At 41.4% G+C, this 281,589-nt stretch overlaps 33 protein-coding genes, 2 long non-coding RNA genes and 3 other non-coding genes across 46 annotated transcripts; 23 read left to right on the top strand and 15 right to left on the bottom strand.

Moving 5' to 3' along the window:
* The first annotated feature begins 3,254 nt into the window (after positions 1–3,254).
* On the top strand, positions 3,255–3,776 carry LOC121054133 (protein TRACHEARY ELEMENT DIFFERENTIATION-RELATED 7-like). The gene has a single exon (XM_040522951.1). The coding sequence runs from the start codon at positions 3,255–3,257 to the stop codon at positions 3,774–3,776; it is 522 nt and encodes a 173-aa protein (XP_040378885.1).
* Positions 3,777–14,646: 10,870 nt separating this feature from the next.
* Positions 14,647–20,158, top strand: LOC102700618 (mitogen-activated protein kinase kinase kinase 3-like). Of its 2 annotated transcripts, none has more exons than XM_040523170.1 (11): positions 14,647–15,177; positions 15,900–16,430; positions 16,743–16,830; positions 16,941–17,003; positions 17,466–17,626; positions 17,712–17,787; positions 18,403–18,462; positions 18,554–18,661; positions 18,728–18,964; positions 19,318–19,430; positions 19,511–20,158. In XM_040523170.1, the coding sequence occupies exons 1-11, from the start codon at positions 14,762–14,764 to the stop codon at positions 19,764–19,766; spliced, it is 2,109 nt and encodes a 702-aa protein (XP_040379104.1). In that variant the 5' UTR covers positions 14,647–14,761; the 3' UTR covers positions 19,767–20,158. The 2 variants fall into 2 exon arrangements, with proteins under 2 accessions (XP_040379104.1, XP_015691463.2); XM_015835977.2 differs by having other exon boundaries at positions 19,508–20,158.
* Positions 20,159–20,172: 14 nt separating this feature from the next.
* LOC102700334 (outer envelope protein 61-like) lies at positions 20,173–21,590 on the bottom strand. The gene has a single exon (XM_006653360.3). It carries the CDS (start codon positions 21,499–21,501, stop codon positions 20,374–20,376), a length of 1,128 nt encoding a protein of 375 aa, XP_006653423.2. The 5' UTR covers positions 21,502–21,590; the 3' UTR covers positions 20,173–20,373.
* Positions 21,591–24,668: 3,078 nt separating this feature from the next.
* TRNAF-GAA lies at positions 24,669–24,741 on the bottom strand. The gene has a single exon. It is a non-coding gene; the product is annotated as a tRNA-Phe (tRNA).
* A 39-nt stretch (positions 24,742–24,780) lies between these two features.
* Positions 24,781–26,786, bottom strand: LOC121054277 (U-box domain-containing protein 26-like). The gene has a single exon (XM_040523623.1). It carries the CDS (start codon positions 26,256–26,258, stop codon positions 25,011–25,013), a length of 1,248 nt encoding a protein of 415 aa, XP_040379557.1. The 5' UTR covers positions 26,259–26,786; the 3' UTR covers positions 24,781–25,010.
* Positions 26,787–38,590: 11,804 nt separating this feature from the next.
* On the bottom strand, positions 38,591–39,752 carry LOC102716956 (NAC domain-containing protein 104-like). The gene is made up of 3 exons (XM_006652250.3): positions 39,443–39,752; positions 39,036–39,334; positions 38,591–38,930 (listed from the first exon to the last, which is right to left on the bottom strand). Exons 1-3 carry the CDS (start codon positions 39,600–39,602, stop codon positions 38,784–38,786), a joined length of 606 nt encoding a protein of 201 aa, XP_006652313.1. The 5' UTR covers positions 39,603–39,752; the 3' UTR covers positions 38,591–38,783.
* A 1,117-nt stretch (positions 39,753–40,869) lies between these two features.
* On the top strand, positions 40,870–44,259 carry LOC107304129. Of its 2 annotated transcripts, none has more exons than XR_001550156.1 (5): positions 40,870–41,232; positions 41,371–41,523; positions 41,801–41,871; positions 42,071–42,340; positions 43,754–44,259. It is a non-coding gene; the product is annotated as an uncharacterized LOC107304129 (long non-coding RNA). The 2 variants fall into 2 exon arrangements; XR_001550157.1 differs by having other exon boundaries at positions 41,796–41,871.
* A 207-nt stretch (positions 44,260–44,466) lies between these two features.
* On the top strand, positions 44,467–47,381 carry LOC102700052 (pentatricopeptide repeat-containing protein At3g26540). Its single transcript, XM_006653359.3, has one exon. The coding sequence runs from the start codon at positions 44,507–44,509 to the stop codon at positions 46,670–46,672; it is 2,166 nt and encodes a 721-aa protein (XP_006653422.1). The 5' UTR covers positions 44,467–44,506; the 3' UTR covers positions 46,673–47,381.
* Positions 47,382–48,056: 675 nt separating this feature from the next.
* LOC102716676 (pentatricopeptide repeat-containing protein At2g13600) lies at positions 48,057–50,180 on the top strand. The gene has a single exon (XM_006652249.3). It carries the CDS (start codon positions 48,102–48,104, stop codon positions 50,157–50,159), a length of 2,058 nt encoding a protein of 685 aa, XP_006652312.1. The 5' UTR covers positions 48,057–48,101; the 3' UTR covers positions 50,160–50,180.
* Positions 50,181–50,784: 604 nt separating this feature from the next.
* On the top strand, positions 50,785–54,432 carry LOC102716400 (protein disulfide isomerase-like 1-2). The gene is made up of 11 exons (XM_015836645.2): positions 50,785–50,983; positions 51,082–51,112; positions 51,220–51,507; positions 51,950–52,138; positions 52,223–52,348; positions 52,600–52,737; positions 52,829–52,945; positions 53,054–53,171; positions 53,285–53,397; positions 53,498–53,754; positions 54,100–54,432. Exons 1-10 carry the CDS (start codon positions 50,796–50,798, stop codon positions 53,747–53,749), a joined length of 1,560 nt encoding a protein of 519 aa, XP_015692131.1. The 5' UTR covers positions 50,785–50,795; the 3' UTR covers positions 53,750–53,754; positions 54,100–54,432.
* A 188-nt stretch (positions 54,433–54,620) lies between these two features.
* On the top strand, positions 54,621–57,496 carry LOC121054134 (acyl-coenzyme A thioesterase 13-like). Its single transcript, XM_040522953.1, has 3 exons — positions 54,621–54,924; positions 55,042–55,185; positions 57,106–57,496. Exons 1-3 carry the CDS (start codon positions 54,757–54,759, stop codon positions 57,247–57,249), a joined length of 456 nt encoding a protein of 151 aa, XP_040378887.1. The 5' UTR covers positions 54,621–54,756; the 3' UTR covers positions 57,250–57,496.
* A 1,867-nt stretch (positions 57,497–59,363) lies between these two features.
* On the bottom strand, positions 59,364–60,462 carry LOC121054244. Its single transcript, XM_040523449.1, has one exon. The coding sequence runs from the start codon at positions 60,397–60,399 to the stop codon at positions 59,584–59,586; it is 816 nt and encodes a 271-aa protein (XP_040379383.1). The 5' UTR covers positions 60,400–60,462; the 3' UTR covers positions 59,364–59,583.
* A 7,431-nt stretch (positions 60,463–67,893) lies between these two features.
* On the bottom strand, positions 67,894–72,933 carry LOC102715844 (ultraviolet-B receptor UVR8-like). The gene is made up of 11 exons (XM_040523374.1): positions 72,449–72,933; positions 72,011–72,344; positions 71,656–71,737; positions 71,038–71,193; positions 70,070–70,243; positions 69,845–69,916; positions 69,062–69,133; positions 68,784–68,902; positions 68,599–68,684; positions 68,460–68,512; positions 67,894–68,310 (listed from the first exon to the last, which is right to left on the bottom strand). The coding sequence occupies exons 1-11, from the start codon at positions 72,564–72,566 to the stop codon at positions 68,218–68,220; spliced, it is 1,359 nt and encodes a 452-aa protein (XP_040379308.1). The 5' UTR covers positions 72,567–72,933; the 3' UTR covers positions 67,894–68,217.
* A 9,765-nt stretch (positions 72,934–82,698) lies between these two features.
* On the top strand, positions 82,699–84,974 carry LOC102715568 (glutathione S-transferase TCHQD). Its single transcript, XM_006652245.3, has 3 exons — positions 82,699–82,879; positions 83,639–83,849; positions 83,961–84,974. Exons 2-3 carry the CDS (start codon positions 83,641–83,643, stop codon positions 84,547–84,549), a joined length of 798 nt encoding a protein of 265 aa, XP_006652308.1. The 5' UTR covers positions 82,699–82,879; positions 83,639–83,640; the 3' UTR covers positions 84,550–84,974.
* Positions 84,975–89,475: 4,501 nt separating this feature from the next.
* Positions 89,476–89,588, bottom strand: LOC121054317. Its single transcript, XR_005811721.1, has one exon. It is a non-coding gene; the product is annotated as a U6 spliceosomal RNA (small nuclear RNA).
* Positions 89,589–97,886: 8,298 nt separating this feature from the next.
* Positions 97,887–106,579, bottom strand: LOC107303974. Of its 4 annotated transcripts, XR_001550006.2 has the most exons (6): positions 106,363–106,579; positions 103,436–103,494; positions 101,214–101,304; positions 100,955–101,034; positions 100,769–100,860; positions 97,887–98,211 (listed from the first exon to the last, which is right to left on the bottom strand). It is a non-coding gene; the product is annotated as an uncharacterized LOC107303974 (long non-coding RNA). The 4 variants fall into 4 exon arrangements; XR_001550008.2 differs by lacking the exon at positions 100,955–101,034; XR_001550007.2 differs by lacking the exons at positions 100,955–101,034; positions 101,214–101,304.
* A 2,166-nt stretch (positions 106,580–108,745) lies between these two features.
* LOC102715292 (amino-acid permease BAT1 homolog) lies at positions 108,746–112,785 on the bottom strand. Its single transcript, XM_006652244.2, has 6 exons — positions 112,619–112,785; positions 112,209–112,391; positions 110,708–110,827; positions 110,273–110,464; positions 109,867–110,172; positions 108,746–109,757 (listed from the first exon to the last, which is right to left on the bottom strand). Exons 1-6 carry the CDS (start codon positions 112,697–112,699, stop codon positions 109,062–109,064), a joined length of 1,578 nt encoding a protein of 525 aa, XP_006652307.1. The 5' UTR covers positions 112,700–112,785; the 3' UTR covers positions 108,746–109,061.
* A 4,682-nt stretch (positions 112,786–117,467) lies between these two features.
* LOC102715008 (psbP domain-containing protein 2, chloroplastic) lies at positions 117,468–119,464 on the bottom strand. The gene is made up of 3 exons (XM_006652243.3): positions 119,035–119,464; positions 118,699–118,854; positions 117,468–117,972 (listed from the first exon to the last, which is right to left on the bottom strand). Exons 1-3 carry the CDS (start codon positions 119,341–119,343, stop codon positions 117,721–117,723), a joined length of 717 nt encoding a protein of 238 aa, XP_006652306.1. The 5' UTR covers positions 119,344–119,464; the 3' UTR covers positions 117,468–117,720.
* A 1,764-nt stretch (positions 119,465–121,228) lies between these two features.
* On the top strand, positions 121,229–126,103 carry LOC102714726 (probable L-ascorbate peroxidase 7, chloroplastic). The gene is made up of 12 exons (XM_006652242.3): positions 121,229–121,693; positions 121,825–121,968; positions 123,136–123,256; positions 123,345–123,445; positions 123,560–123,647; positions 123,959–124,026; positions 124,121–124,207; positions 124,721–124,795; positions 124,877–124,954; positions 125,200–125,304; positions 125,677–125,750; positions 125,858–126,103. The coding sequence occupies exons 1-11, from the start codon at positions 121,532–121,534 to the stop codon at positions 125,695–125,697; spliced, it is 1,050 nt and encodes a 349-aa protein (XP_006652305.1). The 5' UTR covers positions 121,229–121,531; the 3' UTR covers positions 125,698–125,750; positions 125,858–126,103.
* Positions 126,104–129,345: 3,242 nt separating this feature from the next.
* On the top strand, positions 129,346–140,213 carry LOC102699778 (kinesin-like protein KIN-7E, chloroplastic). The gene is made up of 25 exons (XM_040523350.1): positions 129,346–129,921; positions 130,015–130,112; positions 130,715–130,804; positions 131,314–131,366; positions 131,520–131,585; positions 131,666–131,719; positions 132,477–132,536; positions 132,672–132,750; positions 132,974–133,041; positions 133,209–133,265; positions 133,389–133,493; positions 134,096–134,200; positions 134,326–134,433; positions 134,501–134,647; positions 134,892–135,074; positions 135,917–136,087; positions 136,789–137,025; positions 137,479–137,619; positions 137,762–137,887; positions 138,135–138,185; positions 138,282–138,329; positions 138,416–138,640; positions 138,975–139,646; positions 139,803–139,892; positions 140,123–140,213. The coding sequence occupies exons 1-25, from the start codon at positions 129,512–129,514 to the stop codon at positions 140,141–140,143; spliced, it is 3,465 nt and encodes a 1,154-aa protein (XP_040379284.1). The 5' UTR covers positions 129,346–129,511; the 3' UTR covers positions 140,144–140,213.
* A 5,859-nt stretch (positions 140,214–146,072) lies between these two features.
* LOC102699501 (zinc-finger homeodomain protein 8-like) lies at positions 146,073–147,320 on the top strand. Its single transcript, XM_040523650.1, has one exon. The coding sequence runs from the start codon at positions 146,234–146,236 to the stop codon at positions 147,080–147,082; it is 849 nt and encodes a 282-aa protein (XP_040379584.1). The 5' UTR covers positions 146,073–146,233; the 3' UTR covers positions 147,083–147,320.
* A 5,675-nt stretch (positions 147,321–152,995) lies between these two features.
* On the bottom strand, positions 152,996–154,701 carry LOC102723049 (the record flags this gene model as incomplete). Its single annotated transcript, XM_040523763.1, has 2 exons — positions 152,996–153,343; positions 153,430–154,701. Coding segments are annotated over 2 exons (1,620 nt in total), but the record flags the coding sequence as incomplete, so codon positions are not given.
* A 417-nt stretch (positions 154,702–155,118) lies between these two features.
* Positions 155,119–158,903, top strand: LOC102722765 (threonylcarbamoyladenosine tRNA methylthiotransferase). 2 transcript variants are annotated; one of them, XM_006653356.3, is made up of 11 exons: positions 155,119–155,353; positions 155,455–155,493; positions 155,971–156,062; positions 156,370–156,619; positions 156,763–156,882; positions 156,962–157,037; positions 157,137–157,345; positions 157,463–157,571; positions 157,708–157,800; positions 157,890–158,050; positions 158,131–158,903. In XM_006653356.3, the coding sequence occupies exons 1-11, from the start codon at positions 155,180–155,182 to the stop codon at positions 158,683–158,685; spliced, it is 1,878 nt and encodes a 625-aa protein (XP_006653419.1). In that variant the 5' UTR covers positions 155,119–155,179; the 3' UTR covers positions 158,686–158,903. The 2 variants fall into 2 exon arrangements, with proteins under 2 accessions (XP_006653419.1, XP_040379681.1); XM_040523747.1 differs by having other exon boundaries at positions 155,315–155,353; positions 155,455–155,744; positions 155,909–156,062; positions 158,131–158,900.
* Positions 158,904–159,209: 306 nt separating this feature from the next.
* TRNAM-CAU lies at positions 159,210–159,281 on the bottom strand. The gene has a single exon. It is a non-coding gene; the product is annotated as a tRNA-Met (tRNA).
* Positions 159,282–165,554: 6,273 nt separating this feature from the next.
* Positions 165,555–173,778, top strand: LOC102714551. Of its 2 annotated transcripts, none has more exons than XM_015836728.2 (9): positions 165,555–165,787; positions 166,921–170,277; positions 170,784–170,907; positions 171,306–171,391; positions 171,501–171,739; positions 171,872–171,958; positions 172,066–172,165; positions 173,039–173,228; positions 173,308–173,399. In XM_015836728.2, exons 2-9 carry the CDS (start codon positions 167,050–167,052, stop codon positions 173,313–173,315), a joined length of 4,062 nt encoding a protein of 1,353 aa, XP_015692214.1. In that variant the 5' UTR covers positions 165,555–165,787; positions 166,921–167,049; the 3' UTR covers positions 173,316–173,399. The 2 variants fall into 2 exon arrangements, with proteins under 2 accessions (XP_015692214.1, XP_015692213.1); XM_015836727.2 differs by having other exon boundaries at positions 165,558–165,787; positions 173,325–173,778.
* Positions 173,779–175,178: 1,400 nt separating this feature from the next.
* LOC102722489 (ATP-dependent DNA helicase Q-like 4A) lies at positions 175,179–185,366 on the top strand. Its single transcript, XM_040523783.1, has 25 exons — positions 175,179–175,310; positions 176,060–176,353; positions 176,478–176,535; positions 176,975–177,385; positions 177,515–177,670; positions 177,771–177,895; positions 178,241–178,613; positions 178,690–178,821; positions 179,389–179,475; positions 179,554–179,681; positions 179,943–180,063; positions 180,140–180,291; positions 180,368–180,503; positions 181,877–182,000; positions 182,073–182,143; positions 182,228–182,296; positions 182,503–182,619; positions 182,698–182,856; positions 182,935–183,015; positions 183,225–183,389; positions 183,522–183,577; positions 184,164–184,263; positions 184,356–184,444; positions 184,525–184,602; positions 184,696–185,366. Exons 2-25 carry the CDS (start codon positions 176,163–176,165, stop codon positions 185,087–185,089), a joined length of 3,573 nt encoding a protein of 1,190 aa, XP_040379717.1. The 5' UTR covers positions 175,179–175,310; positions 176,060–176,162; the 3' UTR covers positions 185,090–185,366.
* A 5,839-nt stretch (positions 185,367–191,205) lies between these two features.
* LOC102714282 (protein PSK SIMULATOR 1-like) lies at positions 191,206–195,827 on the top strand. Of its 2 annotated transcripts, none has more exons than XM_015836868.2 (13): positions 191,206–191,820; positions 191,912–192,201; positions 192,693–193,021; positions 193,114–193,206; positions 193,287–193,377; positions 193,447–193,540; positions 193,701–193,810; positions 193,912–193,981; positions 194,057–194,160; positions 194,692–194,808; positions 194,882–194,958; positions 195,081–195,122; positions 195,227–195,827. In XM_015836868.2, the coding sequence occupies exons 1-13, from the start codon at positions 191,808–191,810 to the stop codon at positions 195,402–195,404; spliced, it is 1,608 nt and encodes a 535-aa protein (XP_015692354.1). In that variant the 5' UTR covers positions 191,206–191,807; the 3' UTR covers positions 195,405–195,827. The 2 variants fall into 2 exon arrangements, with proteins under 2 accessions (XP_015692354.1, XP_015692355.1); XM_015836869.2 differs by having other exon boundaries at positions 191,208–191,820; positions 192,696–193,021.
* An 11,156-nt stretch (positions 195,828–206,983) lies between these two features.
* On the bottom strand, positions 206,984–207,923 carry LOC121054268 (proline-rich receptor-like protein kinase PERK9). Its single transcript, XM_040523578.1, has one exon. The coding sequence runs from the start codon at positions 207,897–207,899 to the stop codon at positions 207,270–207,272; it is 630 nt and encodes a 209-aa protein (XP_040379512.1). The 5' UTR covers positions 207,900–207,923; the 3' UTR covers positions 206,984–207,269.
* A 7,483-nt stretch (positions 207,924–215,406) lies between these two features.
* On the bottom strand, positions 215,407–220,504 carry LOC102722210 (protein EI24 homolog). Its single transcript, XM_006653354.2, has 11 exons — positions 220,322–220,504; positions 220,103–220,168; positions 219,435–219,585; positions 218,858–218,910; positions 217,770–217,889; positions 217,633–217,696; positions 217,397–217,482; positions 217,212–217,294; positions 216,398–216,474; positions 215,959–216,071; positions 215,407–215,645 (listed from the first exon to the last, which is right to left on the bottom strand). Exons 1-11 carry the CDS (start codon positions 220,423–220,425, stop codon positions 215,600–215,602), a joined length of 963 nt encoding a protein of 320 aa, XP_006653417.1. The 5' UTR covers positions 220,426–220,504; the 3' UTR covers positions 215,407–215,599.
* A 7,079-nt stretch (positions 220,505–227,583) lies between these two features.
* On the top strand, positions 227,584–230,873 carry LOC102721922 (BTB/POZ and MATH domain-containing protein 2-like). The gene is made up of 2 exons (XM_040523204.1): positions 227,584–227,623; positions 229,726–230,873. Exon 2 carries the CDS (start codon positions 229,743–229,745, stop codon positions 230,871–230,873), a length of 1,131 nt encoding a protein of 376 aa, XP_040379138.1. The 5' UTR covers positions 227,584–227,623; positions 229,726–229,742.
* Positions 230,874–233,465: 2,592 nt separating this feature from the next.
* LOC102721640 (BTB/POZ and MATH domain-containing protein 2-like) lies at positions 233,466–238,416 on the top strand. Its single transcript, XM_006653352.2, has 2 exons — positions 233,466–233,517; positions 237,245–238,416. Exon 2 carries the CDS (start codon positions 237,283–237,285, stop codon positions 238,414–238,416), a length of 1,134 nt encoding a protein of 377 aa, XP_006653415.1. The 5' UTR covers positions 233,466–233,517; positions 237,245–237,282.
* Positions 238,417–240,041: 1,625 nt separating this feature from the next.
* LOC102721359 (BTB/POZ and MATH domain-containing protein 2-like) lies at positions 240,042–243,375 on the top strand. The gene is made up of 2 exons (XM_006653351.2): positions 240,042–240,130; positions 242,230–243,375. Exon 2 carries the CDS (start codon positions 242,251–242,253, stop codon positions 243,373–243,375), a length of 1,125 nt encoding a protein of 374 aa, XP_006653414.1. The 5' UTR covers positions 240,042–240,130; positions 242,230–242,250.
* Positions 243,376–248,217: 4,842 nt separating this feature from the next.
* On the top strand, positions 248,218–249,303 carry LOC102721073 (BTB/POZ and MATH domain-containing protein 2-like). The gene has a single exon (XM_040523203.1). The coding sequence runs from the start codon at positions 248,218–248,220 to the stop codon at positions 249,301–249,303; it is 1,086 nt and encodes a 361-aa protein (XP_040379137.1).
* Positions 249,304–249,911: 608 nt separating this feature from the next.
* On the top strand, positions 249,912–252,234 carry LOC102720792 (pentatricopeptide repeat-containing protein At4g02750-like). Its single transcript, XM_006653350.3, has one exon. It carries the CDS (start codon positions 249,962–249,964, stop codon positions 251,954–251,956), a length of 1,995 nt encoding a protein of 664 aa, XP_006653413.1. The 5' UTR covers positions 249,912–249,961; the 3' UTR covers positions 251,957–252,234.
* An 81-nt stretch (positions 252,235–252,315) lies between these two features.
* LOC102714005 lies at positions 252,316–254,286 on the top strand. Its single transcript, XM_006652241.3, has 2 exons — positions 252,316–252,505; positions 253,850–254,286. The coding sequence occupies exons 1-2, from the start codon at positions 252,424–252,426 to the stop codon at positions 254,062–254,064; spliced, it is 297 nt and encodes a 98-aa protein (XP_006652304.1). The 5' UTR covers positions 252,316–252,423; the 3' UTR covers positions 254,065–254,286.
* Positions 254,287–256,183: 1,897 nt separating this feature from the next.
* On the top strand, positions 256,184–258,932 carry LOC102720516 (protein disulfide isomerase-like 5-2). Its single transcript, XM_006653349.3, has 5 exons — positions 256,184–256,479; positions 256,958–257,061; positions 257,153–257,523; positions 257,715–258,022; positions 258,306–258,932. Exons 1-5 carry the CDS (start codon positions 256,264–256,266, stop codon positions 258,552–258,554), a joined length of 1,248 nt encoding a protein of 415 aa, XP_006653412.1. The 5' UTR covers positions 256,184–256,263; the 3' UTR covers positions 258,555–258,932.
* A 10,458-nt stretch (positions 258,933–269,390) lies between these two features.
* Positions 269,391–272,971, top strand: LOC102713732 (cytosolic invertase 1-like). Its single transcript, XM_015835975.2, has 4 exons — positions 269,391–269,897; positions 269,986–270,417; positions 271,494–272,055; positions 272,673–272,971. Exons 1-4 carry the CDS (start codon positions 269,475–269,477, stop codon positions 272,969–272,971), a joined length of 1,716 nt encoding a protein of 571 aa, XP_015691461.2. The 5' UTR covers positions 269,391–269,474.
* Positions 272,972–275,539: 2,568 nt separating this feature from the next.
* On the bottom strand, positions 275,540–277,339 carry LOC102720232 (alpha-(1,4)-fucosyltransferase). Its single transcript, XM_006653348.2, has 3 exons — positions 276,740–277,339; positions 276,485–276,658; positions 275,540–276,366 (listed from the first exon to the last, which is right to left on the bottom strand). Exons 1-3 carry the CDS (start codon positions 277,337–277,339, stop codon positions 275,761–275,763), a joined length of 1,380 nt encoding a protein of 459 aa, XP_006653411.2. The 3' UTR covers positions 275,540–275,760.
* Positions 277,340–281,589: the final 4,250 nt, after the last annotated feature.

Genomic DNA, 281,589 nt, shown 5'->3' with positions numbered 1-281,589 from the left:
TTAGATAATTATCTAGTACTAAAAATTTAGACCACGTATCTAAATTTGTGGTACTAGATGATGTCTAATTATTCGTACTAGATTGATATATTTTAGAACGGTGAGAGTAGCCGAATCGTTGGTTGAACTTTGTGATTGTGTAGATATACATGCATGGAAATTTAATTCCTGCCGGCTTGTCGTTACGTGTGCGTGCGTGTATGAAGTGAAATCGCGATGCATGCTTGCGCATGCCGTGCGCGAGCTAGCTAGCTAATTGGTTTATCAAAGTAAATATAGTTTGATTTAAACATTTGTCCATACAAAGTTGGAGCTAATTATAACTAATGCAACTGTCAAGATATTCTTCTTAGAGCAAGGTCAATAGAGAAGGTGATGCTAGTTCTAAAATTTTTTCATGTCTCATCAAGAGCTGTATATAATAGAGTCACTTATACAATACTAACACATATACTACATCATTGATATATAACCCACCTTGGCACCTTGGAGTCTGGGCTGTAGTTAGGTATAAATCTATTTTTTTTCTCCCTCCGCTCTTGGCATAGGCCGCCCGGCCTGGCACGGCCCAGGCACGGTCGGACCCGTGTCGGAATGCGTCGGGACAGTACGGCTCGATCAGCCTACTGGGCCGTAACGTGCTGGCCCACGGGTGACACCGCCGGCCCAAGCACGGCCCAATATCACTCGGGCCATGCCGGGCTGGCCCGAAGGCACGACGGTCCACCACTCCACCGTGCTTCTTCAATAAATAAGTCTATATCTTATCTCTCACTTCTCTGGGCTATTGAAATAAGTTTATTTCTCTACCCTCTTCTTTCGGTTGTTACATCTATATATAGTTAGAATAAATCTATTTTGCATACCTTTACTTTTGGGCTATACCTTAAATGAATAAATTAAGTTTATTTTAGGTCCCTAATTATTTTTATTATTGAATCGGGTCGTGCCAGGCCGGCCGAGCATGCCAAGGTGCGGCTCAGACATGGCCCAACCATCAGGCCGGCCCGAGCCCGACACGGCGACACCGACTAGGCCGCTAGTGCTTGGGTCAGGTCGCGACGCCGAGCCTTGGGCGGGCCGTCGGGCCTCGGGCAACGAGTGTGTGCAGCTAGCGTGTGCCTGTACATCCGCTTTAGAGAGCCTAACGTCACCAGATAATTAAAAAGTCGACTGACTAAGCTTAATTAGCATGCACATCATGTATTCATGTTCAACTACTGTATATATTCTAACTAGACTTAGGGTATTAATTAGTGTAGTGTCGTGACGTGTCACGAACACAAGAACGTATACGCGACTATGGAAAAACTAGTCGCACTTATACACTAGAGGTTCAAGTAGACGATGTATATATTTTACGTATAAATATAGAAACCTTAATATTATTACTCTTAATTTTAAAAAAATTCCATATAATTAGGTACTAAATTTTCAAACCTCAGTTTGAAAAACCTTTAGCATATAAAAAACTATACATTGTAACCTACAAATGGTAATTGCGCATAAAAAATAGTACAAACTAATATGTAAAATGTTGAGTAATTTTTTGTCAATTTACAATATGATAAAAAATAGTAAGACCAACATAAATAGAGGTATCTTTGCAGTCGGCCCAAACAAGAGATGCCTGCGAAAATGGATTTTATCAGACGCACGACGTCTGCCGCCTGTGAAGATTGTTCTTCGCAGGAAACGCTTATATGACCCGCCTATAAAGATCCATCTTCTCAGGCGGACTGCCCCCTCTAGGCCGGGTACAATTTTTGCTGACGGTGTTTTAGCTCCGAAGGACATGCCCGTCTATGAAAATCAAACCCTTTCGACGCCGAAAATGAGTTTCTAGTAGTGTGTTTGAAATGTCTCGGCTTTGTATTTCTCATTAACCTTGAGTTTTACAGGATAGGGGTATAGACTTTTATAGCCCTAGAAGACCCCTTGTACAATTACCTAAATACCCATGGGTAGTTACTAATAAAGCCTAAGGGTACTAGGGTAAAATATGTAGCTTCTTGGGAACCACCATGCCAGTTGTCTTCAGTACTCGAGTGCACTTGAGTGCTGGTCCTCAGGCATCCTGACGAGAATATTCCTTGGAGTCGTAATGAGCAAGCCTCCGTGCTTTGACAAGGGGTGCTAGTAGTGCTTAAGTGTCTCACTCGAATACCAAGACATCTTAGTCGTACATGCCACAGAGGCATGATACTCGAATACCAAGGCATCTTGGTCGTACATGTCACGGAGACATAATACTCGAGGCTCACTTTGGGGTGAATAGGATGAGAAGGAGGGGCCAGTACCAACCTATAAGTATCTAGGTAGTACTTTCCCCGATATTGCACATGTGTTCTTTAGTTTTGCAGTTTATTTTATTCTTGAGAAAGTACTGTTTGAAGTTATAGTATATGACTGTATTTTGCATGTATGATGGAACAATTAACTGTTGTTATTAGCTATCTAACTCTTCACGCAAAACAAGTTGACCCGCGTAGTTACATATTCTCATGGCAGCTGTCATCTGTCATAGCTAAACCCCAACTTGACACACTAAGTTTTCTTGTCATCACACAAATTAAGTTGTTCATGTATGCATATGCCTGGTAAAAACAAATGACATATATATAGTTAGCCTAATTGGTTCTCGTTTATAAATTTTGTAAATAAAAATGCCAACCTAGCTGGCAACCTCTGTTAATGCGATCGCACGCTCTCTCCTCCTAGTTCTAGTCTCTATGTAGTAATTATATACTGCGTGAAAGTATGTGTCCAAGTCAAAAATATGCATATATGCATATATGGTGTGTGTTCAATTAGCCAACAAATTAACATAATCTTCTTTGGGGCGATCGATATATTTAGGTTCACGGAGAAACTTACCGGTGAAGCATAATCTTACAAAAATCAATTGACTTCGTAATTAACAAACTAACTAGTTGTGCTTATTGATGATGCTTGGATGTGTCACATTGCATGCATGCATGTACTGACGACTAACCATATATATATATATATATATATATATATATATGGATTTATACAACTCTTCTACTTGTAATGTTCTAATTAAGATACCACAAAACACGTACACTAGCTCGATCACGTACGTATAGAGCTACGTGTATACCCAGCATATATACTGGAGCATACCTGCTCAAACAACACAGAGTCGTACACAGAGCTCGAGCTACCTATAGCGAATTAAGCTCGACATACAGTACGCTTTGCTACTAATTACGTGTGTCTGAATTCTGTTCATGGCTAAAGGCAAGTTCGAGCATGCATCGCTTTGGCTCGTCGAGCCGCCGCCGCAGCCATACGTCCCGCCGTACTACCTGCCGCCTCATCCGCTGCCGCTGCCGCCATGCAGCCCACCGTACATGCCACCTTCGCCGACGCCTGGTCCTGCTCCCCCGCCGACGACGCCGGCGCCGCTGCCGCCTTACAACCCGCCGCCGCCGCCGTCGCCGACGCCGTCGAGGAACGTCGTGGTGATAGTGGTGGTCCCGATCGCCGGGCTGGTGTTCCTCGGCCTGCTCGCCGGGCTGTTCATGCTGGCGTGGGCGCGGCGGCGGAGGGAGGAGACAACGACGGCGGCGGCGGTGGTGGAGGTGGACGACGTGGAGGTGGCGCACCACGTGCGCGCCGAGGAGCACGTCGTGGCCGGGCCGGCGGGGGAGATGCTGAAGGTGCTCGACGTCACCGACGAGGTCGACGTCCACGAGCACGTCGTCCGGCACGAGCGCGAACGCGACGACGTCGTCGAACGGGAAGGATGACGTACGGCGCCTCTCACTCTCTCAGCTCGATTCGATCATTCGTCCCAGCGTGAACAGAACCAGATTAGTGATTACTACTGTCGTAATTAATTAATTACCGTAATTGTGTGAGTTAAATTGTGTGTGTTATTACGTTTGAATATGGATGAAAAATTTAAGTCCGGCTTGCGTGCGTAAACTAAACTTAACCGCGATTCTTGCGTAAGCCGCGCGTGGGCTGGTCGATCTATATTTCTATTTCTTTTTTCTTCTTGGGATTGAAATATATGGTCTGTCTGTTTGTACTATTTTTTTACTAGAGTGATTTTTTAAAAGGATTTACAAGTGATTTTACTATCCTTTGGACATGGATATAACATCTTTCCATAAACATAAAATTCTACGCGCAAGACATCTAATCTAAATCTAAATCCAAAGCCTTCAAGACCGTCAGAAATTGAGCGCTCCATGGCATTTTGCTCTGGCGTGGATGTTGCAGCGTGATGACACGTCCTTTTTGCCCTGTTTTGCCTTTGGCTGCGGCGGGTCCACGGTACACCATTTGGATGCAGGGTGGCCTCGCTTCCTCTCTCGTGTGTTTCATGCTGTGGACTTAGTTCCTTTGCTTTTTCCACGTGCTCATTGGTCTTTTTCTTTCCTTTTTTTTTTCTTCTGTTGCTTTTTGCTGTGCTGCGTGCACACATGGTCCATTTACTTCTCGTGGAAAACCACATCTTATCTGATGAGGATTGGAAAGCTTAACACCTTCAAATGAACGTTGTTCAGAGCTCCTTCAGGACTCATTTAAATATGTACAAATGCCTCAAACGCGGCCCATCGATCCACATCTATGGCCCGGGCTTGCCAGCCCACGCACTTAGACGGGCCGCAATTTCGGAACATCGAAGCAAGCACACGGCCCATGTATGAAAATACATTATTTGACCTAAGTTAAATATATGAATTTAAAATATTCCAAAAGAACACATATATTCTCCCACACGAGTATACGTACGTATACCAGTGTGTACATGTCTACGTGATGGTTCATGTGTGTAGCTGACTCTATTAGCGTTGACATTTTTTTGGGCCGTGAAGTTGTGTGCTACGATAATAATTCACCTAAAAATCATATGCATATTTTTTAATTTAGATGATCGATGGATAACATCCATCCTTTGCTTCAGCAAAAGCTACAGCTAGCCACAAGTCATCAGCATATTAAAATTAATCTCGGTTACTTTTCTTGCCCGTTCGATCTCCATCTAATTATCCTCAATTTACTCAAGTCAGGTGTGTATCTTCAGAAACCGACGGAGGCGGATATGCATGAAAAGAGGGAAAAAAGAGTAAATATATCCTAATTAGACTATATATCTTAACCATGATGGCTTAGACTAAATAGTAAGCTAACTCCATGCATGCATGTTGCTGGTTCAAGTATATATCCCAATTAACTAACTAATTAATTAATTGATCTAGGGACATAAGCTTACCCAATCGATCAAAGCTCGCTTGCACATGTATTCTTATAGTTGCATGTAGTACATGACTGTAATGTAATGTATGTATGATCATGTCGAACAATGAACAATTGTCATTCTCGTGGCTATATTTACATCCCTTCACGCAAAACAAGTTGACCTGGCTGCGTTCGCCTCCCATTTCATAGCCCCAAATTACTTCGTTTTCATGCACACACTAATCGAACTGCTAAACGATATATTTTTTATAAAAATTTTCTGTAGGAAAGTTACTTTTAAAAATCATATTAATCTATTTTATATTTTTATAATTAATAATTAATTAATATATACTAATATATTACTATGTTTTTCGCGTCATATAACTAACACCCCTTTACTCACAAACGAATACGGTCCTAGTATAGTTGCGTGAGAGCAAGTTCAATTGTATAGCTAACTACTTGCTCTAATTCATCTATAGTCAATCTAATAGTCAGTTCATACAATAGCTACGTACAAAACATGTACTACCATGTCCCACCTGTCATACGCACATTGTGTCTTGGAGTCTATGCTGCAGATGGCTACAAATCTATAGCTCAATGATCTTCTCTCTTCTCTTTTATCTTCTTAAAATATGTTTATATATGACTTATAGTATAGTATTGTACCTACTCTTATAGATTGTCAGCTATGTAAGTAATTAATACTCCCAAATTGGCGAAGTTAACTTTATTCATCACACAAATTTAAGTTTATTTACATACACCTCAATTAAAAAAAGTGTGTTCGTGTACTATGTACGGTAGAGCCAGCGACCTTAATTTTGTTGTTGTTTATAAAAGACCAACCTAGCTGGAGGCTGGAACCAACTATGAAGTTGCATTCAAACCTCGATCGATTAATGTGATCGCACGTTCTCTCTCTCTCTCCCTCCCTCCAGTATAGACACCTCATATGTATGTTCAGTTCGACACCAAACCAACTTAATTAATCTTATACTTAGGCAGCGTTCGGAGGAGCAGTAATGGTGTTAGTTATTAAAAAATATATTATTTATTGATTATTAAAAAATATAAAATAGATTGATATGATTTTTAATTAACTTTTCTATATAAAATTTTCGTAAAAAATATACCGTTTAGTAATTCGGAAACATACACGTGGAAAACAAGAAAATATGTAATTCGGGAACATACACGTGGAAAACAAGAAAATATGGGTTAAGATAACTATCACCGGAACGCGACCTTATAGTTCTGTAGCTAATTAATTGACGAGCTGCTTGCATGTTTCACATTGCCTGCGTATAAATGTTGCGTATGATCATTAGGGCCAATTAGCAGAACGGTGCATGTGATTATCCAAGTAGATTAGCTAATTATATGGATTTTATATACGATCTTCTAGTGCTTGCAATTAATCTAGGTAGTTAGCAACGAACCCTAGCTAGCTCGCTCACTATATATATGCTACCTAGATACGTATAGTTAGCTAATTAAGCTCGTCGTAGGACGTACGCTTTATTAGTACTGTCTCTGAATTGAATTTTGTCGATATGGCGAAAGGCGAAGAAGCGTCGTTTTGGCGCGCCGACCCGCCGCCGCCGCCGCCCACGCCTGCGCGGCCGCCGTGCAGCTCAGCGCGCCTGCCGCTGTCGCCGCCGCCGCCGCCGCCGTACATGCTACCACGGAATTCGCCGCAGCCGCAGCCGCAGCATCGCCATTATCACCACCCGCCGAGTCCGGCTCCTGCACCGGCGCCGGCGCCCGGTGGCCCTCACGTTCCACCGTCGTACCCCCCTTACCACCACCACCACCACCCGCCCGCTCATGCTCCGGCGCCGGCGCCGAATGGGCATCACGCTCCTCCTCCTCTTCCTCCAAAGCCGGCGCCGGCGCCGACGCCGTACTACAATTACAACCCGCTGCCACCGCCGCCGACGCCTTACTACCCGCCGCCGCCGCCGTCGAGGCACACGCACACCGTGGTGATAGCGGTGGTGGTCCCGATCGCCGGGCTGGTGTTCCTCGGGCTGATCGCGGGGCTGCTCCTGCTGGCGCGGCGGCGGAGGGAGAAGGAGGAGGAGGAGGCGGTGGTGGTGGAAGATGATGTGGTCCACCACCACGTGCGCGTGGAGGAGCACGCCGAGCCCGGGCCGGCGCCGGGGCAGACGATGAACTTGATCGACATCACCGACGAGGTCGACGTCCACCGGGAGCAGCACATCGTCAGGCACGAGCACGAACACGAAAGAGAGGAGTGACCATGGCATGGCAATGGCAGGCATGGCCGCGCGTCCCGATCGCTAATTCGTCCCAAAGCATGAACAAAAACCTGGTTATATATATATGCCTCACATAATTGCAGTGATTAGCATATAATTATTTGTTAAATTAAAATGTGTGATTACGCCTTTCACAGGAGCCGTTCGCGAGAGAGAGAGCTGGAAGAACTTTGTTTTGTAATTTCCATTCATTCTTAATATGGTTGTATTTTTTATTGGATTGAAATGTATGATCTGTTTGTTTGTGCTGCATGCATGATTACTATACCTTTATAAACGTGATGAGACCTTTTCACTAGTATACCTGAATTATTCGGCATAAACCTTGTATTGTTCTTTTGCTCTCATTAGTATAAACCTTGTTCTAAACAAGATAACAACGTGCACTTTATCTGTTCTATTTTAATATGTTTTAATCCTATTTAGTTTTATCCATGGATTGATGAATTTGTTTTTATATATGTGTGTTCATTAACATATACTAGTATATAAATATAGAGAGTGTCACTTTTTATAACGTGAAGTGGATTGTTTGTTTTTTTTTTTTTTTGGAAAAAAATCCATGTTACTCCCCAAATTAATTGATTGGACCACTTCACCCCTTAATCCATCTTTTGTCTTATTTTACCCCTAAACTATTCAAAATAGTTCACTTTGCTACTTCATAATATTTCTATTTGTTGTTATTGTTAATACAAGTTACATTTTAAGCTGATTTTTTTATAGCCATAGATATTTGCTTGAACTTTAAAATATTGATGTTTAAATCAATATAAGGAGGTTTCAAACCTATGTAAACATTCTTTTTTAAAAAAACTAAAAGATTAGCGGGACGTAAGTTGTATGGTATTTATCCCCATAACAAAATTCTATGACTAATGGAGAAAATGCATTAAAGAGTATAGTAAACCGTTTTCAATAGTTCATGGTGTAAAATGGGCTTAAAAAATAATTTAGAGGACTAAATGATCTAATAGAATAATAGTTCGGCTAAGTAAAATGTAGTACTTTTTTTCGAGAGAGAAGAAAACAACACCTAATTAGTACACCACACTTAGACCCGATCATTTGCATTACAATATAGCCTATAAAGTCAGGTCTCAATGCCACGTCTGGACGGGCCTCAATTCCAACCCATGGCATCACGTACATGGGCCAGATGAACCCGTTTCCGGCCCATATTTGGGTTGGCCAGAAAATTTCGGGCTATCCAGAAGGCCCACGACACACGTATGGGGGGATACATTTCTCTCAAGTTTCGCGTACGTTAAATGAAAAATTAAATTTTCAGAAAGTTGCAATTGATTGTTGAAACCATCATTTTTCTACAATACTAGTTAACTATTTCATAAAGTGACGGTTTTATTAGAGACTTGCAATTTTCTTTATCTTAATTGGTTAGGGCCCACTTGTTAGCCACACGAAAAACTTGTACGATTTGCAACTTGGACCCACGTATCATGCGCACATAAAGGGGTTGAAGGCTTTGCAGTTTATTAATAAAATTGGTTATTATAGTTTCGTAAAATGGTTGACTAACGTTGCAGCAAAGTGCGTCTTGATCAAATAACTGTAGCTTTTGGAAACTTATTCCTTTAAAATTCCAAAAGGGCACATCTTAGATTTTTTTTCCTGGGTTATATTTATTTTTTGATAGCTATTCAAAGGTATAAGCGACTGAATTAATTGTTGTAAAGTTAAAATTTTGCTTAAAAATATCTGATGATGAACTTTTGCATAAATATTTTTTGTGCAAAATGTACCATTTGGAGGTCTAAAAATATACCCATGATAATTCATAATTGATAAAGAGAAAAGTCCATGGCACACGATAGTGTGTATTAATTGTGCACACGTCGGTACGCGACATATTAGCGTTGACATTACTGGGCTGTGTTCGTACGAATTAGATTGTCACCTAAAGTCGTAGGAATATTAATTAATATTTTTCGGGTTCGTTTGTCTACCGAGTTAGCTAAAAATTCAGTAATTCTCGGCCTTTAGTATCTATCTCCATCCAGCCAATACCCCCAACGCGCTAAGGCATGATAAAGATTCTTCAAAAACCGATAGAACATCTAGAAGTAAAGTAGGAGTAAACGACCATCCCTCTTAACAAATACTCCCTACGTACTCTCTTCACTTTATTTTATTTAACTTCGATGATTTTTGGATTGACTCGTTTATTTAAAAACATACATAATTATTAATTACTTATTATAATTTGATTTAATATGAAATATATTTTAAGGATAAATTATAATTTTTTTATACAGATAAACGGTTAAATATATATCCAAAATTCAAAACATCAAATAAAAAAATCGAAGTGAGTACAACAATCACCCAATCTAGAGACAGGATACGTAATATGCACGTGGAAAATGACTTTAGGTGACAAAAAGAGGCAAAATGAGGGGAAAAGGGGAAAGGTGTAAAACCATGATGACTTTGCCTAGAAATTAAGCTAAGTCTGTTGACTTAAGCGTGTACACATTCATGCATATGCATATGTTTCGGCAGCTAGCTAGGCTGCGTTCGATACCGCCTCTTCCCCAAATTTTTGAAAAAAACGTCGTATCGAATTTTTGACACTTAAATAAAGCACTAAACATAGATAAAAAAACTAATTACACAGTTATGGAAGAAATCTTGAGACGAATCTTTTGAGCCTAATCAGTCCATGATTAGCCATAAGTGCTACAGTAACCAACATGTGCTAATGATGTATTAATTAGGCTCAAAAATTCGTCTCGCGGTTTCTAGGCTAACCGTGAAATTCGTTTTTTCATTCGTGTCCGAAAACACCCCTTCCGACATCCGATCAAACATTTGACGTGACACTTCTCCCAAAAATTTTCTCAATCTAAACACCACCTTAGTTAAATTATCTTCCTCACTTTCCATACACACATTTTCCAAACTGTTAAACGGTGTATTTTTTAAAAAAAATTATAAAAAATTATTTTAAAAAATCATATTAATATATTTTATATTTTTTTAATAATTAATTAATTATGTACTAATCTATTATTATTACTGTATTTTTTTGTGTCAGGGCATAAGTTAACTTATACCAGCGTCGAACGCGGCCTTAGTCCCCTGATCATCGAGCGAGAATGAACAAAAATAATTAACTAATCACAAGTGTTGTAGTCGCCGACGTCAATTAATGGAGATTGTTCGATCGAATCGATCATAATATAATAAGTGTATATATAGTATAGTATCAGTGGTTGGCACATAACATCATATCGGCGCCATGTCTGAACCTGTCGCTCTCGGTCGGTCCGCCTCAGGTACGTGTGTTAATTAAGCTAAATCCCCTGGCTAATTCCTCTCAATTTAATAATTTTTGGCGCCCCTTTTTTGTTGGATTTTGTTGCCGCCAAAAACGATGCCCTGGAAGCTAGCTGGAGTAGTAGCTAGCACATGATATGTCGTGGGTGAACAAGGCTAGCTCACTGTGAAGCGAAGTGATGTGTGCTTGCAGCTTGCATTAATTTTGCCTAAATTACGTGTATATATATATATATATATATATATATATATATATATATGGTGGTCACTGTGTGAAAAAAGATACACGACATGTTTACAAACAAAAAAAATATATAAATAAAATTTGTGTATATATATATATATATATATATTCTTAATAATCTAAAGGTGAGTGTTCGAAAATAAATTTTGGTGAAAAACTCTAAAATATATCAACTCTAAATTTAAGGTTAAAAAATTAAATTTTAGTTTATAATCATAAAAGATTATAAACAAAAGCGAAAAAGATAGGGTGGACGTTCCTGTCATATTCTTTTTGTAGGCAATGAAATGAGCCAAACAGAGGTAATAATGATAACATAATATAAGAGTTTCTACCATATATATTGATGTGTGCAATAGTCCCATTCCTTTATGTTATGCAACAGTGTAATTTACGTTGCGTACTGATCCATCCGTTCTTAAAAAAACCAACTTTAGAAACGAATTTGGACGTTCGGTTGTTTATATTCATTCTTATAAATAAATACTTGTCTTTTTACAAAGGGAGTATCTTCTTCCTTCTAATATATTTTGGAATGTATTGCTTTTGCATGTTGAAATAAAATACAAGTATAGACAAAAAAATTGAGCAGGTGCCATATAGGTGGTAATGCGGTATGAATATACCTGTACGGCTAGCACCAAAAAGAAAAAGGTGAAATGGTTACTTTAGGCCCAAAAGTAAAAGTGAATTGGTCACTTTAACGTATACTACCTATGATATAAAATATTTGATTTTTTATTGTAACGTTTAACCATTTGTATTATTTAAAAATTTAGTATAAATATAAAAAATAATAAGTCGTGCTTAAAATTCTTTTGATAATAAAATAAGTCACAAGTAAAATAAATAATATTTCTATATTTTTTAAATATGACAGATGGTAAGTAAAAAGTCAAACGTTTTACGTTACAAGACGGAGAGTAGTGTATAGGCATGGTTAATTTTTATCACAAATTCCTTGTACGTATGAAAGCGACGATTCGTCGCACGTCTTGTGAGAATAGTATATGGACACTTTATAGTTTAGGACAGCACAAGCCACACGCAAATTCCACTTATATATACTAATAGTTTACTTATGCTACAAAATACACGATGTATGCCAACGCCTGAAAATGTTTTTTTTTCAAGATGACATATTATAATATTTGCACTAAAGTATGTATTTGGGTTGAAGGTCTTGAGCCACGCTACTAATATAATTAGGTCAGGCAATTCTTTTACTTTTTAGCATAGGGTGATATGGTATCCAACCACTAAAAAAAGATAATATATTAACTTCAGTTATATGGCACACGATCATAAGTTTTTTTTTACTTTTTAGCATAGGGTGATATGGTATTATTGAGGGGGAATGTTATAGTCTACTCCATCTGTCTTAAAAAACAAATTCTTCAGTTGTTGTGCCCAGCGTTTGACTATCCGTCTTATTTAAAAAATTTTCAGAAAATTAGAAAAAAATTAGTCACACATAAAATACTATTCATGATTTATCATCTAATAAGAAAAAAATATCAATTAAAAAAATTTAAATAAGACGAAGAGTCAAAGATTATAGGTAAAAAGTGAAAAATTGGTTTATTTTGGGACGGAGGGAGTTGTTGGTGTAGTGGTACGATAATCCCATTGGTGTGGCATCCCCATATTCTCGGTTAAGACCATAAATAATGCAAAGTTGCAAGCCACATTAGAGATATTCGACAGGTTAATTTGTTGCCACTTGCATTAGAAGTCTTAACATATATGCGTGTGTCTCTACACTAATTCTTAACATAAAATTAAAGTTTGAGGTAGCTTTCAAATGAAATCCTTTTTCATAGGTCCAAAGGTGTTATTGTAATAAGTTACCGAGACTTATTAGTTGCACGACATAATAATAAGTTAGTACTCTATCCATTTTATAATATAATCTTCTTATATTCATATATTCACACTTATATTCATATATTCACATGTATATTAATGTATCTATGCATATATACAAACTATAAAATTTTACATTTTGATATAAAATGAAAGAAGTATTATTTAAGAGTTTGTTATGCTTAAACCTTTCTACCCAGATTTAAACCGTAGATTTGATACAACTATTCATATTTACGGTTAACTATTATTATTTGAGCGGTAAACTCCATGCCCATTTACGTCGAGACATCTATGGTGATTTTGCCCATCTTAAGTAATGGCTGACCTAATTTTGGATGCGCATGTGACCGTGTGTGTTTATATGGTAAATGTGCGCACGTTATAAACATTTGTTAGCATGTGTACTGAGTTTGCAAAAAAATAAAGACACAACTACAACTTAAAGAGTGAATAATAAATTTATAAGCCGATAGGAGATGACCGGTACGTATATAAAATGAATTTAACTCCTCAAAATCATTTTAAAAAATGAGTTTACTATATTTATTACTATATTTTTAAAAGTATATAAAACGAGTTTACTATATTTTTTATAAAAAATCATTTTAAGCACCTCCAAGAAAACGTTAATACATTAACTCAAAATCATGATCCAAAACTAATATTCGACACACAAACTACTCTCTCCTTGAGAAAATAAACCAAAACCGAATTACATTATCTTGGCAATACATATGTTTGTCTGGAATATGATACTCCATCTATTTAATATGATATTTTGGATTAGCCTAGATTTATTCGTGTATCAATATATGTGTCTAGATTCATTGACAAACCACACACACATACATAAAATATTAAAAATATACCTAGAAGCATGCTGAAGGGTATTTTTTTAAGCCTTTAACTCCCAAAACTCAATCGTAAAAATCCATTAAGGACACATCTTAATGATGCTCTCTAAAATCAGCTTACTATTAGAGCAACACTAATAACATAGTCAACACACTGGCTATAAGTCTTCTTATAGTTTTTTTAAGTCTAAACATATACTAGTTAGCTCTTCATCATTTATACAGGACCCACATGTCATTCTCACAAAGTTTCTTGGTTCCTATACCCAAACCGGCTATAAGCTAACAGTCTGCTTACACATCTCTCCTCCACGTAAGCATAGCCGGCTTATAATATCATATTATACTTGCTCTTAAGCGGAACTGTGACCATGGCGTGCTCCACCAAACTTCCGGCGGGCGGGCGGGCGCCGAGCCCCCCGACGCGCACACCGCCACGCACGCCACCACCCCACCCACCATCCGCGAAGATTCGGCGCGGGACCGACCGACCGGAGGAGGACACAACGGCACCAAAAAAAAAAAGAAAGAAAGTCCCGCGAAAGCCAACACACGCACGAGCGGAAAAAGAAACACACACACACATACTCAAACCCGCGGGCCCCACCTCCCAGCCGCCGCGCGCAAGTGGCGGGAGAGAGCAGAGCAAAGCAAAGCAAAAGCGTTAGCTACTATAAAGTAGTAGTGCTATCGCTGGCGGGTGGGTCCCAGGTGACGGTGAGGAGCATTTACACTGGCTAGGGCCCATATGGGTCGCCGTGGGTCCCAGGCTCCCAGCCACTCGCTCGCAGCGTAGCAGTAGCCGCTACTCCCTCGCGCGCGCGCGCATACCTCCCCCGCATTTTTAGTAGCTGTTTTTTTTTTGAAAGGGAGGAAAAAAGAATATCTCCTCCTCGTTTTCCCGACCTCAACTTTGTCGCCGCCGCCGCGTCGTCGTCGTCCTGCGCTGGGTGGCTGAGTTTCGGCGGGGAGGAGGAGAGGGGGCGATGCCGGCGTGGTGGCCACGCAAGTCGAGGTCCAAGGCGAAGAGCGGCGGCTGCGGGGGCGGTGGTGGGAAGCCCGGGGCGGCGGTCGTCTCGGAGGCGTCGTCCCCGCGCAAGTCGGCCGACCTTGACCTCTCCGCGTCCCCCTCGCTGACCCCGCGGGGGAGGGAGAAGGCGCGGAGCCTCGACTCGCCTGGCGCGGCGCGGCATGGGGGAGGCGGCGGCGGCGGCGGGGGCGGGGGGCTCGGGGAGGTCGGGTACAAGCTCCCCGTGCCCGTGGGTGACGCGGGGCCGGAGCCCGACCCTGCCGTGAGGTCTCCTCACGAGGAGAACGGCGTCGCCGGTGACGTCTCGTGGGAGGACTCGGCCGCGTCCTCGGTTGATTCGTCGGACGAGGCGCCGGATCAACACGCGTGTAGGTGAGTGACTGATCGTGAAACGGAGCTCGCCTGCTCGATTCCACGCTTCCGCCCTTCTTGTGGTGCAACGTGCGATTGCCGCTGCTGCGTAGCAGCCTTGATTGCTGTGATTAAATTTGGGGAATTGCGTGATGATCTGATAGGCGTAGCATTCAGGTTTCGTATGCTACTTTCCCCTCTAGTTTCGGTGTGAATGGTTTACTTTTGTATGCGTTGAGTCAAGCGCAGAGTTAGGGACGTGCAATTGAGTGAACAGTGTGCTTCGTACCAAACTACCAACTATAGCAGATGACCTTTTCTGTGGTCGTTCCAGTTCTGCAAAATCCTAAACCATTTCTTTTTGTTCTTTGCTAATGTGTTGTGGACTGGATTACTTGGGATGCCCTGGCGTGTTAATGCTCTGAATAAGAGCAATTTTACGGTCCCTGAGAAGGTTCAGGAGGTACCAAAATTTCAGTGTAAAATAAGGTATTATGAGGTACCAAATTTTACATAGAAAAAAGTGATACCTCTTGGTACCTTCTAAGGACTGTAAAATTGCTCGCTGAATAATTGTTTCTTGTCGCCCTGTTGAAATGTGTATTGGGTTCTTTTGCTAAATCGTTTGCACTCACAAGGATAATGTCACTGCTTTTGTTTATCGTTATGCTCTGATCTCAATTTGAGAACTTATTTCCTGCGCGGGATAATTTCTGATCTCGGTTGCTTGGTGTAATCTGTAGGTCTACGGATCCGGTTACTGTCATCAGGGGAAGAAATATGCTATCTGACTCACATAAGATCTTAAATGAAGATAATCATTTCATATCTCATAGCATGTCACGTGAGCATCACAAGTTCTTTGAGGTGCCTGTCACTAATATGGGAGAACTTCATTTGCACACTGATGATCCTTCAACTAGTGAAACCAGTTGCTCACGTGGCAGAATGTTGCCTGAGGATTTTCTTGCTCCAAGAACAAGAAGCCTCTCACCTGGACCAAAAGGACATACTTTTGCTGTAAATAATGTAAATTCAAGGGAGTTTGGGTTTAGTCCAAGGTCACCAGTAAAAATGATGGATGGATTGAAGAGCCCACCTCATCCTTTACCTCTTCCTCCAGCTCCTGCTGCTTGCTCGCCTCTTCCTCCATCTCCTACTTCTTACTCACCTCACCCCCTATCTCCTACTTGCTTGCAATCAGAATCACAGTGGAAAAAAGGGAAATTGTTAGGGAGTGGTACATTTGGCCAGGTTTACCTTGGATTTAACAGGTATCAAAGTCTCTTTATAGTTTGGCATCACTGTAGTTTAGTATCATCATTTTTTATATAATGTATTAGTTCCACATTGAAAGCAATAAGCATTCCAAGATATATGATAAATTTTCATATTTCATTATTTGGGGTAACAACTTGACATGTAGATTAAATGGCATCTAATAGTCGAGGTCTGACAGATATAGGACTTCTTTTGTGAACTCTATGGTGTTAGAGAATTGATATGCACATCATGGTTGCGGTATTGCCTAAATCTGGCCAATACCAGTTTGTGAAAGCATTCTTAGTTCATGATAAATTATGCAGTGAAAATGGGCAGTTCTGTGCGATTAAGGAGGTCCAAGTTATTTCAGATGATCCACATTCAAAAGAACGACTCAAGCAATTAAATCAGGTTATTTGCTCAGTTGACTCGGTTTAAATATCTTTTGATGAGTAGTAACGACATTCGCATCTCTTGTTCAATCGATTCACTGACATGTTAATTTACTTGGACATTAACAGGAAATAGATATGCTTAGGCAACTTTCACACCCAAACATTGTGCAATACTATGGAAGTGAGATGGTGAGCTCTACTTGATAAACAATCACATTTTCCTCCGTGCAGCTATTACCTTCAATACATCTTTGCAACTATCATGTTGGCTGTTACATGCACATGCATGATGTGTAATGTGACGGACTTATGAAGGTTGTAAAAAAGTCTGGGAATCTTAAAGCTATAAGGTGGTTGTCCTGGCTAGAGTCAGATCCAGATAATTAACAGCATTTAGTTTGGTTGGTTTGCCTTGTTAATCACTCTCACGCCTAATGAAACTTACAAGAGGTGCAATTTGTTAGATGTACAAGTGTAAGCATGTCTGTAGGATTAAAAAAAACTTCAGCATGTAATTGTTTATTATGTATGTGTAATAGTAGTGCATTTCATTTTTATTTATAGTTTATCTTTAGATGATTAAATTGTTCAATTTCCTTTCACCTTCTTTCACACCCTTTCTACTCTCTATTTGTGTATGTTTCCTTGCAGACTGATGATGCACTTTCAATTTATCTTGAGTATGTTTCTGGGGGCTCAATTCATAAATTACTTAGAGAGTATGGTGCTTTTAAGGAACCTGTGATCCGTAATTACACTGGACAAATTCTCTCTGGTCTTGCATACTTGCATGGGAGGAACACCGTCCACAGGTAGGACAGATTGTCTACAATTGTTTCACATTCCTTTGGTAGTTAAAGAAATACTATAACCACTTCATAATGTTTATATTGGCAGAGATATCAAAGGTGCTAACATACTTGTTGGCCCTAATGGTGAAGTCAAACTTGCTGACTTTGGCATGGCTAAGCATGTATGCATTGTTTCTTTAGCATCCTCCCTCCTGTATATGCAGCATTGTCTAGTTTCATTATCCTAAAATTTAGTCCCAACATCCTTTTTGGTTCAACACTTCTACTCACATTGAAATGTTGCTAATGTATCTTATAATAGTTTGAATCGGTGAGCAATGCTTCCATGATTTCCTAAATGAATACTTTGCCGTTTCCAAATGGTGCTGAATTTACATATTGGGTTTAACTTCTTGAGCATCCATGTTGTTTCCATTTATGGGAAGGCATAGAAGCACTTTCCAATTCTATTTCCTTCATGAAGCTTCGTTTTAACTTCTCCTTGCATAAAAGTAGAAAAGAATTCCATGGAAGTTTGCAAAGAGTTGATAGCTATTCCCAGCTGTAGGATCTACAATGATAAAAAAAATTGGTGGTTGTCTGGTTGACGTGTTTTGCATTAATATTAATAGATACACATATATACAGAAGTTTCCAGGTCCTTTCAATCTCTATTGTTGTTGGTTCACGACTACAAGAGAATACACATACTTGTATGACTACAAGAGAATACACATAAAAGTAGCTTGTGTTTTCTCCTCATCACGCCTTTAATTTCATTACTTATGTTGAAGCAGATATCATCTTGTGCTCAAATACGCTCTTTGAAAGGAAGTCCTTACTGGATGGCTCCTGAGGTGAGTTATTTTTCCAACACTAAACCTCTATATATCATATTTGTCACCATCTTATATGATTCTAAATCCTCCCAATGGTTGTAACATGCAGGTTATAATGAACGGTAGAGGTTACCATCTACCAGTAGACATTTGGAGTTTGGGGTGTACAATAATTGAAATGGCAACGGCGTCACCTCCTTGGCATCAATACGAAGGGGTATGCTTTTACTTTGCTGCTGTAGTTTTCTGGTGAATGCCATGCTGATCCATTTTGATCTTTCAGGTGGCTGCATTATTTAAGATCGCAAACAGTAAAGAAGTACCTGAAATCCCAGACAACTTTTCTGAGGAAGGAAAAAGTTTCTTGCAGCTGTGCTTGAGACGTGATCCGGCATCTCGCTCCACTGCAACTCAGTTGATGGATCACCCTTTTGTTCAAGACCATCCAGCAGTAAGAGCTGCGAAATCCAGTGCACTGAGAAATGCGTTTTCTGCACCAGCAGATGGGAGACATACAGTGGTATACTTGATATTTCTCATTCTAAACTCAACTTTTAGGTAGGCTTTTATTCTCATGGGCCCTTTCCAAAGGCCAATGAGAAAAGCAGCCTGTATTAGCCCACTGGGTTGAGTTCTTTACATAGGCACGTACCAATTTGGCCAATAAATGGTACTAGCATTCTTCTGATTTTCTGGCCAATAAATGGTGGGCAGTGATCTGATGAGCAAGGGCTCCTTTTTGACATCTTATTTGAATAGAGTTTCATGTAGTATTTTTGCCTTTCAAGGGGAAAAAATGGGCATTGCTTGCTTCTTTTATGGTTTCTGTTTTCCTGAGTCCTCACCCTCATTATGTTTCCACTCTTGCTGCAGTCCAACAGGGAGTTCTTATCAAGGAGAAGCGTCGCCCCTCTCAAGGATCTAGGAGTGAGCGCGAGAAATTTTACGGGATTTTCCACGGCTGTTCCTTCGCCACACACCGCCAGGTACTGCGATACTCGCCTTCGGTCGTCGGTCTGTACACTTTCCTGCAACCTGTAGGAGCTTACGCTTTACCGTGCAGCAGCCCCGTTTCCACCCTGAGAACGAACATGTCTCTACCAGTGTCCCCATGCTCAAGCCCGCTGCGGCAGTTCAAGCAATCCAACTGGAGCTGCCTGCCATCTCCACCCCACCCGACATTTTCCCACGGCCCTGCTTCCCATAATCTGTCAAGCTACATGTCGAGTGAGATGAGGCGAATCCCCACGATCTCGGATACCTGGCAGGATATCAGCCAGCTGAAGGTCCAGAGCCCTTACGGTTCCCCAAAGAGGTTCTGAGCGTCAATCTGTGAATGTTCAGCACACAGAAGCGTTCCCCTGACAATCTTGGATACATTTTTATGCTATTATGTCAGCAAACATGTTGCAACTCAGCTTCGTGTTAGTACACCGATCTGATTTATTGTACAGTATAGAAAGGCTTCCCGAGGAAAGGGACTATGACAGAAGGGAAATTCTGTATATTGAATCTGTGGGCGGTTGTCGCCTCCTCTTTGTACCTTGCAGTATACCATATCGGTACATAAAATCGAACAGAAAATACGGCCTGTAAATTCGGTAGCTTGGAGAAGCTGATGATGATGATGTAGTAGTAGTTTAGTGCTACCTTGTCAAATGTAAGGATTTCTCCCTACTGCAACGAAGATAGATATATTCCACAGTTTACAAAACATGTTCGGTCAATTTATATTTCCTTTGGATTTCTCGTTTTATACCAATATAAACTAAACCATGCTGCTATATATGAAGCGACCGAAGAGCATGAATGAATATATCAAGTATAGAAGTAGAACTGGTACAAAACTGAACCGAAAAAAAAAGAGAAAAATTCCTAGCCTGAGATTTTTTATTCATAACATCACTAGCTCGATTCGAAGTCGATTAACTACTTGAAACCTCGAAGAGCAAGAACTCTACGAACTACTGCTATCGCCACGAACTGAAGCCATCGCGCACTGACGAATCCCAGCTGGTGGAAGACGACGGCCAGGACGAGCACGGCAATGGGAAGAACCAACCCGTTCGCGCCCAGGAGGAGCTCCTTCGCCTTCCTCGCGGCTTCCGCCACCTGCCGTGCTCCGTCCATCACCACCAGCCTCACCGCCCGGTCCAGATCCTCCGGGGACATCGCGGGGGCGCCATTCATGAAGAAGCTCATCATCATGGACTCCTGCGCGTCGGCCGCAGGATCAGAAGGCTCCGAGACGATGTAGCCAGAGGTTGAAGACGACCTCGTCTGGCTGCTTGATGGCTCTTCTTCTTCGACTATTTCTTCGATGACGACGCCTCCTCTTGGTCTTGGATGATCCTTTGCTTCCATTTCCAGTGCAAGCTTTTCTTGGGCGTCTCTCAGAGCCCCGGCAATGGCGTCCTCGTCGGGGGAGAGCTCGCGGGCTCTGCGCAGATCAGCCACGGCCTGCTCAAGCTTTCCCAGCTCCCTGTACGCCTGGCCCCTCCGGTAGTAGGCCTTCACGTTGCCCGGGTCGTAGGCGAGGACCTCGGAGCCTTCGTCCACGCACTCCTGGAAGCGGCGCGTCTTCAGGTGGCAGGACATGAGGTTGACGGCGCAGAGGACCTGCAGCGACCGCGCCTCCCGGGACGGCGGCGCGGCCCTGAGGCTGTCCGCGGCGAGCCGGTACTGGGCGGCGGCCTCGGCGTACCGCCCGAGGCCGTGGAGCTGGTTGCCCCGCGCCTTGAGCGCCCCGGCGCTCGACACCGCTTGGGAGACCCGCCGCTGCTCGGCCTCGGCCTCGGCCTGCGCCTTCATGGCGGTGAGCTCGTCGGCGCTGGCGGCGGCGAGCTTCCTGGACATGTCAAGCATCTCCTCGGGGCGGGCCTGGCCCAGCTGCCGCGCGGCGCGCCGGACGTCGTCGGGGCTCAGGTTCTTCACGCTCTCGGCGGCGAACCTGAGCAGGCCGGGGTTCGACGCCAGCTGCTGCTGCAGCGCGGCGAGGTCGGCCGGGGACCTCCGGCTCATCTGCTCCTGCGCCACGCGCATCATCTCCGGATCCATGTCGCGGCGGCGGCGGCGGACAGCGCGCGCGCGGCGCATCGGCTGAGCTCCCGAGGTTTTCCTCTTCTTCTCGTCGCGCTCACGGAGACGGAGGCGTCGGGAAGGCTGTGGCCCTTTGTGGGTTTGTGCTCTCTCTATTTATCTGCGGTTTGGGAAGGCGGGAGAGAGACGGATTCGGATCTCTCCGATCCGATTCCGTTTTATTTTGGAAGGCCGGAGTGAGACGGATTACTATTAGGATGAATTTTTTTATTTTTTAAAATTTTTAATAAATAATTTTATTACTAAATCTCGGAGAAAAACATTTTCACCATATGAACCTTTTGATCACGTCATTAATATTGGCGTGACAAGATAACGCTGCCACGCGGAGAATTTGGCATGACAGAGCGTCTCGGTATGATAAGACTATGCTGTCACGCCATTGTCGGTGGCACCAAATAATCTGTGTGGTAGCACCATCAATATTGGCGTAGCCATAAGATTCATACGGTAAAAATATTTTTCTCCGAGGTTTTATAATAAAATTATTTATTAAAAAAATAAAAAAATTCTATTAGGAGTAGCCTGGGGGTTCAGTTGAACGCACAAACATCTTGGGAGCAAAAGAAAAAAAATGTTACTAATAGCTTCTCTAAAGGTTATTAAGGCAGATCAAGCCGTATCAATCAATAAGAAAACCTATATAGTGTTTATGATGCAAATCCCAGAACAGAAAAAAAAAAGTGGACGTGGTTACGTAACGGATGGAAGTATGGATGCTCAACGGCGAGGATGCAGGACGACAACGCCCCCGCTCGCGAGTGTTTGGTGCAGGCGGCGGGCGAAGCCGGGAACGAGACAGGAGGAGAAATCTACGATTATACTACGGAAAATGCTACACGTATGGTTTCAGCCGCCGTCGCCGTGATTTTTTCCCCCTCCAGCTACGCGCTGTTATACCACCGCTCCCAACCAGGGGAGGGGAGAGGTCGGCTCCGCTCGTAAATTAACTTATTCTTCTCGTTTTTTGTGGACGCTCTTCGAATTATTAAACGGTGTATTTTTTTAAATAATTTTTATAGAAAAATTATTTTAAAAACCAATTAATCTATTTTATAATTAATTATATACTATGTTTTTCGCACCGGAATAAATTAACTTAATGGGCTTCAATCGAACACGGACAGCACGGAGGGGGGGTGTGGAGATCTCGTGGCCGCCACCTTGCATATATGGCGAGGTACTGCACTACTGCTTGGCTGCGGCGTACGGGAGAGAGGGGACTGAGGCTGTGTTCGGTCTAAGTTAACTTATGTATGACATAAAAAACGTAGCAATATATTAGTATATGATTAATTAATTATAAATTATTAAAAAGGTAAAATAAATTAATATGATTTTTTAAACAGCTTTTCTATAGAATTTTTTTAAAAAATATACCATTTAACAGTTCGAGAAACATGTCCGTGGAAAACGAGGCGGATAAATTAACTTAGGGAGCAAGAACGCAGCCTGAGTAAATGACGATAGTATGATATGGGAAGGAGATTAAGCTAGTCATGCTGAATACTATAAAAGGCTGTAGGCATTTTGGCTCTTTTCTAGTTTGTTGGAAAGTTTAAGCATATACTAGAATTGTCAGGACGGTATTGGAGAGACTAATCTCACCTCCTGAACTCTTGAGCTAACAAGCCTAGTAGGCTGAACAATCGTAAGAACACACACGGATCAAAACACTACCAAATATCAATGGATAGGGGTTTTAAAATAATATTGCTAGCTCCGGTCCGGGCCTAACTATTACATGTAAACAATTTTTTTTATAAAGAAATCACTTGATTTTTGCATGACGTGGGGTAGGGAAGAGGAAGTAAAGATACCCACCACGAAATCAAAAGAAATTAAGGAAAACAAGGAGATAAAAATACAAAAAGAAAAAAATTAGAGCAAATAGTTTTTCATGAGGACAAATATACCCTTTGGATGGCTTGTTTGGTGAAAACTATTGCCCATGACAAAACAAGAATTTTCCATGGATGGAAAAACACCCCACTAAACTATATATTGAGGGATATGGCTAATGGAGCAGGTGCACCTTGGGGAATGACTTTAGATGTGCGTGGAGATGATACAAGATTTGAAAATCAAGCTTTGTCTTGAAGAGCTTTCCAAAGCTTTCACAGTTACTCGAAGGTTTAGTGATTTGTGGAGTGGTAGGTTTTAGTATACGAGGAGTACGAACTTTGGCGCTCGTGGGTTGTAAAGGTTCGGCGACTCATAGAGTGCGAAGGTTTGAGGACCTATGCGGTGCTAACTTATGTGAAGATTTGACGACTCATAGAGTGCGAAGGTTTGAGGACCTGTGCGGTGCTAACTTATGTGAAGATTTGACGACTCATAGAGTGCGAAGGTTTGAGGACCTGTGCGGTGCTAACTTGTGTGAAGATTTGACGACTCATAGAGAATAAATGTTGGCATCTCGCAACATGCAAACTTCAACCCCTATGGAGTGCGAAGGTTTGGTAACTCGTGAAATGCAAACTTCGGTACCTCCCAAAGTGCAAAGTTTCGAGTACTCTCTAAGCGCGCGCGAACTTCCTAGATTTGCAGAGGGAGAAGGTTCGATGACCCGCAAAGCATGGACTACATCATGTGTAGTGCGAAGGTTCATGGACTCACATACTACAAACTTTTACGAATTGAAGAGTGGAAAAAGTTAAGTGCCAGTTTGACTCATGCATGCGCTTGTGTTGTTCGTATGAGGTAACAATAAAAACATCCACAATGAGAGATGAACATACATTGTTCAAACTTTTTGTACTACAATACACTTCACATAATTGGAATGACGATGAAATTTGAAAATTTGGGGAGGGGGGAGGGGGAGGGATTTTAAGTGGAATAACAATGATATTTGAAATTTCCAAATGAAGGGGAACATTTCAAAAAAATTAGGAGGGCGGGGGAAGGGATTTTAAATAGAACAACAATGAGATTTGAAGTTTACGAATAAAAGGGGGGAATTTCAAATGATTGAAATAACGGTAATATTTGAAAATTTTGAATCAAAGGTGAAAAATTTCAAATGGAATGACGCTGATATTTGAAATTTCCAAATCAAAAGGTAATATTCGAAAATTTTGAATCAAAGGTGAAAAATTTCGAAAGGTAAAATTTTTAAAAAATGCGGTGAGCGTGGATCGAACACGCGACCTTCAAATCTTCAGTCTGACGCTCTCCCAAGTGAGCTATCCCCGCTTTATGTTCTGTGTTCTTAAACACGATTTATATCCGTAGTTTAGTCTTGTTCATCTTGCTAAATATCAAGTTGCATTTGGAGAGTCAGGCAGAAAAAAAGACTTTTTTTTGGTCTATCCGAACCACGAAATTGCTGGAGTCGATCAGCCTACATGCCATCGTGTAGACATTCTTGACGCAAAACTTACAGCTTTCAAGAACACCTACCACCTTAAACTCCGGCAATGGCGGGCGTTCCACAACGACACTGGAAGAAGATCCGTCGTCGTTCACATGGATTTGAGCAGCTTCAGCAGCGACCTGGCCTTGGCCTTCGCCCTGGCGCTGCACTGGCTCTGGAGAAGCATCAGCAGCTGCGTCACCACCCCGGCGCCGGCCGCCTCGCTCCGCGCCGCCCGCGACTCCCTGCACACGGCCAGCAGCGCCGCCACCGCGTGTTCGCTGCCGTCGTTGCTCGAGTTCATCATGAAGACGTGCTTCACCAGCGCCTGCATCGCGCCGGGGGCGCGCGCCACCGCCCTGCGCCCGGCCTCCGACGCCGACAGCGCCTCCACCGCCGCCAGCGCGCTCGGCACGGCGGCCTCGCCCGCGGCGCACTTGCCCGAGGACGCCCAGGAGAGGTGCCTGAAGAGCGCCCCGACCGCGCCGTGGTGGATGGCGCTGCCCCGCGCCGGCTCCGACGCGCAGATCGCCGCGACGGCGCGCACGGCGGCCTCCGACGCGTCGGGCGGCGGCGGCGGCGCTCCGTCGTGCTGCAGGAGCGGAACGAGCGCCTGCCACACCCGCGGCGACGCGGCCACGACGAGCGCCAGCTCCCTCGTCGCGGAGGCCGTGGCGATGGTCTCCAGGAGGCGGCACAGCCCCGCCCGAGTCCGGCCGCGGCCGCGCTCCATCAGCCGGACGAACGACGCCAGGCTGGCCTCGCTCTTCAGCGCGTTGAGGCAGCCGAGCTGCGGCGAGGCGGCGCTCGACGGCATGAGGCTGAGCGCGCATTGCAGCGCGAGCTCCTCCACCTCGCCGCGGCACTCCGAGGACGGCGGCGCGTGGAAGGCGAGCTGCAGCAGCACGGGCAGGAAGCCCAGCTGGAGCATGCACGCGCGGCCGACGTCCGACTCGGACGCCAGCGTCATCACCTTCCTGAGCGCGCCGACCTTCCCCTTGCCGGCGCCCGGCTGCTCCAGCCGACGCTTGAGCGCCGCGAGCGACGGCTCCTCCGCGTCGGCCTCGGCGCCCGTCGACGCTACCGCCGCCGGCTGCTCGGGGAGCTGCTGCTGCTGCTGGTTGTGGTGCTGTTGGTCGGTGGACAGCCAGCGCTCGATGAGGTGCCGCAGCGTGCGGTTCGGCACGAGCACGGTGGCGTCGCCGAGTGGCTGCATTGTGACGGGGCAGGTGCGGTGGCCGGCGGCGAGCCACCGCTCGATGCACGGCCGGTCGTACGTCTGCCCCGTGCACAGCGTCACCGGGTCCGTGAAGATGTCCAGGCTGATCGGGCACCTGAACAGATGCGGAACGCTCATCTTCTCCACCCACAAATCCAATCAACAACGACCCATCAAGAAATGCAGCAAATCTATGAATCCACAAGAACACAACAACACTGGGACCTATCACAACTCAGATCATAAAACAGATCATCCAGATGCTAAATACACACACATCAAATCACACCAAATCAAGAGCTCCTCGAGAAACCCAGCTACAAACTTGCAATGTGCAGCAAAGGAAAGGTTTTTGAGCCTGTTTCAAGCACTCACTCCCATGCCACTCCCATCAGGAATCCATGGCCATGTATACTGCTGAACAATCTAACACACAGCAGATGTAACCGGTCAAATGACTGCTGCAGAGTTACTGCACTGTGGCTGGACCATGTGGTTGTACTTGATGAAGACGACGACGACCAAGAACACAGAGCAGGCCAAACAACAGGAGTTGCACTTGCATCTGCAGCTCTGCACAGATGGAAGGCTACAGCAGGATATGGGCTCCGATTATCTGAAGCTCAGAGAGAGAGAGAGAGAAAAGAGCAAGTGAGGGGTGTGCAATGGTTGCAAGATAAAGGCAAGAGGCAAATGGAAGAACTTTCTTTTGGTGTTGGTCATAGAAAGGGAAAGGTCCAGTGATTGGACCAGAACAAGAGAGGAGGAGAGGTAGAGAAAAGTTTTTGCAAACCTGAAAACGTGGGGACAGTCAGAATTGGGGACCGGTTGGAATGCAATTTACAGATTGGCTCATATCCAAATTGCAGTGTTAATTATGACTTTTTTTTTGTTGGGCATACTACGTTAGACCAAGAATTATCAACCGTGCAGTTTGCAACTTGGAAGATCCTGACTTGCCATGCCAATGCCGTCACAGAGAGAAAAATTCTATCTTTCTTGATTTGTTTTCGTTCTGAAGGGGATATTGCTTTGAACTGAATGTGAGGACTGCAGGATGTATTCTGAATTTCTTATTACAGTTTGAGATAACCAACATGTTTCTGAATTATGCGCGTGGCTATCACTGCAGCCAACTAGTATGGATTAACCTGAATCCTTAAGCAGTACTCCATGTGCCATGATGGTTCCATCTGCAATAGACACAATGAGTGTATGATGTTAACATGGCACATGAAACACAGTTATGACCTAGAAAATTGAGTGCTTAGAAAGCATTATTATGATCAACACATGCAAATAAGCAATTATTCAGATCATTTCATTACCTGTACTTCTTTGCTCTACAGCCAAAAATGGATATTCTCCCAACTTCATTTCTCTGCTTGCTTACTCCACTTATCTTTTTTACTTCATCCATTGTGCTACACATTTCTTTTCATATGACCATTCCATCATGTTTAAGTTTCAGGAAAATCACCCATTAAGCTGCAAGAGAGGCAGTGCTTCTGCCCCAGGACAGAAACAGAGAATCTTTCTTACAAGACAAACATCGCTAGGTTACAAAATATGATCTGTACAGTTGAATCCACAAACTCCATTGGTTAGCTGATTGGCACCTCGAGCAACACACTTAAACCTAAACAACTCAGTGCTGAGTAGGTGCTAATGCCAGCTTAACTGCGGCTATGACAGTGCTAAAGTCTGAGGCTACAGGTTTACACTGCACTTCGAAGCAGTGTAGCCGGCAGGGGCAGCAGCATTACCCAAATCAAGGGACTCTTATCTTCATAGGGCTAGGCTACGTAGGATGGTGAATTGGGTGATTAATGTTGATGGCCATCATGAATTGATCATATACGACCGTAGGGGATGAGACAGATGGCCAAACTACATTTTAGAAGTGACATCAAGGGCATGAACATATAATGTTGTTCACATTGGATGCGCAAACGCCATGGGGCTAATATTTACCTCTTTTTCGTGCACACGTTTCTTAAATAGTTAAATTGTATGTTTTTTAAAAATATTTTATATAAAAGTTGTTTAAAAATTAAACTAATCAATTTTTCAAGTTTGCAATAGCTAATAATTACTTAATCGTAAGCTAATGAATTTTCTTGTTTTGTGTACGCAGTTTTGCAAAAATATTTTATATGAAAGTAGCTTAAAAATTATATTCATCCATTTTTTAAAGTTTGTAATAGCTAATAATTAATTAATCATTTGTTAATGAATTTCCTTATTTTGTTGTGCGAATTAGCCAAATGCAATCAGCGTTTGCGAACACACCTATTATCATCACAACTCGGATACGTTGATGGCTGGTAATCTTAAGCTAATCTCTGCTAATAGTATCTTTTTTCAATAAAAGATTAGATTGCAGAGGAGTTGTACTTCTATTGTGTGTATATACGCACACGTATATATATATAATTAATTAAATGAAGGGCATCATCACGGATTTATTTTAGGAGATATGGTGGATGGAACTCTAATACATTTAAATATCGAAACAACATAACACAGCTCATTTTTGGATGGAATTAAGCAGCTTTTAACTAACACGCGAATTTCGTTTGTAGTTCATATATGTAGATGGATATTTGTAACCTAAATGAATTAATGAAATGATGGTAAGACCAGGCTCAAACGAGAGATAAGCCGAAATATTATTATTTTGAAATGATGGTGAGATTAGGCCAACAAAAAGTAATAAAAAGTATCTCGAGGTACCGATATCTCGCAGTACCAAATCGTTCTAATCGTTGGACCAAATAGTGTACATCCTGTTCAGTTAGATTTAATGGTAGAAAACGATTTGTTACCTCAAAATACCGGTATCTCGAGATACTTTTTGTTGGACCGGAGCAAATCTCTATTATTTTAGATAATGGAAGAGTGATAAGACGGAGTTAATGATTATTGATTATGCATCAACTACCGATATTGATTCCACGATCCCATAAATTCATATGGAATACTGTTCTGTGGACAAGAACACTTGAAGTCTCCGGTCCTGTGCTAGCTGGCTTGCTAGCACCACCATCATGCATTGCCAACTTAATCATCCCTAGCTAATAAAAAGGGTCCTTTGAAGTTTGAACAAAGTTGACTTCTGTTCAGTTCTTAACAACAAAATTAAGACGGTAATAAAATGGCAATCGCTGCCGATTTTGGCTGCATTCAGTATTCCAAAAAATTTTGGAAGAGAGCTCATCGACGCGTAACATCATATATTTAAAATATTAAACATAGTTTAATTATAAAATAAATTTCAGATTCTACCTGAAAACCGCGAGATAAATCTTTTGAGTCTAATTAATTCGTCATAAACACATGCTAGTTACTGTAGCATTTAGGACTAATCATATACTAATTAGGCTTAAAATATCCGTCTCACGATTTCCCGCGTAACCGTGTAATTAATTTTAATGTTTATGTATATTTAATTGGTTTATTAACTGTGACTGGTCTCTCCTCCGCAATGTTTTACCACGGGTTTTTTTAATCCAAAACAACGCAGGCTTTTCAAAGATTAGACCGCACGCACACGCAACTGCGCACTGCACAGCTCAGACCGTAGAAAATGGCGTAACAGTTTGACTTGAAAGTTCCAATACAAGTTAAATTTTCAGTTCAATCTTTTTTGGTCTTAAAACCATTAGTAAATTGCTGTGCCGGCCAGAATTTGCAGCCTTTTTGGCTAGATGTGGAAATTATAAGTTCCCGTAGGCTTCAGATTTTGTCGAATTGTCCATATTTTTCAGTGAAAGTGGTCTTTCCTAAAGTTTTTGAAACACTTTCCTACTCTAATGAATGGCAGCGCTCCTACCGATTACCTTAAAAAAAAAACTTTTAAAACAAACGTTTGCTATTTTTCTAGAGCAGCAGATTTAAGAAAACAATATAAAACTGTGCATTTATTTATCTACCATGAGAGCCTGACATACGTAAACTGCGACTCACCGGCGATAGTTGACTTACGCGGTTGACCTCTCCAATAAGCAAAAAAGAACTGGAAAAAGAAAACTTTTCTCCTATCAACGAACCCAAAAGTTTTCACCTCTGGCCGCGTGAAACATATTTGGTGATATTCAGAAACAGAGTGAAGAACAGAGAAAGTTACGCAGACAGTGACCATAGTGAGGTACACCCAAATTTCACAAGCTGATGTCTTGGAGTCTAGCGAGTTAGGCATCTTTTTTCACCACACCAAAAATAAAGAATTATTTTACGTACTCCCTTCGATTTTTTTAACCAGTGACGTTGATTTTTTATTTATGTTTGACCTTTTATCTTATTTAAAATTTTGTTTAAATATAAAAAATTATAAATCATACATAAAGTTATTTTAGTAATATATCAAATCATAACCAAGTAACTAATAATTATATAAATTTTTAAATAAGACGAAAGTCGAACGTAAATAAAAAGTCAATAAGTCAACATCAATTATTAGAAACCGAAGGGATTATTAAAAAGGAACAGCTAAGTGCCAAAGTGATGGTTAACTGAAGTGCCGGCAAACTGTCAAGTTCAAAGCAGCAACAGTAGTATTAAAGTTCTGGAATTCCAAGTCAGATTCCATGGATAAGAAAGTAGCAATACATTAGCCAAACACAGGGGGTGTACTGTTCAAAGTTTGTTGCTGGTTGCTAGCTGTAACTTTGGACCAGATAACAGATGCCACGTATCAGTATGATTTGCCCTAGCAAAGTTGTGGACGTTCAGGATACCTTATGGAATAGCTTCTCTTCAAAGAGAGGATTTCGGCTCAATTTGATGATATGTTTCTGATTTTAAATCACGTTGCACATGCCTAATCAGCAGAACATTCTTGAGAGAGAACTTCTCTGAACATTGGAACGCATGCTCGTTTGAATACTTCTAGTAGTATCAAAGAGAAGATTTTTGGCACGATTTGAAAGACAAGGTGATGCTTCTGAATCTAAATAACGTTGTGCATGCATCCATATAGAACATTCTTGAGAGAAAACTTTCAGATAAGGTTAGGCCATGGAGCAGGAGAGGAGAGGATCAGGTGCACGTGTAGCAGCAGTGTTGCACATTCTTTCAGGATGCCAATTCACGGTTGTTTTTTGGGATTGTTTTTTTGGCCGATCAATGATCAAATCCACCGATGTTCTAGATCGAGCATGCATCTCTTCTCGCTTTTTTTTTTCTGAAGAAACGTCTCTTTCGGCTGCTGCTGAGGCTTTTTTTTTTTGGCCGGTTTCTTTGAACAATGTCATGTTGCCAATGGCCACTTGCCAGAGCATTCCTCTGGAGATGCTGCTGCTGCTGTTTGTCGCCTGAGTGTCGTTTCGCCCTCGGAGAGCAGGTACAATAGCATATTTTAATAAGATAAAAGGAGAGAGAGAATGGCAGCGGGCTACTAATTTGTAGTCAACTATAGCACAGACTTCAAGACTCATGTGTGTATGACAGGTGGGACCGGATATTAGTTGTGTAGTCTATGCTATTGTATGAATTGACTATTAACTTGCTCTGAAGAATCTGATGGAGAGCTATCTGCAGTTTGCAGATTGTGCCTCAGTGATTGAGCCGTCAGTTCAGATTCTTGTTGCTTGCACAGTGCATCACGCATGCAGACACTAAGAGCATTCCTAACAGCTAATCTAAATTTGGTCATCCATATCTTCATTTGGATGGTCATCTAAACTAGTTTTATTCTTCATATCTCTTTGTACTCTACTAGATCATCCATATATGACATCCTCTGTATCTCTATGGAGGATGGAGAGATCATCTAAATATGAAGGTTCTCTCCTAATATGGATGACCTCTAAAAATAGATGATAGAATAGCCGTTCTGTTGGAGCTCAATTTGTAGTTTTCATCCTCTGTTTTCAGGATAGAGGATGGGATAGATTAGCTTGGACGGTTCAGTCTTGCAACGCCATCGAGTGCTTTGTGAGAGTGCAAAGAACAGTTTATGAGCAACCAAAGGCAGCAGCTTTCATCGAAAGAAGTGGTTCTGAGAGTGTAAGGAACAGTTTATGAGGACAAGTTGTCAGCACAACGTTTCAGAATTTTAGTATTTCGAGAAAATCGTTCACAATGTCATCGAGTGGTTCTGCGAGTGTAAGGAACAGCCCGTGCTTCACATTCTGTCAGAAACTAGCCTACTATAACAAGTTTATGAACTCGGAAGAATCACGAGCAACCAAAAACAGAGATAAAAAATCAACTGGGTTGATCGAAAGAAGTCGCTGAAGCCAAGTTTTCAACACAAGATGACAAGATCAGGTTAAATTGGAGTATTCATTGATTCATAAACATCATATTACAGCTGATTCTGCATAGATTCTCCAGCTGATTCTGCTATAGATTACATTGATAGATAGAGCAGAAATTAACATCAAGAACTCCAAGATTTCGTATTACAAGATGTCTACTCGTCTAGTATGAGTCGGCGATGCTGACCGCCGATGACCCGGACGACGCGCGAGGAGCAGGCGCTGCCGGAGCCACGGCCACTCCTCTGGTAGGGATGGTGGCGGCGCGGCGGCGGAGTCGTGCGAGACGGGGGCGGCGTGCTGGGGTTGTAGTCCGGCGAAGCAGAGCGGCGCGGAGGCGACGATGGTGTGTAGTCTGGCGAGGCAGCGCGGCGCGTAGGAGATGATGGTGTGTAGTCCGGCGAGGCAGCGCGGCGCGGAGGAGACGACGGGATGTAGTCCGGGGAAGCAGCCCGGTGCGGAGGCGACGACAGGGTGTAGTCCGGCGAAGCAGCCCGACGGGGAGGAGTCAACGGGGTGTAGTCCGGCGAAGCAGCGTGGCGTGGAGGCGTCGATGGGGGTGTAGTCCGGCGAAGCAGCCCGCTGCGGAGGCGTCGATGGGGTGTAATCCGGCGATGCCTCACGTCGGGGAGGGCTCTCTGGAGAGTAGTCCGGTGACGCCGCACGGCCTCAGGGAGGGCTCTCCGGGGTGTAATCCGGCGACGCCTCACGGCGGGAAGGGCTCTCAGGGGTGTAGTCCGGCGACGCCGCACGGCCGCGGGGAGGGCTCTCCGGGGTGTAATCCGGCGACGCCTCACGGCGGGAAGGGCTCTCCGGAGTGTAATCCGGTGACGCCGCGCGTCGGAGAGGGCTCGCTGGTGTGTACTCCGGCGACGCCTCACGGCGGGGAGGGCTCTCCGGTGTGTAGTCTGGAGACGCCACGCGGAGAGGACGACCCACCGGTGCGTAATCCGGCGACGCGACGCGTCGTGGAGTGCCCAACGCCACCGGAGCGTAACCAGGCGACGAACGCCCGGAAAAGCTGACCTCGTCTTCGTCTTCCAGCACCAGGAAGAAGGGGGATCCCGCCACCACCATCCGACCGCCGAAGAAGAGCGCCGAGGAGAGAGAACCGGCGCGGAGCAGGAGGCGGAGGAGGACACCGTCGACATGACACAGCAAATGGCCAGCCAAAAAGATCGCCGTGTGCGCGTGGAGTGGAGCGGAAGGCGAGAGGATCGAGATGGACGACGTGATCCGGCAGCGGAGGATGCGCGCCGAGATTATATAGCCCCCCGCAGGATCTCGCCGCGACCTCGTCGGACTCCGACTTCCAATGGCGGTGGAAGTGGAGCGCCTCTGCTTCGCGCGAAAAAAAAAAAGATAACTCGCGGGAAATTCGCTTCGGACTCGGGAGTCCGATTCGAACGGCGCAGTCGTCTCAAGTGGGCCTGTTCGGCCCGGCCCGTTAAAGCCCACCGAGTTTTTTGGAAGCCCAAAACGAAGGCGCCGCGCGGTGCGCCTCCCTCCGTCTCCCTCCCTGTGGCTCTCCGCTCGGGAAAGCGCGCTGGCGCGGCTGTCGGCGGCGGCGGCGCGGCGCGGCGGGGCGGGGCCGAGGGACTGCGAGTGGTCCGTGTATCTCCCGGCGGGGTTTTTTTTTTTTTTTTTTTTTAAGAAAGAAGGGCAACAACCCCTTCCCTTTTCATTAACAGAAAAGATAACAATATGTCCAAAACATTACTCATGTAACACAGACCAAACCCAGCCTCTCTCTACTGAGCTAACTTCACAAAACCACTTAAACTAACATCATCAGGAGACAAACACAACCACTTGACTAACAGGATCCTCGGTCACAACACTCCAGAAGGAACTAGCATCAAAAGGAAACAAAAAGACTCAGCTCATCCTTTGAGACACTTTGTCTTCAGACCCCAGCCATGTTTCACATCATAAATTTCCATTGCCACTTGTTTGAGTAATCTTGCTCCATTTTCAAGTTTTCCTGCTCCGTCCCCCTTGATCTGCATAAGAGACCACAACGAAATACAATTAGCAATCTGAAAAATTACCTCTACAGGATCGTTCGGAAACTTATCCTGAAAACAAGCATTGTTTCTTATTTTCCAAATAGATCACAAGACTGCTGAAACTCCTACAGCTACCAGATTTTTCGTAGCTTTGTTAAAACCTCTCATCCAATTATCAAACAAATCATTTCTATTGTTCACCATGTTAACAGCAAAAGTCCATTTAATCACACTCCAGACCAATCTAGCTAAATTGCACTGAAAGAAAAGATGATCAATTGTCTCGTCTTTTTCACAAAACTGACATTTTTTACTCTTCTTCTTCCAACCCCTCTTATACAAATTATCTTTAGTTAAGATACTATTTCTGAGAATCAGCCAAATGAATACTTTAACTCTGAGAGGGACTTTAAATTTCCATATTCTTTTAAAAGGATAACAAGCCCCCTGCATCATCATTGCTTGATAAAAAGACTTAACCGAATATCTACCATCTTTTGTCAAATTCCAAACCAAGACATCTTTATCCTCAGACAAATTAATTCCTTCACATTTTTCTTTCAATCTTTCCCAACTTTCCGCTTTACTTCCGATCAAAGCTATTCTAAATCTCACAGCACTCCAATCATTGGTTAACACTTTCTCAACTGTGACATGTTTAGTAAAAGTTATATTATAAAGATCAGAGAATTGTTCAGCTAGAGTTCTTTTATCCAACCAAATATCTTCCCAAAACAAAATGTCTTTTCCATTACCTAAACGCCACCTATAGAAATTCATGAAAGAATCCTTATTCTCCATCAAACCTGACCAAAAAAGCGAGTCTCCATTTTTATGTTTAATTTGAGATAAGGTTTTATCCTTCAAATATTTTTTTCTTATTAATTCCTGCCACATTCCTTCTTCGTTAATCAGCTTCCATAACCATTCCCTAACAAAGCGATATTCATGATTTTCAAATTTAAGATCCCCAACCCTCTTTGATTTTTGGGTTTACAAACCGCATCCCAGTTCACTAAATGATACTTTTTAATCCCTTGGTCTTCCTGCCATAAAATCTTGCTCTGAAGAAATCAATTTTCTCTTTCACTCCCTGTGGAATTTTGTAAAAAGAAATCATATACATGGGCACACTGCTTAAACTAGAATTAATCAAAGTTATTCGCCCCCCAATTGAAAGGAGCTTCCCTTGCCAGCAACTCAGTTTCTTTTCCACCTTATTTTCAGTAATTTTCCATTCTCTATTTAAAATTCTTTTTTATCTATTGGAATACCCAAATATTTCATTGGCAAGAAACCAATTTGACAAGTCATTATGCCACTATACATCTCTTCTTTTTCTTTGCTAATCCTAATCCCATAAATTTCGCTTTTATGAAAATTTATCTTAAGACCTGACATTTGTTCAAAAAGACATAGAATAAATTTCAAATTCTTCACATTCTCAACTGATTCCTCCATCAAAAAGATAGTATTATCGGCATACTGCAAAACTGTATTACCTCCCTCTATCATATTTTCTTCTAATCCTTTAATCAAGCCACTGTTTTGAGCTTTCTCCATCAGAATAGTCAGAGCATCAGCAGCTATATCAAACATTATTGGTGATAAAGGATTCCCTTGTCTCAAACCTTTGTGAGTCGGGAAAAATTTCCCTTCTTGATTATTCACTTTAATACTAACTTTTCCCCCTCTTATTACACTCATAATCCAGTCATTCTATTTGTGTGGGAATCCTTTTCCCTCTAACATCTGATGCACAAATGGCCACTTAATTTTGTCATATGCTTTTTCGAAGTCGACCTTGAAAATCACCCCTTTTCCTTTTCTATGGTGTAAGGAATTAAGAGTTTCATGCAACACTACCACACCTTCCATGATGAATCTCCCTTTCAAAAAAAGCTGTTTGATTTTTTGCAATCAAATAATTCATAATATGGGTCATTCTATTCATCAGCACTTTTGTAATGATTTTGAAACTCACGTTTAACAGACAAATCGGCCTATACTTCTGAATTTGAACCGCTTCCTTGCATTTTGGTATAAAGTGATCGCCCCATAATTTAGCCTTTCAACCTCTAGTTTTCCTTCATAAAAATCATCAAACAGTTTTTTATCTCCCGGCGGGGTCTGCTCTGCCTACGGCGAACCACCAGGTGGTGTTCTCTCCCTCTCCCCAGTCCCCATGAATCCGTGATTAGCGACGCGGTTGCTCATGGGCTCCACGTTTTTAACCGCGCGTCGCGTGGCGGTCGTCGAGGGAGGATGCGATTTGGGATTTCTCGAAGCAGATGGAGAATCGGCGGAGCGGAGACCGGAGGGGGGAGGATTCCGGGGGAATTTAGTCTGGGATTGGGCGTGGGGAGGCGGGGAGGTTTAGGGTTTATTTTGAAATTCTGCAGCGCTATTCATATAATCCGTTTCTTTGATGTTTGTTGAATTCAGTAGGCTTTATATTGGCGGAATAAAATTTTGTCAACGAGTATATGTAAAAAAAGGGGAACGATTTCGCAAAACCTACCTTGTTTTTGGTCAATCAATTCATTCTGCTGTTCTTAGAAATGTGGCATCTGAGATGCTGTGGTGATGATTTTTTTTCTCTTGCCAAATGACGACAATGCAGTACTATATAAAGTTATAAATCATGAAGTACTTGGTGGACTTTGGAGAAGAGGAGACTGGGATCTGGGTATAGAATGCTCGTTGTCGGATTACTGTCTATTAACTAAACAATCTGAAATGGTCCATCCAGAATCAGTGTCCGCAATCCTCTAGGAATATCCTTTGCGTGGTCCTATGTTGCTTTGATCCTATTATTTGTTTAACATAATGAGTTTGGCAGGATTGAAACAGACTTACCCACTAACAATTCTTCTCCATGATTTCATCTCTGTCATGCATGTAGTTGGTCTAGCAAAAAAAGCAGCACATGCGTCGCGTGGCCTTCTACCTATTGGCAGCTTCATCTGCCTTAATTAGGACATTGCTAAGTTGCAAGCAATAACCGCAGTCAACATTTATGTTCATTTTTCTTGCCACTAATAGCCTGAGAAATGTCGCAATTTTATTAAGCAAGAGAAATGGACAGACGAACAAAGTTTACAAGGGGCGATTACACGGGCAGCCTGAACGCCCCCAGGACGCCTACTTCGCTACAAGGCACTGCAGAGAAATGTCACAATTGGGCAAGACACCGTGAGCACACTGCATACATTTAAAGACAAAGGCATACTTTATGCATCTTTCTTTCTTCCATTTTTCTCTTCATAATATGAACTTTCCATCCATCTCTGCTTTTACTCCATTGATATAAAGTTCATTAGGACTACTTAAAGGTAATACATGTAAACCCACTAGCATGGTTATGATTAATCCTTTTATTTTTTTACCCATATTTTTCTCCTTCACTTATTTATGATCTGCCATTTTCATGTCAGCAAGCCATGCAAATTTGAGAAGTAAGGGCAGACATGCTGATACCATAGGAGTCATTACCAACTTATCCCAGTACATATTTCCTGATTGGATTAAGAAAATAAGAAGTCAATAACCGTTGTACTTCTGTAGTACTAGAAATTAAAACTGAAGTGACTTAGCATCCATAGTTATGATACAAATCTATTACTGACTTCTTCTAGCATTATCACACTGCAAACAACAAATTAAAGTTTAGATACTTCAGTGGCTTCTGGTTATCTGGGTATCAGCTAACTAATTTTGCAAGTCAATAGTGCATGGTTTCACCAGTCACCACTTCACCAAGCATGCATGACTTTTGGGTGCCACGGACACATAGGCCATTGTCACCTTTTGGAGTGTAATTAGCTCATTGATGACACCAATAGCAATATGCTCGCACTAGCTTCAAACATATTGTCTTTTTACCTGTGTAAATTCAATAGACTGATCCCCTTGCTTTGTGAGCAAATTACCATTGTTAATTAACAACACATAAGGACGCAATGACTTGGCATGCAAAAGCAATGCATGCGCAGTTCAAAACCAGAGTTATAAGGTCTACACCACGATCCTTTTCATAGTGCTTAGTTTCTGTGTAAAAGACTCTGCTGCCTCCTTAATGAAAAAGATGTGTGAGCCTTTTGCATATCCTCCAAAAAAAAGTGCTTAATATCTTAGTTTGATCAAGTGTTTATCTGAAATTGTGTTTTCCTATTCAAAAGAAATCATCAAATGCTCAAATAACCTTTAATCTCATATTCTGATATTGAAGCATTCACAATATCGTAGTTCTTGAACTAGCTCAAATTTGTTGCATCCAACTCCTTGGAGGAGATGATTAATTACATATCTGGTCTAGTAAGACATGATCTTATCAAAGTAAGAGATAGTTGAAGGACCTAACCTACTAACAGCTCTTACAAAGGTTCTAATTATTTGGCAAAACTGACTTCATCATAGTCGTCTAGGGATAGAAACACCTCATCTAAGCATGACAGCTCCGTGCCCTCCTCATGGAAGCTCACTTGTGAATCGTAGCTCGATTCAAACACTCGGCATATCACCCAGTTGTTGGATTCCTGCAATCATCGTGCATGCATATTGGCCACCTTAAATAATCATGCAGTATGATATGTACTACTAAACGCAATAAATAAACATGCGTATAGCAGTATAGCACTCACTGTTTCTGATTGACCCTTTTTCTTGTGGGGCCACTTGCTTGAACTACTTGAAGTGCTGCTATTGCTGCAATCGGTATTCCCATCCATCAGGTGGTACTCATGCATGACCCAGCTAGTTTTGATTCCCTCAATGGGCTCCCCCATGAAGAAAATGAGGGTCTTCTTCAGTCCAATGCTACAACCTCCACTGACAACCGTCTCGTCAGAGCCAATGGGTTTCCAGTGCCCATTGGGCGAGGCCCTGGTCTGCGTTGCATGGCTGAAGAAGTACCATTGGTTACCAGATTGGAGGGCTTTACCTGTAAAAAAGAACAGTTGCTCCTCAGGGCTTGATATTAGCATTACAGCCATGTGTGATGAGGACAACAACAGCAATTAATATGCAGAGGTAAATATTAGACACATACCATTCAATTCCCATGGATCGTAGAGGTTCAGAGTCAGCGTAGGGACTATGTCAGGTCGGCATGGGAGGAGGGAGGCCTTGCGGCGGAGGAAATGGACGATGAGCTCTTCATCTGACGGGAAGAAGTGGAAACCAGGAGGAAGGTTAGAAGCTCCAGCCATGCTAAGATGAAGTGCAAGGCAGGCGGGTGGAAGGCTAAGGCTACGGGGGAGAAGATGAGAGCAGGTGCTTGCTTAATGTGGTGACCTGGTGGTACTTATAGTGGCCGCATGCGTGTATGCAATGGTATGGAGAAAGAGAGACGTGCAATTCAAGGAGCGTTGAAAGGTTTTTGAGGCGGCTGCAGCATGGTGCTTTCAGAAGCCTGGCAGCTTAAGTGCCATGCTTTTCTTTTCCCTCCCCATGCATTTTTCTATGGAGGAGAGCTGATGATGCTACGCAATTAAAGGTTGGTGTTGGATTTAGACAGTAGTATCTGCGCCTTGATGTTCAGGGAATATGTTGCATGCAGCTGTACTGTTGAGAAGGATTGATGGGAACTAACAAATTAAGCTCATCAAGGCATGCATGCATGGCACCTCATCATGCTCGATATATTTTATCAACAAAGTTGAAGAAACAAGAAAGACAGTTCCTTTGTAGCAATGATGTTCCTTCCAGTGTCCTTGATTATGCTAACCTTTTGAGAATGCATTTGGTCGTTGACTCAGCCTGTATATATCAGGTTACATGGACATCTACTCCAAAGTTTTTAATAGGAGACTCTTGCATGGATCATAATATAACATATTGCTTTTGTGCTACATTAATTTTTTTTTTGGCTTCTAGGTACATTAAATTAAGAAGTGCCATCTCTTCACCCATGAGAACTCTCAATGAAACGTATAATCAGGTCATTGGAATTCCTTATCTGAAATCAGGAGATGTAATTGAGGATCTAGGTGAGATGACATAGTCACACATCAGGCTTGTTTAGGATGCACGCCCAAGTTATTATGTGAAACCTCATCCTGTCATTAAACTATGGTGGAGATTTGACTGAAGTTCTGACTTTATTTCTATTATTTGATGTGTGTTGGATATCATGTTAATATCAATCAATCATGCAGCAAATAGTATCTTGAATTTTGTTTGGACGCTTCTACGCGTAGTTGCGTAAAAGTGAAATTTCATGGCTTTTAACGATATGCTTGCTGAAGGCATAATATGCCCTCCCTCATCCCAATTAATGGCATCAGCGATTTCTTTTTCTCTTTTCAAATTGAAAAGTGGCATTGAGTGCATTATATTCCATTTTCATTAAGGATGTTAGCCAGATGCTCCATATTTAAATAGTCCTTTATTGAATATTGATCCATGAGTAATTATGTGTAGCTGAACTCTGAGTGAACCACGAATGTCATTTTTTTTTTGCAATAGATCAGTTATTCAAAATGTTTAGTTTAATTGCTTGGATAATTTCCCTTTGTTTGTTGAATGATTTAGCAGTTTAATGGCAGGCTAACTCCAATCTGCAACCATGCACCATACATGGACTCCAATCAAGGTTTACTCTACAATCATCCTTTCGTTACTTCCTCCACTGACGAAATTTTTGTACTGTATTTTTCACCAGATATTTGGCAAGCTAGGGCACTACCATGTGAAACATTGTGGCCGAGTGATAGGGTGGAGATATAAAGGCTTCTATTATATAGAGAAGTTGTGAATGAAAAAGGCTAGAAAAAGGATGTCCAACAGCCATGGAAGTACCATATACTGTTTTCTGAAACATCCAACAAAAATGTACTGGTAAGTGTCCTGCATCCCAATAATTGGTTTTATGAGTGCCCTTACTGCACAATTTTCTTCTCTGATGGATGTCTTCCTCCTGATGTCATGCTGGCGTCATCCTTCTCCAACATGCTCATTTATCCCTCTTGACTGTAGTTATTATCATCAATTCTGGCACATACTGGCCCTAGCAAGTTGCAGAGAGTTCAGTGAAGTTGTGGTAAAGTACAAAGAGCGCCACTTGTGGATGAAACCACTCAAGTTCCTTGCTTTCTATGCACATATCTGCAAACTGCTTCATCAAAATAGGTATGCATCAATCATTTCAAATTATTTTCATAGCTCAGTTTGCAAGAGAGAAACTTTCATTTAGAGTCATTACCATTATGACAATGATTTACGATAGTGATACTAAATCTGTTGAATAATTTGGTAGCACACCGTTAAGTAAGCTGTTGGCCAATTGACAAGAGAGCCATCTTCCTTGCAGAAAAGCCTGTCATACGAGAGCAAGTTTTATATTAATATAGTATTTGAGTTGCTAAGCCACTCTATAGTATGCTAACAACTGTACTCCCTAGTCCAGAGAAGTTGGTAAGATGCTTATCCTGGTGCAGCTTACGAGTAGAATCCTCCTGATCATCAGTATATCTTCCGGTAAGTATTCTAGCAGCACAATCTTTTTCTCCTATCTAAAAAAATAACGAAAATATTAATCAATCATTCCTTGGTGCTCAAACTCATACCCACACTAGCCCCTTTGCCTACTTTTCTGCCTCTCTTTTCTCCTGCTTATATTCTCCTCCTCTACTCTTTAAGAAGAGTTTTTATGCATGCTTTTGTCTCTTTATGGCAGGCCATGCAAAGATTAGGCTGAGGCCACCACTCCAGAGTGTTGAGGCGGTGGCGGGTGCAGTGGTGGTGTTGCTGGTGGCGGCGGCAGCAGCGCTCCACGTGGGGATCTACCTAATCCCTGGAGATGAGGGGTGGGGCCCGCAGCTCATACACAGGTGGCTTCTCGGGGTCCACCTGCCTGGGTGACGTCGTGGTGACGCAGTTCTGCATCCTTCGTGTGACAGGAATAAAGAGAGATGAACAGCTCGACATGCTCTTCAGATCAATGGCGGTACGTATAAGTTCTTGCACTTTAGCTGCAGACGTGTCTTCTTACAGTAGGTTGAAATGTCCTTGCTGCAGTTAACCTGAAAAGATTCATGGTAGCTTACCTGAAATCTAGTTTGCTACTAAGTCATCCTTGAGCACGAATGGATACATGATAGTGACAACCTTAAATCTAGTTTGCTACTAATTCTGAGAATTCAATCATATTTTGTCGTAAATCTAGGCTGTGTTCTTATCCCACAAGGATTATTGAGATTTCCAAAATAGTGTGTTTCATTAAAAAAAAGTATATAGAAGTTTTCCAGTTAAGCTTTCTTTAGTATTTCTTCTGTTCCACTAGATAAGATTTTATTATCTTGCATAGATTCATATATATATATATATATATATATATACACACACTAATAAATCTAGACACATATACAAAACATACACATTACAGGTTGATATAAGGATAAATTTAGATAAATCTAAAAAATCTTATAATATAGAATATATGGAGTATATTTTTTATTTTATAATAGTTAATTCAGTTGTTTATGCTCTCAAATAACTTTTAAAACAATACTTTTTTGAATAAATTAAAAAACAATACTTGAATCTTAATTATCTCAAACACCATCTTAATTATCCTCATTTCGACGTATACATTGGTTGTGCCATAGGTCATGAGTGGGTCACCCACTTCCGGATCAGTGTTCGGGAGCTCGTATATACATGCTGGGCTATCCCTTCCGTGGCAGTGCAAGCACCTTGGTAGCACTGCCATGGATGCCATCATAGTTGGTGGAATGGTGGTGGAGGTGGAGCTGAGCAAGAGCAAGCCAAGATCGGCTTCGCTCAGTCACTCGATCCATCTGCGTCTTTCCTTTTCTTCCTCCAGCTCTTGTACTGAGTCCGATCGAAATGGATAGCTTATCACATCTTTTTCTGGTTTTGCCTCCAATTATTGCTCCTCCGATCTTTCTTGTCCTTGTGTGACGCAGTTGACAGCAGCATTATCGCTGCATGCTGATTAGTCTTATATACTGTTTGCCATTTCTTGATGTTTATGCATATATGATGTTGTCCATCACACGTTATTTAGTATTATCTTTGTTCTACTTTTCCAGTCATATTTGTAAATAAAAATAATTTATGAATAAAAATTATATATATGAACTCCCAGTGACCTAAAAGCTAATGCTGAAAAATAAACTTCAATGAGAAATCTCAAAATAGACTTTAAATTTCGATTAAAAAAATTAAATTTTGGCTTAAAAGTACAAGCAGAAACAAAAAAATATGGTAATATACATTAATCTAGAATAACTCGTCAGATAAAAACGTATGTAATTTGAAATGCAGGAAGTGCTAGCTATTTAGCCCATCAATCGTGTTGCTGTTTCTGATGTCATTTTGGTTCCCGTGTCAACAGGGCAAAAGATGCGCCTGATCGCCCCACGCACACATCACCGGCCGACGGAGCCGAAAAGGCGTGAGTAGCAAAGGATTCTGCTGTTGACAGCGTGGGAGGGTCGCTGCGTCAAGGTCCTCGGGGCTAACCTATCTTTTCTTTGCTGGAGTCTACCTGCGTCCTATCGATCTGAGGCTTCTGATATATCCTTTTCTTCAACGCATGACAGTGTCGTCGACAACTTTGGAAGATGGCTAGCACAGTAATGACGAAAAGATGTGTCGACGTCCGTTTCCTTCGAGGACTGTCAGTGACGTGGTAATAAAGAAAAGATGTGTCTTAAACTGTCACCATTTTTTTCTTGCCTAAACCGTCACGACTCACGATCACTTCCCTCCCTGTTGAAAAGACGGCAGAAAATGTCATGGGCACTTTGGGACTTGCTTGTTTGAGCCATGGTTTGTAAATCACAATAAAATTAACTACAGTTTTAGTGCTGAATTGGTCTTTACTAGAACCACTCTTTGCAATCCGATGCCATTAAATAAATATATGTTGCAAGAGGCACAGAATGGATATCTTTACTCCTAAATTTTTCCTCAAGAAATTGCAGAAAGACAAACTAAATGACAAACGAAATATACTACCACAATAAAACATGGGCCTGAATTTTATTTTAGTTGAAGAAGACGGGCCCAAATTTGGCCCACGTAGAAATATACAGCTCCCAAAGACACGAACGGAGGGCGAACCCGAGTTCCCCTTCCCGCCACCATGGCGGCCGCCGCCGCCGCCGGCACAACCGCGTCCGCTGTCTCCGCCCTTGTCGCCTCCGGCCGACTCTTCACCGCCCTCGACGCCCTCCCCGCGTCATATTCCTCCTCCCAGATCCCTTCCTCGGTCTACGCCTCCCTCCTCCGCCTGGTCACCTCCTGCCGGTCCCTCGCCGCCGCCCGCCGCATCGCCTCCCACCTGGCATCCTCCTCTGCACCCTCAACCTCCGCCTCTTCGACGTCTACATCCACCTCATCGAGCCCCAGCTTCCTCTTTAACCGCGCCATCGAGTCGCTCGCTGTCTGCGGCAGCCTCACCGACGCGCGGGAGCTGTTCGACGCAATGCCGCGCCGGGACGGTGGCTCTTGGAACGCCATCATCTCTGCTTACTCCCGCGGAGGAGACCCCGCCGAAGCGGTTTCCCTTTTCTCTGCCATGAACTCCCGTGGCGTTCGCCCCAAGGACGTCACGCTAGCTTCAGTGCTCGGGTGTTGTGCCAAGTGTGTAGACCTCCGTGGTACCCAGCAGCTCCATGCCCATATCGCCAAGAGGGACTTTCAATCAAATGTGATTCTTGGCACTGCACTGGTTGACGTGTATGGGAAGTGCTTTGCCCTCTCAGAGGCAAGGAGGGCATTTGATGGCATCGCAAAACCCAGTGCCATTTCATGGAATGTCGTTATCCGGCGCTATCTTCTTGCTGGGATGGGGGATATGGCAGTTGACATGTTCTTTCGGATGATCTGGGCAGGAATTAGGCCACTTGTTTATACTGTCTCACATGCAGTCCTTGCTTGCCGAGATAACGGTGCGCTTGAAGAGGGAAGATGCATACATACTTTTGTGCTCCGACATGGGTATGAGAAGCACGCACATGTGAGGAGCTCAGTTGTGGATATGTATGCGAAATGTGGTGCCATTGATGCAGCTCAGAGGCTGTTCAACTTGGCACAAATGAAGGATGTCGTAATGTCCACTTCAATTGTGTCAGGATTGGCTGCCTGTGGTAGGATTACTGATGCAAAACAGGTGTTTGATGGGATGGAAGAACATAATTTGGTGTCCTGGAATGCTATGTTAACTGGCTATGTCAAGTCCATGGATATGACTGGTGCTTTGCAATTATTCCAGCAGATGAGGCAGGAGACTAAGGAGCTTGATGCTGTCACTCTGGGTTCTGTGCTCAATGCTTGTACTGGGCTTCTTGATCTTGGGAAAGGCGAGGAGGTGCATGCATTTGCTTTCAAGAGTGGTTTAATCAGTAATCCTTTCCTGAAGAATGCTCTCACAAGAATGTATTCCAAATGTGGATGCCTAAGGAGTGCAGAACGGCTGCTTCTATTTGAGATGGGATCAAAAAGAGACAGTTACTCCTGGAACTCACTTATCTCAGGTTATGAACGCCACTCGATGAGCGAAGCAGCTCTACATGCACTCAGCGAGATGCAATATGAGGCGACACCTAATCAATCGACATTCAGCTCAGCACTGGCAGCCTGTGCCAACATATTTCTCCTTAATCATGGGAAGCAGATTCATGCATACATGATTAGAAACGGTTATGTGATTGATGATATACTGCGAAGTGCACTTATTGACATGTACTCCAAGTGTAGATTGTTTGATTATTCCATTAGTGTCTTTGAGGCAGGACAATCACAAGATGCCATCCTCTGGAATTCAATGATATTTGGATGTGCTTATAATGGCAAAGGTGAGTATGGGCTTGAATTGTTCTTTGAAATGAGCAAGCAGGGGATTCAGCCAGACTCTGTCACTTTCCTTGGTGCATTGGTTTCATGTATTAGTGAAGGGCATGTTGGTTTGGGAAGGAGTTATTTCACCCAGATGACTGATGAATACAACATCGTGCCTCGCATTGAGCACTACGAATGCATGATTGAGCTGTTGGGCAAGCATGGCCACATGGTTGAGCTTGAGGATTTTATAGAGCACATGCCATTCGAGCCAACTACTGCAATGTGGCTGAGGATCTTTGACTGCTGCAGGGAATATGGGAACAGAAAATTAGGGGAAAGGGCTGCGAAGTGCATCAATGACAGCAACCCCCTGACACCAGTTCGATTTGAGATTGCTCCAGACTGCAATTACAGTGATGATGACAGTGAAGAGTCAATGCCAACGAGCTGGGAGGGTCAAAATTAAGCTGGTCCTGTGAGCTCCGTTCAATTCACAAATAGATGGCTAAAGTGCTAATGACCGAGCTGCACCAAGGGACGAACCCATAATTTCATCTCCCTTGAAGGTGAATAGGTGATAGCAGTCGTGACTCGTGACAGGACTGCTTAGACGAGCCGCATTGTGGTATATCAGGAGTTGAAGACCTCAAGCTCCCTCAACCGATTTGCATGCCTGATTTCGAACATGATTTGGTTAAATTCTTGTGATCTCGTGGCCCAGAATTACCTATACCAGACCTCATATCACACGATTCATCTGCAGCCAGTCATGGGGTTGTGGCGATCCAGAATTTTGGGATATTGCTTTCTGATTTGAAACTTCTTCCATGAGACTAGGAGAATTTTGGGATCATGCAACTGGGAAGGCCCCTGCGTCGTCCTTGCCTTGGTAGTATACGAATATCACGTGTTTCTGGTGCTTTGTGTTAATTGTACATAATTCCACTTTATTTGTGGAAACAACAGTTGGTCGGGAATGCATATGAAAAGCCGGGATGGCCAAGGAGAGCCATCCAATCCAAATTTCATTAAGACAAGAATTCATGGGAATGCATATGAAAGATGCAATAGGATGACAAACTTCACGTCCTGGATGTCTTTTTGCTCTGAATTGCTCGTCATTTCATCCTCACAGTTTAGTATTATCTTCGTTTTACATTATAAGATTTTATAGTCCTCCATAGATTTATATGAATGCTAATAAACCTAGACACATATATAAAAATAAATGAATTTAGATAATGCTAAACAAAACTTATAATATGGAACGAAAGAAAAAGTAAAATATAAACATTGTTATGTTGTTTAGCATAGACTAAAGAGATTTCAAAAGTCTCTTTTAGTTACTTTAGCAAACAATTTTTGAACTTTAAATTGTTTTGATTCTGTTCCTAAGCATCTGATTGTCTTTAAAATCATTGAAACAATTGAAATCATGAAAATTAGTGCATAAATACTTATATTGTGGTACGAAATTTGAATTCTAGAAATGTTTATACAAATGGAGGGCTCACCTATCTACAACGTAAAATATAATATTAGGGAAAATTGCAACCGTGCTATTATGATTTTGCGAAATCGTAGATATGCCATCCTGACCCACATGTCATTGTCTCATATGTGCTTCACATATTATTAAAATAGCAGTGACATATCTCTAACTTTGTAAAATCATAATAACACGGTTACAAATTTCTCATACATATCAGATCTCATCAATATAAACAAAAGAATTTCCAGAGGAGGAAGATTGGCCGGATCTTAAGAAACCTTTGCCTCGTAGGTGATGTCTGAACTCGGAACTGATGGGCTCTGAATGTTTTTTTTTCAAGGAAAAGTTTTATAAAAACTGAAGTACTGAAGCAGAAGCAAGCACGCGCCCAGCGCCTTCTGGCATGGCGCGACCCCATCACCACGGCCTCCACCTCGTCTCCCACCTCCGCGCGTCCGCGCCGCTCGCCGACCTCCTCCGCTCGGCGCCCGGGCTCCCGGCGGCCCGCGCCGCCCATGCGCGGGCCCTCAGGTCCCCCTTCGCGAGCGAGACCTTCCTCCTCAACACGCTCGTCTCCACGTACGCGCGGCTCGGCAGCCTCCGCGACGCCCGCAGGGTGTTCGACGGGATCCCCCACCGCAACACCTTCTCCTACAACGCGCTCCTCTCCGCGTACGCGCTCCTGGGCCGCGCCGACGACGCCCGCGCGCTCTTCGGCGCCATCCCGGACCCCGACCAGTGCTCCTACAACGCGGTCATCGCGGCGCTCGCGCAGCACGGGCGTGGCGGCGACGCGCTCCGCTTCCTGGCGGCCATGCACGCCGACGACTTCGTGCTCAACGCCTACTCCTTTGCCAGCGGCCTCAGCGCCTGCGCCTCGGAGAAGGCCTGGAGGACCGGGGAACAGGTGCATGCCCTTGTCACCAAGTCGTCTCGTTGGAGCGATGTGTACATTGGTAGCGCGCTTGTGGACATGTATGCCAAGTGTGAGCGGCCGGAGGAGGCACAGAAGGTGTTCGATGCAATGCCAGAACGGAATATTGTTTCCTGGAACAGCTTGATCACTTGCTATGAGCAGAATGGCCCTGTTGATGAGGCGCTCGTTCTCTTCGTCAGGATGATGAATGATGGTTTCATGCCTGATGAGGTGACATTTGCAAGCGTCATGAGTGCATGCGCGGGTCTTGCTATGGCTAGAGAAGGACGCCAGGTCCATGCGTGTATGGTGAAGTCTGATAGGCTTAGGGAGGACATGGTGTTGAACAATGCTCTTGTGGACATGTATGCCAAATGTGGGAGGACATGGGAGGCGAGGTGTGTATTTGATCGTATGGCTTTCAGGAGTGTTGTATCAGAAACATCAATGGTAACTGGGTATGCAAAGTCTGCAAATGTGGAAGATGCTCAGGCTGTTTTCTTACAGATGGTAGAGAAGAATGTCATTGCTTGGAATGTACTCATTGCAGCTTATGCACAGAACGGTGAGGAAGAAGAAGCACTTAGGCTCTTTGTCAGGCTGAAAAGAGAGTCAGTTTGGCCAACACATTACACATATGGAAATGTATTGAACTCATGCGCGAATCTTGCTAATCTTCCGCTTGGTCAGCAGACTCATGCCCATGTCCTGAAAGAAGGTTTTCGCTTTGACTTTGGACCAGAGTCTGATGTATTTGTTGGGAACTCCCTCGTGGACATGTACCTGAAGACAGGGTCCATTGATGATGGTGCGAAGGTGTTCGAGAGGATGGCAGCCAGAGATGATGTATCATGGAATGCAATGATTGTTGGTTATGCACAGAATGGCCGTGCAAAAGATGCACTGCATCTTTTTGAGAGAATGCTTTGCAGCAATGAGCGCCCAGACTCTGTCACCATGATTGGGGTTTTATCAGCCTGTGGCCATTCTGGATTGGTGAAGGAGGGCCGGAGATACTTTCAGACCATGACTGAGGATCATGGTATAACCCCAACCAGAGATCACTACACTTGCATGATTGACTTGCTTGGTCGTGCCGGTCATCTGAAAGAAGTTGAGGAGCTCATAGAGGGCATGCCAATGGAGCCTGATGCTGTGCTCTGGGCTTCTCTATTAGGTGCTTGCAGGCTGCATAAGAACATTGAAATGGGGGAACGGGCAGCAGGGAAATTGTTTGAGCTTGATCCTGATAACTCTGGACCCTATGTTCTTCTCTCAAATATGTATGCTGAGCTAGGGAAATGGGCGGATGTTTTTAGAGTGAGGAGATCCATGAAGCACAGGGGCGTTAGCAAGCAACCTGGCTGTAGTTGGATTGAGATTGGCAAGAAAGTAAATGTGTTTCTTGCGCGAGATAATGTCCATCCATGCAGGAATGAGATACTTGATACCTTGAGAATCATTCAGATGCAGATGACCAGGATGAGTGTAGATGCCGGAATTGCAGATGACCTGATGAACTTCTACTCTGAAGCATGTGGCTAGAGCTCGAGTTTAGTACGTTATGCAGTTTGAAATCATGGATCAGGTAGAATTCAGAGGGGAAATTTTCAGGCAGAAAATCTCTCTATTGTCATTGATTCTGTTGTTGTATGCCATAGTTTTCTTGGGTGAAAGTTGCAAGGACATTTCTGATTTGCACTACGATTCTAGAACAGAAATTCCTCTGAAAAGTGTGGGTAACTTGAAAATGGCAATGCCATGATGGGTCAAGAGTTGCTTCCTCGAACTCACTATATAAAGGTGAATTTCTACTTGCAGACGAAGCAATATATACCATGCAATTTGACAGCCAAACACTGGTACTGAATTTCCTGCATAGAAAGCCATCTGCTTTCAGCTATTGCTGGCTGTACAGGAAGGGACAGTACATGTTTACAGATGATGTTTACTACCTGAAAACAAGAACTGATGGAAAAGATACTTAATTAGTGTCTTCTATAAGCAAAGGTCAGGAACATGGAGTCGAAGAGAAGCTAGCAATTAGCAAAGAAACTCCCATTGACTTCCTCGAGATCCCTGCTAATGCAGCACTCCTCCCTGAGGCCCTGACCTATATGGTTATATTAGCCTGAGTACAGTTGGCCTCCGCTTCCGAGTGTGCTAGCTGCAGATTCAGTAATGGCTCTCAACCTGATTCTCCCCTTTGCCCTCTCCATTGCTGTTATGCTCTCCTCCGGCCCTGCCGTGGCTGACGCGGAGTCCGCAGCCGTGGAGCTGCAGGAAGCGGTCCTGGCACTGGACGCCGGCAACTTCTCGGAGGTGGTGGCCCAGCACCCGTTCATTGTCGTTGAGTTCTACGCGCCATGGTACTGTCCGCTCACTTCTTTGAGCAGCTAGCTACGCTCTTTCACAGTGTCACTGTAATCCACTGAACAGTGGCTAACTGGTAATTTACGTGCTGCAGGTGTGGCCACTGCAAAGAACTTGCTCCAGAGGTAACTGACAACGTTGGCACTTTTAGTACCATGGAGGATGCAACCGTCGACATGTTTGTGTTTGTGGTTTGTAGCGTGTCTGTTATATATTGATATGATGCATGCAGTACGAGAAGGCAGCCTCCGGTCTGAGGAACAACGACCCGCCGGTGGTGCTCGCGAAAGTGGATGCGTACGATGAAAGGAACAAAGAGCTGAAGGATAAGTTTGGGGTGTATTCGTACCCGACCATCAAGATCATCAAGAATGAAGGGAGTGACGTGCGTGCCTATGGTGGTCCGAGGGATGCTGATGGCATCGTGGAGTACCTTAAGAAGCAGGTTGGCCCGGCATCACTCGAACTCAGATCAGCAGAGGCGGCGGTCCACTCCATCACCGACAAGGGGGTGATCCTGGTAAGTTTGCCCACTGTTACTCAGGGGGTGTTTGTTTCCCTCTGATTTTTTTTAGTCCCTGTCACATCAAATGTTTGGACACTAATTAGAAGTACTAAATATAGACTATTAATAAAACCTATCTCATACTCTGGACTATTTCGCGAGACGAATCTATTAAACCTAATTAGTCCATGATTAGCGAATGTGATGCTACAGTAAATATTTGCTAATTGTGAATTAATTAGGCTTAAAAAAATTGTCTAATGAAATAGCCTTTATTTATGCAATTAGTTTTGTTATCAGTCTATATTTAATACTCCTAATTAACGTCCAAACATCTCATGTGATAAGAGACTAAAAAAGTCCCGGGATCCAAACATCCACTCAGTTTGTTCGTGTTCTTGAGTACAACGGGAGATTGATAGAGATGTGATGTTTGCATGTGAAATTTGTGTTGAAGGTGGGAGTTTTCCCTGAATTTGTTGGTAGGGAATACAAGAATTTCATGGCTGTGGCTGAGAAGATGCGAGCAGATTATGATTTTTTCCACACGTCTGATGCAAGTATTTTGCCACGAGGTGATCAGATGGTCAAGGGTCCCATTGTTCGTCTCTTTAAGCCATTTGATGAGCTGTTTGCTGATTCAGAGGTATACTTCACCTGACAAATTGAATGCTGATCAAATTTTGCATGTGCATGAAATATATAAAACTCTACTCTGCATCTTTGTCAGGATTTTGGTGAGGATGCACTGGAGAAGTTTATTGAGGTATCAGGTTTCCCCATGGTAGTTACCTATGATGCTGACCCAACCAACCATAAGTTTCTTGAAAGATACTACAGCACTCCTAGTGCCAAAGTGAGTGAACACAACTATTCTTACATTCTGTTTGTTCCATCAAAATACAGTGTCAACTACATGCTAGTTATAAAAACAACTGTATATATACTATATGGAGCAACAAATATTTCAGTGATGTTATTCGATTTTCTTTACCTGCATCAGCATTGTGGCTAGTATGTATAATACCTCTAGCCATGTCGGTGTACCATTTTATTTTATTTTGCATAACTGCAATAATCTATTGTCTTTCAAACATGATTGGACAGGCAATGCTTTTCGTGAGCTTCAGTGATGACAGAATCGAGTCCTTCAAGAGCCAGATTCATGAAGCAGCCAGGCAATTCAGTGCTAATAACATAAGTTTTTTAATTGGTGATGTTGCAGATGCTGATCGTGTCTTCCAGGTTATTGCTTGTACTACTCAGCAATTTTTTTGTTGAAGGACTCGTAGAACTTAGAACTACCACTAATGAGCTTCCGTGTGCACTCGTTCAGTATTTTGGTCTCAGAGAAAGTGATGTGCCCCTCCTTTTTGTCATAGCATCTACTGGAAAATATCTCAATCCAACAACGGACCCTGATCAGATCATACCCTGGCTGAAGCAGTACATAGTTGAGGGTTACTCTACTTTGTTGATCAATTACTAAGTTATTTCAGGGTACATAATGCCCACTAATTCCTAACTCATATTAGTTTTTTTCTGTTTTTTGTCCATATAGTATGGCAATTTGACACCATATGTTAAGTCAGAACCAATCCCTAAGGTGAATGACCATCCCGTCAAGGTTGTCGTGGCTGACAATATAGATGACATTGTTTTCAACTCCGGGAAAAATGGTATGTTTTCATTTCAATGGTTGTGAGCAGTATCATTATCTGAGTAGGTGCCTTCAGTATTTTGGTATGTCTATTTGATGGCATGTTTCATCACTGCATGGCCTCAATTACAGTATTGCTTGAGTTCTATGCACCTTGGTGTGGCCATTGCCGCAAGTTTGCTCCAATCCTGGAGGAAATTGCAATCTCATTGCAAGATGACCAAGATATAGTGATAGCAAAGATGGTACCTCACTTTAAGCTGATGATTTTATATTGCCTAATGTGGTCGTCGGTCGTTTATTCATACTTCGGCAACATGAATTTCGATGCCTGTGGTTTTGCAGGATGGAACTGCAAATGATATACCCACAGACTTTGCTGTTGACGGATATCCAACTATCTACTTCTATTCATCAACTGGGAAGCTTTTGTCGTACGATGGTGCAAGGACGGCTGAAGATATCACCAGTTTTATCAACAAGAACCGAGGACCTAAAGCTGGTGCAGCTGTTGGAGTGGATGACAAAACCCAAACTGATGCTGTGGAAGAGGAGGTAACACCATCGTCATCAGAGCCTGTTAAAGATGAACTCTAATCAAGGTGCTATTTTAATCTTTATTTTTTTTCAGTATTCCATGTACTCCCTCCAATTCCATAATTGCTGTCGTTTTGAAGAAGGTTAAGGCTAAACTTTTAAAACTTTGATTATCAATAACTTTTAAAATATTTAGTTTTAAAACACTAAGACAACATGTATAGATTAGTTCTAAAAAGCTCTTTAATAAAACCAATCATATATTATTTTCTGTTTATATCATAACAAAAGTTTATAATCAAAGATGGATTTTGGAGACCGTGTCCTTGTCCAAATCGACAGGAATGGGAATACTCTGCTATGTCTTGCTTTACAAAATTCAATGCTCAGAACCCTTTTGTGCTATGCAGGACACTGAAGATCTCTGTTACGCGGACTACAAAGAATGAATGCGATATCTGTTTACAGATAATTTGAGTGTGCAGGGAAGTTGTTCAGGAAGATGCAATAGAAATTCAGTTTGAGTTTGAGTTTGTCTGTCTGTCACCATATGCTCGTATTATAGGAACATTAGTCATTTTGTTAGAAATTCGTGAACACTATCCAGTCCGTTGGAAACCTGCTGTTTAAACTTAAATTGCATTGAATAATCTCGACACGGTTTGCTTTTGTATCGATATGTTCTCAATGTGGGATGCTCGTTTCATTGGGAAACATTTTTCAGACATCACCTGACACGTTAAGGGAATGCAAATTAAAGTTTGGTTTGATCTGTGACTGAAAAGCAGTGCATCTGTCGCTGAAATTCTGATAAGCAAGTGCAGCTGTAGCTACAGCTTCACACGGAACCTTTGGATTGGAACAGACGGTTCAGATGAGCCTCGATGGACCCACCAGTCAGCCTAACGAACTCGACCAGTTCCCCGTCTCCACCCGGTCTTTGGGAGTCGCGTTCCTCTCCTCCTCCAGTGGTGGAGAGTACCGACAAGCAAGGAAGCCCGCCTCGTCGGGATCCGGGAGCGCGACCTCGTCGCCGGCCGGCCGACCGGACTGCGCCGCCGCCCGAGATGGACCCGGAAGCGGTGCGGAGGACGCTCGAGCCCACCGCGCTGTCCAAGGAGATCGCCGGCTCCGCGACCCGCATCTACGACACCTTCGTCCTCACCGGCATCCGCATCGACGCGGCCGAGCACGGCCGCCTCCTCTGCTCCTTCGTCGTCACCCCGCGCATCGCCGTAAGCCGCAACTCTCTCTGTTCCAAAAACCTAAGAGTAGAAGCTGTTTTGTGAGCTTTTTTTTTTCTCTCCCGGACGGTGATGGCGAGGGCGTGTGTGGTGGCTGTTGGTTTGCAGAGCCCGGCGGGGTACCTTCTCAGCGGGGTCACGGCGACGCTCGGAGACCAGCTCGGGTCGGCCGTGTTCTTCTGCAGCGGGCTCAGGGCGAGCGGGGTCTCGATCGAGCTCAGCCTCTCGTACGTCGACGTGGCTAGTGTCGGGGTGAGACTCAGGATTCTTTTGCCAATTTCTACCTGCAAACTTTCGATCCTGTTTGTTTATGCAATCCAACTGTTGTTTTGTGGCTGAGTAGATTGAAAAAATTGTGCTGCCGACGCTGCGGTTCTCTCGAAGACTCGAATTTTTCTGTGCTAAGCTTAGTTGGCATTTGGCAAAATTCGCCCTCGCCGAATTGTGATATATGCAGCATTTTTAAGTAAGAAAACTTGGCCCTTCAAACAACCCAATCTGAAATTCACTCTTATAGAGATTTAAAGTTAGGACCTTAGATGCTACAACCACTAGAAGACATGCCATTGCGCTGGTATCTACTGTCCTCTATTCTTGTTTCTGTTAGAGTGTTAGTGACCTTGATCATTTTCTGTCGTGATGCTGGGATGCTTTGCAGGTGGATGCCAAACGATGGCATGAGGCTTTTGTTGTGGGTGTTTGGTATGATTGCTACAGTTTGTTGTTAAGGGACAGGTTTGTGTCTAGCTGAATCTGTTATAGAGGGAGGGAGGGAGGGAGGGAGGGAGTATGTAGTACTAGTTGGTTTTTCCATTGTAAAAATTGTTCAAAGAAGGAAGTAGGGGTGAGTAGCAAACTAGCAATTACTCACTTTGAACATGACAGTAGTTGTTGGATTTTCCTAGTTTTCTGATCTCTGACGTAAATTAAGATTCTGCCTAAATCCGAGAGTGTGTGTGTGGGTGGTAATGGTGGTGTGTGTGTGTTGGGGGTGCAAGGGTTTTGTTAGGGCGTATGCAACTTTATAGTGCAAATGCTTTGGCACTGTTAGGGCGTGGCCCTCTATTCATAGTAAATAGAGGCCCTAATTGTGCCATTGGTGATCACCCTGTTGGAGTTTTAGAAGCAAATACTTAACCCTCAGTTTTCCAAAGTCTGGTTCTATCAATCAGTATCTCTAATCTAGTTATTAGTTAGGAGGTATTTTGTGATTTGTGGTGCTCCCATGTTATGGTGATCTGAGTGCAGTTTTATCGGTGATTTGCGTATCTTGGATGTCTGTTGTAGACTTGCAAATTGCAATACTTCTTGCAGTGAATTTGAATGCATTTTTCCTGCATTATTTTCATATTAATCATTTGAGTAACAGTGCTTTGGTTTGATATTCTGATAGCATATCTAAACGGTGTAGTTCCAATGCTTCCTTTCCTCTTGTTACATATAGGTCCATTTCCCTGTTTGATATGCTTAAGTGATGCTAGTATTGTATGTGAAAGTATAAAACTTTATGCAAATAGCTCCATGAAGAGGATTCACCTTTTCTTGGCTCTTATGTACTCAAGCATAGTGCACATGCATATGCCTACTCCAATATCTTCGATAAGTGGACATAAGAAACGCTAGGACAGTCTTGGGAAATGAAATGATGTGTAAGTAAGCTATCTCTTCGTTGGAATAAGTAAATATTCACCCCTTAAGTTTTTTGCAATTGCATATTTGTATTCTTCTAGAAAGGTGGAAGGTAGTATTCTCATGGGTTAATGTTGGTGAACATGGGAGAATGACAGCTCAATTGTTTAGATAAAAAGGGCCATTAACCCTTCTTACCTTTCACCTTTAGGTCTATTTTCGATTGTAGGACTATAGGTGTGTAGACTCTATGGGCTAAAAGGATGTTTGAAGTGAATGCACCCGCATTCCACTTGTGATTTCTTTTTCCTTTTGTGCACCAATTGTTGCGATTTGTCCATTATTCTGCAAAGAATCTACATAGCTTGTAAGTTGTAACAGGTTGATTGGCTCAAATTGATGAAGAAAATGTAGCTTGGCTAGTTTCTTCTGATTCTTATGACAAGGCGCTCCAAAATTTGAAATTATCTTCACTTCCCGCTGTTATGTTTGATTTAAGAAGTGTTTTGACATATCATTTGACTACTCTGGTAAATTTTCCAGGAAGAAATAGAGGTTGAGGGAAAGCTGTTGCGCGCTGGAAAATCAGTTGGTGTTGTCTCTGTCGATTTCAGGAAGAAAAAGACAGGCAAATTGATAGCACAGGCCCGCCATACCAAGTACCTCGCTGTATCTAGCAAATTATAAGCTTTTCCAAGATATCAAAATGATCACGCCAACTCTTTACTACCTGGACCTTAACATACGTTGTCAATGCTGTATAGTGTTCTAGAAAAAGGGTCGTGTCCATCTGAAATGCATATATTGATGGCGGATCTGTTATTTGTATTGCTTTGGTCAGTTTATTTCACTTTGAAGCATTTGCGAGATGATATTTCAGAGAATGTGGGGGCACAGTTCCTATCGGTAATGACTCAAAGGATTTCACAGAAAATGAGAGTAAACCCCCCTAAATTCATACCCAACTCATGAGTTAAACAAACAGAGCCTCGGAAACAACACATGGCAATTTAGAAACAAGAGTAGTTAAGCACTCAAATCAGGTCGTGGTTGTGTCGATGTCTTCAATTACATATCTGTAGGGGTCATTGTTGTATTATTTGGTGACTTTAATGGTATCCACTGCATATATAATCTGGATGCACTACACTGATCTGAGATAGTTGGTGAATGTAGGTCCAGCTGCAATCATTCGTGTTTATATGTGTACAGATAATTACTTGTGGGTTGTCTGCTCTAGCTGTTGGTTGACTTCAATTGGGAGATTCATTTAGGTTAGGTTTCTAGATTGTATAACAACTGTTCTGCTTCTCCCTGTGCTAATTGAACTGGCAAAGGTACATATGTCAAATCCTTCATTCTGAGATTTTCCAGATGCCCAGCACTTCGGATGGAGATCCTCTACAATCGGAGTCACATGGTTTTATTATTGACATATAAACCCAACATTCGGATTGAGATCCTCTGCAATCAGAGTCACATGATTTTGTTATTGACATATTGACCTAACATGTCAGTGACAAAATCATGTGACTTCGACCGCAACCTTATCCCAGCACTTCAGCTCCAATGCAGCTGGCTGGTTTACCTTTCTTGAAAGACGGTTCACAAATCATAAACCTTTACTCATCTACTTACACCGGTTGGTTCAACCGGGGTTCACCAAACCAATCGCTTGCGACCCAAAACCGGGGGGGTTAGCGATTTTTTTTTTTCATGAAAACTATTTGAAAACCGCTGAGTCTTGGTACAAAGCCGTTCAAATTTTATCAGAAAAGAAATTCTGCTTTAATTTCTGCTTGAACTTGATCAAGAAACCGAGCGGTTTGTGTTCTCAAGCCGGTCGGGGCAATCTGGTTTTCGTCGGTTCTGTAAACTCTGGTCTCAACAATGCTGCTATTCTGCTTGATGCATGCAACAGTGCACCTGGATCCATCGATTTGTACAACCAAATGCTTTCTCCCATTTTTACTCAACTCAGTGATCACATGGCTTCTGGAGCTCCTAGCTTATTACTGCTCTAATCAGGTTGGAGGTTAGATGTCCCTGTCCTTGATCCTTTTTGGCCTTTAGTGCTCTGAAACTAATCCCCTGTCCCTACGCGAGCAACCTAAATTAAACACGCATCCTCCATTTCTCGCACTAAACAAGAACAGTACGAGCACTTTTCTTCCCCCACAAAAAAAAGTGACCTTTAAAAAGGCCGTACACCTTTCGCTCTCCAAGATCCAGTGATGTTTATCACAAATCAGGGCACAGCATCTTGTGACCAATGGAGATGAAAGGAATCTATGGGTAGGTCTTGACTCTTCTGATTATGTTAATGCAGATTACATGAAAATTATACAAGCTATTAGTACCATTGAAGGTTTCGAAAATGAAGTGGGTGCCATTAGCAATGACAGTACCAAGCTAGAAGAATTAATTGCAATTCACCCACCATTTGCACCATTTGCATGAGAATTTAAAGAAGTGGTGCTTCTTAACGCATATGCACATTATTCTGACAACTGCAACTATTCTCGGAAATTCTCAATTATTCCAATCAATCGAGATTTCGAGTCTCAGTGGATACAGAATCCCGAAAATGAACTAGCAGTCATAAGCTGTGTTTCTAGATTCTCACGGGTTGATTCTCAGAATCTCCAATTCGTCCAAACAAGCCTAAATAAGAATATGTATGCATAATGTAGCAGTGCCCTTATTCAGCTTGCTTGAACTTTTTTTTGAAACATGATAATTCCATAGCAAACAAAGAAGAAATATTGCTAATTCAAATAAACTACGATGGAAAGTGAAGATTTCAAAATTGAAGTGATGCTTAACTCTCTCCATGATCCATCCCCTTGTACCTGCTGAATAAACCCTATCTACACATGGCGTTATCATCAAGAGCAATTCGTGTGCCTATAATTTACTACTTGCAGTTTAATTAATCAGCAGTAAGAAGCTAATTATGCTTCTTAATGTCAGGGAATTAATTAACCGTGCAAGAGTCGTACGAATAGATGGATGATGACGTCAGCGGCGAGCCACCGCATGGCCATGGCGGCCGGACGCCGACGAGACGGTCTTCTCGATGACGAAGAGCCTCCTGAAGATCTTCATGAGCAGCACCCAGCTGGTGGCCCGGCGGTAGCCGCCGGCCCTCGACGACGGCCGCAGCATCATCGGCGCGCACCCGACGTGGCCACGCAGGCGCAGCACCGCCGTCGGCGTCGCCGCGGGCTCCGACTCCGCGTCGGACGACTCCGGCGACAGCTCCAGCCCGGCTGCCGCCGCCGCCGCGCGCGCGTCCGCCCGGGGGCACGAGCCCACGCGCTGGTGCAGCGCCTGCTGCAGCTCCTCGTTGAAGTCCTCCCACAGCAGGTCCATCTTCTCCTCCTCCTCCTCGTCCTTATCCGCGCCACCGTCACCGCCATCCCCGCCGTCGTCGTCGTCGCCGCCGCCGCGAGAGAACTCTCTTGCCGTCTCCGCCTCCGCTTTCACCTCCTCCGGCCGTCCTTCGTCCGACCACTCCGACATCGCCTCCTCCTCCTCCTCGACTCTCTCTTCTCCACCACCTCCTCCTCGTTCTTTATCCGCCATGACGTCGACGTCTCCTCGGACGACGTCGCCCTTGCCGCTCGCCACGGCGCCCGCCAGCACCGGCTCTGCAGGCGGGGCGGCCGCGACGGGGCAGGAAGGGAACCAGAGCGGCGAGCCGGCGAAGTGGAGGACGCGGCGGCGGTGGTGGTGCAGGTGCAGGCGAAGCGGGGGCTCTGCGGCGCTAGTGTCTGCCGCCGCCGCCGCCGCCGCTGCTGATGCTGCGGTGGTAGGGAAGGTGAAGTCGTCCATGCATGTGTATTCCTCTTGCAGCAGAAGCAGGTGGTGTTTGTGGGTAGTAAATAAGATGACACGCTGTTGCCACGGCGACGATATTAATCAATCTCTCCGGCTCGTATATGGTATGTGGCCCCTTGAGCTTAGCAGTGAAGAGTGGTACGGTAAGTACTACTAGTATTTACTACTCTCTCCGTGTTCTTTTATATAACGCCGTTCACTTATATGGTTGATATTTTGTCTTATTTAAAAAATATATAATTATTAATTATTTTATTATAATATGATTTATTATTATATAAACTTTAAGTGTGCTCTATAATTTTGCATATTTAGATATAAAGTCTGAATAAGACGAACGGTGAAACGTATATTTAAAAGTTAACGATGTCATATAAAAAATACGGAAGGAGATATAGGAAAATTAGTATATATATAATATATACATTTATCAATTGATGAATTTAGACAAGAGTAAAAAGTCTTATAATATAAAAAAGAATGTAATACTTGGATTTTCCATGCAAAATGCGGTGTTTTCAATGTGTCGTTTTGTTTGATACATGTACATGCAGCAAAACAGCATCGTATTTGGTCATGGATAAAATTATGACAACAGTATTCCTGTAGGTGACTTTTTTAAAATAAAACATCTATAATGACTGACAGGACATGAAAAAAATATATGTGCGTGTTTTTGAATTGTTTTGTACGCTTTATATAAAGGCGTTTTTTGCAATATGTATATATAACAAATAAGGTACTATATTTCGAAGTATTGTGAGGGCTAAAATATCTATAGTACATGGGATGACATGTTACCAAATATGTACTCATAAGTGCACCGCCATCTTTTCCCTTATACTTATAACCAAAAAATAAATTTTTAAATATAGATTTAGAGTTGATTTTGGGGTTTTTTCACCGAAGTTTATTTTTAGCCTTATTATTTTTTAAGATAGCTAAGAATACATATATATAATTTTTATACACAAATTATTTTTCGTTTACAAACATACCATTTGGTTTTTTAATGAAAAGTCAAACAATCACCCCCATGATACGTAAATACTTATGTACTTTTTCATGCTATTGTAAATATGGTTTTTGCAACTACTGCCTTGGTTTCGAAATAGTAAAACTTAGGTTAAATTTGTTTGGCCTAGATTATTCTATGTTTTTACATACAACCTTCCCGAACTACTGTTAAACATCGTACTTTTTAAAAGATTTTATATAGAAGTTTATCATCTCATTTTTATATAGCAGATTTTTAATTTAAAGTAGTTAATTTCATCGTTTATCCTATTAAATAGCTATCAAAAAATTACATATTTTTTGTCAACTAAAAGAATACAACCTTAGTATTCGATTTAACATAATCTAGTGCAACAAATCTGAACAAATCCTTTGCCTAAATTCATAGCACTATGTAGTGTCAAATTCAGTACTACTTTCTTTATTTTTTTTATTTGATATTGTTGAATTTTGGATCTACGCTCTATCCATCTTATTGAAATTTTTTGCGCAAATATGTAAATTCTAGGTCGTGCTTAAAGTATATTTAATAATAAAACAAATCATAAAAAATAGTTAATAATTATGTATTTTAAAAAACGAATTTTAAACCTAGATTAAAAAAGAGTTGGTTTATTATGGGACGGAGGAGAACTACGTTTTAAACTACTGTACGGAGTAAAAGTGTACCGTACAAGTTATTTTTAGCTTTGGATGTTATGAAAACTCGGTAACTTCGAAGACGCTCCTAAGTACGTACGGTAAAATAAAAAAAGGGTTGCAGGCAAGGATACTACGGTGAAAAAAAAAAAGGCACGTACGGTGGCATGCGAGGAACCAGGCAGCAGGGCGGCCGTACGTGTAACGGCGTACTTGGGGGACAAAAGAGTGGGTAGATCTGCGGTGGCGCGCGCGGATCTACCGACAGGACGACGGAAAGCGTGCATCGCTCCCCCACACGGACACTGTGCCGCCCGTTAGAAGCTTACAACACAAGCGACCGAACGCAACGTCCGCTAATTAACTTTGTACGCACACGCACGCGGGGCATGCAACAATGTACTCCGGCCGCGTTCGGCTCGTACTACTTCATTTACGTTAGATTTTCTCCTTTTTCATGCTGTAGTGTATTTTTTACAGAATTTTTTTATATTGCTTTAAAAAAATATATTAATCTATTTTATATTTTTATAATAATAAATTAATCATGTACTAATTTTCCGCGCCGCATAACTAACACCGATTCTTACTCCTTCCAAACGCGCCGCACTCCTTTTCCTATCACAATAGTTGAATTTTAGTATCGGCTTATAAACTAAAATTTGAGTTTTTTTATCTTAAATTTAGAATTGATTTTGACGTTTTTTCGTCATAATTTATTTGTTACCATTAGCTTTGAGATTGCTAATGAGATTGCTAAGAACACTTATATACGAGTTTTATTTCGAAAGGATCTTTATTTGTAAATATGTCATTTGATCTTTTCTCCTAGCCAAACAATCGCCCCTTTGATGTTTTAGGCTTACAATTAAATAATCGTTGCATATAATTTGTATATGTATAGATTCCTTAGCATTTATATAAATTTAGACAACTTACATTAGAAAACGGAAGAAGTATTGCTAACTCCATCTAAAAAAAGATTATTTTTTTCTTATAATCATTTGCTAAATAAGTTTATTTATGAACAATGATTGTAATAGAGTTTACGAAAATAAGGAATAAATATATTGAAATATATAAAGTAGGGAATAATTGTATCGTAGTTGATAAAGGTGATAGTGTCGCGGTCCTTTTGCTTTTGTATTGATGCACGTAAGATTAGTAAAAAATAAAGTTATTTTGAGATAAAAAGAGTTCAACGCACATATGTGTTAGTAAAAATAGTCGAAGACAATATTATTTCTTCAAAAACAGTTCTTGTCCATAGACAGCAAGTCGTGAATCTTCCTGTATAACAATTAGAGAAACATATTCATACACAAGGTACACAAGGGCGGAATCTAACTGCAAAACTTTTGGGTGTCATATCGAATGTTTGACCATATATTGAGAGAGATTTTTGGACACGGATGAAAAAACGAATTTCATAGCTCATTTGGAAACCGCGAGACGAATATTTTGAGCCTAATTAATCTGTTATTAGCATATATAGGTTACTGTAGAACTTATGGGTAATCATAGACTAAATAGGCTTAAAAGATTCGTCTCTCGAATTTCTCCCTAACTATCCAATTAGTTATTTTTTATTTATATTCAATGCTTCATTTATACATCCAAAATTTGATACGTTGTGTTTAGGAAAAATTTTGGGAAGTAAACTGGCCCAATATCAAATGTATCGAAACGTTACCACCGGTACACGGCACCCAGATCGATCGATCGGGAATATTTTCGCACCGTTTTTTTGTCCCAACGGCCACCGGGCATGTGACGACCGCTCCCTCCCCTCGCGCGGTGAACGTTGGCGTCGCCGGTGTAGTGTTGTGTGTCTTGGTCGTGTGGATGCGCGTACGTGGGGGCGTCTCGGTGGAAAGGGAGAGGTCCCCCGGTGACATTTGTACGATTTGGATGTGGGTGGTCATCTTGGGCGGCATGTACTCTGTCCGTTCTAAAATAAACCAATCTTTTATTTCTTACCTATAATCTTTGACTCTAAAAACTTTTTTACGATTAATATTTTTGTTTTTATTAGATGATAAATTATAAATAGTACTTTGCGTGTAACTAATTTTTTTTTTAATTTTCTTAAAATTTCTCAAATAAGATGGATGATCAAACGCGGGACACAAAAACCGAAAAATTGATTTTTCTTTTTTACAGAGAGAGTAGTATGCTTGTGCTTTGGGGGCGTGAATGCGTGATGTGGCTGGCTGTCTGGGGCACCCGCAGACGTGGCTGTCGCCTGTCAAGGGTTTTCATATGCTATCTCCTGGATCCATTTGTTTCCCTCTAATTTTTTTAAGTTCATGTCACATCAAATATTTAGATATTAATTAGAAGTATTAAATATAGATTATTAATAAAACTCATATCATACTCTAAATTATTTCGTGAGACGAATCTATTGAGTCTAATTAGTCTATGTTTAGCAAATGTTACGGTAAATATTTGTTAATCATGGATTAATTAGGTTTAAAATTTATCTAATGAAATAACCTTTATTTATATAATTAGTTTTATTATCAGTTTATATTTAATACTTTTAATTAATATCTAAATATTCGATGTGATAAAAAATTAAAAAAAATTGTAGCTCCAAACAGCCACTTAGAGCAGCAATGATTGTACGTGAGTACCTCCTAACTTTCAAAGAAAAACACGGAGGTTTGTGATTGGTGCTGTTAGCGTCACCGTGTACTACCACCCCTATTTTTCTCTAAACAGTATAGATTTTTCTATAGAACGTACTCGAACGAAATCGATCGAATTCTTTTGACCCCTGCCAGGCCAGCTCTTTAATTCTCGGCTGTCACAAAACGGTTGCAACAGTGCTTTCATTAATTCTTGTCTAATCCTGGATGCGATTCGGTGGTGTGTTACGTTTGCGGGCCAAACCTAGCTACGGTGCCAAGTTGTTTTGTCGCTCGCGCTAGAGCAGGTACAGTAGCAGCAGACTATAAACCAACTATAAGCATGTTTTAAAGAGATAAGAGAAGAGAGAAAACAGATAAGTTACTAAGTTGTAGCCAGCTGCACACGGACTTCAAAACACAGTGTGTGTATGACATGTGGGACCATGTACTAATGTTTTATAGGTAACTATGGTATGAATTGACTATTAGATTGACTATAGATAAATTGAAACTAGTAGTTGGTTATACTATTGAACTTCTCTAATCGTCCGTCCGTTTCGCGCCGACCGAAATTAACCTTCTTGTCAGAAGCAGCAGCTGGAGAAGAGATCGGCAGCGCGCAGCAAGCAGCGGCGCACCCCCCGCGACACATCGGGTGTGTTCGCAAATGCCAGCAGCAATCGTTAGACGGTTTATTTTAAAAATATATAAAAAAGTTTTTTAATCGGATCAATATATTTCTTAGTTTACACTAACTAATACTTAATTAATCTTACGCTAATAATTTTTTCATTTTACATGCATTGACTAACCAACATGCAATGGCGTTCGCAAGCATGGCCCCCAACACCCTCCCGCGACGTGCGCTCTCCCGTGCAAGCTAGTAGCGGTTATAGGAGGGCCCTCACCTTTTCTTCCCTCTCATTTTTCTCCCACTAGAGCCACACGGCCTCACGCTGGATCTGCTCCCGCAGCGGTTGCTTGGTGCTCCCTACTCAACCCTGCTTCTCCTGGTCCGTCTAGTGTGAGGTGCGGATGCCATCATTTTTCTCTCTTTTGTTTCTTTGAGAGCGGTAGAAAGATGCACACGACATACTATACAGGTACACCACAACACATGTATATACGCACACGTATGTTTCCTAAGCACATGTTCGTATTAAGATTGAAGACTCGTGAGCCTAAGTACATGTGTTGTCCCTATGTTATATGACTCGTAAAATATTTTAGTTAGTGGATAAACCCCGACAAATCACTAAACAAATTCGGTGAAAGTATTGAACCATCCTTAATCATAAGGAAAACTTAACTATACTAAGGAAACTAACTTTCTAATAAAACCGAAAGCGTAGTAGAGTAGCGTTGCCATAATAGTTGCTTACACAATCACATGGGGATTGCCTACTAAATAGGTCACTCGAGAATTTTTTTCACTAAAATCATATGGATGCAATTATAATACAAATATAGTATAACTGCTATTAGTGTCACTAGTATGTAATTTAATAAAATGAATGTAGGTCTAACGTAAATTAAAGAAAAACATTAATAACTTATTAGAAAAGACGGTGTGCAATGCAAAGGTCGCTGCCTTGCTACCCTAGTGGGCACAGGCTAACCGCCACCACCATATGACCATTCCTTTAAGCTAGTGAACATCTCCCACTTCCTCTTGTTCCCTACTCTAATCCTCCCAAACCTAAACAATAGCTTCTCGGTCAAAATTAAGACGTGTCAGAGATCGATTGAGGTCATTAGAGCATATATCTTAAAATAAATATAAAGATCATGAATTTGTGGGATTTTTTTCCTCACAACTAGGTGTGGGATGTATAATAAAGTCCATCAAGAAAAAGTCCACTAGTTGTCCCTCGTCTCTAGACCAAGTTCCAATCACACCCCTCAACTGCAAAACTGGACGTAGCATCCCTAATCTTTTGATGCTGGTGTATATGTGGTCCTTATTGAGAGAATTATTTGTTGATGTGGCATCTACAGGGCTTGTTGACCTAATCATTGTTCTACGTGGTGCTTACATGGTATTATATATTTTTTTCAGAAAAGGGGTGGGACCCATGTGTTAGTAAGAGATCCTCCTAAAGTCGGTAGAGGCAATAGATTGAGCAGCTAGACTGGAGGCTAACGAGCATGTCCCTGCCTTAATCTCCTATCCTAGGCTCCTTGTATCCCTTGGTCAATAATGACACTGGCATTGCAAGCCGTTGCATTACTCGTATCTCCACACTTCAACGCTATCACCAATTGTTGCTTGAGCTCGAGCTAGCTGCTAGGGTAAGAAGAAGATATGGCTATGGGGCAAAACCTGAGAGGAGAGTGGAGGGGGAAGAAAAGGAGGCGGAAAGAGGAGAAAAGTACGAGGTGGAGATAATGGGACACATTGACATGTGGGCTGTAATATTTTTTTATCCTTAAGGCAGGTAGGCAGTATGTCAGCTGAAATCACCGCCAATATTGCCGAGGAACATGATTTGCTCTGGTTTTCTAAGTTACTAGACACTTTGTAACTATAAACGGTTTTATGGTCGAGGGACGCAAATAAAATTCGATCGATAGTTGAGGATGTAAAGTGGACCTTTTCCGATGCACTACACGAATCCCACCACCTTTGCGCGCGGCTTAAAGATGAGATCCTCGGTCGCGTACTCCGGGCTGACTGGTCGCTTCTCTTGCGTATCGCTGGGCCGGGAAAAATTCACGGTTCTCATATACACACTCCCTAGTCCGGGCACTCCCTTTTCGGCTGTACCCTTGACGATTTGAGGTACCTTCAAGCTTATGCATGCAGCCTTGTCATAATCTTCAGGTGTTCAAGCAGGTTAATTGTGTTCAGATCAAAAGGCCCGATCGGATGATCTAAATTAGTTCTCCAACCCGTTCTTTTTCGACACAGCTAACTGAATTTGTTTGGGACACACCCAGTATAGTTCTCCAACGTTTTGAGAATTCTTACACGCAGTAGTTTCCCTAATCCCACAAATATTTCCTAGAAACTTCGCTGCAGCCACATAAAAACATCGCTTTTGTTTCTTTTCCATGGCTTTTGCGCACTACCCAAATTACCAAACTGCGTGGCTTTGTAGTTAATCTTATCATTCATACCATTAAATAACTATCACAAAATCGGAAAATCTTTCATCTTCATCTAAACATCTAAAAATGAAAACGACCTAAATTGTGAGAACAAACCAGAACCAAAACACTTATTGCGTCTTCCAAGAGAAGTTAAAACATTTCAAAACACATGCCGACAACGGTCCAGGTTGGTTGTGCTAGACACCTCTAAAAGGTGATCAATTACAGACAGCGACTGCTGCGACAACGCTGGGTATATATGGATCTCATGCTCATCAACAACACAAGGAGGAGGTCCATGGAAATCACTTCTGCAGAACGGGATGCACAAAAATCGGACAGCAACTTGATGGAGACGGCGAAACAGTGGAATTTTGGGTAGTGTACTATTTTGGCTAAGAAGGTCCATGGATGACAGACAGGAGCCCTACGAATGCACACGCATTCTCTTTACATCGTTCTCTGGCACGTTTGCGTCGGCCCCGTTGCCGCGTGCCGTGCCTTCACCTGAATTTGGAACCTACAGGTAAACAAGGAGCAAAAAGTTCAGTAACAGTTTGTAGCAAGTACCAGATTATAAAGAGTTGTGTGTAATGGTTTGATTTCAGTTTTTGTTTGTGTTCTTGTGGAATGATAGACCGTTTCGTGTAAACCACGCATGAACCTCACCTTTTCGTCAGGGACAATGGCGTATCTTTCGGATGGAGATACCCAAATTTTGGCTGAAAACAGCAGAAATCACCATTAGTACTACACGCAACCGCTGGTATCTGTGAATTGCAATAGCTAAAAACGCATTGGTACCAACCTGCAAATGGGACAGCTGTTGATGGTTCTAATTTCTTGCAGCCAGGACCATCCGGGCTTAAGGCATCAATCATCACAGGCGTGTTCCTTTAGAATGGTAGATTGTTAGTTCATAAAAGACCAAAAGTGCTTCATTTAGGGGGGCAAAATATTATCGGCAAAATAAATGTATTTGATAGGAGCCACCTGTCAACTATTTCACCATGACCAAGTTGTCCACTAGTACCCCTCCCCCATGAGAAAACATTTTTCTTTTCTGTGAATGCAAGAGTATGCCTCCACCCGCAAGCAACCTGAGCAACTTTCTGCAGTAATAACATAAGAAACGGAACATCAAAATCATTATTCATGTAGATGAATTAATCAACTTTGAGCATAAATATTGTGGTTATGACTTATATGGTTCAGTAACTCATTTAGTCGTGGATAGGTTTCTACGTTAGTCCTCCAGATTTATGCCATACCTGTTCCTCTGGAAACTTAACCTGTACTGGGAAACAGTGGTCGGCAGTATCACCAACTCCGACTTGCCCAAACTGCATAGGCAGAATTAGTAATGGTAAAAAACCAATTTAAAAGAAACCCAAAAACATCTGAAACATTATATGTCAAACTGATGGTATATGTATCCAGGACTGCAGCCAGTAGCCAGGAACTCACGAAACCTAAGCTCAGTATACAAATAAACCTAAGGTCAAGCTATGCCTGGGGATAAAGAAAACATAAGCTTATCACTAATCACGACTCACGTTACCTAAAAATTGACTTGTTAAAGAATACCACAAAGTGTTTGCAGTTAGTTGGCATAAGTGAGCATCAGGTCTGGGGTGCATGATAGTGGGGGTGTTCGGGAGCATGAAGTGTTTTACTTTCTTAGACAATGGATTCACAGTGGACGGTACTAGTGAAAGTTGTGATGAGTGCATGATTTCCAAGAGACCCATGAGTGCTCATAGAAAGAAAGTAAACAAATGTGTAGAAAGTGCTAAGTCTCTGTTTGTCAGGTTAGGGGAAACAAATTTGTTTGTTTACAGGCGATTTCCAATCGTCATTTATTCCCCATGCAAGAACAAAATACAAGAGAGCATACAAAATTCTTAGAATGTCTCATTCTCTTTTATAGGCACTAGGCTAGGGAATCAATAAAACCATGAAATAACCATGAAATGAAAGGCTTCACTTGCGCAGTTTCAACAAGATAGCAAATCAAGGACACAAATAGTAGAGGCATATGGATAATGACCTACCTTGTTCCACCCCCAACCATAAAGCTTTCCATCTGATGTAAGCGCCATCGTATGCCTCCATCCACCTGAAATCTAAATCAGTAGAATATACGTAAATAAAAAGTATGAAATTCGAAAAGAGAAAGGGTAAATACATACTAACAATCATCAGAGAAAACAAGACTTGAGAACAGGCCAAAAACTTCAGCATAGTACCTAGAATGTTGCTAGTGCTAGCGAGTGTACCTGGGAAATAGAGCTATCTTTTAAGGCCTCTAATTCATGTGGGACTAAATGATCTTCAAAATCGCCATGCCCTAATTGACCATATTTGCTCCAACCATAAGTATACAAACTACCAGACGAAGAAACAGTAATTGTATGTCGCCATCCACATGCAACAAGCACCATCTTCTCTCCCTGCAAAAGAGCAAATAATAAGAACAAAGACAAACATGGAAACACAAAAACAAAGAGAAAACCATTAAAATACAAAGGAAAATAGGATCAATTGGACCAGATGGCAGTGGGCATAAGTCCATAGTAATTCGAAGTGTTATTATAAGATGAAATTGCAGAGAAGTATATCTACAATTTATTGCAAATAAAATAGGTCCTTTTGCTTTGATAAATTTATAGAAAAATATATCATTTATAAACCATTTTGCACATGTGCAGCTCAGTCACAATTTCCAATCAAAAAATCATGTAACACACCCTGACTCAGTACTGGGATAACAGTAGGGCGTAAAAAAACATTTTCAGATTGAAAACAAGGATCTGGCAAGTTTGATCTACATGAAAATCATTTGGCCTTATTTTCTTCTCAAATTTCAATTTGGTGTTAGAGAAATAACCTACAAGCACTTCTGAGCACTTTGGTATATAGTTCATGATAATATGGTTAGGATATGTGAAGATTTGGGTGGAGAAAAGTGGTCTTGAAGGGTGTTCGAAAACTAGAACCAGCTGATTCTAGTTTCTTGGCCTGTGATCAGATACCTTCCGGCGGTTTCCCTGTCCGTGGATAGTACTAGTGCCTTACTTTGTGAAAACTGAAAAAGGTGATAATACTAGCAACCTACAAGTCGAGTTTCGAAGAATAATAAATCACTACGGGTTACTGGATAAGTAGATGAGCGTATCTAAGCTTCAATTAATTGATTAAACGATGGGAACGTGGATGCCAAGGGCATGCTTGTTAAATTATTTACCTCCACTGAAGATACTTTCTCAGGTACCAACCGATCATTGCGATCACCAAGCCCCAAGTTCCCATATCGACCCCAGCCCCATCCATAGAGGTCACCATCTTCAGTTACTGCAGCAGTATGTTCGGCGCCAGCAGCAATCATTTTCACACAAACTCCCTACACATATGTTATACCATTAGCAACAGCACATAGTGTATTGAGAAAATATAAAAGCCATACATTTTCTTTCCCTCTGAAGCAACATGTAATAGGTGGGTCAGGATATACAGATTATTATTATTACATGGGGAACATATTATTTATTGTCTCTGGATGCTGTCTATGTCAGAGTGTGATGCCTGAGAGGATCTACACCTACAGTTTACCTCATGTTATAGAAATGTAGTTAATAAGTACAGGGATGCAAATAATAAAGACACTAGGCTTGAGTGATGAATACCACAAATCATACCAGTGATGCTCACATGACACTCTTCCTTAGCAAAATGCATCTATATACAATTTCCATGGACAAATATCAACAAACAGTAAGGTGGAGTATTAATTTTTTCTTTATCTTTATAATCATGTGAGCCTTCTGCTCCAGCAGAATAAAGAAAAGAGTGCAGAACATTCTACCTCAAAAGCTTGAATTTTCTGTGGCAGCAGTGAGTCTTCAGTGGTTCCAAGACCAAGCTGTCCGTTTTGGTTGCGCCCCCAACTAAGAAAGACATCAGAGGAATAGAATGTACAGTCATTCAAAACTAAGCAAAAGCAAAACAACACAATAGAACTTAGCACTATTCATCAAGATAATTCGTTGTCCCGCTCGTCATTTCGGTGATATAAAAAAAATCAAATGTTTCCTCTAGAATAAGTTGCTGCAGGCACTAACATCTAAAAACAAGACCCCATGATGACCATACAAAACAATCCTGGAGATGGAGAATACAGTGTATAGAATGGGCAACTGGGATGTTGATCGCCGTCTCACCTTTGCACTTCACCTGCCATAGTGACGGCTAGACAATGGCTGTCGCCGCAGGCTATCTGCTTGATCTTTATCCCCTGCAGGGCCTTGACTGGCTGAGGAGTGAACACGTCGCTGGAGTTGCCATGCCCCAGCCTCCCGAAGTCGCCCCACCCCCAGCTATACACCTGCTGCTCGACCTCGGAGTAGGCGGTGGTGTGGTCGGCGCCGCAGATGACCGACGTGATCCCCGGCGCGTCGAAGCCGCTCAGCACCGTCGGCACCAGCCGGTCCTCCGCGTCCCCGTGCCCGAGCTGCCCGTCCTCCCCCCTGCCCCACGAGCACAGCGCATTGCCCGCTGCGAAACGAGCAGAACCAACACCCAGCCTCAGCTTAAGGAAGAACGGACGGGTCGGATCCCACCCCCGCGCCGGCACGGCGCTCGACGAAATGCTCACTTACCGAGGAGCGCGACGGAGTGGCTGGCGCCGGCGGACACGAGCACGACGGCGGGCGGCGGCTCCTCGCGGCCAGACGCCGCTGCGCCCGCGTCGTCTGCGGCGGACATGATCGCGTCCATTCCCCCTCTCGATCGATCACCCCACACGATCGGAAGCCGGCCGGCCGCACCCACACCCACCCACCAACCACCACCAGCTATCCCCCCGGCCCCACGCGCCCGCCCGCTAGCTCTCTGCTCAGCTACACACCCAGTGACCACCCACGCTACTACCACAAAAGCTAGCTCAGCTCAGCTCGGCGGCGGCGGCGGCGAGCGAGGCCGGAGCTCAGCCCAAGTGCGTGCGCGACGACCGCGGAGTCGCGGGGGATTTAAGCGGAGGCGGAGAGGGGCGCCCGCGATGGGATGGGCGACCAGCCGTATTAATGGCTAGTGTACAAGACTACAAGCCCCATGTGACGCTAATGGCGGTATGGCACGCTGCCTGCGGCCTTGCGGGAGAGCCCGGGCGATTTACCGCGCCATTAATGGCGCGAGGTTGACGACGGCCTCGCCTCCTCTCTCTCGCTCCCTCCGCGGGGCCCACCCTTATCTCGCTGGCAGGTGGGCCCGGTTGGTGGTTCGGTCCCACATGGCAGTGAGTGGGTAGGGGAGGGAGATGGGGGTTCGGAGAGTGTGGGAGGAGGGGGGTCAGGAGGACCACTCGTCGCCTTCCCCCAGCTTATTATCTGACTATTTAATTCCACCTTTTCTGCGTCCAATGATTTTTCGCGGGAACTCGCCAGAATCTGACCGTGGCTTTTGCGTCAAGATTCGTGCTGGACTTTTTTTTAGCTCTCTTTGAAAGAGCCACAAAAAGCCTAACCAAAAGAATTCTTCTTTTTTTTTCCATGGGTGAGGAGACCCCTAGGGCATGGAGGATAGCAACACCTGTTTCAAACGAGAGGGTGGTGTGGTGATCCAACATTTTTTTACCGCTAGGAGGTTGGTGGGATGATGTGGGCATGGTGGTGGTTGCGAACACCTTAGATTGGCGTAAGGTTGTCAGAGAAGTAGAGTGATAAATAATATCGATGCGGTGATATGAGAAGGTAAACAACAAACTATGAAGGGGCTTTTTTTCTTCTTTACATGAAATGTCATCGATGAGCCCCAACGAAGAAAGGTCGGGTGGCAGAGGAGTGTCGGAGGATTACTTCTCGAGCAAGAGGTCGTGATAGATCTCTTTTTAGGGTTCAATTTAGAGAAATCAGTCGTGAAAGAGCTTGATCAAATATCAATAGAAAGTGAGAGGTGTCTTTGAGCGCACATAGAGATAATACTATACATATTTGGGTCGCATGGGAACGTAATGCTCTACTATTATGGTGTGGATGATTGTGAGTGTTTGTCTCCCTTCTCCCCTGGGCTTGGTCCTTCTTTTATACTCCTAGGGGTTACCACATTGTTTAGGGAAAAGGTATTTATAAAGGAATGAGCAAAATATCCATGGATGGGACAACTACAATAGGATAATTAATGTCCTTTGAGACTGGGGAGCCATTAAATGCTTCCACGTTATTCCCATAGACACGCAGTGTTAGGAGGCCATCATGCATCTGATATTCTTCTCTGCATTCGTTCTTAAGAAGTCAACACGATTCCCCCAAGCCTCTAGCCTATGTCTTGCCGCCTCTCTAGACAAGACAAATAATACCCTTGGAGTGGACGCGTAATAACAACGATAAGATCAATATAGTAAGAGTGTCAGGGGCCTACGTGCTTTGGGCCGTCCTAGGTCATCTAGGTCATCAAGCACGCAGTTCGTTAAAATGCTCCATCATGGGTTGTAGAATAGTGCTCGACCCTCCCAGTCACTAGAGGCATGTAGTTGCAGGCATCGAGTGTTGACCGAACGCCTCCCCTCCGCTTGGTAAGGTCAAGCATCGGGTTGCGCCCCAACGCCTCGCATTTGAGTTGGCCCTAGGGCAACCTTCTGGTTTGTGGATTGCCTATCATCCAGATGGGAGACCCTGGTTCCCATATCATTAACAAGGAGCAAGTCGAGTGATTGAAATGTGGATAGGGGAGCAGTAGTTTAGACTGAGTATCAAGATTCCAAGATCGACTCTATGTGGTTTTTGGCACGGTTGGGTTGACCGAAGTTTGGCTTTCTAGTCTTTTCATTTGTTTTTCGTTTGCTTTGTTGTTTCTCATGTATAAGACATGTAATCTAAAAATTAATGTCTGCAACCTTTATGTATCATGCCTTAAGTGACACTGCAAAATTTATAACACAGAAACTTAGAATATGTTTGGTTCTAGGTATGGGATGGGTTGGGACAGAGCCAACACATCCCTGACCCTGTTTGGTTGGTGGATGGGTGGGATGGGTTGGACTCAGGAGAGGAATATTCCTCCTAGATCTAGGTCCAATCCATCCCACCAAAACGGTGGGACAGATCTATCTAGACGACTACGACGCACAGAGGGATGTTCATTTTATTTATTAAATTTATTTAAAATATATTACTAGTATAAATATACATTCAATTACTTTAGGTTATTCATATATTAGTCCTAATATTTTATATTTTATTTTGGATATAAGAGGTAACCTTTATCCCATCTCATTCCTTCAACGAAACAAAAAAACAAGTCCAACTCATCCTATCTTATCCTTTTCATCAAACAAAAAACGTGGTCCAACCCATTCATCTAACCAAACAGAAAAATGGAACTAACTCATCTTACAATCTAGGAATAGAACCAACCCAACCCACCTCGTCCACAAACCAAACACATCCTTATATTTCAAACTGCTCGTGCTACCCATTATTAATGTTTCTATTATGAAGTACAATGGTGTGAAAGACTCATACACGATTAGTAATTATTAGACCACCACTTCAAGTTCAAAGCCAACGCACATGCATAATGTGCGAATAGATCAGACAAATGATAAGAGATCTATTATTGTGTGAATAGTGTGATATGGATTGACTACCACATAAAGCACATAGAATAAATTAATACTCTAGAACACTCCAAGTATGATAAAGCTGACGATATAAATCAAAGAGCTTCAAAATTTTAACACGGTGATATCTAACAGTTCATCACACATATAAAGAATGGTGATTACGCTGCGTTCGGTTGCGGGGATAATAAATTAACTTACCCAACGCAAAAAATGTAATGATATCTGACGGTTCATCACACATCTAAAGAATGGTGCTTACGCCGCGTTCGGTTGCTGGGGTGATAAATTAACTTACCCAACGTAAAAAATATAGTAATATATTAGTATATGATTAATAAATTGTTAATTATTAAAAAATATAAAATAATTTAATATGATTTTTTAAAACAACTTTCCTATAAAAAATTTTTTAAAAAAATTATACCGTTTAGTAATTCAGAAAATGTGTGCGTGGAAAATGAGGGGTTAAGTTAACTTAAGACTGGAGGTTGAACGTGGCCTTAGTGAGGCAACCCACTTGAGGTATTAGGAATTATGATTAAAACGTTATGAACAATTATTTAGAATCAACACTGTAAAGTGGTATCTCTTACTAATTTTTAAAATACATCACACAAATTAAAATAAAAAAAGAAAGAAAAATCAAATGACAATGCTGCCGACGCTGACTTGGTCGGCAGGGTAAGGACCATTCAATTTTGGTGCATTTCAAAATAGCATTATCAATCAACTTCGTAGTTGTTAGAAGAAACTATTTTCAACAAATGGTACTCCCAGCTACCTCGTTGGAGGTTGTGTACTGTCCGTTTCAGCCTCTTCTAGCTTTTGAAACTTCACGCCATACACTGGCATGGTCCGCATGGAAGTTCACAAGGACAGGATCCAGAAGTTGAGGGCTGAGCTAGCTATTGACTTCAATTTTAATATCACAACCCAATTCATCCTTTTATTCTAGAGCTTCGATTTTGTGCAACATGGTTAAGGGACAAAAGGGAGCGGAACAATTGACCTACCAGAGAACAATCCGACAAACCCAGTTATTACCTAATCCCTTAGGCGATAATCTAGTGGTAAAAAAACTCAGCTCTCACGAGTAGCTTGAGCTTGACTGGTTCTAAGGTTAGTCTCAATAAAGATTTTATGTAGGTGTCATGTACATTAATTAGGTGACACATCAGCATAAAAGAGTAATTAATGAGCCTGGGATTCAACTCAAGCTAGATAATACTTGCATTGAGGAATTTGATTTGAGCTCGACTTGAGTAATTAATGAGCCTTGGATTTAAACGAACCTAACAATATATAAATTTTATTGATTAAGCTATTACATCAAATATATCATTTTTATATGTCCACATGATGAATTAGCCTAAGTTGATAGCATATATTTTTCTTGTTTTACTAACATGGTTAACTAAAACTTATAAGCAAAGCTCGATAGTTGATCTTGAGCTTGATCGAGTTCGAATCGAGTTTATCTAAGAAGCTCGGTCTCAACTCATTGACAGCCCTATTACAACCCCCATATTGACAAAAAAAAATGTGACCAAGTGGCCAAGGCAAAATAGAGATATCTCTACCAAAAAAGTATAACTTTTATTGTAGAAAGCGAATGAGATAAGTACACATCTATATTTCTAGCTACATGAAGAATTATTAATGGTACCATAGATCTGTACGTATATAGCAGCTAGCAGGGAAGAGTAGCCGGCCCCCAAGAGGCCTAACACAGACGACCTGATCGCGGGTGCCTAAGAACTAACGCGACACGCAGGGAGAAAGCCAGACCTTTTAACTACGTTCGTGCATGCATTCGTGCAATCGTTCTGTTTCCCCAAACAAAGTCGCGGTAAAACTGGCACTACAGCGCTATTTGGTTTAGAGCAAGACTAATAATGTAGCCAATAAACCGGCTATAAGAAGTATTTTTTAGTCTATCTATAGTTAGCTCTTTATAATGAATACATGATCAACTTGTCTCTTATAAAGTTTCTTAATGCCTGTGTCAGAGCTGGTTGTAAGCTTATAACCCGTTTTTTCTCTCTTTCCTCTTATCTCTCAATCCACTTAAGCATTTAGGTGGCTTATCGCCTTGCTCTTAGAGCAAGACTAGTAATATAGCCAGCTTAGTCTTTTTATAGCTCACTTATATAGTAGTCAGATCTTCATCATCAATACATAACTCACTTGTCCCTCTCGCAGAGTTTCTTGTTTTTTGTGCTCGAGTCGGCTATAATATAATCCCGCTCCTCCTCTTTCTCATTCGCTCACTTCTCTACATCAACATTTAGCTAGCTTACAGGTTGCTATTACACTTGCTCTTAGCGCCGTACGGCGTTTGGTGCATGCATGGCGGGGGCTCGCCTTCTGCCTGCGTAGCTAGCTATGACTTGTACTGTTCGCGCTGTGGCGATGTTTGTACACTAGCGAAGTGTACTGTACAGTGGAGCCGTAGCACTGGATCGAGCAGTAGCAGTGCTCGCGTTGCACTGGTCCTCCACACGCTCGAGCGATCGAGGTACGTAGCAGCGCGCTGGCAGGCCAAATCAACCAACAGTAGCTCGGCCGGCGACGACACGGCGAGGTCAAGTACAACGTCATCGATCGATCGAGCCCCTCTCTACCGCTGAAACCAGGTGCGCGCATGCGCTGCAGTACGTGCGTGCGTGCACGCGTCGCCCGTGGAAGTGTGGAACCAGCCACGGAGCCTGGCGGCCCTGACATGGACCGATCATGCGACACCCGTCGAATATCACGCGCGCGCGCGCGCGCCGAGCCAAAACCCGGTCGTCTCGTTGGCAACCCGGATCTAATTCGAGATCGGTTTGCCAAGCAGCGCCAACGAACCTGACCCAGCCGCGTCGCCGAGAGCGTGGCCGCCATGGCCCGCTTTGATCAAGGCGTTAATTCCGCCGGGGGAGGGGGCAGGGCGGGGGGGGGGGGGGGGGGGGGGGGGGGGGGGCAGCATGATGGCTGCGCGATGAATGCACGGTGGGTGGCAGCCGCGCGCGCGGCCGGCAGATCGGGCTGATCAGGCCACTGTCCGGCCTCGTGCGTCGGTCGTACGATTCATCGCGGCAAGTTGTGGCCGGCCCATCTGCCCTCTTAATTAATGCCTCTTCCGTTCTATAATAATTTTATTTTTCGTTTTTCCGTGTCCAACTTTTAACCATTCATCTTATTTAAAATATTTTTGTGATTAATATTTTTATTGTTAGTAGATGATAAAATATGAATAGTACTTTATACGTGACTAATTTTTTTAAGTTTTTAAGTTTTTTACAAATTTTTTAAATAAGACGAATGGTCAAACATTGGACACGGAAAAACGAAAAATGAGATTATTATAGGACGGAGATAATATGTGTACGGGGGAGTGAGTGAGTGACAGAAACTGACAGGTCAATCTCGACCTCAGGTTCGATAGATACCAAGACATCTTAGGTGGTGTTTAGTTGTGAAAATTTTTTAGCAAGAACATCACATTGAACGTTTGATCGGATGTTGGAAGGGGTTTTCGGATACGAATGAAAAAACGAATTTCACGGCTAACCTAGAAACCGCGAAACGAATCTTTTGAGCCTAATTAATCCGTCATAAGCACACGTTGGTTACTGTAGCACTTATGGCTAATCATGGACTAATCAGGCTTAAAAGATTCGTCTTAAGATTTCTTCCATAACTATACAATTAGTTTTTCGGTTCATCTATGTTTAATGCTTTATTTAGATGTCCAAAAATTCGATATAATGTTTTTGGAAAAAAAAATTGGAAACTAAACAAGGCCTTAACACAGTTGCTCATGATCTGACAAGCAAAGCCAGACATTCAATATCATCAATGTCTATAACTAGTGCTTGTCACAATGTTAATCACAGCTCAAATGTTCAAACTTGCCTAACCTTGGACTCGCTACCTCGATCCTTAATGGATGTAACTATCTCTCGTATACTGTGTTTAGGCTTAATAAAACATGAGATTTGCAAAAAAAAAAAGAAAGAAGACTGACAGCAACATCGTTCGTCAGGAGTACTCCCAGAATCGACACACTGTCTGGAATTCTGGATCCTGATAATCATGGTTCCGTGGTGACTGCAGCTAGTGAATCAGGTTTCTTCGGATCATATAAATTTTATAGGAATTTTAGAGAAAACAATTCAATTTTTTAACTTTTTCTCTAAAAGTCCTTTAAACCAAAGAGGCCATCAACCTCCTCTGATGAAACTGAACTGGAGTCGAATCTGGAGCATAAAAACCCCACCGGCGCCGCTTGCGCCTCTGCATTTGATGCGAGGCCGTGATTGATTCGATGGAGCCATGATGGTCCAAAGAAATTGGCGGACGGAAAATATCCGTCGGCCGGGTGGGTGGAAATCAAGCCCAGGCCAGCCCGAGATTGTCTGGGCCAACGGGGGGAGATAAATGGCCAGCCAATTGCCGGTGCAGCTGTCGGCTGTCGCGTGCGGACGGGTCGGGTCAGCGTGGGCGACGCGTGGCGGCCGTGCGGTGCGGGTGGGCGGCACGGCACGGCACGGCACGGCAGGCGAGGGACCGCTTGGGCTGCTCCCGCGTCATCGTGCCGCACGCGGAGGCCCCGCCGGCGCCACTGGAAAATCACTTGGATCACGCACCCCATACTGACATACATACCCGTTTCATCACGTTATAGGTTAGATTTATATAGTTGACAATAATTTTTAATAGGATCAAAAGTATCTTATAATATAAAAACATGGTATTAAAAATCAGTTTGATATTTCCTTCTTTTACAACTAGACAATCTTCTAAATCTATTTTTATTACGACTTTGTATTAATATATATATAATAAATAAATTTATACTTTATACTATTTATGATTGATTTATACAAAAAATTTTAGTGTTTTTAAAGTTTTAAATTTGACCATGATCTTATCAAATGGATAAGAATTATGAAATTCAAGCGAACAGAAGTCAAGCGACCCAAGCCTGACCTGCTCCCTTCCACGACATGGTTGGAGTGATTGACTAATAATTTAATACCCCAATATTTCGTACATGAGTCTATTCCTCTGTATTAAAATAAATCAACACTTGGCACACTTTATATCTTAGTTAGCTGAAGATTATTAACCTCCTCTTTTTACTTATATTTATGTTTATAAGTCAAAATTTAAATTTTTAATCTTAAATTTGGTTTTGATTTTGAGTTTTTTTCATGGTATTTTATTTTTCAATATTAACTTTTAAATCGCTTTTAAATATCTAAGAACATGTACATAAAAATTTTATTTAGAAATTATTTTTTTTAGAAATATATCGTTTCGTTTTTATTCCCTCTGCTAGGAATATAAAGTTTCTAGTGAACCTATACTCCCTGTACCCTTTTGTTTAAACCTTAAATTCCAGTGAACCTATTCTCCCTCTGTCCTCTTGTTTAGATTGATATCCAATTATACACCAGGTTTCTGCATTTTGAAATGGGGAGTAACCTAGTTTCTTTAAAATGTTTTCCAAATAAGCTGACATTACATTTTCTTTATAAAAAGATTTATACGGGTAAGTTTCTTTATTTTGCATACCAACAATTTATTTGAACGACCCCTTGGAGTTCAAACTTTATCTCAAAATAAATTAATTCATTCTACGTTATCTACTCTCGGCTAACGTATCGGAACATTTATCCATTTAATATCTCTGGCATACCCATTCACCTATACTACATTTAAGACACTATTATCTTTCTTCACCCTCACTGGACTTACCTTAGGATGGGTTTCTTTTTAATAAAAGTACCAATTATACTCAGTTTAGGAATTTGAAACTCTTGTGGAATTTCTATGGTAATCCTCTCCAAGACAAAAAGCCAAAGGTTCCACTTGTCATTTTTTTCTTTCCAAAAACCAAAACGTGGAAATGTGAATTCTATAATAAATTTTAATATTTCTTTTTTAAAAATAAGGTTTAATATTTTCACATTCAAGTTTAACTTGAGTAGCTAAAGTTGACCAACCTAAATATAATGCTTCTCAATTCTAGAAAAGCTCGACCAACTCTCAGCAGTATTTGTTTGGCGGCGTGGATGTCAATGGAGACCCAAGAATAGAAGTCCTTGTACCAATGCCGCAGCTCTCTGTCGATAGTTCCGTTGTTCAATTTCGGTAGAAAGTTTGTGCATTAGAGCTATGCCTATATTAGCTATAACGTTGGCTCTACTATTTATTTTCATATCTTTTTACTTCACGTGTAGTTAGTTAATGTATTTATATGATAACATTGGTAAAATCTAACTCTTTCATAAGAGTAACGCTTCTAATTTTTTTTATCACTTCTCTACGTGTACTTGCCGTTGGCTTATAGTTTTATGTGGTTGCGTTCACAACTGCCTATGACAACATGTCTAATCGGCACATGTAAAATAAGAAAAGCTATTAATATATGATTAATTTAGTATTAATTATTGTAAACTTGAAAATAAATTAATCTTATTTTTAGAGCATTTTTATATAAATTATTTTTTACTAAAAATACAGTTTAACAGTTTAAAAATCGCACACACAAAAAAGGAGGAGAAATTAGCTCGGTTGGTCGTTTCCAAACATGCCGTATGGATGCTAATGAATATATATATATATATATATATATATATATATATATATATTGATGAACTTAGGCAAGGTTTTACAATATGAAACGGAGGTAGTATTTCGTTACGATGGTTCAATGCTAAGCTAATATATTTAGCGATGTACACGAAAGGTTACTCCCCACAACTCTATCTTTAGTTAATAGATAAAGTATTTGAGTTTTCAAAACAAATCGTTCGGAAAGTTCAGTAGGACACGCTGAGACGCACACTCTTTCAGGATTAACAAGAATGGGGATCGCAGTCTTGGGGATCAAGGCCGGGTGCACGCACCACGGCCATTTGGATAATCAACACGACAACACCCACCGACCAGGCAACTAGTTGGAAGTTTGGAACAGAACAGAACCAGAGAACCACCGATCGCTCTTGCTGAGGGCATCAAAACGAAAGAGAAATAAAGCTGTGTGGTATCGGAAATTAACGATTATTCTAACCATAAACAAAACGGTTTATCATGATTAAAATTTTATTTGTAGGTAAAATTTTTATATAGGTTCTCAGCTATCTATTTTAGGCTAAAAAATAGATAGGATGAAAAACAATAAATCAAGTCTAATTTAAAATTTTAATTTTAATTTATAAACCTAAACACTTGAGAAAAATATGAGTTATAAACGACAGCCCAAGAAAAAGGCTTAACCACAGTTCAAAAACTTCCAGCCAAGACGAATCAAAACAAAGACTTGAAGAGCACCGCCCCCCACCCACACCCACTGGTGCGGCAGCCGTAGTGGAGAACGCCCGCCCCGCGCCTCCTCGCCTCGCCGCCCGGGAGGAAGAAGACCCCTCCGGTCAGTCTCCACCGCTCCACGCAGCCACCGTCTCCGGCGACTCGGAGTCAGGTAACAGTTCTATCCCTCCTCCCGTTCTCTCTTCCGTTTCTTTCTTTTTTTTTTCTTTTTGGCATGTGTGAGGATTTGCTACTAGAGCAACCGTAGATCATGGATGGGTGGATGGATTGGTTTAGGTTTGGTTTGGTTGATTTCCGTGTGGAATTGGCTCTGGGTTGGGGATTTTAGATTCGGCTCGTGTGTTGCGGGTGGTTACGTGGAACTTCTGGACGAATGGGAAGATCATGCAAACTGGAAAGCGGACCCCTTTTTTCCCCTTCTTGGAGAGCGGCTGCATAAGCATGAGTTTCTTGATGCCCTCTGTTCGGTCCTGGAAATTCCTGTGGTTTTGCTCTGGAAAACATGCGTTTTCTGTTAAGATTTGATCGATGCCAGCGTAGTTGGTGGTTCTTGCCCCTATTTTTGTTAAGATTTATATGAAAAAGAAGTTTTTTTGGTGGGTTCAGTTGGTATCGTCGGATGAACTAGCAGTGAAACAGGCAAAAATTTCGATCAATTGTTCACTACAGTGAATGCTGCGCGCCTTCATCTGCATGCATATCAACAACACCAGTTTGCAAGGTGTAGTGTAATTGTCTGCCAAAAAAAAAAACCCTACACTGCTCACTTTTGTGGAGACCAACCACTAGAGATAACGAGATTTGCATTTTAATACTATTTTTTTAGACCACTTGTACACTTGTTCGTCATGTTCCACTGATAGTCATTGAGAATCTGTACTGATCGCATCATTCTTTGCTGGTACTGTAGCAATGCAGCTATATCACCACCCGTATTCGCTGGACAGTCAGAAAGTGCGGATGGCACTGGAAGAGAAGGGTATTGACTACACCTCATATCATCTCAATCCGCTGACCGGCAAAAACATGAATGTGGCCTTCTTCCGCATGAACCCTTCTGCGAAACTCCCCGTCTTCCAGAACGGCGCACATGTCATTTATCGAGCTTTCGATATAATTCAGTATGTTTCTTCATTCACATTGCAAGTTAAAGAAAATGATGGGCATATCTTAACTTTGCTGATCAGGCACGGCGTATGAATGTTAATTTATCTTCTTCTACATTGTCATAGGTACATTGACAGGCTTGCAGTGCATTTAAGCGGTGAGATTGTCCCTGTGAACACTGAAGTTTACCAGTGGATGCAGAAAGTTGATAGTTGGAACCCGAAGATGTTCACACTCACTCACACCCCGATCAAGTACCGCACATTTGTCTCCAAGTTCATACGGCGAGTGCTGATTGCTCGCATGGCTGAATCCCCAGATTTAGCCAGCATGTACCATGTTAAGCTCCGTGAGGCTTATGAGACTGAAGACAGATTGAAGGATCCTGACATTATGAAACAAAGTGAGGAGGAGTTGAGCGAACTCCTCGATGATGTTGAAGCACAGCTCAACAATGGCAAATATCTCGCTGGCGATGAATTCTCACCTGCGGATTCGATGTTCATTCCTATTCTTGCACGCATCACTCTATTGGACCTTGATGAGGAATACATCAACTGCAGACCAAGGTTACTTGAATACTATGCATTGGTGAAGCAGAGGCCCAGTTACAAGGTTGTAGTTGGCAAGTTCTTCAGTGGGTGGAAGAAGTATCGAACTCTTTTCAAGACCTCATTCTTCCTTTGCGTCAGAACCTTGTTCAGAAAATACTAGATGGTCCAGCAGACAGAAGTGCACTGTTGATACATGGTGAAACAATGTGTACAGCGAGTTTAGCCTGAATATACAACAACTACATCTTCATGTGTTTTCTGCCGAGGGGTTGTGGTTGATGACCTGATTGTTTTGTTTTTAGTTTGTGAAATTAAATGTGTCTGTTTCCTTTTGTCTCTCTGCTTGCGTGCTCTTGTGCACAGCCCAGAACTTGTAGATTATAATGCTTACAGAATAGGATTATATTATACATACATTTTTTTTCTTAGTTAGCCCATATGGAATTGAAATATCTCTAAAGAATCAGGGTTGTTTCTTGAAACAGTTCATGTCTGAAGTACCTTTTGTGCCATCAAAAGTGGTTAATGCAACTGCAAGGCTTTTCTTGGTCCATTGTTGGGATTCATCCATTTTTCCTATTCTTTATCTATCATTCTCTGTAATCTATACCCATAATTCCTGAACCCTGACTTCAGCTAAACAAGAAACCATCTTTTCTCTTGCTCCTTATTGCCATCTTTTTCTCTAACCATCTGAATGAGATGCTCTTTCCTTCACCCATTTTTTCCGCTTTATAATACCAACATGTTGGCCTTTTGGATATGGGTAAGAAGAAGATCACCCTGCACGTGCTAAACAGGACAGCTCACTGTCAATTTTATGGCCCCATTGTCACTGGCTGCAGGTCCTATGGTGTACCATGCATATCATTTAATACTTTGCACTACATGTCTATATATACATTGGAGCTGGAGAAGTTGAACAATTCAGCCTCCTTGTTTGAGAGTTTCTGGCGAGTTGAGTGAGCCAGGAAGAGGAAGAAGAGAGGGCCTAAGAGCAGTGGGAATGGGAACATGGAGGAAAGCCCTAAAATTGTTTCCCCCTCCAGCAATGGAGGTGGAAATATGGTTTGGTTTTTCCCGATGCCTCCCATTCCTATCGTTCTTAAGCGCTCCTTCCTCTTCCTTTGGCTTGCGCTATTGCTTTAGCGAAGAAATGATACACATTTTGGATAGTTTGAGATCTTTGAAAGCGGGATCGGAAGAGGAAGATGAGAGGGCCAATGAGCAGTGGGCATGGGAACACGAAGGAAGGCTTAATCCGATAGAGATACGAGCTTTCCTTTCCTGATGCCTCCCATGCCTATTGCTCCTTGGTGCTCCTTCCTCTTCCTTTTGTCTGCACACCATATGAACTGGATGCAGAGTTTTTGTGTTTTTGTTCTTCATAGTTCATTCATCCTGTTTGTTGGTTTGCTTCAGTATTTTCTTTGCTTTGTTCCTTTTGCATGCTTTTTTTCTTGCATAAGCAAAGGATGGTGGTTTGGCTAACTGATTTTGACTTAATAGTGTAAAAAATTCAGTCTGCCGATTTATCTGATATGATCTATCTTCAGACATGTAAAAAACACAATCATGACAAATGATAGCAATTGCAGAAAAGTATGAAAAATGATAGCAATTAGAGAAAAGTAGATAAGTCAGAAAAGAAACGAGAGAAAACCAAGATTCCAACTTTGAATCACTCTGTTCACGACAAATGGTAGCAGCAAACCAAGATTCCAACTTTCAATCATTCTATTCATGAAAGAAGGCAATAGCAAACCAAGATTCTACCAACTTTCACTCTGCAATGGAGAACAGTAGATACATCAGAGAGAGAGAGACGGCCATGTTCCCGAACTCTGAAAGAACGCAAAGGAAGAAGCAGGAGGTAAAAATATGTGACACCAGAGACCAGACTGCTAACTGCTTGTCGTCAACTCGTCATATATGATACATCACATCCACCATTGACAAGAGATGAGTACACGTGACTCTGTAATGTTCTTGCATTCTAACATACTTAGATCAGTAGACGGACCTCAAGTTCTGAACAGGATTTCCTTTTTTTTTTCCCCCATCTTTCAGCTGTATACACAGAAGCAGCAGCTTTGCAAACACGCCAAGCATTGGCTTGCCATTGAACCAGCCTCAAGCGATATCAGCGAAGGCTATGGATGAAATGAAAATGAATCAAGCCCCCCTTCTAACTTTTTCGTCTTCGTCCTAGTGGTTATCTTTCTGGTTGCGAACAAGAACAGAGAACCTGATGCATTCAGGTGTCCATTCCACAGGCTATCAGAAATTCTTCCCCTCGAAGAAGCACAAAGCGACAAATCCATCAACAGACACAAAAATACTGAACGTTTCTTAGAAGGAATCCAGTATGACAGCGTGATTATTCGGTTAGTCCCCTTTGGGCTCGCATGGAGAGAACAGTAGATGTACCGTGTACATTCAGTCCAAGCTGCTCCATCATCTGCTGACTATTCTCAAGTAGAAAGAAATACATGATAATGAGCTCATTGACATCAACTATGTATATGATATTTAGTATGTTCATCAGATTTCAGTCCATGAAAGTTAAAGATATTAAGAATTTAAAGTGAACATGGTCTTGATATTATGGTATATGGAAGATGTTTGCCCTAAAAATGTTTGTTCTTGCAAAGAGATTTACACCTTGTTTAGTTTCAAAAAACATCACATTGAATCTTTAAACACCTAAAATGAAAGCATTAAATATACATAAACATTAAAACTAATTATAGTTATGAGGAAAATCGTGGGACGAATCTTTTGAGCTTAATTAGTATATGATTAGCCATAAGTGCTACAGTAACCAATATGTGCTAATGATGGATTAATTAGACTCAAAAGATTCATCTCACGGTTTTCAGGTGGAATCTGAAAATTGTTTTGTAATTAAACTACGTTTAATACTTTAAATGTGTGACCGTACGTGTCGATATAATCTCTCTCCCAAAATTTTTTGGGAACTGAACGAGTCAGCTTTACAAGTACTAGTAGAAGTGTAGAACACATTTAGAACGGGCTAGCTTTTATAATTAGACTACGTTTAACACATTCAGAACCTGCTTCTGTGTCATCTTTACAAGTACTAGTAGAAGTGTAGAACACGGTTCTTATTCTGAAATCCAGGAAAAAAAAGTTGTCAGATGAAACCTATGAAGAAAGGATGTTATTGTCACTTCTATAGGTACTTCACCATTGTGTCAGCATAAGCGAAATGACTTATTAACGATTAAAAATATTTTTAGGGATAAAACTTGTTATATACATGTTTTAGCAATATAAAAATAAATACTGAAGAATAAACTATGATGAAAACTAAAGAATAAACTATGATGAAAAACCCATAAATTAACTTCAATTTTAAGTTCTAAAAATTTAAATTTTAGCTTACAAGCATAAAAAAGATTGGGATAACTTCAAATTTTCCCAAGACAGTACAACACTCAGAAGAGATAACAGTAGTGTTTTTAATGCTATAGTGTATGTATTGCAACTGATTTAACAATTGATAGAGTGCGTGCAATGCAACAAGCACTTGTTTTTTAATCTTATGCAACAAGCACTATGAGTTCAAGCAACATGCAGTTAGAACATTTCAGACATAGCTTTGTTAACATTTTTAAAAAAGTATCTTAAGATTTAAAATTTAAATTTTAGTTTATAAGCATAAGCAGAAACAAAAATATAGCGTTGTAAGTACGCAGAAAAGAGAGTGCAATGTCTCACAGGATCCACTTTAGATTCATATTCACATTGACACTTTCACCAATTTGAATGCTTATACTTAAAAGACCCCCGTGACTGCATGGTTCTTCGTTGCTTCCTGTCCATTATGTCAGACAGCCTTTCAGATGTATCCAGAAGATCTCGTAACAGTGATCTGTACAAGTTCCAGGACCACAATACATGCCCATTCACTTCAGTGTCCTATTGTGCATGTGCACCATCTACCATATTCAATCCGTTTGTTGTTCACAGCCATGCACTGCACAGGTCTGTATATATATATATATATATATATAGAGAGAGAGAGAGAGATACTCTAGAGCTCTGAAGAAAACGCTCAAACTTCTGATTCTGAAAGTTCTTGTTGCTGTATGTGCCAAAAGGGTGAGCCAGGAAGAGGAAGAGAGACTCTTAAGAGCAGTAGGAATGGGAACATGAAGGAAAGCCTGACTAAGCTCTAACTCATGGAGCTGTAGATTTTAGTGTGGTGATTTTCCTGATGCCTCCCATTCCTATAGTTCTTAGGTGCTCGTTCCTCTTACTTTCGGCTAACACCAATTTAGTAGAGATAATAAAATGTTTTCTTGACGCCTCCCATTCCTATAGTTCTTAGATGCTCGTTCCTCTTATTTTCGGCTAACACTAATTTAGTAGAGATAACAAAATGTATGTATCTATGGTTATTTTTTGATGGAGGCTTCAAAGTGAGTAAGGAAGAGGAATAAAGAGGGTTTAAGAATGGTGGGAATGGGAACATAGAGAAAACCTAAACCGTTTGTTTCCATTATTAGGTGGAAATTTGGCTCACTGTTTCCCAATGCCTCCTATTCCTATTATTCTTAATCACCCATTCCTCTTCCTTTTGACTTACTCAATTGTTCAGTCAAGCAAACAAATGGATACATTGGACGACAGGAAATTTTAGAGTAAAACTTAATACAAAAGATGTGCAGTTCTCATGTGCATTTTTTTATAAAAAAATCATTGAAGAAGAATAAAAGATGGAGTATGTAGGGCATTTGAACATAAAAGATTAGACTCTAATAGTTTTTGTCCAAGATTTCAAAAGAGATCGTTCAATTTGAAAAAAAAAATCCTGCATTACAAAATATGTCTAAAAATTGGCACATCCCCCACTAAATTGAAACTGTATTCATGTTTGATAACATATAAATTTCACGTTCTTTTCTTTGAACCATAAACTGGACATGTTCATCGCTTGGTACAGCGACTCCATGCATGACGTTTAATTTACACTGTAAACTGTATACCAGCACTTAGCAGCTACAATATGCAAAATGATTCGAATGGATTGGATTGACCCTACTGAGATCTCACATGTAAATAGATGCTCATTGGCAACCAAAGGATAAATACATACGTTAGCGCAAAGGGTCATGCTAATCTTCTCTGTATCGTTCCAACTTTATCAGACTTTTGTCGCACCCGGCAAAAAAAATACATACAGTAGCATCTATTTACAACTTTTAACTTTCAATCAGAAACATAATTTCTATACCTATATACAGAGTATATACCTCTCTTGATCTTTGCAGATGCAGATGCAACAGGATGTATTCCTCACAATTCTATCATCATTTCCTTGTTCTTGCTGCACTCGAATTACTTGATGAATAGCTGTAAGACCTGAAAACCAACATGTGCTGAATGAATCGACGCATACAGAAGAACATGGAAAAGGATTTTTAAAGAAGGGGCTATACTAGGCTGCTTACAGACCGTAAAAAAGGAATAAAAATATAAAATGTCGATGTATTTTCTCCCCAGTTCATGATCCTTTTTTTTTTTCTTGAGGTAGTTCATGATAGTTTCACTGTGTGTACAATTGATCAAATGGACCCGTGTTGTCAGCTATTTTTCATGCTGTCATGTACAGTCTTAAAGGTTAAATTGGACCAGCCGTTCCTTCGGATTTGAGGCTGACAAAGTGAAAGTAAATTTACTTTCCTCTTCAACCGGGAAAAGAATTGTTTTCCTCTTTTGGAGCTACCATGCATGGATTTTGTTGGTGAGTAAAATGCCATTCATTTCAGAGCTGCAGTTTGTGACGTACTATCTGTTAGGTTCCCTATAGAATTATAAATAAGAAAACATAAATAAGCATATACATAATTTTTTGTGTATAAATACAAAACCACCGAGAACATAAGTTTTTTGGCTATGCAGTTCCTCAATTTGACATAGACGGGTTACTTCAGTCACAGAAAGCTTCCAAAAGAACTTCTGTTGTACTTTGCATTCACATTCAATCCAAATAAATGCATAGTGCTGCTGTCACTACCTCACTGGATGGCTGGATGCTATGGTTCAACACTACAGTAAAAGGCTCTATATATACTCTAGGCTACTTCCTGTAGTAGTCAAGAAACCAAGCCAAGAACTGGAAGAAAGAGAGGGTCTTACAATTGTAGTAATGAGAACATTAAGGAAAGATTAAGTGCTTATGTCTACTCTAGCATTTGTGTTTCAGTTTTTACTGATGCCTCTCATTCCTATGGTTGTAAGGTGCTCCTTCCTCTTCCTTTGGGCTTGCACAACTCGAAAAAGAACACCTTCTATATATTGATTTGCATGTGTGAGCCTTCGGTGATTTTATAGCGAGACAGGAAAAAGGAAGAAATTGAGTGTCTAAGAGCGGTAGGAATAGGAAAATTGAGGAAAGCCTGCATTCTATTATTGCCCATCAAAATTGGGGTTGAAGATAATGTTTATGTTTTCCTAATGCCTCCTATTCCTATAGTTGTTAGATGCTTCTTCCTCTTCCTTCTAGCTTGCACAATGTATGAGCGCGAAATACGTCTAGTTTCATGCATCAGACGTGCCTAGCCTTTGAAATTGGATTTTTTTTTTTGGCTTGAGCGTATTTAAACTTCGCTGGCACTAAGAGAAATCATACTGTCCTCGAGTAGGTATCGAGAAGTACTAAAATTTCAATGTAAAATTTGGTACCTCTTGGTACCTACTTGAGGACCGTAAAATCGCTATGGCACTAAACACATAGGTTTTAACAGTCAGAACTTGCACGATGCACATATCAAACCAACTTTCATATCGATCATAACTTCTAATTTTCTTCCTACCCTCAGCATTGTGCAACATGGTAATAATTTTATCATGCATAAATGGTCCATAATAATGCACATGATGCAATTTCAGAATATGAAATTTTGCAAAACTGCCAAATAGATTGCTCACAAAAGATCGGCAAAATAGCACTAAGGCACAAACTTTTAAGATGGCTCACCAAATTGAAGATCATATGTTGAACTGCTAATGGTTTTGTTTATCACCCACTAAAGTCCCTGTAACCATGAAAATATGTAGGAAGTAATTATCTAACATCATTCATGTACACAACTTCAATTATGGCGGCTTTCTGGAAATCTTACCACAATATTAACATAAATTCATGTTACAAGTCGTTTTGATTTTGATCAAAGTCAAACTACACTAAGTTTGATTAAATTTGTAGACAAATATAGTAGCACATACAATACCAAATTAGTTTTTATTAAATCTATAATTGAATATATTTTCATAATATGTGTCTTGGATTGTATATGTTACTATTTTTTATATAAACTTGGTTAAATTTGGAACAGTTTGACTTTAACCAAAGTCAAAACGACTTATAATCTGAAACTGAGGGAGTATTTGATAAATATACATCGCCCTTGCCTTAACAACATAAGTATATATCGAGCTCTCTTCATTCTTCCGCTGGGGTATCTCTTTGTTCAGGAAATATTAGGGAGGTAGGAGGGGTACCTTGAGAGAACCCTGTTTTGATATACTAATAGTTGTACATATAGAGGTAGACCGTAGAAATATACTCCTTTCATTTTAAAAATATTAATCTCTAGACCTATGTCCAGATTCCTAGCAGAAGGCCAAATGCCACCCACATGATCTTTTTTCTTCGACTAGGGAGGGAGTAACAACCCTGAAATACAAAGTCAGTTTCCTCGCAGAAGGCCAAATGCCACCCACATGATCTTTTGACTCGATTAACGCGGGAATGAGTTTGCTAGTATTAATTTGCAGCATAGATTATACGTTTTTTTCTTTTGGCTCGAGGCTTTTCCTAATGGCAATCGAGCAGCAATGCGTGCGTGCAAAAAAAAAAGATTTGGAGCTAAGGGTGTTAGTAGGCCGGCCCACCAACTCACTTATAGGCCAATTAAACGTACGGGTAGTCCATTGGATTACCCACTTAATTGGCTTATAACCGGATTCATGGGCCGGTCCATTTACACCCCTATTTGGAGGGGACATCTGAGTTCTCCATCGTCTCCTCCGACGTCCGCCTGCTTGATCGTGTTCACGCGTGTCGTGTTATAAACTTGGCTCATGACGATGCACCATTTGCAACTTCTTTTTAGAGAAGGATATTTGCAACATTTGCAACCTGCAACGCGGTACGAGTCAAGAACGAAGCAGCAGCAACGATCGGTTCATTCTTGGGCTTGGCCGGCATGCGTTCAGCTCGCCTTCTCCCGCCCCTCGCCGTCGGTCGTCGCCATAGCCGTCGCGTCGCTCGGTGTCAGGGCGGACGGTGGTCAGCGCGTGGTGGTCTTCAACCACACCTGCTTGGCCGCGGGACGCGGAGCTCCTCTCCACGCGGTCGATACAAGATATATCACTTCACAAGCATTCAATTTTAAATTTAATTTCTATAAATTCTCAAAAAAAGAATAAATTAAAATGAAACTAGTATGTGTATATTCACCGTTAAATTTATTATTTTTATTACAACTTATAGAAGTCGAATTTAAACTAACATGTGTGTTTATAGACTAACATATCTCATATTCTGTCAATATTTTTAATAAGTATTTAGGTGACATGCAAGTAAGTGAAAATATTTTATCCAGTCATACGTATATATGTGTTTTTTTGCCATTCTTGAAAAGATACTCGGAAACACCATATTTTTTTTAATGAAAAAAATTGGTATGTATCAAAATTTTACGCTAGAAATTTAATATTTCTATATACTTTCTCAAGAACCATAAAACCTCTCTATGTATATTCATACAAGTATAAGTGCATTGTCTGTCTCTCGTATTGTTACCTTACCCTTTATAATCAATCATATGTATTATTCAAAAAGCCTCTATACATCGAGCGAACCGATATGGATTGCTCACCCCATCTGTTGTTGCTTAATTTTGAATTTTAACTTTAAATTTAAAGTTGATTTTAAGGTTTTTTTATCGTAGTTAATTTTTTACTCTGGCTTTTAAATTGTTATGAACATGTATATAAATTTTTTATTCGTAAATTATTTTCAGATTACAAATATGCAGTTTAATTTTTTTCATGAAAAAATCAAACAATCACCCCTGCTGTCTCCTGGCCATTATGTTAGTTCGCTTTCAAGTTGTAGTATCCAGAAGAACTCATCCCTGCAGATGTTGCAGAGTGACTTGTACATGTTCCATGACCATAATATATTGCATTCACTTCAGTATCCTATATATTATGCACTATCTACCAGATTCAATTCATTTGTTGTTCACAGACTCTGCACTGCATAGGTATCTATATACTCTAGAGCTCTGAACAAAATGTTCAAGAGGTTCAAGCTTCTGATATATAGTTTCTGTAGCTGTGTGACAAAGAGGGTGAGCCAAGAAGAGGAAGAGAGACTCTAAGAGCAGTAGGAATGGGAACATGAAGGAAAGCCTAATTAAGCTCTAACTCTAGGTGTTGGAGATTTAATACGATGATTTTCCTGATGCCTCCCATTCCTATAGTTCTTAGGTGCTCGTTCCTCTTACTTTCGGCTAACACCAATTTAGTAGAGAAAACAAAACGTATCTATACCCATATTTAGATGTAGACAGTGAGTCGGGAAGAGGAAGAAAGAGGGTCTAAGAATGGTTGGAATGGGAACATGGAGGAAAATCTAAACCCTTTTCCATCATTAGGTGGAGATTTGGCTGTGTTTCCCAATGCCTCTCATTCCTATTATTCTTAATCACTTGTTCCTCTTCCTTTTGACTTGCTCAATTGTTTAAGCAGAGAAAACAAAAAAGGGACATTAGATTATGGTAATTTTATAGTGAATCATGAATAACAAGAAAAAAATGGAGTGTAGGGGATCTAATATTTCCTATCTAGCACCTTCAAAAGAGATTGGTTAAAAAATGAAAAACTCCTGCATTTCAAAACAAGCATAAAAATTCTGCATATTCCCCTACAATCTTGAAGACATATTCATATTTGATAACATCTAAAATGGCATGTGATTTTTTTTGAAGCATAAATGACACACACTCATCATTAGTACTCCTGTGATGGGATCATAGTTAAGATAGATAATGGAGTAAAAAATACACCTGCTGTGACTAAGCACCTTGGCATAGAAACGTGGATGCATGACGTCTAACTTAAAATGTAAATAGTAAGAATTTCTAGATTCAAATTCAGTACCACAATACAATTATTTCTACACTATTTCCCATGATTTTAATCATTCCAATGATTCTAGAGCCAATCAGATGCTTGGAAAGAATCTAATCAATTTAAAATTTAAAAATTCACCACTAAAATGAATAAAAGATAATCTTTTGACATCTTCTTAAGCTATTATAAATAACCTAGAAATGCTTATATTTTAAAATGGAGATAGTATATATATCAGCACTTTAACAGCCACAATATGCAAAATGATTCGAATGGAATGTTCAGTGAACCATAAAACAACCAGATGAACAAGCACATATTAGCATTGCATTTTAACTCAGTCAGAAACAGAACGGCAGTGCCTATATATATCATTATATGCTTCTCACCAAAATTGAAAGGAAAGTATTTGAGTCAATTAATACCTCTTAAACTTTGCAGAGGCGACATGATGCTCTTCAGGATTCCTTCATTTCCCTTTTCTTCATGCATTCAAATTAGTTGACTCCATAGCTGAAGGCCTGAAAACCAACGTGTACAGAGTGAATCAACGCGTACAGCAACAAGAAAAAGGAAGAAAGCTTTACTGGGATGCTCATGAAGGAAGAAAATGAAAATGCGTTTCACCTTCTTGCTCTCTTTTTTTGGAAAAATAGTTCATTGTAGTGTCACCATGTATTTATCAAATGGATCGATATTAAGGGTTATTTATTGATGCTGTGATGCACATTTTTACCTTTCTGGTACCGCAATATGTACCGGGAGGTACAAATACCGGACGGTACTTAACTAAATCCAACCGTCCACTGGTAAAGGGTAGGATTGGGATAGAAAATCGTCATTGTGTCGCTCGTAATCTGCCCCTGCACGGCCGCATCGTCTCTTCCCTGCCTTCCTGGTAGAGTGCGGCGCCGCCTCCACTCGTCACTGCGTTGTTGCGGCCGCCACCAGCACCACCGTGACCAAGCGACGCCCAGCAGCAGAACCGCCTCGTCGCCACGCCCGCCACCACCGTGCCCAGCATGAACCGCTCGCCTCCGACGCCGCCAACACCACCTCGCTGATGAGATCATGGGCCTGGGAAAGAAATATTCAATCTGTCTCCATGCCGGGATTCTTTCATGTAATGTTCTCCCACACAGTTGTGTTCAGCTGATTATATAAATCCTCTACTGGTTACTAACACCTGATGTGGCCATTACAGAATGCTCAAGAAAATAACGGTCTCTTTCTTGTGGTTGTGCCACTGTCAACACTGTCGAACTGAGTGAAAGAATTTCAATATTGGCTTATGTGAGAAATCGTGCTAGCAGAGAGGAAACAAATGGAGTTCCAGAAAATATGATGGCTGAGCTGATGGAAAATATCAAGGAAGAAATTGAAGATTTGCCCTCAGAGTTTGCCTGTCCAACCAAGAAAGCAAATATTTCAATTTCTGAACTTCTTGATAATCTTCAGGATAGAAGTGCCTCCTCTGTTGGAACACCATTTTTGGTTCGTGTTTTGTTCTGCCTTTTTTTTGGTGGGTGGGGGGAGTCAACTTGTATGTAAGTAAATATTATTTCAATGCAGTCCCAAGTCCCAACTTCGAAGAGAACACTGATAATTATTTTCCACTTATTCACTGAAATATATCTGCATGTTCACATTTATTTTATTTACGCTGCTATGTAGCAGAGCTAGTTATTATGGACGGATGCAGCAGATTCTGCAGATGGAGAAAGATAGGCATGCTGAATTCCTAAGAGAGTTTAACAGAGAGTAAGATTGTTTAGGTGGGCCGGGAACCGCCTCGCACTGCCGCCGTTGCCTCGCTTCCGCCGACCAGGACGACCGCGGCTGCCACCACCTCCCCGCCGGCCTGCACCACCGCGACCGCCGTTACCTCCCGTCGGCCGCCACCGCCTCACTTCCGCCGCTCGGGACCACCGACCGACGCCAGCTCCCCGCCGCACCAGCCGGGACCACCGCGACCTCCGCCACCTCCCCGCCGGCCGCCACCGCCTCGCTTTCGCCGGCCAGGAACCGCCTCGCACTGCCGCCGCCGCCTCCCTTCCGCCGGCCAGGAACACCGCGGCCGCCGCCGCCTCGCTTCCACGGTTCAGATCGGGAGCACTCGCCAGTTCGCCCTCCCCTACGCCTTCCACCCTTCTATGGGATCCGGTACAATAAGATGGGTAATTTTGTATCTAGAGGTACCAGCTAATTTTTCACCATCCGATTCATATGTACGAGCGGTTGAGGGAAATGTACCTGCTGGATTGGAGGAATTCTCTACCATATATGGAGTTAGTTGGCGAGCTAAATGCATTGGCTGTGCAATTCTTTGATTTTGATCTTGGATCCATAAATATAAAGAAGAAATCGGAGAAAATATTAGCAGAACTTTCATGTATAAATACAAATGAAATACAATTTATCAACAAGCTTTTTTCAACGAAGTAACCAATAAATTAACAACCCACTCTTCACCCTTTTGCTTATAAGCCGGTGACAAAATTTAAATATTAAAACTTACTTTTAGAGTTGATTTTTTGGGGTGTTTCCATCATAGTTCATTTTTTTAATATTTGCTTTTTAATCGCTAAGGACACGTACATAAAATTTCACCTATAAATTATTCTTTGGTCACTAATAAGCCGTTAAGGCTGTGCAGTTCCTTGATTTTACAAAGAGGATTCACCTCAACTGCAGAAGCAAGAAAAGGAACTTGTCCTGTACTTTGCACTCTCATTCGTAAGGAGCCCCGGTAAATGCATTGCCAATAGTCCCACTGTCACTGAATGCTATGGCCTGCTAATGCATCACCAATTCACCATCCAGGCATTCACTACAGTAAAGGCTCTATATATACTCCAGGCTCCCTCCATGTAGTAGCATCCCAGAAGAAAGCGAGCTAGGAAGAGGAAGAAAGAGAGAATCTCAGAATTGTAGGAATGAGAACATGAAGGAAAGCTTAAGCACTAGTGTCCGCTCTAATATTGGAGGTGGAAACCGAGATTCATGTTTTCCGAGATTCATGTTTTCCTGATGCCTCTCATTCCTATGGTTCTTAGGTACTCCTTCCTCTTCCTATGGGCTTGCGTGATCTGCCTGAGCAAATTTTATAGCATGCCGGGAAGAGTAAGAAATTGAGTCTCTAACAGCAGTGGGAATGGAAACATTGAGGAAAGTCTACATTGTCTTATTCTCAACTAGAATTGGGGTGAAGATAATGCTTTTGTGCTTTCCTAATGCCTCCCATTCCTATTGTTGTTAGATGCTCCTTTCTCTTCCTTTTGGCTTGTGCAAAGAATATGTTTGAGATCCATGAATCAGATGTGCCTAACCTTGATTAGAATATATTCAAATTTTGGAAAGAGAAAACACAAAGTTAACAATCAAATCTTCTACAGTGTGTATATTGAACCAATTACACATCCATCATAAGTTCTAATTAAACTCTCACACTCTGCATTAATGCATTATTCAACATGGTACAGAGTAGCCCTTTTTTTCATGCTAAAAGGATGCATAATACTGCATAGCAAGTTCAGAATATGAAATCCTGCAAAACAGCTCAAAGCGCAAACTTTTGATACAGCTCACCAACCTAAAGCCGTATCGTGAACTGCTGATGTTTGTACACATTGCTCGCTGATCATTCCTGCAAGTCATTGTAACCATAAAAATCTGAAGTAGTTAACAGTGTATCATATACACAACTTCAGTCATGCTTGGTGACTTGGTGGGAACCTTACCATAGTGTAAATATAAATTCAAATCGCCACTGGAATGTAACTAGAATTCAAGCACATGTTAAAAACCTTTGGAAAGAAAGGATTTTTCAAATTTTCCAATATCAAGCCATCAAATAGGCACCGGCAATTATTAGAGTGTCGCTCCATTCAACATCACAAGCCTGTTTTCATTTTCACTAGAGTGTGGATTAGCAAGAGGACTGAATGCCAGTGGCACTGACATGCTTGCTACTTCTGCTCTAGGTCCAGCATTAGGCAGCCTCAGTTAATTAGCAGCATCACAAGACCGATTCCATCTACATGCCCAACCAATCTAAATGTCGACTTGTCATCAATACATGTTGAAACTGGCCTATTGTAGTAAAATCAACTTTAGTCTGAATATTGTGTTATATCATGTTGAAGTGAACAGGAAACATGTTGGATGTGATATTTTAGTTGCATGCGTGCATGCTCATTGGATTGATGATCAGTAAAATCTGTACAAATATATTACTCCTTCCATTTTCATAATTCTTGTCGTTTTAAACAAGGGTGCGGCCAAACTTTTAAAACTTGGACTATTAATAACCTTTAAAATATGTAGTTTGAAATTACTAGGGTAACATGTATAGATGAGTCATAAAGTATAATTTAATAATAAACATTTATTTATTTAATGTATATGTTTTAATAGAAAATTATAGTCAAAGATAGATTTAAAAGATCATGTTGTTGTCCAAAACAACAAGATTATCAAACTAGAGGTAGTAGGTAATTTAATTGATCAAATTTCTTGAAGTTCGAATCTATCACATCCCAAAGTTGTAAGGTCAAACTAGTGCTTTCATTCGTTGGCCTAATTTTGTACTCTATTACACTACAGACTTTGCTTGTACATGGATGTTTTAGAATAACAAGGCAGTGCCCCCGTTCCATTGAAACTGAATTATTTTAGTTACACAAGGATAAGAGTATTCTCCTTTCAATTTATTTTTTCCTTGTGTTCTGCATCATCTTTGGTCAAGATCCTACAAGGACCACAAAGTCAGATGTGCATATCTCTATTGCCTCTTGCATCCTCCTGAGGTGTAGATGCAAAGCTTCAGGTCACGACTAAGCTGACAGCTTTGCATACTTTGATATGCAAGGACAGAAGATCACCTCCCTACAACCACAATTGCTGATATACATTTACAGCACACAATTTATGGCCCCAACTTCCATCCCTGATATTCCCTACGGTGCACCATGCAAGAGTGCTCGTTGCTTATATATTTCTCCATAGCACAGGCCAATGGTCTATATATACTCACACAGATTATAGTTTCTAAGTCCTAATAAAATTCGAGGACTCGGTAGTAGGGACTAGGGAGGGTGAGCCAGGGAAGAGGAAGAATGAGAGGGTTCAAGAGCAGTGGGAATGGGAACATGGAGGAAAGCATGAGCTCTGAATTTCCTTCAAAGGAGATCCGGCTTTGCGTTTTCCTGATGCCTCCCATTCCTATTGTTCTTGGGTGCTCCTTCCCCTTCCTTCTTGGTTTGCACATTGGTCTTAGTAGGAAAAAGGCCCTGCAATTTGGGTGATGTGACCTTGACAGTGAGCTTGGGAAGAGGAAGAAGGAGGTTCTAAGAGTTGTAGGAATGGGAACATGGAGGAAAGTGCAAGCTCCATGTATGTGAAGGCTTGGTTTGCAACTTTCCCAATGCCTCCCATTCCTACTGTTCTTAGGTGCTCCTTCCTCTTCCTTTGGTCTTACAAAAAAAATTTTAGGACTAGTGTATGCTTTGGTTGTTCAAGCAACAGAATCCAAATTTCATTTAATTCAGCATGTTTTGCATACCTTTTGCATGTCTAATCCAAATTTTGTATGATGGCATAGCCTGTTTTAGTGTCTATCTACTAAAATAATGACACACGTAAAAGTAAATTTTGATTGTGCTGGAATAAATCCATGAAAAGGCAAGATGCATAATCATGGGATGGTTAGATGATCGAAAAATCCTGCTAAATTCAACGAAGAGCACTTTTTTTTTTGCTGGAAACATGTAGGTGCACATGTTTAACTCTTGTTACAGTGTGACTATTCCGTGATCAAGAAAAATAATTGGTTTAGAACACTTGTGAAGAATGATACTTTGAGCAAACAATAAAGAAACATAATAGAACAGTGCACGTATATTGAACACTAGAGATCATTTGTAGAAGTCTAATACTAACTTAGAACTTAATTGCTTTAAATCAACTCAAATTGCACAATGAGATACCCTATCAAGAAATACGGCAAGATGCATAGCAAGCAAAAAATGGACACGATCTATTGTACAATGGTGAAACAGGAATTTAGTTATGAAATATGATTTCTTTTGTTCTAAACAGGGAACCGTAGATTCCACATCTTGTGCATAAGTTATTTTTAAAGAAAATATACAGTTGGTGTTTTTCCTGTTATTTTCCTCTAGTGAGAGAGAAACCGAACTGACCACATGCCACTCTTGGAAAATTCCTTATTAAGCCTGTCCTGGATACAAGATGCATCAGCAGATGAATGCACAGCTGAAGGGCACCATTTTATCTGAAAACGCATAAAATGCCACATATTTGTCACTAGTTTTTTCACAACAAAATTAGATCAGAAATGTTGTAACTAGAGTGTAAACTGAAAATACCATCCACTGTTGAATGGCATGTGGGATCCAAGGACACATGTTTGTTACACTGACAAGGTGGTATCATTCAATTCTGTGACCTTTGAGATGGTAGCACCACATTAGAAAGATTACAGTGAGAACATATTTGGAGCTTCAATTTTTTTTTCATTTCCAACAGAAGCACAATGATTGCTATTGTCTTTCTTTATCTACAAGATAATTGTAATCCCAAAAATTCCTTATACATTCTGGTTAAGTGGAGCACAAGCTAGGGTACCTGATGTGCTTCAAGATTCCTCATTCATCCTGCTTATTTCGAATTAAGCATGTCCTAGCAATACTAGGCGCTTCAGTAGATGCTCGTATGGCTGAAAACAATATGCCCATGCCGAATCAACATAGAATAAATTTGGAAAATACCAACGCAAGCACGTGTTCTTACTGGAGATTGTATTATGTGTTTCCTGATGTTATCTCAATTTGTAATATCAGATTGCTGTATTGATCTATGTGACGTGCTGCTTAACTGTTGTTAGTCAACAAAATATTTGCTGGGCCATTTGCTCCATGGGGTAAACATATATAGTGCACTCCTTCATAAACTATATTTTATCTAGGGTCATAGCAGAATCAATTCCTTGTACTGCTTTGTGATTAATCAAATTAAACTCACAAGTCATTGACATTTGGTATTCACTTGTTGACTGGCCCAGGAAAAGTGAAATGATTGTGCACGGAACCAGCAATTAGGTCTATGAGAGGCCATCCCAGCAAAAACAAAATGAAGTATCCTCCTCCCTTCTCTCGTTCTTATTTAGAGTATGAGTGAATGCATCGATCCTTTTCTTACTCTTTCAGTAAATGCACGACCCAAGGTTACAATCTTGCAGAATTTTTATACATGCATTGAAAAAGCACCCTCTAGTTCACATCCATCAATGTCCTACCATCACAGTAAGTTCATGTGGCCCACTGTCATTGACTTCTGTATTGTGTGGTGCACCATGCACTAGGTGTGCTCACTAATTTGCTCATAGGACAATGCAGTCTAGAGCACTTCACTATATGCTTATATATACCACAGAATGCCCCAGGCATTTTTCAACAGCTCCGAGTCTTATTATTGAAGTTGTGAAGTTCTGGGGCTGAGGGTGAGCAGGGAAGAGGAAGAAAGAGAGTTTCTAAGAGCGATGGGAATAGGAACATAGAGGAAAGCCAAAAGCAGAATTTTCTCCTCCAGGGTTGGAGGTAGAGATTTGCTTTGTGTTTTCCCGATGCCTCCTATTCCTACTGATCTTAGCTACTCCTTCCTCTTCCTTTTAGCTCACACAATTATTTTAAGAGAGAAATACAGAAGTGCCAATGCATATGTTTAGATGATGAGGTATTGGAAGTGAATCAGGAAGAGGAAGAAAAGAGGGTCTGAGAGCAGTGGGCATGGGAACATGGAGGAAAGCACAAACTCTTCATTGCCTCTAGATCTAGGGGCTGAGATTTGGTTTCCATGTTTTCCTGATGCCTCCCATGCCTATTGTCCTCATATGCTCCTTCCTCTTCCTTTTGGTTCACGCAAAATTTTAGTGGAGGGAGTGAAAAATATCCAATCACATCTCTCGATAATGAGGCTTTGGGACTTGAGAGCGAGTCGGGAAGAGGAAGAAAGAGAGACTAAGAGCAATAGGCATGGGAACATGGAGGAAAACATACACTTTTCTTCCCCTCTAAAGTTAGAGGTTCAAATTTGTTGGGTGTTTTTCCCAATGCCTCCCATGCCTACGGTTCTTAGGCACTCCTTCCGCTTCCTGTTGGCTTGCAGTCTTGCACAAATTTCTTAGTTGAATGAAAACAAAATACGACTAGGGTTGTTCTTATTTTTGTCACCATATATAAATCACACATATGTAGAGATGGTCTCTGAATCTTGGTTCAGCTTGTAGTAGGGAGGGTGAGCCAGGGAAGAGGGGGGGAACGAGAGGTTTCAAGGGCAGTGAGAATGGGAACATGGAGTAAAGCATGAGCTCCTTGCTCTAAAATTTCTTCAAAGGAGAGTCAGCTATGTGTTTTTCTAATGCCTCGTATTCCTATTGTTCTTGGTTGTTCCTTCATTGCAGCTTTCTCAATGACTCCTATACCTATCGCTCATAGGTGCTCCTTCCTCTTCCTTTGGTCTTACAAAATGTAGAACTGACGCTTTGGTTTCAGGTATCAGAGTCAAAATTTCATTTACTTCAGTATGTTTTTCTTACCTTTTACATGTCTGATCCAAAGTTCAGATGATGCCATAGCCTAGTTTAGTTAACTTTTGGCTGTTTAGGAATATAAGATGTTTACATGATTTTTTAGGGTGTGCTTCAAAGTGCTGGTGGACAATGGATGAAATTGAGTTATGACAATTATTCAAGGGCATGAACAAATTAAATATTAAAAGTTGATAAGTTGATAAAGATATGTTTTCTAAGAAATGTTGGTGAAGAAAGTATATTTTTGCAAAAATCATACCATTTAGGAGATTTGAGATTGGGAAGCGTGTCCACGATAATCTGTCATTGGTCAGCTGCCTGAAAGGGATGTGCCCAAGAATATTACTAAATTACATGAGGAGCACACTTTTTATTAACAACATAGAGATGTATGTATTTATTTCATGTTATAGTAGCTCTTATGAGAAAAATACTTGGAGCAAACAATGGAGAGAAACATAACAGAACAGTACATGCATCAGCATCATGAATACCGGAGGCCATTTGTAGAAAGTCAATAGCAACTGCTCCTAATCCTAGTAAGATTACACAGGCCATGGTGCAGCAAGCAAATGGGCTCTAAATTTCTCATTTATTAGCAAGTGGGTAAGTAAGGTAACAGTGAGAAATCATATCTTGAGCTCCCAACTTTCTACGCTCCAGTGAGATTGCTATCATTATCTATCAAGTACAATAAGATCCCTATCAAGAAAATGCATGACACGATGGCAAGGCATACCAAGAACAAATGGACACAGTTTCTTGTGAAACGGTGAAACATGAATTTAGTTATGATTTCTTTTAGCTCTCAAAACAAGGGCTTGTAGATTCCCAATAGGGGTTTTCCCTACTGTTTCCCTAGAGAATGGGATCCAGAGACTAAGCTAAAGCTAACGAAGTGCTGCTCTTCAAAAGATGCTTTAACATATGAATGCACAACTTGGGGGGGGGGGGGGGGGGATAGCATGTGGAATCCAATGACACATGTTCATAGCACTTTGGTTGGGTGGTATCATTCAACCCAAAGACCTTTGCTTGGCAATGGTAGTACGATTAGCAAGATTATATTGAGAACATATTTGGAGCTTTGCTAGGCAGCACAAGAATAGTGAAAAGACCTGTTTGTACATTTCTAAAATAAATTTTGCCTCAAATGGTCAGATGGTAATGGAAATGATTTCTAATACTACTCTTTCTTTAGATTCACAAAATACTTTTGATCATCTCTTCTATACAGTGGTTAAGCAGAAGCTGAGCAAACTATTCGATGTTTCTCAAAATTTCTCACTTTTCCAGGTCGATAGGAATCAAACCTGTCCCAGAAATACTAGATTCTTCATTATGTAAACACATAGGTGAAATTGGTACTTTGTGCTACTCAGTGCATACATTGACTTGTGTCGAATGACCATAAAATTATGATGCGATGTTTTGGTCTTTAAAGGAATTGAGTTCGGACCCACCAGCCAACTGAGCTCATACTTACATGACGTGTGCTTTGCTTACATGGAGATTGTAATGTTCATGGGCAAACGGATAGCATCATAAATTGTGGCAGATCATCTTTAATTGTGAGAAAATGTTTGCTTGGTTCTGGTGATCCTACACCATATGCACTATTAACTTTTTCCTCCACCCAACTATCATTATCAAACAATCAAAATGAATTCATGCTTTAGCTTCCTTCCTTCCTTCTGCAAATGCATGGCTCACATTTAATGATTAATTTTGCAAGGCTCAAAACCAAGGACTACCATGTCAGAATTTTTACATCAGCATATGCAAAGATGTGCTGATGTATTCATTGCATGGGTTCTACATTAGCAATAGATGGTCTATGGCCCACTGTCACTGACTGATGTGTGTTATAGTTCATTACAACGTGTGTGTACTCATTGCTTCCTGTAATTCCTGTACATTATACATTCTAGGTGCTTCACATGATGTCTATATATATATATTTCAACACCATAGACATCATCAACAATTCATGAACTCAATCAGAAACTTTTGGAGCCTTTGGTCCTTAGGATGAGTCAGGAAGGGGAAGAAAGAGGTGTTCTAAGAGCAGTTGGAATGGGAACATGGAGGAAAAATGAGTTATCAATTCCACTTCTATAATTAGAGGTGGATACTTGTCTCGTATTTTCCCGATGCCTCCCATTCCTATCGTTCTTAGGTGTTCCTTCCTCTTCCTTTCATCTCATACATATACTTTAGTAGAGAAAACAAGAGAATATTCATGTTTAGGTTTAGATTATAAGGCAACAAGAGTGAGTCAGGAAGAGGAAGAAAAGAGTATCTAAGCGCAGTGGACATGGGAACATGGAGGAAAGCTCAAACTCTTATTTCCCTTTAAATTAGGGGATCGAGTTGTTTTGGTGTTTTCCCGATGCCTCCCATGCCTATTGTCCTTAGGTGCTCATTCTTTTCCCTTTGACTCACACAATCAGCTTAGCAAATATAATACAACATTATCATGTAGTTTAGATGATGAGGCCCTGAAGGCGAGTGGGATGAGGAAGAAAAAGAGCACCTAATAGCATTGGGCACGGGAACATAGAGGGAACGCTTCAAGTATTATTTTTCTAAAAAGTTAGGGGTCAGAATATGTGTGTTTTTCCAATGCCCCCCATGCCTATTGTTCTTAGATCCCTTCCTCTTTCTTTTGGCATGAAGAAAAGTAATCAAAGAAACAAGGGAAATAGAGGATTTGCCGGTTGCCACTACGAAAATTGGAAGTTGAGAATATTCCAATGGAGATAGCACTGTGTAAACCCTCAAGTGTAATATTTTTCAGGTGCCAGATTCTCGATTTTTACTGAATAAAAGGCAGCTTCAAGGTTCAGTTAGTTTCAGCATGAATCATGGGCAGAACCACATTACGACAGTTTAACACTTCAATTCTAACAACAAAATATTAAATTGAGTACGTTCCTATCACTCTAGCTCCCACAACATTTATCCAAAAGCTACTTAGCTACAGTGCTCCACTGCTGAGTGAGTTGAGTTTTCTCCTAAGACGGTGACCAGCCTGATCTAACACGATTCCACGATTTAGGCTATTGTATGTGCATACAAAAAAACAAACGGATCGTTTCTAGTAGATCCAGTCACACAAGCATTTGCATTGCATTTTTTTTTTACTAGTTGCAGAAGAGGAGGAGCTGAAGAAGAGGCGCTCACGCTCACGGACGGAGCCAGCTCGCCGCCATCCTCGGCCGGCCGGCCGGCCGTTCCTGGAGCGCCTGCACCGTCCTCCGCGCGCCCACCCCTTCCCGCGTGCCCGCGCCGCCTTCCTCCCATACGGCGTGCCGCGTGCACCTCGCTCCACGAGCCGGCGAGCGGCGATCGCGGATCGGAGGCGGAGGACCCCCTGCTCTTCCGCCTCACCTGTGTGTGTCACTGGGGTGGCCCAATTTCGAGGCAAGTGGGCCTAATTGAAGCCCATTCTCGCCGTCTCCTACGGGAATTTCGGTGGCCCTTTCAAACAAAAAGTAAAGTTTATTGAACTTTCCTAAATGTTTGTTATTTAGGACAAAATTTGGTCAATTTTTTAAAATTCTGATAAGAAATTATTTCTTAAATATTTAGTTTAAATATAAAACAAATTATATACATATATTCTACTCGAAAAATACTATCATAATATCATAAACATATTAGATTTTATAAATTTATTTTAACACAAATTTTTTTATTGGAATTTTATAAGTTTGATCAAATCTTGTTCTAAATGATTACATATTTTTGACTGAAAGGGTACTTGTTTTTCCCTTGTGTGTAACACCCTTCAGTCTCCATCCATCTTATCGGAATATTGTGATTCCAATTTTAAATACCATGTCAGATCAAATGATATGGAACAGAGATACATCATAATTGCGAATGTTTTTTTTTCTAATTCCGGTGATCTCCATTCTTGGTTCTTCCATCATATCCATCTAACTGAACATCTGAAACTTAGAGCATATATAATAGCAAGTTATAAGCAAATTATAAATATATTTTAAAAAGATAAGAAGGAGAAAAAAAAAGAAGTAAGCTACTAATTTATAGCCAGCTGCACACGGGCTCCAAAACAAAATATGTGTATGACATGTTAGACCATGCATTGATGTTTTGTAGATAACTATTGTATGAATTGACTATTAAATTAAGTATAGATAAATTAGATATTATAGTTATACTATTGAACTTGCTCTATTGAATCGCTACCTCCGTGGTTGTTTGTTTCCATCCCTAAAACTGAATGAATGCATTGTGTCAGGCTTTCAGCTACCTGACGGCTTTTTAGATATGCAAAGTCGTCAGGAAATCATAGCATATCCTGGTGGCTGGTGTCCTGTGCATGCCTTGCAATGACACTGACAATATAACCCACTGCAATTGACTGGGGAAGGGGGTATTTAGATCGAGAAAAATTTTGGGATAAATGTCAAGTTAAATGTTTAATCGGATGTCAGAAGGAGTTTTCGGATACGAATGAAAAAAACGAATTTCATGGCTAGCCTAGAAACCGCGGGACGAAACTTTTGAGCCTAATTAATCCGTCATTAGCATATGTTGGTTATTGTAGCACTTATGGCTAATCATGAATTAATTAGGCTCAAAAAAATTTGTATCAAGATTTGTTTCGTAACTGTACAATTAGTTTTTTGGTTCATATACATTTAATGTTTTATTTAGATGAAATGTCTAAAAATTCGATGTGATGTTTTTGGAAAAAAAAAATTAGGAACAAAACAAGGCCAAGATGCCTTGCACCATGGAGTAGGTCTGTGCATTGATCTCAATACTGTCCCTGTTACTTCTATATAGAGCCTAGGTTGTTATACGTAGTACCTCAGAAGTTGCATTGTTCAAACATTGCAAAAAAAATCTTAGATCCTGTTTGGATCCACACAATTTTTTTTGTCACTGTCACATTAAATGTTTAGACACTAATTAAAATTATTAAATATAGACTATTAATAAAATCCATCTCATACTCAAGACTATTTCGCGAAACGAATCTAATAAGCCTAATTAATCCATGATTAGTGAATGTGGTGCTACAGTAAATATTTGCTAATCGTGGATTAATTAGCCTTAAAAAATTTGTCTAATGAAATAACATTTATTTATACAGTTAGTTCTGTTATCAGTTTATATTTAATTTCTTCTAATTAACGTCCAAAAGTCCAATGTGACAAGGGAAAAAAAATCCATGAATCCAAACATTCATATATAACTCTTGTAGGTGTAGGTGTGCCTTGGCGGTGAGGTGTAAAAGAGGAAGAAAGAGAGGTTCTAAGAATAATGGGACTGGGAACATACGAGAAAGCATGCGCTCTCTCTTTGTGTTTTCTCGATGCCTCCCATTCCTATCATTCTTAGTTCTCCTTCCTCTTTCTATTTCACTCATGTGATTACAGCATGAGCATCTTAGGCTTAAACACACAATACACAAATTTCAGTTTGATGATGATAAATAGATATGAACGGGTGTACAAGAGCAGTCGGCATGTGAACATGGAGGAAAGCCTAAAAACCGTCTTGGTCCCTAAATCCAACGGGTTTAGAGACATGCTTCGGTGTTTTCCCGATGCCTCTCATGCCTACTGTTCTTAGACGCTCCTTCCTCTTCCTTCGTGCTCACAATATTTTTCTTTGCTCAGCTGTTTCTTCATGATGCTTTGCGTGTTTTTTCTCTTTTCATAACTGTTTCTACATGATGCTTGCATGTTCTGTTCTGAGCGAGTCACACGTATGGCTAATCAAGACAGGAGAAAATACAAGAGAGAGAAAAGAAAGAAACTTCTAATCGATCGAGAGAGTGATTTGATTTGGCTTGAGATTATGATCTGCTGCTAAAAAGGTGAGCTAAACTTGATTGAAGAAAGCTAGACCTTGCCGTTGTTGTCGTCGGGTTTGGCGTGGAGGTCGTCGATGTTCCTGACGGGGCCCTTGAACCACTTGCGGGCGTCGAGCACCCACCAGAGGCCGATGAGGCCGAGGCAGACGCCGAGCGCGACGGGGGCGTAGTTGAAGTTGCCAGCGCTGATCGGGTAGGTGGTCGGGAGGAGGAAGACGGAGCAGGTGTAGCAGATCCAGAGGAAGGCGACGAGGCAGACGGGGCGGCTGGCGCGGCGGAGGTAGAACGGGCCCGGCGAGAAGTCGGCCTCCCGCATCACCATCCGGGCGAAGATGGGCACCGCGTAGCCGCCCACCCACCCAATGGTGGCGATGGAGGTGATCGCCGTGAACACCACGTTGATCCACAGGATGGGCAGGCCCAGCAGCGCGCACACGGCGGCGCACAGCCACACCGCGTTGGCGGGCACCCTGTGCCGCGGGTGGATCCGCCGCCACACCGACGACAGCGGGATCCCCCTGTCCCGGGACAGCGCGTACACCACCCGGGCGGCGCTGGTGGTGATGGAGAGGCCGCCGAAGAAGAAGGAGCCCCAGATGACGAACAGCAGCACGATGGCGCCCGCGGAGCTGTTGTACCGGCCGTGGAACGCGTCGAACAGGATCTGCGCCGGCACGAACGTGCCGGCCGTCTCGTTGCTCGGGTCGAACAGGTAGCCGAAGTCCTGCACACGCACAAAGAGAGCTCATTTCGATCAAGATCACGCTCTCGTTGATCTCCCGCCATTTCTGCTCCAGGCTCGACGGCGGCGGCGGCGGCGGCGAGACAAGTACCTGGATGCTGAAGGTGAGGGCGAGGATGTAGGCCCAGCCGAAGACGGTGATGATGCCGATGCTGGAGAGGATGGCGATGGGGCCGTTCTTGTCGGCGCCCTTGGTCTCCTCCGTCAGGTGCGCCGCCGCGTCGTACCCGTACAGGGAGTACTGGCTCACCAGGAGGGACAGGATGGCCGCGTAGGCGCTGCTGCTGATCCCGGTCACCTCTGGCGCCGTCTCGAAGTGCGTGAACACGTACGACGCCGGCTGCGTCGTATTCGCCACCAGCGGGAGCAGTATCACTATCACAGTGCCACCGATCACCTGCACACACACACACACACACAGAGTATCAAATAATCAAATGCCAGCCTCCTCCAATGGAGCTACTGATCTTGGAAGAACACGGAACGGATTGAGCCACCTGCCACCACATCGAGATGAGGTCGAGGAAGGCGATGACTTCCAACGCGAAGGTGTTGAGCACAGCCCAGATGAAGGTTAGCCCAATGTACATGAGGAGGAACAGCCAGCGAGGCGTCAGGTAGCCGCCGCCTTTGTTCGTGCCGGTGCAGAGCAGAATTATGCTCTGCAATACTTGAGATCCTGCGTATGCCTGAAATGGAACAGACAGGTGGTTTTAGCTATGTAAGAGCTCAGCGTGAGAAATTTAGCATATTGCATTGAATTTTTCGTCCATGGTCGAACTGAAAATCTGTAGCAGAAATGGACAGTGACATTTAATTTGCTTCTTCCTAAGAACAAAGATGGATACTAATGACCAGAAGAGGTAGATAAGCATCAGGCATGTGATTAACCATTTTCTACTACAGAAAGAACAATTGACAAAAGAGCATACCTGTGTACCAATTCCGGCAATAAGACCTATGGCCTCTAACCAAGCACAGCACCAGGACGCCAACGGACCCCAGACTGGACCAGCCAAATGAGCAGCCCAAAAATACAGAGAACCAGTGGTCTGATTTCAAACAGAAAAACAATGTCATCAGTAGGGAGAAAGCATGACAGCAAAACGATCCACTGAAGTTTCAACCATGCCACATTGCTGGGAGTGGATTTTAAACTCTCGAGAGAATATCCCCTCATCTATTGCATGCCATCTAAATAGTTATAAAAAATTTTAAAAATAACAAATTAAACTCTGAATAGTATATATATACTCAGGGTCATATTTGTTATTTTTGTTATGGATTCTAGAAGTTAAAAATAACAAATGATATATCTTATATTAACCTATCTGCATATTTTTTTTAAATTTTTTAATGATTATTTAGATAACATACAATAAACGAAGGGACATCCCCTCGAGGGTTTAGAATACTTTCCCCGCATTGGTACTCAAGAGTCCGAACTGGATTGCAAAAAATACATTGTACTTTCTCTGTTTTATTTTGTAAGATATTTTAACTATATCTAGATTTATTTATGTATAAATATATATGTTTTAGATATTTATTCAAATTTATTAGTATCATTTGTATCTACTTCTTATAATACGAAACGGGGATAATAATAGTTTTTAAACATTGCGTGGATATGATGGGCATGGGCTGATGGCGTGCCTGCGGAGTCTATGCTGTAATATGATATTATTAGGTTCAATGCGCATATGCATGTGAGTAGTCAAGCAGAACAATGGCAGCAGGCAGGCTAGTAATTTAAGATGCAATATTGCTGGAAACAAGCACTAAACAACAAAAAAGCGCCAAGAAAGAGCACTTTTATTCACCCATAGGTAAAACAAATATGTAGTGCTAATGACAAAAAGGTCGTGAAAATTTTATGGTTTCAAACCAACCGTGATCGATTGGTGTATATGTTGACCTAATGTAGTAAGTATTAGTACTGCTTAAAGAATCCAGAAGATAATTAAGTTATGCTATGCGCATGTACACCTTCAATAAACTGAAGGTATGACTCCTGCTTGATGATTACCTGAATTATATGTACCCTCCGAATCTTTCATGATTAGTTTGTCTAGTTTTAAAAGAATATATATGTGAACCATATTTTGTAAGTTAAAAGACAGGTACTTTGCTTCAAACTAACACGAGATATAAAATGAAACTTATTTCCAAAATATAACTCAATTTTGAAATGCTATAACGGGTTGAAAAGGTGAGAATGAGATATAGCAATAAACGTAAATTATCTAAATTTGCTACGAAAATACTCGCAACCAACTATTCCCGTAAAAGGCGTACCATAAGAAATTCAAATATCTAAACAGATCAACTTAATGAACACCAAGTTTTCATAATACGCAACCCAAATAGGAGTTTTTTTTTCTGAACGAAGTTATCCACGGCAAGAAGAACAGCCGAAAGAGGCGTGCTTACGGGGAAGGAAGAGCAGATCTCGGCCATGGCGAAGCCGACGAACCAGGTGAAGAAGGAGACGACGACCCAGCCCCAGACGAGGGAGGCCGGCCCCGTGTACCGCAGGCTGCTCCCGTACAGCGGCGTGATCCCGGTGAACAGCGTCATCGTCGAGAAGGAGATGGCCAGCGTCTTGAACAGAGTCTACAACAACATGGCAGTGTGATCAAACGATCGATGAAAAATGAAGACAACCAAGAGAGAGTAGCATCAAAAATCAAATGTGAAGAAAAGAAAAGGAAAGGAACAGCACGCAAGAAAAATCCAGTGTGAACGGTTCATCACGGGGAGGGAAATTATTCACAAGTTTAGTCAAAATCTCGTCAAAACCAGAGAGAGGGAGAGAGAGAGGGAGAGCGCAGCGTGCGTACCATCTCCCTGCGGAGCTCCTGCTTGTAGCCAAGCTCGTTGAGGCGCTTCTCGCCGGAGTCCACCGCGACTTCCCCGGCCATGGCGGCGACGGGTGACGGACGGGGCCGGCCGGTCGGTCCTCGACTCTGCCTCTCGGTTGCGCGGCGCGTTCCGGACTTCCGGGTGACTGTGCGTCTCTCTCGGGGAACCTGTATGCGTTGAGAAGAGTGCGGCGGGGAAGGATTTCGAGGAAGGGAGGGGACGACGAATCTGTTGATGAGCAGAGAGAGAGAGAGAGAGAGAGAGAGAGAGAGAGAGTTTTCTGCTCGGAAGGGAGGCACAGCTGCGTGCGATTGCGATTTTGGATTGTTCCGTTATATATAGAGCAGAGTGTGACGCTGATGATGTTTCTCTCCTTTGCATTCATACGAGATGTTTAATGCGGGTCTAGATAGGGCTAAAGTTTTTAAAGTCTACGTCACATTAAATATTTAAATACTTATTATAAATATTAAATGTAGACTAATTATAAAACTAATTACAAATGAGAGCTAATTCGCGTGACAAATTTTTTGAGCCTAATTAATCCATAGTTTATGTTTACTGTAGCATCATATAGGCTAATCATAGATTAATTAGGCTCATTAGATTCGTTTCATGAATTAGTCCAAGATTATGAACAGGTTTTATTAATAATCTATGTTTACTATTTATGATAAGTGTCCAAATATCCGATGCGAGAAGACACTGAAGTTTTGTCCATGAAAACAGACCTAACCTATTTAGGGGTTATTTAGTTTGCAAATACAAAAACATCACATCAAAACTTTAAACACACATTTAAATTTAAAGTATTAAACTTAGTCTAATTATAAAATAAATTTTAGATTCCGCCTGGAAACCGCGAGACGAATCTTTTAAGTCTAATTAATCCATCATTAGCATATGTTAGTTACTGTAGCACTTATGGCTAATCACGTCCTAATTAGACTCAAAAGATTCGTCTCAATATTTTCTTCATAACTGTGTAGTTAGTTTTAATGTTTATATATATTTAATGTTTTATTTAAATGTCTAAAAATTCAATGGGATGTTTTTGTAAAAAAAATTAAAAACTAAACAGAGCCTTATAATAGTTGCATGGTTGAAATAAGGAGAGGTGTCACCGTGTCAGGCTGTTGCCGACTGGTCTTGGCTGTTGGGTTGACTAATGGGATTCCCATGTCTTTCCTATCCAGCCTACCCTGATACTGCTGGCTCTTTTGGAATATAGAATTTTGGAGGATTAGTTTTTTATTCTATGAAAATATTTATATATGGTTCTTTTGGAACGAAGTAATGCATCTTCCAAATTTCTTTCAAATTCCTTAGGAATGCCTCCGAACATATGAATTTTGAAGTATTTTCAATATGAGATCTAACTTTTGGGAAAAAAATTGTTGTGTCTATCTCTTTCAATTTCTAGGTTATTAATGTACTCAATCCAATCAATCCAAACATTTATTCTTGTATTTTTCCTGTGTTTATTAAATCTATATGATTTTGAGTTGGCAGGGCACTTTGATCTCATATTTTTCCTATTCATATGTTTTGAGAATGCCTTGGTGTAAAAGTTTGTCCCAGCAAAATTTTACTTTTAAGATTGTAATCCATTAGACTTCTTTAATAGTACAGAATATTACCATTTCCCTTTTTTTCCCCTGTTTTAAACATTTTGCTTAGATATCAAATAGCGAATTTCAATGAACAAACTTGCCGAGGCTTCAGTCATGAGTTTTTTTTAGAGTTTTTAGACGCAACCTAATACCCCCCGTCATGCACAATAGATGAACAACCAATTTTTCTCCTTTTTTCATGCATGATTAGCATTGATAACTAACTCTATATAAGAGAAGAAAAAAAATAAAGAATACTAAGGTTGCATTCGGGTAGTGCATGTTATGATAAAATATTATCTTGTTTTCCATTGGTACATTTACAAAACTGTTAAACGATATATTTTTAAAATCATACTAATCTAGTTTTAAGTTCACAATAGGTACTAATCGATTGCTCATTCACTAATGACTATCGTGATTTTGTGCGATCATCTCGTTCTTCTGTCACCTTCAAACACATCCTAAGCTGTTTAATGTCAACACAAATTGAGCATGATCATTTACTAATTAATTGCATTGATAGTAGCACAGTACAGTACAGTATAGAAAATGGAAAATATGAGGCATGCCCTTTTGCTTCATATTCAAACGTGGTGGGCCAGCCGGGAAGCCACCTCCGTTGACTGGAGGAATAGAATATCCGCTTGTGCAAATATTTTTCCCTCGTATGGGATGCGGCTTATTATTATTATTGCAGCGTCCACACGAAGGCACGTAGCCCGTGCTTACAGAAACATCCAAAAGTAACCTTTGAAGTGTCAACTGCTACGTAAGCAAAGAAAATTAAGCACGTTTCTTTCAGCGGAAGAATTCTCCATTACGGCTTTACCATCTCCAGAACAATAATGACACAGTAACCTCTAAGATTAAGAAATCTATGTGCAGAATCTGCAACATATCGTTATTTTTTCCCCCAGACTTATGACGTATTTTTCTTACAAATGTCATACAAACAAAGCTCTCAGCAGTTTGGTATAACTAATACAGAAAATCTATATTTACTCACAGTATGACGTATTAGTGTTTGGAGTTTTCTGAAAAAAAAATTGTACCCATAGCCCTTTTCCTTATGGCTGAAAGAAAGTTTATTTACAATATGGATATACCAGTGCTCCGCTGGAAAATGACTTGTGCTATGCCCTTCAGTTCAGTAAATCAAGAAAAAGAAAATAGATACGGTAAAATATTCTCAACTTCATGCATGCGTGTTAGTGATATAGACAGTACGAACAACGTACCGTGCTAGTATAAAGCCAGTCGCTCCGGAAGGAAATGTGAGCGTCAGCAGCAGCTGCCAAAGGAGCACCAGAGTCATACGAATGGAAGAAGCAAATTCAATTAGCCACTGGTGGACGCCTTCCTTCCACATGATGCTGATTTGCCAGCATGATATGCTTCCGCGGTTTTGTTCTTTTATACTGAAGTGGCCTCCAATTTCACACCTAAGGGAGGAACCAGAATATTTGTTTTGCTTGGCTTTCTTCTGCGATCACGTTGAATAGAGAGAATAAAATTTGCAAATTCACCGCTGCCTTCTCATTATCGGACGTCATATCAGATTCATGATCCATTTCCAGCCTGGGCTTCAGCAATATGGGGAGTGGATGCCATATGCATGGTTGCTGTTTGCAACTTGCAACAACAAAACCACCCACAAAACCGGCCAGAATGTTGTGTACAGCCGGCAGCCCATCCTAAGTGTGTGAAGCATGTGAATCGGCTTTTGTTTTTCATGCCTAAATGGTCTCACAACAAGAAGAACCTATTTTTGCAATCCATTTTTGTTCCAAGGATGACTTTGGAGTTTGGATTAGGCAGCCACTGGTAGTGCTTTTTTTTTCTTTTTTTTGCCGAGCCTCCCCAAGATAGGGAAGCTAAATTTTCCACTGGCAGTGTTTCCCCAAGTGAAAATGAAGGTAAAAGTTCTTTTAAGGAAAGTACGTAGATAAGTCTTACTCTTTTGAATTTTTCCCTGCCTTTTTATGGAAAAGGAGTACTCCTGGATGACTATCTCATGTAACCGTGGAAGTCCCAGGGCGTACCTGATCTGCCCACCAAGACCTGGCAATCCTGAAAGGTTGAAAGCGTGTAACAATTCAATGAAGTTATTTCAGCAACGCACAAAGCACTGTGTTTAGCATGCCTTCCAAGTGATAATGAAAGTAAACATTCTTTAAGGAGGGAAGAAGATAAGTCTTACTCTTTTGAACTTCTCCCTACTTTTTGTGGAAAACGAATACTCCTGAATGGCTTTGCATACACAGTGCACCCGGCTCATGAAGACCTGGTAGTTCTGGTGCGCTGTATTTAAGATGCTAACAACGGAATTGTGCACCTTCAATTCTTCAAACACAATAACTTCCTTATACGTGCATTGTGCAACATACTCTTAGTCTTGAATCTTGAAAGCAGCATATCTTGCTTAATACAACAGCTGTATTTGGAAAACATGCTTAATACAATGTTTGCAGGAGAACATAAATATGGGTATGATCTACATACGAGGAAACATGTGGCTGAGAACAATGGATTAGACATACCTCTGCAGTTTGAAGAGATCAGGATATTTTGTAAAGATCAAAGTAACTCTGCTGAGGACAAGTTCCATTCTAGTTCGGATGTCCAGTGGCCTCTCCTGTGTATCTGGGTAGGCTACGCTGTATTCAGTATATACAGAAACAAATGCAACCAGAAGAATCACTTCATTCAAATTTCAAGCAGTTTACAGGTTACAGCAGTCTTCATTGCTCCTTGACTTGTTTTAATCAAAAGTTTAGTTACAGTGCTTGTTTTATATGGATCGGCAGAATTACAGTTAGGGTGGTAATGGGCCCAACTTTTTTATCTATAAAATTGAAGGTTAGGTTCAAAATGGGCCGGAGCTAAAATTTTATAGATTTTTGAGCTAAAAATTTTTAACGATTGAATAGGGTTGTGAAAGAACCCAGGGTCTTGGCCCATTAACACTCCTAATTACAGTGCTCCAAATAAAGATAAACATGGTTTTCTGATCAACTTTCAGGAGCTTAATATTGATGAGTATTATCGTTTTCTCCAGTTGTTATTTATGTTATGCCACTGGATGTTATGTTGGTTATAGCATTTTATAATATAAGGAAGGACTCTGGCAACAATGTGACCCCAAAAATTCAAAATTAAGAACTGGCATAGAAGCATCTGAGAGTTCACCATTTGAGTTATATTGGCCGTAATGCAAGCATGATTAAGCAATGGAAGATTCCCCGGAATGTAGTATAAAACATGCTTCTGTTTCCTAAACAAAGGTTCCAAAGATGCTGAAAGAATCAAAGAACTGATACATATTTGGGAAACATATTATAATTATGTTGCCAAAAATAGCATATTAACACAAAAATACATACATTTGGAATACGATCGCACAAAGACACATGTTATGGGAACAGATAAGAGATAGGCATGCCTCTCCTCTTAAAAGAAACAAACTATACAGAATCAAAAGAATGGAGGACTTGTTCCAGAACATTTCTAGTCTGGCTATCCAGGGGCTTCTGCTGGCTATCTGAGTGGGTTATATTTAGCAGGTAGAGCTTCCTAGAAGCAACAAATGCAGCCGAAAATATCCTCTTCATCCCTCCCCTTGTACTATCCAGTAGGTACTCGATTTCATACACTGTCAGTCCATCATGGCCTGATCTCTCCCCAACAGAAATAACCTCTGCAGATTTGGTGCTTTCCTGTATTAAGGGAAAGGTTTCAAACCAACTGCCAATACTAGCACTGAACTACTCAACCACAACTGATCCTTTAGGGGCAGTCATCAGCAATAATGTATAAATGATTATAGGGTGAATCTATATAAAACTAAGTTTTGAGTTTTCACCCAATTGTTTGTTTATATATATGTGCTACAGTAAATTTAACATACAAGCACCAAAACAAGATGTATCACAGACTCATATCTTATCAACAAGCAGTGTCCATCTAAGGCCAGTCTCAATGCCTAATTTTACTACACAGTTTTCAAAATAGTTAACTCGATGAAACGATGCATGAAATAACTACTCACAATGCAATATTTCATTGTACCATTTCTAAAGCTAAATAAAGCATTTAATTACTGCTGAAAGTTTAATTGCATGTAGACAATGTTTGATTGCATAAAATGTCTCAAGCCTCTCAATGTCAGTTTCCCTGTGTTACCCAGAACTTAGTAACAGTGCCTAAACGTTTCATTACCATGAAACTAATTTCTTCTCTCTCCTCGTAGTTTTATACAAATATTTCCTTTTATGCTGATGTGTCACAAAATTAATGTGCATGACACTTTTATGAAACCCCGTTAAGACTGACCTAAGTGGAGCACTTCAAATGTGACATCATGAAAATCATTATCAAATACGGAGTAGCATGGAGCTGACAAATTGGAATGCCCAAAAGGATTGTTTCATTCATTCGTTTACCTTTTTCTTCTCAGCCTGAATCAGCCTCTCGGCGACAAACTGTGGCGTGCCGAACTCTGTCAGCGTCGATAGCCGGACGGGATTAACAACAACCCCAATATTGTTGCTCCCTTGCCCCTCCTGCTGAAAGAGCGCCGTCGCCCCTGCCTTCTCCACCTTCACCAAATACACACCACAGAAATTCTGAAACGGTTCACACCTCCAGTCCGCTACCCCCAGTGCATCGAAATCAACAAAGCATCAATCTCTACTACATTGCACCAAATCCAATGCGTGTTTATGCAGCTAGCCTACGTTGTGTACTTGCGTCACTACGGAGTTCAGAGCGATCCGTACCTTGGGCCAGGAGGCGGGCTTGAGGAGGGTGAAGCCCTCGTCTCGGTCAGCGTACCGCTCCAGCTCCAGCTCCCCCGCACCCCCTCTTCTAGCCTCTGACGCCTCCTCTTCCTTCGCGGATGCCGCGGGGAGTCGCAGCGACGAGGCGGGGAAGGGGAGGGCGGCGAGGAGCAGCGAAACGGCGGACGCCGCCCTCCTTGAAAGCAGCGGAGGAGGGGAGGAGGCGCGCCTAGGCGCGGAGGAGCGCGGCGGAGGAGGGCGCTGGGCCCGGCCGGTGAGCCTCGGCGCCGGACAACCGACGAGTGGCATGGCGCTTGGCGGTGGCGGTGGCAGTGGCCTGCTCGTCGCTCCGCCGGCGGCTAGCGCGGCGCCTGCTCGTTATCACCGTATATGACACGTCGACAGGCCAACAGCCGTTTGCCAGTGGACTGCTCCGGTGGGCCTGGCTCGAAATTAGGGCCATGGAATGCAGACGGGCCGGAATCCATGACAGTTTCTTTTTCTCTTTAATACTCAGATCGGTAAACATGAACTTTTTAATTCTGAGACCATTGTAAATTTGACACTCGTTTGAATCATTACTGTATTTCACTAAAAGTTAAAAAAATATAAGGTTTTCACCCAAATTTGTCCCTTAAGGTGGTGAATGACCTAGCTACGTAACAACACTTTCAAAAAAAAAAATCGTGTTCAATGGATCAGCCGTCACCACTACTAATGTTATCAGACCAAGCGAGCTTTTGCCCTACAGGTCATATCCAACCACCAATTCCATTAGGTGAACCATCCAATGTCACCTACACATGCATCTCTATACCTACACCATTCATCCATGTACCTACATAGCGATTGACATCATACTTTATCCGTTGGAATATCCGTTGTGTCTAAAACAGGGGAGGGAGAAGTGGGAGAAGGCAGGGGTGTGGTTGGTGGCGCCGTCCACACTACCAAGCATCACCGACGGGCACAAGTAGAGATACGAAGCGCTTGAGACATCTCTACGAGGCAGGCGTGCCTTCAAACCACCATATCGTCGCATCGTTCGGTCAGTCACCACGGATCTATATTGCCATCTCTAGATTGGATTGGGGACCTGGATTTCCCACAAACTCCTCTAGGTCATAGCCATGCTTAGCTTTCTTGACAGCGACCTTCGCGGTGTCGGCCTTTCGTGGAGCTCACTCACGTCGCCATACCAACAAAGTGAAGGACAAGAGGAGCACCCTATCACCATCATTCTTGCTCTGTACAAATAATGTATTTTTAATATCTAGTTATATTTAGAGTTGTACTAGCAGATTGTATGGTAAAGTTATATAGAAAAGATTTAAAAATCATATCAGTAAAAATTTTAAGACTCCATAGTTAATAATTAATTAAACATATTGATACATTTTCCAACCGTTACTTAACCCATGAAAGAACATGCCCCTAGTCAGCCACGTGCTAAGACTCAGTGACACTGATAAGTATATAAAATATTATTTTTGTTAACCACGTCTCTAAGACCAAAAATAGCACCGATATTCAACATGATAATTGAATCTTTCATAGAAAAAAGATGCAAACTTATATAGTTATGTTATTAATCGACGAACATGGAAAAACATGTATCAGACCATTCTTTGGCTTTGAGAGGAAAAATCAAATCACATATTTACAAAGAAAAATATTTTTTACTTAAAACTTATATATGTTCTTGGGATCTAAGGTAAACATTGAAAATAAACTAAAAAACTAAAATATATTTTAAATTTAAGAGTAAAAATTTAAATTTTAACTTAAAAAACGAAAACGCTAGGTCGTGAACTTCTCTCCGACCACGAGGAATTCACCATCCAACACGAGCGCGCGCATGGCAGTACGGCACCAGCCACCACTCACCGGTCACCACGTCGTACCAGCTGAGAGCAGGCTACAATAGCAGGGCTATAAGCCAGCTGTAAGAATATTTTAAAGAGATAAGAGAGAAAGAGATGTGAGCTAAGCCAGCTGCACGCGGATTCCAAGACAAATTATGTGTATAACATGTAAGATCATGTATTGATACTTTGTAGTTATCTATTATATGAATTGACTATTATATTAACTATAGATGAATTAAAGTTAGTAGTTGGCTACGCATTGAACTTGGTCTGAGCCGCCACCTGCCCTCCCAGAAGTCGAGAACACATGGTCGCACCAGTCACGCGGGAGAACACACCGCGCCGCCGCCGGCCACAGCCGGCTGCCCTCCCAGAAGAGCGAAGCCCGCCGAGAACCGCGCGGTCCACCACCACCCTCGCCGCGTCCGGCGCGGACTAAACTAAACTAAACCCCACGACTCCCAGCGCACCACCAGCACCAAGCCACCAACCACCACTCCCAGCCAGCGAGAACCCCCTCGAAACCCAAGGCGGCGGGCGTGGCGGACTGACCTCTCTCCCTTCCCCAAAGAAGTCACACCTCGTGCCCAGAGGCCTGAGGCCACCGGCTCCCTCCCACCAACCCCACCATGGCGGCCGCGCGACTCGCCGCCTTCCACGCCGCCGCGCCGGCGTATTCCTCCTCCTCCGCCTCCCCGAACGGCCGCCGCGCGGCGCGATCCAGCGCCGCCTTCCCCCCGGTGGCCCTCCCGCGCGCCACCCTCCGCGCCGCGGCCTCTCGGCTCCCCCAGGTACGTACCGGTTTCGGTCTGTCCGGGGGTGGTGGTGGTTGGGTACCGCACCTTTGGGGTTTAGGTTCGAGTTGGGAATGGGGTGACCTGGTTGTTTGACTCGCGTCTCTGGCTGTGCTGTGTGATCGCAGAAGGCGAAGGCGGCGGGGAGCGGCCGGTCGGTGACGGTGAGGTGCATGGCGGCGGCGGGGGTGGCGTCGGGCGCGGCGGAGCTGAGGGCCGCTCGCGAGGACATCAGGGAGCTCCTCAGGACAACCCACTGCCACCCCATCCTGGTATGATCTCGTCTACACCACGCGTTGCGGTTTGGCTGCTCTGAAACTTCTCATATCATCATCACCACGTGGATGGTTTGATACGGCAGAGAACCATCAGCTCGCTTTTGTGTCTGAGAGTTACACATGGGAACAAACTCACGCGTAGACAAAGAAACTATGACCACAACGAATTTGCTCTCTGGAGCAATGCTGGAACTTAGCACTGTGAAGAAGTAAATCTTAGCGAGCTTGGCTCTCAAATAGGACTGTGACATCTAGAAACGACAGATCATCGTCTCTAGGAGAACAGTAACACCAATACAGGCTTGTGAGTCTGATCTCATCTGTTCTGATGAGCAGGTCGCACATGCCACAAATGGCTTGTGAGAGTTTCAGAGTTGCATTAAAACTGTCAATTTATTTATCAGATATCCTATCGTCATTTAATGTTTATGATGATAACTGCCAACGCTTGCAGCAGCTTTTCCCAGTGAGACTATCAAGGGTCATGTGAATTACTACCTGTGTAAATAGTTAGGCCGTGGTGCCCTCTACTGCATTTAGTGCCTTTTATCCACTACTCCTATATAGACCTGACCAGTCCGATGTGGCTCATAGTAATGCATGGTGCTCGGTCCTGTATACAGACAAGTATGACTAATTGATTAATTTTTTTCATGAAATAGCATGAAATGCTCAAGAAATTTGTCACAATGAAGTGTCAGGAAAATAAAATTAGTTATCAGATGGTATGAATAAATTCAAACAGAATTGTGCAATATGAATGGAATATTGAATTGACTAACTAATGATACCAGAACAAAATTATCAAATGTATGCTTTATTTGAAAGCACAAAGGTTGAAGTCTATTTCTTTGGTAATTTGGTTATTTTCATGTTTTTAACCTCTATGTGGTCATGGTAGGTGTTATCCTTCTCGTTAGTTATCTTCTGTCAACTTTCAGAAGTTAAAGGCGTTGATAGGGCTGCCATTTATCAAATAATCACCATTTACTGAAATCGTACATTTTGAATTTGCAAATACTGAATGCAATGCAACGGGGGTAGACCATGGCACCATCTGTTATTTTTTAGTTTCATTATAACCCTTCCATCTGTATAGTCTAATTGGCTTTCTACTCTATATCCAAATGGTTAATTTGCTATTTCTTTGGCTGCATGAAGGTTCGTCTTGGATGGCATGATGCTGGTACGTATGACAAGAATATTAAAGAGTGGCCACAACGAGGTGGAGCAAATGGAAGCTTAAGATTCGATGTTGAGTTAAAACATGGAGCCAATGCTGGTACAGTTACCTGGATTTTCATGATTTTATTTCCTTGTTGATTTTTAGTGTACTTTCATCAACTAAAAGTCCTGGTTGAATTTTGAAGGTCTGGTAAATGCTCTAAAGCTTGTCCAACCTATCAAGGATAAATACCCTAATATCTCCTATGCCGATTTATTCCAGTTGGCAAGTGCTACAGCAATTGAGGTTTGATCCATGACCCCCAAGTATAATAAAATTTGGAAGTATCTAACTAGTTTGTTTTCAATGTATGAACACTATATTCTAGCTTAATGGTTTATTTTGTCAATCTTGTACTAGGAAGCTGGTGGTCCAAAGATTCCAATGACATATGGACGTGTTGATGTCACAGGTCCTGAGCAGTGTCCACCTGAGGGGAAGCTTCCTGGTTAGCAATTTCTGTTCACTGGACTTCCCGAAACACCAATATCTGTAGTGATATCCTGTCTTTCTTAATTCATAATTGTTTTTTAATTTTTAGATGTGAAGGTTCTTATCTATGATGTCTCTCATCAGCTTGAAATATCAACTAAGCTTATTTTTTCTGAAAAAGATTATGGAATACTATTATTATTGCCACATTGAAAGGCATAAAACTCTTCTTGCATATATTTAGGACATATTGCACGAGCATCTCACCCAATCCCTTAAAACCGATGCTTGCTAACCTTTAGTTATTCTTCCCTTTTGGTTGCTCAGATGCTGGCCCAAGTGCACCTGCGGACCACTTGAGGGGAGTATTTTACAGGATGGGTCTTGATGATAAGGTGTGCAAATGAGATTCTAGTTAACTGGAGCTTTCTCATTTACCTTTCATATGTGATGTTGAGTTGTGGCTGCCCTGTGTGGCTGTGCCTGCAGGAAATTGTGGTCCTGTCAGGGGCACATACACTTGGAAGGTCCAGACCTGAACGGAGTGGTTGGGGGAAACCAGAAACAAAATATACAGTATGTTTTTCTTATCTGTGTCCGTGGCTCAAAGAAGGAATGGGTTGTGTGTTGTTTTATTCTGCAAGGCCTGTGTTTTGAGCATGATCAGTTCAACCTACTGTTTCAATGTATTCCCATGTTTCCCGTGCATCATTGCATACCTCATCATCATTTTTTGCAACAAGGACCACTTAGTACTTAATGATGTTCTATGCTTTCAGTACTTTGTGTCTCTGCTTAAAATTACCATTATTTCTCAGGAAAGGAACTAGCTGTGTAAATTTCAAAATGTGTACATAGCTAGAGTAAATAAGATCTCCATGTGCTTTATATGTTTGTCCTTGGCCTCTGCTCCGATGTTTAAGGATGCCTTTTTTGCCCACATAATCTCCTATAATATTCCCTGCAAAATATTATACCACCTCCAGAACTCCATTAAGCAACATCTGCTGCAAGTGCATTAGTCTTTGTGGTTAGACTGAGTTGGACAAATCTTGAGCATTTTCCACCATTTTTTTATTACTTTGGCAGAAGAATGGCCCTGGTGCTCCTGGTGGGCAATCATGGACAGCTGAATGGCTGAAGTTTGATAACAGTTATTTCAAGGTACGTGCCACGTTTCCCTTATTCTTCATGTCGGATAATTCATATGATTTTGCATGATCTGAGCTGGTAGCGATACTGTAGGAGATAAAAGAGAAAAGAGATCAGGATCTCCTGGTCTTGCCTACGGATGCTGCATTATTTGAGGACCCAACATTCAAGGTGAATGGTGCTTAAACTGTACTACCTCCGTTTCATAATGTAAGATTTTCTAGCGTATCCTAAATTCATATAGATATCAATAAATCTAGACATATATATAAACAATATATATTGATTAATAGATGAATCTAAGTATAACTAAAACGTCTTACATTATGAAATGGAGGGAGTATATGTTATCAGGATAGTACGAAATTGAAATGATTATTAAACTTACCGTCTTGTTTTATCCACGGTACATTCAGGTCTACGCAGAAAAATACGCAGAGGACCAAGAAGTATTCTTTAAAGACTACGCCGGAGCTCATGCTAAACTCAGCAATCTGGGTGCAAAATTCAATCCTCCTGAGGTGAGTATCTGTGTTTCATCTTTACTTTTCCACAAAATGCTACTCCTGGTCGACTTACTTGTGCCTCATCTTTTCGCTTATGCTTATGCTTATAAGTTAAATTTTGAATTTTAAAACTTAAATTTAGAGTTGATTTTGGTTTTCATCGTAGTTTATTTTGCAGCATTTGTTTGGAGATCGTTAAGAAATCACACATAAAAATTTGATTCACAAATTATTTTCGTTTGCAAATAAGCCGTTTAAATGCGAAACGGTGAAGCTTAAGTTTGTCCGACAAACCATTGCCAAGTTGTTTTTACCAGTGTCCGACAATCCTATGGTCCTGTTGCAAACTGATACTACCATATGTGACTCTGTGTGGTTGTCATGTAGGGATTCACGTTGGACGGTTAATGCGATCCGCATGAACCAGATCGCTGTAGTGTCCAACCACTCGTAAGGAAAAGGTATATGCTCTGTACACCCTTCCACCTCCCACCCGCCTGACACTGTGAGAAAACAGAAGGCTCGCTCGGTCCTCGCCTAAAATTATTCCAATCTGCTATACTTGCAGGATCAAGAGAAAACATCACACAACCCAATTCCCTGCTCCAACTGTTGGGTCTGGAAAGTGAGTTTGTGAATAAAAGAAATAAACAATACAGGCATTGAGCGAGCCGGCAGACAGACTCGACGAGAAAATTTTACTCCATTGTTTGCACTAAAGTGACTATTCGGTTTGAAAGAATTTTACAGAAACTTCAGAGAAATTGAACTGTTTCCGTGAAAATCTTATAAACTTAAGAGCCCTAAAACAACATCTGCTCTTTCCGTTACGCTTTTACCCGTGCTTTCAATTTTTTTCTTCAGCCGTACGAGTACGAGCCCCGCCACCACGGGGACTGCCGCTGCGAGCACAGGCACAGCAGCAGATCTGCAGCACATAAACTTCTGGGGCCTACATGCCCAGTCACCACAGACCACACAGACCACGAGTAAATTCCCGTTTGGCGAGTGCTGTTGGATTTTGTCCGCACGGGCACGACGAATCTTTTGAACCAGGGAGAGAGTGATGGGTAGTGCTGTTGCCTGTGACGGGACCCATGGATTTCCGGTCCACAGTCCACCCAGCGGTACGGCCCACCGGGATCGCGCTGAGTGGCTGGCTGGTGGGAGCCCCCACCAGGCAGGAGTACCTATTATCTACAGGAGTAACAGGACTGTGCTGATGGGATAACTAGAGCCAGGCTAATAATATACTACCTTCGTTTAATAATGTATATAGATATCGATAAATCTTTATATATATATATATATAAATAATATATATTGATTAATAGATAAATCTAAACATAACTAAAACATCTTACATTATAAAACGGAGGGAGTAGCTAGCAAGCCAGTTATATGATTTTGTTAGCCTTCTTTTAGTCTCCTATGATAATTAGTTCTTTATATTAATATATAGTGGTGAAGCTGCTTGAAGGAAAGGGTTCCCAGAAACCCATTCGGAAAAATTTTTAACTAAAATTTATGAATTTTCACCATATATTCATAACTCCGATCCAAATTCGGATATCCGTGGCACTCCCTCTATTTCGCTCTAGCTTCGTCCCTGTTAATGTATAATCATTGTCTTACGCATCGAGTTTTTTTTGCGTCTAAGCTGGATGTAGACTTATAACCTGTTTATTCTCTCTTCTCTGTCTTAGTATTTAACCAGCTTATAATCCACGGTTATACATGCTCTGTCCATTAAGGGAGCAGTGGATTGGGATTAATAAATAGGCGCGCGCCGGTGGGGCATGGGCCTCTGCTGCTAGTGCTACGAGGAGGGCCCGAGAGCAAGTGGTGTGGTGAGGCATTTGTTGGAGATGGTGGATCAGGGTCACGTGGTGGCCACGTGCCGGGGATCGAGAGAGAGCCCCGCTTCCGCTTTGCTTTTGTGGCGCAACGAGCCAATGTCCAAATTTACGAACTTCAAAGAGCCGAAGCACCCCCCGCGCTAGGCGCAGGTTCTCACGTGCTGTCACTGTCCCGGTGATGGTAAAGTACGCTTACCGCTTCCCCTCCCGCCCAAATGGCACAACCCCTTTTGACTTGTTTTCCTATACCTACCAACGAAATAATGATAATGTTACTGTTGTATACTACCTCAATTCCTAGAAGCAATATATTGGTGTATTTTTGAAATATTCTGTATATAAAAAATACTCCCTACGTTTCATCATCATATAAGATATTTGACTTTTTTCATGCAACGTTTGACTATTCGTCTTATTCAAAAATTATAAAGATATCATTTATTTTGCTTGTGACTTACTTTAGCATGACTTGTTATTTTTTATATTTGTACTAAATTTTTAAATAAGATAAATGGTCAAACGTTGCAACCAAAAAAGTCAAACATTTTACATTAGGACGTACTAGTTGGTAAGACATATAATATGGTTGGTGGATAGTGATCGAGTGTTGCCACCATTAATTTATTTTAGATTAATATAGAATATAAACAAGGGATTTTAGAAAATGAATATGGATAAATCCTCGTGATTTCTTACATATAGGAACGGAAACAGTAATGCCGTAGGATTACCGTTATATGAAACATTATGCTGGCATGTTGGCTTAATTCAAACAACCATAACATTGTATTTTTTGTTTAACCAGGACAAAGCATACACCATCATTTTTTTCGCATTTGCTTATGCTTATAAACAAAAAAAATATTTTTTTCATAAATTTAGAGTTAATTTTTGGGTTTTTATCATATTTTATTTTTCAACATTTACTTTTATATTACTAAGAATACATATATAATTTATTTATATATTATTTTTCATTTATAAATATATCATTTCGTTTTTTCTCTTAAAAAGTCAAGCGATATCCACCCTAGTACTGAACTGAACCGGCATAGATTGAGAATCCTGACAAAATGGAAACTAGTGCGAAGCTAGATTAGGCATAATAATAACATAGGGAAGAAGAGATGGGGAGATGGTTTGTTATCGTGAGGCTGTTGTAGGGTGCTTTATAAGTATAATACATTTGCTGTCTTTAAACTATTGTAGATAAATAGTTTAACTGGTTAGGTCAATTAAATCATTAATCGAGGGCTTCGTCAATTAAATATCTGGTTTGGACCATTTTGGTCCTAATATCTAATATGCGACAAAGTAGAGGTCATAAGTAGGAAGAAAAAAAAACTAAATTACATGCTGGTTATTTGGTTCTCGGAACCACACTATCTCCAAAATGGGTGATACATTATAGGATCATTCAACAGAACCTTTAAAAATAACTAGCTATGTTCTTCGTCCAATATCGCATCTGGCGGTTTGCAAGAGTAGGATGACAATCGCCAAACATATTCCGTTCTCTCAATCAAAATGACTCGTTAAGAATTAGACTACGAGCACTCCTCAAACCAAATATGCCAAGAAATTAAAAAAAAAAACCTATCCATTCATTGTGCCATGTCCATTCGGTTAGAAGTATACTAGGACCGTGTTCGCAAAGGCCTCAAGCAACTAATGCTCGCTTTAATTTTCGTGTGCATGTTTTTTAAATTGTTATGATGCATATTTTGTTATAAAACTTTATATGAAAGTTGTTTAAAAAAATCAGATTAATCTATTTTTAAATTTATAATAGTTAATACTTAATTAAGTGCACTGTTTAGCATGGCTCCTGCCTCACTCTAGAACACGCCCTAGGAGTGTAGGACTGAAAATAAAGTTTTTCATCCGGTTAGTGTTTCGATAGCTGTGCTCGTACGATATACCAAACGCTTGGTAAAAGAATGGAACCGTGGCGACTTCGTTTTCAGAACAGCAGATATTCTACGAAGTCAGTGCGACCGAGAGAGATTTTTCACTGTTGTGTCACTGGTCCCTGCAACGACTCGCGACTTTGGAAATATAGATTACCGAAAAACAAGTTGCGGGCGCTAGGTATTGCGATCCCGATAAAGACGGCGGTAAGCACACCACCGGGTGGTCAAACCCTCTCAGAAAACTTCAGAGCTTTAGACCAAACGCACCAAAAAGGGCGGCACAACCAAATCGACAAAAGAAGGCCACGGCGACCGAGGCGGGCGCCCTCCGACTCCGAGGAGGAAGACGACGCCGCCTGAGCTAAAGCAAGCCCACGAGCGCGCGCGGCACCTCGTGCTAGCTCGCCCTGCTCTGCCTCGACTCGAACCCTAGCCTAGCCGACCGCCGCAATGTCATCGTCGGCGTCGAGATCGACGCGGGCCAGCATCTCCCCATTCCGGTCCCGCCGCACGTCGGCGGGGGGCGGGGTGGCTCCGCAGGCGACGACGGGGGCGGGGGCGGGGAGGGCCTCGTCGGGAGGGCGCCCCTCCACGCCCTCGTCGTCCTCCTCCGCGCGGCCCGTCACCCCGTCGTCGTCCTCCGGTGGCAGGCCCACCACCCCCTCCGCGGCGTTCGCGCGCCCCACCACCCCGTCCTCCTCCGCGCGCCCCGCCACGCCGTCCTCCACGGCCTCCGGGCGGCCGACGACGCCCTCGTCGGTCTCCTCGAGGGCGGCCGGGAGGGCGCCTTCCGCCCCGGCGCTGGACGCGGCCAATGCCAAGGAGAACATCATGGTCACAGTCCGCTTCCGGCCCCTCAGGTGCACTTCTGGTTCAATCGCTTTGTGCTATGGATTTTCCGTTGGTTTTTTGGGTTTTGGGCGTCATAGTGTTCTGCATGTTTCGTGGTGTAGTCCTAGAGAGATCAACAAGGGGGATGAGGTGGCGTGGTACGCGGACGGCGACAACATGGTGCGGAACGAGTACAATCCGAGTATCGCCTACGCTTTCGGTTAGTTATTTTCAACTCATCTATAAAACATTGTTACATTGTGTAGTGCGAAATGATGATAAGCGGTTGTGCTCCAGAAAAAGGAAGGAATAAACCTTAGATATGGGTAATGGGATTTCCTTTTGGAAATAAGGATACAACATCCACTTGGCAATCAAAGCTGGCTCTATTGTGGAATTGAGGCATACTGGAATTAGCATTTGTCAGTTTCAGCGGTAGATTGTTAGTGTGTTCTGGTAGAACAACATAGAAAAAACAACTCAGGCTGTACATCGAAAGAATGACAAGAAAGCATTGTACCTATATAAAATGCTTACTTTGGTTGGCCAAGCTTGCTTTATAGAATACAAGATCAAGGGCATCAGATCATGATGAAACTTGCATGCTTGTTAGTGCAAGTGCACCAGGCAGTAATAGGTGAATTTGAGGTCCTACTACTGCTGCAATAAAGTTAGTAGTGCTAAAAAGCCAGTGAGCTGTTGTTATGATTTTGATATTTTATTCCCAACAAAAGGATGATAGCTCTACATTTTACAACTAATGATATGTCATGTCTCTGCAGTTTATTAAGCATTTCTTGTTGGATGCGTTTACATTTTCAGATAAAGTCTTTGGCCCTGCTACTACTACTCGCCATGTATATGATATTGCTGCTCAGCATGTTGTAAGTGGTGCCATGGAAGGAATCAATGGTATTTTTCAAGTCTCTTGTTGGTTTAATACTTTCAAACTGTAAGTGCAAAGTTAGCGGACTATGAACCACTCATCGTTACATAGCTATGAGCATTTCCCGTGGGATAAATATCAGGATTTCCAATGCCACCTTTTCTCCCACCTCTTTGGAGAAACAATCTTCCAAGGCTGTTGGGATCAGGGCCCTATGTAGATGATTTTTTTTTTTGTGTTGGTAGGATAGATTACAGTTACAGTGCTAGGAATGTAAGATCGTAGCATTTTACCTGAATACCTTAGCTTATGCAGTCAGTCAGAAGTCATCATTTTACCATTCCATTCCTATCATATGTGTTATCTGGACCAAAAAAATGGGATGTTATAAGACATATCATGATCCTGGCAACCTTGGCCTCTACTTTTGGTTAGGACTTAAAGCATTGGTTGTTGCTGATGTTCATGTTTTTTACCTTAATAATCTAGTTTATGTACTTTATTCAGTTCGATAAATTTTCTCTGTTCCTTGTAGGCACTGTTTTTGCATATGGTGTAACTAGTAGCGGGAAAACCCACACCATGCATGTAAGTCTCGATACCATCTCTCCTCTTTATTGAACACAAGAAATCTCTTTATTGTTTATCATATAGCTAGTATCCTGTTGTTGTTTTATGATTACTGCTTCAGTTTCAATAAAGAACTTCCTTTTACAATAAACCTGGATCACCTTTTTACAGGGAGAGCAAAAATCACCTGGAATTATCCCATTGGCAGTGAAGGATGTTTTCAGCATTATTCAAGATGTAATTTGTTCATTTATTCAGTCAGTTAAGTTGATTGGGATTGTATGTATAACAGTATTTTATTCTTTTGTTGGCCTCAGACACCTGGACGAGAATTTCTTCTGCGAGTTTCATATCTTGAAATATACAATGAGGTGAATTTTCTTGTCAAGTGACACTACTTTGCAAAGATATGTCACCTACTACTTCCGAATGTATACATTTCTGGGTTATTTAGCAAGATTAAGATTGAGAAGAAAATACTATCATGCCCCTTAAGAGCAAGTTCAATTGTATAGCCAATTACTAGCTCCAATTCATCTATAGTTAATCTAATAGCCAATTCGTACAATAGTTACCTACAAAACATATACTACTATGACCCACCTATCATACACATATTGTGTCTTGGAGTTCGTGCTGTAGCTGGCTACAAATATGTAGCTCACTGCTTTTCTCTCTCCTCTCTTATATCCTTAAAATATGTTTATAGCTGACTTATAGTCTGCTATTGTACCTGTTCCAATAAATAAGGAATGGATGGGGGTGGAAGGGTAGGTGGGATTAAATAGGAAGAATCTTGAAAGAAGTGATTGATGGGACAAATAATATCATGAATAGTGATAGAAATACCTATATTTTGATACAAGATTCAAATCCTATAAATACCTACATTTTGGAATGGAGGGACTTACTCCCTCTGTTTCATATGAGAAGTGTGACTTTTTCAAAGTCAAAACTTCTTTAAGTTTGACCAAGCTGATGCTGAAAGGGTTACTGATGCTTTTATTCAATTTCAGTCACTAGGAAATTAAAATGTTATAATGTGATCTATATCGACAAAAATATGAATTTGATGTCATGTGATTCATAACTCGCATTCACCCTTTTGGTTTTCTTTATCTCTTCTAGGTTATCAACGATTTACTTGATCCGATTGGACAGAATCTCAGAATTCGAGAAGATGCACAGGTATCTAGCGTCTGTCGCAATACATTTTACGATCACACAACCATGTCCATTTCATTTTTCTCATTTCTGATTTCTCCTGGAGAAGTGTGTCCTCTAACCAATACTCACCGTACCCTCATTCTTTTATTCATTCAGGGAACTTATGTGGAAGGGATTAAAGAAGAAGTTGTTTTATCACCTGCACATGCACTCTCTCTGATAGCATCTGGCGAAGGTTTGTTTCTATGTACAGCACATCCTCTTGTTTCCGTCGAATTATCATTAATTGTGCTGAAGGATTTCTTCAGTTACATGGAGATAATTTCACATGTTTTTCTCATAAATTTCAAACCTACAGTATAATCTATTCTCCAAGAATGCATACATCTTTTATCTCCATGTGTGCACACCATTCTTTTTTATTTGTACTCAGCTACTTGTGTCATTGTTTTCTGCAGAGCACAGACATGTTGGATCCAATAACTTCAATCTTGTCAGCAGTCGGAGCCACACTATCTTCACATTGGTACCCCCTCTCCCTCTCTCTCTCTCTCTCTCTCTCTCTGGGTGGTGGTGTTTTGATCTGAAACTCTGCCGCTTCTCCTAATGAGACCTTGTTCATATATGCTGGCTTAAATACACATAGGTTTTACTAATGTAGGATTGCTTAACTTTAAAGTGTTACCCTTGCAGACAATTGAGAGTAGCCCCTGTGGTGAGAATGATGAAGAAGTCAAATTGTCCCAGTTGGTAATCCCTCTTTCCAGTGTACTTGTAGTTTTGTTTCATTTCAATCATATTAAGTAATTTTCTATAGGTATTTAGCATCTGATAACTTGGTTGAAATCTCTGGTGTCTTCATGCTCTTTTCAGAATTTGATTGATCTTGCTGGGTCTGAGAGTTCCAAGACTGAAACAACTGGATTGCGACGCAAGGAAGGCTCATACATAAATAAGAGTCTGCTCACCCTTGGAACTGTAAGTATTTGATGCTGTTTATGGAGTTCCTTTTTGAATGATTTTATTATATAAAAGATTATTTTTACTGCCTATTTCATTGGGCCTTACCAACTCTGCCAGGATTAACTTGCATGGAATGGATCTGTTCTCAACCAGACACACTATTGCCTTTTTCCATGCAATCTTTACCTGATTATTAGTTATATATATATTCCCTCCTTCCCAAAATATAGCTACTTCTCCACCTACTCCCTCATCTCAACCAATCATAACTATCTCATTCAGTTTCTCCACCAATCAACCAATCACAACCATCCCTCATTTAATTTCACCTCTCCTTAATCCCCATGAAAAACTTTAGCAATGCTTATATTTTGGGATGGAGGGAGTATTTTATTAATTCCAGTAGGATTCTTATCATGGCTTGAAAATGCTCAATGCTCCTTTCAACTGATTGCAACATCCAAAATGTCCATTTGAAAAAAAAAACTGCCATGTCAAACAGCACTTTTGTCCTCAAATGGGATTAGCTTTCAAGAAATGATACAAGATCTTCACATTTTTGTTCATTTATTTAGCCACTCTTCTTGTGCTAAGTTAACAATGGAATTTTTCTGCAGGTCATTGCTAAACTTACTGATGGTAAGGCTACTCATATTCCTTATCGAGACTCAAAACTCACACGCTTACTTCAGTCCTCTCTTAGTGGACATGGGCGCATTTCTGTGAGTGATTCTTTTGTAGTACTCGGTGAAGTTTCCACATATATTCTGAGTTCCCACATAGTTGTGGGGGGCCACAAACCTAGAGGCACATATGTTTCTATATTCTGAATTTATCTATGTTACAGCTTATTTGCACAGTTACCCCTGCTTCCAGCAACAGTGAAGAGACACACAATACATTAAAATTTGCCCACAGGAGCAAGCATATAGAAATAAAAGCTTCTCAGAATAAGGTGAGAATCAATCTGCCATAAGGAGCTTAATTGCTTTTTTCTGATGTCTGTGGAATTTTCTTTTCAGATAATTGATGAGAAGTCCTTGATAAAGAAGTATCAAAAGGAGATAACCTGCTTGAAAGAAGAGTTGCAGCAACTAAGACGTGGTATGATGGGAAATGGGTACATCCTTCCAACAGATCAGGAGGATCTTGTTAGCTTAAAACTTCAGGTTTGTTTTTTTACATCTTCATCAGAATGCAACAGATAAGTTAACTTTTATTGTTACCATACATGATTGCTTCTGCCTCACATGTTTATATAAAATACAATTCCATGTTGGATAGCATCCTAGGACAGATAACTTGAATTCATCCCTTGTCCCTTTGTACCTGAATTAGTTCTTTCCATTGTCTTGATGACTATTGTCCCATCCAAAATTATCAGTTTTATTTGTCCCTCTTTCTGTGTGGTAGCTTGAAGCTGGTCAAGTGAAACTCCAATCAAGGTTAGAAGAGGAAGAAGAAGCAAAAGCAGCATTGATGGGTAGAATTCAGAGGCTAACAAAACTGATATTGGTATCAACAAAAAGTTCTATATCCTCAAATGTTTCAGGAAAGGCCAGCCTTCGTCGACGACATTCATTTGGGGAAGATGAGGTTTATAAACCAGGCTATTTTTCCTTTTTTTGTCGTCTTATTCTTTTAATTCAGCTTAGATCAATATCTTTGAAGAATTACCGCAAAGTTTTTTCTCGAAAAAAGAATTAGAGCAGTTGTCCTAGAAATTGAGAAATAGTGCAAGCGTGGAAAAATATGAATATATGATAGTGATGTCTCTTTGCTGATATCTCTGATTTTCTTATCATGTTAATTAAATTCTTATAACAAGTAGTGTTGGGACTTGGGAGGATATGATGTGATTTTGTGCCTCACCAATTGCCACTTAATACACAGCCTCTTCATGTGCAGAGTTCTTTTGGCACTGTAATTTAGCTAGAATGGTTTTCAAGATAATAGAAACATCACTATATGAGGGTGATGTTTTGGTACATCATAACATCCTCACAACTACCCAATGATATCGTGAGGGAAGACAGTTCTAAGAATACATAATATTCTTAGATATTGATAGACTGAAAGTAGCATGTAAAACTACATAGTATAAAAAATGAAGAATGTATCAAACTGAATAGACAAAAAAAATGTTCTATGTGCAACAAGAACTGACCCATTCTTAGACATTATATTTAGCCGATGTGGTACTATGGTAGGCATCAAACTGAATGGAACGTGAAAAATTGCTATATGTATATGCAATGAGAACATATTTTTAGCTTGAATGGTTAAATATTAAAGTAATTGGAATATGGAAAAGTGCTTGTCAAATTTTCAACTGTTCAATATGGTACTTTTGGTTTTGCTGCAGAATTAAGCACTATTGCATAATTTGTCTTATGTTTGTATTGGAGTACCTATTCTGAAATCCAATCCAATTGCAGCTTGCTTATTTGCCTGATCGGAAGAGGGAGTACTCCATAGAAGATGACGAAGTTAGTCTTGATTCAGAGTTTTCAATTGAAGGAAAACTTGATTCTAACAATCCTGATGAGTCACTTAGGTTTGATAGAAGGAATCGCAAGCGTGGAATGCTTGGTTGGTTCAAATTGAAGGTGATTTTCTGGATTATAAATCAAATGAAGATAGGAAGTTTATGTTGCTCAGTTTTTTTTTGTGTCATTTTGGTTATCCATTTTCTGTTTTCACCTGGCATAGGGTTGCAACAAAGGACAATTCTGCCAGTATGACTTTAAAAGGGAGATTTATTTATAAAGATTATAGGTGGCTTTGTTGGAAGTGGTTCGGACCAGTCTATCATAAAACATGGAATCATCTACATATATTTTATGTGTGTCATGTATAATTATTCTTTGTCTTACTTGTAGGATGTGAATTTCATATGCAGCTTCCAAATTGAATGCTACTCTTTTGTGCATGATAACTCTAATACACTTATTAATGAAAATTTGAATTTCGAGGTTGGTCATTCAGCCTTCAGTTGAGTTCTAAAAAACCCGAGTTTCATGGGCAGCTTTGCATGTAGGGAGACCCAGATTGTTTTATTTCTTTGTTAGTAAGTTTATGTTATCATTTATCTCTCGATACGCATTGCACGGACACTCCGCTAGTACATTGAAACATTCCCACTTGTTTGGTTCTGCCAACTTCCCAACCGCTATTTAGTGGCCATACAGGTTGATGAGTTATCAAAAAATTCTTAACTCAGAGTAATCAAGTACAGAAATTTATCTGAATTAATACCTAACATGGTAACTTTTTTGAATAGTCTAACATTGTAACTTAACTTATGCAGAAGTCAGATCAATTGGCAGGACTATCACCTGGTGTGGACAGTGAAAGCACAGCTAGTGGCTCACCTTCCTTTGCTAGATCATCGCAACAAAAACACCTGCTTCTTGACCTGAAGGATGGTCGAAGGAAATCTATGACTAGGAAAGGAGATGATCCAGCACTTACTGATTTTTTTCCAGAGAGGACTCAAGCAGGTGACTTATTTAGTGCTGCATCCAGAGCACGGCACCATCTGCCGGTGAGTCAGGTTTCTGACTGGTACACTTTCGTGAGTTTCACCTCTATCTTAGTCCATTCTGCTCCCCACTTCATATCGAGTTATTGACAATTCGATCAAGCCTTCCCTTGACCAGTTGTTTGGGCCATTGATAGAGAGATCCTTGCTGGAGGTTAGTGCCTTTTTGTGGGGTCCTCCACTCTGACCTTCTGGGTCTGTTTCTCAGTGAGAGGCTGAGAGCAATGTACTTCAGGTTGCGGGAAAATGTATTTAGGTCATATGCTGATATGATTTTTAGTTTCCAAGTAGTGCATATCTGGTTCTGAATTCCAATGCCTTTTGTATTCTTTGCATCACTACCTCAGGCCAGAAGCTAACTTCTAACCATGTTAATTTGTCTTGTTCTGCGTGCTACCTATTTTGGTAGGTTATGCTAAATTGATTTTGACACTGACTGACATATTACTTTTATAGAGTGGAACAACTATTGTGGATCAAATAGATCTTCTTCAAGAGCAGGTCAAAATGTTGGCTGGGGAAGTTGCACTTTGTACAAGCTCACTCAAAAGGCTATCAGAGCAAGTGGTGAACAACCCTGACGATTCACAGATTCAGGCAAGTCTATGTCATAATTCTTTCTGAACTTGCTCGGCTAATTTTTGCAAACATGTTTCCTAGCCAGCTTATTCAGCCTCAACTTTAATACATTTTAAAAGGCACTTAACTTAGCATTTTTCCTTTTGTCACCTCTCTGCAGGAGCAAATTGAAAAGTTGAAAAATGAAATTAATGAAAAGAAATCGCATATACGTGTGCTAGAGCAGCGTATGGCAGAATCACTGGAAACTACTGAAGACCCAGTTATGAGGACCGAAATGTCTCAGGTAATAGTTGTCAAATAGCTACATGATAATGATCCGGGAGGTTTAAACCTCTTTGATTGGCTGGTGTCAACTTTGTATATTGTTTGGCAATATTTAGTTGTGTTTCCTTTTTAAGTATGTCTACCTTTCCCCCTTTTTGTCTTGTGCTCCATTCTATGTGCTGTTGGTATGCTAGACTATTTTTAGTTTTTTATAACCATTTTATGTCAATGATCGGAATATTTTGTGTGATCTGATGTTTTCACAGACCTTTTCAAAGTTGAGCACGCAATTGAGCGAGAAAACATTTGAGTTGGAGGTTTGCTCTAGTGTACATGTTTGCTAATGGTTATTTCCTTATATGATATTTGTGTTGGCCTAATTACCACTCATTCTGGCTGGATGGTTTGTGTAGATCATGTCTGCAGATAATAGAATCCTTCAGGACCAGCTACAAGCAAAGGTGAGCAGAGAGTGGGAGTTTTATCTAATCATTGTTCAACCGATCAATTTGGTTTACTTTTTTTTTGTGTGTGCGCGCTCAAATAGGTATCAGAAAATGCTGAACTTAAAGAATCAGTTGCACAACTGAGGCAAGAAATTGATAATCTGTTGAAGACTGCAAAAAGTGAGGATAATGTGGCTAGTATGCAGTCAAGTGAGCCATCAACTACAAGCAGCAATCCTAGGGATTTGACAAGTCATGCAAACATGTCCTCTAGAACAACTGAAGATCATATTGAGTCTCCATTGAAATCTCAAGTGCTCATGCAGGTAAATTTCATATGCCACTTAGGCTGCGTTTGGCAGCATGGATAAGATATCTAATTCCCCTTTTTTTTCGCGTGAACGCTTCCCGAACTGTCAAACAGTGTATATTTTGCAAAAATTTTCTATAGAAAAGTTGTTTAAAAAAATCATATTAATTTATTTTATATTTTTTTAATAATTAATTAATTAATCATGTATTAATTTATTACTACGTTTTTCGCGCCAGATAACTAACCCACTCCCCCCTTCCAGCTGAACGCGACCTTAATTTATCACTGAAAGTTTCTGCATCCATCTTTGATTATCTGCTACCTCAACCAACAAATCGGTTGTGCAGGCTGTAGAAATCGAAAATTTGAAGCTAGACAAGCTGAGGTTGGCAGAAGAGAAGGATGGGTTGGAAATTCACAGTCAAAAGCTGGCTGAAGAATCATCCTATGCTAAAGAATTGGCAGCAGCTGCTGCAGTTGAACTAAAGAACCTGGCAGAAGAAGTTACGAGGCTTTCTTATGAAAATGCAAAGCTGAATGCAGACTTAGCTGCAGCGAAAGAGCAAACAAGGAGCAGTATCCAGAGTGACACAAAACGCCGTGATCAGGAGAATGGAATCTTCGTAGAGGAGTTGCAGAAAGAGTTGGTGGCCAGCTGTCAGAGGGAGGCTGTGTTAGAGGACACATTGTCCCAAAAGGCCCGAAGAGAGAATGAGCTTCTCAAGATTATTGACGATGCAAAATGCCGTGAGCATGATTTAGAAAATGAACTAGCAAACATGTGGATGCTTGTTGCTGAGCTAAAGAAAGAAAATTCTCAGGAGGATTTGTTCGAATTTAAAGCAACACAAAACGGCTTTCATTCATCAAAGACTGATACTGCCAGGATGATGAGTGAAATGGAAGCTTCAGATAATAGGAACTGGGATGGCGTCAGTTCTTTTGAAGAAGCAAAAATGGCATACAATGTTCAAAGAAGGCGCTGCAAAGAGTTGGAAGGCATCGTTTCCAGATTGAAGGTGATCCAAATTTATTCACTATTGGAAGTAATTATTCTCATGGCAAGCTAGCATCTCTTTGGTCCACAGTTTATTTTTTCTTAACTATATGCTGAAATGCACCGACTTAGCCTTCATGCTTCTGCTCTCTTATGATTCAAATGTGAACATTTTCAGGGTGAGGATCTAAGAGGCTTAGATGTCAAAGTCCTAGAAGAGTTACAAAATTTCCATGTAGAAGCGTTATCAAGGATTTGCCAAGAAAAGGTATTGTCTATTTTATGTTAATGTTCCTTACCTTTTGGAGCTTCTTGCCAACTGGATTGTCCCACAGCTTCAGCTCACGCGTGAGGATGAACAAGCTGACCGCTGATGTATGGAGATATGCTAAGCTTGGACTCACACACGCACACTAGCTCTTGAAAATTAAAATTGTGGGTTGTTTTTGCAAGTACCTTTCTCCCCCTGTTTTGCTCATCTTCATTTGTGCTTCACAGATGGCAAATCAGGTGCTATAGCAGGGCGCGAGTCTCCAGGTAACAGCTTTGCAGGTGCCCTACACAATTCAACAGCTGACGCTGATCCATTCACACCACACAATACTGCAGCAGCCGAAGGAACTGACCATTCTAATGTGCTGCAACAACGTAGTTAAGCCATCTGGGAAAGAAAGTTCAGTATAGAAGTGGAATGTAGTCCTGCGTCCTGACCAGCAGCCCCTCCTGCTAATCCGCACGCTGCTGCCCGCCCCCTTGTACAGTTCATTTGACTGGGCAGGGCAGATCGTAGCACGGTGACTCTATTTACTTGGGTACGATTGACGCCGAAGGCGTAGCTAACCCGGACATTTTCACATTTTCTTGTAAAGACAGCCGAACGGACTGGGACCGTAGCTTTTTTTTTTTCGCGTACTCGTAGTTTAGCCTGTAGCAAAGCTGCAGTTTGGTAGTACTAGTAATAGACTAGTAGTGCTAGTTGTAATTTGTGTTGATTTGTTGATGTTTGAATAGCGTATGCATATACTACTACCTGACAACGTACTTAAACGTGGCATTGACTTAAAGCGGTTCAGCCGGGGACCGTGGTCTCGCCGAAACAGCAGTACGGGTCTCCGGTTGACGAAGCGTCGGCTATACGGATAGCGCGACGTGACAGCTCGTGATCTCTGCACGAATTTGGCAGAGGGGTAGGTGGCGGTTGCGTCGTCCTGCGTAAGCAGACTCGCCCGTTTCTGCGAGCCGGGCGATATGGACTCCAGCCTGCCATAGCCCGAAGAAGTCTCCTTGTAATGTCGATGTAGAGATCGCCATCCACGTTATTGACGATAACCAGCAGTTTGGTTAACCTGCACGATGTTAGCGTAATAAGTAACAAGACGAGGTTCAGCGACGCTCGATCGATGTGCCTTTTGTCGCAAAGGTCTTCCGTTCACAAACAGAAGGCGCGTGAAGATACAACCGAGGTTCACCGTGCACCGGTCAATCACGGTGTCCTGGTGATTGGTACCTGGAAATATTTGCTGATGAACGTTGATTTTAAGCCAGAGACAGACAGGGCAACAAGATCGTATCATGGTGCGCCCTACCCCGCCGGTACTCAGCCTGATCTTTTCCGGACATGAAAAGTAAACCCAGAATATGGCCTTCCTCAGAGACCCAGCACAGTATTTTTTTTATGTTCGTTATTATAAGTTAAAATTAGAAGTTGATTCTGAGGTTTTATTTTTTATTATATTATATTTTCAGTCGTTGTTCTTAAAGTATTTTATTTTTATAAGCAGGTACGTTCATACTTAACTTCAGTAAAAAAAAATAAATGTAAGTGACTCAGCAGCCATCTCATTAACGCACAAGAGAGCAATGAATGCCAAATTACACACCCAGGGCACACTGAAAAATTAGCGCTCCATCATTGTCGCCGCGTGTAGTACTCGTGTTCTAGCCAAAGGAGATGATCACCCCGGAGTCCCAAAAACATTGCAGATCGTGTGCCTCGGAAAGCACCAAGCATCCAGCATTGCAGCACACAGGCATTCCATCAGCGGAGGAGGAGGAGGAGGAGAGTGGAGACGGGAGCGCGATGCAGAGGAGCAAAAAAAAAAAAGGTCCAGTTCCATCTCCATCATATCACAGCGCCCTGGAAGAAAAAAACCCACGCACCATAGGAGAGGAGAGGGAGCAGGTGGCGAAATGATTCTCGCGGCAGCTTTTTGATCCGAACAAGCAAACAAAACCGAAAGCTACTCCACTCCACTCCCTCCCCTACTCCACGCTGCGCGCCAGGCTAGAAACCCCCAGCTGCAGCTGCTGCAGCAGAAAGCGCGGACAAGATGGGAGCTGCTGCTGCTCAGACGCGACTAGACCCTACGCCTCCCCGTCCGTCTCTTGCATTGCATTGCATTGCATGCTGCCATGCATGCCGCTGGCCCCCGGCAATGCTGCTCCCCTCGCTCTGTCTCTTCCATGTTTCTTTTCCCTTCCAGCCAATGGCCATTCTTCTCCTTGTTCTTCTTTCTTTTTTTTTTCTTTCTGCTTGCTCGTTCACGGCATTTTAGGGTGCGTTTAGAATTAAAAAAATTTATAACAAATGTCACGAACGTTAGTCGGAAGGGAAGGGGTTTCGGACAAATTACGATTCCGCCAAGAAACTGCTAGAGGATTTTTTTAAGTCTAATTAATTTATCGTTAACACATGTTGTTTATTGTAGCACTATGGCTAATCATGATCTAATTAGACTCAAAAGATTCGTCCCATGATTTCTCACGTAAATGTGTAATTAGTTTTTTTGTTTCATCTATATTTAATTCTCTATTTATCTGTGAAAAAATTCGATGTGATGTATTTAAAAAAACTTTTTTAACCAAGGCGCCGATTATACGGCAAATTTTTGGGGGGGAGAGGTCAATCAACATGAAATATTAAATGTAGTCTTATGACAAAAAAAGTTTTAGATTTCTATGAGTCTAATTAATCTATAATAGCATATATTGGTTACTGTAGCACTTATGACTAATCATATACTAATTAGGCTTAATAAATTCGTCTCACAATTTTCCACATAACTGCATAATTAGTTTTAATGTTCATGCGTATTTAATGCTTCATTTAAACGTCCAAAGATTCGATGGGATATTTTTAGAAAAAGATTTTGGGAATTAAACAGTAACTAAACGGGGGGCATTTAACTTTTTGCCACTTTTAGAAATAGCACCTAACATATCTGTCACCCGCTGTTTATGACACATGTGACCTCATGTGTGACATATGGACATATGGATCCAGTGACAAATATATTAGTGCTATGATAAAAAGTTAATTATTCTCGAAACGGGGCCTTAATTTTACCGGTTGAATTTTCATCCGCCCTGTAGCTGCAGTAGACTGTAGAGAGAGATACGTCGAAAGAGAGAGAGAGAGGTGTCACTGTTGTGTCGGAAAAAAATATTTCACCGGAAGGAAAAGCGGCCATTCCGGACAGGAGAGAGGACGACGTGGACGGGGCGGCAACGCATTAATTGCCGGTCCGATTCCATCAACTGCCACTGACATCATCACGCGTCGTGTTCGTGTTCGTGCTGCGTGTTCATGATGTCCTTCCGAATTCCGATTCGCTGAAAGCTCACCGGCCGCCATGGTCAGCGAGCGAGCGATGCAAAGCAGCCAGCATTTGATAGCCCACCAAACTCTCAACTCATCTCCTCCAAACCCAAATCTGTCCGTCCCTGGTCCTGAACTCCATTTTCAACTGAATAAATCAGGATTAGCCTACGACAGTAGAGGATTCGAAATCTGGTGAATCCGTCCATTGATGACATACTTCATATGAATGGAGATGAGGTGAGACGACATTAATGGCGATATCGCTGGGGTGGTACGTCAGAATTGGATAGAGTACTAGTACTACGGCTCTTAGTGCTACCTCCCTCCCGTAAAGACATTTTTATCTTCTCATATTATAACTGAGACAGATACATTATAACTTAATAAATAAAAAGATAATTTCATCGACAGTGCGGAGCTAACTAAAATTAAAGTCTTTTTATACTGATATAGTTCTCTATATATCCTTCCATATAAGAGTTTCTAAGCTGGTTTTGAACAAAGTTAAGAATAGAGAAAAAAAATAGTATAGTACCCTCATCACTATCGCGAGCGGAGGATGGTTAGCGGTGAAATCGAAGAAATTTAATTGGAACATGCTAGTATAGCCGTGTTTGTTTGTACGATGGTAAGTTAACTTGAACCGGCACATAAAACGTATTAATAAATTAGTACATGATTAATTAATTATTAGTTATTACAAATATAAAATAGATTAATATGATTTTTTTATTAACTTTTTATAAATTTTTTTTGTGAAAAATATAGTATTTAACAGTTCGGAAAACGTGCGCGCAGAAAACGAGAGGAATAAGTTAACTTAAGGGGGTGAACGAACGCGGGCTAAGAGCAAGTTCAATAGTATAACCAACTATTAGCTCTAATTCATCTATAATCAATCTAGTAACCAATGCATATAATAGTTACCTACAAAACATTAATATATGCTCTCACATGTCATACACACATATCGTTTAAGAGCTCGTGCTGCAATTGACTAAAAATTAGTAGCTCATTTTCTTTCTCTCTGCTATTTTTTTAAAATATATTTATAATTGTCTGGCTTATAGGTATCGGGTAATTTATGTGATAAGCACCACGGTAAAATTCTAGTATTGTTAAGACAAATTTCAAACGGAAAGGCACTACACCTCGGGTCATGCAGCGAAATCTGTACGTGTCACGGATATCCTCTCCCCTTAATTACTCCTGCCATTAAGCACTGTAGCAGCGTCAAGAATTCGAGATCGCCCCTTGCCCCCCAACCACGGTGCCCGCACTGCTGATTGATTGCGCCGGTAAGCATCGTGTGATCAGCTTCAATGGCGCTGTGCCACGGTGAACCATAATTATATTTCTGATTGCGTTTCGCTGAAACCGCTTTCGTGAAACCACTGGATGATTTTTACACAAAGAACGGCAGACTTTAGATAAATTTTTTTACCTGAAATTTTAATTTTGTTGGTTGTCGGCATATCGACGGGAGTAGTTTTTACCTCTAAAATGGTAATGTGAACCCTGGTGATGAGCAGTAACAACTCCATGCTTAAAAAATAAAGAAGCTAAATAGCGTCCCTTTGAATCATAAGAATGAAAAACCGGATAAATAGAAAAAACATAGGATTCTGATAATAATTTAAGTGTAAAATAAATGATTACAAAACACAACAAAAACGTAAAAATGACCGTTTGATTGGACCATAGGAAAACATAGGAATTTAGAGAAACTTAAGATGCATTACATAAAAATTTTATAGGGTTTCGTAGAGTTCATTTCTCTGATTCAAAGGGCTTTGTAAGAAAAGCTTCTATAGAAATAAATTTATATAAATTTCCTTTGAATTAGAGCCTTATTTCCCCAATACTTGGGTGCTTCCCTTGTTTCTTTTGCTTCATTCTAATAAGAATGTAACCAGTGGCACGAGCCGCAGAAGATTGAGGGGGGGGGGGGGGAGCGGGGGGCGGGGGGCAAGGACAATCTCCGCCGTCCGACGGATCCCCACATCCCGGCCGTCCGTGCGCGCGCGCGCACCTGATCCGACGATCGCAGCGGTGCGGCGCGCGGCGACTACACGGGCACGTGGTGGGGCCCCGACCGTGGCGATCAGCGGGGCCCAATGCCGGGACGACACGTAACACTGCTCACCGTCTTGTCCCGTCAGCAGCCCCGTCTCGCTCTCACGTGGCGGCGTGGCGCGCCTGCGAGGTCCTCGGGACGTCTCCTCAGCCCGCCACGTGGCAGACCACCGCTTCTCACCCGAAGACACAGAAGACAGCCATTTTTAAGCCACTGCATCAACAAAGTTAAGCCCAGTGTTAGTAGAGAGTATACCGCCCGTCACAGATACTTCTACTAACCAATCAAACAATATTTTGAAGATTAACGAAAAAAAAACTTTGACACGGTCACTAACTACTGGCAGACCGAACCAATCAATATACACGCTGAAAATCTTTCTACTTATATTACTATAGTGAAATAAAACTTACTACTGAGTACATACTAGTATATGAGTGGTGGTTGAGCACTTGAGCATTTTGATCGACTGCAAAGAAAGTTTTATGTTTTTTGATGCTATTAATCCTTAGCCCATTTATGATCGGAGAGAGTATAGTACTCCTTCAGCAATAAAAAAAAGGTTACTTTGACAGTTTACTGCTCTGGCTACTACAGCAGTAGGAGAGGAGTGTACAGGGTCAGTTCATGAGGGTTAAAACTGTTTTGCCGCTTGTCCAAACTGGGGTCACACTAACTAACCGACTAGCTGATTAATTAATCAGTCACACACCTGCCGTGGCCACGCATTCGCGCGCATAAAAGCAGCCTCCTGCTTGGCTTGGCCCGTCGCTGCCGCTACCAACACCAACACCACCAACTCCTCCGTCTCCTCTCTCGGATATATAGCGATAGCGAAAGCGAGTGACCCGGCCGCCGCGGCGGGAGTGGGCGTGGGCGTGGCGGGGACAGCGACGGGGTGCGCGGTGATCTCGGAGGTGCGGTCGAGGTCATGATGGATCACCTGAGCCTGGTGCCCTACGAGGGGAGCAGCGCCGGCGGCGGCGGGGGAGGGAAGTACAAGGAGTGCATGCGGAACCACGCGGCGGCGATGGGCGGGCAGGCGTTCGACGGGTGCGGGGAGTACATGCCGGCGTCGCCCGACTCGCTCAAGTGCGCCGCGTGCGGGTGCCACCGCAGCTTCCACCGCCGCGCGTCCGCGGCGGCGTCCGCGGGGGGAGTCGGTGGTGGCGCCGGGGCGTGCGGGCCACCGGTGCTTTTCCGCCCGCCGCCGGTGTCGCACCACGGCGCGCTGCAGGGCTTCCTCCCGTCGGTGCCCCCGCCGCCGCCGCAGCTCGCGCTGCCGTACCACGCCGTGCCGGCCGCGGCGTGGCACCACGCGGCCGTGGCCGCCCGCGCCGGGTCGGAGACGCCGCCCCGGCAGGACGACTTCGGTCCCGGCAGCGCCGGCGCCACCGGTTCGGGCAGCTTCGGGCGGAAGCGGTTCCGGACCAAGTTCACGCCGGAGCAGAAGGAGCGCATGCGCGAGTTCGCCGAGAAGCAAGGGTGGCGCATCAACCGCAACGACGACGGAGCCCTGGATCGCTTCTGCCTCGAGATCGGCGTCAAGCGCCACGTCCTCAAGGTCTGGATGCACAACCACAAGAACCAGCTTGCCTCTTCCCCAACCTCCGCCGCTGCCGCCGCCGCAGTCGCGGGCATGAACCCTCTCAACCCAGGCACCGGCATAGGCCTCAGCACCGGCGTCGGCGTCGGCGGCGCCGGCGACGACGACGACACCGACGACTCCCCTCCCCGCGCCGCCGTGTCGTCCCCCTCTCCTTCCCCAATCAGCGTCTAGCTAGACACCGCATCACACTGGTGCAGCCCAGCTTAGCTTAGCTACTAAGCTCACTTAATCACTAGGGTTTAGCTCTAATTTTAAACTAGCGTTCCATCCATTAGCCGCTAGTCAGTTCCGCGTTAATTAACGGCCAACCACCCGCTCTGTCCCCCGCACCGCGGCCGTGGCAGCCAAAGGAAGGGCATATCTGTAATTTCCTCTCTACTAGAAGTACTCTGCCGTAGTAGCTGCTGCATTGTCTCATCTCATTTTATTTTCAGTCGTACTGGTTGCAGTGACTAATCATCGTATCGTATAGCATTAAAACTCCCGTGGCACCGTAGCGCATTGCAACGATCGCTTCCAATCGCTACGCGTATGCAAAGGAGATCACGCCGGGATTTTTGCCCTCGCCTCACGTCGTGTCATCCGCAATGTTGCAGCAGGAGTCGTGGGGCAAAACGGGTGGGTTTTCGTTGCCGTTTGGCGGAGGGAGCTGGGAGGAATGCAGCAAGCGAAACGGTCGCTGGAGGCGGCCGGGCGGGGCGCGACAGCGCGGCGGCGGTGGAGCGGCCCGCGCTCGCGTCGCCTCGTCTCGTGGCCGTCTCATCCGGATGCAGAGCTCGTGTGATTTTTTTCTTGGCGTGGGCGCGGTGGCGGTGGGGGCGCGGTCGCGTCGCGTCGCGTCGGGCGGGCGGGCACGAGTTGTCTTTTCGGGCGCGTCGTCCCCGTGTGTGGTGTGTCGCGGAACGGGCGGATTGGATGGTGTTTCGGGTGGTGATGATGGCAATTAGGCCGGCACGATTGGGGGCTTTCGGTGCGGCGGGGCATCTGACACGATCCCACGAGGGATTTGTGTCGCGTGCTACTACGCCGCTTCGCCGTCGCCGCGGGGTCCTCTAGCCTCACTGTTTCCGGGGGTCGCTTTCCTGGGAGCACCTGTGGGCTGTGGGTCTGTCGCTCACTCGATCGAGTGGGTGTGACAGTGGCTCGTGCCGGTGCGGTAGGAGGCAGGGGTTGGTTCGTGAGTGATTTTGATTTGGTGCTTTTTGTTTTGGCCGTGATAGTGTAGTAGTATTATTGGTTGATGCAGTGCTACTCCCGGACATAAACATGTCTTGGATTCTTCACCTAATACCTGGCTTTTCTTTTCCGAAATACAGTACACTAGCCACTACTCAGTTTGGAGCTTTGACCCCGCCGCTCTTAGCAGAAGAATTTGATAGATACTTATAAGTTACCCTTATTATTAATGTGCATTGTGCATTGATATATAGTATATAAATATTAGCTGAATATTTAAAAGTTATCAGTGGTTAAAATTAAAACATCTATGGTCTAAGTAAAAAATAAACCACAAATAAAACTCCTCGAAAATTAACTCTAAATTTAGGGCTAGAATTTAAATTTTGGCCAATAACCGTAAGTACATGCAAAAAGATGAGTCAAATTTTAATTTGTAACTTAAATTTAGGATGCTTTTGAGGTATTGTCAAATCAGTTTAGTTTTAATCTTTATTTTTAGATTGTTGTGAACATGTATAAAACACCTTAACTTTAAATAATAATTTTTAATAAATTATTTTGCTTACGGTGATTTACAGGGAAACACCTCATATAATAAACCTTAAACTGTAACACATTTATTTTGAAAAGGGGTCAGTACTTTCCCTTGTAGTACTGAAGACGGCAAAGCGGAAGCCCGTATAATCCATACTCTAAAACATGTCGTGTGCACGCTGTAGGCCAAAAACCAGCCACAAACACATGCAACACGTAAGGGTGATTCTTTGTGTTTTTCATGAAAACCTAAGGGCTTATTTATCAGCGAAAAATAATTTGAGTAAAACTATTATTTATGTATTATTAGCGATCTAAAAATCAAAGTTGGAAAATAAACTTTGATAAAGTTCTCCAAAATCAGCTGCAAATTTATAAATTTAAGATTAAAATTTTAAATTTTGATATATAGGTATAAGCATAAGAAAAAAAAATACTGTGACATACAGTGGTTTGAATGTCGTTGTGGCCGGCTAGCCGTGGTAGGGTCAGCCGATCAACCAAACTCTCCTGTAGGCTCGTTCGACTCGATCTGCCCATCCGCAAGCGTGTGATGAGATCCGAGGATAAACAGTTGTCGCTTAGGGGCTGTTTAGTTTCTAAAAATTTTCACCTAAAAATATCACATTAGAACTTTAGATATCTAAATAAAAAACTAATTACATAGTTAGGTGAGAAATCGTGAGACGAATCTTTTAAACCTAATTAGTATATGATTAGTCATAAGTGCTACAGTGACCCATATGCGCTAATGATGGACTAATTATGCTATTCGTCTCGCGGTTTCCACGCCAGCCGTGAAATTCGTTTTTTCATTCGTGTCCGAAAACCTTTCCAATATCCGATCAAACGTTTGATATGACATGTAAAAATTTTCATTTCACCAACTAAACATCCCCTAAGAGTGAATACGTTAAGGTTGATGTAGTCGGGGCTCTCGAGCTCGACACATCATATTTGTGATTAGATGGATTAGAGAGGATTGAACAGAGGAAAACGGAGTATTTGTAACTTATTTAGAACCAGTTGCAAACGAAATAAAGAGTCACGCATAATATTGATGTTGCAATAGGAGACCAAACCGGGTCAGTCTAATGGTTGAATGTCCATGTATTGACTTGTCGCTCAAAAATTTCTAGATACCTAGAAAGTTTTTTTTACTCTTTTATACTTTTATATTTATATGTAGAAGGTTTCTTCTTTATAAATGAAAAGTTTTTATATATGAAAATTTGATTTAGGGAAACAAATTTATCATATAAAGCATCTAGTGGAAAAAATACCTACATTTTGAAAATCATATTAGAAAAGTGTATGTATATACGTACGTAGGTAAGTTTGTATATAAAAATTAATGTATGCAGAAAGTTTATATAAATAAATTGTGTTCGCGCGGAAGTTCTCTGGCTAGCCTTTTCGGACCAGGCTGGCATGCGTGGTTCGTTGACCGGTTCTTTTCAGGGTGTGGTATTCCAGTGAGGCGTCGGTTATTCGGTGAAACGCGCGGTTTCGTTTCATTATTCTTCCGTTGCGTCTGCGGGCCAACACTGATGGTATAATACTCACTTCATTTTATATTTTATAATTTTATAGTTGTCTGAATATATTTTTTATCAATGCATATGTTTTATCCCTGTTTAGATTTATTAGTATACTGGCATACCGCCCGTGCTTCGCCACAGAGATAAAAGTAACCATTCGTCTTATTCAAAAAACATACGTAACTATTATTTAAATATATATTAATTATAACTAACATTTTTTCGTATTTGCACAAAATTTTTGGATGAGTAAACTCACACAGAAAAGTCAACGACCTATTAAAATACAAATGGAGTATTAACCATCCCTAAATAATATCAAAAAGCTAAATAATCGTAGATAATATATCTAATAATAAATGGATGATAGAATCTACATCGAGTATGTGTACCTGACCACCGGTTCATTAAGTTCGTATAACATACTACCTCAGTTTCATAATATAAGATGTTTGTCTTTTTTGGTTGTAATATTTTACCATCCATCTTATTTAAAAATTTAGCACACCTATAAAAAACATAACAAGTCAGGCTTAGAGAGTTGTTTTGATAATAAACTAAGTCATTTTTTAAATAAGACAAATGATTAAATATTATAGGTAAAAAAGTCAAACATGCTACGTTACGTTATGAAACGAACGGAGGGATTATATGTTTGTCTTTTAACACGCAACTGCGTTGCATACGGTCGGATGGCTAGAGGCAATGACTTTCAAAGTTATAACGTAGATCAGGGGATCGAATCCTCCCCTCCAGGCCTCCACACCTTTTTAAAAAATTTTGCTGGAGGGCTGCGGGCAGGCCGGCGAGCGAGCGCTACGTAGTACAAGTGGGCCGCGAGGCCGTGGGCATGCCGACAAGAGCGCGAGAGTGGGCTGGCGAGCGGAGTGGGCCGCGAGACCGTGGACAGGCCTGTGAGCGCGACGCGCGAGTGGGCCGCGAGCCTAGCGAAGAAGCGGCCCATAGCACGGACGGACGAAATTTGGTGGCAGAATAGTTACCGATTTTTATAATAGTATAGATAAATGAATATATGTATACGACCACATGAAACTATCGTAACAGTGAGGAATAAATTTGGAGAGAATTGTGCTAGGCACGGCTTCTAGAAAATGCCAAAGTATAGCCTGGACCGGGAACTACACAGCCCAGTAAGCTTAAAGGGCCACGGTATCGAGTTGTTTGGAAGTTTTCGATGGGCTTAACCAGACTCCACCCTCTCTCGATGACCCTAACAGATCGCGTAAATGCAATAGGAATAAGTCCAAATTTAGTCCCTCAAATATTGGTCGGATTTGATTGATTACTCTCAACCGGAAAACCGAATATAATAACCGCCTCAACTGTTAAAGCTCTGAAAAAAGTCTCCATGGCTGTGTTCAGGGCGGTTGGTTTTCCCTAACGTGGTGTTCACGTAGCATCCTAGGGAGCGTTCGAAACCGACCAACCAAGAATATTTTTTACTCTTTTTTATATTTTTCAAGCAGTTAAACAGTGTATTTTTTAGAAAATAGTTTTATATGAAGTTGTTTTAAAAAATCAGATTAATTTATTTTTTAAGTTTGTAAAAACTAATACTCAATTAATCATGTGCTAATGACTTTCTTCGTTTTACGTGCGCTGATTAGACAATTTGGACACGTGGTGCCCTAGTCATCAAAGACCATACATCATGAGTGACAAGGGAAAATAAAACATGATGTTACATGTCAGCGGCTGAGCGCTCAATCTTTGTCTCCCCTCCAGTTCTCTTTTCTCATGGAGATGTCCGAGAAAATTGCTATTTTACCATTCTCGTGACGGTCTCCCTTACTCATCCTCTTGAGGAAAGCCCAGCACCCCCGTTCTAGGTTAGTGGGCTAGCATTCGCTACCACGCAAGGGCGGATGTAGAGTGTATTCCACTTAAATTTAAATTTAATAGTCAGTGTATTACTAATATATAATTAAATAAAAAAATTTACTATCGTAAAATAATTAATAGTAAGTGTATTGTTAATATATAATTAAGTACAAAATTTGAGCACCCACTGGAATTTTGGAGTTGGTCCACCCCTCCTACCACGTTCTCGTTCCAGCCGAGGACACCGGTGGCCTGCGGGGTGGAGAGGGTTATCGGCGGAGCCACCGCGGCGGATTCGAGCGAGCTTGTGGTGGAGATACACGACCACAATGTGACGGGAGGGTGAGGGTGTGGCAGTGGCAGTGGCAGTTTCCAGGTCAAGCCCCCCCTCCGCATGGTTCGCCACCGCCGGCCGTCCCCGGCGTCGCCCATGATCGTCTCTATAGTAGAGATTAGTTTCTACGTGCATGTTGTTCTTCTCCATTTTTGGTGGTTACTTGAGCTCGTGTACCGAAGCACACTATGACTTGCGAGTGGATATGACGACTGAAACCTCCATGCTTTTTTGAGAGATTAGGCTGCCTAATCTACGTCGATGCCATAAGAGGATGTCCAACGTACGATGCGGGCCTGAGAGAGTGTGAGCAGCCGGCGCCGACGGACGCTCTATGCTACACCTACGATCGCGTAACAGACTCCGGATCGCGAGTTACATTGTTACATGCCTCCCTCCCAATATGGTTACAGAATATGAATTGCCAGGTGCAAACAGAAGGCAGCAGTTTTGAAACTACAACGAACCTGCGAGACATGCAGGAACTCGAAACAAGAACAGATCCTACTGTTGATTGTTGAAGCCTAGCGAAGTACATACGAACTGATCAACACCATTAAACACTTGCCTAAAACTACATCGAAGATACAGCATGTGATGTCAGATTCACAGCAAACGCATGGACACATCCAAGGTACAAGGAGAGGTTTGAGCCTAGCAGACGCTGCCCATCTGGAGGCGACGGGCCAGGTGCACGAGGTGCCACGTCAGCGCCATCAGGCATAGCACGTTGCACAGGGAGGAGTAGCCGTTCAGCTTCTTTAGCCGCTGGTTCAGCCTCGCCACCCGGTTCTTGGGCGTCTGCGCGTCCGCCGTCGCCGACTTCGCCGCCGTGTTGTTACCTGCCGCCGCGCCGTCTGCCGGTTTGCGTGCCGCCGTCGGAACGGTGGTCGTGGTGGCGGTGTTGGCGGTCGCCACGGTGACCACCGGCGGGTCGACGATGTCGGCCATGTCTCTCCCCCTGCCTTCTTCCTTCTCCACCTTCATCCTCTCGAACATCACCTATGGCAGAGCGCAAGAGATAGGTCAGATAGCTAAGGAAAAACTGGAGAGGCTTCGAGCGTGGCAGATTGATGAAGCGAGCTTACCTTTGTGGCTTTTGGCTCGAGCAGCAGCATGTTGGCGAGGACAAGGGCAAGCGCGGCGAGCAGGTTCAAGCTCTGGGCGCGCGCGGCGAGGGAGCTCCGCTCGCGGCCGAGCAGGTGCGCCGCGAGGGCGAGGCCGACGCCGTAGGCCACGGCGCGGAAGTACACCGGGAACAGTTTGCTCTGCACCATGCCGAGCTGCTGCCGGGGCAGCGCCGCCGCGAGGACGTGGCTGGACACGAACGTCACCCACACAGACGTGCCGTACGCCGTGGCGAGGCCCAGCAGGTGCATCACCGCCATCGTGGTGCGCGCCGCCTCCCTGGGCCCGCCGAGGAGGTACGCGGCGGCGTCGGACGCCACGTCGCGCGCCCTCCGGGCGATGTCGGACAGGTTGCTGGCCGCCTCTCCGGCCTTCGCCTTTACCGCCGCCTCGGCTTGCACCGCCTTGCGGGCGGCGCGCCCCGCGGCGTCCTCGGTGTACTGTTCGGCACTATCGACGATGTCGGAGGCCTTGTCCTTGGCGTCCATGAAGCGCTCCTTAGCGCTATCGCCGGCATGTCTCGCCGCTTGGGACACCTTATCCTTTGCACTCTTCACGGTCTCAACTGCGCCGTGCTGTACATGTGACGCCTTCTCCTTGGCTTTACCTGCCGCTTCAGAGACCTTGTCCTTGGCGCCCATGGCGGTCTCCTTCACCTGCGATGCCGCGTCGAACACCTTGCCCTCGGTGCTCTCCTTGCCACGCGAGAGCGCCTCCTCGGCACCTCGCACCGCGTCTTCGGCGCCGTGCTCGACAGACGAGGCCTTCTCCTTAGCGCCATCCTCCGCCTTCCTGGCCGCACCGCAGATCCTGTCCTTGCAGCGCTTCACCGCGCCGAACACCTTCCCCGTCGCGCTCTCCTTGGCGTCGGACAGCGCCTCCTTGCCGCCCTCCGCCGCCTCGGCCGCCTTGTCGGCGGCGTCGGAGGCCACGCCCTTAGCCTTGTCGGTTAGCCCGCCCATTCCCTCGCCGCCGTCAAGGGCGTCCGCGGGGAGGACGTGCGTCTCCTTCACGCTGTCGCCGGGGTACAGCGGGTGCTCCCGCTCGTACTCCACGATGACCACACGGCGTCCCTCCCGGACGACATGCTCTCCACCATGCTGCCCCGCCGTGGGCGGCGTCGGCGCGGGCGACCAGACGCCGGCCGCGGCCAAGGTGGAAAGCACGAGCCCGATGGCCACGACGTTCATCATGGCGAGAGCGAGACGACGGCGCATTGGACAGATCTCCGTGGTCAGTGAGCTCTGTCAGTGAGCTGGTGTGAGCGAGACTGAGGAAGCAATCAAGCAAAGCTTTACCACCACAGTGGAAGTGCACCGCTGTAACGGCTTAAATTCGCGCGCGCACCGAGCGGCCGATGGTTGTAGAAGCGCCCCGGCGGCGATAGCCGTGGCGCGCTGCCGCGGCGTACGCGTGGAACGAAGGCGAGCTCGGCGTGGGTGCGAGAGCGACACGAGTGGGGGGGACGTGGCACAACGGCGCGAACCGGACTCCGGACTGGCCGGTGGAAAAGGTAGACTGGGCTCCCAAAATTTAATTGGGCTTTTGGCACGGCCTGCAGCGTGCCAGGCCCAGAATGGCGGCCCAACCGAGAAGCCCGCTTCCCCCTCGCGTCGTGGCGACGCCAGCGAGCCGCCGGCTAGCGAAAACCCTACTCGGTCGGGGAAAGCCGCCACTCGCCTGGGGACGCCGCCGCAGCAGCAGCCGGAGATGGAGATGGAAGACATCGAGGACGTGCTGGGACCGGCCGGGTTCTCGGGCGGTGGTGCGCCTCCGGGGCTACGCCTCCCGCTGGCCGCCGTCGCCGTCAAGCCCAAGCGCCCGAGGTCGTCCAGGGTCGCGCAGACACGGCCTCAACCCGAGGCCCGGATCCCCGGCACGCAGGTGCAGCCACCGCCGCCATGAATTGAGCTGTCGAGCTCCAAATCTGCTTCTGTTGTTTCCACATGTTTAAGCTGATGCGCGTGATGGCTCTTGTGTCGCAGACGATATATGTGAAGACGTTCGGGTGCTCGCATAACCAGGCAAGCATCCTCCGCACTTTTTTGTGCGAAGAATTTCTCCTGAAATTTTCGCACGCTAGCTTAGAAACTATTCTAGCTGATATGAATTATAGCTGATACGAATTATGAGGTGCTAAACGATTCCTTAAACGATGTTACTTCCACTCGCAAGTGCACAAATCCTGGTTGAAATGATTAAACCAGTAATCATCGACTGATGCATGTGTGGTTCTAGCGGGCTTGCTCATGGAGCAGATGCTACGAAGACAATGGTTCTGCTTTTGTTAGCTATGCAATTTCCGTTTCCCACCCATAAAATAAGAGCTACTACCTCCGTTTCATATTATAAGACTTTCTAGCCTTGTTTAAATTCATCAATTGATGAATGTATATAATTTTTATATATGTCTAAATTTATTAGCATTCATATGACTAGAAAGTCTTACATTATGAAACGGAGGGAGTATTTAATAATCGTTGCTCGTTTCTGCTCTGCAGAGTGACAGTGAGTACATGTCGGGGCAGCTCTCGGCGTTTGGCTACGCAATCACCGAAGAGCCTGAAGGAGCAGATCTGTGGCTAATTAACACGTACTGTTCTAGTTTCCTGTCCTCTTATTTTTTTGTTTCCATCTATGATCTATTACCTCTTGCTTTTCATTACAACTACATATGGTATTGTTTGTTTAAAACTGGTACTGCTCTGGATTCGTGTTGTGGGAAACTTGCTATTTTATTGCACTTGAATATGCCATGAGCTGTTTAACTTGTGATTGATGGCATAGATCCAACTTGTAGTACCTAAGAGTAAGATATCTATTGACACTCAAGGGTAAACCTTTTATTAACTTCAGAGGTGAAGAATGTGTTGTGAAGCACAGTTATTTTGCCATTTCAGATGCACAGTGAAAAATCCAAGTCAATCTGCCATGACAACTCTGATATCGAAGTGTAAGAGTGCAAACAAGCCTTTAGTTGTGGCTGGATGTGTACCACAAGGAAGCCGGGATCTGAAAGAGCTCGAAGGTATTAGCATTATTGGAGTGCAACAGATTGACCGTGTTGTTGAAGTAGTTGAAGAGACCTTAAAAGGACATGAGGTTCGGCTGTTGAGTCGGAAAACACTGCCCTCACTTGATTTACCTAAGGTACAACTCATATTTCTGATCTTATGTGTATCAAATGTGTATGGCTAGTATAATGGGAATATTATTCCTATGTGTAACCATTTTACCATTGATAGACCTAATATACTAATAGCATTCCTACTGACCACAGCTACAATTGTCAGGTAAGGAAGAACAAGTTTATTGAGATTCTTCCTATTAATGTCGGGTGTTTGGGTGCCTGCACATATTGCAAGACAAAGCATGCTCGTGGTCATCTTGGAAGCTATACTATAGAAAGTTTGGTAAGTTGCTGGAAGTTGTTGTAGGAAGTTCTGCTTATTTAAATCTCAAGCATGTAATTTGGTTCGCAATTTACTGTAGGTAGATCGCGTGAAAATTGTTGTCTCTGAAGGTGTCCGAGAAATCTGGTTGAGCAGCGAGGATACTGGTGCTTATGGTAATGCCATTGTCCCAAGATCTTTTCTGGATTCCTTCTGAGAGATAATCCATTGTATTATTATAGCAATTTGCTCCTCTGACCTTGCAAAGTTTTCAGGCAGGGATATCGGTACAAATCTTCCAAATCTATTAAATGCAATTGTTGCTGAGCTTCCTGCAGACAGAAGCACAATGCTCCGCATTGGCATGACCAATCCTCCTTTCATACTGGAGCATTTGAAGGAAATTGCTAGTGTTTTGTGCCATCCCTGCGTGTATTCTTTCCTCCATGTTCCTGTGCAATCAGGAAGTGATGCAGTTTTAACGGTATGCTTGAACTTGCAACAGCATTCAGATACAAAGCCCTAATATTATTTGCTTGTAACTTATCTATAGTGTTTGGCTGTTTGTGCTTGGTTATGACTTTTTCCACAACTATACTAGGCAATGAATCGTGAGTACACTGTGAGTGAATTCAGGAGGGTAGTTGACACACTCTGTGAGCTTGTCCCTGGAATGCAAATTGCTACAGATATTATTTGTGGATTTCCTGGTATGATAAAGAAGTTTAAGAGCTATTCAACCTTACTTAGAGTGATCATTCATGAGTAACCTTTATCTGGTTTATTAAATCGTATAAAAAATGTTGGCATTTTTTTAAGATAAATTATAATCGTTCCATTTTTCAGGTGAGAGTGATGAAGATTTCTCTCAAACTGTTAACCTTGTAAAAGAATATCAACTCCCTCAGGTTCACATATCACAATTCTACCCTAGACCAGGTATCGTTTTTTAATATTTGTTTCTAGAAATATTCTTCATCAATTTTTCTCTGGGTCTTCCGTCTATAGTGTTGCTTTGTGTTCTGTAGGAACACCTGCTGCTAGGATGAAAAAAGTTCCAAGTGTTGAAGTGAAGAAAAGGAGCCGTGAATTGACCTCAGTTTTCGAGTCATTTTCACCCTACCGAGGAATGGAAGGCAAAGTAGAGAGGATATGGATCACCGAAATAGCCACCGATGGTGTTCATTTGGTAATGTATCATAATTGTTGCCAATCATATCATCGATAATCACATAAACTTTTTTCCTGAAATTATCGTTTGCTGCACAGGTTGGACATACCAAAGGATATATCCAGGTGCTTGTCATTGCTCCTGACAGCATGTTAGGAACATCAGCAGATGTGAAAATCACATCCGTTGGGAGATGGTCTGTGTTTGGCGAAGTGATTGAAGGATCCGTTGTAGCAAAGGAAACTCATAAGCAAAATCACGCTGAACTACAAGAAGAATATAGGCCAAGTCAGGTCGAGGAAGCCACTTGCTGCGCCACGGACTCTTGTGGTGCCTGTGCATGCTCTGATGCAGCAAAGCAGTGCAGTTCCGGTCCACAGCGATGTGAAGATCCAGCTAACGCGCCCCAAACAAGTAGTGGTGATGCTGTTCAGTCTAAACTTGTGAGAAGAAATGTTGAGGGGACGGCGAAAAGCAGTGAAAGTGATCCGGCAGAAGTAGTGGTAGCTAAGGTTCAGCATCTAAATGTAGCAACTAGGAGGTTCCCAAATGTTGATACCATTCTGTGGGGTGGCTTGGCCGTCAGCTTTGCCACGACCGTAGCCCTCATTGTAGTGCTTGCATACAAGATGTCTTCCACGCTCTCCTATTGAGACTGGTGCATGTATAATCTGTAGTTGAGCTGTGTGTTACTGCTCGGTTTTGGCGATCCTTTTGTACCCATCCTTGATCGTTTTGTTTACCGCAGAGATAAAGACTGGAACTGCAATTCATTATCTCAACAAGATCTCTACTACCTTTTGCCCTGATGCTCCTTTGGCAAAAACTAGAAGATCCCCTAAGCCTCTTTTTTTTTCTGATGCGAAAGATGTTGTAACTTGCAATGGTGATTAATGATTCAGTGAAACGCTCCCGGAGAATATGGCTGGAGTGCTTGCACACACAAATAGTCAGTACGGCTTATTCGTGAAAAGAGAAGAGCAGGATCAACTGGCAAAGGACAGAAGTTCAAATAAGAAAGTCGGCTACGTTTCAGGTTGTGGTTGGGCACAGGACGGCCTCGGAAAGGTTGCACGGGCTTGTCTATCTGAAAGATGGCATCGTTCTCCTTTTTTTCTAATCACCCTGACAAAAATAAACAACGGAAAAGCCCATCCGATTAATAAAGAGATTGGATTATCAGAGCCAGGTTTCGATCCTGGGACCTGTGGGTTATGGGCCCACCACGCTTCCGCTGCGCCACTCTGATTTTTGTTGCTGTGGTGCGCACGTACCGGTATTTATAATAGCTGGTACATATTACGTAGTGCGATATTATAGTATATGTTTTATAACTATTATATAAATTAGCTATTAGATTAGATATAGATAATTTGACGTGATATTACAGTATATGTTCTGTGAATCACTTGCTCATAGGCATCACCATCGCGTTCGCGTGGATTCCTCTGCCTGTTGCAAACACGCGGCGAGCAGCAGTGCAAGCCAACTCAACACGTGGCGTTGGCGACACACGCACTCTCTCACCTACCGCAACCGGCAATTGCAACTCGTACTTTAGTGCAAGGCGCCGGTATCCAAATCCGGCAAGCGGCGAGTAGCAGTAACTACTAGTAGTACCCTCCGATTATATTTTGATATCTTTTGGCCGCGTAACCGTAGGAAAAACATACTAATAAAATTATATATAATCAATTAACTGTAAATTATAAAAATGAAAAATAGATCAACTCGTACTTCATACTACTAATTACTTGCACTCTCTCAACTAGGGCAAGGCACCGGTATCCAAATCCGGCAAGCGACGAGTAGCAGTAACTATTAGTAGTACCCTTCGATTATATTTTGATGTCTTTGGCCGCGTAACCCTCCGATTATATTTGATGTCTCGAGGGTCGGTTTCTTTAAGTTTAAAATTATTATAATCTAAATTATTAAGTCAAATTATTATAAGCTAATCTGTAGTAGAATAAGTTGTGAGTTGTTTCTTTCCTAGATGATTAGAGCCTAGATTATTGGGTTTGTCTAAATAGGAAGTAAGGTGGTATGGTGGGTAATTTTTGACCCAATAAGCTAGAAAAAGCTCATCAGCTTGTCAGATTATAATAAGCTGGGCTCCAGATTATAATAAACGACTTCAATAAGTTATATGTTTCTTTTAGCTTACTCTCAATAATCTGGATTATAATAATCCCTAGCTGAAAAAAACAGGGGCTTAAGCCGCTAACCGTATGAAAAACGTAACAACAGATTTATATATAATTAATTATAAAAAAATTGAAAAATAGATTTATGTGATTTTTTAATGTAACTTTCTAATAGAAATATTTTGTAAAAAATATATTGTTTATTGGTTCGAAAAATATGCACGGAAAATGAGTGAATATGACTTACTAGCCGAATGAGCGTGGCCTTTGTTCTAGAATAATATTTAACAAAACAAACAAATTTACTTTTAGATATTTACACCTTGTAATAAAATATAAATATTTTTCTAATTGTCACGTGAATCCCTTTTCATTAAAAACTTTACTCTCATTCTCTTTCCTCGTTTATTAAACGAAATAACCTAACCCATGACCTATAGTTCTTCTTCTCTATTTTAATCTCTACTAAACAATATAAAAAAGTAATTACATTTCAAAACAATATATGATGAATAAAAAAAATAATGTTATTTTAGTACGAAGGCTGTAACCGTTTAACCGCACGCCAAATCCAAGTCGTTCCCTGCGTCTAGATGGCCGTATTGGACGCAGCGGTGGCACGCACATGTTGGCGCGACGTCGAGCCGCATCAGCATCACATATAGGAGTACAACAACACAGCACCGCATCGGGCCGGGCACGGGAGCTCGGCGTTCCCGACGTACGTCGCGCGTGTCGGCCACCGCGCGCGAGCGGAGGCAGCCACTAGCGGGGGACACAGTCACAGCTATCACTACTCCCTTAGTACCAAAAAAAACAATTTTTCCGCTTTCAGATACAATGTTTAATTCTTCATTTTTATTTTTATTAGATAATAAAATACGAATAGTAGTTTATGTGTGACTATTTTTAAAAAAATAGAATTTTTTTAAATAAGAGGATGGTCAAATACTCAACACAAAAATCGAAAAATTGTTTTTTTAAGTAGTGAGTAGTAGCTACTAATACCACCGTACTTGATATGTCAACGGACACCTGCGACCCGATGGGTATTTATTCCATTAGGATATGGGTACGAGCTAAATATATTATCCGTGGGTAAGTAATTGGGCAAATACTTTCGCCCGATGGTACGCGGTATGGAAACGTTTTTGTAATCCCCATACCCGTTTACTCATGGGTAATAAATTCCCGCAAGTTTAAATGTATGTCATGGCCTAATATCATATTAAGCTAGCCTAATTAACCAAAATCACATGTATTTAAACCATCCATACATTTTTCACCACACTGTATGAATGTGTGATGTCTTAAGTATCTGGCATCTATGCATATACTATATAGAAACTGTGATATTTAGATTGTTTTGAACTTTTGCGGGTATATGGGTAACCCGACGGGTAAGGTTTACCTAAGCGGGTATGGGTGGGGAAATTTTCTTATCCGTGACGGGTACAGGTATTTTAATGGTACGGAATTTTACTAGTGGGTATAGGTATGGGATAGCAATACCCGATGGGTATTTACCCATTGGCATCCCTAACCGTACTCCCCCGTCCCAAAACAAATCAACTTTTAGATTTTAGATATAATATTTGACTCTTCGTATTATTCAAAAAATTACGATTAATAATTTTATTTTTGTTAGATGATAAAACATAAATAATATATTGTGTGTGAGTATTTTTAAAAATTTTTTAATTTTTTTAAATAAGACGAATAGTCAAATATGTGATAGGGACGAAGGAGTATATGGGCCTATTTGGAGAACTTTAGATTCTGAAAAGCAGCTGCTTGTTAGCCAGCTTCTGAGAATCTGGAAAAACTCATAAACCCAGCTTATGGATTCTTAGTTCATTTTTTAGAATCTGTAACTGTAGATTATTATAAGCTGTGGAGCGTTTGGATGATAGAAACAGCTTTTAGGAGAATCTACTGTTGAAAGAAGCTCTCTAAACAGACCATAATATATATATAGCTCGGCTCGAACTCGAAGGCACTGCAAACCCTGCCGCGCGTTCCCGAGAAGGACGGAACACGCGCGCTCGGTTGGGAGGCACACCGATCCAGATAAAAGGACGACGACGACGACGTCGACGACGCGCGACGCCATCCGCCGGCCGCACAAACGGTGCGTCCGTCGGCCCACCAGCGGTGTGGGTTCCATATTAATCCGTGCCGTTGCCGCCGACGCACGCATGCTTGCCGAGCTCCCGCTTTTCGCGAATTTCTAGTTGCAGGCGGTTGCGCCGCGGGTCTTCCCGGACCGGCGGCCTCGCTTTGTCTAAAAATAAATTTATTTTTTAGTTTTTATATAATTTTTAACTTTTCATTTTATTTGATTTTTTATTAATACTTTTATTATTAATACATAATGAAATATGAATAGTATTTTACGCATCACTAATTTATCGATTTTTTAAATAAAAAATAAAATTTTTAAATAAAACAGATAGTCAAATACCGAAATCAAGTCTTTTCAGACAGAGATGGTAAGAGATAGTATGTCTTTGACAACTACACCCGGTAGGCAGGGGGCGGGGTTTTCCCTGCGCCAAATCACGGCTAATCGTCTCGGTGATCCCCGTCCGGATTAGCGCGCCCGTGCTGGCCCGAATGGGCATTGTCGTTGGCACGGCCGCACAGGGAGAACATGCGCATTGGTGATGCAAAGGCAGGGGTGACTATGTTTTCGAGTGTTTTCAAGGGCCCTAAACAAGTTTGGTGTTATATGCTCTTAAGTATATTTTTACTTATATAAGTCATATATGGCATAATCACATCAATAAATATTACTATATAATATATAAACCCATAAAATTTAAGTATTACTAGAATAAATATCTTAAATTGTTGATTATAAATTCCTATTGAATGAACTTCTGTAATCATTTTTGAAACAAAATCATCAACTATATTTTGAAGATCCATGTTTCACTAGGAAGGGGGAGTGGGCAATGGGCCTCCTTCTGAGGTGGGCCCTAGGCCCTCGTCCCCTTGGCCCAAGGCCTACATAGACTATGCTCTTTTGCCCCATATTATTTCTTGTATTTTGGTGCACATTTTCTAAACTGATAAATGATGTATTTCTATAAAATAATTATGTATGTTCATCGTCTCATATTGTATAGTAGGTTTTTAATTTTATAATAGTTAACTTTACCAATTATACTATTAAATGGCTATGAAAATAAATAATCTTTCATATTTCATCTACACCTAGTATAAAAACGAGTAACATTTCTATTGTCCTAATGGTATGACTTTCTCCGTATTTTTGCCCGTGCAGAACCAAATCAATTAGAGCCCATGGTCCAATAGATAGGATCCTCTCTCACAATTCGTTTTTCCCTTAGCCCGTGTCGACGCTTTTTTCGACGCCCATAGTCCAACGGATAGGATCCCTCTCACGAAGCGTGAGTTCTTCGGTTCGATCCCGCTAGGTGCACGTCCAACACACGTCGTGGACATTATTTCTTTTCCGATGCTCATGGTCCAATGGATAGGATCCCCTCTCACAAAAGTGAGAGGTCTCCGGTTTGATCGCGCTAGGCGCATGATTTCTTTTTTCCTTTTTTCAGCGCTTGCTAGCCCGCGTGGACGCATTTCCGATCCAGCGCATGTATTTGATTGTTTTTTTCAGCGCCAGCCATATTGGGTCGATAACGTAGCAATGCAACACATGCATTTGATTTTTCTTTCAGCACCCTGGTTAGAGTCAGAGCCCAACAAATTAATTATTAAAATTTAGATTTAGTCCTAAATTTTTTCATCCTAAGATATATCAAGACAATAGATTAAAAATTTCAAAACCTAAAAAATGTCACCTAAAAAATTCTCAAAATATATCATTATTATTGTGATTTTAGAGTAGTTATTTTGATTTTCAAACAAAGTTGATGAGCAAAAATATTTTCACATACAAATATTTAATTTATGTATAAAGTTTATGAACATACTATTTTATTTATGTTTAAAGCTTATTAATACCTATGCATAAGGTTTATGACTACAAGTATTTTATCTATGTGCAAAATTTATGAATATTTATGTGGAATTTTTATGAATGGTCCGTTTATGAATGCCAAAATCGAAGAAAACACAACGACGATGTTATTCCGTTTGGCTTCTTACTTTTGTCTAAATAAGCCGGCGAGACGTCGAAGTCCGAATACATGGCTTGTTGGACCGCAATGCTGGATCACCCACCCGAACTAGCGCAATGGAATGGCGCCTCATCGAACTTCTTATCGCCGATCACCATTGCCGGCGTCGGAGCCACACTGAGCCATACCTGCTGCTCTCCGGCCTCCGCCTCCGCCTGCACGGCTCGCATGGTCCAACATTCACTAACGGATTGCCCGCGCCCCCAATGGCGCCAGCCTGCCGACACTATTCTTGGCTTGAGCGTACATAAAACTAATCTCAGCTATTGATTAAAAATATTATTTTTGTATTTTGTTAATTACTAATTACTGTAAATGATTAGCAGTATTTTGTAAACTTTTTACAATGAAGATCACAATAAAAAGGACGATATTGTTTCTTCAAATTTTTACTACACCTAATATTATTAATAGTATAATTTAATCATAATAGTCCGATAAAAATAGATCGATGATGTGGATTAAATTCTACTGGAGTCGATCTCTGTCGCTGAACGCTAGCCCCCGCTCTTGCTTTCCTGTCTAACGCTCGAACGAGAGGATTAGAGCTAGCGCCTCTCCTCAACAAATTTGTGCGAGCACTAAGGCCGCCAACAGCGCCGGGAGCCCACCTTACACCTGCCCGTACGTGGACAAAATTTGGCGCCACCATGTTACAACCGACATATTTCCCCTGCGTTCACGTCATTTGTTTATCTGAAAATTTTCATTCGTTCAAATGAACATAGTCTAGTTATGTTCTTTTGTAACTGAAAGATGAACGTGAAAGATTATATAATTTTGTAATGTCTAGTATAAACAATAAATTATTTATTATAAAGTTAAAAATCTATTTAGCAAGATAAGACGATACACACGTACAACATAAACTTTTATAAAATATATACGATTTAAACGTTTAGGAGGTATGAAAAAACCGAGAAAAAATCTCACGAAGAACGTAGCCTCCGGCCCCACATGTGCACCACACAAGTACTACCAGTGCGCCACATGTGAAGGCCTACCTCGTCCGGCCCCACCTGCTGACACCGCGGACCCACCTGGCATCTGGGCCCACCCGGGCAAGAGGCGTCCCGGGTCTACTCCTCCATCTCCATGGCAGCGCCAACCACCAACGCACGTAACGGGGAGGCGGATCCGTTTGCGCCGCTTGCCCTTTTGACAGGGGGGGAGAGAGAGAGAGAGAGAGAGAGATTTTGAGCGCGCGTCCCGGAGCTATGAGGCTGAGTGCGCCATCACTGTTCGGTGCGGGTGCGGTGCGTTCAGTGAGGCGGCGACAACTTCCATGGTGGGAGCTGGGTGTGGATAGCTCGGTGGAGTCGACGGGCGGTCGAGGCCGGAGGAGGAACCGAGGGAGGCTGGAGCGCGGGAGGGAGACGAGGACGACGACCCGGGGCCGGGGAAATCAATGCCGCCGCTGGCGGTCGCAGAGGCGCGTACAGGTACCGTCCTGCACCTCGCTCTCGCCCTCCTGATAGCAGATAGCGTCGCCATTGATGGTAGTGCACGCGGGGAGCCGAGGAGCACCGCTTGTTTTTTTTTCCCCTTCCCTTCTTCTTCTTGTTCCTGGTGCATGCGTCGATCGATCTTTGAAGGGATTGTCTGATGGGGTGTTTGTTCCTGCGGTGACTGCGGTTTCCTATCTGGCGAAGGTTGCGTCGTCGTTTGCTTTTCTTTTTTTCCCCTCTTGGTGGATTTGTTCTTGGATTCAGGGGGATTAGTGTCGCCGTGCGCTTTTGGTTCCTATTGGAAATGCGAGTGAGAGAGACGATGGCGGGATACTGGGATTGATTCTTGGCGCGAGGAAGGAGGATGAGTTGTTGGGTGGTACATAAGTTCTTGATGTTTGCGGATGTAGAGTGGGGTAGGGCTGGGTTTCTGTTCTGTTCTGTTCTCTCTGATAGCGTGCGATTCTTGCCATTACAATCCTATCTGATCTCGTGGATTCGTTCTATGTTTTTCTCTTATCATCTTTCAATCCTCGCGTTGTATCAGACATTAAGTGATAAATCAATTTGCAATCTGGTTGGTTCGTGTGAGGTGAATTCAGGTAAAAGAAAAATGCTTTACACTTAACTCATCTCGTTTCGGTAGTGTGTTTCTTTTCTTTTTAAGAATTTAACTTCTTTTCTCGTGACGGAGGATTAAAAGATTTTAGCTTGGTTTTGTTGTTCCTAAAAGGACGCGAATGCAGCTGTTACCAGCCTATCGTCTCTGGACTCTGGTTCACCCAGATCACTTCAGTTGCAGTTGCCGTTTTTAGTTAAGCCGTCTATGCTTTCATGGGTGGACTGACGTGGTAAAGGCTTCTATTTTTGGATATCGTGGTTTATCTCGTTTGGTGCTTCAGGTGGCCCTTTTCTGCATTTACCAACTGACTGATTCGGATAGTGGCTCAATATGGCATTATGAGTTGGAATTATCATGCTTTTAGATTTTTTTTGCAGTCTGGGTTGTTGAATAAGGATTAAGGACTGGTGTTGCAAATATCTGTGCTCTGATTTTTGCTTGAAAATTTCCCATTTTTGGCTTACCTTTGTGAACTGATGTTCATATGTTTACTCTTTCACTGCAGTCTGATTGCTTCGATCGCGACGATTGCCGGGGCTTGGTTCTACCTGCATTGTAGTACTCCTGCTGCTCCTTCCCGTCAAGAATCAGGACCGCTTGTTTTTCACGATCAAGCTGTCTAGTAATCAACAAAATGGATGTGAAAGATTTCTTGGTGGAAATAGGCATGAAGGAGGAGGACATTACAACAATGCTGTTTGGAAAGAAGGTTATTGAGCTGACAGAAGATGCATTCGACAGTTCTAAAGAAGAAAGAAAGATATTTGAGGAGCTCTTCTTCAGAACAGGCTCCAGTGGAGCAAGCATCCACCATCCATGCCAGGGTGGAAAGACCACATCACTAAAAGTTGCAAGCAAAGAATTGATATCAACGAACACACCCTCAAGCTCTGTCTCTGCCTCCAATCACAAGTCGGTGCGCTGTCGCGTAGTTGAGTCTTTCACATATGGTAACCTATCAAGCTATCTTGTGTTCTGCAATAATGTCAATCCGGATGTGGTCAGTGCTTCTGAGCTCGTGATTCAGTGGACACCGCCTGCCATTGAGAGGGTGTACACCCGTAGAGCAGTGGCACGCAGGAGCCAAAGAGCAAAACTTTGCAGTTTTCTTGATCTGGAGAGGGTTGACATAACCCGTGTTGGACGGCGTAAGGATGGAGGGCAGCTTAAGGATGGCTATGGCCATGGAGTGCTTTGGAATCATCTCCGGCTACACGCAAATCTTCTGATGATGGATGCTGGATGGAAGATTGATGGCAAGGAAAGATGGGACAAGAGTAAGGTCGATCATGTTTACGAGTCACCTGACAAAGTAATGCGCCTGTTTTCTCTTCCCAGGGCTTGGAAGTGCTTTGGCCAGTGGTTGCTTATGAACTCCTCCAGCTTTGGTGGAAATGACTACGGGAGGATATGGTTCAACATCCATGACTTTCTGAGTGATTTGAAGAATACAATGCTTTGTTTGGAATATGAAGTCCGGCTTCCAAAGCAATCTCTATCTTTTCTCAACCAGTGGCAGCTCCTTGATCCTTTCATGGCAGTAGTTTGCATCGATAAGAAGGTGAAAGCCTTGAAGAAGGGGGTAGCACTGAAGGCTGTAAACAGCACTGTTACATTTGTCAGTTGCACTGAGGGTAAGCACTTGAGTACCATAAATGCTGACAATCCACTTGGTCTCAACCATTCAAACAATTATAATAGAACAAATCCCAGGTCACAGAAAAATCTTCTGCCACTGTTTCAATCCGACGACATCGAGGGAAATTCTTCACTCAGCAAACAGCTTTCGACAGTTGGAAAAAATAAATCTAGCCAATATGAAATGGATCAAAGATTGCCAAGCATGACAGGAATAAATGAAAGAAACACCAGAAGTACTGCTCATCGTATAGTGATGGGTCTCCAAGATTCAATAGCTTTTCCTGGTTCAAGGACTACCTGTTTAAATATGAAAAATAAGCTTTCATACAGCAAGTCTAGTTTGACACAGAGCATTCAAGACAAATCTGATCCACTATATTTTCCACCTAATTATTCTCTCGACGACCTTGACGAAAATGTGCAAACTAAGGATCTGAGTTTTCATGCTTGTGACATGATAGGATCTGCAAAGGTGGACAAATCTGCAGATAGTCCTTCTGACGAGTTGCTTCTAGGAGCGAACCTACTGTTTTCTCATGAAGTGGATGAGATGCTTCTTGAACCTATGGATGACATCAGCAATGAACATCGTGCTATTGCAGCTGTCTCTGAGCCACAAGCAGCGCACACGGATTTTGGGCATGGATCTTCTGGTCCATCATCACTACTATCAGAGAAGGACATAGCCTTGAAAACTAATAAAGATTATGTCAACAATGAACAACATGATGCTGCAGTTGTCCTTGAGTCCGAATTGACAAATAAAGATGTAGTGGCCGGACCTGGTGCACTTTCATTTCTACCAAGAACGGATACGGTTTTGGAAGGTAATGAGATTAGCTCTGAACAGATGGCAAAAGGAGGGCAGTTATCATGTGTAGCCACTGATAATGTGATGGCGATATCGGAGCCACAGTTATTGTTTGTGTCCCCTCAAGATGGGACTCTTTCTTTCATGAAAGATAGTATTTGCAGCCAAGAGATACGGAGTTGCCTCAATGCGTCAAATGACAACATGGAGACTAACATGCAGTTAGACATCCACTCCTCAGTATATGAAGCAAGTTTGATTCAGGGATTCCTATACCTTGACAACGAGGGTTCTCCAATTTGTTGGACGGTCATAAACCCAGAACCTCCTAGGCAGTTGATCTGTTCAGGACCAATCTCAGAGGGATATGAACTTCATGGTGAAATGAACATGGAGGGTGGTACGGTAATTTCTAAACCGAAACAAATGTCGAAATTACACTCGAGAAAAACCAATCAGAAAAGATCCAAGAGAGCTGCAAATATTGAAGACAAAGGCAGTCAGAAGAAACAGAAGGTAAATGATGTTCCTAAAAGCTACTGCACACTTGGTGAATGTATGAACCATACAACTGAGAATCCCGCTGGCTGTTTAATTAGCACTGAGAAAGAATATTTTGGTTCAGCAAGCACTGAGCAGGTTTCATTGAACTTATTGCCTGGAAATAGCAGTTACAAGAAACAAGGAAGAGAAATGCAGGTCCCAATAAAAAACAATGGCAGTGATCAAGCCAGAGTAAGAATTGGATCAACAGAAAAGATCAGGCCAGAAAAAACTCCCAAAAAGGATGTCAAAAGGCAAAAGGCACCATGGCTGCATAAATGCAAGTTTGACGACAATGATCTTCTCATGACAGCTGTAATACATAAGTTGACTGCACGCTACAGGAATCGTTTTAGTCGAAGGCTTGCAAAAAAATCTGGTTTAAAACGTCTACCTAGATGTCGCTGGGGAAGTGAAGAGAGATGTGACAGGAAGGCATTACCTAAAGGAGCAAGAACAGTGTTGGGAAAGTTGCTTGAAATGGGCATTGTTTGTAAAGTAAATATTCTCCAATATCGCAGACCAGGAAGCAAAAACATATTAAAGGACGGAAAAATTACAAAGAAGGGCATTAGATGCCGATGCTGTGATGCTGTGTTTACAATGTCCAAATTTAAATATCATGCAGGTCTGCAGCAAGAAATCCCCTCGCTGAATCTTTTCTTGGGTTCTGGTAAATCGTACACTCTTTGCCAGCTTCAAGCATGGGCCATTGAGCATAAGGCTAGGAAAGAACGTGCAAAATATACTATGCCACTCCAAGCTGATCAAAATGATGATACTTGTGGATTATGTGGTGATGGCGGTGAACTGATATGCTGCGACAGCTGCCCTGGTAGTTACCATCAGGACTGCTTGCCTTGTCAGGTTTGTTTCCTGATGCTCCTTTATTCTTTTGGTTAATCATCATAGAGATTTATCAAGGAGCATTGTTTAGGAAATACCAAATTAGTTCATAGTTTTCCAAATTGATTTTTTCGGCGAATATTCTTAAAGGAATTATATATACACCTTACCACACACTCGCCTCACACTCCAGCTAACCTATCCCTGCGTGTGGTTGAAATGCCATTTTCATATATTTTTGTGTCATTTATCAAATTTAGAAGGATACAGTGTTTTATCATTAGAAAAACATCATTACCATACTGTAGCTCCATCTGGAGATGACAGAGCCTTTCTACCTGTTAGGGTGGCGATATTTTGCACCAGCAATACAGAACGACTATTTTTCATATTCGTATATAAACCTCTAGTTCACTTTATTGCTACTGCCACAAGTCTACTTGAGAACTTTTCAGACCATCAATCTGTTATCTTTAACATCAAAATGTTTGAATTCATGTTACCAATTCACTCTCTACTTTGTTCAGGATATTCCAGATGGTAACTGGTATTGCTATAGATGCCTTTGTGATATATGTGGGGAGGTGATAAATTTGAAGGAGCTCAGAAGTTCCCTACCTGCTTTAGAATGCTCACAGTGTGAGCGCCAATGTAATGTCTCACTTGACATCTTCATTGCCACCGTATCATATGTCTGGTCATTGATTTATCTGTAGACCTTGCATTTGTATTGCTACTTCTTGTTTTAACAGCACATTATTCATGCACTATATGATTATCTGTTTGTATAGCATATTACCTTTTAGCAATCTAATTTACTCTAGTAGTTATGGATATATTACTGCAGTTACAAGCAGTGTTTTCCCTAGAAAGAGACCCACTAATTCAACTGTAATTTGCTATTTGATTGTGTGACACTTCTTATCAGTTATCACTGTTTCTAAATTCCTTATATTGCCCAAACTACATCAAGATTTGGCACTGCTTGAAAGTTTTCATGCTGCATGTTCATTCATTACATTACTCGTTAACCAGTTTGTTCCCTCCAGATCATGCTAAATGCACATATGGTAAACTTTTGTGCAATGAGGAAGGTGGACCTTGTGCCTGGTTTTGTGGAAGGAGATGCCAGCAGGTATAGTCGTGAAATTCGAGTTATTCCTTCTCTAATGTTAGCCATATACTTACCGTACATCGCAAAAATGTTTACTTGAAGCAGCCTGACATAGCTCTGACATTGGCAGATTTATATAAATTTGCGTTCTCGTGTTGGGATCCCTAACCACACCGGTGATGGCTTCTCTTGCACCATTCTCCGGAACAACGGTGATCAAAGGGTTTCTACAGCTGCAGCTATTGCTATCCTGGCTGAGTGCAACTTGAAATTAGTGATTGCCTTGAGTATAATGGAAGAATGCTTCTTGCCTATACTAGACGCAAGAACAGGAATAGATATTATCCCCCCTATAGTATATAATTGGAGGTGAGACTTACCTTTCCTTTCCAAATTAATCTATCGTCCTCTTGAATCATTTATGAATGTTTGATTTAGTCTTGTTATTTTAATACCATGGATTTTCATGCAATCATTTATGTATTTTTATTTCTTCTCCAGGTCTGACTTTGTTCATCTGGATTACAAGGGGTTCTATACCGTGGTCTTGGAAAATGATGATAGCATCATTTCTGTGGCATCCATCAGGTACTGCACATTCAAAGGTCCACCACTTTTGGAATTTAATGTTCATAAGCTGGAAATCCAGCACCTAAATCATTCAGAATCTGGGATTAACATAGATGTTTATGCAGGTTACATGGCACAATTGTGGCAGAGATGCCTCTAGTGGCTACTTGTCTAGAGAATCGTCAACAAGGGATGTGCAGGCGTCTCATGGACTACATTGAAGAGGTATGAGATAACCAGAGACTGATTCATTTGTAGTTTATTTGGATTCTTCCTTAAAAGATTTTCCCCAAAGAATCATGTCATGCTTACTCGCTAAGCAACAAATCTGACTACCCCACTGTATCCTTCTTTAGGATCTGGATGTTTGCATGTTTCTACCAAATATTTGCTTGGCTGTTGGCTGTGTACATTCTTCGGGATGTATAGGCCGGGTTTAATATAAATCCTTTATCTTAAAAAAAATATTTGCTTGGCTTGCTATCTCCTTCTGACTTATTCCCCTGCCTGTATCATTCCCTCTTTTTTCTGAAAGAAAGCAAAAGGATTGCCTAATTCATTCATAAAGGAGAAGTTTTACAGCGAAAATTTACAGAAGGGGTACCTGAAGGCCTTTGTTTCTCTAGGCTCTATTCTCCAAAGTTTAGGAATGCTCCAGATTCTTGGCCCCTGCTAGGCACCAAGCTCGCTCTTCCTCTTTTATCTTGGCTAATACCACTGGCGGTGTAATTGTGAATTTGTGATACTCTGAAAAGGCCCTCGCATTGCGCTATTTTCCATAGCTCCTCCCATGTTATCAGGATCATGGTGCCTATATCCTTCTTTGACTTAAAACAACTGATTCAATCTTCCCCTCTTGAAGTACTTCTGAGCTTGGGATTTTCCTTCTAGGCAGATTAACCTGCTTCTATATAAAGCCGAGCTTCAAAATTCAGAACCAATCAATGACCTGTCAAATATCAGTAGATTATTTTGCATCATTACTTATCCCGTGCAAAAATTATTTCTATGCTTCCATGTGTACCACTACCACGTACCACTAGTTAAAGACAATTCTGATACTCCATAACTTACTCCTGCCTAATGTTTTCTCAACAGATGCTGAAATCTCTCAAGGTGGAGATGCTTCTTCTGTCCGCGATCCCGAGCCTGGTCGATACATGGACCTCGGCGTTTGGGTTCGTACCGGTAGACGGCCGCGACAAGATGCAGCTGAGCAAGCTGAGGCTGGTGTCGGTTCCGGGAACCGTTTTACTGAAGAGGAATCTGCGCGGCACGGACAACACTGGTGAGCTGCGAAACCTTAAACCCTTCGAAAAAGTTCTACTCCCTTGTGCCAATAAAACCACACCGGTCTGACATGCCAGTGAGATGATGATCACAGTGGGCGACGAGGACGGCAGCGACGAGAACCCCGTGCCGCGCGGCGGCGATCGGTCGGCGGCGGATCGCCGTGGAGGGGCCAAGTCTCGGCAGCTGCCGCCTGATGATGATTGCTCCTACCCAGCTTGCCCCGTGGACAGCCTCGTCGACGAGCTGCGGAGTTTGAGGATCACTTCAGCCTGTGAAGATCCTCGGTTTCTTCTTAGCAAAACTGCTGTAGATTCGTCTGCCGTGTGTGACGAACCTGGCGGACGCTAGGTGCTAGCGTGCGTGTCTGTCTGTGAAACTCTGCTACTGCCCGCCGATGAGAACCTTTGCGGCGGCCTGAACGCTTGTCTATGTCGAGTGGGTTGCGGAACATTCTTGAGTCCATGAGGAAGACGGGGTGGTGTTAGTGCTACTTGTGCTCAGGTTTTCTGCTTGATATGAATACCCAGAGCCAGAGATCATGTGGACGCTTGCATTTGCTGGTGACGTGAGAAAAAATCAACCAAGTTTTTCTCTTGGAAAAAAATCAATTTTGTTTGAAAAAAAACGAAACCTTAAGCATGTCGCTGCTAAAATTTAGTTTTAGAATCTTTTATCAAGGTTTATTTCCACATGGTTGACTTATAAGTTGCTAAGAAAACAAGTATTGCCTAGTCTATATTTATTTGATCCATGGATATAATATGTGTCTAATTTATTATTATCCGTATGAACTAAGGAGATAAAAAAATCTAATATTATGAAACAGTATAAAAGTTCTAAATATAAGTATTTTTTATTAGCATACTTAACATACTCTCTCCCAGAGAAACTTTATATTTTTACTCATCACATGCATACAAATAAAAAATATTATACATTGCAATTATATCTCAATACAATTATTCTTTATTTTATATATTCTCAATACATTTATTTCGTACTTTTACCAGCTTCAATATAATGATTAATGAAAAAAATAAACTTTTTTTCAAGACAAGCTAGAATATGAGATAATATAACAATTGACCTCGCAATGCTCCAGCGGAGAATCCATCCTGTCTTCTTTTTTTTTATGTCAATCATGTTAGAAGAGAGAAAACATTATTTAAATAATCTCTTAATCCTCCAAAAAGATATGAAGGATGACATATATGGATGATCCGCTAGAGGATAAAGAGAAATAAAGAACAAGACTGTTTTAAATGATCATTTAAATAAAAATATAGACAATTAAATTTAGATGAGCCGTTGAGTATTCTCTGGAAAACGGGAGAGAGTTCCTCCAACATAGGCCTCGTTCAGGGTAAGGGTAGGCTAGGTAACTGCCTGATACGAAAAAAATTAGTATATGATTAATTAAATATTAATTATTAACAAAATATAAAATAAATTAATATGATTTTTTTTAGAATAGTTTTTCTAAAAAAATTTTATAAAAAATATATCGTTTAACTGTTCGAAACATGTACTTGAAAAACGGTGCAGAATCTCGATCCCTTGAAAGCAGCCACGCGTCGTCTGACCTGGATGAGCGTACGATAGATTGGGCCAGGCCATGGGCCGCCCAGGCGAGGAAAAAGCGAAGCAAATCGTCACGCCGTGTCCTGCGACCTCCACCTCCACGCTTCTATCCGTTGGGAGGGGAGGGGCAGTAGCCCAGGACGAAGCCTCGGCACGAATCTCGAGGCGGATCCGACGGGCGGCCCATCAGTGGGCAATCAGGCAGCTGGCTGGCTGAAAACGCGATTGGTTTTCCCTCCACGCGGGATTTTTGATTTCCCCCAATTTTTAATCCCGTGTCAAACGTCCCGCCCCCCTCCCTCCCTCCGCCGCGGCCATTTCCGCAGAAACCCCAAACTCTCTCTCTCTCTCCCCCTCTCCCTCTCCCTCTCCTCTCCTCTCCTCGCCCCGCACGCGCCGCCTCGTCTGCTGCTGCGAGCCTGCGACTGCGGCTACCTGCGCGTCTTCCTCCCTGGCCGGGCCGCGCCGTGCCGTGCCGCCGCCTCGGCGGTCCCAGGTGATCCCTTCGTCTCAGGTCCAGTGACTGAGGTTTTTTTTTCCCCAGTGATTTCGGGGCCCTTTTTGTTGTTGCGGTGGTGGGGAGTGGCGATGTGGGGGTTATCCTGTCTCGGATGCTTGCGTGGGTTGGGGTTGGGGGTGATTGAGGATAGGGTGTTCGACGGAATGCCTGAACTGGCTTCCCTGGGATCGGGGGGACGGTTTAGGGTCTGGGAGCGCGGCGGCGAGGGCGTGAGGCAACCACGTTCCTGGCAACCCCGCGGTGATAAGAGTGTGGCGCGGACTGAGGAGCAGCGAGTTGGTGATCAGCCTACAGGGTACACAGTTCACAGCCGAGCAGGCCAGCAGGGGCACGATGAACCACTCGCATTTGGTTACTCAAGTCCTTATGTGATTTCCCATTTTCCTTAATCCTTGATTGTACGCCCCCCTTAGAATTTTCTTTTTGCTAGTGAAATCACATTATACTGACAAACTGAAGGTGGTTATTCACAAATCTCAGTCCTCCTTTTCTGTTTTAGTGGACTGTAGAATTTGTTTGTGCTGATGCAGATGCAAGAGAGTAACGAACAAAATTGAACTTGTGATTATATCTCCTAAACTACCTTTCACTGTTAACTTATTATGCATATGTTGACAGTTGACTTGTTTGGGACTCATGTTATTCATAGTTAGGCTTGCCCAGGCTATAAGCTTTTCATAGTTCCTAATTTCAAGCGTGCTGAGACTTATCACTCTTATTTGCAGAGATTACAGTCCTGGTACAAATGCCTCATTCTTGATCCAGCTTGTGAGGTCATCAACAACCAACATTTGACAGGTTGGCATGTGGTAATTATCACTGGGGTGGATGCAAGGCAGAAACAACCTCACCGTTGGGTCCACCTGCTATGATAAGCCAAGGGTAAACTGGCAGGATCATGCAAATGCTATTCAAAGCTCCTGTATCAAAGATGAATTTCTGAGTTCAAGTTTTTTGTTCTCTTTACCAACACAAAGACCCGATCAAGGAGTAGGCTGTACGGGGATGCTTCCTTTGAGGTATAATCTACTTCTGTTACACATGGAGTATTTTTGTTGTTCGTAAACTTTGGTCTTTATCTAACACTTAGCAAAAGATAATTTTTTATCAGAACAGCGGCAAATCATTATCTATATATTTCAGGTCTACTGCTTGCAAAATTCAAGGCTTAGAGCGTCTTCAAGTTTCGTCCATTGAGAAGGTATGAGTTATGACTGATGGCAATAGTACTGTATGTGGTATGTGTTATCACATGCTTAAAATAGTTGCATAGCCACTACCGTTTCAACTTGTAGGTTTAGCTAATTATACAGTTCCTTTGTAATTATATATGTGCTCCATCATAATAAGCTCTGTTGAAAGATGGGTTGCCTTAATTCCAATCTCGAGGTATAGAATAGGATATTTGCATTATAAACTTGTAAACTGTCCACCAAAGGTGTATTATCTAACATTCCATGTAATAATTAGGTCCTGTCAACCCTTGTGCATTATTGTTGGAAAACTGAAAATCTAATTAGTTTTATTTTTTTCATCTTACCCCTTCTTTAAGGAAACATTAACCTAAAGTTCACTGATTTTAATACATTTTGTTTACATCTGTGATCTTTTTGGTATCTCTAAGAACATTCTTATGGCAGGCATGGCGTTCTCTATGCAACACTCAGGTTGCACGGACGAACTATTTAAGACCGGGTTTATCTACAAAAGTGAAATATTGTGATAGCAATCATGCCCATACTTATGGAACAAGTTCTTCATATCATGTAAACATAGTGGACACTCTGTCCAGAAATAGGAACCCCTCTCAGGAAAGTATGCATCAGCAGACTGAAAGTGGTACTATGGAGAAGAGTGGTAGTCATCTACCTGCAGGCACCAATTCCTGTACAAGGACTTACCTGAACAATCATGTGGTGCAGGCAGATACCATTACACCAACAAATCAAAGTCTTGTCAGAACTGGTGCCAAATTGTTCAGTACTGCTCCTTTTGCTGACATGTGCGATGATAGTAAATTAGATGCTATGGATGAAGATGAGCTTCTGGCTGTAGGTGCCTTTATCTCATTTTTTTGTTATATTATCAACTGCAGATATGCAATTACTATTAATACTAAGTCGTAATTGTGTCAGATCTACTTTTTTTTTTCAACTTTCAACTGTTGTTTTATGTTTCAGAGCATTGATGTGGACCGAATAGTTATGGAACATTATCAAGCAACAAATACACCCAGAGGGTCATCCAGGGCTCCATTAGGGAAGTGCAACCTCAATGGATCTGATGAGAATAATTTACCACAAGAACTCTCTGTAATGTGCAACCATGGTAGCAAGGTAATCCAAGTACCAATAAATCATCATCATTTCTCTTTAGGGAAGTAGCTATTTCAGCATGTAAGCTCACTAGTTGCTACGTGCTACTATGCTTGTACAGCTTGCTTTTTGCCCAGAGGCAAAGTCTCATTTGCATGATTTGAAGGATAACTTGCTTCTGATATCCAATGAACTTATTGAGGGTGATCTCAGCCCTCAACGAACTAATGAGCTTCATCAAAAGAGGTTTGTTTTCTGGTCCTGCTAATTCATATTTCCTTGCAACATTGACAGCTAATTTGACTTGGTGCGATCTCCAAACTTGAACTTTGACAGCTAATTTCTCTCATGACATATTGCTCCCTGTTTCAATAAAAAAGGGACAAAAAAACTACATAATCATCACTGTAGGAAAGTATAATTAAGCATGAATCCAATGATGGTATTTTTGGTTCAAAATGTGAAGCCTGAATCTTGTAATGTGTTTTGGTCCATATAAAAAAATTCACAGAAGGGGCATTTGTTTGTTTATTGGGTAGCTCCTTTTGATTACAAGCAGTTCTGATGGACTTTTATCATTGCACTCTTCAGAGCACTCCTAAAGAAGCAGATTGAGCTGCTTGGGGAGTATACAGTGAGGCTAACCCAAGATGAGGAGAGACAGATGTCACACTCTATGGCCTCCACAACAGCTCTTCAGGGCCATCATCCCATTGTCAATCAAAGTAGTTCTTGTGTAAAGGATACAAATAGATTCCAGTCTCCGATTTATATGAGGAGTGAGCCTACAAACAGTGGTTTATGCTTTTCTTCTGCTCCATATTCCTATATGGATGGTTTAAGCACACCATTACCGTCTGTTCAAAGAGATTACAATCGCAGGATTATTGATATCAATTATACTGAAGGTTCAGGTGATAAAAGGTGGAGTAGTACACACTTTGCATGGACTAAGGAACTTGAGGTTATTTTCTTCAAAATCAACGGTAATTATCTAAACCATAATTTGTTTGTAATGACTAATCTTTTTGCCTCATCAGGAAAACAACAAAAGAGTGTTTGGAAATCATTCTTTCCGCCCAAATCAACGAGAAATAATCAACGCCACAATGAGTGGGAATGATGTTTTTGTTTTGATGCCAACTGGTGGTGGAAAAAGTTTGACATACCAGGTAGCAAACTATACTGCTTTGAATCTGTCCTTGTTGATGCTGCTAATATTTAAATTCTGTTGCTTCCATGTGTTCATAGCAAATAAATGCTGCCACACCACAACATTTTTATGTTTTATTGACCAGTGAGCAAGGGAGTATATTTTTGAGAATAGTTTATCTGAAGGGAGTTGTGAAACAGCTAATGTTCTTGCAGGAAATGATATAACAGCAATTTATTGAGTATTTGTTGCAAACTCCATATAGATAGTTTTATATAAATAACCGTTAACACTCATTAATTACCTTGGAGCATCTGGATTACAAGAAAGAGCAAAAATCTTCAGAGATCAATCCCATAATACAAGTTGCCATGCTATCTTTAGATTTGAATTGCCATGGTTATCCACAGACCAAAAGTAAGCTATTTTCCTCTTATTAATCAATGGATTGATAGGATGTAGAAATAGTCTTTCTTTTGGTTTATATGTAAATATGTGCATTACCTAATATATTAATATATACCTTAGGATCCTTCCCTACAGCTTTTTCTCCCAAAAAAAAAACCCCTCATCAATTACTTTGCAGCTTCCAGCACTTATCTGTAATGGTGTTACGTTGGTAGTTTCTCCTCTTGTTTCTCTCATCCAGGACCAAATAATGCACTTGCTGCAGGTAATGGGTTGCTTCATTTCCTACATATTTGTTTATGATTTTCCAATTGTTCATGCAGTCATGCGATGTTTATTACAGGCAAGTATTTCCGCAGCTTACCTTAGTGCCAGCAAGGAGTGGTCAGAACAGCAGGAGATATTAAGAGAATTAATGTCTCCTACATGTGCATACAAGTTGCTATATGTTACTCCGGAAAAAATAGCCAAGTAAGTTGAATTTTGCTGTTGACAGCAGTCATTTTATATGATTTCTTGGTTGTATTTCAAAGATAGTCTTTCGTGATATAGTGGAACTAAGCTTCATAATGACGTGCTGTCGCTAGGCAGCATTTTGCATTTCCAGATCACTAATATCTATTACGGTTCTTTGTTTTTCTTCTTGACTCAGGTTTAGCTCATATTAGCTTTGCCACTTACACAATTATTCCTTCAATTCATTTGCTTAACTCAGCAATTTTCTGAATACAGGAGTGATGCTCTTTTGAGACAATTGGAAAATTTATATTCAAGGGGTCATCTTTCTAGAATTGTCATTGATGAAGCCCACTGTGTAAGCCAGTGGGGTCATGATTTCCGACCTGATTACCAGGTACTTTCTATCAGGAAGCAGGTTTTCATGTTAAATAAAAGATAACCTTTTAATCCAGTTCTTGATGATACATCAGAATCTAGGCATTTTAAAACAGAAGTTCCCACAGACGCCGGTCCTGGCCTTGACTGCAACAGCAACTGCTACAGTTAAAGAAGATGTTGTACAAGTTCTAGGCCTTGCAAACTGCATTATTTTCAGACAGAGTTTTAATCGTCCAAATCTGAGGTAAGTCTATTGGAATTCAGAAGACGTTGACATTCAACTTCTATTGCACTAGATCATCTCACCCCAACTTTTGCAGATATTTTGTATGGCCAAAGACAAAAAGGTGCCTTGAAGACATCAATAACTTTATAAATGCAAATCATTTTAAAGAATGTGGTATCATATATTGCCTTTCGAGAATGGATTGTGAGAAAGTGGCTGCAAAATTGAAGGTTATTTCTTGAAACTATAAATTGTTCAAGCCTGCTTTAATTTTTAGTGTTTAAGCATTAAAATTCCTGTTCTCTGAATTAACTTCTTCCTCAATACTGTCGAATCTAGATGTTCTGTTCCAAGATATAGATTTTAAATGTAATTTAGGGTCATTCCTCCTTTTTATCATGAACTTTTCAAATAAAGTATTTTCCACTTCTTCCACATGTTGGTTAATTAAGCAGAACACCCATTTGTAATAAAGTCATATTAGTATATTACAAGTCAACAGATTCTGTATAACTCAAGTTTTCATGCCTAAATGTACTACTTGTGCATCAACCTTAAGCTACTTATGTCCATAATATTGCATAGTATTGACAATTACATGTCTATGTTGAATTTAGTTGGCCTGTAGTCTCTTCAACTATCCTTACCAATACTACGAAAGGTACAAAAATATGAAACTAAAATAGACGAGGAAGCAAGTGGGTAAATAGAAGGTTCAAGTACTGCATGATACTATTGGGTAATAGAAGGTTCGGGTATTCAGGAAATTGTATGTTATCCCATATGTGTGTTTGTCTCATTTAGGTTTAAGATCTCAGCACTTACCATGGTTGTTAAGTCATAAAGTTGACTTGAGTTACCATCTAGCAACTTGGAGACTAGTTGCAACTAGTTGAAGACTAATCATGAGTTGACTAGTCTATCAGACTATTACTACATAACAATTGCTTTTACTGCCAGCCTGCTACTGCATGCTGCGCTTGATGGACCTTGTGGAGCTCTCCTCCATTTCCCCTTTCACTCAATAAGCCTGATAGACCAGATCTCCCAGGTGGCTTACTGTCATTTCCCTTGTTCCATTCTGTCTTCTGTTGCCAACAAGTCAAGCCATGCTCCCTGGCAAGTTGATGACTAGTCGCAAGGCTTGATAATAGTTGCAGTAGTTGGTTGGTTGCCAGTTTTCCTGGTGGTTACCCATAGGCACATGTTCTAGGATATCGCTGCTTGATTTGGGTAGTATTTGCAATGTTTTGTTGTTTGGAGTTAAGAGGAGTAGAGTATTGAATCAAGCAAGGAATAAAATAATGCTAAATCACCTTAGCCTGTGGATTCAGGACTAAATTTGCGGTCTTGTATCCTAGTGTCATTATTACACAGGCACAGGCAGTCAGTTTAGTACTTGCGGTCCTAAAAATGGACAAATCTAATAGATTCTTGGGTTAGTGGTTATTTGTAAATGCTGTATTTGGATTTGATCATATTATGGGGCTTTGATGGTTAAATAATTTCTAGTTCTTAGCATTTGAATTTCATGCACCATGTAGCTATAGTCTATAGACCTGTGCCACTGTAACTTCTGAATATTTCTTGTTTTTCTATGCAGGAATATGGGCACAAGGCATCACACTACCATGGTAGTATGGATCCTGAAGATAGAGCACATATCCAGGAACAGTGGAGCAAGGATAGGATCAACATAATATGCGCCACAGTTGCATTTGGGATGGGTAACTTGATTTCATAGTGTCCACATATATATGTTGTTTTTTGGCGCCTCGTGCTAATTGTGCAGATTGCAGGCATTAATAAACCTGATGTCCGTTTTGTTATCCATCATTCCCTGCCCAAATCAATTGAAGGATATCATCAGGTATTTTCGATGGCATAATTTTCACCAGTGTGTGCACAGTGAAATGGCATAATGTTAGCTGTTTGATAACTGTTATTCTTTTAGGAGTGTGGGCGTGCTGGTCGTGATGGTCAACTTTCTTCTTGTGTGCTGTACTACAGTTATTCTGATTATGTGAGTCAAGTGATTCTTTTTACTACTCTCTCTGTTTCACAATGTAATACTTTCTAGCTTTGTCTAGATTTATGTGGATGCTAATAAATCTAGATATATATACAAACCATATACATTGATCAATGGATGAATCTAGTTAAGGCAATAAAGTTTTATCATCTTCACATCTTTTCATAACCAAGTATTTTCCTTGTAAAAATTTCTAGATTCGTCTCAAACATATGGTTACCCAAGGAGTTGTAGAGCAAGTAACATCAGCATCACGAGGAGGCTCTTCTCAGGAACAGGCACTTGAAACACATAAGGAAAATCTCCTACGAATGGTATATATCATTCCTATGGATACTTCTGCATGGTTGAAGTTTGGAAGCCATCATAACAATGTCATATTTTGTCTGTAGGTTAGTTACTGTGAAAATGATGTGGACTGCAGACGTTTACTACAGTTGATCCACTTTGGAGAGATGTTTGATCCTTCACATTGTGCGAAAACATGTGATAATTGCTTGAAAGAGTTGAGATGGATTGAGAAAGATGTGACCAACATTGCTAGACAATTGGTATGTAGTCAGCTGAGCTTTGTGTCCCTTTTAAACACTTCACACATGCATAGACCTTTGTCTAAATGTTTCTTTTAGGTTGATCTGGTAATGATGGCAAAGCAAGCATACTCAGCTTCTCATATTCTTGAAGTATACAGAGGCTCAGTGAACCAAAATGTATGTATTCTGCAAGTACTTAATGCCATTTTGTCCTGAGGTTCGTTGTTTATGATAACATCACCACCAGTGGCTACTGCCAGTGCCATGGAAATATGTCCATAGTCCAGATAACATCACCATCTTGGTTTACTACTGGAGAAGTCATGTTGACAAGAAAAACTACATAATAGGTCAGTGTTTGACATTTATCTGTTACTGCTAATCAGGTCAAGAAGCACCGCCATGATACTCTGAGTCTTCATGGAGCTGGGAAGCATCTGGCCAAAGGTGAGGCAGCAAGAATTATGCGTCATCTAGTAACTGAGGGAATACTTATTGAGGACGTCAAAAAGAGCGAAAACATGTATGGATCTGTATCATCTGTCTTAAAGGTGAAAAATACTTGGCATCTATAATGGTTTATTTTTGAGACAAGATTTATTAATTCTTCCCTTTTCTTTCAATCTTTAGTGTCTGCCTTGGTCTAATACATGCTGTTTAATTGGTGATTTTATGTTGAGCAGGCTAATCATAAGCAAGTCGGTCATCTTCTGTCTGGCAAGCACAATATTGTCCTCAAGTTTGTTTTCTTTCCTTCTGCATATTACATGATTTTGTTTATTCCTTTCTCAGTTAGCGTTGCTATGCTGCGAAATATTCTGTATTACTTTATCTGATCATATCTTTCTTTTGCATAACTTCATATCTAATATTGGTAAGGATTCATCATTGAATAATGATGTCTTGTGAATATGTTGAAAATTAATTCTGTTTGTAAATGTAAAGCTTGAAACTGGTAAGCAATTGTTATTAGGAATTTTCCTAGTATATCCTGGTTTTGCAACCCTGATTGGGTCTGCAACACATGCAAACATTGTGTTTATTCCTCAATCAACAATAAAGTGATCTGTTGCCTAACTAATTTATGCCGATTCAGAGGCAAGTTTATGTATCAGTTTTGTAGGGATACACACTATGGTTGCCCATGTTTCCATGACACAACGTTTTGTTCCCTTGTGTTATTAAACCATCATAGTTTTGCATTCTGGGTGTTACCATCTGTTAGTGTAAACTTGAATCTTCGCTCTTTTTTACTATAGTAGAGCTGAGGATGCAACCTTCGAATAATGACAGAGTGGTAATTTGTTTATCCCCTTGTTTGGCAGGTTTCCCACTCCTGATAAGGCTAGTAAGATGGGTGTACTTGATGAATCATCAATTCCACAAATTAATAAGACTATTCAACAACAAAGTCATTTGGATGAGGTAGTGGCTCTTTAGTTATAAAGGCTCCTTCAGTATGTTTTTGTCAGGATTTGTTTTCCCTCTGCTCTAATGCCTATTTTCATTCATTGCAGAGCCTCTCGTCTGAGCTCTTTGAAGCTTTAAAATGCCTTAGGACTCAGATAATGGACGAAAATCGATGCTTGGCATACCACATATTTAGGTAAATTCTATGTTACACCTTTAGTTGCGGCACAGCACTCACTGACTTATAACGTTGTTCTCTTTATTTTTAACCTACAGAAATGAAACATTGAAGGAAATCAGCTGCCGAATACCAAGAACAAAAGATGAACTTTTAGAGATCAATGGCGTCAGCAAGTAACGACTCTACCCTGTAGCACAATGTAGTTTTGACAAGTTGTCAGAAGTAGAACAAGAATTATATTTGTTTTTCTCGTGCTTCTCATCCAGGAACAAGCTGAACAAGTACGGCGACCGTGTGCTTGCGACCATAGAGGAATTTCTCACCAAAAATCCAAATTCAACCAAGAAAAGCAGCAGCGGTGGCAGCAATGAGCATAGCGAGGCGGTAAAGAAGCGACGAGGCTTCACCGCCACCAATGCGTCTAGCAACTGTGATGACTTTGAGGAACGCACTGTCCAATCCAAGAAACGTGCGGCAAAAATGCGGAACTCCAGGCAGGAAGTATCTGATGCAGCCAGCGTTGTCCAGGACGTCCGCTACATAGATCTTGAGTTAGATGGCTATGAACAAGGGGATGATTTGTCATACAGATATAGTGCCCCAAAGCCTGTGTCTTCTGGTAGGGTTTTACCTACGTGGCAATCTGCTAAGATATCCTAGGATAACACCCCTGTAGTTTCTAACTTATGGGAAGAATTTATAAATACTAAGTAGGATTGTAGGATAACTCCTTTAAACTTTATGTAAAGCCTGGGCCAGCTATTTGTAAGATAGCCAACCAGACCACATGTTAGGTTGCTTCTGAACATATTGTATTCTTTTTCAGTGTAGTTCTCGTAGCGCCTGTAACTAACATGATATTCATGAACAGCTACAGCAGTGCACATCGACATGTCTTGCTGCAGTAAGTTGATTACTTATCGATTCTGTGTCTTACACCTGGTACTTAATTTGACGTCTAATTTTGATGCCTGATGAGAGATCATAACAACCTGTCAAGGAGACTTTTCATTACTGTACATATGAGAACTACAAGCAGCATTAGGCTAATCACTGACTAAACTTGAACAATGACTACTCTATTGCGATCTTCGACCCTTGAGGTGATGATAACAAATGGTGGTTTGTTTGTCCTTAGCCTTCTACCCCTATCTTTTGGTTCTTGTTTATGCTTATGCTTACAATGCTTACAAATCAAAATTTGAATTTTCGATCTTAAATTTAAAGTTAATTTTAAGGGTTTTTAAATTACACTTTATTTTTTAGCTTTGGCTTCTAAATCGTTACGAACGTATATAAAAGTTTTATTTATAAATTATTTTTTATTTACAAATATGTCCCTAAATCTTAAAGCATGCATCATGAATCATGACCATGAGCCCATAACTGGGTACATTCCCCACTTTTCTATTTCTAGCTCCCTCGTTCAGTTACGTCACGAATGATGCATAATCCTTCGACCGTCTGACCATTTGCCGTAGTTTAATTTAGGTAGGAAGATCTCGTAAGTGTTCGTTTTTCTCCATTTGTTCTTTCATGTGGAGTATTTCTAAGGTGGTCATTAAAATTGCAGTTTCTTAGGATTTGCACAGATCACAGTTCATCTACCTGCAAAAAAAAAGGACCTTGGTAATAGGAATTTCATGACGTTTTGAAGAGAGCTGGCGGCACGAGCATCGGTAAAAGTGTTAATTCGATTCATGCCAGTGCAAATTTTTCGTATTAGAAAAATATTATTACTATTCACGATATCGGCTATGTGCTACTGTAATTTTATAAAATTAAAGCCATGCCATCGTCACTTTTTCCGTCACGTTCTCCGTTCTCCTTTCTTTTTCTTCTTCTCATCTAGTTCTTCCTCTCCGTCGGCGGGCGGCACAGTAAGGTGTGGGCGGCGTTGGCCATGGGGCAAGCAGGCGGCACCTCTCCACTGCCTGGTCGTCCTCTGTACTCTGGTGAATGTGCTGTTGTTTGCCGTGCATCCCCTTCCTACTTGCTTCTTCTTGCTGCTTGCTTCTTGCTGCTGTTCCGCAAGTTTAGGATGCGGCGGCAGTGGGCGGACCGGGTGCCGACGAATAGACCAGCTCCCGACGGCCCCTCAACGATGTGCGACATGCCCGCCGTGCGCAAGAACTCCATCACCCACACGTGCACGCGCTCGGCGATGGGATCTTCAACGCCGCCGACGAGTCGTGGTCATTCTAGCAGCGGTAGGCGCACGCGCTGCTGTCAGATGTGAAGTTCCGCACCGCTGTCATGGCGAGCACCACGCGGAAGCTCGGCGGCGCTTCTCGGCCTGCACCCTCTGGCGTTGTGCGACGCCCATCCATAGCTTCCGTGCCCACCTCAACGACGGCGACGACCGGAGAGAGACAGTGAGGAGAGGAGAGGGGGAGGACGAAGGAAGATGATGAAACTGACAGGTGGGTCCCACGTATAGGGGTATTTTGGTCTATATGAAGATGGAAAATGTGACGGTAATGACATGGATTTAATTTTTCAAAATTATAGTGGCACTTAGCCGATATCGCGAATAGTAATGGTATTTTTCTAAAATTGTAAATTCACAGTGGTATGGATTAAATTAACCCTCGGTAAAATGGTGCTGTGAAAGTGCCTTCTCTGTATAGTTTTCATTTTTTTCAACTGATATTCTTTCTCCTAAATCAAGTATAGGTTTGACCTTGTTACGTGGACAGCCAATCTTCTAGCTTTTTTGGGTCGGGAGTTGGAGCAAGGACGTTCTCGCAAAGTCCCCTAAGTCAAAGTCCAATCTTTTTCTTATAAGCTAAAATTTAAATTTTAACCATAAATTTAAAGTTGATCTTAGATTTTTTATTATATTTTATTTTTCAGCCTTTGCTTTTAAATCACTAATAACACATATATAATATTTTTGTTCACCAATTATTTTTTATTTCTAAAATATATCGTTTTTACTTTTTCCTGAATAAACTAAACAATCACCCTAGAGTTTAGATCTGACCTTGTTACGTGGACAACCAATCTTCTATATTATTTTTTGGTAGGAAGCTGGAGCACAGGATGTTCTTGAGTAGGCACGAGTTGACAAATCCATATAAACCTAGCTGGTTCAACCGTTCCCTACCTTACATCCATCCTCAAGCCATTCCGCTATTTCCTTGTCTTTAATACAAAGACTTGTGCATTTTTAGGGATTACAGTCAAACCAAAAACTAGATATAAAAGTAGCTGTATTTTAAGAAGTTCAATATTAGAATTAGCTAACACCCTTATATTTCTCCTATGCTCATACTTATAAAGACAAAATTTAAATTTGCAACCTTAAATTTAGAGATAATTTTGTAAGGGTTATCTTTTGGCTTTTTTGACTTATTTGCAAAGGAAAAATAATTTATGAATAAAACTTGTATATAAATACTCTTAGCAACTAAAAGTCAATATAAAAAATAAAGTATAATAAAAAGCTCCAAGATCACTTCAATTTAAGATTAAAAAATTAAATTTTAATATAAATATAAATAAAAGCGAAAAGACTATGGGGGATAAACTTTGCAATATTATAGTGACCTCTCCCCTCCCCGCTTGCCATGCGGTCTTTCTCACGCAGGCCGCGTTCACATTGGTGGGACAACCTCATCTAATCGAAGCACATAAAACGTAGAAAGCCATCAGTACTTGATTAATTAAGTATTAGCTTTTATAAACTTGAAAAATAGGTTAATCTAATTTTTAAACAACTTATATATATATTTTAAAAAATTATACACAGTATAACAATGCAAGGAATATGCGCACGTAAAAAGAGGTAAAGTTGCGCCCATTGTCAAAGTCAACTGATGCTCCCAGGTGGCATGTGGTGTGCGGACAACTGTCTCCGTCCACACCAAAATCAAAAGGACCGTATGCATTCTGACCGCAGCCGCCGGTTCGATTTTTCTACGCAGCATCCGTACCGGAGAAAAGCCCAAGGAAATCCCTGTACTGTACCGCGTGCCGCGCCACTGCGCCACCCATCCTTGCCGTGCAGTGCAGAGGCCGCGCCAACGCCCCGACGCGCACGCACTGCAAGCGCGCGTGCTGCGTGCGCGTCGGCCTGCGGTGAGAGATCCGCCCCGTACGTCCACGGCCACGGCCACCGCACCGGCGCGTGCGCGCGTTGCGTGCAGTGCGGCGTGCGTGCCGTTGTTTCGCTGCAGCGCGGGCAGACGCGATCAGAGCAGCCAACGCGTGCGGGGTGCGGCCGTGCGGTGCAGGAGGGGTAGGTAGGTCGTCGCGCTCCTCACGGTTCCACCGCTGCCGCGGCGACGTCTCCGCTCTCGCGGTCGCATCGCAGCGACGGGCCGAACCGAACCGATGGACGGCTCGGGCTCCACCCCCGTGACGGGGACGCGCGGGGCCGACGGGATCGGAGCACGGCAATGGCTTTTTGTTTTCTTGCTGTTTGTTGTGGTCGTACTCCGGTATCACAAACATATATCCGGTGGTTCGCGACCGGCGACCGGCCGCCAGACAAACATTCGGGTGCATATGGATAGATGGATGTATATGTAACGTAACCCCCTGCGTCGTGACGGTTCCGAATGTCCTTTTGCTCCCGCGCGGCCCTTCGGGAATAATAATCCCCTGCGTCACCACGCACGCCGTCGGCAAAAAACGGCCACAGATCAGTTTGAGAAGGCAGCAGGGTCAGGCCCAGCAGCGTCGAGAAATGATACATCGACGGAGACTAGTCCACTCGGCGGTTGAGACATAACATTATTTTCGTGGAAAATCATAAAATTAGAAATCATCTCCGGAAAATCACAAATGTAACGCCCGTCGAATGGTGGGTGTTTAATTGAGCCCCGTTGAACTGTTGGACAGGGCCCCTGTCGAACAACCACCATTCAACAGGACCCACCACCTAACGCTACGCGGCCTGTCGAACCACCGGACGATAGGCCCCTCCCCATGGCCCCGTCGAACAACCACCAGACGATAGGCCCTGTTGGAGCGTATAAAGTGAATTGCCCGCTTTTTCCTATTAGCTTAGGCTTTTAGGTGCAACTGGCTGGTGCATGCAACTTAACATGGTATCAAAGCTAGAGGTCTCGAGTTCGACTGGTCGTTCGACATGCCCCTAAATTTGCGATTTTTCGCGGATGGCCTCTAATACCAGGCTCTTTTCTTTCTTTAAAACCGGAACTGCTCGGGTGGCCCCTCGCTCTCCTACGCTCGGATGGATCTCGGATAGGCGCTTTTCTCACCCTCAAACAAAATACGTACTAGATCTTAGACTTCTCAAACCTAGGATTGGCATACCGCACAAATGACATGTTTGTAAAAAATAAATTTTTACATATGTATTTTTTGGCTATCTAATAGATCGGACTAAAAAGTAAACTTAGTGAGAATAATAAAATCAACTTTAAATTTAGCATTAAAAATTTAAATTTTGGATTGACAAAGTAGAAACGAAAAGAGAGATGACGTCTAAAGGCAGCGTTAAATGCTGGTACACGCTACAACCTTCACATTTCGAACCGTAAACAGCATCTTCACGCTCTCGTATATTCTAATCCACGGATAAATTAGCAAAACTGGATGTGTACACACGAGGACGACAAATCGGTGAAAGAACGTGACAACCACTCACCTGCTGGTGAATCAACGATAATAATAATCTAACGTGGTTGCTCCATCCAGGCGGCTCCGACGCAACGCAATCACGGCCAGCCAATCGGAATTAAACTAGCCAGGCAAGGTAAGTTAAATTTTGAAATATACGTACCGTGTTTTATCAATTAAACACATTTTTTTACCAAATTTAAAAATATTTACAAAAAATATACCCGACCAGCACCTCGCCCAGCCACCGGACACAAACGTGTCCCGCTGCATTGGAGCAAGTTTTTGCATAATAGTACATATACGTCATGGTAGTGACGTAGTGTCCTTATGTTATTTGGTGACAATTTATAAAATGTATCGGTACCGTGAAAACCGTACAAACTATAACAAATTTATGTTTTTAATATCTTAAACTTCGTGTGGTTTGATGTGGTAACCGTGGTGCCTTGAAACTAAAAAGAAAAATTTGCAAAACATAGTAAAACTCCTAAAAGTATCGAAAATCATAGACAGTCCTTAGAAAAATATTACTATAACACAGTATAAGAGTGTTGGAATTACCTTTAATATATATTTTAAAGTAGACCTAATATATCAACTCGTGCTTTTTAAAGTTTTCTCTACAATCTTAATGGACCCCAAAATATGAAGGGGAAATCGCAAGGATGCCATTATAAATTTGCTAAATTATAGATATGCCATCTCGACCCACATGTTATTGACTTATGTGTGTTCCACATACCATTAAGATACTAATGACATATCTTCAATTTTATATTACAAAATCATAATGACATGGCTATAAATTTTCTAAATATGAAGTACTACTTACTTACTGGATAGCAATATAAATCAAGTACTACCAAAAAAATATTTAAATTTATTAAATTTCAAATATAAATAAAATTTATCAAGCCAAAACCACACATTTACCTTTACCAGCACCAACGGGGACGTGGTTACTACGTAATAATAACGCACGGCAAATAGCGTGGTTTGCTAAACGCAGGACACAAGCGTCATGTCATCAAATCGTATGGCGACACCGACAAAATTTTGTCAATAATTCTTGAACCCGATATCTTCCTGTAAAATAGCGTAAAATGCAATATGTCTCGCAATTTAGGAATTTAATCCCAGCCAATCGCGAGGAGGAATCGCTCCGTGCCGGCCAACTCCGGCAACCAAACGACAACGCCGGGAAGAAAAAATAAAAATAAAAACCCCGCAAAAGACAGGGTCAGCGCGTGGACTCGGCTCGAACCGGCGCTGTCTTGCTGGCCCGCGGAGAGGGAGAGAGAGAGAAAAAAAACACAAAAGAAAAAAAAAGTTAGTAGCAGAGCCGAAAAAGAAATCAATCTCTGCCGTCTCCATCCGCAGCTGGGGCGACCGATTGATCCATTCCATTGCCCCCCCCCCCCCCTCCTGATCTCCCTCCTCAAGCAAGCTACTACTGCAAGCGTGGCTAGTCTCCTTCCCCCCATCTGTTTTTTTGCGGCTGGTGGAGTTGGGTTCTTGGTGGCCTGCGCGAGATTTTTGGTTTCTGCTGCTTGGGTTGGCTGCTGTTCTTGGCCCCGAGCTTGAGGCTTGATTCTTTGGCGCGGAGCAGATTGTGCGGCGTTTCGTGCTCTCTCACGTTGGCGGGGGCATTCCGCCGAGCACCTTCCGTGCGGGGCGGCCTTGTTTGGGTGGAGAGCGGGCGGTTGGGTGGTGGCGGCGGCGTTAATTGGGTTTGTTGGAAGCGCCCTTTCATGCCGTCCTTGTGGGCACAGGCTTCTCGCGGATGGATTGCTACAGTACGTGTCTATATGCTTCTATTGGATCTTGCTGCTGAAGGAGTAGAGGAATTCTTTTGCTCAGGGTGAGTTCTTCTTGTTTTCTTGGCAGTGCTGAAATCAAGAAGGCTTGTTGGTATCGCCGATGCGTGGTCCGTGGATGACGCAGATGGCATCGGCGAATTCCCCGAGGCGATGAGCGCTGCACACAAGCAGATGGTCACCGGTCTGGAGGAAGCCATGGTGGCGAAGCTGGAATTGGCTAGTCATTCCAGTCTATTCTCCAGCAGTGATGATTCTTTTCTCCCCGGGAGTAGTAGCCTGGACACATCCACATCAGAAGAGAAACAGGGATTATCCGAGTCGACGACAGAAAGGCCTGGAAACAATGGATCAAGCAGGGTAAGGCCGCGTTCGGCAGCTTCCCTTACTTAACTTACATTCCTCGTTTTTTACGCGCACGTTTCCCGAACTGCTAAACGGTGTATTTTTTACAAAATATTTCTAAAGGAAAGTTGTTTAAAAATTCATATTAATCTATTATATATTTTTTAATAATTAATAATTAATTAATCATATACAAATCTATTAGTACGTTTAATATGCTAGAGCATAAGTTAACTAACACCCACCGCCGAACATGGCCTAAGTGGTTGGCAAAAAGTTTCCTTTCACAAACAGATGTGTTTAATTGAACTGATGGGGAACTTTACGTCTTGTTTATAGATGTTCATAAATTTGCTCATTTTTAAGATATTATCAAATGTATGAAGATGAATTGATGTTTCTTGCTTGTTGTTACCTTAGTAGCATTACAAAAATGTGCAATGTCCAGAAATGTTGAGCTTCCTTAGTAGGGTGTACAATCTCCTGAAATTGTTGGCCTTTCTTAGCAGGTTCCCAGGCTGAGAGTGCTTGGAACAGCTGGCATGGCTGGATTTGGGAAGGCAGTGGATATTTTAGACACGATAGGCTGCTTGGTGACGACAAGCCTTAGCACGGATGGTGGCTTTATTTCCAGGGTGAAAACCAAAGGGTGCCCGATATCAATTCTCGCCTTTGAGGTTGCAAACACGATATTGAAAGGTGCTACTATTATGCAATCTCTCTCGGAAGACACTGTTACATACTTCAAACAAGTGGTGCTTCCTTCTGAAGGCGTTCAAAATTTGATTTCCAGTGACATGGGTGTGTTGATGCGAATTGTAGCTAATGACAAAAGGTTGAAGGGATGATTCGTGATTGTCTTCAGTGTTCACTGTGGCTGTCTGATATTTCAATGACTGTTTTGTGCACTCTGGCTAATATTTGCAGGGAGGAGCTGAAAATATTTTCACAAGAGATTATAAGGTATGGTAACCGTTGTAAAGATCCCCAATGGCATAACCTGGACCGCTATTTTGTCAAGTAAGAGTTTTCATGTTTTTACATGTGGTAAACAATTATAAAGATTAGACTCTAATCATATTTGTTACCTCGGAATGTAGGTTAGAATCAGAAAATCAACCACAGAAGCAGCTAAAAGAAACAGCAATTGCAGAGATGCAAAAGTTGATGGATCTTGTTCATCGTACAACTGTAAGCATTGTGAACTTGAATGTATCATTTCATTAACCTAGATTTGCTCATTTTGGTTGTCTTTTCCAGGACTTGTATCATGAGCTACATGCCTTGGATAGATTTGAGCAAGATTACCGCTGCAAACTGATGGGGAAGGGAAGTTCAGATCGATTTGAAAAAGGTTTTACAAAATTCTCTAGCTATTTCTTGGAAAGAACGACAAATGTTTGTGTCAATTGTTCTGTGTCCATTACCTAACCAGATGATGTCCATGACCTAAATCAATGACTTAAGACCCAAATGATGTTCATGACCTAAACAATTTCTTATGCTGTGGCCAGATAACCTTCCCGGAGAAAATATTCAAATTGTTAGAATAGAGTTGAAGAGTCAAAGGAATTATGTGAAAAGCTTGAAGAAAAGATCTTTGTGGTCCAAGACATTGGAAGAGGTGCGTACATTTTACTGTGGATTTCGCTTTATATTTGTTGGCATTTTGCCCTCTTTGTACATTTTACTCTCTTTGTTTCTAACATACAGTTCTTGTTATAGATTGTGGAGAAACTTGTAGATATTGTGCACTACTTGCATTTTGAGATCAATGCTTCTTTTGGATCTTCTGGTACATCCACGGTCCACTTCTCATGTTATAATTGATCACACATAATTGCCAACTAGTTCTTGTAATATATCGCAGATGGAGGTGAATTGAGTTCTGAATCTACTGAAGACTGTCAGAGACTAGGACCTGCTGGACTTGCGTTACACTATGCAAACATCATCATACAGATCTATAGTGTTGTAAGTTCCCTAGGATGTTGCCTGTAAATTCTGCCTAAGATTTGACAATATAGCTTAATTTGTCTATCTTATCATAGATAAATTCAAAAGTACTAAACATGTTCCACCAAAATAGGTATTCTATGAAGGGTCTTCTCTGCTATTTCTACTTCTCTAGTTCATTGTGTGCATAGCTTTAGTACTACCTCCGTTTCATATTGTAAGACTTTCTAGCCTTGTCTAAATTCATCTATTGATGAATGTATATAATTTATATATTTGTCTAGATTCATTAGCATCCACATGCATCTAGACAAAACTAGAAAGTTTTACATTGTGAAACGGAGGGAATATATATACAGTGTACCCAAAATAATAAATAAAGAAAAACCCACTTAACATTAAGAGTGGCAGAGTGCCGAAGAGTGTAAACGATATTTTCAGCAACGCCCACTAGTTAATATTTGAAGATAGCTCCTTTTACTAAATTTTGTCTGTTTAAGGTTTCTTAATATTTGAAGATAGCTCCTTTTACTAAATTGTCTGTTTAAGGTTTCTCGATCCGGATATATACCACCAAATACAAGGGATGCCCTTTACCAAGGATTGCCACCAAGAGTGAGATCAGCACTACCTAATAGATTAAGAACTTCGTCGGTGCCTCAGGAGGTAATACAACTACACAATGACAGCACTATGGTTATAAAAAAAAAGTATTCTGAATCCTGGCTTTCTGCTGCAGCTCAATATTGATCAAATAAGGGCTACAATGGACAAAACATTGAAATGGCTTGTTCCAATGGCCATCAATACCACTTGGTACTTTATTTTACCATGTAGCAACAGATGTTTTAAGCTTCAATAAGTTCTAACTTTTTAACTGTTCTGGATTATAACTATTCTTATGCTCTGTCTGCTTCAATTTTCGAACTGAACTACAGTGCCCGAGGCTTCTTGCGGTTTAGTGAATGGGCGAAATCAGGGTAAGAACATCTTCCAGTGCCCTGGACATTCTTAGTGCAAAGTAAAATATTCTCACACATGGCATTTACATTGCGGTTTTTCTGCTGTTTTTCTATATATTCAGGACTGAGAGGATCGGAAGAAGGCCAGGCCAACCGGACGTGATCGAGACGCTCTACCATGCGGACAAGGCAAAGACCGATGCTTACATACTGGATCTGGTTGTCTGGCTTCACCACCTTGTCAGTCAGAGTAACAGGCCGGCAAATGCAAAAGACCAGTCCACCTCTAACCAAGACTGATCTTGACGGGACACAGGAAGATATAAGCACTACACAGCAGACGACAAGAGCAAAACACCAGACGACACCTGTGACCTGTACCTGTTGTTTGATCGCTTGATGTGGGTATTGTCTGCCTGTAGGTTGTAAATGGAAGCTAGGCTTCTTGTTTGTTGTCCTAAATTTGTGGTGCGATGTCGCATGCATTGCGCGCTCTGTATGTTACTGTACACCAGTCTTTAGGTAGAAGTGAGGAGCCTTTTTTTCTCCGATTATTTGGTCATTACAGAGGAGGGTTCTAATTTCATCCGTGTAGCCGTGCCGGTTGTACCATGTTGTACGAAGGGGAAGATGATGCAATAAAAGGCGGGTGATTCAATGGAAAGACTCAAACATGTGCTTATGCCTGTATTGAAAGGATTTGATTAGCTGACCGCCCCCCCGGCCCGTTTCTTTCTGCCTGTCATGTTTTCTTCAACACTGATACGAATTCTGTGGATCGAATGCATGGACCTCTTAAACACATACGAATTCTGTACCGAACTGTAAAACCAAGAGTGGTTTAGATTAATTGTGAGGAAAAATTGGCAAACATGTGTGTTGACTAATGAGGGTCAGGTCGCGAAATCTGTGCCCGTAAAACGATGGGTCGGATTATTGTGTGCAGGTGCTTGGGGTCAACCTTGATCAACGACAGACCGGAATCAAACTTAGAAGAAACTGTGGTCTAGCACGGTCGAAGACCACGGGTGACAAGGTGGGACACAGGCGCATAAGTGAGAGGAGAAGCACTAGTTAGTGCATGGCATCTAATTGCTTGATTAGCATGCATGCACACATACGGAGGCTGGCTTGGATTGATGGTCAACATGCTTGATTTAGTCAACATGCATGCACGTGGGGCCTACAACCATGCATGAGATATTCTCTGGTCGTTGATTAGTTCATGCTTGTGCATGCATGCAAAGAAGCAACATGCAGAGAAATCGGAAGCGTGCATGCGGGTGAAAGGCGTTGGATGAACGACGCGCGGCTCGGTGCACGTGAGGCTGACTGGAGGGGCCGGACGGCAGCGGAGGCCCGTGGAGCGGCTGGCTCGGTGTTCGCTGGCGAGTAGGCCCCGAGGGGCAGCGCGGGAGTGCGCGCTCGCGGCTGGAGCCGAGCCGATCCGATCCTCCCGTGCTCACGCTATGTCTAGCTGGAAGCCTGGATCTTCTACGGTGCAACGGATCAGACGTGGCAAGCTACGTGGCTTGATACAGAGCGTCGGATCTGGATCTGATGGCTGTGAGGACTTGAAGTAGCTGCCAAGTTTCAGGGGTATTGTGGTCATTTTGCAATGGAGGATTAGCCCTATAAATAGGGGAGGGATAGTTACTTGAGTTAGCAACTTTGTGATGGAATGAAAAATATTTTCGAGAGTGGTTTGTTACTCTAGCTTGTGTTGGCTAGATGTGACAACAACTCTCATGAATTATTATTGTTAAGCTTGTGAACCAAACTTCGTAAACTTTAAAACTGAAATTTGAAGTTTACTTGTGAAATGAAATTTTATTTACCGTATTTAAATTTTTACGCTTTCCGCATTTAAATTCTTGCCGATATTTCCTGCTCTGTTTTATTTTTGATATCTCCATTTCTGTCCTCCTATTTTTCACAGAGATATCTTTTTCGGAGTTTTGCGATCGAATTGAAATAACTTTAACTATATTCACCCCCTTTGCGATCGAATTGAAATAACTTTAACTATATTTACCCCCTCTATAGTCTAATCCGAAAAAAAAAGGGTTAGGGGATTAACTATATTCACCCCTCTATAGTCTAATCCGAAAAAAAAAAGGGTTAGGGGATTGCCATGGACCTCTTAAGCACTGGATGCGAACATGCGCTCGCACCGTCAACACACACAAGAAAATAGTACTGGATGCGAATTCTGTAACGGACACCAACACTTCAAGAAAATAGAGCTGTGGGATTGCCGAAGCGCATGTGTCATGCGCTCGCACCGTCAACACACACACTGATGGATTTGAACAACATCGTAGTAGTTGCTACACGTGCATTCCACACGTGGTCCCACCACAGCACGAGTAACCGACTCGTGTGTATACGGTGTACCTTCATCCTGGTACACTTGGCATTCGCTTTGGGCCTCTTATCACCCGGAGCTCGCGCGCTAAGCTCCCCGGTATGGGACTAAACATTTCTCCTCCGAGAGATTTGTTTGGTGTAATCGTGTTTCCTCGTCGTCGTTGATGAATGATGACTTTTGTAACAGTTGAGCTGCTGAGATCAAGTGCAGTCACATCTGTATATAGAGATCAGGTGGCGGGACCATCTAAAAAATTCTAATTTAAGAGGGTGTGTATAATACGTAATATGAAAAAAAGAAAAAAATTCTATAAAGAGAAAAAATTAATACCCCTTAATAATATGTAATAGTAAAGTTTTGGTTAATTTTAAATTTTTATTTTATATTTTATAGTATTTAAATAAATTTATATAAGTTGTACCATGCAAACTTAGAGTCCAAAATATGCAATTGCCTATTGTATGTTGATAGTTGACTATTTTTATTTTTACTTATACTTATAAGCCAAAATTTGAAGTTTCAATCCTAAATTTTAGAGTTGATTTCAAGTTTTGTCATCATAGTTTATTTTGTAGTCTTTTCTTTTAGATTACTAAAAACACATATATAAAATTTTTATTTATAAATTATTTTTGTTTGTAAATATACCATTTGATTTTTTTCCACCATAAACCAAATGATAGCAGCCTTGGTATCGTACTTTCTGTTTGCTGCTTGATGGTACTAGATGTGGATATCGAGCCAGTTCGACTCGACTCGGCTCGGCTCGGTCTATCTCGTTAAGATAACGAGCTGGCTTGGCTTGCCTCGTTATCTTAACGAGCTAAAAACCCAGCTCGGCTCGACTCGTTGGAAAGCTCGAGTTGACTCGTTAGGTTCGTGAGCCGGTGACGGTAGGAGGTGGCCGACGTCTGCTATAGTCATCGTCAGCTCGTCACGGAGCGCCAGGGATGGGAGGCGGGCCGACGACGTTGAGAGGTGAAGGTGGGTGGCAGCGAAAGGCACAGTGATTAGGAGGCGGTGTACCTGTGGCGGAGGTGATGCACCGACGGCGGAGGTTGGAGAGCAGGCGGCGAAACTAGGGCCTGGGAGAGCCAGCGATGGAGGCGGCGTGCCGGCGTCGGAGGTGGAAGACTCGACGGCGGAGGATGCACGCTGGAGTCAGAGGTAGGAGAGCTGTCGCTCGTCGGCCGTCGCCGAGAGTTGGTCTCTCTCCTAGAAGCATCGTCGAGAGAGGTGGGGGTGTCGTCTCTCTCCTGAAAGCATCTCCCCCCTTTGCCTAGGGTTCTATTCCTTATTGGGCTATGGGCCTGTGGTCTATGGGCTTGTGGTATGTGCTCTGGCTCATTAAAGCTCGCGAGCAGCTCACGAGCCAGCTCGAGCCGGCTCATTATCTTTAACGAGTTAAAATGACAACTCGGCTCGTTAGAAAAATGAAACGAGCCGAGTCGAGCAAGCTAACAAGTCACAAGTTTCCGTCCACCCCTAGATGGTACCCATGCTCATTGGATATTAGCTTGATAGGGGCACACATATTTCATAAACAATATCACTTAGTAATTAGTGTGGATAGTGGTTTTTACGTAGAACTTATATACATGGGTCCAGTGGAAAATATAGTTTATATTTTAGGCTATCACCTCGTCAATTGATCAAGTAGATTGTATTCAACATATTGACACCCCATTATTTATTCTGTAGCTTATAAGCATCTACCAAAATTTTAATTTCAAATATTAATTTTGAAGCTTATTTAAGGTTTTTTCATCATTGTGTAGTTTTTTTTAAAAAAACCCATTGTTTAGATTTTAGCATTTACATTTATATGATTATATCGCTAAGGACACATCTATAAAACTAGTTTTATGTATAAATTTTTTTAATCAATGATAAACATTATGACTTATCATCAACAAAAGCAAAGCAATGACTCGCGCGTTTGCTAGCTAAGTACTAATAAACTTATGTTTAAAATCTAGTTGTCACAAGGGGGAAATTAGCATATGCACTATGCCGGTTATTTCTTCTATCCTGTAGGAGATAAAGGGTAAAACAATCCATGAACGAGTGTTGGACGGTTGAATCAATAGAAAAAAAAAGAACAAAAAAGAATTGATGGTTGCCAAGCGCATGTGTCATACGCTAGATTCAACAAGATTTTACCGTTAGGGGTCGCTACATGCGCATACCACGCATGGTGCTAATGCACGCCGGGTGTGCCTTAAACCATTTGGCACGCCGACCTCTCGGCCAGGCGGTCTTATGACCCGGCGCGCGCGTGCTTGGCTCCCCAGTGTGGGACTAAACTTAATCAACGTTTCGCTTTCTCTCGTATGGTGCTAACCAACCATGGGCCTTGCAGCTAGTATATCCGCATTGTACACATGGGCCCTTTGTGCCATGCCATCCCGACGCATCACTCTGCGCATATACTGCGATTAGAAAAGCCAATTTGCTGCGAGGAAAACGAGAAAACTAACCATAGCAGCAAACGGACTTGCCGCCATTCGAGAAACTTTCTGAAGGCAACGCAATGTTGTCGCTAGATCGATCCTTTGGCTCCTGTATATGATCCTTCACGTACATCCTCATTCTCATCCATGATGAGGCTGAACACTTGCTAATAAGCAGTTCATTCCTCATCTCGGGAAACGCCATTTTCGCAGGCGGTAAGATAGATTGATCATCTCGAACCTTTTGCTGCTCTGGATCAGTCTGGCCGGGTTACCACTTCTGGCTAGTCCACCAATCATCAAGGAGGCTGCTAATTAACCTAACCGGAGTAGAGAGGAGGGTCTCGATCAACTCGGTGAAGTCTTCATTCCAACAGATTTTAGCAAAAGGACACCCCAAGAACAGATGCATGCTTGACGTACGGCCGTTTATAAATTTCTCATGCACAGCCGGCATCATCCACTTAGCTATAGTTCTATATCAGCAGTCCATAACTGGTTTTACATCGTTAACTGGAACTTGGAAGGTGCCTAGGCTTTCCACGCTTAATTACATGACGCCGCCGCCTTAATCATTCCTCCCAGGCTCCCAGTTAGATCAAATACTCCGACTTGGCACTGTAATCTCCGGAGGCAGTTCAATAGAGAGGTCTGTGCTTGTCAGGTTGCTAGCTAGTCTGATAGTGTCGCAGCAAGAAAAATAAGTGTTTTTTTGGTTGTTTGCTTGTATGATAGCTCTGATCATTTAGTGCACTTAAAGAGTAAGTGGGACAAAAAATGCTCTCAGAACTTATGAGATTACTTAAGAATGAGCTAGTTCGTTGAAACATATTAAAAAGCAAAAATCATGAACGACTGCACACTAGTTCGTGTAACCGTGTTCGAGTAATGTAGTGTTCGACCAATAGGAAAAAAACTAAAAGAAAGAATAGGAAAAAAATTAAAAGAACAAAAAAGAATTGATGGTTGCCAAGCGCATGTGTCATACGCTTTGAGATTCTACAAGATTTTTCTGTTAGGGATCGCTACTACATGCGCATACCACGCATGGTGCTACTGCACGCCGGGTGTGCGTTCAACCAACCATTTTGGCAAGCCTCCCTCTCGGCCAGGTGGTCTTATGACCCGGCGCGCGCGTGGTTCCTACGCCGCGTTCGGTCCATCCCATAAGTTAACTAGCCCTTTCTCGTTTTTTACGCGCACGCTTTCCAAAAATTTTCTATAGAAAAGTTATTTTAAAAAATCATACTCCCTCCATATTTAAATGTTAGATGTTGGTTAGTTTAATTTTGAACTAACTAACCAACGTCAAAAAATGAGAAAGTATTAGTCTATTTTATAATTTTTAATAATTAATAATTAATTAATCATATTCTATTGTTATATTTTTCGTGCCAGAGTATAAGTTAACTTATGCTCCTCCCCGAACGGTGCCTTAATCATCGTTTCGCCTCCTCCCTTATCTGCAAACACCATGGGCCTCGTAGCCTAGTATATCCGCACTGTACATATGGGCCCTTGTGCCAGCCCGACGCATCACTCTGCACATGCGTAGCGGGCCGCTGCATCAGTATACGATCACTGTACGCAGCGAGCACGCGCCGTACTACAGTACATCCTCACCGTATTACGATGATTCAGATAAATGCGCACACGCAGAGAGTAACACATCACCACATATATACGTGACGGCCGTACGCGTGTCGGATCCTGCCCTTTTGATTGGCAGCAACTCTTGACTTGTGCAGCGCCTGTCAATCTGTCATCGCACTGCCAAACGCAGCCCGTTGATCGATCTCATCTCACGGCAGGAGCCAGTCTACGAGAGATGAGACGAAGAGGTTGGGTTGGATTTTTCCTGACACATATGAACAAACACCAACGGAGTGTACATATGATATATCATGAGAGACACGGGTTTTAATTGAGAAAATTTTTGGAAGAAGCGTCACGTCAAATATTTGATCGAATGTCGAAAAGTGTTTTCGGACACGAATGAAAAAATGAATTTCACGGCTAGACTGGAAACCGCGAGACGAATCTTTTTTGAGCTTAATTAATCTATTATTAGCACATGTTGGTTACTGTAGCACTTATGACTAATCATGGACTAATTAGGCTCAAAAGATTCGTCTCACCATTTCTTCCGTAACTGTGTAATTAGTTTTTTAGTTCATCTATATTTAATGTTTTATTTAGATGTCAAAAATTCGATGTGGTGTTTTTAGAAAAAAAATTTGGGAACTAAACAAGTCCCAGATGGGAGGAGTAAATTAGGAACAGGGTCAACTCTCAATCACACATTATATTACTGGCTACTATCTGAATAAAATATCTCCTTTATATTTAAAAAAAAATGCTGGATGTCTATCTTCACTCTTCAGAACTTTGATACAAGAACAGCTCCTCCAATTATTGGTTATCATTATTCGAATCCACTGACGCATGCACTCAGTGCAGTTCTTCTTCCCGGCCCCGGTCATGGCAATATAGCAGTACTAGTATTATTCAGCCATGACATTTGCAAACATATGTACAGTTCACCGTTGAAAAAGCTTCATCCAGATTCCAGACAGCCATGGATCAGTCGGCGACAGCCAGACGTGACGGCAACGAGCAAAGCGAGCTCGTCGATTGCATTGCACATGTGCACGTAAGAGAGACAGACAGAGAGAGACTTTGCGCTGACTTTTGGAAACCAGTGTCGACTGGTACTACTGGATTGGATCAGCGATTAATCTGCATTCTGCCGTGCATTCCCTTGTACTCCAAGTAGGATTAACTGCGGGTACAGTCAAACGAGGAATTCACTTTCACCTCGGCCAAGGTAAATAATGCGTGGTTTTGACGACGAAGCTGCATCATGCATGTCAACATGCCCAGTACGTAGCGTTGGCGCTAAGTTACCTTAGCTTGTGATTGATCCAATTCAGTTCACTGTAAACGCACAGGTTTTCCTGAAGAATTATTACCGAAGGCCACGATGTCAGAGAGGAGGTTGCTGTCGATCCGTCGTATCAGTCTCCCCGGATCTGACGCTGGGCGATTAAGAAATTAGAGATCTGAGAGCGATTTGGTGCAAACAGTGCACACCTGCACCGATGTTGTTAACCTACTTTCCTGATCGCGATCTGACTTTTGTGTGGCACAGATGCATAGCATTGTCTTGTTCGTCTTCATCCCCTAGATCGTTCAGCTCAGCTCTACACTGTTGCAGGAGCTTAACACGAAATTCACAGAAATTTCAGGGGGGGAAATTCAGCTCAAATTCTGCACGAAAGGCTGAAAAATCTCGGTGCTCTGCCCGATCAACCAGCTGAAAGATCGTTCTTGTTAATTACGGATGAGGACGCCTTTAACTACTCCAATTAGCTAGCAGCGGCCAACGCAACGTACGTACGTACGCACGCATGCGCGGTTGTACCGGCAGGCAGCAGCAGCAGCGAATGGAAGCCTCTTTCGTGGTCAAGACGAGGCCCGGCCGGCCGGCCGGCGACGAACGACGACGTGACCCCAACCGAGGCCTCCAGCACGATCCACTGCTGCCACTTTGCCTGTGTTAACGGCACATGTTGCTCTCGCTCTGTAGTAAACTCGTTTGTTTAGCAGTTAATAGTTGCATCCCGTTGCATATACAGCGAAGACTCGGCCGTGTTGGTGATACATGGTTATTTCTTCTCCTTTTGCGTTTGCAGTTCTTTTTTTGGTTTTTTTTTGCCTTTTCCCTTTTTTACGGGTGCAGGTATGTTCTTTTTTTGGGTTTTTTTTTCTAAATGCATGTGCGTTCCTTTTTGGGATTTTTTTCTTTTTTTGGTGCAGGTGCGTTCGTAGATTTTTTTTTACCAAAATTGTATTTTGTAACATTGTTTTTTAAGAAAAATGATACACATATATTTTTTTTTCTGATCTTGGTACAATCAAAAGTAACGGCGTTGAGAGAAATGTAAATCAGGGGAAAAACATAACGGTGTTTATGTGCCCTAATCCGAATTGAAAGAGAAATGTTTCATCATACAAATATCATAAAAAATCATCTTATGTATGGAGACACTTGTTTTTTAAACGGGGTTATAAATATGCTATGTGAAACTTGTACCAATGTCCTGTTCTATTTATATTTTTTGCTTAGTGTGCACGTTTGCTAGCTTTGTGTACTTTCTGTCACACAAGGATGAGCGAGTGATCGTCTGATCGAGATATTATAAATAAATCGATCTCGCTAATATTTTTGTTCTTAGACTTCTCACTCACAAACTGAAATTGCGACGCAGTTGACAAAAACGGATGGTTTGGTTTGGATGCATTCGTTCAGTAAAACAAACAAAAAACAGTGACGCAGTAGAAAGCACCAGTTTTGTACATGTTGTGAAGCTTCAGCATAGTCATTTGGATATTTTTTTTTTCTAATTCGTATGGGTTTGTCCGCATAAATTTTTATTCTTATCTTGCATCGGGGTTAATCATATTTTTTTTTGTTTTAATTACTATATTGGTCGTATGCGAAGGTAACTGTAAACATATGAGTTGTTGGAGATGTTGATATTGTAAACAATTTTCTTTTTTGTTTTAATTAATATACAGCACGTTCCCAATGTCAAACTATGCAATCTCTGCCACCTTTTGCGATTTTTTTTCCGTGGGTGGGCCTCTTACTTTGAGTGAGCCACTCAAAGTCACAGGAAGTTATGTTAGGTGGTGTTTAGATTTTAAAATTTTTTTTTTGGAGAAATGCTACGTCAAATGTTTGACCTGATGTTGGAAGGGGTTTTCGGACACAAATGAAAAAACGAATTTCACGGTAAGCCTAGAAACCGCGAGATAAATCGTTTGAGTCAAATTAATCCATCATTAGTATATGTTAATTACCGTAGCACTTATGGTTAATCATAGACTAATTAGACGGTCTATTTCCATTGGTAATGGTGTTTTTATACACACCTCAGATCTGGCATTTCCATGTGTTTCGAAAGACACATGTGGTTTTGGACATTTTGGCAAGAAATATCACAACACAATGCACATGTACATATGTAATAACCGGTTGACTTGCACATGTACTGGAACTAATTTAATTGGGGATAATTGTTTTTTATAATTTACAGTTAATTTGCGTTAAATTTATTTTAGAACCGTTGCAACATGTATGCGCGATACAAGTACTACATCTGTCCAAAGAAAATACACTTTTTTTAGCTTAAACTTGAATTAAAAGAATGTATTTATTTTGGGTTCGTCTCCGGTGTATTCTACGAATTTAATCGACATCATCGATCTATTTTTATCGGACGACTATAATTAAATTATATTACCAACAATATTAGTTATCGTAGAAATTTAATTTAAAGGGTAATATCATTCTTTTTATTGTGATCTTTATTAAAAAAACAAAATTACAAAATACTACTAATCAATTAATTAAAAAATACTCTTTTTAATCAATGACTGAGATTAGATCTACTGGTAGTATGATATACTAGTAGAATACACCGGAGAGAACCTATTTATTTTAGGACGTAGGGAATTTTTTTTAAATATGCAGTTTACCAGAGAGTATATGTAAATCGCGGTGACAGACTGACAGTCAGGCACATGGTACTGCATTTCTGTAATTACTTTTTTTCTAATGTCTGATGAGTTTTTTTTAATGTCTGATGAGGAGATTTGGACATCCATTTGACTAGTATGCCGACAAGACAAGCACATTCGTACGTAGTCCAGTTCTAAAACACCGTAAGAATGTAAGCATACATAGATGCACGTGGATGGGATTTTGGCACAGATTAATTATCCATCTATACAGCGCTGGCAGCCAGTTCCGAACAGCCGAGTGCATGTGCTGTTTAGCCAACCCCTAAAGCAGTTCATGCATCAGCAGGGCTAAATGGAATACAAAAATACAAGAAGAACAGAGGATATACATATATCGGATCAAGATCAACGACATATTTATTCTTGGAGATGTACGGAACATTTATATTCCATTAGCTAGGGATCTCATCAGAATTGTTGGTCAAATGCAGTAGTTCGTTCAAATAATGGAAATAATATTTACGCTTCCGGCCTCAATATGCCCTAGCTAATTTCCTTGGTGAATAACTCTAAATCTCGCTTGGCAAATATTTATGCTACAATCTAAAAAATGATTAAATTTCAGAATCTGATTTTTTGATTAATTTTAGCGGTGTTATTTTCTTACTTTTGCTATGTAGCTTAAGTAAAAAAAAACTTTTCTTTCTATAAGATAGTGGAAGTAGTCATATATTTGTGACTTTATCACCACACCAACAATGCTTCTCCATATAATTATTCTCAAAAATATCTATAACATTATTATTGAAATATGACTTTTAATCACTTTGAATTGCAACATGTACTAGAGCCCAACACGACCTAAGGTCTCACTCATTTTGGCTCACCAAGAGCTACTCACTCGTTTTATACGAGCACAATTTCCAAGCTACAAACCTATGCATTTTTTTAAAAAAAAACTTGGTGCATATGTATATAAAAGTTCTTTTCAAAAAGAAATCGTATAGACTTATGTTTTATAAAGTTAGTAGCAAATATTTAATTAATGATGCGCTAATTCTCTGTCGTGTTTTTCATGTTGCAATGATCTCGTCCTGTTCAGCCAAAACGTACGGGGCATTTGTTTGCTCCAATATCTGAACTAATTAATGTATAAAAAAAAATGCACATCATACTAGTTCTTTCACGATTCGAAAAAAAAAATTATATATATGCCCATGGGCCATGGCCACTCCTCTCCACTGTAGTCTCGGCCCACCAGCCATTGACAGATGTATATGTACCTTAGCATAGTTCAAGTACTCCATCCGTTTTTTTTTAATTTAACATCATCGAATTTTTATCTATGTTTTAATCATTCATCTTATTAAAAAATCATATAATTATTTTGTTATAATTTTATTTTAACTTTAAATGTGATTTATATTTTTATATATTTATAAAAAATAAATAACACAGATTATCAGACTTAGATCTCAAGGGGGTAAACGTGTAACACACACAGGGAGCAGAATGATACCATGAGCTGCCAAATTGATCACCAATAACATTTCTCAACACACACACACACACAAATTTGACCGGTAACAACAGCAGTAAAAATATTGTTAGTCAGCAACCTAATAATCTTGTCGAATTAATCTACTAATTATTGTTCGGAGCAAGCACATGCAGATACGGAAAGACACCTTAATTACAATTTGTTGCAGAAAACAACGTGATTATTTCTGAAATCACATTTTTATAACCAGTACCCATCCACGCGACCAAACTTGGTATACCGTATACGTACGTATATACGTAGCTCAATTCTCACCCGGACCTCGCCGCCGGCGGCTGCCCGGCGTCGGCAAGGCAGTCGACGGACCTCGTGCACGACCGGTACAGGCTTAGCACGGCCAGCCAGTCGGTCAGGGCCGCGGCCAGCGCCGGTCGCCGCGGGCGCTGGTGCTGCTGCCGCTGCTGCAGCAGCCTCCGCCTGCGCCGCCTCCACCTCGCCGCCGCCGCCTTGGTGTCGTCGTCGGGGACGACGAGGTAGCCTGCGAGGGCCGGGTCGGCGGCGGCCACCTTGCTGGAGAGGAGGGAGGGCGGGAGGGGCAGCGGCGGCTTGGAGGAGGGCTTCCCGCCGCCGCGGTGCGGGTGCTGCTGGCGCGCGGGGGTCTTGGGGATGCCCGGGCGGTGCTCCCAGGAGAAGGGGACCGCGGAGGCGCGGAGCGGGGAGAGGAAGCGGTGGTGGAACGGCGAGGGCGCCGGCGAGAAGGAGGGGAACGGGAAGGAGAGGCTCGAAGAGGACGACGACGAGGAGGAGGACGTCCACGACGTAGAGGTCGAGGAGGCGGAGGGGTTGGGCGAAGGGACGAGGCGCCTGCGCCGGCGGCGGGTGACGGAAGGCGGCGCTGGAGGAAGGAGCGGCGACGGCGAGGCGGCGGCGTCGGTGGGCATCGCGACGGCGTATGCGTGGGTGGACTTGTGGAGGGGGCGCAGGCGTGAGGCAGCTCGGGTTTTTATGGGCTCATGGCGTCCGCGCCCGCAGTGCCACTGTAGAAGGTCGCGGTGGCCACGTGGGATTGGGAACTGCATGACGTGGGTGCTGCGCTGGCGTCCGTGTTATGTATAGTACACGTCAGCAGTGGAGCAGGACTGCAGGAGGAGGTCTTCTCGGCCGCGTTCAGCGGTGGTGTTAGTAGCCGCGCAAAAAATAGGATAACAGATTACTTCATGATTAACTAATTATTAATTATAAAAGTTAGAAAAATAGATTATATTAATTTTTAAAACAACTTTTATATATAATTTTTTTAAAAAATATCGTTTAGTAGTTTGGTAATCATGTGTATGGAAAAAAAGAGATAATATAAGTTATTAACTAGTGTTGCCGAACGCTGTCTTTATGGAGTAACAAAATTCTTTTAGCGTAAACTAAATCTATAGTACAAAATGTGATATCTATTAATATTTTTAGAAAAAAAATAAATTATCTCAATAACTAAAGGTTGATAGTAGAGAGGGGGAAAAAATCCAAACATCAACTACACTTATACAAGGGTATATCACTGATATCATTTAACTAAAAATTAAGTGTTTCTGAATGTAAATACCAGTTTGAAAACTGGCGTATTTGTCCTATCAAACTGGCATACACCTTCGAACTCATCCCACTTGACGTTGAATGCATCAGTCAATCTCAATTCCCAAAAATACTTATTCACCAACCTGACGAAATTAGCACTGCACCTCTAAAAAAACAAACCCATCACTGCCAATAAATTAATGTGGATTAGACACAGGAGGTAACGACACAACCAAGTAAGAGAGAGTTGGCGCCCTCCAGCGTCCTTCGCAATTCCCGTACTGCTGCTCTTTTGATCGAAACAACCAACAGTTGATACAGATGAAAAACAGTATGATTTCTCAAGAATATATATTTTTTAAACAGAGATTAGGACACACTAACCCGCCGCCGGTTGACTCCTGGGCCAATTGAACTATTTTGCTGCCGCATGAAGGTCGCACCGATCGGGTGATTTGTCGGATTACTACATGCTAATTGTTGGATCTAATCACCTTTTTCAGCTAACCCAGCTACTCTAACAACCAACCATCTCGTAATTACAATTTATGCTGATCTAACTTTGTAGGGTCACAGGCTGACGCTTTCCTAAAATTACGCATGTACGATTGTTCGTTTATTTTATGGAAAGTATATTTACAATGAAAAATAATTTGTGAATAAAAAATTATATATGTATTTGTAGTGATCTAAAAACTAAGGCTGGAGAATAAACTTTGGTGGAAAACCCCAAAATCAACTCTAAATTTAAGATTAAAAAAAATTAAATTTTGGGTTATAAACATAAACAAAAAGGCAGAGAGTGTGGGTTGGAGCTTGTTTGGAACACTGGAGAATAGAACACAAGAAAGAAAAATGTAAGAATATAAAACACATCAATATACATGTAAAATAGAGAAATAAAAAACACGTAACTATGTATATATACATGGTTGCTTGGAATGTTTGATTTTTTTCGCTTTCACTCTTTTCACCCTTCGGCATAGGAAGAGAAAACATTAGCTTCTAGTGGATGTTTATTTTTCTTTGTTTTGGTTACAGAAATACATGTATAGAAAACTTACCCTCTACCATGGAAAATTTCCCTTGCATCTCTCGTTTGGTTTTCCCTTGGACGAATGGGGCCTAAGGACACATAATTTCGCATGTATAGTATGATATAGGCCGCGTTGGGCTCAACGAGTGAGGTAGGTTGGTTATCCGGTATAGAAAATATAGTAGTAATAGATTAGTATATGATTAATTAATTATTAATTATTAAAAAATAAAATAGATTTATATGATTTTTTAAAATAACTTTTATATAGAAAATTTTCGTAAAAAATACACCGTTTAGTAATTTGGGAAACATGCCCGCAGAAGACGAGGGAGGTTAGATAACTTACATGGTCTTGCGAACGCAGCCAGTGACAATTCTACCATACAAAACATAAATTTCTGTATTTCAAGTAGTAGGCCTTGGACTTCTTTAAGCGTAGGTTTTTTTGCAAGAATATAATACGTTATAATCATTACCTCCTTTCAGTTTTATTTAAATAATTAGGCTGTGTGTACCTAATGCAGGGTCCTGAAAATTCAGGCTCTCTTTTCCATTAAAATTAGTACCTTCTCATAAACGGTAAAAAACATACATAAGTTATCCATTCCAAAAGAAGCCCTATGCTCAGCACTGCTCAAATTCAAAGACCATCGGTTTCTGATCTTGAACGCGAAACCAGAATGAATTCAACTGGGGCACTACTAAATCACTCAAATCACGGTAGTACATGCACCAACTGAGATCGATGTCAACTGATCTTGCTTGATTGCACCACACCAAATTAAGCATCATATTGATCAGTCCAAAGCAACCCCCGCACTAGACAGATTAGATACCACTGGCCAGTAACAAATCAAACTATCAAAGTGGGAGGGCAGGCGGCAGGCAAGAACTCAGCAGGAAGTAGGTGCCATGTCATCAACTTGCCCTAGTAGCAGCTATCACTGAGCAAGACGCCACTGTGCCTGCTTCCACTGCTGCATGCACTGTGCAACAGGGAGCATCAAAACCACCATTAACTCCTGAGTCCATATCAAGTACGAATCGATCGATTCAGATCGATTGCTAGCTAGCTATTGCTTGGTCCATAAAAATCTCTTAAGTGCAATTCCTTACTTCCCCTTTTGAATTATCAAGCTGCAAGACATTTTTTCTCGTAGAATTGTTTTATTTGGGGATTGTAAATTTGTTATTGTTTTTTTACATTGCAATGATACCACTCAAATGACAGGTGATATTTTTATAATTTTCTAACAGTGATTTTACAATAACGATTTAAATCGATTATAAATTTACAATTACCCCTTTATTTTTTTTCGATTCCTTTTGTCTTTTCTGCGATGCACGCGCACTAAGATCATCGGTTCATCTGTTGCACCCGGAAGGCAAAGCAACGGAGGAGTGTGTGTACACATCGCCACTATCTCTTTTGCAAGAAAAGAAACGAAAGGGAAATCCTAAGCAGAAGTCCGTGAGAATTTCTCTACTTCGAACCATTGCCCTCTCCTCTGCTGCTCAGCACAATTTGCAAGTGTAGATGGTTCATCATTCTTTTCTGTTTCTTCGAACCAAAGATGGTTCTTGATTCTCTTGTTGCTTTCGTCGCAAAAGCGAGGCAAATTTGAGAAGAAAGTCATTTCGAATAAATGCAAGGCTTTCGCGGTTGGTACTTTGCCTGAATTCTAGGAAAACATTCTGTCAGGAACTTTGTGTAAATACTATACTATATAATGTTTGAAAGAAAAGCACATATATGTAAGAGTTATAATAGCATAATGTAGTAGTACTAGTGTAAGTATTATTGTACTACATTGTTCCATGATTCCATCTTTTTAGTACATATGCATGCACGAGTGGAAAAGAGGGACAGACCGGCACGGAAGGAGACATAGCTTGTTTGTCTGAAAAAAAAAGGAACAGTTTTCGTTTCGGCGCTTTTCACAAGCCCTGGTACAGCCTTGCACACAGTTGCACTGATGATGAGCAGTGTGCCGTGGTGAGGTAAAGTCTAATTAAGTTTGGAAAATTATAGTTGCTTAATTAATTACTATGTCTATTCGGTTGACTGTAGTTGGGAACCGAGCGTTGTTCGGTTGGCTAGCGTAGCCGTCGTGCACACGGTCCACCCAGGTTTGATTCTAAGTGGTCATAAAATTTAGGTATTTCATCGTTCGATATAGAGGCCTGGTCTTATCCTATTTTTTTTTTGAAAAAATCGGTTGACTGTAATTAGCTGATCAGTATAATTTCCTTCATTGTGTGTGTCTGCAATGGAGGAGCGATGCTTTTACTTGGCAGGGATGTAGACATTCATCCTAACACCAATTGGGATAACATATACGCTATGGGTTAGTTGGGCAATGGGGAATTTTCAACCAGCATCATAATGAGAAAGGAATTAGTCTGCAAAGAAAGCAAGAAATTGATTAATTTGCGCTAGACAGAATCGAAACAATAATGTTGACAACCCAAAGGAAAAAAAAGGTCTAGGTAGTACTATATATACTTGATTGATTGCATTTTTCTTTGAGTAATGCTTGAAGTATTCTTAGATGGCATGGGTTTCACAATATTGTTGAATAAATTCCATAAGAACCAGTGTAATTCCAACAAACATGAGGGGAATCACCTCATTTGAAATGTCTCAAAAGGAGAACTGACAATTGCTTCGAAAATCATTGTAACATAAAACACCCTAGTCCGTTTAACGCCGACCCTCTAATGTCATACTTTGGTATCTTACCATTTAGGCTGTTTGAGGGTAAATGGTAAGATGCCAAGTATGATATTGGATATAGAAAAGATATATTGACATGAACTTGGCCCAACTTACAACATGACATCTCATCAAACATAAGCATAAGCACGTCCAATTGACCGGGTTTTCGTGTAAGTTGACTTAACAGCATACATGGGTAGAGGGATGGATGGTGATGATACACGCACCGGGCAGACTGGTCACCTTCGCACCAACAATCCAAAAGACAGATCATAATGCAATTGCAGCTATGCAAGTAATGCAACTGCATGAAATTGTTGCTTGCCAAGATGAATATTCTTAAAAAGGAGGTTCAGTGGTAGTACTGGTCCTGCAAAGCTGACAGCTACTCCAAGTACTGCAGCTGTGGCTCCACCAACCCATCATGAGATCTAAGTTGCATCTGAGATATTGATTAGCTTGAGAGTTCGTAATAACGACCAGTTAATGCTCATTCGTCTGACATATCAAGTTCATTACAATGATTGACACATCCCTACAATACGATGTAACACAGAAGTGTTCTTGTAAAGATAAAACCTTCAGAGAGCAAATATTTAGATGGGATACCAAAATTTGGTATCTTGCAAATCAAAAGCTGTCAGCAAGTTTTGTGCAATAGATACCACACAAAATTATTTGGTAAGCATGATGAAACTCTGAGTACTTATGTTCTTTGTATCTGTATTGTTGCAGTGATGGAACAGTACATGGCATCAAGTAATGTTCCAATAGTGCAGAAGATGCTAAGCTTCTGTTCATCTTTTCTTTATGCTAATGAGTTAGGTGGCAACACAACATCAAGCAATGATGCTGTGCAAAGCATGACAGACACTGATGCACGAAATGAGAGAATTGTGCATCCCACGTGAAAGAATTGGAACTGCTCCAATTGCCAAACAAAAATAGGGTGCAGCTCATAGCAGCCAACCCTTCTCGGAGTTGAAACAGAGGATGCCTTAAACAAAGACTGTGCAATCCACTCACCAGCCATGAACTGCATTAATTAAAAAAAACAGAATGTTTCAATATTGCTAAACATCAAGCATTCAAGCTTCTTCTTCCTTATGTAAGGTTTGAAACTATTATCCTGCAAGCCTAATCGATCCGCACTATCCAATTATTTCTTTTACCAGGGTTCAAATCCTGGTGCCCATCAATATGGCCGTGCGTAGGGGTAGGAATGGGTCAAGGCCGTGGGTTCTTTCCCAACCTTATTTAATTCTTAAAAAAATTTTAGCTCAAAACTCTATACAATTTTATTTTTAACCTATTTTGAACCCGATCTTTAAATTTTGTAGGCAAAATGGTTAGACCCATTACTACCCATAGCCATGTGTATTTTTAGTTGGTGCAGAGGCCAGAAGTTATAATTTCACTATATAAAAAGATGTTGACACATTTTTGTAGGAAAATCCTTTATATGTACGATATTTCTTGCTAGAAACTGAAGTAAGATGGCAGACAAAATTGCCAGGAAGAAAAGCAGACTATTATCCCTTGATTGGGTACAATATATAGTTGATTATTGTTGATGGCAAGTTAGTCGCTGATCAGGGTTCAGCTGCCTCTGTTTTGGTCGTTTGTAAGCAATGATAGTACTCTAGTATTTAGAACTTCTATTGTACACATCTAGCTGTATTGTACTATCGTCTACATGACTGCGTATCAATATGCTATTCAGATGAGAGGACATGAGAGTATGGATAGTCATGTAATGAGAAAAGAATTATAAGAGGACAAAAATACCAGCTAATAATGCCGGGGTATTGCGCCGATCAAATCATGGAGCTTTGTCTAGCATCTTGCAAAAGTACAAAACCAAGTCTCATACAATCTGAAAGGCTGCTTTCATGTAAATTTAAGCTGATGCTAAGGAAAATTAATGTTACACCTTGCTATTGGCTCTTGTTTAGAGTAATCGTTCGTGTCAGTTGAAATTCCTAAAGTGAAAAAAAATGCTAAATATTCGTGTGAGACCTAACCACGTGGTTAGATGGTCAATAGATATAATTAACCCTTACACGTCAATTCGGCTTAATAAAGAGTAGTCATGAGGTTTAAACAGTGTAATCTACAGTGATTAGCAGTGTAGCACGAGAATTAAGAGGTAAGTACATCGCTTTCGTATGGTACGTCGCATGTCAAGCAGGTACTCGGGATCATGAATTACACAAGGTATCATCATCTAAAAAAACAGTTCAGCTCCATCTTTTTTTTAGGCTCGTAAGCTAAAATTTAAACTTAGAGTTGATTTTAGAACTTTTATTGTAGTTTATTTTTAAATGCTTGCTTTTAAATCGCTAACAACAATTTTATCCGCAAGTTATTTTTAATTGTTAATTAATTATTTTCTTGATACTGGGAAACAATGAGGATTAAGTATTTGACATATTCCTAACGACTTAGTAAAATTATTTATTTAAAAGGTTTAAAAATCAAAAAATTCTATCAACTCTTGATATGTCAACTAGAAGCATCGTCTTTTAAGCCAACATTTAAATTGAGTAGATTTTAAGGTTTTTTATATCATAGTTTATTTTTTAGCTTTGGGTTTTACATTGCTAAGAACACTTATATAAATATTTTATTCATAAATTTTCAGTTGCAAATACGCTCTTTGCCTTTTTCTCTGAATAAGTCAAACAACCACCCTATAATGCCAAGTAACATGGTTCAAATAAAGTGCTAAAATAACATAGAAGGGATGGAGCTTTATTCCAAAGGTAGATAATTGATCGCCGTAATATCCATCGTTCCTTTAAAAAAAATGCTCAGATTATAAGAACATACCTCTCCATTTCCTTACCCGAACACTCAAAAGAAACGAATGCCTAAAAGCTGAAAAACCAAATGTGGATCACTTAGGAGGGACTCATAGAATGATTTAAGCTGAGGAACATAGAGGTCTCTCCCACCATTTTTGTCATATACCTCTTGAATAGTGTTGAAATCACACGCCACTAAGCAGGGGCCTAAACCAAGTGGTTTATCTTAGCGTGTCATTAATAGTTCTGCTACATATCGTAGAACAAAGAGACGTTACTGTTACTATGTACACAAATATGAATGGGCGTCACATGCACAATTATAGTTTTCTTTTATTCCCTTTATTCCCATATACAGTGGCACTAGAACAGAATATTTACACTTTCACGGTGTCGTGCAGACGTGCGGGCTTCTGGTTATACACCCTTCGGGTGCAACATGAACAGCAGCTCTGTGATAAGCCAAGCACAGTGTTTGTTTCCTTTGCTATGGTTATGTGGATCCTTTCATTGTTCTTTTTGTACCTCTGGAAACAATTGCAGCACTTGCGTCCTGCATAAAACAGTTTCAGACAAGGTAAGCAAAGTAGCAGTGCTTCAGAAAAACTGTGATTCCCAAAAGAAAGTTAATCTGACATTCTTAATACTAATACCCAGCATACTGCACTGAATTCTCATTCGGATTAAGAGTACTAATAAAAGAATTAAATAACCAGTACCAATTTTTACTCCAATACATATGGTAAAATTAAAAAAAATACATCAAATAATGGCAATAAACTATCCTCACATCACTAGTACCAGTAGCTAAATTATATACGAAAAAATGGCATGATTCCTGAATGAATGATATGGCGGTTGCTTACGTTAGTCGCTTTGCTACGAAGAACACAGGTATTCTCTGCAGTTTCCCTCCATGCGAAGGTTTCAGTTGATCAATTACTCTCTCTGCCTGGGTACCTGCAGCAGTCAACACAAACTGCAACAAACAATGATGCTTAACTGCACTCAGAATTTGTTGGATGAGAAATATTTTCAGTTGGAAAGGAATAGGAGCAGATACTGTTTTCCCATCCAGTTTTGGTGGAATAAGGACTGGATTTAGAATTCTAGATTGGATTTTTTTAGTAATTGGTGATGGAATTACGAGGTAGTGTTTTAATGGAATTTTCATGGCTAGCTTTTGCTATGCCTATTTTACAAGAGCAAGTACATCTGCATGCTGCTTAAAGACATTCATCTAATACAAAGTCTAAAATCTACCGAATGGAAACAAAAATGCTGCTAGTGAGTGTTTCTCCATACCAGTGGATAGAGTATTGCCATTACACCATAACTTGCAAGAGGAGAGAAGAAGAAAATTGGAAGGACACATGGACTACCTATAACAAAATGGTATTAAAAAAACATGTCAGAATTACAGAAATACTAGCATATAAGTTAATGAAAGTACAGAAGCAGAATTGCATAATGACATGCAATTCAAGAAGTACACTACAACAGATCAACAATGACCAGTTATGGTAGGTAATGCAAACAATTCATGTGGAACTGTCAATAGTATGTAAGCTTGTCAAATTTTATTTGGAATAAGCATGCAAGGAATGGCTAGGACTGCCTGAGAACCTATCCGAGATATGCTTGTCCATTGAAGCTCGAAAGTACAGCATATTTACTCAACCTTCAGCTTGGTACAGGATTACTTCCAATAAAGGACATAATCTGCTAACTGTCCAGCATGATGATCAGATCACAGTTGAGATATTTAAGATTCCATAGGTACTAGAATATTCCATCTAGGTTATACAATTAGAGATGTCTGTATTTTTTGCCAAGAACATATGCACAAAAATGCAAAAGGGTTAAAGTTTAGATTACTTGTCCAACAGTTACATTTGTCTAACCATAATGATCTTAGGAGTTCTCTTTGTGACTTTCATTATCCAGCTCTCTTTTCATGATTGCCAAGAAGACAAGTAAAAAATCTAATTAAAACTATTCTTTTAAAATCAAACTTTAAATTCAGAATCACTTTGGATTATAGGCCAAAGCTGAAACAAGGAGGCTCTAAGAAGGCCAAAGCATATACTTTGCACCACGCAATGACTGATCAACATACCAAATCCAGCAAAGAAAGCCCAATTTGACTCAAAGAAATCAAGCCGCTCATTCAGACTCACTGCAAAGAAGTTCCACTTGTACCTGCCAAGTAAAGTTGAATAAATTTACAACAATGAAGTAACCTGCCAAATGTATACACATACGGAGTTGAAAGAATGCTTAAAGACATTAAGATGTACATACTCGAAGCAGTAGTAGGCATACATCAAAGACAATAGAAGGAAATTTATAGCCTTCCCAAAGTAAGGTACGTAACCAATCACTGAAACCTGCTTGCCATCAATTTGAATATCAGTGAAAACAGATAGCATAAAATAGCACTCGATTAAGCTTAATGAGCAGGAGGTGTGGGCAAAAGATGATCTGTGAAATGAGATGTGAAGCGAGTCATGACAAAAGAAAAAACACAGGAAATATACCTCAATAAAGAAAATAGTCAAAAGAAGAATTGAATAGACCTGTTCTCCAATACCAATTGCAACCCTAACAACAGCATGTCAGAATGCAGAACATGTCAAAAACAAGAACCCATCAATAAGTTTCCATGTGAACCTACCCATCAAATCCTTCAGGCCTCTCTGTTGATTCAGATATGGTGTGAGCATCCAATGCTTTAGTTGCATCTAGGCTCTTGCTTTTCACAACATCCAAAGCATGCTTAGCAATGTCATTATACCTGATGTGAGATGGCCAACGTTACATCCAAAGTGGTTGTTCCATTGTTTAGTATGTGAAATATGGGAATCTTGATTATGTAAAACAATAGTCCATACCTGTAACAATGTAACATCGCAGAAAAAAAATCACAAATTGAGCTTTCCATAGAGAGATTGCAAATAAATTCTGTGTGTAAATCCAGGTTTAGAGTCTATTCATAGCAGTTTAGTAGTGTTGAAACCCAAAGACTGCAACATAGACAACTCACTTAAGATTTAGGAAATGAAAGCATAAAGAGAGTGATTTTATCTACCTGATGCAAAAATATAAGAGTTATAAACCCATCTGAATATTTTCTAGCTATATTGCTCATAAAAATGTCCATACTAGATTACTGTAACATTTTTTAAATCTGATTATATAGTTATGATGATGATTACATAGTTATAAACACAAAAGAAATTTTGCAAGTTCTGATGATGCTCTAAGGTGGTTTACTGCAATATTTTAAGTTTGAGCTCATGATCCCAGAGTATGAATCAACAAATGTACCACAAACTGAAACTGGGCAACTTCTGAACCAAATGCTGTAATACTGATATCCACAAGAATTTCAGTTCAACAGAAGTTCACTGATTTACTTGTGGTCTGATAGGCTCATACATGCATAGTACTCCCTCCATTTCATAATATACTCTTATGGTTACCCTTTTATGTCACATAAGTGATATTGATAGATTAATCTTTGGTTAAACCCTTGTAATAACGAAATAGAATACGTCCTATATTTTGAAGTGAAGGTAGTAACATTCTTATGATCATTCTGTCTTTTGCTATTTACATAAAAAGCAGATATCATATCAAGTCCTGCTAGGTAATTCTGTTATCAACTCAAACCATGTGTTTGCTCTTTAAAGGAAAAGTAAGCCACTAGTCTGGTCAATAAGGAAATTAATATGACCCAATATGGAGAGAGACTAAACGTACCATAGTGTACTCAATATGAAGCTGAAGATGTAAAGTGGATAAAACCAAAATACCTGAAAGGGAGCTTCTGTTATAACAAACCCACATATAACAAAAATAAACAATATCTTTTACTTGTCAAGTATGTAATAACGGAAATAAATGAATTAAGGTACTAAACTATATAGACTACCGAAGGTATTGGTTGGGGGGTTAAACTAATAGAAAATACAAGTTGTTTTCCATGGAGCCATAGAAACTGCTCTTTAATTGCATGTACGAATTTTCATATAAAGCATCAGGGTGTCATCAGGAAATGTCATTTAGGCTTCAGGCGTTCAAGGAATAGCATTTCCTTTTTGAAACATCATTGTGACAGAAGTCATGATTTCTGCTACCATCTACTGAAATTAGAATATTAAAGTTTAAGTGACCACTGAAAGATAAGTTACCACAGTTTAATGGTCTATCATTCAATTTCTAATTGATAACCTTCTAGAATAAGTTAAAAAGTAACTACATATTTATATCTGAGAAAAAAGAAACACAATCAGTATCCTTAATTAGTATATGCCATCACATAAAGAGCAGAACTCACATAGAATATCTGAATAAGAACAGAGCGTAGGAATGAATAGGTCGCTACAGCTACTGTGTGGCCACACAGATGCTGCCCTTGCAACTGACTGCATTCCTCAGGTAGTATCCACGAAAGCATTGGAATGACCACCGATTTCAGCGTTAACAAGCTATAAGGTGTAAGAATTATTTTAGAAAAGGTATTAATAAGATGGAAAAGAAAAACAACCAGGCAGTAATATTGAAAACAAGACCATGACATTGCTGCATAAAATCCACTAATCCTTTGCAAAACAACTCTGAGTAAACAAAGTGACAGACGCGGAGACATATATAGATAAATACTATGAAAAAAAAAATCAAATGTTCATTGTGCCCTGAATAATTCCAAAAGGCAGAGCACGTTTGTCTATGACTCTATTGCATCAGAGACCCTACTACATTCCAGGCTCGATATTCTCAGATACATACTAGATTCTCTAGTTTCCTCCTGTACTCATATTCTTACAGCAGTGGGCGGATGGCACGCTAATCCCCAGGCTGATTTGCTTCAGAAGGCAACAAAATTGTATCCAACTACTTTCCCACTCATCAACAGCAACGAAATTTGGCCGCTCCCTCATGAGAAATTTCGAAATAAACACAGAATTTAGCAGAGATTTCAACCTCAATTACGAGCAACCGTACCTCCCCAGGAAGATGAACCCGTTGAGCAGGAAGCACTGCGCGATCCTGACCGACAGAGGCCTCGAGCTGCAACCCAACCCGTTAAGCAAGCGAGCGGCGACATCGATTCCAAAAAACTCTCCCCCACCGCAAAATCCGCCCCCCGCTTAACACGCAAAAGGGGTGGGTGGCGGTGAGAAGAGAGATAGAGAGACAGAGAAGGGGAAGGAACGGGCGGACCTGGCGCAGAAGGAGACGACGCGGTGGAGGCGCGCGGCCTGGAGGAACCCGGCGAGCCAGAGCACGGCCGCGGGCTTGGCTTGCGACGCAAGCGACGGCGCCATGGCTGGCAAGGGAAGAAGAGAGGGAGAAGAAGCTTCGTTTCGTTTTTCTCTTTTTTTGTGGAGCGGATCGCGATGATAGGTCGTGTTGTACAGGGAGGGAGGGATGAGGGAAAACGGCACGCGTACTCGCGGAAAGAGTACATACGACTATACGAGTAGTATAGAAACAAAACTTTATACTCGTGTGGCCCCGTTCTTGCGCGTGTCAAGTAACCAGTATTAAAAACGTAACGACATATCCGTACATAATTAATTAATTATTATATATAAAAAACTTAAAAACTACACATATATGATTTTTGAAATCAAATTTTTTATAGAAAATTTTTGTAAGAAATAATCAGAAACATATACGTAAAAATAAGAGAGAAAGAATATCCGATTTCAAACCTGAATCCACTGCAAAAGTAAAATATGGACGGAGTTATATTTACTTGTATATTCTATATTATTATATTATTAAGGTTTCGTTTCGGAGGACTCCAGCACCGGTTTCGTCCTTTTAGAGTTGGAGTACAATCAAATGGTTTTAGTTCCATATAAGATAATAGTGAAGTAGACTATAATGATCCAAAAAATAATCTAGAGAGGTGAAATGAAATAGTTCTATAGCTTTACTCAAGATCTACTCCTAGAGGAGTTAGACACTTGGAGTCCTATCAAACGACAACTACATATATAACAAAATCATCTTTCCGCATTTTAAGATGTTTGGACACTATCTAGTTAGTAATTAATCAATGAAATATCTTTACCTATTAATAAACCCAACTATTTTCGTGATCATCCGTCGCCGCCTGAGTTCAGCACTCTATCCCCACCCTCGAACCTTGGAATGATTCCACCTAGGCCTCCTGGCACCGTTTAAAAATATGAGTTGCTTCTGTCGTCCGCCGTTACGAGCCACATCCGATATATGTTTACCAATCTAGCATAAAGATTCAGCTAAGGTGGTGTTTAGTTTAAAAAAAAGTTTAAAAAACATCACATCAAGTTTTCGAATATATATTTGAAGTATTAAACGTAGTCTAATTACAAAACAAATTCAGACTCCGGCTGAAAACCGCGAGACGGATTTTTTGAGCCTAATTAATCCGTCATTAGCACATGTTGGTTACTGTCATTAGCACATGTTGGTTACTATAGCACTTATGGCTAATCACTTTCTAATTAGGCTTAAAAGATTCGTCTCAAGATTTCTTCCGTAACTGTGCAATTAGTTTTTTAATTTATCTATGTTTAATACTTTATTTAGGTGTCTAAAAATTTGATGCGATGTTTTTGAAAAAAAAAATTTGGGAACTAAACAAGGCCTAAATGGTCATCGGTTGGTTCTAGTTTAACTGAATAAACCCATCCACGAACTTAAGACCTCTTGATGATATATATTTTATCTTTAAGACATGAACCATCTCAGCTACGTATGATGACTTGTTTGTTTATACTTGTGCTGGTTATATTTAGTTATTTAGCACATACTAACAAAAAAAGTGTCTTAATCGTTAAACTACCTTAGAAAATACCATTACATATGAGGTAAATTATAAAGTACCAAAAATATGCCTCTATAAGATTATTTTAGCAAAAAGTATTAGAAACTTATTCTAAACTGTCTGTAGGACAAAAATATACTAGGTGATTTAGAAAATATCTCTAAATAGTGTTTCTAGGCTATATAACTCATATAAGTTTACACCCGCCTTCTAATCTGCCTGTGGAAAAATGTTGCTACAAAAGGTTATTTTTGCACCTGGTAGTAGGATCTAATTATATATATATATATATATATATATTTATATATATATATATATATCAATTTACCCATTCAAGATAATTGGGGGAACCTTTACTTCACTTATCCCCTTTCTTGTTCAAGATCCTTGTTAAAAAAAAACATGTATAACCCGCTTATACAAATGTATTCAACCACCTTAAATTTTTGAGAAACTATACATAGAAAAATTATACATAAAATATTCCATATTGATACCTTATACATAAATTATTTGGTCAAAACTTTATACTTAAAACCAAATGGATTAAAAAAAATACACAAATAGACTGAAGCCATAAAAACTCCATACATAAAAAGCTTTATACTTATAAATTCGGTATAAAACTTTACACATATAAACATTCTCTATACAAAACTTTAAGCATATAAACATTTGGATTCAAACACACACTAATGATTGAGCCAATAAAAACTCTATGCATCTAGCCCATGTGTTTTACCAGGAAATTGAAAACGGCCAAGCCCAGAAAGCACCACATATCTAGCCCATGTGTCTAATACAATCAGAAAGGAGGTGGAGGACATGCTCATATGGGCTAAAAAGAGAATTCCAACCGGGATGGTGCACGCACAAGCGACCACTTAGTACATGACATGCTATATGTTTGCTTCGTTGTTATGGTTGTAGCTTGTGATATTACCTTATTATCTTAACATAGATATCATATACTCTATTACTCTTCTAAATTTGTAATAATTATGGCCTGCAATTTGTTGGCTATAAAAAAATTGGCATCCTGCATAAGGTGAGTTGTGTTAATAATAGGCATCAAACAAGCAACATCTTTGTCTCCCTTCATCTCTTCTTAAGATTAGCTACTTCAATGACTCAAATTTATCTTAAAATATATTTACTTCTCCAGCTCCTTATCTCAATCAACCATAATCTTACGATATTTAGCTTCTTTACATACTCTCTCATCGCTACATCAATTACAACCATTACTTATTTTAACCTTAATTCCTCCAAAAACTGACATAAGTCTACAAATGGTGTATTTATTATAAGGTGTTTGATCCATTGTGCGTTTGCGATGGCCAACTCCTTTTTGTCTCACGCTAGTCATCATGACGACAACATTGTGGCTCTCTCTGTGTTCACCTCTCTTGTCTTAGAACATGTCTAAGAATAATTCGTGTCTGTTTTCATCTCCAAAATTTTGGGTAAGCCTAAAATCTATAGCTATGGCACCATCGCATTGCATAAAACCAGGGTGTGATATCATTTGAAAACCAAAGGCTTCTAGGATTCAGCTTGTGTTTGGTTCCCTGGTCTCCTCTGGCTGTGTTGCATCGGGTTGACCTTGCTGGTGATGGGGAGTTGCACGGTTGCCGAAGCCAGCGGTTTCTCCACCATGGTTACTGTGATAACCACGATTATCGAGACGAGAAACCATCCAAATCCGTAAAAAAACCATGATAATTATGTTTCGCCAGAAGGCGGTCTTGGAACCCTCTATGATAACACAAACCCTAGTGAGCTGTGGTTGGTTTCTATTGCACCTTTCACTTTCAGCACAGCCAAAGTTTTTGCAGAATGCAAAAGGACGTACGTTGTATAGGTGCGATGGAATATGGCCGTTTTACCGTAATTTCTGCTGTTTCTAAAACTTTTTTTTGCAATGTTTGACTTGTGCCTACCTTGCTTGACTAAATCACATGGAACACAAAAGGACGCATGCATCACTGGGATGACAAGGAACTCATAGGAATATAGTTTGTTGATTTGCAGACCCTTCCTTGGATGCTTACTTGCTTGTCGGGATTTTTCCTTTGGAGGGAATATATGTTAGACGGTTGCTAACCGATTTTCTCATATCATTCAATTATAGAAATTTTCTCTGATTAGTATAAATATTTATATTTTGGGTCGACGGAAGAAGTAGCGCATGGGAATTTAGTTGTTTTCCTTTTTGCAGTTCTTGGCTATGGATATGTTGCCGCTGTGACAAAGGTTGGTTGTCGCATGCAGGGCTGAATCCCATGAAAGGTAAGAGGTATATTTTACAATAATTTACTTCGTGTTTTGAATTGTTGATGTAGGGATATTTTACATCTTGTGGCATATGCTAGTAAAAGAATATTAAATACCTCTGGAAATATGGGGATTTTTCTACTAGTGAAATGAAAGGAAAACGGTACAAGTACAAACAAAATTCTTACAAATTCTATACGAAATTTGATGTGGCGAAATCTGATTGTATCTTGAATTTCGGTAAGTATCAATGACTACATGCATCCAATGGCGATATATGTTTGTTTGTAAGAGTTTTGTAAAGAAAATTTAGCACGTATAGCATTACTCCAATGAAATCAGGCACTACAACTCCACCAGCCAAGTGATTTTGGTGGTTTTCTTAGATGCCATTTTAGTCTTTGCTACAAATATGTGTAGGGACCCATTATCTCTCTCTGCCGTATATCATTATAGTGTTATATTGTCAATTAATCTCCAAAAGAATCTCTAATTCCCCACTCGGCTATGTCAGTTAAAATATTTATTTGATCCATTTATGTTAATTGTTTTTTTTCTCGTACTACTAATTTCAATATGCCAGGTGTGCATATCGAAAATAGGTCCCCAAAACTTCATCAAGATTATCCATCATAATTTTTTATGACGAGCTAGGTGTGACAGACTAAACTCATACTGTTGTGGATATATTTCATGACATCTTGCACAATCTTTCAGTACAATCACAACACAAAACAATATCTAAATAAGAAAAAGTAGAATATACCGGTGGTTCTTAACCCTGAGACTTTTTCTTAAAACTATATATTGCTTTGTGAATGGATCACGCCGACCAACCAAACCAGAGGTTCTGCAAACTCACAGCCTGTTGAGATCCATAACAAAACAGTGAAACTGAACATGGGCTTCTAGAATTTAAATTGTATTTAACCAAATGTGGTTGTCAACCCTGGCCCTATACTTTTTTCAAGTTTTTTTAGATTTCTTGGATAATCTGATTTTGTAATAGCTATTTTAAGATATAAATAATTAAATTAACTATTATAGATGTAAAATTTTGCTTTACAAAGTTCAGATGATAAACTTTTATATAAAAACCTTTATGCAAAGCATACCGTTTATAAGCTTAGAAAACATATAAACGATAATCCATAATCGATAATCTGGAAAGGACGGGACTAGATGCTCCTGCGAGTTGTGCTTGGCTGGACGTTAAGAAATTTTGCCTTTATTTCCTCTGGATTGTTCTTTACTGTACCGTACTATTGACTTGTGCCTTGACTAATGCCTTGTTTAGTTTGCAAATTTTTTTAAAAAACACCAAATCAAGTTTTTAAACACACATTTAAAGTATTAAACGCAGTCTAATTACAAAACAAATTTCAGATTTCGCCTAGAAATCACGAGACGAATCTTTTGAGTCTAATTAATCCATCATTAGCATATATTGGTTACTGTAGCACTTATGACTAATCATGTCCTAATTAGACTCAAAAGATTCGTCTCACGATTTTTCTATAACTGTGTAATTAGTTTTAATGTTTATGTATATTTAATGCTTTATTTAGATGTCTAAAAATTCGATGTGATGTTTTTGGAAAAAGTTTTTGAGAATAAACATGGCCTAAATCACACTGAACAAAGGACTCAACAAAGGACTCGACAGGACTAGAAAGGACTCAACAAAGGACCTTCAGGCATCGCTTGGTTCCCAAGCTTGGCACAACGAGCAAGTGACAGGAATGAATGATTGCAGATTTGCAGAGGGTTCTTTCCTTGATTCCTGTCGGAATTCCTTTTTTAGGCTCCTTCGAATCGCATGAATTAAGAAACGAAGGAATATGAAAAACATAGTATTCTAATAGAAATGTAAGTGTAAAACAGAGGACTGCAAAACACAAGAAAAACATAGGAATGATCGTTTGATTGGACCACAGGAAAAACACATAAATTTGAGGAGAGATATAGACTCAAAAGATTTTTTTCATGAGGTTCAATCTCTCGTTAAATTTTCTCTAAAGCTTGTATAGGAAGAGATATGGTAGGAATTTCATAGGATTTCATAGGGTTTATTCCTTTGATTCAAAGAGCTTTGTAGAAAAAATTTCTATAGGGATGAAATCCTCTAAAATTTCTATGAATTTCCTTTGAATCAAAGGGGGCCTTACTTTAGATGGTAGTTTTGGGGTGATTTGTTTGGTTTTTATTAAAAAATCAAACGGCATATATGTAAAAAAATAATTTAAACTTTTATATATGTACTCTTAGCGATCTAAAAACTAATGTTGGATAATAAACTTCCATGAAAAAAACCTCAAAATCACATCTAAATTTAATGTTAAAAATTTAAATTTGATATAAGTATAAGCATAAACGAAAAGATAGTAGCTAGGTGCAAGAATTCTAGAGAATTCAGTCGTTTTCTTTTTGTAAAAATTAACTATGATTGCTCACATTTTTTTTTCTTTCAAACAACGAAGAGGTATACCAACATCACACTGTAAATTTAGTGTTCTATTGTACCAAAGTTTAAATTCTAGTTGTTGTTCTTTTGTTTTGTACGTAGTTTTAGTCTATTTTTTAAACTGCTTACAGCAGAAGTACAAATTTCAAACCGTAGTTTTGCTAGCTTTGTTCATTTCTCCAACCCGTTAGGCACATCTTGTAGATGATTTAATAAAACACAGTCATGCATGTGTAAATGAGTGCATCAAGTTGAACCAAGACTAACTTTGGTAAATAAAATCCGTTCTCAATCTTCGATAAACCTCTTCAAAAGATCATTCTAATCTTCAGAAAAGTTTACCATGTCTCAACATAATGTCATTACTTGTTCGTGTGTACCACTTATATCTAGTTACATATCCTATATTTTTATCTCTAGAAAAGTGCCTCTGCACAGGCTAAAATGCATTTACATATGTTATAGAGCACCAAAAGATGTCTCTAGAAGAACATTTTTAATGTGCTAATATTGTCTCCAGGGTAAGAAGTATTCCAGGTGATTTTAAAAGTGCCTCCAAAAATTTCTCTAGATTGTAAAACTTCTAATTTTAGAGGAGATTTTTAAATCTAACCTAGAAAAGTGCCTCTATCTAGGTGTGTTATTGTTGTCATAGAAACTATGTATGAACTACTATAACTATACTTTTGAAATCAATACTTCATTTCTCATAGCATTCCCACACAAACTAGCTAGTGAAATATTTAAATGGTAGGAAAAATAGGCAATTCTAGACTTCTAGTAGTGGAAAGGAATCATTTGGTACATCTTGATGACATCCTGATGCCATGTTGATCTCGGCCTCTCCGGTATAAATATATGCAATGACCCTCTATCTATCTCAGCCATACTATTATAATCTTGGTCAACTTATCTCTAAGAGAACATCTACCTCAGTTTATAAGCTAATATTCGATTTACTCAGGTGTGTTAATCATTTTGTATTTATACTAACTAGCAGACATGCCATTGCTCGGTTAGATACAATTATGTCAAAATTTGCATCATTTAATTAGTTTTTGGTGAGGCCTCTATTTTTTTATTTTTCTTAATATATAGTTGTTCCGTCCAAGGTAACATCTATTGCCATTCATGTCAACATTTGTTATATATGCCACCCCACTTTGACTGTGAAAGTCTACTACTTCTAATGATGTATATCTGCTCAAGCTCTTTATCATAGGTTAAGTTATGTAAACTCGCACTTACATATATTATATCATTATACATTATTGTTGTTATATATATTGTCTCATATTGATTGCTTACATCTTCAATCATGTCAGTGCAATAGTTTCAGTAATTGTTGCTACTACTTACTGTCTCTTATGAAGTTATTCCTCTTACACTGTCCATGGCACACTCTACTTGCTTATACCTAGTAGTATACAGATTGTTTCAAATAAAAATAACATCTATCTTATTTATCAATGTTGATTCATTGCTAAGCCTATTAGTTAGACATCTAATGTATTCAATTTTTATCTATAATTTGTATCCAAATAAAATAGCTAATTATATTTTTATTCCTCCCAGTTATCAATATATACTTGTTTCATAATCTTTGGTTTAATATTGACCATACATTATAATATGAACATCCAATATGATCAAGGGTAGAGATCTTTCTCTTTTCTCTGATTTTTTTAATTTCTTGCATGGCATTGAGAGTAATCTTCGATAAATGATCAATGCTTATTTTTCTTTTGCTTTAATAAGACAACAAATTCAACCTGCTAGACGTGGATGTTGAAAAAATAATCCCAAGATCTCATCAAGATTATCCATTGATTTCTCTATAGGAAATGGGGTGGTGTATAGAAGACTTACCAATTTATTCCATGATTTTTCCCCTTGGGAACCTATTTCATGAAGTTTTGGAAACACTCATTCAATTAACAGAATTGTTGCGCGAATGCATCTCTAACATGGAAGACCAACATATCAAATAGATTTTGCATGAGAAACCATGACATAATAAAGGTAGGACAAAGTTTATTTTATTTTTGAGAACCAATTATGGGCCTATGCTTTCGGTTTTGAGGAACGATTAATTCATGCATAGCGGACCATATGTTTTTTTACAAATATTTGGATTTTTTTTTTCAAATTTGGTCTTTTATGTTATAGGTTCACATTTAGTCCCTCGATCATGGGTGTTGATCCAACTTAGGCCATTTGCTACGGGTTCTTTGATTCCTTTAATCATTCGCAATTCATGTCTTGGTCTAAACCATGATGGTTTCCAATGACATGGCACATGTATGGAGTCTACTTGGATAAACAATGATAAAATCACCATATCCATCAAAAATAAATAACAAAAGGTAAAGAAAATATTAGAGTCCAATTATTATTCTTGCACTCTCATATATATACATGCCCTGCATTTTTTTTCATCTTGATTTGTCAAATAGGACATGCCATGTGACGCCGTTTCATTGAAAACTAGACCTACTGAAATGCCGGGCTGGACTGGGTTTAGGTTGGGCCTGGAAAAACCTAGGCTCGACTCTCAAGCCTAACACCAACCCTCTAGGCCCGAGCTGGACCTAGGCCGGGTTGGGTTTTTGGGTCTTTGTCGGGCTTTCTTTTTGCATTTTCAGTTTTTTTTTTCAGTTTTCGAGATTGGATTGTTGGGGTCAGGTCAGGTTGGGACGGCCGTGCTATGCAGCTCATGGACCATGAATTTGGTCTATTGAGAACCAGCCTTGTTTTAGCTGAAGGTGACTCAAAAGTTGAAGGACCAGTAGTAACCTGTTGCATATTTGAGTAACCAAAATCAGATCAACGTCCAAATGTGGTATTTCCCCCCTAAATGATGTTAGGAGTTAGTTGTAAGGGACAAAAAGAAAACAACCTTAAAAATATACTTATTCTTAACATTGAGGCCATCATATTGCTGTAACTAGCTAATTAATGGGAAGTTACCAAACACGTCAACAATGAACCGTTTGTCCACTCAGCTTAACTACCACTAATAACGTCAAGATTCATACTAATTAACCTGAATCTTTCTCTCTGCAGCTTCCTAGCTTCCTGCCATGGCGACGGCCACCGCATCCACCGTCAACAAGTCCGCGTCCACCATCGTCTCCAGCACGGAGAGCGGGCAGCACCTGCTCAAGATCGACGGCTACTCCCGCATCAAGGACACCATCGCCAACGGCAGCTTCATCCAGTCCTGCTCCTTCACGGTCGCCGGCTACCGCTGGTGCATCCGCTACTACCCCAACGGCAGCCACTCCTACTGGCCCGAGTACATCTCCCTCTACCTCTACCTCGCCAGCTATGTCAACCAGGGCGTGCGAGCACAGTTCTCGTTCAGCTTGCTCGACTACGACGGCGGGGAGCCGGTGACTGCGTACCGCAACGGCGGCTTCACCTTCACCAACCACAGCGACGTGGAGGGGGCGCGGCTCTTCTTCAACAAGGGCGTACTGGAGCGATCGGGGAACCTCCTCCGGGACGACTGCTTCACCATCAGGTGCGACCTCACGGTCGTCAAGCCACCGGAGGCGAAGGATATCGACGTCGCCGCCAGGCCAGCTGCGTCGCCGCCGGTGTCGGTGCCGCCGTCGGACCTGACTCGCCACCTCGGCGGCCTCCTCGCCACGGGGGAGGGCGCCGACGTGACGTTCGAGGTCGACGGCAGGACGTTCGCGGCGCACAGGAGCGTGCTCGCGGCCCGGTCTCCGGTGTTCCACACGAGCCTCTTCGGCGGCGAGCCGGAAGAAAAGGAGGACGGCGACGCCGCGCCAGCGGCCGGTGGCGCCGCCGCCGTCGTACGCGTCGACGACATGGAGGCGCCGGACTTCGAGGCCCTGCTCCACTTCATCTACACCGACTCGTTGCCGGAGATGGGAGGCCGCGGAGGAGACGAGGCGGCGATGCTGCCGGACATGGTCGCCGCGGCCAACAGGTACAGGATGGAGAGGCTGAGGATGGTGTGCGAGGACAAGCTGTGCAAGTACGTGAACGTGAGAACCGTGGCGGCGATGCTGGCGTTCGCCGGAGAACACCACTGCCATGGCCTGAGGAAGAGGTGCTTGGAGATCCTCGACGATCCGGCAAGCTTGAGAAACGTCGTGGAGACAGAAGGGCTCGAGTATTTGACCAAAAGTTACCCTCTTGTTTTGAAGGATCTAATTGCCAAGTTCGCTACAAAATCGTAGTTGTGCCTGGTGGTAATATTGTTGATCAACATGTTCTCTTATATGTAATGTGTGTACAGTGTAAGTTGATTTGTACCATGTTTGACTGATCCATTAGTACTTTCATTTTAGTCTACTTTAGTCCCTAAAAACCCAAATAAAAGGGACTAAAAGGGACTAAAATTATATTAATCTATTAGTGTCTTCCATAGATATTTATCGGGACTAAAGTTTCCTTTCACATTTGCCCCCCAACCAATATTTGTATATATGATGCACTTTTAGTCTCTTTTAGTTCTTCCAACCAAACAGTAGAGACTAAAGATTTTAGTCCAGTGACTAATATTTAGTCCTAAAACTAAATAACCAAACACCACCTTGATATATATGATCTAGAGTTTGTCTGAGACACTAGAGCATGGCCACTCAGGCATGAATAATGTCGCGTTCGTTTGGCCAAGTTAAGTTAACTTGCTCACTCGTTTTTCGCGCGCATGTTTCGCAAACTGATAAACAGTGTATTTTTTATAAAAATTTTCTATAGGAAAGTTGTTTTAAAAATCATATTAATCTATTATATATTTTTTAATAATTAATAATTAATTAATCATGTACTAATCTATTGCTACGTTTTTCGTGCTAGGTAAGTTAACTTGTCTATCCCTACCGACGAGCGCGGCCTAAATCGTATGAGAAAGATGTATCCTTTTTCTTCCGAACTAATGGAAAATTAATACTGTTAATTAAGGAGAAAATTAAGTGATATCCTGGTCGCGACAAGCCTTAATACGAGTTCTGGAAGCTATGGTTTATAAAGTGTATCGTGATGCTTCTCTGTATTGGAAGCTCCGCAGAAATTTAAAGTTAGAAAAACTTAAATTTTGATTTATAAAAGTAACCATAATAAAAAGACGAAGCCGTATTCTTCCTTTTCTTGCTGTGCTGCAGTGTTGATATATTTGTGCCTTGACTAAATCATACTTGAAAAAAGGACTCTCAGGCGCCTCGCTGGATTCACAAGTTTGGCATAACGAGGAACTCGCTGTGAATAAAGGATTGCAGGCTTGCAGGGGCTTCCTTCCTTAGATGCGAGTCGTGATTCTTCTTCTTACACTATAGGCGGTAGCGTGCAAGAAAACTGGCGAATTTAGATGTTCTCTTTTTGCAACGAATTAATTAACTAAGGGGTGTTTAGATGGTAAAAACTTTTGGCAAAAATATCACATCGAATGTTTGACCAGATGTTAGAAAGAGTTTTTGGACACGAATGAAAAAACGAATTTCACGGCTCAGCTCGCTTGGAAACCGCGAGACGAATCTTTTGAGCCTAATTATGCCATCATTAGCACATATTGGTTACTGTAGCACTTATGGTTAATCATGGACTAATTAGTCTCAAAAAATTCGTCTCGCGATTTCTACAATAACTATGCAACTGTTATTTTGATTCATCTATGTTTAATGTTTCATTTTGATGTTCAAAGATTTGATGTGATATTTTTGGAACTAAAAAGCCTTCAGCGAAAAGTGATCACTTTTTTTCAGGGCCATTATAAGTACGACCATTTTTTATAAGATATTTAAACGATAAAACATTTCTGTTTTAATTGTGCCTTCTGACCATGAGCGCGGTTACGTTCCTCCTCTGTCGTCCGTCGTTACATTTGAACGTACCAACACCTAAAGAATAAATCATATGCGTATTTTTTTTCTTTTCGATGCGAAAAAAACGTAGACACCAACAAACACACGCACACCACGTTTATACTAACGTGAGGATATGATTTAATAAAAGGGACCTGTAAATGCACATGAGAGCATTAATTAATGAACTGTTTAGATGGCATCCACAATTTTGAAGAAAAAACTCATTTGCTTTTCGTGCTTTGCCTTAATATTTTTGGCAAACGTAATTTACTGTAAAATCTTAGCAAAGTGTGGCACACTATATACTCCGTGATAAGTTGCAGCAAAGAAACATGTCTATGATGATGGACCCATTGGGTACAAAAGTTCGCACGGTACAGTTATGGCATGAAGTAATTATTTGTTTCAGTTGGTTAAATAATTTAAATTTACCTATTAATTATAGGTGCGAAAGTTTGACAGTGGACCAAAGGATCACACAGGACTCGAACTCTGATGAGTCTGATTATTTGACTTATTCAAGAAAAAAAAGTCAAACAGTATATTTGCAAATGAAACAGAACCAGGCCTAGGGCAGCTATGGCTGGAGCCCTATGCCTAGGTTCATAATCCCTTTAAAATTATTTAAATTATCCTATAAATTTTAAAAATAGTTAACAATATATTAGCTTACCTACTTTTTTTGGTTCCGCCCCCATATGTATGTTCTCATCGATATAAAAGTCTAAGACGACTGAAAAATAAATTATGATAAAAAAACATTAATATCAACTTTAAATTTAAAATTAAAAATTTAAACTTCGGCTTATAAATAAAAGCAAAAGCGAAAAGATTAGGGTATAAAAACCATACCCGGCATCTCCATCGTCTAGGTGGATCCCACTCCTCACATTATCAAGGCATCTCTATAATCGTGTATAAATATGTATAGCTAGCTACCCGCTACCGTAGACATATCATTGCAATCTTGTCGAGATAATCTTCCCATCAGTTCTATAAGTTCATTTGATTGATCTAGGTGAGTTGATTACTTGATTATTTATTCATACTATTTCAATTTGCTGGATGTGATTTTATCGCGGTTATCCATCGTACTTTTCTCCATACAAACTGGGTTTGGTATAGCAAGGGCCTCACATTGTTAGGTACCCTTTATTTTCAACAATGTATTTGATGAAGTTTTTCTTTAGAATCTGTTACATTATGTTTTGCGAATACTCTTTGTGTTCAAAACAAAAACTCCCAGTACGTAGAATCACCGCACGAACACATCTCTAAATTGAGAAATTGAGGTCTCGGAATAGATTTCAAGTGAGGAACCTCAACGTAATGGTAGGACGAAGTTTGTTTTATTCTTGAGAAAAGCAAACTTTACAATAGATCCAACAAAAAAAATTGACAGCTCTCTTAGTATATCTTAGGTATCGTAAAATTTTTCATTTAATTTATGGTTTACCATGCTAGCATGCCGGGTTTCACTTATGTTTCATAAGCCAAAATCATGTGCCAGCGATATCATGATTATTGGTGATAATCGCAGAAAACCGCATGAATTTGAATTCAAAATTTTGAATAAAATCATCGTGTTTTGGGGGTCAAACCGTGCAATAGGGAGAGATTGTCGCACAGTAGGTAGTGATTATCGCCTTGGTTTTGGTGAAAACGATAATCGAAGTATCTAGGAAGATTATTGTAATGATTTTTACGATATCGATAATCACGGTTTTTGTGTGAAATTGCACGATATGTCGTGATTATCACGATATATCACCATAAATTGTTATCGTGTCCTGACGATATTACTGATTATTGCGATTATTATGGCGATAATTGTGATATTGCAAACCCTTGTAGCATGTTGTTATGAGAATTAAGGATAATTTTGTTTCTCGTTCATCAGCCTTAATTTATATAGTTTCACTTTTAATCCTCGAGCCTAAATTGGGTAAACCCCATGCTCCCCGTGACGCCTCATTTGACATTGGAATATCCTTCTTAAATAGGTTTTGACCGACGTGAGCTTGATCTCCCGGTTGGATTGAAGTGATGATTAGGCCTAATTGTCGTACAAACTAGATTCCCTCGTATTCTCCATGGTTGGCAAAGTCACCATCGGGGCCAGGGATCCGCCAAGCACCCACCCCCACGGGGCCGGGGATGGGAAATCTTTTTCCCCATGAGCCCTGAAATGCCATCGTTATTTCTGTTTTTAAGCCTAAGGGCATCTTTAATGGAGAGTGCTTAAACAGATGTTTATAAAAGAGAAAATGTTAAGCACCTTGCATAAAAGCTTGGTGTTGCGACGCAAGGGAACAAGCTGGATGCTTGATAGAGTATGTGTTCGTGCTTATTTTTCAGGACGTGCAAGTAGTTGTACTGCTCAAGCATCGATGCTAGCGAAAGCAGCAGCTTCCTTGTATGAGCGCCGTACCATTACAATATAAAAAAACGGTTTTTTCTCTTAAGCATCCATCTAAGCATCGCGTCGTGGATGCCTGTACTTCTATCGTGATGTTATCGTATTTCTATCACGACGTTACTGTAATTATGCAACGCACATGTTACTGCACGTATATCGTGGTGTTACTGGACTTCTATTATGACGTTACTGCAATTGTGCAGTAACAATATGCATATTTTATAGCAACATAACGTTATTACTATATAGAGGAAGCATCATTACTATATAGAGGGCGCATCGTTACTGTACTTATAGATATTTTTTAAGATTTTGAACTTTAAACAACTTTATCTCTCACTCATATATTATTTTTTAAGAAATTTTGTATCATGATGTTTGAAAAAAATTGTTTTAAAAAAGTAGATTTCTCATGAGTATGTTTCGACGTTGTTACTGCAAATTAGTTGTCGTGTTACTGTATTTTTATCTTTGTGTTACTACAGAATTTCTGTGAGACGAGAGGTTGACTTAAATAGATATGAGGGGAATCCCATAAGGGGTTGGCCCACTGGAAAAACTTTTTGACTAATCTTTAATTGAGATAGAGATGACTTTTAGGCCTTGAAAAGATGGGTGGGTGGTGGGATGGGTCTTGGGAGACCTTGAAAGTGAGGGGGTGTAGAATAGCTTATACTAAGAGGGTACACATATTAGTCTTGCTATATATACACACACGATACCATCAAATATAACATTTTTAAAACCTTTTTACATCTCTAGCTAAAACGGTTTTGATAAGAGCTTTGGTTTAATCTAGTCCATTAATTAATTATGTTTTAATTCTAATTGAAAAGTTATCCACCATTTAAGTTATGACAATGAACGGGAAAGAGACAACACATTTATTGTCTTTCTAAATTTAACGGTGGTGCTAAAATTTTGGAGGTGGGGATGGGGGGTGGGGTAGCCGGAGGGGGAGTGGGGGGTTGCTATTTTGGCAACTAGAGACCGTGAGATTGATGAAAATTTGTAATTTCTAATATATATATATATATATATATATATATGACTCTAATATCCTGGTAGTTGCAAATTCAATATTAAAAAACATATATGCGATGTTGATATTCCGCAAACATTTAAAATTTGATCAGCAGATTTTGAAGTGGTAATTTAAATAGGGCTCAAATAAAATGTGACAAAAATTTCCATAAAGGTAATTTTTGTGTGGCGTAATTCGAATTTATAAAATTATAAAACATAATGTGGAACTTATTTTAGTAATTACTACATAGCACGTTATTACCAAGATACTTTTAATTAATGACATATGCAACAAATATTTTGTATTCCCTTATACGATGGTCTTAAGAATTAGAGTAATACAAGCACCGGCCATTGGATGAATACCTAACGGATGGTCCAAAACAAAGCTAGAGTACCATAAAAAGACCTTAACGAAAAAAACAAATATCAAAAGTAAACTTGGTATCTTTAGATACTATAGGCATCAAAATTTTACACTAAAATTTAATATCTCTATATGCTTTGTCATAAATTGTAAAAAATTTAATCAGATGCATGTTCCAATGTATTGTTGCTCCGATCAAATGCTTTGCCGCTTGACCCATTGCCACATATAGGTCAAAAGACTCAAAATTACAAACATACTACGGCCGTTTCAAAATATAATTATTGCTAGGTTATTTTATGTAGATAAAGGAGATGTCAAATGATTTTCTTTTAGTCACTTCAGTGGTTAATTTTGAAATTTTAAATTTATTAGATTTTTTTAAGCATCTGATTGACTCTGTAATAATTGGAATGATTGAAATCATGTAAAATCAATACAGAAATACTTATATTATGATACAAAATTTAAATCCTAAAAATACTTATATTTTGAGACAAATGGAGTAATGGATGGCTTTTATCAGGTTTTTAAAAGTAGCTAGATAGAAGAAATTCTACTGTACTTAATAAAATAGTTAGATATATTAAATTTTTAGTGTAAAATTTTAGTTTCTAATGTACTTATTTATATTTTTTTCAAAAATGTGTGACTTCATGATATAATCTCAAGGATACTGAAAAATGCTCGCTAGCAGATAGACAACCGCGCGAAAGAAAAGGAGGAAATTAGATCTTGCAAAAGAGTTGAGTGGCAAATATTAATTAAACCATGTCTGAGTTGGGGTGACAACAAATAATCGATGGTATGGTAAAAATCAACAGGCAAAAGTAATCGGAAGTTACGAACTGATGGTCGCGTTCAGCTATCTTCTAACACTAACACTAACGACCACTAATGTCAAAGATTCCACTGTAATCTGAAATTCCGCAGCTGGGATACGGTACCATCGCCCGTTAATTCCAAAAGCCATGCCGACGGCCAGCGGCAAGCTGCTGCGGTCCGCCTCGGCCATTGTGGGAAGCACGGAGAGCGGACAGCACCTGCTCGAGATCAGCGGCTACTCCGTCGTCAAGGACGCCGTCGCCACCGGCAGCTGCGTCCAGTCTCGGCATTTCCACGTCGGCGGCCATGACTGGTACATCCTCTACTACCCCAACGGCTTCAACTCGGTCGTCTCCGATTGCATATCCATCTACCTCGCCTATGGAGGCAACCCTTCCTACCAAGGCTACTACTACTATCACAGCGGCCCAGCCGTGAGAGCTGAGCTCACTCTGAGCTTGCTCGACCAGGCCGGCGAGCCGGCGGCGTCCTACACCTACCGGCATGGGGTGCAAGCTTTCCATGGCCACGGCAGCCAGCAGGGGTCGCCGCGTTTCGTCCAGAAGGCCGTGCTGGAGAGATCGGAGTACCTCCGGGACAACCGCTTCACGGTCAGGTGCGACGTCACGGTCGTCAAGAATCCGGAGGCGAAGGATGTCGTCGCCGGCGGCAGGGTGACCCCGCCGCCACCGTCGGACCTGGCCCAGCACCTCGGCGGCCTCCTCGCCACCGGCGTCGCCGCCGACGTGGCGTTCGAGGTCGACGGCAGGGCGTTCATGGCGCACAGGAACGTGCTCGCGGTACGGTCCCCGGTCTTCCACGCAGAGCTCTTCGCCGCAGCGGACGAGGACCATGCCGCAGCTGGCGCCGGCGCCGGTGCCGGTGTCACTGTACGCATCATCGACGACATGGAGGCACAAGACTTCGAGGCGCTGCTCCACTTCGTCTACACCGACTCGTTGCCGGAGAAGATGGAAGGAGGGGACATGGCGGCGATGCTCCCGGACCTGGTCGCGGCGGCGAGGAGGTACAAGATGGAGAGGCTGAGGCTGGTATGCGAGGACAAGCTATGCGAGCACGTCAACGTGAGAACCGTGGCGGCCATGCTGGCGTTCGCCGGGGAGCACCACTGCCACGAGCTTGAGAAGAAGTGCTTGCAGCTCCTCGACGATCCGGCAAACCTGAGGAAAATCGTGGAGACGGATGGGCTCGAGCATCTGACAAGAAGCTACCCTCTTGTCCTGAGGGATCTAATTGCCAAGTTCGCTACAAAACCGTAGCTTTTTTTTTATGTGTGTTTGGTGGTAATATTATACCTGTCAGCAATTAAGTTGTCTAAAATGTTATGTGTATGAGTTAAATTTGTTGCGGTTTTAAAATTTGTTGCATGTATGCTTTGTCTAAAATAAAGCATGATTGCCCGGGTGTACCAGGAAAATGTATCTCGGCTAAACTCGCCCTTACAGCCTCACACGCACTCCAGCCCACACATTTGTGCATCCTGACGCTGTCGGAAATGACCAACCTACTCAAACGAAAGAGAACATACTCCTTCCGGTTTAAAAATGTTTATTTTTCACTTATTTTATCTATACCGATAAAAACAAAAAGACTAGAATCTCCCCTAATTTATCAAATATCATCAGCTCAAGTGCTATGAAGTCATCAATGAAACGATCATTTCCAATGTGCAGTTTCTTTTTCTTTTTTTTATTTCTTAGGCAAACTTGTATTTGATTTATCACATTAACTATGGTTGGATTAAGTAAGGAGAAGTTGAAATGAATCTAGTTGTGCTCCAATACTGGCTTCAATCAATTTCAAGGTGTTGGAAACAGTGCAGCGCCGATTTCATTTAGGTGAAATTGATTTCATCTCTCTCCTTATAAATCTCATGTCATGCTATCAATTTTACTAATATGACACCATATTTACTAAAAATAAAACCGGCATCGTGATCGAGTAACCTTATACCATCAAAATTTCCTTACAACAAACCCAACCGATCTATCCGTCTGATACTGTACCGTACTATTCACTTGTGCCTTGAGTAAAGCGAGCTGAGCAAAAAGGAGCCTCGCCTGTCTCCCAAGTTTGGCATAACAATGAACTGATCGCAGGAATATATGTTGCAGACTTGCAGAGGCTCCAAGGAGTTCCCTGGAGTTTAATCAGCTAATTAATTATTCCAAATAAAGAAAGGAAAAAGAACATGACGATAGCTCACATTTGGTTCTTTCCTACGTATGACTACACCACATGTACTCTACGTACGCGTGTATACAGATAGAAGTCAAGTACTCACCAGAAAAAAAAATATACATAAGCATATCTCACGAACACAAATTGGCGTTCTCGGAACCTGATGCGTAAATGTGAGCATAACCTAGATGTGATTTTTGTGGATGTTGTCGGTTATAGAATTTTCATATGAAACGGTTTAATTTCTCTAGCGAAATTCTTTCAAACCGAATAGTCCTTACACTGTTAAGGCTGGATAGTCGGATAAATATATTATTTCTCATGTGCCTTTTGATCGCTCAAGCAGCTCACGAGGTGATCGTATTTGCAAATGAAAAATAATTTACGAATAAAATTTTATAAATATGTTCTTATCAATCTAAAAACCAAGGCTAAAAAATAAACTACATAAAAAAACCTAGGAACCAACTCTAAATTTAACACTGAAAATTAAAATTAATTTTTACTTATGTTAAACATAAGTAGAAGCGAAAAGACGAGGACTTAATATTTAAACGGCAGTGGGATCAATGAAACCATGCATGCACCGGCCGTAACTCCGTTAGCCAAGTGATTCCGTCTTTCCTCTTGATGCTTTTTTGTACGTCCTGGGGGTATATATAAGTATGTGTGTTGTTACCCTTGCCTCTCTAAGCCATATCATTTGGAAACAATATTGTTCAAAACATCTCAAGGATAATCTTCACGCCGTACCCCTCAGCTCTATAAAGCTAATTAATTCGATTGATTCAGGTGTGTTTATCACTCTCTTCTCATGCATACCAATTTTGGGTTAATTGTGTTTGGAGTAGTTTTAACCCGTAAGAATATGAAAAATGTAGGAATAGCAATACATGCTCACATCAATTTATAGGAATTTTTTCAAAGGTTTGGATGAGTGAAAAATTTTCTATGTTTTCTCTCTACAAGAAGTAGAAAAAAGAAATTTCCTATATTTACTCCGAACTAAATAGTTTTCATAGAAATATAATAGTTAGGGATAAAATCATTTGTTCTTCCTATGAAACGAATAGGCCCTCAACCAGCTATAGATCGCATGTTGAGCCGTCACATTTGTTACAACTAATTATTTCGTACGTGATGTTTTTTTTCTGGAGAATTTGTTTCGTGAAGTTCTGCAAAGACACTTTCATTAGAATCACCACACACATGCTGAAATGCATGTGTAAAGAGATCTTGTCATGGAGATGTACGTTTAGGCAGTGTTGGGTATGGCGTCCACCTCATATCACTCTTATTGGAAGGTTTTATTTTTATGTTTATAAGAGTGTTATCTGAGCAACAACATATTTACTTGATTATTCAAACAACCTATGCAATACATTATTTTAATTTGTTGTTTTATGCTCCTTTTGTCTTAAGATAAGTGTATTACTAGCACTACAGAGGCAAATTAGTTGCAAGAAAAAATAAGCTGAATGTTCTTCACTAAATAAGGAGATTATAGAGTGAGAGGGAGGTAGGGTAAAAATATACGAGTAATTTTACGATCCTTAAGTAGGTACCGAAAGGTACCAAAATTTTAATGTAAAATTTGGTACCAAATTTTACATTAAAATTTTAGTACTGTCTGCAACCTTCTCAAGGACCGTAAAATTGAACAACAAGCCAAAACCAATCTCATGGAGTCATTCTAGAGTTCTTGATGACAGCCAACTGACCATATCACCAGGACATCACGCTGACTTTAGAGCCTGTTTGGTGGAGCTTTAGATTCCGAGAAGCAGATGTTTGATAGTCAGCTTCTGAGAATCTGTAAAAGCTCTGAAACTCAGCTTCTCCAACTTCTGGCTTCTTAGTTCATTTTTTAGAATCCGTAACTACAAATTCTCAGAAGCTGTGGACCGTTTAGGACAACTTTCAGCAGAAGCGGCTTTTAGGAAAAGCTACAGCTGAGAGAAGCTTCCTTAAATAGGCTCTTAGTCGACTAGGTTAGACTAGGTTACACTTTGTATGCAAGAGACTGAGATCTAATACACATAGACATGAATAGTGTAATATCCTCACCAGTAATAGTGTAATATCCTCACCAGTAATAGACCTGTATAAATCCCCGTGTCACACCCCATATTCGTGCATACTCCTTACACATGACACAACCCTATATACAACTATATTATACTCAGCTATCGAGTCATTGACAAGATGCATTTAAAAAAAACTTACAAGTATGGTGGAAATGTAAAAAAAAAACTCAACTATTGTGAAAATTGAAAACTAAGAACTAAAACATTTTAAGGAAGGAAAGGATACAATTGGTAAAACTCAAAAAAAATACAATTTACAAATAAGTGTTGTTTTTAGCATACATGCAGGCAATACATTTAAATTTTGACAATCTATTTTTAGTAGTGAAACTAATATTTTTGTGGTCAGTTGTCTGAAACATAGCCTATTTGTGAAGGGCCATGAGGATAATGTTATTTACCAACTCCAATTTTCTTTTACGATGGTATTTAGCACCTTAGGTTTTTAATTATGTAATGGTATTTTGTAACCTGCGTTTTCTTTATGTTGGTAGTGAGCAAATTACATGAACTTAAAATCTAAATATACCTACAAACACGTTTCCATACATATGCACGGATGGTTGACAAATACATACGTTCTTGCTAAACTAAAAAAGCACTTTTGCTATTGATTAAAATTTTGTTTTTCTTCTTTTATGTCAAACACGCGTGCAATGTATGAGGGGCTGTGAGTGGAGGACGTGTTTGAGATTTTTGACTTGCGCACATTTCTATCATCTAACGACAATGACCGGATTTGATTGATAGAGCTAAAATTTTCAAACATTTGATCACTGGACGGACTAAAAAAAAAAAGTGCAGCTCGATTCCTCCCTCTCCGCCATGCCGACGGACACTGGATCCACCGTCGCGCGGTCCGCCTCCGCCATCGTCAGCAGCACCGAGAGTGCCCAGCACCTGCTCAAGATCGATGGCTACCACCGCATCAAGGACGCCGTCGCCACCGGCAGCTGCGTCCAGTCCTCGAGCTTCTGCGTCGGCGGCTACAACTGGCGCATCTACTACTACCCCAACGGCGGCGGCGCGTCCGTATCCGACAGCGTCTCCGTCCGTCTCGTCCTCGCGACCTACGTCAACCAACCCGTGCGAGCGCGGTTCGCGTTGAGCCTACTCGACCAGGCTTTGCAGCCGGCGCCATCCTACACCTACCGCTACGGGGCGCAGGCTTTCAGTGGCTTCAGCTCGGAGGGGCCATGGCGGTTCGTCCAAAAGGCCGTGCTGGAGAGGTCGCCGGAGCACCTCCGGGACGACTGCCTCTCGATCAGGTGCGACCTCACGGTCATCAAGGCACCCGAGGCGAAGGACATCAAGCCCGCGACCACGACCCCAGCCCCGCCGCCGCCGTCCCCCCCGGTGTCGGTGCCGCCGTCGGACCTGACCCGGCACCTTGGCGGCCTCCTGTCCACCGGAGTGGGCGCCGACGTGGCGTTCGAGGTCGACGGTAAGGTGTTCGCAGCGCACAGGAGCGTGCTCGTGGCCCGGTCACCCGTCCTCCACGCAGAGCTCTTCGCCACCCAGGCGGGGAAGGAATATCAGAACGGCGCCGCCGGCGTGGTCGTACGCATCATCGACGACATGGAGGCGCAGGACTTCGAGGCGCTGCTCCACTTCATGTACACCGACTCGTTGCCGGAGACGATGGGAGGAGGGGACATGGCGGCGATGCTCCCGGACCTGGTCGCGGCGGCGAGGAGGTACAAGATGGAGAGGCTGAGGCTGGTATGCGAAGACAAGCTATGTGAGCACGTCAACGTGAGGACGGTGGCGGCCATGCTGGCGTTCGCCGGGGAACACCGCTGTGAGGGGCTGAAGAAGAAGTGCTTGCAGCTCCTCGATGATCCGGCGAACCTAAGAAAAATCGTGGAGACAGAAGGACTCGAGCATCTGACCAGAAATTATCCCTTCGTTTTGAAGGATCTGATTGCAAAGTTGGCTATGAAGTTGTAGTTGGATTCGGTGGTGATATTGCTCGTTAATGTCTTAATGAGCGCTGTCTTATATATGTATGATATATGTGATATGTACAGTATAATTAGTTTTTAAAGATGTAAAAGGTTATTGCACATTTGTTTTATCTTAAGAGTCACGTCTTTTCGCTTGTAGTTATGCTTATACGCCAAAATTTAAATTTTTGACCAAATTTGTAAGTAGATTTTGGATTTTTTTTATCGTAGTTTATTTTCCAGCTTTAGCTCTTAGATCGCTAAGAACACGTATATAGAATTTTTATTCATAAATTATTTTTATTTATAAATATATCGTTTGCCTTTTTAACTGAACAAGTCAAACAATCATCCCAAATAAACATGTCGGTCTCCCTAACTACTAGTTGAGATATGTTGATGTCCTGTTTTGCCTCCTGTAAAAGGAAAAAAGGTGTGGTCTAGATAGTCCATTTCCATGGATTCTCTTGTAAAATCTAAGTTGCTCAATGTGACAGGAATTCAAAACCAAATTCTTGTATTCCTGATCCAGAAGCGTTTGTGAGTCATGTTGTTTCTAGATTTTAGGCGATATATAAGTACCCTGTTTTCTTACAGTCATATTACACAAATACACAATATTATACATTTGTAGTAATTCTAGCTATACAGAATTTTGCACGTGACTTTGTAATAGTTAATACTTAATGAGTTTTTTTTCATCATTAAGGAGCTACCAAGAGATTCCACTGTTTTCTACGTAAAATTTGGTATCTCTTGGTATTTTACATAGAAAACAGTAGGGCCTCTTGGTACCTCCTCAAAGATAATAAAATTGCTCCGATATGATACATGTCCATATATGTGACTGTGTAGGTTTCTGAACCCCTTTCTACGTACGAGGCCATACAAAGCAGGCTTTATATGGTGGATGCATCATGCATGAACATAAACCCATCATTATTGATAGTTAGGATGGGATATCTAGTTTTTTACTCTACTCAGACTTCTCTATATTGAATATGCTACCCTATTTTAAAATATTAAATATAGCAATATATCTTATATATCCTAAAACTATGAATTTGATATACTTTCACCTTTATATAGATTTGTAGCATCATGTTCACATTTAAAATATTACCGTCATTAGGTTTTCGCAAGGAGCGAAGGGATCTCCTAACATCATCTTCAAAAATTGTATGGTCCCTCCTAAAATGGTGATGATGTCTCCATGGCCATTTTCATGGACAATAGCGGTGACCAAGAGCAAAAATTTGCTCCAATGCCGCCACATCTGGCCATAGCTACAAGTGGTTTCCCATCGCTGCCATTGCTAGCGTCGCTCCTGTCTATACTAGCTTCAAGCACTACCATCTCATCCGCTACCACCAAACGTCGGTGCACACTGGCTCCACCCGGCCACCCGCACGGCTCTGCCAGCCTCAGCCTTGCTACCATCCCACACCGCCTGGACCTGGGGACTCCAGAGTAGATGGATCTGGTCCTAACCCACCTCGATAATGCAACCAACCACGGCAATTGGGAGATCTCCCGATGCCTAAGCTCGTCGTCATCGCCAGGCAGTGGGCGGACCCAAAAATTTTTCAAACATATAGTGATTAATTAGTTGAATTTATATAATTTTATCTTTATTTTTTAGTCTTTGAAGTTTTAAAATAAAATTTCGATGCATATTTAGGATCAGGAGTAGGGCTACAGCCCTAGCTGCCCTACTCCTGTCTCCGCCACTGTCACCAGGTCAGAGAGCGACACTGGTAAACATATCCAGCCATTTCTCATGTCCTTTCTAAGTTCAATCTTAGTATCTGATGGTACTGTATGATACTCATGGGTATCGACCGTACCAGGTATGGTACTCATGAGGTATCAACTAGTACTGATGGAGTACCAAATTTAGTAATTGATTGGTAATATTTTGTTCATGCGGGATGCTGTACAATAGCAGGCACCGCATAAAAATCACAAAGACACTAAATTAGTTTTCTTGTGTTTGTAGTATCCATCTTTTTGCTTATGCTTATACTTATAAAACCAAAATTTGAACTTTTGACTTTAAATTTGGAGTAGATTTTTGGGTTTGTTTTAACGTGGTTTATTTTTCAGCCTTTACTTTTAGATCGCTAAAAACACAAATATAAAAAATTTATTAATAAATTATTTTTCGTTTGTAAATACGTCATTTCGCTTTTTCGTCGAAAGATGGCCTCGTGGAGCTTGGATGTTTTCCAGTTCTATTCTAGTAACTGTACTTGACCATGTGGCGTGCTTGACTGAACAAAGAGGCATAACCGATGCTGGTGGCGTTGCTGAGTTCCCAAGTTTGCCATGACGAGGAGCCCGTTGTCGGGAGCAAAGGATTGCAGAACAGCAGAGGCTCCGAGGTTGAATTTGGCTGCCGTGGCAACGTAGCTAGCTCCCTTGATTCCTTGGATTATAGACTTGTATATACACACGTGAGTTCAGCTGCGTTTATTTTCTTAGTACACCACGGGTAGACGGTAGCTTGCAAGGAACCTGGAGAATTCAGAAGCTTCACCCAAACAGTCTAGATTGTCATTTACATTCCAAGAATTTGTAACTATAAAACCCAAAACAAAACTTTCTCTCCAGCTGATTTCTCATAATCTTAAGCTTCCTTGTACAAGACCTAGGCTAAGCAATTGTCTTGTATTTTTCTTCCCTCTAGTATAAATATATGTCGATACCACCTCTGCGAGCCCTTCAACAACAGCTAGTAGACCAAAACATATCTCAGGCTGATTCGATCGGTTGGTCCTTCAGGTAAATGTGTTCCGAAACATGCATGTAAATCTGTTCTCTATGTGTACATACTTCATGTACCAATTGAAGTTGCTAGAAGTTCATGCTGACTGAAAATTGTTTTTGCCCCTAAGCTTCATCATGGTTGAATTAATGTCCATTGTACTACGTTAATCGGCAGCATTTGGTGATTATCTGGGCAGACTCCCAAACTGTTTTCTGGTGTCTATTGGGTGTTGTGCATTATTTGTACTCCTTGAAGTTTCGCACGAGCGGTCTATATCTTTCAGTAGAATCACAGCAAAAGTTAAAGGAATGTAAAATTTGTTCTGTTTTTGAGATAATGGATTGATGACAATTTATTGCTTGTTTGAAACACGGGATTGAAAAATAGAGAAATAGAAAAAAAAAATACATAGGATTTTGATGGATATAAGAGTGTAAAATAGAAGATTCCAAATAATAGGAAAATATAATTGCTTGAATAGATCAACAGAAAATTGTCAAGTGGTTGTAGTGAGCTGAGTAGCACCCAAGGTCCTGTGTTCAAATCTCCACGAGAGTATGAATTTCGGATTGGGTATTTGAGTGGCTAAGTTCTCGAATTAAAAAAAAAAACGTTGCATATATCCGGTTAGATATACAGAGGCCAGGTAAAAAATACTCTTCTCTAAAAAAATTTAAAAAAAGATCGTCGGAAAAACACAAATATTGAATGAGATAGATAGATTGAAAGAAAATTTTCCAAGAGGTTGGAGTTGTTGATAATTTTTCTTCAAAATGCAAGTACATTATAATATTCCTTAGTAATTTCATGGAATTTAACAAACATTAATTCTTTGTTCCAAAAGACTTTATAGGACAAATCACTGTAGGATTTAAATCCTACAAAATTCCTTCACAAATCTTTGATTCAAATGGGCCTTACTAATTTTCTCTAGTGCACTTCCACTTGTTCATTTGTTATTCCATTAAGATGGGCCCAGGTAGGCAGCTAGTTTGGCACCCCGATCTTTTCACTTATATTTATGTTTATAAGCTAAAATTTAAATTTTGAGCCTTAAATTTAGAGTCAATTTGGGGGTTTTCTCACCATAGTTTATTTTTCAACCATAACTTTTAGATTGCTAAGAATATATATATATATATATATATAATTCATAAATTATTTTTCGTTTGGAAATATGTCGTTTGGCTTGTCACCCCTGGATCAGCAAAACCACGGACCAGAATGCTTTAGGCTACATTCATAGCATTCCTCCATCTCTATGTACTTTCTCATCTTAATACATCACAACCCCATCTCATTTAATATTAGCTCATTCCTTAATTTATTAAACAAATTGCATAAGTCATTATAATATAGGGTAAAGGGAGTAACATACTAACATACCCCAGAAAAATTATAATAAAATAGGTTTTTGGTGCCAGACTCTCCATACTAATTTCGTTGGTTACGACCAAATATATATTGGACCAGATAGAATTAGTGTTCTATTGATGATGCGCATTTTGGCCCCTTTTCTCTCACCACTAAATTGTTTTTAGATTCAACCGATCAATTTGTTTATTTTAGGCTAGAGGAACAAACAAGACGGACTAGAACATTCTCATATTTAAATCCGTTACACTAACTAATTATTAAGGGTTTTTTTAACATTCTTGAAAAATATCTCAATATAACCAGAATTCTAGTGTAAATTTTTGGGGGCTTTTTTATCTTCCTTAAAAAGTACCTCAAGATACCCAGAATTTTAGTATAAATTTTTGGTACCTCAAGTTACCACATTTTTTACATGAGGTATTTTTTCAAAAACGGTAAAAAAACTCAATTTTTGGTACCTCAAGACACGATGTATCTCAAGTTATCATTCTTTTTACTCTAGAAATTGTGATGTCTTGAGTTACTTTTTTTTAAGGATGATAAAAAGGCTCGATAATTAATTGATCTATTCTGCACACATATGCAACCTTCAACAACACAAGAATTTTGTAAACTGATTATTGGTCTATTATGCACACATATGCAGCCTTTAACAACACAAGAATTCTGTAAGAGAATCCATCGTCTCAGCTGGTAGCAATGTCAGCCGCCGCCGGCAGCCGCAAAACGGTGCGCTCCGCCTCCGCCATCGTGGCCGCCAAGGAGAGCGGCCAGCACCTCCTCAAGATCGACGGCTACTCCCGCACCAAGGACGAGCTCCCCACCGGCAGCGACGTCAAGTCCCGGCCTTTCCGCGTCGGCGGCCACAGCTGGTACATCCGCTACTACCCCAACAGCGACACTTCGGAAAACGCAGGCTCCATCTCCGTCTACCTCGCGCTCGACCACAATGTCACCAAAGGCGTGAGAGCTCGATACAAGTTCAGCTTGCTCGACCGTGCCAGGAGGCCGTCGTACTCCAAGAGCAGCGGCCCAGACGTCTTCCTTAGCAGTGGTTGGGGGTGGCGGGCTTTCATCAGCAGGGATGAACTGGAGAAATCGGAGTATCTCCGAGACGACTGCTTCACGATCATGTGCGACCTCACGGTCTTCAAGGAGATGGAGACCGAGGACATCGACGTCGCCGCCGCAGCACCACCAGCGCCGCCGCCGCCGGCGGTGGTGGTCCCACCATCGGATCTGCGCCAGCACCTTGGAGGCCTCCTCGCCACCGGGGAGGGCGCCGACGTGACGTTCGAGGTCGACGGCGAGACGTTCGCGGCGCACCGGTGGGTGCTCGCGGCCCGGTCTCCGGTGTTCCGCGCGGAGCTCCTCGGCCCGGAGAAGAACGCAGGCGCCGCCGTCGTGCGCGTCGACGACATGGAGGCGCAGGACTTCGTGGCTCTGCTCTGCTACATGTACACCGACTGCCTGCCGGAGAGGGACGGGGGGGAGGCGGCGGCGATGCTCCCGGACCTGGTCGCGGCGGCGGGCAGGTACAAGATGGAGAGGCTCAGGCTGGTGTGCGAGCAGAGGCTATGCGAGTACGTGAACGCGAGAACCGTTGTTGCCATGCTTGCCTTCGCCGAGGAGCACCGCTGCAACGGGCTCAAGGAGAAGTGCTTGCGTTTCCTCGACGATCCGGTAAAAGTGAGGGAGATCGTGAGGGCAGAGGGACTCGAGAATCTGATCAAAAATCACCCTTCTGTTTTGAAGGATGTAATTGCCAAGCTTGCCGCCTCATAAATCATGTGTAATTTTGGGGGGGGGGGGGGGGGGGGGGGGTGGGGGGGGGGGGGACTATCTAACACGTTTGTTTGTTTATTATGTGTGCATTGGTATTGTTTGCCCAGTTGTTTCTTCCACGTTACGTAGATATTCATTAAAAAATTAGAAAAAATAAAAAAAGGCAAATTAGATATCATTTCACGTGCATACAATTTTAAATTCGACTTCAACAAACTAAAAAAACAAACTAATGATTCACGTTATATATTTTATTTCCATGGTAGAAATCTAATTTGAAATCTTATATTAGTCTATATTATTATGTTTTAAAATGTTTAATTAACTATTTATACGACATGAAAAAACTGATGATTACCCTCCACCTCCTCGGCCCCTCCTCGGCTCGCCGTCTCACCCGCCCCGCCTTCCCCTCCACCTCCGTCCTACTGCCCTCGCCGCCTCCGCCCGTCGGCCCCAGAGCCGGCGGAGCCGACCACTCGCTGTTGTTACCTAGGCGAGCTCGTAGAAGCTATCTAGGCGGCGCGGGCGCCGGGGAGCGGTATCCGTGGCGCCTGGGGTGGTGCTCTCGGCCGCACAGGCACAGCTACACACCGCCGCCTGATGGTGGGTTTGGTCGCGGCCGCGCATTTCTCCCTTCCAGTCGCTCCTGAACACGATGGTGGTGGGAACTATCCAGAACCTTCTGCGACCGTTCCGCGGACCCCGTCGCGCTCCCGCTCTTCTCCTCCGCTTCTACAGCCTGGGGCCTCTGCCTCCACCGCCGCACCGACAGGCCGGTTACATCTTCCAGTTGAATTCTATCATCAACGCGCACCTCCGCGCCGGCAGAGTTACCGCCGCGCGCCGAGTGTTCGACGAAATGTCGGAGCGGAATGTGTTCACATGGAACTGCATGATCTCTGGCCTCGTCAGGAACCGGATGCTTGCCGAGGCCCGCAAGATGTTCGACGCAATGCCCATGAGGAACTCTGTCTCGTGGGCTGCGCTCTTAACCGGCTATGCTCGCTGTGGTAGGGTCGTTGAGGCCAGGGAGCTCTTTGACCAGATGCCTGACAGGAATGTTGTTTCTTGGAACGCGATGATATCAGGCTATGTGCACAACGGGATGGTCAAGAGGGCACGCGAGTTATTTGACATGATGCCGTCAAGGAATGATGTGTCGTGGTTAACGATGATCTCAGGTTATATCAAGAGAAAGCATGTCCATGAAGCGAGGGAGCTCTTTGACAGCATGCCTTCCCCTTCAACTTCAGTGTGCAATGCATTACTGTCAGGCTATGTTGAACTTGGTTACTTGAGGGCTGCAGAGAGGTTGTTTGGTCAGATGCACACACGGAACCTTGTTTCTTGGAATGTCATGATCACAGGGTATGCACGAGCTGGCAGTATGGGGATTGCGCAGCGTCTGTTTGATCAGATGCCTGAAAAGGACATTATAGCTAGGACTGCTATTATGCGTGGCTATTTGAAGAATGGATCTGTTGATGCTGCATGTAAGGTGTTCCAAGACATGCCTCATCGTGATCTTGTTGCTTGGAATACGATGATGGATGGTTTTGTGCGGAATGAGAGGTTGGATGATGCTTTGAGATTGTTCTCTAAGATGCTGGACAAGGATCAGATATCTTGGAATACAATCTTGCAAGGATATGTCCAACAAGGGGACATGGATAGCGCGAATACCTGGTTTAAAAAAATGCCAAATAAGGATGAGACCTCATGGAACACATTGATCTCTGGGTACAAAGATGATGGAGCATTATCTTTGCTTTCAGAAATGATCCGCGGAGGACTCAAACCTGACCAAGCCACTTTGAGTGTTGTCATATCTATATGTGCATCTCTTGTTTCCCTCGGATGTGGAAAAATGGTGCACCTCTGGGCAATCAAAACTGGTTTTGAGCATGATGCTTTGGTCATGAGCTCATTGATATCTATGTACTCTAAGTGCGGGATAATCGGTGAAGCTTCCCAAGTTTTCGAGCTGATTTCGCAGCGGGATACAGTAACATGGAATGCCATGATTGCAACGTATGCTTATCACGGTCTGGCTGACGAAGCTTTGAAACTTTTTGAAATGATGACTAAAGCTGGGTTTAGTCCAGACCATGCAACCTTCCTAAGCTTATTGTCTGCCTGTGCACACAAGGGGTACCTATACGAAGGCTGCAACCATTTTCACAGTATGCAACAAGACTGGAATTTGGTCCCAAGATCTGATCACTATTCCTGCATGGTTGATCTCTTAGGAAGATCAGGCCTTATACATCAGGCTTATGATTTTACCAGAAAAATCCCATCTGACCTTCAAACAAACGCGTGGGAGACGCTGTTTAGCACGTGCAATGCTCATGGGGACATCCAGCTTGGAGAGCTCATAGCCAAAAACGTCCTTCAGGCTAGACCGTCTGACGGAGGAATGTACACGCTCCTGTCAAACATATACGCCTCCAAGGAGATGTGGAGCAGTGCCGCCAGTGTCAGAGGATTCATGAAAGAGCGGGGGCTGAAGAAGGAGACCGGGTGCAGCTGGATCGAGCTGAAGGGGGAGGTCGTCTCCTTCTCGTCAAACGACAGCACGCATCCTCTGATCGAGCAGATTTGCCAGGTGGTTGATGGTATCTCGGCCATGATAGAAGAGGCCACTTGATATGGGTTTATCAAAGGGAAATCTGAAGGTGTCACTGTGATCATTCCCATTTCCATGGCACATGTGCCATCATCAAACCTTGGTTCTTGGATTGCCAGAATCCAATTAGTGTGGCATGAAAGAACTGCAGCTGAAACTCCAAGGTGCTGGAGCTCTGGATCAGTAAGAGGAAGAAAATGAAGAGCCTTTTGTAACTCCTGCTTGTCTTTTCAGGCCATGGGGGCCCACACGGCCCATTATAGAGTTGGGCCGACGGTTCGGCCATTCCATGCGGCCCATGATCTGTAGATCTCCCGCACTCTGCGCGTCTCTCGGGGACTCGGTCTCGGTGAGACCTAAACCGTGAGCCGAACCAGATCAGCGAAACCGCGGCACCCAACCTACCCCCACCCCCACCCCCACCCCACCCCACCAGAGCTCCGGCGGCGGCGGGCGACCCAGGCGAGAACACGAGCAGCCGGGAGACGATGGCGACGGCGACGGCGCTCAACCGCGGCCTCCGCTCCGGGATCCGCCTCCTCGCCACCGGCGCCGAGGCCTCCAAGACAGGTAAGAGCTCGCCCCCCCAATCCCTCGCTCCGTCGGGTTGACCGCGCGCCGGTTAGGGTTTCGGCGGTGGGATTCACCTCTCGCTGGCTGGCTGGCTGGATGGATGGATGGCTATTGTTCTCTCGTTGTTCGTGGTGGAGTGGTCGGATGCGTGCGACGGTAGATCCGCTTGAGCTAGGTTGATTCGGGTTTCAGCGATCGAAATGTTTAGGGATGATGAATCGTGGGCGGGTAGGCGTTTATGAGATCTATCGTTATGTCATTCTCCTTGCATGTATCCGGCGATGAGCCGTGTTAGTGGTTAAATTTTTGGGCGTGTGTTGGACTGGTTGGCAGGTGGGTTGCGAAATCTGTGGTATGTGCCTATGTGGTTGCTGTGGAATGATCACCTGGACGGCCATTGTTGTGAATTTTGATGACAAATTTGATACTTGTGTGCGCTGGTCTAATGGGCGCAGAAGAGAGTATTGTGCAGATAATCTGTTCCTGTACGAAAATGTCTAACTACTAACTTGCTGGCATTTTTTCTAGTTTATTTGTCTCCTATGCTAATAATTACTTCCTCCATTCCAAAATGTTTGATTAGCATTTCTACTTTTCTAGGTTCTCCAGCAAATATTAAGGTTGGGTCTTTTTTTCTAGTTTATTTGTCTCCTATGCTAATAATTACTTCCTCCATTCCAAAATGTTTGATTAGCATTTCTACTTTTCTAGGTTCTCTAGCAAATATTAAGGTTGGGTCTTTTTTTCTAGTTTATTTGTCTCCTATGCTAATAATTACTTCCCCCATTCCAAAATGTTTGATTAGCATTTCTACTTTTCTAGGTTCTCTAGCAAATATTAAGGTTGGGTCAAAAGATATTCTTTTAGTAACTTCAGTGGTCATTTTTTTTAATTTTGAATGGTTTAGATTTCCTTTACAAGCTTCTGATTGGTTGGAGAATCATTGATGTGATGGTATCCGTGGGAATGGAATCAGCGCAGAAATGAATGTTTACTTTGTGGTATAAAAGTTGAGTCCTACAAATACTTATATTTTGGAATGAGTAGCAGTTTTGTTAATAGGTCCTCTCTGCACCAAGGGTCAAAATACTTGTGTTGCTCTTGTTGGGTTAGATGTATCCTTGATGCGTTCTGGCCAATCTTAGATAATTGGAGTAGCTTGGATGTGTGGAGACTTGTAATGTTTAGTTGTTGGATTGGGTCTGTATTTGCCTCCCAAGATGTTTGGCTTGTTCTTCCTTTTAAAATGTTTGGCAATATCATAAATGATAAAATTATGAGCTCCTTATTCTATTTGATTCACTTCGGACAACTGAGTTTTCTTCTGGGTGCATATAACAGCTTCTCGTGGATTCCATGCCACTAGTGTGAAGAGGATGGGAGGGCATGGCCATGATGAGCCTTACTACCTCCATGCCAAGCACATGTACAACTTGCACAGGATGAAGCATCAGAAACCGAAGGTGTATCTTTCCGTTCTGGGAGCAGTTGGCATTGGCATCGCAGTCCCACTTTATGCAGTTGTTTTCCAGCAGAAGAAGACCGCCTCCGCATAAGCTCTGCTACATAATGAATTTACTTTCAATAGCAATCCGTGAAGTTCAAGTTGGGGCTTCACTTTACCTTGTTTACTCCAATTTCTCTTGCCTGAAGTTGTAATCTCATTTTCATGGCGTTTGATGTAGGACTACTGCTTTTTGTTAATAATATCATGGCATGAACTTTCCAGGCTGTGGGGAAGTCCAGCAGTGAGAACTTATCTTTTTGGTTTTCGTGTTTTTTGGGATGTTTATTGATATTCATATTTAAAGTACATGCAAAACCTGAGCTCTTGAAAGTATACCTGACTGCGATTTGTATTTTAGTTGCGCTTTCCGTCGAAATCATGTTCGGCCTGATGGATATTGCTGGAAATTTCTGAAATATTATTATCGTCACGAGTCATCGCTTTTCAGGGCTTCACGAGTCCGTGCTTTTTAGAAGCTGTAGCTCACGTTCTTTTCAGTTTTCAGCAAGAATCCACCTGAACTCTTGCCTAGGAAATCTTACCAGTGACACAATGATAACAGAATAACTAGGAGTAGTCAAGACCAAAGTGTTAGCCGGTATATAATAGTATTTCGTTAATTTAAGGGACTAATCATTTGGCTTTTTAGAGGGAAAAAAGGCAGATATATTTGCAAACAAAAAATAGTTTATATATGTTCCCAATGATCGAAAAGTAAATATTGAAAAATAAACTACGATAAAAAAAACTCTAAAATCAATTCCAAATTTAAGGTTGAAAAATTTAGATTTTGACTTAAGGAGTGATTTGAAAATTTAGATTTTGACTTAAGGAGTAAAAAGATGAGGGTGCAAGTAAATGTTTTTAATGCCTCCTCTGCTACGGAGGAGTACCAGGGTAAATGAATTAATTTACGTGGAAATCCTGCAAAAAATTTTATGCTTATATCATAAGTCATAACTAGTATGGTGGCCAACACATATTACGGCTAGCATCGTTATAAATTATAGCTATATATATATGTTGTTATCTCTATATCAATTAACTTTTATTTTTAATCCAAAATTCAGACTTTTCTAAATTGTATTTTCACGTGGAACATAATTGTCTTGTCTTTATTTTTTTAATTCCCGGGTTGTGTTTATACTTGTATTTTTGAATGGTGTTCGTACGCAAACTCATTTTGCATAATATTTGTTTTGTTATGGTTATTTTTTTTAATGTTATATACGGTGTTGTTTTGATGTTTTATGTTTCAATAATTTATTTGTAACCGTTGCATGCGATCTTTGAATGTCGTGGTAGGTGTTGTACAATGCTTCAATAAGTATGACTATATGTTTCACGTGTAATAGAAAATATTTCAATTGAAATTATATTATATATAAATGTTTCAATAAAATAATATAGTTGCAAATACAAATTATGTTTCGTATGATTTTTTTTTATGTTTCATTCCTATGGGACTAAATAATTCATGCAGTGATTATTGACGTTGCAATGAATATTTTTTGAATGTTGAATCAATTTGAAACACTTTCATAGAGTGAGTTCAAATATTTTTAATTAAGTTATGGAACATTTTTTCTATAAGTGGTGAAACATGGGCATATTTCTAGGACATATATCAAAATGTAATTGCGTGAGATCTTGTTACACTGTAATAAATAATTTAGATGAAAAAGATCATTTAATGTTGTTGTAACTAGTCTTTTATATATATATATATATATATATATATATATATATATATATATATATATTGTATTTGAAGCACCCATGCTTTCAAAAGGATTTTAGTGAAGCTAGAAGTAAGGGATTGTGTGTTCTGTGTCATTGAAAAAACCAACAAAATAATTTATAACAAACCCAAATGCAAATTTTATTTGTTTATATGTTTTCCTCCACCAAAATTCAAATCTTTCACCTCAAATGGAATACTCGCTTTGTTTCAGATTATAAAATATTTTAGTCTTTTTAGATTTATCAATAAATTAATATATATATTATATATACATATATATTTAGATTTATTAGTATTCGTGTAAATCTAATAAAAGATAAAACGATGAGCACAGGTAATAAAAAACATAGAAAATAGCAATCCAGCTTTTAGAGACCAAATTGCACACATAATAATCTGGAGGGACCCATGTGAAAAATATCCCAATAAACCCCTCCATCTAGTCAAGTTCCGTGGGCGTCAGGACCACTCCTTCCGGCGCGGCGGAGATCGGAATCGACGGCGATGGCGACGACGACGGCGAGAGCCCTCCAGCCACTGCTCCCTCTCTTCCTCCTCCACATCCTGCTACTCTCCTCCGCCTCCGAGGAGTTCCCGCGCGACGGGCGGGTGATAGAGCTGGACGACAGCAGCTTCGAGGCGGCGCTGGGCGCCATCGACTACCTCTTCGTCGACTTCTACGCCCCGTGGTGCGGCCACTGCAAGCGCCTCGCCCCCGAGGTACTCCCTCCTGGACCCGGCGCGCCACCTGCTTGCTTAGTGCTTACCACTGTCTCTGCACGAACTCCTCCCTCCTTGCGGAGAACCGCGAGATGTGATGCGAATTGTGCGAGGTGTTGAGGAGTTGTGTTGATGACGCTGTTGGATCTCGTCGGTACTAGGCGAGTGTTGTTGTGGAGGTGGGTTGACTGGGTGTCTCGGATCGCAGTTAGTTTGCGAGATCTCATGAACTGCAGATTAGGGAGTGCAGGGGAGATGGTAAAGTTTTTTTTTTAAAAAAAAGAAACAATTCAGGATTATGATTACGATTCTTATGTTGACCACTAGAAAATGCATGACCACGGGAGTCATGGTACAGTCTTCTTGGCCATTGCTTAGGTTCTCGAATTTTACACTTTGCTTACTTATGAAAGCAGGGGACTTTCTGTGGATTATCCTGTTTTATAGGACTTAAGATTGAGAAAATAAACTGTTGCAGTTAGAAGAAGCTGCACCGGTGTTGGCAGGACTGAGTGAGCCCATCATAGTTGCCAAAGTAAATGCTGACAAGTACCGGAAGATTGGGTCGAAATACGGGGTGGAGTAAGATGTTTTCCTCATAAGCAGTTCAATTTTTCTTGACAATATGTATGGATAGACTTCTTATTCTCTTTTCCTTTTTTTCTGAATGTAGTGGATTCCCTACCTTGATGCTTTTTATTCATGGGGTCCCAATTGAATACACTGGTTCAAGAAAAGCTGACTCGCTTATCCGCAATCTTAATAAATTTGTTGCACCTGATGTTTCTATTCTTGAGTCAGACGCTGCAATTAAGAGCTTTGTTGAGAATGCCGGCACGAGCTTTCCGATGTTCATTGGGTTTGGGGTGAATGAGTCATTGATTGCTGATCATGGAGGGAAATACAAGAAAAGAGCATGGTTTGCTGTTGCAAAAGATTTTTCTGAAGATCTCATGGTAACATATGATTTTGATAAGGTTCCTGCATTGGTTTCACTTCATCCAAAGTACAAAGAACAAAGTGTATTCTATGGCCCATTTGAAGGTATTTATTAGGCAACTTTATGTTATTTGTATTTCTCTTGATGCAATATGAAATAATTGAAACTGACATATGTCCTCTGAGTTCTTATGCCCACATAGAGTGGTTAGCTATAGCTATTTACAATTATTGATACTACTTCTAACCATGATTTTCTTGCTTGCAAATGGTAATATTTTTTCTTGTGCACACAGGAAGTTTCTTGGAAGATTTTGTACGGCAATCCCTGCTTCCTTTAACTGTCCCCATCAACACAGAGACACTAAAAATGTTGGATGATGATGACAGAAAAGTTGTTCTTGCTATTTTGGAGGATGATTCAGATGAAAATTCTTCACAGTTGGTAAAAGTTTTGAGGTCTGCTGCCAACGCGAACCGTGACTTGGTGTTTGGCTATGTCGGAGTCAAACAATGGGATGAATTTGTTGAGACTTTTGATATTTCCAAGAGCTCACAGCTGCCAAAGCTAATTGTGTGGGATAGAAACGAGGAGTATGAAGTGGTAAGTAAAATTGTAGAAAAAAATACTTATAGAAATTCATTCCTGTACCAGCATCAACAATCCCTTCCTGTACTATTTTACTAGCCTCGCTCGTGTTAATGTATATTCCTGTCATGCTCATATTGACATTGTGTTCATATTCGTAGAAGTATTTTGTTTGATTTTTTTCTTTTTTCTGGTCTATTTATCATCTTATCTGAAAGTTCTATTTCTGTTTGGCTTGTTAGCACAAATGGAGAACTTATTGTGCTCTGTAATTAACCAAAACTGTTTTCTGGCAAAGGTGGAAGGTTCAGAGAGGTTAGAAGAAGGTGATCAGGCTTCTCAAATAAGCCAATTTCTTGAGGGATATAGAGCAGGAAGGACAACAAAGAAGAAAGTCAGTGGACCTTCTTTCATGGGCTTCCTGAACTCTCTTGTCAGCCTGAACTCTCTATACATTCTTATAGCTGTCATCGCTCTTCTTGGTGTCATGATGTACTTTGCTGGGCAAGATGATACTCCTCAGGTAAGACGAGCTCATGAAGAGTGAAAGAAGCTTACCGAAAGAGGCTATCCACCAGGAGAGAGATATATATATAGTTCAGAGGTCAGATTTCAAACCTCGAACTGATGATATCCTGAAGGATCTGGTTATATCGGTAGATTCTGACATCGTTGTATCTCTGTCGGCAATCATCAATGTGTGCTTTGTGCGCTCCTGCGGTTCTGCCTTCTATTCCTCCGGTTTATTTGTGAGTTGGAACTTACACTAGCTTTCCACATGTGCATGATAGAAAACGCGTTTCTTAGTTCAGTTCTAATTTGAACAGTTCACTGTGAAAATATTTTTGTTGTCGGACTCTTGCCAAACCATTTGTACAACTGATACGATAGTAATAAGGCTTGTATATCTGGAGCGAGGTTGTGTATGTTGCTAGGCTTCATTTTATCACTGCTACTAGACCTTCACTTTTCAGCTATGATGAAAAGGAGCATACGCTGAGAGCTCAGTGTTTTTTTGGCTGTGTTCTTTTCCTCGATTATTCTCAGGTTTTTTCCTCTGCTTTTGCGTGCATGCTTTTCAACTACTAAACGCTATATTATTCGCAAAAAGATATTCTATATAGAAGTTCATCATCTCATTTTGCTAGAATAGAATTTTAATTTTGTAGCAACTAATTCCATTGTTTACACCATTAAATAGCTATCACGAAAATTAGATAATCGTTCATCTTTCATCTTTAGCTAGAAAAAAACATACCCCATATTTATGCCTGGATCGGGACGGTAGCATTTCAATATACTCCTAGAAGAAGCACAGTGGAGATGTTGATGGATTCACGGTTATTACAACCACTGATATTTGAGCCTATACAAAAGTGGGATCCATATATAAGTGACATAACGATAGAAGGATCTACATGCAGAGATGAGTTAGGTGGGAAACCTTTCAAATGAATCAGTGATTAAAGCATGTTGCGCTGTTACGCTTCATGCGCCTGTTATTTTCACACATTATTGGAACATCCCAACAGCTCATCCATCCCATCTTTTATCCTAGAAATAAAGGATGAAAAATAAAATTTGAGCTCCAGTAGAACGTCTATCACATCATCTATTTTTAGATGTCATCTATATTAAGATAGAGAAATTCTATATTTAGATGTTCTCTCTCCAATCCTCCAATCCTCTAAATAGATATAGAAAATGTCATATATAGATGATCTGCTGGAGTGCAAAATGATATGAAAGATGAAAGTGGTTTAGATGATCATCCAAATGAAGATATGGATGACCAAATTTAGATGAGCCGTTGGGGGTGCTCTAACATGTTAAAACATGCTTCTTTCCACACCTAACCCGGTAAAACCAGCACCATCATCCTTTTCTTTTACTTCTGCTTATAAGACAAAATTTAAATTTTTAACCATGATTTTAGAGTTTTTTCATCGAAGTTTATCTAACCTTGGTTTTTATCGTACGTATATAAAATTTATATTCACAAAATATTTTTTATTTGTAAATATATTGTTTGGCTTTTTTCTAAGAAAAAACCAAATCACCCTCTGTTTTTTCTTAAAAAGTTATTCTCGGATTTTTCTTGCACACTTACGAATTGTTAAACAACGTGTTCTTTAAAAAATATTATATACACAAGTTCATCATCTCAATTTTATAAAGAAGACTTTCAACTTCTTAGTAGTTAATTCCATAATTTATGCTATTAAAAATCCGATAGTCTTTCATTTTTAATCAACGAAAGTAGAGAAAATAAATCAAAGATATGCTCAACACCTGAGAGCCTCCGCCTTAATTAATCCGTGCTGTCCAGCATATGTATCCGCGTACACATGTTGAACATTGATGAAGCTTAGGAAGAGGTTAGTAGCCTAGTAGCATCATGTTATTATTATTATTGTTATTATTATTATTACTGTATTTACAGAATCGCCTTCATTTGCTCTGTCAGCAGTAGGGAGGGGGAAGCACACCCATTATACCCATATCCAGCTGCCCTCCCTCCCGGTTCATGCAATCCGGCCGGCCCTGCGGGTAGGGGTCGCCATCGTCAGCCGCGATCGACAGCCAGCCCGAGGCAAGCACAGCGCGCGGAGGCATTCGACGGGTTGGGGTTGGGGTGCCCGTGCCCCGGTGGAACGGGCGCCGCCTCCCGCGCCATCCATCGCGCACGCTCACGTTTCTGGCCCGTTCCTCGCGACTCGCGCGGCCCGTGGCGAGCGAGGATGCTGCCGGTGGCCAGTGCCAGTGCCCTGCGCCGCATGCAGCACGGACCGCGCGACGTGCGCGGCTGGACTGGACTGGACACTGGAACGACGTGTGTGGTGTGCGTGTATTTCCATCTTCTTTTTTTTTTTTTTAGCGCGCGCAGGAGCTACACCGACACGAAGCGCACCGGGTATACGTAGCGTAGGTACGCGCGCGCGACGGCGCCGCGATCGCGATGGGAGAAAAGAGGGGGGGTGGGTGGGGGGTGCTGAAACGAAGGGAAATTGGCAGTGCGGTGCGTGCGGGGGCACGAGTCACTACGGAGACCGAGAGGTTTGCGTAAGATTATAGCCATGATTAATATTTTATGATAAATAAATAATTTTTAAGTTAATAAAATTTGGTTTATGGTTATAGCTTGCATTGCGTTGGCCAGTGGTTCTCTCTCCTTTTGGCTTGCGGGGGCCCAAGTGCCACGTGTCTAGCTAGAGCTGCTGGAGTGTACTGGCCAAGGCGTGGAGCGGCTTTGGCTGGTTAGTGATTTTCTTTTTGGAACGTGTTTTTTTAAAAGTTTTGGAAGTAATTTTTTGTAAAACTTATTTTTGTATGTTAACTTTTTTGGCAACGTCAGATCATATGGCCATGCAAGCCAGGCTGACGGAAACAAATGCAGCCACGCCAACTACAAATGGCGCGGTGAGTTGTCAAAAAGTTCATATTTTGAAAATAAGTTTAGAACAGTTTAATTTTAAAATTTAAAAATATAAGGGTTTAAAATAATAAAAAATTTTAGTTAGTTTAGTTGACAATCGCGCGCTGGTGGTGGTGGGTTTGTAGCGAATCATGTGATCGCACAGGCTCACGCTTGCTGCCCCTGCAACGCATCCGTACATTAGAGCATCGCCAATAGCTTATCTAAATTTGGTCATCTATATTTTTATTAAATGATCATCTAAAACAGTTTCATCTTTCATATCTCTTTTATCTTTTTATAAAAACAGCAGATCGTCCATATATGATATCGTCTATATTTCTTTGGAGGATGGAGAGAGAACATTCAAATATAGAGTTTTTATCCCCTAATATAGATGACATCTAAGAATAGATGATGAGATAGATGTTCTGTTCGAGCTTATTTTTTATCTCTCATCCTCTATTTTCAAGATAGAGGATGGGATAGATGAACTGTTGGGATACTCTTACTGCTTCTCCTATCTATAATATATTTATTTTATTGATATAAATGATTTTGTTATACCATTTATGATATTAATTAATTATTACCTTCATCCTAAAGTAAATGATTTCTTCTAGTTTAAACTTACTTTGGGATGAAGGAGTAATTCTAATTCAGTTTTCTTCTCGGCTTATTTTCCTCTTGCCCAACCACCTAATGACCTAAATAAAGTGAAGTGCAGGATTGGTCCCTAAACTCATTTACATGTAGCATCTAGGTCTCAATACTCTTCAAATGCATATATATGACCTAAAACTTATTAAAAAATGTGTTAGTCAGGTCCCAATCTACTATGACTTGGCCAGAATCTCGACATGACGTGGACAGGGCATGCCACCTAATATTTTTATTTTTATCGCTTTTTTTCTTTTTCATACCCTCTTTTCTACCAATCACGGCCGTCCTCCCTTTGCTACTGGCACCTCCGAGCTCTATGAGAGAAAATAAAAGAAAGAAAAAAAAGAAAACAAAATAAGATGACAACCATGTCAGCTCCACTAAAGTTAGCAGAGGGATCGTGAGAATTTGGGATCGGAATAACATGTTTTAACATTTTTTTATAATTGGTAATGGTTATTGCTGGTATGCTCCGATGTTTTTTTCCCGCAAGGGTTTCTATATTAAATCATGTGCCTGTTGTGTCTTCGATCTGATCAATTTTCCTAACAATACCTATGTGTGAATTTTAAGAATGCGTAGATAGGTGAACACATTTAGAGACCTGTTGTGTATCTACCCTGTTAAATATAAGTATTACAGTTTTTCCTAGCCTCAAATTTCTTTTAGAAAATGATATTACTCTAATCACTTGCTCTCTCTTCCAAAAAAAAAAAAAATCTAGTTCTAACACATCCTATTACTCTTATGTGCAGATTCATAGTCTCACATGTATAGATCCACGATACTACAACGTATCATATTCGGTACATGATTTATATATTCTGGAACACAATGATATACGGGAAACGTGGCGCGATGATAACTGTGCTGCCGTACACTGTGTAACGAGTCGTGCAGCCAGCGAACCTCTTGGGTCGTATTCCAATCGAGGGCCAGGAAGAGGCTCATGATGAAGCTGAACAGACTCACTCAAATGCTAAGTACTGATTACTACTCCTACGGCTAACCGAATGGCGATATATCTCCACCCAATTGAATTGTGCTGCTCCTCTTGGAGCTCCGAATCATATCGCCGTCGCCGTCGACGACGTGCACAGCCTCCTCCTCCTCCTCTTCTTCCCTCGCGAGGAGGCAAAACGCAACCGGCCAGAACGCGCCACGCAGGGTTGGGGGGGAGCGACCGGTAGGTACCCTCTCCACGTGGAAATTTACCTGGTCGGTGCGTGGATCGAGGGGAAACGGTTGGGGTTGGTTCGGGCATGTCATCTCCGGCCGGCCGGCCGGCGATCTCTTCCCCGCGCTCTGCCAAAACGGATGGCGACCATGGCCGTCGCATGGGTGCTTCATCCCCATCAAGATTTCACCTTGCGCACTCAGGCTGCTCACATTTGGGACTAGGAATCCAGCAGCTACGATGGAGAAGCCGGCGAAAGAGACAGCTCGGGGAGGAAGATTCGGACGCCATAATATTTTCATTTCTGTTTAGACTTATAAACTAAATTTTAAATTTTTAATATTATTTTTAAATTTGATTTTAAGTTTTTTTTCTCGATGTTTATTTTTCAGTCTTAGATTTTAGATTAGTAAGAACACGTAATAAAATTTTTATTTATAAATGTCTTTCGGAAAAAAATAAACAATCACACGCTGAAGGGGGTGCGAGCAGGGGAGAAACAGGTTGAATGAGAGTCATGACAAGCGTCAGCGGCGGTGAAACAAATGAGCTGGTCATGACTGTCCAGCTGCCTTGGCAGCTCTGAACCTCTCATTTATGGTTCCATTTATGTAAAACTACGTTATAGTGTTTACTACTGGTTTGCTTAGAGCGAGTATAAATGTAAAATAAGTGACGATAAGCAGACTCTAAAAGTTATGAAGTCATATTTACGTTTATGGAGAGAGAAAAAAAACGGGCTACATATTTATCATCAGTTATAGCATCGATGAGATGGACTATACATTAATGACATAGTATATGTTTGTATGTAACTGAAGATGGTGTAAGAGCGAGTATAACAAGTGGTGTAAACGAGTTTTAAAAATTATCACATCATATTTATGTTTACATGAAGAAGAGAGAAAAAACAAGTTATAGATTTACAGCCAGCTATAAAACATGTTTTAAGACACTTAATGCATATATGAAATGAACCATACATTAATGATATAGTATATATTTGTGCATAACTATTATATAATTTATTTTTATGAGTTGGAAAATTTTGGAGCTAGTAGTTAGCTCTTCTGCTAACCTTTCCCTAAAAAGGCAAATGTTTATTTGAGTTTCCATGGTTAGCGCAAAAGACAAGATTACGTATACCTGTGATTGGTCCACCTATTGGAGTCAATACATAGATTTGCCTATAAGGTTGTTTATAATTTTTTTCTCATATCTTTCACATTTACATTTAATGTTTTTTATTGGAGTATCTATATAACTAATTCTTTTATGAGAGCCAATCTTACTTCTATTTCATTCTTTTTTTTTCTACACATTAGCTTATAACTAACTTATAGTCTACTATTATACTTGCTATTAACAAGTCATAGAAAGATAAAAGAAGCAACAAAATAGTTTATTTATAAAAACTTATATACTTGTATTGTTGCACGGTTTACAAGTTAAGACTATAATGTAAAGTACAGCAAAAAAAACATCAAAATTAATTCTCAAGTTAAGTTTCAATATTCTAATTTTAGTTGGGGTGATGACTGATAAGCTGATGAAGAGACGATGAGAGTCAGTCGTCTAGGAGTATTTAGGATGGAAGCACATTTCTATTCTATGCAACTATTGTCAGAATCATGGCCCCGAGTCAAATAGTAGACACCGGATATGATCACATTGAGTGCTCTACATTGAGTGATTTATATAGTGAGAAAGATGGTTGCCCCTCAATAATTTTGACACCCTTTAGTAGCAAGTTTAACGATTTCATGTTGTATACATTTTTGATAAAGAAAGTGCAGGTCCCGCATGTTGACACATAATTAAGCTCAATTTTTAATAGCTACCTCCTCCATTTTATTTTACATTATATGATACTCCCTCCGTATATAAATGTATGATGTTGGTTAGTTCCAACGTCAAACAAATAAAATGGGAGGGAGTATTAACTGATTTATCCATGAATCATTATATGTGGTGTGTGTATATATGTATATATTCATTAGCACTTATCCTGTGGAATAATGTGAGTATTCCTACCTCCGTCCCTAAATGTTTGACGTCGTTGATTTTTTTATACACGTTTAACTATTTGTCTTATTTAAAAATTTACATAATTATTAATTATTTTTATATCATTTCATTTATTGTTAAATATACTTTTATAGCTTTACATATTTGAAAAAAAAATGAATAAGACAAAGAGTCAAACATGTATAAGAAAATCAACGGTATCAAACATTTAGAGACGGAGGGAGTACTATGGAGAGTGATACAACTCAAATACCTATATATGAAAAATGCAAGGCTTTGAGAAATACATGGCTGCCTACTTTTCGGGTTTGATAGTGTTTGCCGATCTTCAGTTTGGGCACTATCGTTTGTAAGTTGTAACAGCATCACTGCATCGATCAAGGTCTAAACAATGACTAGGTCGGGTGACGTGAGTGAGTATTAACAATTGGCCTCAAAGTCTCGTTGAAAAACAAACGTGACCGGCAAAATAAACTGTAGCTTTCATTTCATAATTACCGTAAAAAAACATATACTTAGTCGGCCCTATTTGCATTTAACTGTTGATCAGAGCACAAGTTATCCAACCAAAATTGTTCGAGAGACTCTGTATTATTGTTTCTTCCTTTGTGTTTACGTAATATGTACTGCATGTACATACGTTTCCCTCCTAATTATCAACTCCAAAGTGTCATAAACTCTGGTATTTGACCTATTCATTGAGGAAGTCTTTGTGATTCATAATTTTTCATTTCACAGATATATCCTTCTCCTGCAGCAGTAGCAGTGTTTCAAACTCAACCATGCATGATTATTTGATTTATTATTATTTTTGCATTGATTGGTTAGCAAAAACTTTTGGTGGTTTACAACCCTTTCTCCCCTGTGATCCAATCTACTTAGCTCTTGCATTCAATTGCAATGCATGATCAATGAAAGAGATGGATTTTTCTCTGCATGCTTCTTCTCTTGAAATGATTCAGTATTAATGCCTTTTTTCAGCAATGATTAATAATTAGGAGAGGCACATTTCTCATTTTCTTCGTTTTCGTCTTGTTTGTGTAATCGGAACCCACATGATGTGACGCCCATTTAATTTACTTGGAATATGACAACTATTCTTGCAATTATTTTTTGATGGCGCTTCACCATGATCATGTTGAGACGATGCATCCAAACATAAAAGGAATCCATGTCAATTATTCTACTCTAAATATATACTACTCCATCGGTTCCAATATAAATACATTTTTAAAACTGTATGAATATAGTAATACTGCATACTTTTTTGAGATCAATTTGAATTCTAAAAATACACTTATTATTATGAGACAGGGAGAGTACGGGTATCCAGCAGGTTAAAGAAGTTTCTCCCGTGGAAAACAATTAACTTGTCATCAGGTTACTACTCGCTTCTGTCGGTTTCTGCCAGCATATGCATAGTTCGAAATTTGTCATGTTTGTGATAGACGACTGTTGAAAACGTACCACGGCGAATAAGCAAACAAACAGTGTAGCATATTCAATGCACGAAACATCGAACACATGCCAAAGAAAAAAAAAAGCATTCCCTCTATTTCACGATATTGTCAATGTGCTATGGCGTTGTGTTGGCATTCTTTCTTGATTTGGTGAGGCCATAAATTTTATAATAATTTGAATGTAGCTTCTGTTAAAACAAAAGACTAAGATCTTTTCCTCGTTATCCTAAAGAAGCCATACATACCAAGTGACAGGAGGATAATGGAGGAACATATATTGTCAGACACCCCTCTTCCCCAAAACATAAAATTATGGGTTGATAATTTTACAAATCAAGGATAGTACATCATATCCCCTCTACATTGTTTTATCACTTGGGGTTCTTTAGCAACAAAGAAATAGTATAGGATTTTTTTATTAATTTGTAAGATCGAGTTCTTATGGAAAAAGTTTTCCTAGAACTTCTTTAGAATTTTGGAGGTTTCTAACATGAGGTTGTACCTTCTACGAAGGTTTCATCGAGTCTATTTATAGGACAAAATCGTATACTTCTTCAATGAAACGTTCAAACAACAAGTTTTACACAATTTTGTGTTTTAGAATTCCCAATGATTTAGCCCGACGTGCCGCCTCGATTTCTACATTTTTGTTGTTCTCATGTTTTTTTATTTCCTATATTACAAAAACGGCATCGAATTTTTTAAAAGAAATAAACCTGACATGATAAGTTTCAATTATATTTAAAATAAGCTGGAATAAAAATCCTTAGTGGGTTAGAGGGAAAAGAAAAACCTATGGCCAATAACACAATATAGCATGAGACAACACCTCAACTCTCCAACTGACAAATAAAAATATCAATGGAGCCCAAAACAAGCATTGTTGTTGAGATTATCGTAATTTCTTCACCGCGGCTCTAACTCCATAGTGACCACATCACCATTACCAAAGACAAACATCCATAGAAAGATACTGGCCAATCTTTACTACACCCTAACAATGAAGTAACTTTTACTTTGCCTAGCAGAAACACACAAGTAAAGACGATAATTCGATATGAACAAGAATGGAACCAAGAAGACAAGGCCCTTGCCGCGTGTCTTAGGCTTGTAAAGCTTCAAAGCTGATGCAAGAGTGTACAAATGGCCACCTTTGCACGGGTAAGTTTCTCCAAAGCTATACATGACATGTAATGTTGTCACAGCTCGTCTAGAAACCAGAAGGTTTTCACTCAGTGATTGATGGTGAGGGACGGAAACACCATGACGACACCTCCAGGGAGGAGAACACCATTGTTAGGTCGACCAAAGGCATACCAAGGCTTTCGTTGGCGATATCCACCCAATTGACCTGCACAATGGACTGTTGCTGAACACCCACATTGTCCCTCCACAGTCAAGCCTAGACCACCACCCCACTGCTCAGTTAGGTTCCCAATAGCTTCTTGGTCACCATCAACCCGTTGTCATCCATTATTCCGCCATTCATCCATGCCTTTCTCTTGGAATTCCTCGTAACCAGGATTGACCATAGAAGGAGAGAAACTCCATAGAGAGGAGATGCTCAACCAACACCGAGAGTATTATCAGTCACTACCATAAACCACTTACCTTCTCACTGCCACCAGCTCTTTGGGGTCTACCACTGCCACTATGTGCTCGTATTGCCACCCTCTTGCCACCACCTGCATGCTAGAATTGGCATTCCCCATGGCAGGTTGGGAAAGGAACCCTGTCGTCGTTGCTTTGCAGGTTAGGGAGGCATTAGTCATTCATGACCACATGTCGTCACCGACGTCATCCCAGGCAAAGCCAGGAAGGCCGCATATATGAACCTCCAAGCCTAGGGCAGGAGCTCCTGCCATGAACCATCACACCGCCGCCACCGTACATCCCATTGCGCCATCACCATCGTATCGATGCGTTGTTACCCTGTGCCATCGGTTTTTTTTTTGCATCGGATAGGTGGCAAGTCAAACCCCATCGGAGCTCCAACCTCCTCAAGTCGCCTACCGGGGACGACGCTAAGTTTCTTTTTAGGTTCTTAATATAGAAATATTTTGCTCCTATCAAGGCTTTTCGTTATACTTAGCCTACGAAGTGACACAGCACATGATGTACATCACTCTACCTCTTTTACTGCATTAGGCTGATGGCAGTGTTGGAAAGGAAAAACTCAAACATGCACGTTTGCGCCTTCTGCTCGCCCAAAATCTGTTGAGAAATTCCCCTTTCGGGGGAGGAATCTGCCGATGAGTCACCACCACTTTGCCTCCCCTCGCACCTTTGTGCACAGACAACTAACCGCCACCCCGAGCACGCAAAGCCACAGTGCCAGCCACGGACACGTCACCACGCGCCCCCACAATATCCGGCCCCGGCCACTGACTAGTGGGGCCCACTCCCCCTCCCCCTTCCTCGTGTCCCTGTCTATTTATTTACCCGCGAAACCGGAGCCGAGGCAGAATTCTTCTCGTCCTGGAAGTGGAGCGAGCCGATCGAACTCCGGCGAGGCGAGCCCACACGTAGACAGAGCGCCAACGGCCGGCGATCTGCTCGGCCTCTCGGGCGATTGGCGCGTCTCGTTGCGTTATAGCATCTCTTCTCGTCGTCGTCGGCGGCGTCGACGTGCTCAGCCTCAGCTCCGTTGCGTTCGTGTGGAAGGAGTGAGGTGTGTGGGATTCTTGAGGCGGCGCGACGGCGGCGGTGGCGGTGTGTTGCGAGATGGAGGGGGCGGGGGGAGGGCCCGGGGGGATGAGGAAGGCGTCGTCGCACGCGTCGATGGCGGCGGACCCGGACGACTTCGACCTGACGCGGATGCTGAACCACCGGCCCCGGATCAACGTGGACAGGCAGCGCTCGTTCGACGACCGCTCGCTCGCCGAGCTCTCCATCTCCGGCACGGCCAGCCGCGGCGGAGGACTGCCGTACATGGAGAGCTACGAGAGCATGTACTCCCCCGGCGGCGGCCTCCGCTCCTTCTGCGGCACCCCTGCCTCCTCCACCCGCCTCTCCTTCGAGCCCCACCCCCTCATCTTCGAGGCCTGGGACGCCCTCCGCCGCTCCCTCGTCTGCTTCCGCGGCCAGCCCCTCGGCACCCTCGCCGCCGTCGACCACTCCTCCGACGAAGTCCTCAACTACGACCAGGCAAGCAAGCGCATGCCATACATATGCAGGTGCTCTTGGATCATTCGATCGATCGCTAAATCAAAACCCGTGGCACATACATACGCAGGTGTTCGTGAGGGATTTCGTACCGAGCGCGCTGGCGTTCCTGATGAACGGGGAGCCGGAGATCGTGAAGAACTTCCTGCTCAAGACGCTGCTGCTGCAGGGGTGGGAGAAGAGGATCGACCGGTTCAAGCTCGGCGAGGGCGCCATGCCGGCGAGCTTCAAGGTGCTCAAGGACCCGAAGCGAGGGGTGGACAGGCTGGTGGCGGACTTCGGCGAGAGCGCCATCGGCAGGGTGGCGCCGGTGGACTCCGGGTTCTGGTGGATCATCATCCTCAGGGCCTACACCAAGTCCACCGGCGACCTGTCGCTGGCGGAGACGCCGGAGTGCCAGCGCGGCATCCGCCTCATCATGAACCAGTGCCTCGCCGAGGGCTTCGACACCTTCCCCACCCTCCTCTGCGCCGACGGCTGCTGCATGATCGATCGCAGGATGGTATACTAACTTCCTCTCTTCATGCCACTGTTCTCTTCACGTTCTTTTTTTCTGTTTTGTCAAATACAAGTTTTACAGAGTATCTGCTTTTTACAAGAAATTTTGCTATCATTGATAAAGTACATGAAAATACCATAATTTCTAACGCAAAATTCAGTAACTCCAATTAATTTGTATAATGAGGTATCAAACTTTTGATTATAAATTTTGGTACATAGAGATGTTTTCTCGATGATGATAAATTATCTGCTCTCTCTGTGCCATCAAAGAGATAGGTAAATGCCAAAAAAAAAAGATTAAGATGCTTCTAATATTCATACAGCCAGTTACTCATTAATGACAAGACATAGAATTGTGAAAAGCACCACGTTTTTTATGTAGAACTTGTCATGTCCATAATTAGATATGACGTGTAAAATTTTAGTATCCATGGATATTTTCTCTAAGGACCGTAAAATCGTAAAATTTACCATTAACAGGAGAAAATACATCATGATTTCCAAATGGACTTTGGCTTGCTTCCTGATGAATTTGGTTAGCAGAATAAGTTTACCTGTTTTTACTGAACAAAAAAGTGTAAACTTTTTTTCACTAAATCTTCCTACATGACTTTACGTCGTAAAAAGCACAATGCTGAAATCTTCTTTGTTACTGATCACTGTCTGGTTGATCCCAAGAATTAAGACTGAAAAGCACCGTTTGGTGTGGAACGCGCTGTACGTGCGTGCAGGCGTGCAGCAGCTAAAACACACTGCTGCTCGGTCAAATTACGCGTAGCCATCCATCATCGATCGATTGTTAGGATGGAAAGCGACGTCCTTTTCCCTGGCAATAAAACCTGATCATCAAATCATCGGAACTTGAGATTTGTTTACGTCCAACAATAATGTATGAGCATTTTTCATCATTTAATTTAGCTGAGCAGGATGACCATACTTATATCTAAGTTATTCATCCATTAGAAACGATTTTGTACTGTCAGATATCGGTACCTCGAAATATTTTTATTGGACGAGATCATCGTCATCATCAAAAACTAATCTAACCCGGTCGCCGTTGATCGCCGTGGGACGCAGGGCGTGTACGGGTACCCGATCGAGATCCAAGCCCTCTTCTTCATGGCGCTGCGGTGCGCGCTGCTGATGCTGAAGGCGGACGCGGCGGAGGGGAAGGAGACGATGGAGCGGGTGGCGACGCGGCTGCACGCGCTCAGCTACCACATGCGCTCCTACTTCTGGCTGGATTTCCAGCAGCTCAACGACATCTACCGGTACAAGACGGAGGAGTACTCCCACACTGCCGTCAACAAGTTCAACGTCATCCCGGAGTCCATCCCGGACTGGGTCTTCGACTTCATGCCCGGCCGTGGCGGCTACTTCGTCGGCAACGTCAGCCCGGCGCGGATGGACTTCCGGTGGTTCGCGCTGGGGAACTTCGTCGCCATCCTCGCGTCGATGGCCACCCCCGAGCAGTCGGCGGCGATCATGGACCTCATCGAGGAGCGCTGGGAGGACCTCATCGGGGAGATGCCGCTCAAGATCAGCTTCCCGGCCATCGAGTCCCACGAGTGGCAGATCGTCACCGGCTGCGACCCCAAGAACACCCGCTGGAGCTACCACAACGGCGGCTCCTGGCCCGGTCAGTCTTACACTCTTTGCTTGCTTGCATATGGAAGCAGTTTTTTAGCGCACGGATCTATATGCATACTTGTTGGTTGTATGTTATTTAAATAATTATAAAAAATATAAAATTTTTTGACAAGATAGTTTAGTATGAGTTTTATCACTTCACCAACATGCAAATTTAAATTCAACTTCTACCGGTTGTAGCAAAAATAACAAAAACAATTATAAATATACATATACTTAGTTTCAGTTTTGTTTGTTTTTTTGCTACAACTTATAAAAGTTTGAATTTAAACTTGCATGTTTGTGGAACGATATAACTCATTTAATCTATCTTATTAAAAAAAATTTATATTTTTTATAACTATTTAGATAGGATACACGATTTTTATGTACATACACCAGTATACTAAAAACTGTTTCTCGCTGATATAGGAAGCAGTTTTTATTGAATTTCACAAAAATATTGAGCCTTAATGTTATTCTAATGAGGCCTTTTATATATCCTAAGAACTCAAACTTTTGGTACTTTAGTGTTCTTCAAATATTGAGCCTTAATGTTCTCGTAATGTTCTTCATTTTGTAATCCCTCCAATTTAATCTTTATTTAATTTGTTTCCGAATCCGCAGTGCTGCTGTGGCTGCTGACCGCGGCGTGCATCAAGACGGGGCGGCTGAAGATCGCGCGGCGGGCGATCGAGCTGGCGGAGGCGAGGCTGGCGAGGGACGGGTGGCCGGAGTACTACGACGGCAAGCTGGGGCGGTACGTCGGCAAGCAGGCAAGGAAGCTCCAGACGTGGTCCGTCGCCGGCTACCTGGTGGCCAAGATGCTCATCGAGGACCCCTCCCACCTCGGCATGATCTCCCTCGAGGAAGACAAGGCCATGATGAAGCCCGTCCTCCGCCGCTCCGCCTCCTGGACGGTCTAGCTAGGCAGGCACGGGACCCGAGATCCTCCGTCTTCGAGTTTATCTTGTCATGTCAATGACAAAGACACGTGACTTTTGAAGATATAGGATCCTGATCCCTAGATAGGGGCAGTAATTCATACATCAAAGGATGGCCAGTGTAAGTAAAGATTATTAATTTGGTGGTGAAAACTCGATGCATTGTTGATTAGTCTGGTGGTAAATGCGGAAGGAAATGGAGGGAAATCAAAATGTGATTTGGAGGTGCCTCAAACCTTTGGTTTCGAATTGAAAACCACGGTTTGGTGTGTGCTCCTATACATGTGGTGTTAGTTGGTTGTATGCTGTGTAATAATCAAACTCGTAGAAAAAAAAAACAAAGGGGGAATAAGTGGATGTTACAAAACTGAAAATTTAATGTGGATTTAACATTTTACATCTGTGTCCCTACTTCGGTCCAGCGTTGATCGATCTGGTGGTCGTTGTCATACACAACCTCCGTTGTGATCATTGGTGGCAGCCATATTATATCATATTATATATATATATATATATATATATATATATATATATATATATATACTCTCTCTCCTTACTGTATCTAGATATGAGTTGTATAAGCTTGACCTAGATGTCTTACATCTCTTGCTGCTAGCACGTGTTATTCATCAATCTGTAGTTTCTTTTTTTCTCCAAAGGCACGTCTTGCAGTATAAGGGGCGATTGTTTGTCTATTTCAGGTGGCATATTTATAAATAAAAATAATTTGTAAAAAAACTTTTATATATGTATTCTTAGCGATATAAAAACCAAGACCGAAAAATAAACTATGATTAAATAACCACAAAACCAACATTAATTTAAGATTAAAAATTTAAATTTTGGATTATAGAGAACTACTAAAATCAAACCCGAACTACTAAAATGTAAAGTACGAGCCATGTTACCCTCTCTAAAATCAAACCCAAACTACTAAAATCGATTACTTATAGAGAATTCAACGGCAATTTCCTTGCACAGGTTGGCTAATCTTGCGATGGGCCATGGGCCATTTCTTGGGCTGACCCTAGTGATACAGAAAATCAATGATAATTAATCTGGACACATTACATGTACGTTAGATGAAATAGTATTCACATTTATTGATGCATGAATAAATCTAGAGAAAACATCAATTTTACTGAAATTAAGTATAAACAAAATGGCTTATATATTAACGATTAAAATTTATATGCAATATATATATATATCCTTATTAATTTAAAAGCAAAAGATGAAAAATAATCTGCAATGAACAAATCTAATAATAACTTCAAGATTACTTTAAATTATAGATTTTAGCTTATAACCATAAGTATAAATGAAAAATGTGTTAATTTATAATATGCAGTAGAGGAAGTACTACCTCCGTCGTATATTGTAAGTTTTTCTAGTCTTGTGTAAATTTATCAATCCATAGATATATATTATTTATATACATATCTAGATTCATTACCATCTAGATAATACTGGAAAGATTTATATTATGAAACGGTACACTCTCAGCGGGAAGCCCAATGAGCACTAGGGCGTTTTTTTACGACACGAGCGTTGGTGGCTCGAGCTGATACCTCTTTCTTTCATGCACAAGACACGTTGACGTTCAGTACAGAGAGGAGCAACAAAAATGCATTGGCGACGCTGGAACAGCAACAACCAACCTTTTACCTGCCATCGGTTAGAACCCACAAATCTGATTCTCCGAAAAATTTCTGCAGCCTTCGAGATTCTCGTTCACGTCACTGGACCATTTGCCATTCGTCAGAAGCTAAATAAGAATATTCAAGAGGACTTTTTTTTTTCGGGCGAGCATGTTTGCAGTGAGAAAATTAACCACAACGACAACGAGTGCAAGAGTTTTCACGACAGGGACGTCGTAACCGTCGGACGATGGTTGACACCAACACGCGAGTCTAGTCATCGGTTCAAAATCACCATTTCATTTTGTTTTTACTACTTGTTGCCTCGAGCTGAAAATGCGGTAGCCTCCTCCTCTTTGAGCGTGCGTGGTAGTGGTAGAGGTCTAGAGGACATTTTCGTGCGTGTGAATTGTGATGTGACCGCGTGCTTATGTATCTTTATATAACTTAATAAAACTATTTACATAAATATATAACCAGCTACTGTATGGGTGAACCAAATTCCGTCCATATTCCAAAAGAAGAATATGAAACACTTCATCCATCTTAAATATTACAGAATAACTTATAGTTTTTTATCATTCTTAATAAATACTTTTATCTTGGGATGTCATATTTTTCAGTCTAACTTAATTTACGATGTATCTGAAGGTATCGAAATTATATATTAAATTTTTTGGTACATCGAAGTAATTTTTAAATATGGTAAAAAAAACCCATATAACTTAGGTTGTGTTGATTAATGATGATGAAAGATGAAAGGATATTTAATATTTTATAGCTATTTCATGATATAGACATAATAATAAACTTAAAAAAAATTAAAACCTACTTCAAAAATATGAGACGATCAAAACCTATATATAGAATTTTGTTTATTAAAAAAATACCATGTCTATTGGCTCGAGAAACGTTCGAAAAAAGAAAGAGGAACAATCTGGAGAGAGAAAATGCAGTAATCTTTTCGCAATCCTTTCGTCAGCAGCATTTCTTCCCTAGACTAAAGAGCATGTGCAATAACCAGTTTTGACATGGACAACAAACAAATTAAACTATTCAAAGGCATTTGCCATTACGCAAACCACACTTCGTTCCTCGAGCCGGGCGGTCAAAGTCGGTCGTGTACCGTCGTCACGACACAGGGGTGGCGGTGGCGTTGGTCGGCGCCGGCGCCGGCGCGTGGCGGCCGCCCATGCGGCTGGCGCGCTCGCAGAGCCTGCAGGGGAGCGTGTCGAGGCTGGCGAGGCGGTTCCGGCCGTAGGCGCCCATCACGCCGCACCGCCGCCACGCGTGGAACTCGGCGTACGCCGCCGGGTCGCCGGCCACCTCCCTCACGTACCGGGCCAGCTCCTCCACCGACGCGAACGCCGCGCCGTCGATGTAGGAGCCCGGCGGCGCCAGGTCCCGCGCGTTGGGGGCGCCGAAGTAGATGGGCACCGAGCCGGACTCCAGCGCGTAGTAGAGCTTCTCCGTCGCGTAGCTCTCGGCGATGGTGTTCTCGATGGCGAGGACGAACTTGTAGTGCGACATGGCGCAGTGGAGGTGGTCCCACCACTCCGACGGCGGCTGGCCCTCGCCGCGGCCGCAGTCCGGGTAGAGCTCCAGCGCCTTGTCGCCGCCGCCGACGTTGTTCTCGCACCGGCCGAAGGAGTGCGCGGGGAGGTGGCGGAACAGCTCCCGCGCGATCTTGTTCCGGTGCTCGAAGCACCGCGACGACGACCAGTACACCAGCACGTCCTGCACCGGCGACGGCGAACGGCGAGAGTGAGATGGGCGTCGAGCGTTCGTTAATCGTTCCCGCTATTTGCGCATTCGAAGAAGGATTGATTTTGTTGAGGAAATCGCGAGTGCTTACGTCGCGCTTATGGGTGGCGACGTGGTAGTTGTGGTTGATGCGGAAGAACTTGCCGGCGTAGGTCACCTGCACGTCGTCGTCGGCGTGGTAGCCGATGAAGATGTCCTCGTGCCCCGACCTCTTCCTCGTCGGCTCGATGTCCATGAACGCGCGCAGTGGCTCCCCCTGCTTCCTCTGCACCCACACCACGACAGGTTAGGTGACCGTACACCGGCGGTGCGGCCATGGCGGCGGCGAGGTTGCTCCTGTGCTTACCGTGTCGGGAGGGGGCCAAATCTCGTAGAGCACGACGTCGGGGTTGTCGGCGAGGGCCTCCTCGTTGCGGCTCCAGAGGCAGGTCATGCCGCACCGGCACTGGTACACGCCGTCGAGGATGTCGGGCACCCACGTCACCCCCCTCACCGCGAGGGCGACGTGGGGGAGCCGCAGCTCGCCGCACGGCGCCGCCTCGGGGTCCTGCAGCGCCGCCGGGTCGGGCGACCACGACCGGTGCTTCTCCGCGAACGCCGGGCACCCGACGGCCGCGTCCCACCGCGCGTACGCGTCGCGCAGGGCCGTGAACTGCTCCGCCGGCCGCGACCCGAGCGTGTCCAGGGCCGTCAGCACGGGCGCTCGTGGCGGCGGCGGCGAGGCCGACGTGTTCGCCGGCCCACGCGACACGGGCGACGCTGGTAAGGCCGCCCGCGCGACGGGGGTGGCGGAGAACGCGGAGAAGTCGACAAGGGAGAAGAGGAGCACGGCGACGAGGAGGCCCGCGGCGACGGCCGGCGCGAGGAGATAGGCGCGGTTGAGCTTGACGGTGTACGCCGAGACGAGCGACGCGAGAGAGCGCTCCGATGACGGCGGCGACGACATGTCGCTGGACAACTCGGTCACTGAAAGCTGTCGCGAGCAGCATGTACATAAATACTCGTATATATGACAAAAAAAATTAAATGGTTTGCCTGAGGGGCGAATGGTTGGCTTTTTAAAAAAAAGGTCAAATGGTATTTACAAATAAAAGATAATTTATAAATAAAACTTATATAATATATATATATATATATTTAGTGATCTAAAATTCAAGATTACAAAATAAACTACAATGAAAAAACTTCAAAATCTACTCTAAATTTAAAGTTGACAAATTAATTTTTTACTTATAAGTATAAACAAAAGCGAAAAGATACGATGATATTCATCGATCTATTGAAAAACTAAACCTATCCCTTCTCCTCCCCCGCTCCCTCGGAACCATCTATCTATTATATCTAGATATATATAAAGTAACAGGAAAAATAGTCTCCACGTTGTTTCTCACGGGCTAGATATTCAGAGATTAATCGAAAAAAATATGAGAAAAAAGGGAAGAAAAGATCAGTCGGACAAAAAGAAAATCTATCAATGATCAATAGCAAATTCTATCTTCAATCCAACAAAAGAAACTCTATCGTATCCTGATTATCTGGGATTAATCCGACCTGTAGCCAGCTTCACCCGTGCGCCGCTTGGCCGCGAGAGGCCCAAATATAAAAAGGAGGAGAAAAGAAAGAACAAGCCTTTTGAACTTTTGAACCGGAAAAGGAAAATCTAAAAAAAAGTAATGTTTGTTTGGAATGATCAATTAAGAATAAAAACAATAATAAAAAGAGTCCATGCGTAATAAAGTTTTAAAAAAAATCGAAATATCAGATAAATTTTTTCAATGTAATTAATATTGAGAAAAGAATCCATCTATAAATATAATTTGGAAACATCTAAAATTCCGGTTAAAAAGAATTTGATTTTAAAAATTAGGAAAAATAATAAAAAAAGAGTCCATGTTTAAATAAATCTTGGATTAAAAAGTTTAAAATAATTGATATTGAGGGAATAGTCCATCTACAAATACAATTTGGAAATATGTAAAATTCCAGTTAAAAAGAACTCGACTAGAAATACAATTTCAAAATTAAAATAAAGAAAATAATAAAAGAGTCCATGTGTAAATACAGTTTAGAAACATTCAAATCTCGGATTAAAAATTTTAAAATAATTGATATTGAGGAAAAATCCATCTATAAATACAATTTTAAAAGATCTAAAGTTTCGGTTAAAAATTTGAAAAGTTAAAAGAAAGTGTCTATTTATAAATACAATTTAGAAGTAACCCAATTTTGAATTATAAATTAAATATTGTACAGAAAAAAGTTTATATACCAGCAAAGAGAACACAAGTAAATGGGTTTGCATGTAAAAATATAATTTAAGAAAATTTAAATTCAAATTAAACAATTTAAAATTAATTATTATCTAGATAAGAAACTCTATATAAATATAATTTATAACGATGCTAGCCGCGCAATATGCGTGGACAACCATACTAGTTGGATAAAATTTCACTTCCGCCATCCCCACACCAATGCACCAACCCATACTCACCAATACCGAAAGACGCCAATGATACCGACAAGCCTCACTTCCCTCCTGCCCTCCTTTCTCCCCCTCTTCTCCCTGATTTAGATGTTGTGCCCTGTCCCACCATTCTTCCCTAATGGCTCATGCCACCAAGATATCTCCTTCACCACCACCTCCTAACCACTATAGGTCTGACGCCCTCATATTCAAGAAAGCCACTGCCCTCCTCCATCCCCATGGTTTTGGTGTCACCACTAGTACTTCGCCGCTCGCTTGTCGCTACCACCCTAGTCATCCCTCTAAAATCGCCCTCACCACCCCCTACCCCGTCCCACGGCCTCCAACCATGAAAACCTAATCCGTAGGTTCGGAGGTGGTTATAGCCATTCCCATTACCAGTCAATCTTCGTTGCTTTCTTCTCCCCCTCCTTTCCTCCTCCATGTTGCAATTGATCGATGAGTTCAGAAATTTCAATCGATTAATCAATAGCAAAACCGATTAATTAACTACTGCCACTTAAATTATGGCTTTAAATGTTCATCACTTTAAATATGTAACTTAATTATTTGTCATCCAATAAATATACAGTCTTAATAACATACTACTTTTGTTTTTTAATGTGAATTTTAGTTAGGCTAGGGCGTTCCTACTTTTCTCTGTCTAATATACCACATTCGGTGTTTGAATGTGGTGTGCACGTGCGTTGATGTTTTCTATATAATCGAGAAAAAGTTTACATAGATTTTGCATTTAGAGGATACGTAGCAAATAAAATGAGTAATGAACATTTTTTGTGGATAAATTAGATATCTATATTAAGGGAATATTTGAAATGCAGGATAAGGTTTTGAAAAAAATGAAATAGTAAAACAGGGGATTGAAGCACACAAGAAAATACATAAATGATCATTTGAATAGACAACGGAAAATGTTTAGAAATCAGAAATATTGTGCCATTTCTTAGGAATTTCATGGATTTTCCAAACTCCAATCCTTTATTTCAAAGAACTATATAGGCAAAATTCCCATAAGATGTAAACTCAACAAAACCCTAGTTATTTTAGTTTGACACATTTGACTTTTAATATACGTCCACTACTTGTCTTATTCAAAAACCTTATATAATTATTCTTTATTTATTGTGATTGTTTTGTCATTAAAGAAACTTTAGGCATCATTTATATATTTTTTACATTCAAACACAAAATTATTTCAGATGAATGATCCAAGTTTATAAAACGGAAGGAGTAACAAATACAGTGACAAACTGCTAAAGCCACGTGTACACTTAATCCTTCCCCGAATGCGCACGCACGGTCGCTGGCCGCCCCTCAGACACACATGCTTTGATTCTTTGCCTGGATATTTTCAAGCCATTTCTTGGTTTGAATGGATCATCAATCAGCACAGCGACAGAGATTTTGCTGCGTATCTCGACCTGTAACTGTTTCTTTTTGGCCAATTTTGGGGGGGTTAGGTTGACACCGCGAGAGCAGGTAACGTCCACGCTTCTGCTACTAAACCCCCATTTGTTTTATGGACGACTCCACATCGCGGTTCGGGTAAAAAGTCTATTTTGCCTCGAACGTTCGATGCCCATCTCGAAATAAGAAAATCGCCCTAACGATGTTCATGTCCCAACCTCCGAGCTGCCTAGCTACATGTTCGGTTGCCATTTGCTTCGGCCGATTTCAAAATTTGCAATGCAGCGCGGAATATTCCACATCTCGACCTGTTTCTTGTACTCATTATGGATTATTTTAGGTTAGCTTATAAGTTAAACATCTACACCGTCAAATTTAATCACCTTTTTATTATTATTGGTTATGGATTATTGTCTGGCCACATCTCCCAAGCTCCTAAACGTAAACTTTTTATATATGAAGAAATCATTTGATCTATAATGCAATTTTTTAGCATTAGAATAGTTAGTTCAGTCGTTTATATTCTTAAATAGGTATTAGAAAAGCAAAATGGATATGTCATGAGAAAACAAATGATCATTTGTTTAAATAAATTGTATATTTATTTGTGTTAAAATTGTTGATATATTTTTATAAGATTGGTTGAATTTAAAATATATTTGACCTGCAATAAGTCTAAAGCTACTTATATAACTATCTAAAAAGCGCAGTAGTTCATTCTCAGATAATCTCACAAATAAGCCTCACCTCGGAGAGAGAACCAGAAAAAGAAATAAATAGCTTATTTTCTGCTCAAGATAATATCTAGGCTACGGGTCCATAAATCCATAAAACAATCAATCCTATTGCAAAATACGGGTAACTAAGGGCATCTTTAAAAGAATAATCAAATGACTCTGTATATCAAATTCTAGCAATTATATTGAAAAACGACATCTAAGAAACTACTGTATAACTCATCATCACACCATGCCATTTGAATGACTAAATTTGCCTCCTCTATAACCAATCTATCAAGTCTTCCTTCACCAAACTAGATGAATATCTATTAGTTCCATCGAGATGGACCCATATTTAAATAGGGAGTGAACATGAAATATCTGTTGAAGATGCTGTAGATTTTAAAATTAGATAATATTAACTAGCCGTTAGGAGTCGGGGAGTTACGATGGAGGGTCTGTTGAGGTGTAATCTGAAAATAAAATATTTTCATATAAATGACTAAATTAAAATTTAAAGAGCAAAATACGGGTAACTAAGGGCATCTTCAAAAGAATAATCAAATGACTGTGTATACCAAATTC

The sequence above is a fragment of the Oryza brachyantha genome, chromosome 4, assembly GCF_000231095.2.
Source record: "Oryza brachyantha chromosome 4, ObraRS2, whole genome shotgun sequence".
NCBI classification, from domain to species: Eukaryota; Viridiplantae; Streptophyta; class Magnoliopsida; order Poales; family Poaceae; genus Oryza; species Oryza brachyantha.
This window is presented reverse-complemented; position numbering and strand designations above follow the sequence as displayed.

Coding starts and splice junctions, on each gene's coding strand:
- LOC121054133 (XM_040522951.1), top strand. CDS start 3,255: ATGGCTAAAGGCAAGTTCGAGCATGCATCGCTTTGGCTCGTCGAGCCG.
- LOC102700618 (XM_015835977.2), top strand. CDS start 14,762: ATGCCGGCGTGGTGGCCACGCAAGTCGAGGTCCAAGGCGAAGAGCGGC. Junction 16,831..16,940: donor GACTCAAGCAATTAAATCAG/GTTATTTGCTCA, acceptor GGACATTAACAG/GAAATAGATATGCTTAGGCA. Junction 17,627..17,711: donor GGGAGGAACACCGTCCACAG/GTAGGACAGATT, acceptor TTATATTGGCAG/AGATATCAAAGGTGCTAACA.
- LOC102700334 (XM_006653360.3), bottom strand. CDS start 21,501: ATGGATCCGGAGATGATGCGCGTGGCGCAGGAGCAGATGAGCCGGAGG.
- LOC121054277 (XM_040523623.1), bottom strand. CDS start 26,258: ATGAGCGTTCCGCATCTGTTCAGGTGCCCGATCAGCCTGGACATCTTC.
- LOC102716956 (XM_006652250.3), bottom strand. CDS start 39,602: ATGGCTGGAGCTTCTAACCTTCCTCCTGGTTTCCACTTCTTCCCGTCA. Junction 39,335..39,442: donor CGATCCATGGGAATTGAATG/GTATGTGTCTAA, acceptor TCTTTTTTACAG/GTAAAGCCCTCCAATCTGGT. Junction 38,931..39,035: donor AAAAGGGTCAATCAGAAACA/GTGAGTGCTATA, acceptor CGATGATTGCAG/GAATCCAACAACTGGGTGAT.
- LOC102700052 (XM_006653359.3), top strand. CDS start 44,507: ATGGCGGCCGCCGCCGCCGCCGGCACAACCGCGTCCGCTGTCTCCGCC.
- LOC102716676 (XM_006652249.3), top strand. CDS start 48,102: ATGGCGCGACCCCATCACCACGGCCTCCACCTCGTCTCCCACCTCCGC.
- LOC102716400 (XM_015836645.2), top strand. CDS start 50,796: ATGGCTCTCAACCTGATTCTCCCCTTTGCCCTCTCCATTGCTGTTATG. Junction 51,508..51,949: donor CCGACAAGGGGGTGATCCTG/GTAAGTTTGCCC, acceptor TTTGTGTTGAAG/GTGGGAGTTTTCCCTGAATT. Junction 52,139..52,222: donor AGCTGTTTGCTGATTCAGAG/GTATACTTCACC, acceptor CATCTTTGTCAG/GATTTTGGTGAGGATGCACT.
- LOC121054134 (XM_040522953.1), top strand. CDS start 54,757: ATGGACCCGGAAGCGGTGCGGAGGACGCTCGAGCCCACCGCGCTGTCC. Junction 54,925..55,041: donor TCGTCACCCCGCGCATCGCC/GTAAGCCGCAAC, acceptor GTTGGTTTGCAG/AGCCCGGCGGGGTACCTTCT. Junction 55,186..57,105: donor TCGACGTGGCTAGTGTCGGG/GTGAGACTCAGG, acceptor TAAATTTTCCAG/GAAGAAATAGAGGTTGAGGG.
- LOC121054244 (XM_040523449.1), bottom strand. CDS start 60,399: ATGGACGACTTCACCTTCCCTACCACCGCAGCATCAGCAGCGGCGGCG.
- LOC102715844 (XM_040523374.1), bottom strand. CDS start 72,566: ATGGACGCGATCATGTCCGCCGCAGACGACGCGGGCGCAGCGGCGTCT. Junction 70,244..71,037: donor AGAAAGTATCTTCAGTGGAG/GTAAATAATTTA, acceptor GCTCTTTTGCAG/GGAGAGAAGATGGTGCTTGT. Junction 68,513..68,598: donor AACAGCTGTCCCATTTGCAG/GTTGGTACCAAT, acceptor TGCTGTTTTCAG/CCAAAATTTGGGTATCTCCA.
- LOC102715568 (XM_006652245.3), top strand. CDS start 83,641: ATGCAGCTATATCACCACCCGTATTCGCTGGACAGTCAGAAAGTGCGG. Junction 83,850..83,960: donor CGAGCTTTCGATATAATTCA/GTATGTTTCTTC, acceptor ACATTGTCATAG/GTACATTGACAGGCTTGCAG.
- LOC102715292 (XM_006652244.2), bottom strand. CDS start 112,699: ATGGCCGGGGAAGTCGCGGTGGACTCCGGCGAGAAGCGCCTCAACGAG. Junction 110,828..112,208: donor AGATCTGCTCTTCCTTCCCC/GTAAGCACGCCT, acceptor GTTTGAAATCAG/ACCACTGGTTCTCTGTATTT. Junction 109,758..109,866: donor CCCTCACCTTCAGCATCCAG/GTACTTGTCTCG, acceptor GTGCGTGTGCAG/GACTTCGGCTACCTGTTCGA.
- LOC102715008 (XM_006652243.3), bottom strand. CDS start 119,343: ATGCCACTCGTCGGTTGTCCGGCGCCGAGGCTCACCGGCCGGGCCCAG. Junction 118,855..119,034: donor AGCCCGCCTCCTGGCCCAAG/GTACGGATCGCT, acceptor TATTTGGTGAAG/GTGGAGAAGGCAGGGGCGAC. Junction 117,973..118,698: donor TTCAGGCTGAGAAGAAAAAG/GTAAACGAATGA, acceptor CCCTTAATACAG/GAAAGCACCAAATCTGCAGA.
- LOC102714726 (XM_006652242.3), top strand. CDS start 121,532: ATGGCGGCCGCGCGACTCGCCGCCTTCCACGCCGCCGCGCCGGCGTAT. Junction 121,694..121,824: donor CGGCCTCTCGGCTCCCCCAG/GTACGTACCGGT, acceptor GTGTGATCGCAG/AAGGCGAAGGCGGCGGGGAG. Junction 124,027..124,120: donor GGATGGGTCTTGATGATAAG/GTGTGCAAATGA, acceptor CTGTGCCTGCAG/GAAATTGTGGTCCTGTCAGG.
- LOC102699778 (XM_040523350.1), top strand. CDS start 129,512: ATGTCATCGTCGGCGTCGAGATCGACGCGGGCCAGCATCTCCCCATTC. Junction 132,751..132,973: donor TCTGATAGCATCTGGCGAAG/GTTTGTTTCTAT, acceptor TGTTTTCTGCAG/AGCACAGACATGTTGGATCC. Junction 135,075..135,916: donor ATTCATTTGGGGAAGATGAG/GTTTATAAACCA, acceptor ATCCAATTGCAG/CTTGCTTATTTGCCTGATCG.
- LOC102699501 (XM_040523650.1), top strand. CDS start 146,234: ATGATGGATCACCTGAGCCTGGTGCCCTACGAGGGGAGCAGCGCCGGC.
- LOC102722765 (XM_006653356.3), top strand. CDS start 155,180: ATGGAGATGGAAGACATCGAGGACGTGCTGGGACCGGCCGGGTTCTCG. Junction 155,354..155,454: donor CCCGGATCCCCGGCACGCAG/GTGCAGCCACCG, acceptor CTTGTGTCGCAG/ACGATATATGTGAAGACGTT. Junction 157,801..157,889: donor ACAATTCTACCCTAGACCAG/GTATCGTTTTTT, acceptor TGTGTTCTGTAG/GAACACCTGCTGCTAGGATG.
- LOC102714551 (XM_015836727.2), top strand. CDS start 167,050: ATGGATGTGAAAGATTTCTTGGTGGAAATAGGCATGAAGGAGGAGGAC. Junction 171,740..171,871: donor CCTATAGTATATAATTGGAG/GTGAGACTTACC, acceptor TTTCTTCTCCAG/GTCTGACTTTGTTCATCTGG. Junction 172,166..173,038: donor TCATGGACTACATTGAAGAG/GTATGAGATAAC, acceptor TTTTCTCAACAG/ATGCTGAAATCTCTCAAGGT.
- LOC102722489 (XM_040523783.1), top strand. CDS start 176,163: ATGCAAGGCAGAAACAACCTCACCGTTGGGTCCACCTGCTATGATAAG. Junction 177,896..178,240: donor AATGAGCTTCATCAAAAGAG/GTTTGTTTTCTG, acceptor TGCACTCTTCAG/AGCACTCCTAAAGAAGCAGA. Junction 184,445..184,524: donor TTGGCATACCACATATTTAG/GTAAATTCTATG, acceptor TTTAACCTACAG/AAATGAAACATTGAAGGAAA.
- LOC102714282 (XM_015836868.2), top strand. Junction 193,022..193,113: donor ATTGTAGCTAATGACAAAAG/GTTGAAGGGATG, acceptor TAATATTTGCAG/GGAGGAGCTGAAAATATTTT. Junction 194,161..194,691: donor TCATACAGATCTATAGTGTT/GTAAGTTCCCTA, acceptor TGTCTGTTTAAG/GTTTCTCGATCCGGATATAT.
- LOC121054268 (XM_040523578.1), bottom strand. CDS start 207,899: ATGCCCACCGACGCCGCCGCCTCGCCGTCGCCGCTCCTTCCTCCAGCG.
- LOC102722210 (XM_006653354.2), bottom strand. CDS start 220,425: ATGGCGCCGTCGCTTGCGTCGCAAGCCAAGCCCGCGGCCGTGCTCTGG. Junction 219,586..220,102: donor GGGTTCATCTTCCTGGGGAG/GTACGGTTGCTC, acceptor TACACCTTATAG/CTTGTTAACGCTGAAATCGG. Junction 217,483..217,632: donor TGACTATTTTCTTTATTGAG/GTATATTTCCTG, acceptor GATGGCAAGCAG/GTTTCAGTGATTGGTTACGT.
- LOC102721922 (XM_040523204.1), top strand. CDS start 229,743: ATGGCGACGGCCACCGCATCCACCGTCAACAAGTCCGCGTCCACCATC.
- LOC102721640 (XM_006653352.2), top strand. CDS start 237,283: ATGCCGACGGCCAGCGGCAAGCTGCTGCGGTCCGCCTCGGCCATTGTG.
- LOC102721359 (XM_006653351.2), top strand. CDS start 242,251: ATGCCGACGGACACTGGATCCACCGTCGCGCGGTCCGCCTCCGCCATC.
- LOC102721073 (XM_040523203.1), top strand. CDS start 248,218: ATGTCAGCCGCCGCCGGCAGCCGCAAAACGGTGCGCTCCGCCTCCGCC.
- LOC102720792 (XM_006653350.3), top strand. CDS start 249,962: ATGGTGGTGGGAACTATCCAGAACCTTCTGCGACCGTTCCGCGGACCC.
- LOC102714005 (XM_006652241.3), top strand. CDS start 252,424: ATGGCGACGGCGACGGCGCTCAACCGCGGCCTCCGCTCCGGGATCCGC. Junction 252,506..253,849: donor CGCCGAGGCCTCCAAGACAG/GTAAGAGCTCGC, acceptor TGCATATAACAG/CTTCTCGTGGATTCCATGCC.
- LOC102720516 (XM_006653349.3), top strand. CDS start 256,264: ATGGCGACGACGACGGCGAGAGCCCTCCAGCCACTGCTCCCTCTCTTC. Junction 257,062..257,152: donor GGGTCGAAATACGGGGTGGA/GTAAGATGTTTT, acceptor TTCTGAATGTAG/TGGATTCCCTACCTTGATGC. Junction 258,023..258,305: donor GAAACGAGGAGTATGAAGTG/GTAAGTAAAATT, acceptor TTTCTGGCAAAG/GTGGAAGGTTCAGAGAGGTT.
- LOC102713732 (XM_015835975.2), top strand. CDS start 269,475: ATGGAGGGGGCGGGGGGAGGGCCCGGGGGGATGAGGAAGGCGTCGTCG. Junction 270,418..271,493: donor GCATGATCGATCGCAGGATG/GTATACTAACTT, acceptor CGTGGGACGCAG/GGCGTGTACGGGTACCCGAT. Junction 272,056..272,672: donor CAACGGCGGCTCCTGGCCCG/GTCAGTCTTACA, acceptor CCGAATCCGCAG/TGCTGCTGTGGCTGCTGACC.
- LOC102720232 (XM_006653348.2), bottom strand. CDS start 277,339: ATGTCGTCGCCGCCGTCATCGGAGCGCTCTCTCGCGTCGCTCGTCTCG. Junction 276,659..276,739: donor TTTGGCCCCCTCCCGACACG/GTAAGCACAGGA, acceptor GTGTGGGTGCAG/AGGAAGCAGGGGGAGCCACT. Junction 276,367..276,484: donor TCGCCACCCATAAGCGCGAC/GTAAGCACTCGC, acceptor TCGCCGGTGCAG/GACGTGCTGGTGTACTGGTC.